The sequence below is a fragment of the Gossypium raimondii genome, chromosome 1 (assembly GCF_025698545.1).
Source record: "Gossypium raimondii isolate GPD5lz chromosome 1, ASM2569854v1, whole genome shotgun sequence".
Lineage (NCBI taxonomy): Eukaryota > Viridiplantae > Streptophyta > Magnoliopsida > Malvales > Malvaceae > Gossypium > Gossypium raimondii.
The window spans coordinates 1,218,221-1,504,851 of NC_068565.1; the positions used below are offsets into that span (position 1 = coordinate 1,218,221).

Genomic DNA, 286,631 nt, shown 5'->3' on the forward strand with positions numbered 1-286,631 from the left:
ACCTCTCCAAACAGAAATAGTGATACTGGCTAATAAAAAAGTCGTTCAAATAGATAAAAATAGATGTATCTTTCAATTCCATATCTTTTTATATGATTACGTTGTTTTACAATATAATTTTCTGGGAAAATATTTGGTACACTGCTTGAATTAATGAAATGTGTATATATAGGGTATAGTAAAAAAATTTTAAAAATAAATATATAAAAAATGGGGCACATGACAAATATACCAAATATTCACTCTAACTTTATATAAAAATCATATCTTTATAAACTAACTTTACATGCAAAAATTAACTCAATTAATTACAAATAATTATAATTTTCATCTATAAAATCTTGACTTTTTTAAATTATATAATATTAACACATACCAATGTTAACACAGTGGCGAAGCTAGGGAGTTGGCAGGGGTCCCGACTCCTCTAAAGTGAAAAAATTTTCATTTAGATTCCTTTATAATTTATAAAATTTTAAATTAATTACGGCAAAATTGTACTTTGGCCCTCCCAAAAATGATAAAAATTTGATTCAATCCTTTAAAAATTATAAAAGTATAGGTTATTAAAATGGTGAAATTACATTTTTACCATCGTAAAAATATACAATCTAATTTTGACCCATCCAACAAAAAGAATTCTAACATCTCTCCTGCATTAACATATAGTTTATACATAAGCAGGTCCCAACTAGCATATCAACTCCTCTAATTTTAAGTTAACATAGGTGTTTAGATATAATTAGACTGCTTTCAAAGTCAATGGTGGGACATCCATGTCAAAATCCAACCAAGATATTTAAATTTAGGTGTGATGGAGAACTCAATCATGTTGATTAGGAGATAAGGTTTTTAGAACAAATCCAAAGTATGTGAAAAGGATAGAATATGATGGGGTGGCTGCATCCACCAAATGCATCACCAAAATGGGTGTTTCCATAATTGATCACTTGCTCAAAGTAAGCTTCAAGCTCAATTGAGAGAGAGCTCTCTTTAATATACACCAACTTTATGTGCAAGAAAATTAACCCAAGATGTCTTCTTCTAATGGTCCCAAGTTCCTATATTTGATTTCATCTAGGGTTACCCTAAAATAGAAAAGATTTCAACTAAAATTTGATTGGGTAAGTTATTATTTTAGTATTTTAATATTAAATTTTGTTTTATCTTGTTAATTATCAACATTTAAAATTTAGTCAAATTATTTTTTTATTGAAAAATTGAGTGAATTTTGCACTAGTGTTGCAATCCACGTCTACTTCATTATTAATGTGGATAATTTTTTTGAATTTCTGATAACTTTGATATATATGTATATATATTAATTTGGTTGAAGTACATATGAACTGTCACATGGAATATAATGTATAATGTCATTACCATTAAAGTTTTGACAGTCTAATCAGCATTTCCGTCCAAAAAAAGCCGATTTAACTAGATTTTAAAGGCCAAGAGATCTCAGAGAAATAGAAGTAGGGTCAAATTTTGTTATTATACTTCCAAAACCCTTTTAAGTTTTTAGACCAACTTTTGAAATTAGACAAAAATCTCTACCCTTGAGCAAACCTAAATTGAAGTCAACAATAATGGTAACACAAAGTTAGAATTGATATTTTGTTACTATTTATATTCATCATAATTGATTGCCATAAAATCCATTCCAGAAAGTAATACCTTTCTATATCTGATGTGATATAATATACTATGTTTTAATATTCTTATTTATTTTATGATTTCTGATATTTTCTACATAAAAGGGTGACCTTTCTCCTTGTAAGCTTCTTTAATATTGACCCCTTCACAGTATTGAAAATGCAACCTTCAGCAGCCACTACCTAATCCCATCACCATTTTCCACCAACTCTCCTAATTTGATAGTTTAATGGTATACTTTTTTTGGCTTCACCTTCGCTCGAATATATACTGGACTTAATTTTTTACGAAATACTTGAACTCGATACTGTGTATAACATATAGATAGATATAGAGATGCCAGTTAATTCTGCATGTATCTGACACTCATACCTAAAGTTGAGTAACATAGGTAATGATTGTAGTTAAAATTGAAAGCAAATACGGTTGGTTAGATTGGCGCATCAAAACTAGGTCATTGATTAACTATTCTATGGGTAAGTTCAAGTTATGAATCGAGTTAAATGTTGTATACATAAATATTTTTATGCTGTCAGTGAATTATGACTATTATTTAAATCTTGGAGGAAAACTCATATCATATCGATCAAAACTTGTAATTTCATATATAATATCATATCGTAGCATAGGAGATGCAACATCTCCTAAGCTAATTAGTACATCTGACGGAATTTGTATATATACATAACGGTCGGTTAACCGAATAGATCAAAATAAAAGAAGGCATATGATTAAGCAACAGAAGAGGAAAAAGCTTATTCTGTTTAGTGCCTTATCCGCTTGCTTTAGGTGCCTTCTGATCCTAGGGGTGCTCCCCGTAAGATTGTATGAATTCGGATACGCATATAAGTTCGTAATTGACTCCCCAAATACCCTTGCGTATACCATTTCACCGAATATTCGGGTCACTGGATCCGGCACGTTCATCGTTGTGCCGCCGGGACTAAGCATCGGCGAAGACGGATAATCGGACACTTGTGGTTGATATGAATAGCCATGGTGATGGTGATGTATTTGATGTGTAAATTGTGGACTAGTGGCACTATTAGGTGATCTTGGTGTGCCAAAATCAGGACCAACAGGTCTCTTTGGAATGACTATGCCAAGTTGGGGAGCCTTGCCTCTTGATGCCATACTCATCTGGCCCCGACCATAAAGTGGTACGATTGTCGAAGCCGAAACTTCGGCCTTACATACGGGGCATTGCGGCTGTTTTTGGTCATGGCTTTCGGTGGAGATGGATTGACAGTGAAGCCATTTGTAAATACAAGGCCAACAATATAGGTGACCGCATAGCGTCACCACCGGATCTTGCACAGTATCGAGGCAAATGTTGCAGTCAAAACCGGCTGAGGGATTATCGTCCGAACCCGTGACTGTTTCCGGCGAATTCACCCACTTCTCCATGGAATTTTTGCTTTCTAATAAACAGCTTCGAACTTCGGCCTCTTCGATGTAGCGCTCATTGGCCATGATCTGCAATTAACATCATAAACATCTTCAATATTACAACTTAAAAGTACTAAATGTGGAAATATTTCAGTTAACTTGAATCCCTATTTATATCGGAAATTTGCAAAAAGACCCCCACTATTCAGTGGTTGAAGCTTCAAAGTTCAACAATTCCCAAATTAGTGAATTACCATTAAAGAATAACAAACATAAATATAATAATAATTAAAAGAAGGCCAAATAAGACCAGCAACTGATATTGACTTCATGTAGGTTTAAGAAATTGTATCTAAAAACAAAAAAACATTTATTTCATTAAAAGCATCACAGCAACCAACCAAATCCAAATGAAATACAATCAAGAGGTATATATATATATATATATATATATATATATATCTCAATGCAAAAACATGGTTACATATAGACCTGTATGGGTTTAAAAATCTCTCTCTAACCCTTAATTCAAAGGATATTAGATGTTTAAGTAAGTTAGAGTAGTTCTAATTTCTAAATTAGCACTAACAATAATATCAACGAGCTAATACTCAATTAACAAACTCAGTATTTCGCTTTTATATAAGCTAAATTTATACATAAAGGAGCCTAAAAATGTTTATGTAATTCATTTTATTATTAAAAATAAATATTTTAAAAATATTTTCATGTTAATATTTATTCCATATATTTAAATTATTTAATTTTAAATCAAACCAAAATTTACTCGAATTTCAAAATCCAAAGCCAGACTACGCACAGATCTAACAGCTTTCTAGTTTCTATGATCTGCACTCAGCATGAAATTTTATATATATATTGAGTGAATAAAATTTTAAAATATTAAATTAAATATTCTTAACATTATCAATTATTTTGAACCTTCGTTATCATCTCTAATTTTCATCTTACCTATTTTTGCTCCTTTCAGAGAACAAAATTCAAAAACGACTCAGTTCAGCCATGAAAACAAACAAACAAAAGAATAAATCTCATTCGGTTTTGGAGATCAAAAAAGGACTTGAAAATTACAACAGAACAAACAAAAATCGAAAATTAGTAGAGAAGAGAGAACAACTTCGAACGCTGGGAACCACTTCAAAGTTATCGAAATTCGATCAAACGAACTTCATAATTCGGCTATAAAACAACCATCCATCACCCAAAAACAAAATAAAAATTCAAAAGCAAAGGTTAGCAGAGAAGAGAGAACAATTTCGACGCTCGTAATCACTCCAAAGCTATCGAAATTCGATCAAACGAACTTTCATAATTCGACTATAAAACAACGATCCATCACAAAAAAAAAAAAAGAAATTCAAAAGCAAAGATTAGCAGAGCAGAGAGAACAATTTCGACGCTCGTAATCACTACAAATCTATCTAAATTTGATCAAACGAACTTGCATAACCAGACTATTAAACAACGATCTATCACCAAAAAAATTCAAACAACGATCGACTATAAACTTACCAGCTGGTTCTCAAGTCTTTTTTACGTGACCTTGATTAACAAGAGAGCTGTTTTTTCTTTTTTGCTTTTTTTTTTTTTTAAATCTGAGAGGAAAATGTGGTGAACTGTAATTAAGCTGTGAGGGAACGAGGGCGGTAACCGGCTCTGCTTTATATAGAGACAAGCAAGAAAATACTTCCAAAATAAAATAAAGTACAGCAAAATAATAATTTATGCTGCATTAAATTTCTAAACAAGTTGATGTATATTATTATAAAATAAATTAAAGTCTTAAAGTCAAATAATAAATTAAAAATTTGTTTTTATTTTTATTTTATGGTTAAAATGAGCTTCAAGACCCTCTATTTTTATATATTTAGAATTTAGTCTATTTATTTTTCAGATTTTACAATTTAAATCCAAATGTTCACGGCATAAAGATTCTTTTATTAAATTCGTTGATATAACATTTTGAAAATTTTAAAATATATTTACTTGGTATAAAGGCGTTAACAATTAAACTGCATTTTAAATTTAAAAAGTAGAGTGACTAAAATTCTTGAATAAAGTAGGTGTTTAAATTCTAAATATACGAATGGTACAAGGATTTTTTATCATATTATAACCTTGTTATATACTTATAAAAAAAACAACCCGACCTGGGGTCTGACTAGACCTGTCCATGGGCCGAGTGGCCCTGCCCGACGGCCCGCCCGAAATATGGGAGGGTTCGGGTAAAAATATAAGCCCGAAATATAGGCTTGGGCAAAAAACGAGGCCCGTTTAAAAAATGGGCCGGGCTCGGGCTCAACTTTTTTGGCCCAGGCCCGTCCCAGCCTGGCCCGAATATAATAAATATATATATTTTTTAATTTTAAAATACTTTAAAAATATTTTTATTTTTAAAATATTTTTTTGTGTTTATTAAAAATCGGACCAGGCCGGGCTCGGGCTTATTATATTTTTCCTAGGCCGAGCATGGGCAAAATTTCAGGCCCATATTTCGGGACGGGTCGGGCCCGGGCCTAAGAGTCAGGCCGAATTTTTTTCGGGCCCGGCCCGAACCCGACCCGACCCGGCCCATGGACAGGTCTAGGTCTGACCCTATATAATAAAAGGTGACAGACATCCCAAAGGAAGGACCTTCTTCTCTGCTTCTGGACCAGAATTATCTCCCCTTCTCATCTACTTCCGTTGATCCAACGTATCAACAAACATTATCTAATTATTAACTTTTAAGTATCCTTTCTAATTTTTTGGATCAAATTATGTTGTTACTCTCTATACTATGTATAAGTTGTGAATTTAGTCCTTATGGTCTAATTTGGTCAATGATAATTTGTTAAGTTAAATGCTGCTATTTTCAAATCTTACGACATGCATAGTATTATATTTGTAATGTTATGCAAGCTTATTGTTTTCAGATAAAAACATTAAAAAGTCAAACTATTTCAGTCAATGAATTTAATAGTTACTCGATTAAAATTTCAAAATTTGAAAACCATAGAGACTAAAAATGATGAAATTGAAAACAATAATTAATTCTACAACTTATGTATAGTACGGAACTGATTGTAGAATTTAACATAACAAATTTAACTCTTGTTGTTTAAAATTAAAATTAAAATTCAGAATTCAAAAATACGAGAAGTAGATTTGATAAATCATATACATATATTATATTACAAGATTTTTTTAAAAATCTTACGTGGCATGTTTAAAATAATGACAAGTGGATATAACACGTCAACATTTTATATAATGTAAACATCATAATTTAAAATATGTTCTAATATTATTATAAAATTATTTTTAAAAAATCTGATTTTTAACTAAAATTTACACTCGTAAAGTTAAATAATAATTTAATACATTAAAAGATTATATACTTCCTCTGTTCCAATAAAATGTGACCATTGAAATTTTGAATTTAATTTTTTAAATTTTAATCTCAATTAATTTAAATATTTAATTAATTGATACTTAAATTGTAATATATATATATATATATATATATATCTGAATTTTAATTTTAATTTTAATAATAACAAATTTTTATCACTAAACTTTGACTAGATTTGAGAAACCCAAATAAGATTCCACGGCAAAGAGCAAGAGACGTGTACTATTTTAATATATAAGTATTTTTTAATTTCATAAATGAAATTTTTAAATATATTTATTTGTTTATTTTATTTAAATATAATTTAAGAATATGTGATAATTTTTATGTTGTAATAATTTTATTTATTTTCATCGATTTGTAAATATTAGCTTTGACACATATTTGATAATTTGGTGTCAGAGTCCACAAGTTCTAGAATTCCTCATGAATTGGATAACAATTCAATTTTACCAACTTTTTACTTAAATTCCACTTGGATCAACCTATTTTATTATATTAATATTTTTTATATTTTTTGCTAAATTTTATTCTAATTTAAGTTTTACGTTCCCATCATCTATAGCCGTTCTCTAGATTTATCATGCATGGTCAGATTTAGATATTGTTTTGATTCTCAACCTAATCGTGCTACGTAATGGTTAATTCTAAAGTTTTTAGAATTGGATTGGTAGTTGACAGTCCAACCAATTTTTTACGGTTCGATTAAATAGATCATTAAAAAATTCTTAAAAATAAAAATTGGTACCTTAACAGATTCTTGATTTGACAAGTCAATCCGGTTCAAACAACCATGGTTAATTCTGATTATAGATGTTCTTATGTGTTTTATAGTAGTTGCAATTGTAATTATGCTTGTAACTTTAAAAAAAGAAAAGAAACAGTTGATATGAGCCAAACTAGGGTGTAAGTGAAACATCGGTGTTTATACGTTTTCGAAGTTAAATTTAGAAAAAAAACTCAAATTTGAATCAACAATTATTTAGTTGAGATCAAATTAGATTCGAGTACCAGCTTTTCATTTTAATAAACTCGAATTTAAGTAACTTAATAATGTCTTGAATTTCCATCAGTCGAGTTCAACTCAACTTAATTAAACCCTTAAATCAAATTATCTTATAAATAATCCCACAGCAAATCCGACCCTACCTAAGGTCATGATCTGTAGTAGATCGTAAAAAAACAAACTTTTAATCATATAATAATTTATTTATAGAAAATCTACAAATGAATTACCCCACATTGTCGATGGCTGATTACGATTCCCCTCCCCATTGGTTTGAAAAGGATGATATAATTACTTTTCAACGTCGTCGTTTCCCTTTCTTTACGTTTCGAGAGTTACAACTTTTAGTAAAAAACCAAAAAATCAGTCAAAATTGGACTAACAAATGTTCATGATTATGGCATTTCAGAATGAGTGCATGTCAGAATACACCAACAATGTTTGATTTCTTCAATCACGTTTGGAATTCAACTATATTACGTGTTATATCTATATATATTACGCGTGTCACTTTGTAATTGAACAATGGGTGGAACCCAATCTTTTGGCTTAATTGTATTGACTCATCAAAGTTTATGTAATTGCAATTTTGAGGGTATAAATATAATTTATGGACATGGCCTACATGTGTAAGGGTGAATCTGCCCTTCAACACGTGGTAGGATTTAAACCAAATTAAACCTGGATATAATTTACATGTGATATAATTTACGTAGGGTGGGACTTGAACATGAATATTTAATATTTAAAAATAATATCACATTATTAACGATTCAGTTATCATGAATCATAAGGCTTGTATCGATATCTTAATCTAAAAATGCATCATTTTTAGAAGTCGGGATTTGTTGTACATATTAAGTCTAAAATTATAATAGATTATTATCATTTGCAACCACGCATTTAGTCGTAGCTCAAAACTTGAGGTGCATAATCACACTCAATAATTGCAGTAGAAATTAATTAGCCGCAACTTTGAATTGTATAAATATTCCATAAAATATTATCTTGAATTTTTTTAGAAAATATTTATTTATGATTGATGATTATAAAATATTATATAGCATGTGATTTATTAGATATAAAATAAAAAATAATTTTTGATAGAATCAAGTTTTAAGCAAATAATGTCGATTGAATCTTAGTTTGATTGGTATGGTTATTATCCTCCTATTTATGGATTGGGAAGGGGCTATGAGTAGCTCTAAGTATTGTGTCAAAAAGAGCAAATATGATCAGAACCTATAAAGAGCAAATATGAGTTGGGTAGCCCATGCAATAAGGACCATGTGGCTATAATGGCTCATAAATGTGAATATAACCAAAAAAAAAAAGAAAAGAAATAAATATTAAAATTATTCATGAATTTTGATTTAATATATAATGTTATGTATGAACTTTGGTTTCGTATGGTTTTATATAATAATTTTTTATTTGATTCAATTATCACAAATCACTAATAAACTTATCAAATTAGCACTATTTTACATCGATATGTTACATATACAAACAATTATCCAAAATGAAAATAAATATTTGTATTCTTCTTATCAAAGTAGAATTTGAAGTCTTCAAAGCACTTTCATGTGTGGCTTTAACAACTTCCACACTATCTAATTGAATAACCATCTTATCATGGCCTCTTCGTTGGGTGAGTTTTAGACCATCTAAAATGCCCAAAAGTTCTGCATCGAAAACCGAGCATGTCCCTAGAAATCAGTTATAACCAGAGATCCAATCACCATTCTCATCTCGCATAACTCCCCCAGTGAATGCACATCCTGATTCCAATTGAATGGCACCATCAGTATTGAGAAAAATTCAGCCCCTGTTAGTAATACAAAAGTATATATATGTATGTTAATACTTTTTTTAGAGAATTTATTCTTATCAAATTTCTAAATATCAGTTGTATTTGAATTTGGCCACCACCTTTTTTTTTTAATTAACATCCTATTAATGATACTTTTTAAGATTATACATTTACAAAGTCTACTTAATTAATTCTTAGTATTGCATCATATGCAAAATAGTAAAGATATTGGCATTATAGTAAGTAATCAACACTTGTTTATAGATATGAGAGTGTTCTTTGGTCAATTTAAGAACAAAATTAAATTTTAATAAAAATAGTGAAGAAATTAAAACTTATTTATAGGATAAGTGTGAGTATGGGCGTTCTTTAGCCAATGTAGGATTAAATTTAACTTTTAAGGGATTAAAATTAATTTCTAATGAAAATAATGAAAATTAATTTAAAATTAATTTCTAGTCGGTGTGGGATTAAAATTAACTTTTTAAGAAAGAAGTGGGCTATGAAAGTATTATATAGTCGGTTTGGGATTAAAATGAACTTTTTAATGAAAATAGTGAAGAAATTGTCACTTATATAATATAAGTGTGAAATGTGGCAGTGCTCTCTTGTCAATGTGGGATTAAGATTAACTTTTAAGGATAAAAACAAAATTAGGCCTTCACATCAGCATTAGGTCTTAGACCTTGTAATATATATATATATATAATATAGCTCAATTTTTCTATTAGTCTATGTGCTATGCATAAGTTGTGGATTTAATCCTTATAATTCTAATTTGGTCTTTTTTAATTTTGTAATTTTGAATTTTGAAAGTTCTTACCAAACTATAGCGGTAAAATTCATTAAGTTAAATTATGATGTTTTCCAAAATCTTATGTGGTAAACATATTATCACAATATCAGCATGATATTTTCATATAATATTTGTAGGAACATTTTAGTTAATGTATTTAACGGCTATAATTTGAATTAAGATTGAATTTCAATATTAGAAAAGTGCAAAACTAAAATTGATCAACTTGGAGAATAAAACTAAATTCACAACTTACATAAAGTATGGAACTAATAATAGAATTTGACATAATGGATCTAATTGCTATTGTTTTAGGTCATGATTGAAAATTCAAAATCCAAAAAGTACACAGACTAAAATCGACCAAATTATAGTATAGGGACTAAATTTGTAACTTATGCATAGTACAAGGATTAATAAAGGATTTGACCTTTCATATGTATACCCACATTGCCACCTTTTATCTTTTAAGTTATTAAAGTAATGCAATAATATGGCTAAGAACTTGGAGACTTTTCCCAAATCCCATGATTTCATGGAACATGTCATAGACAAGTGGCATACATGATTCACTTTTTTTTTGGATAATTTCCATTATTTCAATAGCAAGTGGCCTATTGTGAGGAATCATGTCAATTTCTCAATTTTGTTTATAAAATTAAAATATATGTTATTATTATATAAAACCCAAACTTGTAAGATAATATATACACATATATTGTATATCTAATGTTTGAGAGTGTACCAAAATGACAATTAAAACAAACATATGTTGCCACTATGTACCAAATTACATTGTCAAGTGTATAGTTTTTGGTCCACTCTTACAATATTGCTTTGATAATCATGTGAAGTCACTCATTTGATATTTGGCACATCATATCATATCTATACTATTTTTTCTTAAGTAGCCATTTGCTAGTTATGTCCAAGTGGGGATGAGTCAAATTCAATAATCCATATCTTAATAAACAATCACAACTTGGTTAATTAAATTTAATAAAATTTTAGGAATAACTATTAAATGTTGAATTTGTATTAAAAAATTGTTTATATTACTAAAAAGATAAGTCTAATATGTTCAGACGTATATTTCTTTACTCTTGTTAAAAGATACTATCGATAAATTTTGTCATGGGTTATCTCATTAGGAAAGTTACATCACCGGAACCAAGACTACCTCGCCAGTGACATCACTTTGCTTGGACTCAAGGACACGTCACTCAATCACTGACGCAAGATGGATGCCACTTGTCATCTACATTTTCTGCAACCTAATCACGTCAAGTCATATAATTGATCTAACAACGGAACCACTAAATGACAAGTCTACCAATAGTAGAGGACACGTGGCTCGTGTTATTTAACCTTATATACCTCTCTAAACTTTATAGTGGGGGAGGATCTACACACGCTCTAGGCTCTCCCTCATGGCAACGAGCATGCTATATTTGAATTGTAATGAGCTTATAAGATAAAAGAACATAGTAAAATAATCAAGAAGTTTAATATGAAATGACACGAAAAATAATGTATATGAACAATTTTTTTAAAATTTACGTAAAAATTGTTATTATGTCAACATTTTTATTAAATATAATTATATTGAATATGACTATAATTATTGACAAAAAAATTAACATGAATATTTCAATATTAAAACTATTTCAATATAATAAAATCTAAAATAATTTTTAATTTTTAATTTTAATTTTTCAAAAAATATTAAAATAGTTTTAATATGATACATTTAGGGTTTAGGGTTTAGGGTTTAGGATGATACATTTAGTTATAAATTTCATATTGAATCTCATCCATAGATTTATGGTAAAATAAAAGGTAAATTTTTTTTCATATATGATTATCTAAGTAAACAAATAATTTACATATAATTTTGTCAATTTCAATTTCATGTCATAAAAAATGACATCTAACTATAAAGATTCTTTCTAGGAACTATAAGGACTTATATAAATAAATTATTATAGTTTATTGACCTTTTAATAAATAAACCACTCAATAATATATTTTCTCTTTATCCATTAGCTTTTCTTACTTAAATAATAACTTTTTTTAAATAATCTCAATATAGGTTCTGATCATATCTGTTTTTTTTTATACAATGCCTAGAACTATGCATAACTTTTCATCAACCCATAAATAGGAGGATAATGCGCTTCAACGCATTCAAACCTACATCATCATGCATTGACAAAAATGCCCATGCCAATCGAACTTAATTACTCTCATCACACCAACAATTTCTATGACTTAATTGTCATAAATTACGGTTTCTGAATGAATGAATTAACTTTAATAATATCGTATGATTTCCACTGATTTAAGTGTTTGATTTGGATAGAGCGATGGTTAAATTTTTTATCATATATCTATTTGGTATGAGCTCAAACTGTGTTACCCAATCTTTTATTGCTAATGTGTAGAAAAACCTTACAAGATGATGCTTGTTTATAATATTTCTCATATTCAAAAGTGTGACAAAATGACAATTAAAACAAAACAAACATGATGCAATCAATTTAGAATTTTTGGTTAGATTAAGTGGATGTTGCCATCATATCTAAACATATGGTGCTACAATGTATCAAATTATATTATTAAATGTATAATTTTCGGTCCAATCTTACAATAATGTTTTAAAAAATATTTTTCTTTAACTAACCATATTGTAATTATACCCAACGTGTGAATGAGTCAAATTTAATATACTATATATACATAGTATCTCAATTAGATTAATTGATTTTAATAGATGAATGTTAAACTTATTAATAATTAAATTTTATTAAAATTGATTATACTACTTAAAATGTAAGTCCAATATGTTCATACATAAATTACAATTTACCAGAGCTCCTCCAATTTATCAATAGGTCAAAGTACAAGGTGCTCGAAAGCTCTTCAAGATAAGAATCCCATAAGAAAAAATTAAAGTTGGACTAGTAGTATTTTAATGGTTTAATTTGATATTTTTATCATATTGTTTAAAATATTATTTATATTAATATGTATTTAATGTAGTTTCAATTTATTAAGAAATGTTTATTTTAGTATTTTTACTGTAATATTATATATTTTAAAAGAATTATATAAAATATTTAATAAAGGCAGTCGGATCAGACTCAAATTTAATATTTTTAATCTGGGGTTTATTTTTTTAACTAAACCCAAACTTATAAAACAAACATAAAATTTGATATATATCTGACCCAAATTTGACCCGACTCAATTCATGATCAGGTCTAACACTCACTAAGTTGACTTCAAGTATAGCGGAAATGTATAGTGTTAGGACACAACAATAAAGTAAGTATTGAATCTTTTAAGGTTTTTTTGGATGAACGTTTATTTTATAATGTGGCGTATTTAGCTTTCTTTTTATTTCACGTTATAATATTTAATCTCACCATAATAACTACGTATAAGTGTACCGTGATCCAAATGGTCGGACGTGGCCACAGCTTTTAGAAAGAGCAGAAATAGGCAGTCCCTTTCGATCACTCAGTGGGCAAATAATAATTTACTGTTTTTCTAGAAACAAAGAAGCAAACTTAAAATTCTACTAATGGTTTTGTTTCTAGAAGACATTTCCGCGTTTGGGTACGAACTTCTAGAGCGTTTAAAAAGACAAGTATGCCCTCCAAAGTGTTTGACAGCCCAACGCATCAATTGAGTCGCCACATGGTGTTCAACCCAATATTGCTTCTAGAACTTTCTTGAACAAATTGGATTACTCAACCTTCGCGTTGCGTTTGAATAGTTTTGTTGGATAGTGACAATTATTTTCCTATTTTCTGAATTTGCAATCTGTTTCAACTCGATTGGATCGGTCCATCAGATTGATTAAATTACGAATTAATCGAAACTTTAATTTCGAAAAAATTATTAGATTGAATCATACAATTAATCGAATAAATTTTTATTTTGTATTATTTAATTGAACCAGTTGGGTCAATTCATCAATCTAATTTAGAAAACTTTGCTCAATTGATATCGCTATTATCGTTTTCCTTTTTAGGTTGCGAAGTCAAATAACATAATATTTCTTTAAATTAGGACCAGTTTACTATTGAAGTTAAAAATTATTATGAAAATTTTAATAATATTTACCAGTGTTGTCAAAAGATATTTTTAAAAGATAAAGTGTTTACTTTAAACATGATGTTTTAAAATAAAAATAAATAAATGAAAGATAAAAATGTAATTTCATTAAAATACTTTTACAAAAGTTAAAAATTTTGGCTTAAAATCTAAATTTAAATTAAATATGCTTGCCTATCATTCTATTTTGCTTAAAATTATGGTTTAAGTTGAAAAGTATCTTAAAATCGAAAAATAAAACCTTAGGGTTTTAATGGTTTAGAGTGTCTAAATTATTTAGCCTTTAAAACCCTCGAGTTTGGTTCAACCATTATCAAAGTTATTGAGCTAATTGAATTTGAGTATAATGCTTGACTCGAGTAACTTGTAAATTTATTTATGATTTTTTTATTTTTAATCAATACTAATTTTTTTAAGGTAAACTACATTCAATGTCACTAAATTATTGGTTAGCTCACGTTTTGGTTATTCAACTTTAAAAAGATACAAAATGATTACTGAACTATTCAAAAGTTTTCATTTAAGTCATTGAACTATTCGATCAATGCCCATTTTGTAACTTTTTGAAGTTGAGTGAGCAAAACATAAACTTATAAATAGTTTAATGACCTTTAGGTGTAGTTTACCCATTTTTATTATAATTAGAATAAAAATAAATGAATCTAGATGTCATGTGCTCAGAACTTACACAACCTTAAACTAAAACAATGAACGATGATTGATGACAAACTGTGTCACTGAACTCATTCTGAGTGAGTAAAAACTTAATCGAGTGAATTCAGGTAACTTTTTTTTTAAAATTTTTTTTATCAAACCTAAATATATAAGTCAAAATTTGGTAGCCTAATACTTGAATAAATCTTTAAATAACATATTTTCTTCCTTTTTTACACAATAACATTGATAAATTATATGACTAAGAGAATTTATTAAAACAATAAATGATTAACATATCAAAATTTATAACTTTAATTGTATAAAAAATTTAATAACTTCAAATTACTTATTCAACCCTGTATAATATAAACAACACTATAAATCATTATCAAGTCTAACAAAAAAATTAAAATCTTAATTAAATTTGAAGTGATTAATCTACCCTAATTAACCTCTACCCTTTTTCTAATTAATTCACTTGAAAATGATATTATGGATTTAATCCTTTTTTATATATAATTAGAGAAGAAAATGAAGTTGTTTGGGATCGAACTCAGGCTCTAATGCTTATAACATAATGTTCTTACCATTAAGCCAAAAAACTCGAACTCAATTTAGTAATTACCAGCTTAATTCAAGCTTAGTAATACTCGGCTCAAACGACTATCAAGTCGAATTGGACTTTTCATTTTTAATATATATTAAATATTTTTATATCATTGAATTATATTATTGCCCTTAATATATTATTGATCTTAAGCTTAATTATCAAGTTGAGATCAAGCTCGAGCTTGAATACGAATATTGATAAACAAGTTTAGTGTACCTCTGGATGGGTGGTGGTTGTGGTGCGGTGAAGTATTTTATCTCACAGGTACAATAATTAATCTCGCCACTACTGTTGTTTTTAATTTTACCAGAGGTAAATGCACCGCCCATCCAAACACACACTTAATCAAGCTCAAGTAACTCGATTATATCTCAAGCCAAGTTCGATCAAGCTCAAATCAAGTATCAAGTTTCGAATTTCAAGTCGAAATTAAACTCAAACTTCTCAACATTCGAGCTTGGCTCAACTCAATTATACCCTTAATTTCTACTGCAGTAGTTAGTCCACTATAAATATGATATTTTAATCTAAATTATCTTTTTTATATTAGTCCACAAGCAGGTCCTGTCCATGTTTAATGCAATAAAGTTGAACCGTAACTTAAGGTAACGTTAACCATATCATATATTATCCCATTTATTTAATTTAATCAATAAGTCGGTCCATTTCCTACACAAAATAACAGTAAACCTTAGCCTATCGGATTTAATTTGTTGTAGATAAGATTTGATACGGCTAATCATTTTTAATTAACTTCAAAGCTAATAAACCAATTTTCTACCGTATTTAATACAACAATAATGTGTTTTAATTTGAGTTAATTGCGCTAATCTATGACTTTCATTATAAATTGATCTCTAAATTTTAAAATGTTTTAATTATATCTCTAAATAGTTTGCGTTATATCAATTAGGTGGTCCTTTTATTTTTAAGCCGTTAATTTGACCATTAAATGACATGTAAAATCTTATGTGATATAATTTAAAATAAAAATTTAAAGAAAAGTAAAATATTATCACGTAACTTTTAAAATTAAAAACAAAATAAAGCAAAATATTACCATGTAAAATCGACGTCTCATTTAAAATGATATTATTGATATAAAATCGATAGTTTGAGGATATAATTAGAATTTTATAAAATTTAAGGACTAATTTAAAATGAGGATGTTTATAGTGGAATTAACCCTTTAAATTTTATAATCGCAGTTAATTGAAATTTGATTAATTAAATATTAACTGTTAATTTCAATCATTTATGGATTTTTGTTCTTTGAAACGATGGAAGGGTGAATCCATTTTCTTTAACAATTTCCATCACTTTTTCTTTTCACCATTAAAATTTAGTATAAATTTAACCACATCAAATGACATATAGTCAGTTGAAAGTCATTCACCGTTACCATAAGTAAGCCCTTAGCATTATTTTTTAAGTAATCTTAATTAATTAAATAATGTTGGTCTTTTATAAGTAGATAATATAAAAGATAGTGGTGAAAGCAATTCTGTTGATTCCAAAATTAAATAGCAATTTTCTTCACTTGACTTGGGTCGCAACTTGCAAGTACATTAGAGGATTTAAATAAATAATTAAAATTTTATTTTGATTATACTGTATAATTTTCAATTAAAATATTATTTATGAAAAAATTGAAATTAAAATAAAGTAAGTTAGCAAATTATGAGATAACTTGAGATTAAAAATATGATGTGATATAATTTTAATGCGTATCAATTCTTTCAAAATATAATTTTAAAATAAAATAATAAATTAGGAAATAAAATAAATTTATATGCATATTATTACTATGATAAAATATATAAATAAAATCAAATTACTATGGATCATAAACATGAAAACAGAATTTTCTCTAAATTGAATTATGGTAACAAGTTATGCATAACATTAAATAAATTAATACAAGACATAAATACATAGACAAATAATTAAAAAGTAACATGAAATGAAATGAACATATTATAAATAAATGGGTATGATAAATAAAGTCCCAACTTATGCAATATATATATATAAAGATTAAATTTTAAATTTAAACGTAGTATAGAGACCGAAACAAAAATTTAATTATATTTATATAATTTAAAAATAAAGTGATGAAAATATAAATTAAACCATTTTATTAATAATATAAGAAAAGTAAACTTACCCATTAAAAATAGGGAAAAGCCATGCCCTAAAAGGAAAACCAATGAGAGCTAACAACACGTGTCAAAAGGAGAAGCATGTTTTACATTACTTTTATATATTATCAATTGATATATATTGATATTGATGGAATTTAATGTATCATTTTAACTTTATTGATATTTTAAAATAGGTTTAAATATGACTAAATTCCCAAAATTTCAGTCCTTCAACTTTTATTTCCTAAATTTGATCCCAAATCTAATCCCTCAATTTATCTGATTTTGAAAATCAAAATTCATTTAATAACACCGTTGATGAAATTTTACAAATATACTCAAATTTAGTAAAAATTTTGATAACACATATTTAAATTTAATAAAAGTTAATTAATAATTTTATGAATTGAATTTTAATTTTAAATATAAAAGATTAAATTTTAAAATTAAAATTAAAGAGACTAATCTTTAAATTTTCAAAGAATCGAGAGCATAATTAAATCTTTTTAAATAATTTTCATATAGACATGCAATAACTTATTAATTAATATAAAATTTAAAATTATTAATTAATCCAATAACTTAATGTAAAAATTATATTATATTTTTAAAATGTAATTATAAAAGTATAAAACATTTTAAAAACTGAATTAAAATATCAAAATCAAGTAGTGGTTGGTCGGTGCGTACCTATATAGGATGGTATTAAAGGAAACAAACCAAAGCACGTCGAAACACAACAAATTTTTTACAAAAACAAAAAACTTAACCTACTTGATTCAAATTTAAACTTGACACCATACATATAGACATGCACAGCCAATAGGATACAATACCGACACATAAAACCAATACTGATACGATACCGACACCAATGATGATATCATCTCTCAATTAGAGACTCTATTATTAGCAAATATTACAAATAAAAGCAAGAATTCCAAAATGAAAGATACATTTTTGACTAATTAACTTCTAAAGGGTGTAATTGAAGTATCGGTGCTTTTGATCCGAAAAATTTGAACTCAATTTAATAATTATCGAGTTAAACTTATGTAACTCGAGCTATTAATCAAATCGAATTCAAGCATCGCAACACTCAATTCGAACAACTCACGAGCTTAATTGAACTTTTCATTTTAATATTTGTATATTAATAAATTACATTTTTACCCTTATTATATAGAAAAAACTAAAGTACGAAGGAGCTTGAGCTTGAAAAAAAAGGAGTTTAATCGAACTCGAGTAGCTCGATTAAGTCTCAAGTCAAACTCGAGCTTAAAAATTGATGTTCGATTGAGCTCTTTCAAATCAAACTCGACCTAACCACTATTTAGATTCAACTCAGATTACACCCATATTCTCAAATCCGTGACCTCCATGAACTTGTCGAAAGTATGCATGTCATTTCAACTTAATACTACATTATTAATGAAATTCTATTTACCAAAAACAAGAACCTTTTCATAATTCAACTGAGTTATAAACCTACAGGAATCACAAAGGATTCATTATTACTGCACGAACTAGCAAAAAAAAGCACCAAAGGTTCATTAAAAAAAATGTAATCATCAAAGCAGTTGGAAGAAAAGCTATTCTGTTCTAACACTAACCTTTCACGATGACTTTAACCATCTCCAAATGATATCAGGTACTTGAATTCAGAAACTGCTCGTAGGTTGACCCGTTTTCCACAAACACCTTCACCATTGCATCGATCATCTTCGTCATTGTTCTTTTAAATCTCTCGGAGCTACTGTTTTCGGTTTTAATAGGGTCTGGTACGCAATCTTTAACCAGAACGGAGCCGATAGCAGCACCCTCTTTATATGCTTCACAAGCCATGATAATGTCACGTGCACGGGTGCGAAAATGACCGGCGACAAAGTCCTCGAAATGCTGTTTCGGGAAACATGGCTCTAATTAGATCAGAATGTATGTAAAATTTACATAACACCGTGCATACAAAGAAGACCTGATTTTGTGTCACTTCTGCTAATTGGCAAATGGAAAAACAGAGCAATCCCAGATAAACAAACAGTTAAATGCTTGTTCGAAACAAATAGATCGATAGCCAGCATACGAACTCCGTGAAAGGGATGACAATAGAATCCCAGATAAACAAACTTCATGAAGTGAACTGAACTGAAATGAAATGAAATGATACCTGCGGCGGTCTTCTTAGAGTGTAAATCATTGTCTTCAAGGATAGAGCAAATGCATCCTCATTGTACTTCCTGGACCTCTTTTCACCTTCGGCCCCAACATACGACATCTCGAAACCAGGCTCGTTAAAGAAGGGTTTAGCATTCAGAATCAGGGCTTGTATGGAAACCAAAACTTGTAGCATGGTTGATTGGCCTGGAACCCACATCTCAGTCTCTTCACCATGCCAAGTGCCCAAAAGGCTTAGGCATACTTTACCACAGCTATACAAATTTGGATTTAACCGGAGACCGCCGGAATAGAAATAAACCATCTGATCAGAAATTCCGGATATACATTAGACATGCTAAAATACGCATGTACATTATAATACCCTAATAAGTGCATAGTAGGGAAAAACACAACGTATGCAAAATGAACATACCGGTGGCTCATTAGGATATTTTGGAGGGAAGAAACAATCAAAGAAGAAAAGGCCATCATGGTATGGAGTACCAGAAGGTCCCATAATGACAGCTCTTAAAAGACCCATATTTGCTTCACAAACTCTCGCATATATTGTTTCTGTGGAAGCACGGAGAAAGCGGACGAGTCATTTTAAACAAAATATTACCAGGAGATAGAAGCAAAAAGTAGCAATTTTCTAACTTTTATAATCATGGAATGCATTTTCAAAAGGGAACGGAATAACAAGAAGCCATCCTACAAAGTTTTAGATGCATAACGTTTAAAATGTCATTCAGCTTAGGAACTTGCACAGTTTTGGACTTTTGATAGTTAAGACTTGATTCTATATAGTTAGTATCACAAAGACACCATATATCACAAACACATTCATAAGAACTCACCTGGTAAGCCACTCTCCAGAATTTTCCACTCCTCTTGAATTCGCTTTGCATACTCCTTTGGATACTATTCAATAAGTGCAAAGATCAAATTATATAAGTAGTGACAATTTAGCATGACAGAGAAACAAGATGCAACCTCACCGTCTGTCCCGATGAGGTCAAGTTGCAGTAACGATGGCTTGAGAAAACATCCACAACATCAAAATGTTTGAAACTTCGAAAATTTTGCATTATGTGTTCTTCATTTCCTTTTTTCTGTTCAAACCCTGACTCCCTTGGGACCATTACAGTACTGGTAGAAGCTGACTTCAGTCCATCATTAACATCTAATATTGCTTCATTCTTGATTCCAAGTAGGTTAAAGGAAGCTGCGACAGCCTTGAGTTGTTGTTGCATATCTTCAATTAAAGAAGAGTCTTTCAACAAGTTAAGTGAAGCCTCCACCCCCGGAGAAAGATCCACATTATCAAAATGGGATTGCATAATCCAGTAATCATCTTCATATAAGAATTCATGATTATCGCAATCATCAGAAACATCATCAGTGTAGTCATCATAATGCCCATCATCATAATTATATGACAAGTCAAACTCATAATTATCTTCGGACCCTGCTAAACTAACAGTATCTCCATGATCACTGCCTGAAGCATCCTGAAAAAAAGGGGAAGTACATTCAATTAAAGGGAACTTGATGATATATAAATAAAAAGCAATGCTAACTGCTAAGGTAGCATGTTGCTTTCAAAAGTTGCAACCAAACACCTCCAATTGGTCTTCCCACTTCTTATCATAGCATATTATATTCTTTCCCTTGCTGTCCATGCTGGTTTTCTCAGAACCAACCGAAACCATCGTCGGATTTTCAATTTCTTTGATATCCATTTCATCACAAAGAAGTACCTAAGAACAAGATCGTTTCCTCAGCAAACAAATCGAACTACAAAAATAACGGTCGCGTCGGGAAACATAACAGCACCATAAGCTTACTCTATTCATGTATACATTTAAGTATGGGAGATGCTCTAATTAATTCCTATATATGTAGCTGTGAAACAAATATTCAACTGCTCTGGAGAACAAAGGTAAAACAGATACTTAAAAACATGAACCACAAACCCTGCTTACGTAATGCTAGACTTAAAGCATAACAAGAAGTTTCTACTTTAGCCTTTTTGGGTACTAAAATGGAGAAAAAAAAACTAAACATTCCAAAAAAAAAAAGGAAACTAAGCTATGATAAGCTAAATCGCTAATGCATAAAATAGAATCACTTAAACCAAAAACAGAAAGAAAACGAAGAAGCTAATTTCTTGTTCTTTAACATCAAATGTTGTAATTCTTTGAACATATTATTATCAGATGCATATACATATATACAAATCTGAGTACGAGTAACATAACATGGATACGATGAAGCATTGCACGAAATAGAACGCGCAAAACAGAATAATAAAACAAAATCGAAGTAGAAATCATTTTCTCAACGGGTGATATGCTTATTTGCATTTCTTTTTTCATATAATTCTAGAATTTTCCTATCAACCAAACAGAGACTTAAAAAGAATCCATTATGATATAATACTCTTTAAGAATTGCATAAGAAGCTAAGTTAGTAAACGAGATAGTGACAAACAAACAGAAAAACACAAAATTCCGATCAAAAACCGAAAATCAAAAGAAAAATAAAAAACAACACATTGATTAAAAACAGCGAAACAAGCTTCGATCTACTAAAAAAATACACTTAAAATCAAACAAAAAAGCACGCAAAGTCCCAAAAAAAAAAATAAAGATTTTGTTTTTTTTTCTTTTTGAAAATGAGGGAAAAGGAATATAACCTGCGCTTGCTTGAGTCGCTTTAGAGAGATATCGTCCCATAAAAAAGAATGAAATAAAATATTTAGAGCGAGAAATCCGTACGTGATTTTATTTCAAGGATTACCAGTATAACAATTTTTTTACAATTATAAGGGTTAATTTTACTGAAAGTCCTTTAGCTAACACTCAGATTCCAAATTGGTCCTTGAATTTCAAGATGTTGTGATCAAGTCCTAAGAGTATCAGTACTGTATTAATCGAGTCTTTTATTAGCATAATCGTTAGCTTAAGTGTTAAATGTAATTTGAATATGACCTAAAACACATTGATCAATTTATAAATTTATTGTATGAATAGTATGGAGGAATTTTGCCAACCCCAACCCAACCTTGACTCTTAAAAACAATTCATTCTGAAATTAAACCTGAAATTTAATAGGAGATTCGACTCTGACCTGAATTTAATTTAATTATTCCATTTATTAATTTTGAAGTAAATAAGATTTCCCTTTGTTTTATGTTTTGGACTTAAAAACTTTATATATATATATATATATATATATATATATAAACAAATATATATTGGAACAGGGGTATTTTTGTAAATATATTGAATTAGGTGAGATGGATTTACCGCAAACTCGACCCGACTCAACCCGACCCTAACTTAACTATTTTGTTATTTTCACTTGACTCGACTCAACCCACATTAAACTCGATTTTTAGAAAAAAAATCAACCCCAACAGATTGGGTTGGGTTGGTACCCGTTTGATTCTGGGTTTTTTATCATCCCTAATGAATAGCTTAAATGTCATTTGTTTAAAAAGTAAACAATGTTAAATTCAAGTGCTTACAATTTGACTTTCATATTTAATACGAATTTTTCTAATTTCAAGTCTTAATACTTGTGATTCCTATTTAAATTTATTCTAAAATAATTTCAAATATATCTTAATTATCAATTTGTTTATTTGTGCATTACAATAATTTAACTTTGATAGTAGAAATATGAATGAATTATAATTTTATAATTAAAATCAATTTAAAATTAAAATGGGTATGATTTAATTAACCAAATAATAAGAGTGTATTTGGAAGTTTACTTTAACGAAGGGAAGCAGGAGGCAAAGCTACTATGCGGCCGTTACCATCCTAATTGGGTTCGTTGTATCTATTGCGAGAAAGTAAAATGGTGAAAATCGATTAGATCAACTCAATCAATTTAGTGAATTTCATTTTTTGCCCTTTTCTGTTATGGGTTGGGCCTAGAGGGTTATTTTAGTTGATTATGGATTTTAAAATTTTCAAATTCACTTGACAATAAAAAATAATTTATTTTATTTATTTTTAATTATTTATAATTTATAAAATAAATATATATTATTTAAGCCTAATAATTAAAGTTCGTTAACTGATCAATTTAAGTTGATTAAGTCTTAACTCAATTGGCATGAGTATTATTATCAATGCAAAAAGATGTAGGTTCAGTTAGCAAAATATATTTATTTTTTAAATATACTAAGTATTAGATCTAATCCGACACTTAATGCCTAAGTTGGTGGTTAGGCTAGCAAAATAATCTAATCAATACGATATTGTTTTTGATATTTTATAATTGACCCAAATACCTTTAGTAGCAACAAATCACTACTAACTCCCATACCACAAACAAGGTTACTCTTGTAATTTGAACCCACGATGTGAGTTATTAGAGTGAACACCCAATGTTGCTGAGCCAAGAGATGGAGTTCTTAATTAATACAATATTAATACGAGTAAATTATATCATTAGTCATTAAACTATGGGTAAATTTTCATTTTAGTCGCTTAACTAAAAAAAGTTACAATTTAGTCATTAAACTATTCAAAAATTTTTATTTAAGTCATTGGACTTTTAAAATCAATGCTATATGATTTTCTCTGTTCTCACTGCCTACAACAATTGAAAGCTCTCTTTCATCTTCTTTTTCGTAGTTAATTTTTTTCATGAAACAATTTTAAATATCACGAATATACTGAACCAAAATAATAAAATATAATTATATTAAATTAGAATATATATAAATTAAATATCAAATTTAAACCTAATAGATAAACCGAAATATTCATACACTAAAGAATGTAAATGACATTTCAATTCAATAACCAATGAAGTGAGAAACTAAGATAAGATTTTACAAATGGAGAAAACCAAACAATTATCTTAGTAAGGACCAAAGTGGATAACTTTCCCAAAATAAGGTTTTCAATTCCTTTAAACAATTAACAATTTAATCATTTAGCTCCATTTAGCCACACTTGATGTGACAAATAACTTAATTTCTGATTTCATTTAAATTCCTACTTTACACAAATTTCATGTTCCATAAATGGATCTATCCTACTTTTCTTTATATAAAAATGGTTAATATATCATTTGGTACTTGAGTTTAGCTTCAATGTTCAGTTAGGTACGTAAACATTTTTGTCCCAATTTAGCAAATGAGTTAGGCTTCAATTTTCAAATGCCAAATGAATGTTTGACACATGTACTATAATAAAAGAATGTAGTAAAAATATCATGGCGACCCTTGTACTAAGAGTTGTATTGTATTTTGCCCTCTCCACTTAAAAAATGGACAAATTTAGTCCCCCGAACTATAGATCAAAGAGCAAATTGGCCATTCTATTAAAAATTTCATCCATTTTTACTGTTAAAAATTGATGTCTATACAACAACATGAGGTACAAATGTCATGCCACATTAACTGTATGGTTATTTCGCCAACTACGTTAATTTTTAATAGTAGGAATGGATTAAATTTTAAACAAAAATTATCATTTAACTCTTTGGTCTGACATATAATGACTACTTTGTCCATTTTTTGAGTAAAGAAGATAAAATGCAAATTGACTCCTAGTACAAGGGCCTCCATGGCACTTTTACCTAAAAAACATAAGTACTTAATTGGAATAAAAAGAAAACTCAAGTACCAAAGTGAAACATTGAAGTTAAATTTAGGTACTTAAGTGGGACAAATAACTTATGTACTAAAGTGAATATTGAAGTCAAAATCAGGTAATAAATTGGGATAGAAAGAGCTCAGGTACTAAATTGAATACTAAACCAAACTTAGATAACAAACAATATATTAAACCAAAAAGAATTAAATCATTCACCATTGTTGTTACTCACAAGTACATAGTAACCCAAAACGGCACAAACAAGAGCCACGACGTTCCCTTCCGTCAACAAAGTCTTCAAAACGGAGCCGGCGATCTCTCTAGTAATCTTCTTCCCTTCAGCCACCAACGTCCGTTTTGGTTTCCCAAAGAAAGCAAGCAAAACAACCACCGTTATCCACGTCACCATAGTAGCCGGCACCGCCACAGCCACCGCCGCAGCCATAGAAATCAACCCAAAAACCCCACCGAGAAGGACGGAAGCGTACAGGGCAGGCCAACCGGGTGATTGATACCGGGCTTGGTTTTGGTGGTACCAAGAAAGTATGGATTTGAGGAAATTCCATGAAGAATCTAAAAGGATAGCGTAAACTAATACGAAGAGGAATACCCATGTTTTTCTTTTGCTCATGATTTTTAAGAACAAGGTGTACGATGATGATGATGATGTCGGAGATGTTGGTGGTTGTTCTTCGTGCTCTTGTTGATCCATGTTTGGATTTTTTTTTTGGTGTTTTACGGTGGCTTGAGCTTTGATTTTGAGGTTGTTTTGGATCGGTTTTTGTTCCTTGTTAGAGATGGAAAAAAGAAGCAGAGATTTTGTTAATAAAAGTATCCGTCACCTTTTAATAAAATTTTCATTATTTTTATTATTAAAATGAATTTTATTACATATAATTATTTAATTATTTCGTTAATTACCTCATTTTTAATGAGATACATACAATAATTTATTCATTTCTAAAGAAATGTGCGAAAGACAATTTTACTCCAAATACGGGATTTCATAGCAGTTTTACCATATTAGATGGTCAAATTTTGGTTTTAGTCCTTTAGTATGTTTGAACTTAAGATTTAGTCTCTATCCTTTTTCTTTGATTGGAGTAGGGATAAGAGTTGTATGAGGATTTGATCCCTGGATTTGGTGTCAACCAAGATTAAAGTCGATGCAAATTCTTTTCACTATTATAATAATGGCTTAGTGGATTAGTTTCTGTATTTTAAATTGACAAATTTTGATCAATTTATTTTTATAACGCTATTAATTAATCTAAATAATTAATATATTTAATTATTTCAATTAACGATCTTTTCTTTTATCGAGATAAGTTTAGGGTTGTTAGAAAATATGATCCTTGAATTTGGTGTCAATCAAAACTTGAAATCAATGCAAGTTCTTTTTACTATTAACTAGTATTTATATTTTAATTTGACACAATTTGGTCATTAATTTTATGAATATTTTAGTTAATCCAAATAGTTAATACTTTTAACTATTTTGATTCAAACGCTCAAACCTTAAACGTAGAGGCTAAAATGCTAAAGCTCTTAACCTTCAACCACTAGAAACAGGGTTTTAATTAAAATGATGACAAGAAATCGGTGTTTTAAAAAAATCTATATAAATATTTTAATATAGATAGTTAATGGTATTACTTATTTGGACTAATTTATGACATTATTAAAGTAAATTGATTAAATTATAATAAATTTAAACATAAAGATTAAATATCATATTTGAGTATAATGGAGGGACCAAAACTAGAATTTGACCTTAATAAGATTGAGTAAACGAGTTAACGGGGAATACCAAGCGCTATCGGTGCAAATATAGGGCAACTTAAGGTACTTGGCAGCATATTATTGGGCCGTTTAATGCACGCACTTGGAAAGCGGTCCAATCATATGGTATGCTTTGAGTAAACGTATGTCTTGGACGAGAATGACAGTTGTGTTCTTTTTCAAAGGTTATTATTCTAAAGAGACGCACTTTTGGAACATAACGAAATATTTTATTACCATATTTTGATTGGGTTAATAGTACTTTTAACCCCTAAATTTGATAATTACATTCATTTTGGTATCTAAATTTAGTAATTAGATTCAATTTGGTCATTGATTTCAATCCATCAAGATTTGACGACATAGCACTTTGATATCATGCTACACCATCAAATTTTTATATTTGTCAAGTTTAAGAGCCGAAACAGACCTAATTGTTAAATTTAGATACCAAAGTGAACAAAATATTAAGTACTAAAATGAATCTAATTAACAAATTCAGAGAGTAAAAATTATATTAACTCCTTTTTGTAGCTTTAATTTCTAACAACTTTAAAAGCTTGTAATAACTGGTTTCTTTGTCGGAAAATTTAAACCCTTTACAACTTGTAGAATCTTCTTAGCTTCCTAGAAGCTTAGCAGTCTAAACAACTTTTCCACTTGTTGAAATATTCTTCATGACCAAGTTTAAAAATTATTTTTTAAATAAAATCGATTAAGTTGAGATAATTAGATAGGCAATTCGATATCATAATTGGATTTAAGTAAATAATATATATACCTCGGCATAAATTTACTTAAATTTGAAAATTATATCACGTAAGAAGATAATCTGGTCCTTACCTCTTTGCCTCTCTTTCACCACCCTTAGTTGTTGCTATCATGCTCTATTTTTTGACACAATACTTAGAACTATTCATAATTTATCTCTAACTCATAAATAGGAAAATAATGCACTTCAGTGCACTCGAAGTCATGTCCTCCTATATTGACCAAATCTAAACCCATTGTTTTGGACCGTCGAATCGAGCTCCGAAGCTAGGTTTGACCAAATCTGGTAAGTTTTTTTATTTTTGTTCTTATTGTTTTGGGGTCAAATGGGCCTGCTAATTTGCATTCCCAAAGCAAACATGGGTGTAATTTCTCATATTAGGCGTAAGCCTGATTCAGCTTAAAGTGAAAGAAAGATAAAAAAATGAACAAATAAATAAAATGGAACGGCATTAAAATTAAAATTAAAATGAATAAAATAAAGGCATAATATCAAATTCAGTCCTTAAGATTTATATGTTTTGTCGTTTTAACTCTTATTCTTTTTTTTCCTTCTAAATTTAACTCTCAACATTTTAAAAGAGTTAAAATTAACCATTAGTATTTTGAAAAGAGTCGAATTGATTTTTATTAATAAAATAGAATAAAATTTAAAAATTTTAAATATGATGACCCACATAACAATCTACATATACTTTATCTTTGTTTTTAAAAAAATTTATGAACCTTTTATTTGTGTGAATTTATTTGTTAACATAGCATATAAGACAAATAGTATAATATTAGCAAGAAAAGTACTGCCACAAAGGTTGTCTCTCTAACATCTTTAAAAAATAATATCTTAGTCATCATCTATATTAAAAAAAGCAATTTGATTTTTTTTGAAAAATTAGTAGTCGAATTTAGCTTAAAAAAGAGTAAGGATCAAATTGACAAAAGATATAAACATTGAGATGTAAATTTATTATTATGCCTAAAATAAATGAAATGATATTTTTAAAAGTTTCTATAGTACATTCACAAGCACAATATAAGTATAAATATGTGCCCGTTCAATCAAAATTAAGAATCAAATCAATACAAAAATACAACAAACAAAGAACCAATAAAACCCACACACTACATACACATATGATGGAACTGAACACGCAACATCATAATTGCATACGGTAAAACTCAATTTTAAGTCCCGTCAAATTCAAACACATTCAATACTTGAACAAAATTACAATGTAATTCATTTTTATTTCTTCGAAAACAATTTACTCTCAAGTTTTGTAATTATTCGATATACAAGTTAACTTCATAAACGAGATTGAGATTTTGTCTATAATTCTTAACTCGTATTTTAATTTATAATTATTAAATTACACTTTTAGAAAACATCCCAACCGTCCATCAATAAATCACATTTTAAAAAATTTCAGGTATTAATTACCTCCAAAAACTCAAAATTAAATCACTTTTATTCATTTTAAAAATTCAGGTATTAATTACCTGCCAAAAAAACTCTGATAAAAAGTAATCAACTCAAAATACGGCTCTTGGTATTTCAAATCTCTAAAACTTCTCACGCACGCAATCTCTCACCTATCTCGTAATCATTCTAATCTAGGGTTCTTTCTTTACAATCTAAACTGTTCTTTCTTTTTCTTTTGATTGCCACTCGTTGTTATTGTTATTAATCTCCACAATGACAGAAAGTGAAAAAACTACGCTTCTCGCCGTAAAACATGAAATAGAAAGTGATTCTGAAGCTAATGATCCCAACTATCAGCATGTCACTGATCGTAGAACTCTTCGTACTCGTTATCTCGCCGTTAAGAATCTTATTTTCGGTAATATTCATTTACTGTTTGTATTTGTTTCGGAGTTTTATTGTTTCTGTCTGGATCGCAAGAAAATGAGCGAGAAATAAATGGAGTTCTTGTTCTTTTTTTTACTTTTTTTAAGCATATTCTTTTTTGAATGTAGCCTTTTTTTTCTTGAAATAGAAAAAGCGCGGTTAAATTTTTTTTGAATATATTTTAAATTTGTATATATATATATATATAGGAAACGGTTAAGCGTTTAGTTCAAATGAAAGAAAAGGAAAAAAAGTAATTTGATTCTGATCTTTAGTTTCTTTATTTGCTGAATATTTATTTCCAATGTTTTGTAATTTTGTTCGCAGATGAAAGAGATGATCTTTCTAGTATCGATTCTGCTAAATTCAAGTCGATTGTTAATGACTTAGAGAGCTTACATCAATTCGGTACTGTCCTCTGCATTTTCTATTATCTTTACGATATCTAGTTCGCCGAATTTTAGTTTTTAGTTTTCCTCTGTTTTTTCATTGATTTGTAAAATTTCCAGTTCTTAAACCTAGAGAACAAATTGCTGATGCTGAGGCCCTTTTGGACATCACAAACACATTGCTTACCTCTGTCAAAGCAACAAACGGCGATGGGATTACGATATCGGATTTTGTCGACTCTCTTGTTAGAGACTTTGCGAAACAAAGCAGTAGACCGGACGGCAGAACCTTGATAGATTGGAAGAAGATTGGGATCGAATTTTCAGATGCTTCGAGGAGCAGTCGTGGATGTCGTACCATGTATAGCAAATGTGATATTATGATTTTGCACTTTATAGTGTTGTATGTATTTATTGTTTTCATTATTTCAGGATTGGGCCTATGGATACACAAATGAAGCAAAGGAAAGCCAGACGAAAACGCGCCAGACTGGCAGAAAACGAGCAGCCTGCAGAGGTATGAATTGTTGTTTGAGGTGTATAATCTTTGTTCATTCCAATAATCGCTAAAGAAGCTTGCATTATTTGAAGAAAGATGGTTCATGTAGTTTTTCATTCCTTCTTGGCATTCCATGTAAAATATTGGTGGAGTTTGGTCTTTAATGCTAATCACTTTAGCGCTGACATTCTTGTGTAACTATGTTAAGAAGAATTTGGATGTGAGTGTCGTGCTTGGTTGTGAATGTTACGAATATCGTCTAACACGGGCATCTTCATGTTTCTTTAAGCTTTTCCATTTACTTGGAAGAGTCTTTGAGAGTCATACATAAGTGTCATACATAGATGCTTTAGAAATAAACAAGAGCTGAAAAAACATGGGTTTAATGGTTGACGATGCTTCACCCGGAGACCAAGAACCTTGTAGATGAATGGGGGTTGGAGGTGTTCCTGACTATGGGAGCTCTTGATGGATTCGAAGAGGAAGAGGAGAGAACTCCCCCTTTCTCTTGGGTTTTCCTTGCCTTTTACTAGGTCATAGGGAAAGTTTATATGTAACCATTAAGTCTTTTGGGACAAGCGAGTACATAAGGGTCACGTGTATATCATGTTAAGTACATGTGTCCATAATCTTGTACATTTGGTTAACATGTGTCCATACTCTTGTATCATTTGGTAAGGTGAGATCTCCGTGCATGGTGATTAACCTAGTTAGGGATTCCAAGCATAATGGAGACATACGACAAAGTGTAACACATAAAAACACAACCTTTTTAGTTTTTACATTCATCTCATATAGTTCATTTCTTTTGGTCAAAATTATTGTAGGTTGATGATACGGATATAAAGAAGAAGACAAATACAGATATCAATATGGCAACCATGTTTGACATTCTAAGGAAACACAGAATCGTGAGGCTCGAACAGTTGGTACTAAACAGGAACTCTTTTGCACAAACAGTGGAAAACATATTTGCATTATCATTTCTAGTCAAAGATGGTCGTGCTGATATTAAACTGGATGAAAAAGGCATTCATTTAGTCTGTAAGATACTTCTAAAATTTCAACTTATAGTCCCATTTCCAAAGCTTTTTGTTTATTATTGAATTTTAAGAATCTAACTATTTCTATTCTATTAGCACCAAAGAATGCTCCTACTGCTACAGCAATAGCATCAAAAGAAGTTGTTTACAATCACTTTGTTTTCAGATTTGACTTTAAGGATTGGAAGGTACTCTCGGGAGTAAAATTACTATGGATGCGTATACTAGGAGTCGAATTGTATTTTGCTTATTTTACTTGGAAAATGACAAATTAGCTCCTCTACTTTAGAAAAAAAATTAAATTGGTCTTTTTGTTAAAAAATTTATCTATTTCTATCGTTAAAAACTAGTCCATGTACATTTGTAGCCTTGCCAGAAAGAACTGATTTGCTCTTTGATTTAATGTATAGGAATTGATTTGTTTTTTTTTTTAGTAAAGAGGTAAAATGCAATTTGACTCCTAGTATATGAGCCTCGATTACTTTTACCTACTTTTGGATTTATATTTTTTAGCTTTAGCTTATTCATTTTTGTTTGGTTGTGTTTCTTTTGTGCATTTCCACAGCTGATGAAAGATTATATTGAGGTTGGCCATGAACTGATGCCCCATAGGGATTAAAGTTGAAAGCAGTACAGCAATTTTAACTTGCATATATGTAACTCTTCTTCTACAAATCTTGAAGCAAAAGGTATTTAGAAACGCCAATCTGAAAGCTAACTAGGATTCATGATATTAATGGCATAGGTTGTTGGTGTTGTTTTTGTTTAATTGTATGGCTTACAATTGGGGCGTAATTGGTTTAGTTCATAGGATAATCGTTGTCGATGCGAAGGCTTCTATAATATTCCCTGGGTTTTTTTGTTTGTTCTTTTGCAGCTTTCTTTTAAGAAAGTTTAGTAATCTCCGGTATACTTTTGATGAAAAAAAGTATGTAAAAGTTATATTTATAAAAAAAATTTTATGGTAAAGAAATCGAGTTTTGATTAAAACTATATTGTTTAAATTGAAACTGATTGTTTGGATTAAGAATCAGTCGTGATATTAGTATGGAGAAAAGGACTAGGTTGCTTGATTTATGAACTGTTTAAAAACGATTAAATTAGACTACAAAACTGATTAAAGCAATTAAAATGGTAATTTAAGCAATATATATAAATATATTAATAAATGGATTAAATTTTCAAATTTAATAAAATATAACAACTAAATTCTATAAAATTATAGAGATTAAAAAGGGCTAAAATTCGGTCAGACGTTATTTTGTTAGCAACAGTGTTTATCTTTGTACATAGCTAAAAGTATTTTAACCGTCGATTAGACAATAAGCACCAGTGGTGTGGTGCTTGGATACAGACTCGCTGGGTTCGATTCCTAGCTGGTGCAATTTCCTTCTAATATTTTCAAAGATTAAAAATGGTTAAAATTTGCTATTAGTCTTGTGCTTTTGCAAGTATCCTATACTTGATCATTTTTAGTTTCTTAACTTTTTGAATTGATCAATTTCAGTATCTAAACTGTAGAAGTTCAATCCATTTGGTTAAATTTAATTGTTAGTCTTGTACTATACTTACAATTGTAGAATTGATAAATATTCTCTAATTGGATCATTCTAAATCTTATATATTTTTGAAATTCTAGTGTTGATTTAAATAATAATAATTAATTCATTAATTATATTTTTAGTGAGTAATATTTGTGGATAACAAATTGATATGACATTATATATAAGATAATATGTTCGGTGCATCATATTTTGGAGCAGTGGAATTTAATAGCTGTCGTTTGGTAAGGATTGAAATTTTTAAAATTTGAAAAGTACTAAAATTAACGATGACCAAATTAATATATAGGAATTAAATTTATAACTTTCACAAGTTATAGGGATTAATAGCAAAATTTAACGAAAAAAAAATTTCACAGTATATTGCCATGCCCTGCCTTTCCTACAGCTGAAGGAAGTACGCATTATAGATGGATGAGTTTCACTGTAAAAGGACTTTAATGATCATAAATGATCTAATATTTTTTTTTTTTGTTTTCAGGTATGAAAATCAGATATAAACTTCCCAAGAGTTTGTCTCTGTTTACCTGCAAATTCTTCTGTCTCCCTGTTATTTTTTCCCCTTATATCATCCATTGTTTTCTATTTGCTGAAGAGCCTGTTTTCGCTTTTTCTTTTGTGTGCGTGCGTGTGTATTTTTTTTTTTTTTTGCTTTTGGTGTGCTGAGAGTTTGGGATTTCTGTCAAATCAACATCACTTACATTTAACCTATCAACCTGACAGATTAAAGGTGAATAAAATAATCTAAAAGCTTTATCAAATAAGTTGACAGCTTCGGAGTTGTTGGAGGTTAGATTGTACGCCACATTGTTTGTCCGCCACTCTTGGACTATTTGCCACATTTGGATTGTCCACCATATTTGGACTCTCCAACACATTTGGACTGTGTGCCGCCAAAGTCTATCTGCTTGATAGTCAGCCAACTGACAGTTCGTCATACTCCTGACGTTTAGCTTGTTCGCCAATTGAGCGAGCTGTTGCATGAATGGTCATCTTGCAACAAAAAATTTGGTGAAGTCACTGAGCTAAAGGGGAATTCAAACTTATTTTCTAAGCTCAAGTTTATGCATCTACATTATTTGCTTGAAATGAAGACAATATATAGTCATGCTCTGCCTTCCCCACAACTGAAGGAAATATCAATTGTAGAATGCCCGATGCCGAAGAAGCTCCTACTAAACTCCAATAGTTCAAAAGGATAAAGGCTCGTCATTAAAGGGCAGAAGAAGTGGTGGAAAGATGTAGATTGGGAGGATGAATCCACTCCAATTGCTTTTCATTCCTCTTTCATTGCTCTTGTTGTATCATAGCATTCTTCATTGTCAGTTTTGTTTTGCTTGCCCCTAAATTACATGCAGAATTATGTATATTTAAAGATGAGATAAGTTATTTTATTATAAGAGAGAATATATATGTGTTAAAGTATAATTTTGGAATTTGAAAATTTTTATATTGAATTTTAAGTTTTAATAAATTAATAAAATATAATTATATTTTCATTAAAAGTAAAAATAATATTAATAAAAATTTAAATCTTATGATGCATGATCGGATACTAAATATTGATAATTACATAAATAAAAGAATATCTCAATATTTATATAGAATTTATTAACATTTTTAATGTTTTTATGATTATAGAATATTTATATTATGCATAGTTAGTTTATTTTTAGAGCACTTATCTGCGTGAGAAGGCAGTAAAGCAGAATAAAAGAAAAAGAAAAAGAAAAAGAAAAAGAAAAAGAAAAAGAAAAAGAAAAAGAAGAAGAAAAAGAAAAAAGGACTCCACTACCGAAATATGCCTGATTTTGCACACTTTACTATAAGTATCATCATTTTCACTATCAAAACACATGTGAACTTCCAACAGTTTACCCCTGTTTCCCTGCGAATTTTCTTTTTCTTTGTTTCTTTCCCCCTTATGTTCTCAATCTTTCACATAACGCCATAAGCATCTTTGATTTATTCCTTGCTTCTATTTCCTGTAATTGTTCAACTCACTCTTCCACAATCAAAACCAGGTATGGGTAATATCTTCTCAATCTCACTTTCCCTCGATCCCATCATGACCCGTTGCTGGGATTGTGCTACTGGACAAGCAAGTTATCTATGCCACCTCGAAGAGCTTTAAAAAATGAAGTGGAAGAATTGAAGGCTATCAGGAGGGATCTGATGAGCAGGGTCAGGGTCGCTGAGGATGAGCAGCAGCTTAAGCGCCTAAACCAAGTTGAGGGTTGGCTTTCGAGGGCTGAAACTCTGATAAACGATGCTGATCAACTGATTGTCCAAAGTCCTCAGCATGTTGAAAATCTATGTATGGGAGGTTGTTGCTCCACTCATCCTAGGTCCAGCATCAAGTTCGGGAAGAAAATTGCCAAAAAACTCCTAGAGGTTAAAAACCAGAAGGAGAATGGAGATTTCAGTGATGTGGCCAGCAAGCCACCACTTCCTTCAGCAACTGAAAGACCTAGTGAGCCAACTGTGGGTTTAGAGTCCAATTTCAACAAGGTCTGGAGCTGTCTTCAAAAGGAACAAGTGGGAATTATTGGCATTTATGGCTTAGGAGGGGTTGGCAAGACAAGCCTCCTAAACCAAATCAATAACAAATTCCATGATACTACCCATGATTACCATGTCATTTGGGCAGTTGCATCACAAGATCGGCCAATTGAGAGAGTCCAGGATCAAATTGCCGAAAGAATAGGCCTTTCTAATGAAGGCTGAAAATCTAAGAGCCTTGATGAGAAAGCTGAAGGCATCTTCCAGGTATTATGTAAAAAGAAGTTTGCATTGTTGTTGGATGATATATGGGAATGGTTTGATCTCACAAGAGCTGGGGTACCTCTTCCACCAAAAGAAAATGGCTCTAAAGTCATTTTCACAACTCGTCGTCGTGATGTGTGCTGTCAAATGCAACCGAACATGGATAATAATATCAGAGTGGAATGTCTACCACCAGGAGAAGCTTTCAAACTGTTCGAGGAGAAGGTTGGATCAGAAACCCTTCGAATGCATCCAAAAATTTGCAAGTTAGCTGAAGCGGTGGTTGAAGAGTGTGCAGGGCTACCTCTTGCTCTCATTACAATTGGGCGAGCCATGGCATCCAAGAAGACCCCTCGAGAATGGGAATATGCTATTGAAGTTTTAAGGCAATCAGCAGCTTCTGTATTGCCAGGGGTAGGGAAAGAGATGTATCCCAAGTTAAGATTCAGTTATGACTGTTTACCTGATGAAAGGTTCAGATCTTGTTTCTTGTATTGCTCTTTATATCCAGAAGATTTTCTCATCAATGAAGACGAACTAATAGATTGTTGGATCGGGGAAAGACTTTTGGACGAGCATGCCAATTTGAGCAATTCCAGAAACCAGGGACATTTCATTATAGGTTCTCTTATTGATGCATGCTTATTGGAGAAAGGACAATATAATGATAGGGTAAAGATGCACGATGTGATTCGCGACATGGCTTTGTGGATTGCTGGTGAATCTGAGAACGAGAGGTTTTTTGTAAAATCAGGTGTTCAGTTAAAGGAACAACCGAAAGCTAAAAAGTGGGAAGAGGTAACAAGAATGTCGCTGAGGAAGAATCAAATTGAAAATCTAACTGAGATATTGGAATGTCCCAATCTCCAAACTTTGTTTCTTGGCAGGAATGATTTTAAGGTAATCATGGATGATTTCTTAAATTTCATGCCGATGCTAAGGGTTCTGGACTTGTCTGAAAATATGAATTTGGAAGAATTGCAAAGTTGGTTTCACTAGAACATCTCAATTTGTCACGGAGAGGAATAAAAAAGTTGCCAGTCGAAATGAAGGCCCTAGCAAAGCTGAAATATTTGAATCTGGAGGGGACAGGGGATCTAAAAATGATCCCACAACAATTGATATCCAGTTTCTCCAAGTTGCAAGTACTGAAAATGGAGGGATGTGGCTATGGATGTTTATTGGTTTTGGAGGAAATGGAGCATTTAAAATATTTGAATGTGTTGACTCTTACTTTTAGAAGCGCTTCGGAGTTGGAAAAAGCTTCGAGGTTCAACAAGTTCTTTAGCTGTGCCATTGAATGTGTAGGACTTCTAGATTTCAGAGATTCAAGATCATTGAACGGATACTCTCCTATAAGAAAATTTATCTAATTTTTAAATAAACAGAATAGGAAAATTTTTAATTTTACTATAATTATCAAAATTTTTAGTTATAGAATTAAAAGAAAATGATGTGATTTGTTGAGAGTTATACTTCAAATTATCATTCATTAACATCACATATTCTCAAATTCAACCATTTTATTTTATATACAGGAAAACCTCATAGTGTAAATCAAAATATCATACTACATGTAATTCAGGGATAAGCAAAATAGAACTTGCAATGACACATGATACAATAATGGTTTTAACCCTTAATTGGTATCCAACATTTCTTACGATATAAGAGGTTTGAAAGAGGGGAGAAAAGCAGTTTGAGTGGATTCATCCTCCCATTCTACATCTTTCCACCATCCCTCCTCTCCTTCAATGATGAGCCTCTGTCCTTTTGCACTATTGGAGTTTAGTGGCAGCTTCTTTAACATTGGGCATCCTCTAATGTATACTTGCTTCAGCTGTGGGAAAGGCAGAGCATGGCAATATATTGTGCTTAATTTGTGCACACGATGTAGCATCAAACGCTCAAGCTTAGAAAATAAGTTAGAATTTCCTTTTAGCTCAGCGACTTCACCAAGTTTTTCTTCACTGATGATTTCTTCTAAACTACTGCATCCAAGTATCCATAGATCTTCCAAATGTGGAGCAAAAGTTGCCCAACTCACATCCCTCAAATGATTGCATCCGCCTACGGTTACATATCGAAGGCTATGGAAGCATCCTGCACCTTCAATTATGTTACGTTCGATCTTCACTTCCTCTAGATCCATACAATACCAGAGGCTGAAAGTACATAGATGCTGCAGTTTTGCTAAAGCCATAAGATTCAATGATCTTGAAACTCCGAAAGTAAGAGTCAACACATTCAAATATTTTAAATGCTCCATTTCCTCTAAAACCAATGAACATCCATAGCCACATCCCTCCATTTTCAGTACTTGCAACTTGGAGAAACTGGATATCAATTGTTGTGGGATCATTTTTAGATCCCCTGTCCCCTCCAGATTCAAATATTTCAGCTTTGCTAGGGCCTTCATTTCGACTGGCAACTTTTTTATTCCTCTCCCTGACAAATTGAGATGTTCTAGTGAAACCAACTTTGCAATTCCTACTGGCAATTCTTCCAAATTCATATTTTCAGACAAGTCCAGAACCCTTAGCATCGGCATGAAATTAAAGAAATCATCCATGATTACCTTAAAATCATTCCTGCCAAGAAACAAAGTTTGGAGATTGGGACATTCCAATATCTCAGTTAGATTTTCAATTTGATTCTCCATCAGCGACATTCTTGTTACCTCTTCCCACTTTTTAGCTTTCGGTTGTTCCTTTAACTGAACACCTGATTTTACAAAAAACCTCTCGTTCTCAGATTCACCAGCAATCCACAAAGCCATGTCGCGAATCACATCGTGCATCTTTACCCTATCATTATATTGTCCTTTCTCCAATAAGCATGCATCAATAAGAGAACCTATAATGAAATGTCCCTGGTTTCTGGAATTGCTCAAATTGGCATGCTCGTCCAAAAGTCTTTCCCCGATCCAACAATCTATTAGTTCGTCTTCATTGATGAGAAAATCTTCTGGATATAAAGAGCAATACAAGAAACAAGATCTGAACCTTTCATCAGGTAAACAGTCATAACTGAATCTTAACTTGGGATACATCTCTTTCCCTACCCCTGGCAACACGGAGGCTGCTGATTGCCTTAAAACTTCTGTAGCATATTCCCATTCTCGAGGGGTCTTCTTGGATGCCATGGCTCGCCCAATTGTAATGAGAGCAAGAGGTAGCCCTGCACACTCTTCAACCGCCGCTTCAGCTAACTTGCAAATTTTTGGATGCATTCGAAGGGTTTCTGATCCAACCTTCTCCTCGAACAGTTTGAAAGCTTCTCCTGGTGGTAAACATTCCACTCTGATATTATTATCCATGTTCGGTTGCATTTGACAGCACACATCACGACGACGAGTTGTGAAAATGACTTTAGAGCCATTTTCTTTTGGTGGAAGAGGTACCCCAGCTCTTGTGAGATCAAACCATTCCCATATATCATCCAACAACAATGCAAACTTCTTTTTACATAATACCTGGAAGATGCCTTCAGCTTTCTCATCAAGGCTCTTAGATTTCCAGCCTTCATTAGAAAGGCCTATTCTTTCGGCAATTTGATCCTGGACTCTCTCAATTGGCCGATTTTGTGATGCAACTGCCCAAATGACATGGTAATCATGGGTAGTATCATGGAATTTGTTATTGATTTGGTTTAGGAGGCTTGTCTTGCCAACCCCTCCTAAGTCATAAATGCCAATAATTCCCACTTGTTCCTTTTGAAGACAGCTCCAGACCTTGTTGAAATTGGACTCTAAACCCACAGTTGGCTCACTAGGTCTTTCAGTTGCTGAAGGAAGTGGTGGCTTGCTGGCCACATCACTGAAATCTCCATTCTCCTTCTGGTTTTTAACCTCTAGGAGTTTTTTGGCAATTTTCTTCCCGAACTTGATGCTGGACCTAGGATGAGTGGAGCAACAACCTCCCATACATAGATTTTCAACATGCTGAGGACTTTGGACAATCAGTTGATCAGCATCGTTTATCAGAGTTTCAGCCCTCGAAAGCTAACCCTCAACTTGGTTTAGGCGCTTAAGCTGCTGCTCATCCTCAGCGACCCTGACCCTGCTCATCAGATCCCTCCTGATAGCCTTCAATTCTTCCACTTCATTTTTTAAAGCCTGGAGGTTATCTTCGAGGTGGCATATATAACTTGCTTGTCCAGTAGCACAATCCCAGCAACGGGTAATGATGGGATCGAGGGAAAGTGAGATTGAGAAGATATTACCCATACCTGGTTTTGATTGTAGAAGAGTGAGTTCAACAATTTCTGGAAATAGAAGCAAGGATTAAATCAAAGATGCTTATGGAGTTCTATGAAAGTTTGAGACTACAAGGGGGAGGAAAACAAGGACAAACTGTTGGAAGTTCACACGCATTTTGATACCAAAAAAAAGGAAAAAAGATAGTGAATATGATGATAATTACAGTGAAGTGTGTAAAATCATTGACTTGGTGGGAAAACTTGCATTGCACGCAGCTCTCTTTTATCCCACTTTATTTGGTTTTGACACAATGGGTCCATTGTAAGGCATCTTTTGTGTGCAGTGGATACCATGTGTAATTTCTTATTCTATTTTACAACTTGAGCAACATTAATACAACATATTTTAATTAATCATAGCAGGTGTAAAGTTTGTTTAATATAAAAAGCAGGCATGTTAGGAGCTACCTCTTTCTGTAAAGGCTTCCACTTCAGCAAAGATAAAGGAACCTCAATTATTAAGATCCCATCAGAAAAGAAAGAGCAAGATGAGCATGTTGGGTAGAAACATGTGCAATTATTTAATATACTCTTAAGTGTCTACATAAGTAATTTCTATATTTGCAAATTACTCACAGGTTGGAATACATGTTTAATTTCATTTAAATATTGAATTGGATTCAATAATTATAACCCTTAAACTATGGAGAATCCTTCGAGATTGCATGATGGATTTTTTTGAAGACTGAATCTCCATCATATCTTATCTTATTGGACTTTATTAGTGTATTATTTTTGCTATTTTGTAGCTGCTGATTTTAAGGGATTGCATTGTATTCAATCAATAGTATGTTAGTAAGCCTAAACAGTTATATGTATTATAAGGCTTGTATAGAATTTGGACCAAAGCATATTGAGAGTACTTTATTTGTTCATTTTATACTTGAAAAGTAATTCAAACAGAATAGATTCAACTACTATCCAGATCATACCTCCAACCGTTCTGGCAAAAAGAACAAGACAAGTCCCACCAGCCATATATATGTTTGTGATTGTATCATCCTGGTCTTGATCCTCTTTCTGCTTCAGCAAAGTTTCCAACAATAGAGGAATAGCAGACAATAAATCCTTCTTAGGAATACCAGAATGGGAAGGTCCAGAGTCACCACTTTCAGGACTCTCAAGCTCCTGAAGTTCAATCTCTTCACCACAGACACAGCTCCAGAACTGAATTGATTGGAGAGCTAAAGTCTCTTCATCGCCCTTTACAGCATTTGATGTAAGCTGAAATAGGGTTTGCATTTAAGGCTCATCTCATTCTCAAAGCTGATCTCTTCAAAAGCTCCAAGGCATTATACAGAGCCTTGGTTGCTGCAACCTGAACTTGAGGACCATGTTCTGCTAGCTATATCCCTTGAAAAGCTGCACTGAGAACAGCATTAACTACATCTTGAACAAGGTTGTAATGAGATATCTCTTCACAAGCCAAAACCCCAATGAGAGAAATAAACAAACAAATAAAGTAGGGGTGTACCTTATAAAAACCCAATATTATTGCTTTGAATGTGATGTAGCTCCTCAATGCCCCTTGCTTTGCTTAATAACATTTGCAGCAATCCACAATAGGACTCAAAATTAAGGCCCAATGGTGCCCCTTATACAAAGAACTGAAAATGAAACAGATAATCCATCGAATACATGGGAATCATTAAAGGTGCAACATATAAGAAAATCTAAGCAAGACATGGAATATCAAGTCTCGACGCTCATACAGATGCTGGTGGCATAATCTTACTCTTTCAAGCCGCCAACCAAGGCGAGCATGGATTGTTGTTACCCCATTGCGTCATTCAATTGTAATTAACCTCGGGGATCAGCTAGAGACCCGCAACTCAATTTTCAACATGATTTAAGTAGATGGGGTTGGAGGGGAAAAAAACTAAATTACGAGTTGGACCGGTCGAATTCGTCTCTATCACTAGAAAAATTGGTAAGGTAACATTTAGTCCCTAATTAAATTTGATTTTTTTTTAAATTTAGTTCCTAATTTTTTTTGGTAGCATTAGTCATTGACAAATTTACCCAATTTTGATCATGTAATGACTTGATAATTTGAGATTGTGTTATATCATCACCTAAAAATTATAATTTTCAAAAAAAATTAGGTGATAATGTGACATAATCTCAAAATGCTAAGTCATCACATGGACCAAAATACATTGTTAAGTTCAAGTACTAACGTGAACAAAAAAATTTAGAAACTAAATTGAGAAAAGTTATCAAGTTCAAGAAATAACTATTGATTAATATAAATAAAAGGGTTCAACTAACCCGATTGGGTTTGGTTGAGTCCATTTTGATTTTAAACTTTTGAATAATTTTGGATTCAAAAGATTTTAAATTTAAATTGTTGTTCGCGTCATTTTACAGTCGTCCTTAAATTTAGAATTCTCAACACCATTAAAATTCTTAATTAAATTTACCAAGCGAGGATTTAAAAAATTAGAATGTCAAGTCAATAAATTTAACATGAAATTTTTAACAATGTTAATAGCTGCACTTAAATCTTTAAATTGAAAAATAAAAAGACTGAATTTTTAAAACTAAAAATATAAAGAAATATTTCCAAATTTACTTAAATGTAACCCATAAATTTTAATTCTATAACTCCGCCAAAAAAATAATTTACACTCGTTTTAGGTTGGATCGAGAACCATACTTATTTTTATCCATGCAATAAATTTTTATTCGTTAAATTTTGCTATTAATCCCTAGAAAAAAACTTCTTAGATTCACCAACAATCCACAAAGCCATGTCACGAATCACACCGTGCATCTTTACACCATTATTATTAGGTCCTTTCTCCAATAAGCATGCCTCAAGAAGAGAACCTACAATGAAATGTCCCTGGTTTCTCAAATTGGTATGTTCGTCCAAAATTCCATCCCCGATCCAACAATGTATTAGTTCATCTTTTTGGATGAGTTCATCTTCTGGATATAAAGAACAATACAAGAAACAAGATTTCACTTTTTCATCAGCTAAACAGTCATAACTGAATTTTAACTTGTCTTTCCCTACCCTTGGGAAAGCAAAAGCTGCTGATTGCCTTAAAGCTTCAATAGCATATTCCCATTCTCGAGGGGTCTTCTTGGATGCCATGGCTCGCCCAATTGTAATGAGAACGAGAGGTAGTTCTGTATTTGAAGGGTTTCTGATCCAACCTTCTCCTCGAACAGTTTGAAAGCTTCTCCTGGTGGTAAACATTCCACTCTGATATTATTATCCATGTTCGGTTGCATTTGACAGCACACGTCAAGACGACGAGTTGTGAAAATTGACTTTAGAGCCATTTTGTTGTGTTGGAAGAGGTACCCCAGCTCTTTTGAGATCAAACCATTCCCATATATCATCCAACAATAATGCAAACTTCTTTTTACATAATACCTTGAAGATGTCTTCAGCTTTCTCTTCAATAGATTTCAGACCCTCGGCCAGCAAGCCTATTCTTTTGGCAATCTGGTCCTGAACTTTCTCAATTGGCCGATCTTGAGATGCAACTGCCCAAATGACATGGTAATCATGGGACATATCATGGAATTTGCTATTGATTTGGTTAAGGAAGGTTGTCTTGCCAACTCCTCCTAAACCATATATGCCAATAATTCCCACTTGTTCCTTTTGAAGACAGTTCCAAACCTGATTGAAATTGGCCTCTAAACCCACAGTTGGCTCAGAAGGTCGTTTAGTTGTGGAAAGAATTGGTGGCTTGCTGGCCACATCACTGAAATCTCCATTCTCCTTCAGGTGTTTCACCTCTTGGAGTATTCTGGCGATTTGCTTCCAGAACTTGTGGGTAGACCTAGGATGCCTGGAGCAACAACCTCCCATGCATAACTTTTCAACATGCTGAGGACTTTGGCTGATCTTGTGATGTAACTGCCCAAATAACGTGGTAATCATGGGTAGTATCATGGGTTAGGAGGCTTGTCTTGCCAACCCCTCCTAAGCCATATATGCCAATAATTCCCATTTGTTCCTTTTGAAGACAGCTCCAAGCCTTGTTGAAATTGGACTCTAAACCCATAGTTGGCTCACTAGGTCTTTCAGTTGCTGAAGGAAGTGGTGGCTTGCGGGCCACATCACTGAAATCCCCATTCTCCTTCTAGTCTTTCACCTCTTGGAGTTTTTTGGCAATTTGCTTCTCGAACTTGATGCTGGACCTAGGATGAGTGGAGCAACAACCTCCCATACATAGATTTTCAACATGCTGAGGACTTTGGACAATCAGTTGATCAGCATCATTTATCAGAGTTTCAGCCCTCGAAAGCCAACCCTCAACTTGGTTTAGGCGCTTAAGCTGTTGCTCATCTTCAGCAATTCTGACCCTGCTCATCAGATCAGTCCTGAGCTCCTTCAGTCCTGCTACTTCAGCTTGTAAAGCATGGAGGTTAGCTTCGAGGTTGTAAATGTAACTTGCCTGTCCAGTAGCACAATCCCAGCAACGGGTAATGATGGGATCGAGTGAGATTGAGAAGATATTACCCATACTTGGTTTTGATTGTAAAAGAGTGAGGTGAACAATTTCAGGAAATAGAATCAAGTGTTGGAACAATGGCAGCAGTAAACAAACAAATGAAACACAAAGAGCATAAGCTCTCGATCAGCAAGCAGAAAAGAAAGAAAAACAAAACAGAAACCTCAAGAGCAAAACATGTAACTGAATGGAATACAATTACTTTTTCATTTCATTTGAAAATATATGAGTTACAAAATTGGAATGTCAGTCACCTAAACTTGAAACTGCTCCCACCTATTTTGGCAAGTTGCCACTAAAGTAATACAAAAGAAAGCTGAATATTTTTCAGCCATTACATCCATCAATTCAAATCCTACTAACTATGAAATCAAGTTATATATATCAACTTGTTTCATTTACAAAAGATTACAAATAAACAAAACAAAAGGGCTGCTCCTGGTCCTGCTCGAATGCTGGTCTGCTGCAGTTGCTGGTCTTCTGTTGCATTGCAGTCCATGCTCAACACTCCTCCTTGGACTGTAGGCAACAAACACCAATTGAATCCCTCAAGAATTCATACCTCATGATACCAATTGGCTTAGTCAAAATATCAGCCAATTGGTCTTGTGAGCTACAATATGCAAGACTTACATCTTTTGATTGTACTGCCTCTCGAACAAAGTAAAATTTAAGCTTGAAATGTTTTGTTTTACCATGGAAAACAGGGTTTTTTGAGATAGCTATAGCTGACTAATTATCAACCATAATTAGTTTGTGGTAGGCACAGGGAGGATTAAATTCAGACTTTAGAATGAAATTCAGGTTCTAAAATAGAATAAGTAATTGCAGGTTGTATTCACTGAAGCTTGGTGGAGATAGAAAATGCTTTGCAGTGGACCCATTGTGTCAATAATTACTACTTTAGCTCCACCTGTGTGAGCTTCCTGGATCAGAGGAGGAAATTAGATGGATGAGTTTCACTGTAAAAGGACTTTTGTGTAATAATAATGATCATAAATGATCTAATATTTTATTTTGTTTTCAGGTATGAAAATCAGATATAAACTTCCCAAGAGTTTGTCTCTGTTTACCTGCAAATTCTTCTGTCTCTGTTATTTTTTCCCCTTATATCATCCATTGTTTTCGATTTGCTGAAGAGCCTGTTTTTGCTTTTTCTTTTGTGTGCGTGTGTGTGTGTGTGTGTGTGTGTTTTTTTCTTTTTTTGGCTTTTGGTGTGCTGAGAGTTTGGGATTTCTGTCAAATCAACACCACTTACATTAACCTATCAACCTAACAGATTAAAGGTAAATAAAATAATCTAACATCTTTATCAAACAAGTTGACAGCTTCGGAGTTGTTGGAGGTTAGATTGAGCGCCACATTGTTTGTCCGCCACTCTTGGACTATTTGCCACATTTGGATTGTCCACCATATTTGGACTCTCCGACACATTTGGACTGTGTGCCGCCGAAGTCTATCTGCTTGATAGTCTGCCAACTGACAGTTCGTCATACTCCTGGCGTTTAGCTTGTTCGCCAATTGAGCGAGCTGTTGCATGAATGGTCATCTTGCAACAAAAAATTTGGTGAAGTCACTGAGCTAAAGGGAAATTCAAACTTATTTTCTAAGCCCAAGTCTATGCATCTACATTATTTGCTTGAAATGAAGACAATATATAGTCATGCTCTGCCTTTCCCACAACTGAAGGAAATATCAATTGTAGAATGCCCGATGCCGAAGAAGCTCCCACTAAACTCCAATAGTTCAAAAGGACAGAGGCTTGTCATTAAAGGGCAGAAGTGGTGGTGGAAAGATGTAGATTGGGAGGATGAATCCACTCCAATTGCTTTTCATTCCTCTTTCATTGCTCTTGTTGTATCATAGCTTTCCTTATTGTCAGTTCTGTTTAACTTGTCCCTAAATTACATGCAGAATTATGTTTATTTAAAGATGAGATAAGTTATTTTATTATAAGAGAGAATATATCTGTGTTAAGCATAATTTTGGAATTTGAAAATTTTTATATTGAATTTTAAGTTTTAATAAATTAGTAAAATATAATTTTATTTTCATTAAAAGTAAACATAATATTAATAAAAAATTTACTAATTTTATTTTCATTAAAAGTAAACATAATATTAATAAAAATTTAAATCTTATGATGCATGATCGGATACTAAATATAGATAATTATATAAATAAAAGAATATATCAATATTTATATAGAATTTATTAACATTTTTTAATGTTTTTATGACTATAGAATATTTATATTATGCATAGTTAGTCTATTCTTAGAGCACTTATCTGCGTGAGAACTGAGAAGGCAGCAAAGCAGAATAAAAGAAAAAGAAAAAAGTCTCCACTACCGAAATATGCCTGATTTTACACTCTTTACTATAAGTATCATCATTTTCACTATCAAAATACATGTGAACTTCCAAGTTCCAACAGTTTATCTCTGTTTCCCTGCGAATTTTCTTTCTCTTTGTTTCTTTCCCCCTTATTTTCTCAATCTTTCACATAACTCCATAAGCATCTTTGATTTATTCCTTGCTTCTATTTCCTGAAATTGTTCAACTCACTCTTCTACAATCAAAACCAGGTATGGGTAATATCTTCTCAATCTCACTCGATCCCATCATTACCCGTTGCTGGGATTGTGCTACTGGACAGGCAAGTTACATATGCAACCTCGAAGATAACCTCCATGCTTTACAAGCTGAAGTGGCAGGACTGAAGGGGCTCAGGAGTGATCTGATGAGCAGGGTCAGAATTGCTGAAGATGAGCAGCAGCTTAAGCGCCTAAACCAAGTTGAGGGTTGGCTTTCGAGGGCAGAAACTCTGATAAACGATGCTGATCAACTGATTGTCCAAAGTCCTCAGCATGTTGAAAATCTATGTATGGGAGGTTGTTGCTCCACTCATCCTAGGTCCAGCATCAAGTTCGGGAAGCAAATTGCCAAAAAACTCCAAGAGGTGAAAGACCAGAAGGAGAATGGAGATTTCAGTGGTGTGGCCAGCAAGCCGCCACTTCCTTCAGCAACTGAAAGACCTAGTGAGCCAACTGTGGGTTTAGAGTCCAATTTCAACAAGGTCTGGAGCTGTCTTCAAAAGGAACAAGTGGCATTATTGGCATATATGGCTTAGGAGGGGTTGGCAAGACAAGCCTCCTAAACCAAATCAATAACAAATTCCATGATACTACCCATGATTACCATGTCATTTGGGCAGTTGCATCACAAGATCGGCCAATTGAGAGAGTCCAGGATCAAATTGCCGAAAGAATAGGCCTTTCTAATGAAGGTTGGAAATCTAAGAGCCTTGATTAGGAAGCTGAAGGCATCTTCCAGGTATTATGTAAAAAGAAGTTTGCATTGTTGTTGGATGATATATGGGAATGGTTTGATCTCACAAGAGCTGGGGTACCTCTTCCACCAAAAGAAAATGGCTCTAAAGTCATTTTCACAACTCGTCGTTTTGACGTGTGCTGTCAAATGCAACCGAACATGGATAATAATATCAGAGTGGAATGTTTACCACCAGGAGAAGCTTTCAATTTGTTCGAGGAGAAGGTTGGATCAGAAACCTTTCGAATGCATCCAGATATTTGCAAGTTAGCTGAAGCGGTGGTTGAAGAGTGTGCAGGGCTACCTCTCGCTCTCATTACAATTGGGCGAGCCCATGGCATCCAAGAAGACCCCTCTAGAATGGGAATATGCTACAGAAGTTTTAAGGCAATCAGCAGCTTCTGTGTTGCCAGGGGTAGGGAAAGAGATGTATCCCAAGTTAAAATTCAGTTATGATTGTTTAGCCGATGAAAAACTGAAATTTTGTTTCCTGTATTGTTCTTTATATCCAGAAGATTATTCCATCGTGAAAGATGAACTAGTAGATTGTTGGATCGGGGGAGGACTTTTGGACGAGCATACCAATTTGAACAATGCCAGAAACCAGGGACATTTTATTATAGGTTCTCTTATTGACGCATGCTTATTGGGGAAAGGACCAATTAATGTTGATGTAAAGATGCACGATCTGATTCGTGACATGGCTTTGTGGATTGCTGGTGAATCTGAGAATGAGAAGTTTTTTGCAAAATCAGGTGTTCAGTTAAAGGAACAACCAAAAGCTAAAAAGTGGGAAGAGGTAACAAGAATGTCGCTGATGGAGAATCAAATTGAAAATCTAACTGAGATATTGGAATGTCCCAATCTCCAAACTTTGTTTCTTGGCAGGAATGATTTGAAGGTAATCATGGGTGATTTCTTTAATTTCATGCCGATGCTAAGGGTTCTGGATTTGTCCCTTAATAAGAAGTTGGAAGAATTGCCAGTAGGAATTGCAAAGTTGGTTTCACTAGAACATCTCAATTTGTCATGGACAGGAATAAAAAAGTTGCCAGTCGAATTGAAGACCCTAGCAAAGCTGAAGTATTTGAATCTGGAGTGGACAGCGGATCTAAAAATGATCCCACAACAATTGATATCCAGTTTCTCCAAGTTGCAAGTACTGAAAATGGAGGGATGTGGCTATGGATGTTTATTGGTTTTAGAGGAAATAGAGCATTTAAAATATTTGAATGTGTTGACTCTTACTTTTAGATGCGTTTCGGAGTTGGAAAAAGCTTCGAGGTTCAACAAGTTCTTTAGCTGTGCCATTGAAGCTGTAAACCTTGAAGATTTCAGAGATTCAAGATCATTGAATATTATGGCTTTAGCAAAACTGCAGCATCTATGTGTTTTAAGCCTCTCGAGTTGTATGGACCTAGAGGAAGTGAAGATCGAACGTAACATAATTGAAGGTGCAGGATGCTTCCATAGTCTTCGATCTGTAACCCTATCTGGATGCAATCATTTGAGGGCTGTGAGTTAGAAGAAATCATCAGTGAAGAAAAACTTGGTGAAGGCGCTGAGCTAAAAGGAAATTTAAACTTATTTTCAGCTCAAGGCTTTGTTTCTACGAAATCTGCCCAAACTAAAGACTATATATTGCCATGCTCTGCCTTTCCCACAGCTGAAGGAAGTATACATTATAGGATGCCCAATGTTAAAGAAGCTCCCACTAAACTCCAATAATGCAAAAGGACAGAGGCTCATCATTGAAGGAGAGGAGGGATGGTGGAAAGATGTAGAATGGGAGGATGAATCCACTAAAATTGCTTTTCTCCCTTTCTTCAAACCTCGATAATCTACGAAATGCTAGATATTAATTAAAGCTTAAAGCCCCTGTTGTATCATAGCATATCTCACTGTAAGTTCTATTTTGCTTATCCCTGAATTACAAGTAGTTTGATTTTTTGTTTTACACTATGACGTTTTCCTTTATATAAAATGAAATATTTGAATTTGAGAATGTATTACGAAGTATAACTCTCAACACATCACATCATTTTCTTTTAATTCTATAATTAAAAATTTTGATAATTATAGTAAAATTAAAATTTTCCTATTCTATATATTTAAAATGAGATAATTTTTCTTATAGGAGAGTATACTGTAAATATGTTAATTATAAATTTGTAATTTTAAAAGAGAAAAATTAAGTTTAAATATAATTGAGTTTCATTCAAAATAGATGTAATCATAAGAAGAAGTGTTTCATAAGCATAATATCAATAAATAAAAACTTATCATGTAAGATTAGATACTAAATATTGATAATTATATTGAGTGACAAAATATAAATGCTACAATATTTCAATATTTGTATATTAAAATTCATTAATAAAATTACTAACATTTTAAAATTTTTATGATTATAGAATGCTACCACAAAATTTTAACATATAATTTTTCTTTATGATGTTTCTGTAAAGATAATTGGTTATATGATTAAATTAGGTATTACAAATTTAAAAATATTAAAAAAAAGAATTGGGGAATCGTGTATGTAAACCCCACTCTTAATTTCATCCCATTAAAAAGTTTTTATTATAATTAATTAAGTTTTAATTCAATTAACACCTGACTTAAACATGTATTAACCTTAGATTCACAGATTATTTTTAAAAAATTATTATTCATATCTAATATTTGAATGTAGCCTTTTTTTTCTTGAAATATAAAAAGCGCGGTTAAAATTTTTGAATATATTTTAAATATATATAGTAAACGGTTAAGCGTTTAGTTCAAAAGAAAAAAAAGTAAAAAAAAGGAATTTGATTCTGATCTTTAGTTTCTTTATTTGCTGAATATATAGTTCTAATGTGTTGTAATTTTGTTCGCAGATGAAAGAGATGATCTTTCTAGTATCGATTCTGCTAAATGCAAGTCGATTGTTAATGACTTAGAGAGCTGACATCAATTCGGTACTGTCCTCTGCATTTTCTAGTATCTTTACGATATCTAGTTCGCCGAATCTTGGTTTTTAGTTTTCCTCTGTTTTTTCATTGATTTGTAAAATTTCCAGTTCTTAAACCTAGAGAACAAATTGCTGATGCTGAGGCCCTTTTGGACATCACAAACACATTGCTTACCTCTGTCAAAGCAACAAACGGCGATAGGATTACGATATCGGATTTTGTCGACTCTCTTGTTAGAGACTTTGCGAAACAAAGCAGTAGACCGGACGGCAGAACCTTGATAGATTGGAAGAAGATTGGGATCGATGCTTGTAATTCAGGGATACATAAGTGTCATACATAGATGCTTTAGAAATAAACAGGAGCTGAAAAAACATGGGTTTTCCTTGTCTTTTACTAGGTCATAGGGAAAGTTTATATGTAACCATTCAGTCTTTTGGGACAAACGTGTACATAAGGGTCACGTGTATATCATGTTAAGCACACGTGTCCATAATCTTGTACATTTGGTTAACATGTGTCCATACTCTTGTATCATTTGGTAAGGTGAGATCTTCGTGCATGGTGATTGACCTAGTTAGAGCTTCCAAGCATAATGGCGACGACAACAAAGTGTAATACATAAAAACACAACCTTTTTAGTTTTTACATTCATCTCATATAGTTCATTTCTTTTGGTCAAAATTATTGTAGGTTGATGATACGGATATAAAGAAGAAGACAAATGCAGATATCAATATGGCAACCATGTTTGACATTCTAAGGAAACACAGAATCGTGAGGCTCGAACAGTTGGTACTAAACAGGAACTCTTTTGCACAAACAGTGGAAATCATATTTGCATTATCATTTCTAGTCAAAGATGGTCGTGCTGATATTAAACTGGATGAAAAAGGCATTCATTTAGTCTTTAAGATACTTCTAAAATTTCAACTTATAGTCCCATTCCAAAGCTTTTTGTTTATTATTCAATTTTAAGAATCTAACTATTTCTATTCTATTAGCACCAAAGAATGCTCAATAGCATCAAAAGAAGTTGTTTACAATCACTTTGTTTTCAGATTTGACTTTAAGGATTGGAAGGTACTTTTGGGAGTAAAATTATTATGGATGGTCGTACTAGGAGTCGAATTGTATTTTGCTTTTTTTACTTGGAAAATGACAAATTAGCTCCTTTACTTCAGATAAAAAAGTAAACTAGTCTTTCTGTTAAAAATTTTATCTATTTCTATGTTAAAAACTAGTCTATGTACATTCGTAGCATTGCCAGAAAGAACTTATTTGCTCTTTGATTCAACATATAGGAATTGATTTGTTCTTTTTTTTTTCAGTAAAGAGGTAAAATGCAATCTGACTCCTAGTATATGAGCCTCGATTACTTTTACCTACTTTTGGATTTATATATTTTAGCTTTAACTTATTCATTTTTGTTTGGTTGTGTTTCTTTTGTGCATTTCCACAGCTGATGAAAGACTATATTGAGGTTGGCCATGAACTGATGCCCCATAGGGATTAAAGTTGAAAGCATTACAGCAATTTTGACTTGCATATATGTAACTCTTCTTCTACAAATCTTGAAGCAAAAGGTATTTAGAAACACAAATCTGAAAGCTAACTAGGATTCATGATTTTAATGGCATAGGTTGTTGGTGTTGTTTTTGTTTAATTGTATGGCTTACAATTGGGGCGTAATTGGTTTAGTTCATAGGATAATCGTTGTCGATGCCAAGGCTTCTATAATATTCCCTGGCTTTTGTTGTTTGCTCTTTTGCAGCTTTCTTTTAAGAAAGTTTAGTAATCTCTGGTATACTTTTGATGAAAAAAAGTATGTAAAAGTTATGTTTATAAAAAAAAAAATTTATGTTAAAGAAATCGAGTTTTGATTAAAATTATATTGTTTAAATTGAAACTGATTGTTTGGACTAAGAATCAGTCGTGATATTAGTATGGAGAAAAGGACTAGATTACTTGATTTACGGACTGTTTAAAACTGATTAAATTAGACTACAAAACTAATTGAAGCAATTAAAATGGTAATTTAAACAATATATATATATATATTAATAAACGGATTAAAATTTCAAATTAAATAAAATACAATAACTAAATTCTATAAATTTATAGAGATTAGAAAGGGCTAAAATTCGGTCATACCTTATTTTGTTAGCAACAGTGTTTATCTTTGTACATAGCTAAAAGTATTTTAACAGCCGATTAGATAATAAGCACCGGTGGTGTAGTGATAGAATACAGACTTGCTGGGTTCGATTCCTAGCTGGTGCAATTTCCTTCTAATATTTTTAGTTTCTCTATTTTTTGAATTGATCAATTTTAGCATCTAAACTGTAGTAGTTAAATCTATTTGGATAAATTTAATTGTTAGTCTTGTGCTGTACTTACAATTCTAGAATTGATAAGTATTCTCTAATTGGATTATTCTAAATCCTATATATTTTTGAAATTCTAGTGTTGACGCAAATAATAATAATTAATCCATTAACTATATTTTTAGTGAGTAATATTTGTGGATAACAAGTTGACATGACATTATACATAGGATAATATATTCGTGCATCATATTTTTGGAAGCAATAGAATTTAATAATTGTCGTTTGGTAAAGATTGAAATTTTAAAATTTAAAAGTACTAGAATTAAAGATGACCAAATTAATATATAGGGATTAAATTCATAACTTTCACAAATTATAGGGATTAATAGCAAAATTTAACGAATAAAAATTTTCACATCTTTAAATTCAATAGATTGCATGAATAAAAATAAGTATGGTTCTTGATCCAACCCAAAACGAGTGTCAATTATTTTTTTTGGAGGAGTTATAGAATTCAAATTTAAGGGCTACATTTAAGTATATTTGGAAATAGTTTTATTTTTGAATTTAAAATTTGGGTGCAGCTATTAATATTGTTAAAATTTTCATGTTAAATTTATTGACTTTACATTCTAATTTAATTCAAAAGACGAAAGAAGAAGAAGCAATGTAATAAACCTAAATTTAATTAAGAATTTTAATGGTGTTGAGAATTTTAAATTTGGGGACGATTGTAAAATCACGCCAACAACGATTCAAATTTAAAATCTTTTGAATCCAAAATGATTCAAAAAGTTTAAAATCAAAATGAACTCAACCAAAACCAATCAGGTTAGTTGAACCCTTTTATTTAAGTTAATCAATGGTTAATTCTTGAACTTGATAACTTTTCTCAATTTAGTCTCTGAATTTTTTTTGGTCCACATTAGTACTTGAACTTAGCAATGTGCTTTGGTCTGTGTGATGACTTAGCATTTTGAGATTATATCACATTATCACTTAAAATTTTTTAAAAATTATAATTTTTAGGTGATGATATAACACAATATCAAATTATCAAGTCATCACATGATCAAAATTGGGTAAATTTGTCAATGACTAATGCTGCAAAAAAAATTAAAACTAAATTAAAAAAAATCAAATTTAGGGACTAAGTGTTACCTTACTAATTTTCTAGTGATAGAGACGAATTGGACCGGTCCAACTCGTAATTTAGTTTTTTTTCCCCTCCAACCCCCTCTACTTAATTCAAGTTGAAAATTGAGTTGCGTGTCTCTAGCTGATCCCCGAGGTTAATTACAATTGAATGACGCAATGGGGTAACAACAATCCATGCTCACCTTGGTTGGCGGCTTGAAAGAGTAAGATTATGCCACCAGTATCTGTATAAGCGTCGAGACTTGATATTCCATGTCTTGCTTAGATTTTCTTATATGCTGCACCTTTAATGATTCCCATGTATTCGATGGATTATCTGTTTCATTTTCAGTTCTTTGTATAAGGGGCACCATTGGGCCTTTGTGGATTGCTGCAAATGTTATTAAGCAAAGCAAGGGGCATTGAGGAGCTACATCACATTCAAAGCAATAATATTGGGTTTTTATGAGGTACACCCCTACTTTATTTGTTTGCTTATTTCTCTCATTGGGGTTTTGGCTTGTGAAGAGATATCTCAATACAACCTTGTTCAAGATGTAGTTAATGCTGTTCTCAGTGCAGCTTTTCAAGGGATATAGCTAGCTGAACATGGTCCTCAAGTTCAGGTTGCACCAACCAAGGCTCTGTATAATGCCTTGGAGCTTTTGAAGAGATCAACTTTGAGAATGAGATGAGCCTTAAATGCAAACCCTATTTCAGCTTACATCAAATGCTGTAAAGGGCGATGAAGAGACTTTAGCTCTCCAAGCAATTGAGTTCTGGAGCTGCGTCTGTGGTGAAGAGATTGAACTTCAGGAGCTTGAGAGTCCTGAAAGTGGTGACTCTGGACCTTCCCATTCTGGTATTCCTAAGAAGGCTTTATTGTCTGCTATTCCTTTATTGTTGGAAACTTTGCTGAAGCAGAAAGAGGATCAAGACGAGGATGATACAATCACAAACATTTATTTATATGGCTGGTGGGACTTGTCTTGTTCTTTTTGCCAGAACGGTTGGAGGTATGATCTGGATAGTAGTTGAATCTATTCTGTTTGAATTATTTTTCAAGTATAAAATTCTTATATATGTACTTAAAGCATAGACCAGTCGCCCCTAAATCCTCCTATAAAAATTTAAAATGAACAAATAAAGTACTCTCAATCTGCTCTCGTACAAATCCTATACAAACCTTCTTATACATATAACTGTTTAGGCTTACTAACATACTATTGATTGAATACAATACAATCCCTTAAAATCAGCAGCTACAAAATAGCAAAGGTAATACACAAATAAAGTCCAATAAGATGAGATATTATAGAAATTCAGTCTTCAAAAAAATCCATCATGCAATCTCGAAGGATTCTCCATAGTTTAAGGGTTATAATTATTGAATCCAATTCAATATTTAAATGAAATTAAACATGTCTTCCAACCTGTGAGTAATTTGTAAATATGGAAATTACATATATCATATAATTGCACATGTTTCTACCCAACATGCTCATCTTACTCTTTCTTTTTTGATGGGATCTTAATAATTGAGGTTCCCTTATCTTAGGAAGTTGACCCAACATGCTGATTTTTATAATATACCAACTTTACACCAACTATAACTAAATTAAAATGTATTGTATTGATGTTCTGAATTGAAGTAAGAAATTGCCTGTCTTCCCACCAGAAACCAACTCAATCATTTTCACATCTACACACGTTTTCATCATATTCACTATCATCTTTTTATTATTTTATATTTTTATTTTTCTGGCATCATGTGAACTTCCAACAGCTTCTCTCTGTTCCCCCCCCCCCCTCTTATATTCTCAATCTTTCATATAACTCCATAAGCTTCTTCCATTTATTCCTTGCTTCTATTTCCTGAAATTGTTCTACTCACTCATCTAAAATCAACACCAGGTATGGGTAATATCTTCTCAATCTCACTTTCACTCGATACAATCATTACCCGTTGCTGGGATTGTGCTGCTAGACAGGCAAGTTATATATGCAACCTCGAAGATAACCTCCACGCTTTAAAAAATGAAGTGGAAGAATTGAAGGCGACCATGAGGGATCTGACAAGCAGGGTCAGGGCAGCGGAACATGAGCAGCAACTTAAGCGGCTACCCCAAGTTGATTTTTGGCTTCAGAGGGCTGATTGTGTGGTACCCGATGCTGATCAACTGATTGTCCAAGGTCCTCAGCATGTTGAAAAGTTATGTATGGGAGGTTGTTGTTCCAGGCATCCCAGGTCCACCCACAAGTTCGGGACGCAAATCGCCAGAATACTCCAAGAGGTGAAACACCTGAAGGAGAATGGAGATTTCAGTGATGTGGCCTGCAAGCCACCAATTCCTTCCGCAACTAAACGACCTTCTGAGCCAACTGTGGGTTTAGAGGCCAATTTCAATGAGGTTTGGAACTGTCTTCAAAAGGAACATGTGGGAATTATTGGCATATATGGTTTAGGAGGAGTTGGCAAGACAGCCCTCCTAAACCAAATCAATAACAAATTCCATGATATGTGCCATGATTACCATGTCATTTGGGCAGTTGCATCGCAAGATCGGCCAATTGAGAAAGTTCAGGACCAGGTTGCCAAAAGAATAGGCTGTTAAGCATTGGCCTGCAATGCAACAAACTTCCAGCAGCAGCATGACTGTTTGAAGATTGAACCAGAAGCTACTTTCTTTTGTTTAAATTTTGTATTTTTTGTGATGTTAACAAGTTGGCAAGTTGCTTGATATTTAATGATAGTACTTTTAGATTTGAAAATGATGGATGTAATAGCTGATTTATTTTCAGCTTTTGACTTGTATTATTTTAGTTGGCAACTTGCCAAATTTGGTGGGAGTAGTTACGTTTAGGTAACTACTTGCTTTTGTAACTCTTATATATTTTGTAATGGAAATGAAAGCAATGGACTTTCTTATTCGGTCATTTTTTTTCTTTTAGCTTGTCAAATTGTTTTGCTTGCTGTTTTTCATGAGCTTATGCTCTTTGTTGTTCATTGTTGCTGCTGTCTTTTTCTAACAAATGGTAATCAGAGCCTCTTGTCTTTGAGGACCTCTGTTGTTTAAGTTTTTTTTTGTTTCAAAATAAACTCAAAAATCGTGTTTGTCAAACTAGTTTCAGCAACATGAGCTTTGCACCTCCTCCACCACCAGTTTTTGCTGGAGAAAACTACCACATTTGGGTAGTTAAAATGAAAACTTACCTCCAAGCACTTGATCTGTGGAGTGCAGTTGAAAATGACGTCGAACCACCACCATTGAGAGCAAATCCAACCATTGCTCAGATCAGGCAACATGGTGAGGAGCGAGCCAAGAAGCATAAAGCCATGGCCTGCCTACAGAATGGAGTGTCTGATGTGATTTTTACTCGCATCATGGCTTGTGACTCACCCAAACAAGCATGGGATAGGCTGAAAGAGGAATTTATGGGATCAGACAAGACCAGACAGCAACAAGTCATCAACCTGAGAAGGGAATTTGAAAATTTGAAGATGAAGGAGTCAGAAACTATCAAGCAATATTCTGATAGGATTATGGCTACTGTCAATAATATTAGACTCCTTGGAGAAGATTTCAGTGACAGTAGGGTTGTTGAGAAGGTTATTACCACCTTACCTGAAAGGTTTGAGTCAAAAATCTCCTCATTGGAGGACTCGAGAGATCTCACAACCATTTCTTTGTCTGAGTTGGTTAACTAACTCTATGCACTTGAGCAGAGAAGAGCAAGTAGGCAGGAGGAGAGTCCTGAAGGTGCCTTTCAAGCAAAGGTCAGAGAAGGCTCCAGCTCAAGTCAGAAAGCTAAGAAGCCTTGGTTTGAAAAGAGGGAAAGATCAAAGAAAGATACCGGTAGAAGGAGGTTTCCACCATGCGTTCACTGCAAGAAGACTAATCATTTGGAGAAGTATTGCTGGACCAGACCAGACATACAGTGCAAAAGCTGTAAGAAGTATGGCCATCATGAGAAAATCTGTAGAAGTCATGAGAAGGCACAAGCACAACCAGTACAAGCCAAGTCTGCCGAGGATGTCCAAGCTCAGGAGGAGCATGTATTTACAGCTTCATGTTTTGCAGCTAACAGCAAGAGCAGTTGGCTTGTGGATAGTGGCTGCTCACATCACATGGCATCAGATGAGAGCCTTTTCAAGAACCTTGACAGGAGCTATGTCTCGAAGGTCAGGATAGGCAATGGCAACTTGATTGAAGCAAAAGGCAGAGGTGATGTGGTGATTCACACTGGTTCAGGTAACAAAATCATTTCTGATGTGCTCTATGTGCCAGAAATAGACCAAAATTTACTCAGTGTAGGCCAGCTAGTCAAGAAAGGCTTTTCACTAGTTTTCAAGAATGATTCTTGTGTTATAAGTGATGCTCATGGTAGGGAGATTGTCTCAGCACCTATGGGAGACAAATGTTTTATGCTGGATGTGAGTCAGCTTGAGAAAAGTGCCTATACAAGCTCAGTTGACAATACTGATCTTTGGCACAAGAGGTTTGGCCATGTTAACCTCAAATCACTTGATTTGCTGCACAAAATGAACATGACAGAGGACATGGTGAAGGTTAGTGCAAGTGAAGGTGTTTGTGAGGTGTGTCAGCTTGGCAAACAAGCCAGGTTGCCCTTTTCAGCTAACCAAGCATGGAGGGCTCGAGAAAGACTTGAGTTGGTGCACTCAGATGTCTGTGGACCAATGAAGACCCCTTCACTAAATGGCAGTAAGTATTTTATACTGTTTATTGATGATCTGACCAGATTTTGCTGGGTTTATTTCATGAAACAGAAGTCAGAAGTGTTTGAAGTTTTTGGAAAGTTCAAGGCATTGGCAGAAAATCAAACAGGCTGCAGGATTAAGACTTTGAGGACAGACAATGGTTCTGAATACTTGTCTGAAAGATTTCAGAAGCTATGTGAGCAGGCTGGGATTCATCATCAGTTAACCACAGTGTACACTCCTCAGCAAAATAGAGTGTGTGAGAGGAAGAACAGAACAGTGATGAACATGACCAGGTGTTTGTTGTTTCAAAGCAAGCTTCCAAGCATTTTTTGGGCTGAAGGTGTCAACACCTCAGTGTACCTGCTCAATAGGCTGCCAACACATGCTGTGAATGATAAAACTCCTTTTGAAGCACGGTATGATCTTAAACCAACATTTTCCCATTTAAAAGTATTTGGTTGCATGTGTTTTGTACTTGTCCCTGCAGAAAGAAGAACCAAGCTCGAGAAGAGGTCAGTTCCTGGTATATTTGTTGGCTATGAGTCGCAAGAAGGGCTACAGAGTATTTGATCCCTCAACCAAGAAGATTTTGGTAAGCAGGGATGTCAAATTTGATGAAGGAAGGTTTTGGAGTCTAGATGGCTCTAACACAAGTCAGTTTGAAGAAGAGCAGATTGACAGCAATCTGGAATTGGCAGAAAATGAAGTCAGTAATGCCAATGTAGATGATGCTCCTGTGAGAGGGACCAGGTCTATTGCTGATATCTACCAAAGATGCAATGTGGCCATTGTTGAGCCTTCAAGCTATGAAGAAGCTGCACGAAGCAAGAGCTGGAAGAAGGCTATGGAGGCTGAAATCGACATGATCCATAAGAATGACACTTGGGATCTGGTAGACAGACCTGATCAGAAGAAGGTCATAGGTGTCAAGTGGGTTTTCAGGACCAAATTCAATGCTGATGGCTCTTTGAACAAACACAAGGCAAGGCTTGTGGTGAAAGGGTACAATCAACAGTTTGGCATTGATTTTGAGGAGACATTTGCTCTAGTAGAAAGACTGGACACCATAAAGCTCCTGTTTGCTTTGGCTGCACAAAAACAGTGGAAGGTCCATCAGCTTGATGTCAAGTCAGCTTTCCTGAATGGCTTCCTTAAAGAGGAAATTTATGTTGAACAGCCTGATGGATTTAAAGTCCAAGGAAAGGAGGACAAGGTTTACAAGCTGAAGAAGGCACTCTATGGACTAAAACAGGCTCCTCGAGCCTGGTATGACAGGATAGATGCTTACCTGTCTAGGCTCAATTTCGAGAAAAGTTTGAGTGAGCCAACTTTGTTTATAAAGAAGTCCAAAGATGAGACTTTGCTGATTGTCTCAATATATGTGGATGATCTATTAGTGACTGGAAGCAGGGTCGATTTGATTCAGGAGTTCAAGAAGAATATGCAAGACATGTTTGACATGATGACTTGGGAATCATGACTTACTTCCTTGGTATGGAAGTAGACCATCGATCAAGGCATTTTATCACAAACATGTATTTGCCTTGAAAATTCTCACTAAGTTTCATATGGAAAACTGCAAACCAGTGAGCACACCATTAGCTGTGGGAGAGAAACTAAGCAGCTTTGGAAATGAAGAAAAGGTAGATGAAAAGGAGTATAGAAGCTTGATTGGTTGTTTACTTTACTTGACAGCAACCAGACCTGATCTTATGCATTCAGTAAGTCTATTGTCTAGATTCATGCACAGCTGCAATACAACTCATTTGAAAGCAGCAAAGAGAATACTCAGGTATGTCAAAGGTACTTTGAAGTTTGGTGTAATGTTCAAGAAAGGAAGTGAGCTGAAATTAACTGGCTACTCAGATAGTGACTGGGGTGGATCAGTTGATGATATGAGAAGTACTTCAGGCTACTTCTTTACACTTGGTTCGGGAGTTTTCAGTTGGAGTTCAAAGAAGCAACAAACTGTTGCTCGATCTCATCTTTGAAGCCGAATACATAGCAAAGAATTGCGAAGATGAATCAAGCCATTTGGCTTAGGAAGTTGCTATGTGATTTGAATGAAGAACGACTTGAGCCAACTGAAATTATGGTGGATAACCGGTCGCGATTGCCATCTCCAAAATCCTGCTTTTCATGGCAAAACCAAACATTTTAAGCTCAAGTTTTACTTTGTTCGAGAAGTTGTTCAATCCAAAGAAGTGTGTCTAACACATTGCACTCACAAGATCAATTGGCGACATTTTGACAAAGCCTCTCGGCACAATCAAGTTTGAATTTCTAAGGGATTCAATCGGTGTTTGTTGCCTACTGATCCAAGGAGGAGTGTTAAGCATTGGCACGCAATGCAACAAACTTCCAGCAGATGACATGACTGTTTGAAGATTGAACCGAAGCTACTTTCTTTTGTTTAAATTTTGTATTTTTGTGATGTTAACAAGTTGGTAAGTTGCTTGATATTTAATGATAGTACTTTTAGATTTGAAAATGATGGATGTAATAGTGATTTATTTTCACTTTTGACTTGTATTATTTTAGTTGGCAACTTGCCAAATTTGGTGGGAGTAGTTACGTTTAGGTAACTACTTGCTTTTGTAACTCTTATATATTTTGTAATGGAAATGAAAGCAATGGACTTTCTTATTCGGTCATTTTTTTCTTTTAGCTTGTCAAATTGTTTTGCTTCTTTGTTTTTCATGAGCTTATGCTCTTTGTTGTTCATTATTCTTCTTTGTCTTTTTCTAACATAGGCTTCTTGGCCGAGGGTCGAAATCTATTGAAGAGAAAGTCAAGACATCTTCAAGGTATTATATAAAAGAAGTTTGCATTGTTGTTGGATGATATATGGAATGGTTTGATCTCACAAGAGTGGGTACCTCTTCCAACACAAGAAAATGGCTCTAAAGTCATTTTCACAACTCGTCAAATCTTGACGTGTCTTGTCAAATGCAACCGAACATGGATAATAATATCGAGTGGAATGTTTACCACCGGAGAAGCTTTCAAACTGTTCAAGGAGAAGGTTGGATCGAAACCCTTCAAATGCATCCAGATATTTGCAAGTTAATCAAGCGGTGGTTGAAGAGTGTGCAAGACTACCTCTCGCTCTCATTACAATTGGGCGAGCGATGGCATCCAAGAAGACCCTCGAGAATGGGAATATGCTATTGAAGCTTTAAGGCAATCGTGACTACGCTTTCCCAAGGGTAGGGAAAGAGATGTATCCCAAGTTAAAATTCGATTATATTTGTTTAGGCGATGAAAAAGTGAAATCTTGTTTCTTGTATTGTTCTTTATATCCAGAAGATGAACTCATCCAAAAAGATGAACTAATACATTGTTGGATCGGGGATGGAATTTTGGACAAACATACCAATTTGAGCAATGCCAGAAACCAGGGACATTTCATTGTAGGTTCGCTTCTTGAGGCATGCTTATTGGAGAAAGGGCCTAATAATAATGGTGTAAAGATGCACGATGTGATTCGTGACATGGCTTTGTGGATTGGTGGTGAATCTAAGAAATTTTTTGTAAAATCAGGTGTTCAGTTAAAGGAACTACCGGAAGCTGATAAGTGGGAAGAGGTTATAAGAATGTCGTTGATGGATAATCAAATTGAAAATCTGACTGAGATATTAGGATGCCCCAATCTCCAAACTTTATTTCTTGGGAGGAATCGTTTGAGGGTGATCATCAATGATTTCTTTAATTTCATGCCGATGCTAAGGGTTCTAGACCTGTCCTACAATAGCATTTGGAAGAATTGTCAGTTGGAGTTGCAAAGTTGGTTTCACTAGAACATCTCAATCTGTCATTTTCAGGAATAAGAAAGCTGCCAGCCGAATTGAAGGCCCTAAAAAAGCTGAAATATTTGAATCTGGAGGTGACAGTCCATCTAGAAATGATCCCACAACAACTTATATCTAGTTTCTCTAAGCTGCAAGTACTGAAAATGGAGGGATGTGGCTATGGATGTTCATTGGTTTTGGAGGAAATGGAGCATTTAAAATATTTGAATGTGTTGACTCTTACTTTTAGAAGCGCTTCAGAGTTGGAAAAAACTTTGGGGTTCAACAAGTTCTTTAGCCGTGCCATTGAACGTGCAACCCTTAAACATTTCAGAGATTCAAGATCATTGAATATTTTGGATTTAACAAATGTGCAGCATCTGCAGAGTTTATCACTTGAGGATCTACAAGAAGTGAAGATCGAATGTAACATAATTGAAGGTGCAGGATGCTTCCAGAGCCTTGGGTTTGTATTTCTGTTCGACTGCAATCAATTGAGGGATGCAAGTTGGCTAGTTTTTGCTCCACAATTGGAAGTATTAATGATAATTAATTGCAAAAGTTTAGAAGAAATTATTAGTGAAGAAAAACTTGGTGAAGTCACTAAGTCCAAGGCAAATACAAACTTATTTTCTAAGCTTGAGGCTTTTTATCTATATTATTTGCCAAAAATGAAGACAATATACCGCCATGCTCTGCCTTTCCCGCAACTGGAGGAAATCAGAATTCGAGAATGCCAAATATTGAAGAAGCTCCCTTTGAACTTCAATAGTGCAAAAGGACAAAGGCTCGTCATTGAAGGAAAGGAGGGATGGTGGAAAGATGTAGAATGGGAGGATGAATCCACTCGAATTACTTTTCTACCCTCTTTTAAACCTCGGTAATCTACGAAATGCTGGATATTAATTAAGGTTGAAAGCCCTGATTGTATTATAACATACCTCATTGTAAGTTTTATTTTTCCTGTCCCTAAATTACGTGCAGCTTGGTTCTTTGTTTTACTCAATTACCTTTTCATTTACATTCAACTGTATTATGAACTATTGGGTGTAAGTCTCCTCGAGGGAGTTATGGATGGGTAACGGTACAGTTGACCAATAGAGCATTCCTTGATCCAAGTTGTCGAAAGTCCTCGACAATTGTCCAATAAATATCTCGATTTCATGTTCTTTTGTCAAGTGATGTGTAACATCTCAATCTCAGCCTGGATGTTTAAGCTAAACTTGGACGAGTTACATCAATGCACAAGTTCCAGTTGTAAAGAGGAGCAAGCTGGATAAAAGGGCTCAAGCAGGAATTGTAATTGGCTATAGCACAGTTAAAAAGGGCTATAGAATCCTTGATCCATCCACAAAAGAGATACTTGTAAGCAGAGATGTCATGTTCAATGAAAAAGGATGCTGGAACTGGGAGAAAGATGAACCAGAGGCAGCAACTGAAGATCTTGCATTGGATCAAGCTGAGAATGATCAAAACACATCTGAAATGGATGTAGATGATGAACCAGTCAGAGGGACTCGATCAATGGCTGATGTTTATGAAATGACACAAGTGGCCATTGCTGAACCAAGTTGTTTTGAAGAAGCTGAAGGTCATCGAGGCTGGAAGCAAGCTATGACTGATGAAATCAGAATGATTGAGAAGAATGAAACTTGGAGTCTAGTTGAAAGACCAGCAAACAGGAAGATTATTGGTGTCAAATAGGTCTATCGAGTTAAAAACAATGCTGATGGAAGCTTGAATAAGTTAAAGGCTAGATTGGTTGTCAAAGGCTTCAGTCAAAGATATGGATCAGATTACCAGGAGACTTTTGCACCTGTGGCTAGGCTCGATACCATAAGACTGCTAGTTGCCTTAGCAGCACAATTTATGTGGAGCAACCTCAAGGTTTCAAGGTGTCTGGCAAGGAAGAGATGGTGAACAAGCTCAACAAAGCCTTGTATGGCTTGAAACAGGCACCAAGGGCCTGATATAGCAGAATAGATGGTTATTTGATTAGTATGGGATTCGAAAGGAGTCTCAGTGAGCCAACTCTCTATGTTAAATCGACCAGTGTTGAAATTCAGCTCATTGTGTCAATATATGTCGATGACTTATTGGTGACAGGAGGAGATCGAGAGATGATAATCAGCTTTAAAGCCAAAATGCAACAGCACTTTGAGATGTCTGACTTGAGAATGATGTCTTATTTCTTAGGCTTGGAAGTAACTCAAGCTGAAACTGGAATTTGGCTAAGTCAAAAGACATTTGCTATGAAGGTTCTCAACAAATTCTCAATGGAGAAATGCAAAGCAACCAGCACACTACTTGCTGTTGGAGAAAAGCTCTCGAGCCAAGATAAGTATGAAAAGGTTTGTGAAACAACCTATCGAAGTCTAGTTGGATGTTTGCTATATTTGACTGCTACTAGACCTGACATAATGTATGCTGTGAGTTTACTCTCGAGGTTCATGCATTGTTCAAATGAGAGTCACTTTAGAGCTGCAAAAAGAGTCCTAAGATACATCAAAGGAACCTTGTCCTATGGAATGTTGTACACCAAGGCAGCGAATTTGAAGCTGGTTGGTTATTGTGACAGTGATTAGGCTGGTTCATTAAATGACATGAAAAGCACTTCAGGTTATGCATTCAACCTAGGCTCTGCTATGATCTGCTGGAGCTCAAAGAAGCAAGAAGTTGTGGCTCAGTCGACTGCAGAGGCAGAATATGTGGCTGCTGCTGCAGCAGTCAATCAACCCATATGGCTTAGAAAAATTTTAGCAGACATCAACCATGAGCAAAATGAAGCAACAGAGATAATGTGTGATAACCAATCTGCTGTTGCAATTGCAAAGAATCCTGTTTTTCATGGGAGGACCAAGCATTTCAATATTAAGCTCCATGCTGTTCGAGAAATGGAGCAAGCTCATGTTATTAAATTGGTTCATTGCAGTTCTGAAGAGCAAACAACTGATATTTTGACAAAGGCACTCAGTGTTTCAAAGTTTCAACATTTGAGAGCTAAGATGAGAGTTTGCAACATGCTAACCAAGGAGGAGTGTTGAAGCATGGTCAACATGCAGCAACCAAAACAGTCGAGGCCATCACATGCAGAAGCTGCTAGTTCATCAAGCTAGCAAGCATGTTTTTGTTTTTCTTTTGTATTTTAAGTTGATGTAATGTAACTTAGTTGTATTTCAACTATGTTAGGTTTATGTTTGATGTAAAATTGATGGTGATTGAGCTGATAAATCAGCTTTGTTAATTTGTACAAGTTAATTAGTGGTAGTAGGTATGTTACTTAGTGGTAGTAGGTTGTGATTAGGTTAACCTACTGTTTTGTCAAGTTGTAAGCTTGTTTTATGTATTGGCTTCATGCCATTTTCAGTTTTTTTGAATGAATTCAATCCAAGTTTTCATCCATATGCTCTCTTTTTAGCTTTGCTTTAAATTTCTGTTTTGTTTCTCCTGCAAGTCATGATTCTTGCTGAGCAAGTTTCATTGCTGAACCTTGCTGCTTGTTGCACTAAATCCAACAGCATTGTTGTTGGATGATTTATGGGAACGATTTGATCTCACAGGAGCTGGGGTACCTCTTCCAACACAACAAAATGGCTCTAAAGTCATTTTCACAACTCGTAGTCGTGACGTGTGCTGTCAAATGCATCCGAACATGGCTAATAATATCAAAGTGGAATGTTTACCACCAGGAAAAGCTTTGAAGCTGTTCGAGGAGAAGTTTGGGTCAGAAACCCTTCAAATGCATCCAGATATTCGCAAGTTAGCTAAAGCGGTGGTTGAAGAGTGTGCAGGACTACCTCTCGCTCTCATTACAATTGGGCGAGCCATGGCATCCAAGAAGACCCCTCCAGGATGGGAATATGCTATTGAAGTTTTAAGGCAATCAGCTGCTTCTGTGTTCCCAGGGGTAGGGAAAGAGATGTATCCCAAGTTAAAATTCAGTTATGACAGTTTAACGAGTGAAAGAGTCAAATCTTGTTTCTTGTGTTGTTCTTTATATCCAGAAGATCATCCAATCCAAATAGATGAACTAATACATTGTTGGATCAGGGAAGGATTTATGGACGAGCATACTGATTTAAGCACTGCAAGAAACCAGGGACGTTTCATTATAGGTTCTCTTATTGAGGCATGCTTATTGGAGAAAGCACGTTTTAGTGATCGTGTAAGGATGCACGATATGGTTCGCGACATGGCTTTGTGGATTGTTGGTGAATTTGAGAAGGAGAAATTTTTGGTAAAATCAGGTGTTCAGTTAAAGGAACTACCGGAAGCTGAAAAATGGGAAGAGATAACAAGAATGTCGCAGATGGATAATCAAATTGAAAATCTAACTGAGATATTGGAATGTCCCAATCTCCAAACTTTTTTTCTTAGCAGCAATGATTTGAAGGTAATCATGGATGATTTATTTAATTCTATGCCGATGCTAAGGGTTCTAGACTTGTCCGACAATACAAATTTGGAAGAATTGCCGGTAGGAATTGCAAAGTTGGTTTCACTAGAACATCTCAACCTGTCATTCACAAAAATAAGAAAGTTGTCGGTGGAATTGAAGGCCCTGGAAAAGCTGAAATATTTGAATCTAGAGTGGACACGCGATCTAGAAATGATCCCACAACAACTTATATCCAGTTTCTCTAAGTTGCAAGTACTGAAAATGATGAGATGTGGCTATGGATGTTCATTGCTTTTGGAGGAACTGGAGCATTTAAAATATTTGAATGTGTTGACTTACTTTTACAAGCGCTTCGGAGTTGGAAAAAGCTTCGAGGTTCAACAAGTTCTGTAGCTGTGCCATTGAACATGTAAGCCTTCTAGATTTCAGAGATTCAAGGTCACTGAATATTTTGGCTTTAGGAAATCTGCAGAACCTATATTTTATAAAATGTACGAATTGTATGGACCTGAAAGAAGTGAAGATGGAAAGCAACATAGTTGAAGGTGCAAGATACTTCCATAGCCTTCGGTATGTAGGCCTAACCTATTGCAAACAAATGAGGGATGTGAGTTGGGTAATTTTTGCTCCACATTTGGAAAAACTACTTATACGTGGTTGTAACAGTTTAGAAGAAATTATTAGTGAGGAAAAACTTGATGAAGTCACTGAGTCGAAGGCAAATACAAACTTATTTTCTAGGCTCGAGGAGTTGGATCTATGTGTCTGCCTAAAATGAAGACAATATACTACCATGCTCTGCCTTTCCCACAACTGAAGAAAATATCAATTGTAAAATGCCCAATGCTGAAGAAGCTCCCACTAAACTCCAATAGTGCAAAAGGACAGAGGCTCATCATTAAAGGAGAGAAGGGGTGGTGGAAAGATGTAGAATGGGAGGATGAATCCACTCGAACTGCTTTTCTCCCCTCTTTCAAACCTCAATAATCTATGAAATGTTGGATATTAATTAAGGCTTAAAGCCATTATTGTATCATTGCATACCTCTCTGTAAGTTCTATTTTGCATATCTTTAAATTACATGCAATTTATAATAAAATGTTTGAATTTGAGAGTATATCATGTTGGTTTTCTCTATTTTAGCTTCTCCCAAAGATTACCTTTTGGAAAGGAGCAGATGCATTTATGGAAGGACTTGAAGTCTTTGTGTCTTGTTGTATAATTCGACCATGTGAAATTTCACCTGGTAAGATAAAACAAAGGAATTGTCTCATCTATAAATCAAACACGAAATGATATTCACATCTATCAGTAGATAACAGAATTTCTTTCCCCTTCTTCGGACCACATGCCATAAGTCAGAAACATAACCATCGTAGTTACCTTTGGTAACAGGTTCCTCTGTCAATCCAGTAGACTGCATTTCTAATATACAGACTTCAGGCTTCATTTATCAATAAGTTAGAAGGATTATCAAAGAAAGGCCACAAGACAAAGAAGGCATGCAAAGATTTAATCACTTACAGCAAACTGATTAGTTAAATCCTGATGCTTATATTTATTGGACATCTCTTCAATTGGTTCTTTGCCTTCGGACTGCTGTTGTTGTTTCCTTCACTCAGACTCATACACCTATTTCATAAGTGACACATTCAACATACATTTGTATTAACAAGTAAAAAGCACCAAGTCCCAACATTACCTCTCAATATCTTTGACCATGATCAAGATAACTGTAACCTTCATCTTTTTTTTTCTATGAAAACCAGCTTTAGTCAGCTCATCTTCATCACCATCACTTTCAGCAGCTTTACTCAACTCATCTTTAGCTGAACTTCTTCTTTCTCAAATTCTTCCAACCTTGACATTATACTGCCATGCTCTGCCTTTCGCACAGCTGAAGGAAATATCAATTGTAGAATGCCCAATGCTGAAGAAGCTCCCACTAAACTCCGATACTGCAAAAGGGCAAACGCTCATCATTTTAGAAGATGAGTAGTGGTGGAAAAATGTAGAATGAGAAAATGAATCCACTCAAATTGCTTTTCTCCTTTTCTTCATACCTCGGTAAACTACAAATGCTGTCTATTTTGTTGTCAAATAACGATAGTTATTCAAATAACAAGTAGGATTTTATTGTCATATATGTATCATTAAACATATGGTCTTGGATTTAGTTGTCTTCATCTTCCAATGCTGTCTCTTGTGTTTCCTTTTCTGATCATTGTTTAAGTGGCAATAATGGTGCTAGTATGAATGCTACTGATTCAGTCCTATCAGTAAATGAGCAAAGCTTTTTTTGGAACTCTAGCTTCCATTTGGATAAGAAAAAAGTCAAAGGCTATAGGTGCTTTAGTTCTTTACTTCTCTTTACATTCCTAGAACAGGGATTTCATTTGCTGATGAATTGCTAGGAAGGTGGCAGAGTAATGTTAAATGTTACTACCTAACATCTTACACATGCTGCTATTAGTATTCCTTTTTCTTTTTTTGATGGGATTTTAGTTCTCCTCAATAATGCAAGTTGCCAATGAGGGGAGTGGTTTCCACACAAAAGACAAGAATTTCCTTTCATCTGTCATACTCTCAGCATGCCAAACTGGAATTCAGACTTTAGAATAAAATTCAGGTTTTAAAATTGCAGATTCACTGGTTGATTGCAAGTTGCCAATGAGGGGAATGGTTTCCACACAAAAGACAAGAATTTCCTTTCATCTGTCATAAATAAATATCAGCATGCCAAATTGGACATACTGTCCACCCATAATGCCCTGCCCAAAGCTACCAAAGAAAGTGGAACCCTAGAAAGAGAAAGAGAGATGTTGGTTCAACCTGTGAATTCCTTTATTGGATCATACCACTAAAATATTCATTCTATTAACAAAATCATAAAAAACTTCAAACTTTATAATATTATAATCTTTAGGTATCAAAATTTATACCTTTTCTAAAATACAAGTACCACATTAAAAAAATTATTAAACTTTAAGTATCAAATGATATATTAAGCATTTCAATAAATATTAACTTTAAAATTTTAGAAGCAAAATTTTAATTAAATAAAATATAAAACCACTTAAATTTAATACAATATATAATTATTTTAGTATTTTAAATACTTGTATATATAGTTTTTTAATTTAAAACAGTTATGGAAAAATATTTATAAATGTAATTTAATTTAATTTTTAAAAACATAGTAACTTAATTTTAATTTTGTATAGTTTTAAATTTATATACATTTTAATTAACAAATTGTAATATATTTTTAGCATAATTTAAACACTTTGTAAATATTTATGTAAAATTTTAAACATCTTTGATTATTTTATATTTTAATTATTTTTGGTACCAAAATACATGTGAACTTCCAACGGTTTGTCTTTCTTTACCTGCGAATTTTCTCTCTTTGTTTTTGTTTACCAAAATATTCTCAATCTTTCATATAGCTCTATAAGCATCTTTGATTTATTCCTTGCTTCTATTTCCAGAAATTGTTCAGCTCACTCTTCTAAAATCAAAAACAGGTATGGGTAATATCTTCTCAATCTCACTTTCACTCGATACCATCATTACCCGTTGCTGGGATTCTGCTTTTCTATGCAAACTTGAAGAAAACCTCCCTGCTTTAAAAACTGAAGTGGAAGATTTGAAGGCGACCAGGAGGGATCTGATGAGCAGGGTCAGGGTCGCTGAAGATGAGAAGCAACTTAAGAGGCTACCCCAAGTTGATCTTTGGCTTCAGAGGGCTGATCGTGTGATAACCGATGCTGATAAACTGACTGTCCAAAGTCCTCAGTATGTTGAAAAGTTATGTATGGGAGGTTGTTGTTCCAGGCATCCCAGGTCCACCCACAAGTTCGGGAAGCAAATCGCCACAATACTCCAAGAGGTGAAAGGCCTGAAGGAGAATGGAGATTTCAGTGATGTGGCCTGCAAGCCACCAATTCCTTCCGCAAATAAACGACCTTCTGATCCAACTGTGTGTTTAGAGTCCTATGTAAATCAGGTTTGGAGCTGTCTTCAAAAGGAACAAGTGGGAATTATTGGCATATATGGCTTAGGAGGGGTTGGCAAGACAACCCTTCTAAACCAAATCAATAACAAGTTCCATGATACTACCCATGATTACCATGTCATTTGGGCAGTTGCATCTCAAGATCGGCCAATTGAAAAAGTCCAGAATCAGATTGCCAAAAGAATAGGCCTTCCCAATGAAGGTTGGGAATCTAAGAGCCGTGATGAGAAAGCTGAAGATATCTTCAACGTATTATGTAGAAAGAAGTTTGCATTGTTGTTGGATGATATATGGGAATGGTTTGATCTCACAAGAGCTGGGGTGCCTCTTCCAACACAAGGAAATGGCTCTAGAGTCATTTTCACAACTCGTCGTCTTGACGTGTGCTGTCAAATGCAACCGAACATGGATAATAATATCAGAGTGGAATGTTTACCACCAGGAGAAGCTTTCAAACTGTTCGAGGAGAAGGTTGGATCAGAAACCCTTCGAATGCATCCAGATATTTGCAAGTTAGCTGAAGCGGTGGTTGAAGAGTGTGCAGGGCTACCTCTCGCTCTCATTACAATTGGACGAGCCATGGCATCCAAGAAGACCCCTCGAGAATGGGAATATGCTACAGAAGTTTTAAGGCAATCAGCAGCCTCTGTGTTGCCAGGGGTAGGGAAAGAGATGTATCCCAAGTTAAAATTCAGTTATGACTGTTTACCTGATGAAAGGTTCAGATCTTGTTTCTTGTATTGTTCTTTATATCCAGAAGATGATCTCATCCAAAAAGACGAACTAGTAGATTGTTGGATCGGGGAAGGACTTTTGGACGAGCATACCAATTTGAGCAATGCCAGAAACCAGGGACATTTCATTATAGGTTCTCTTATTGACGCATGCTTATTGGAGAAAGGACAATATAATGATAGGGTAAAGATGCACGATGTGATTCGCGACATGGCTTTGTGGATTGCTGGTGAATCTGAGAACGAGAGGTTTTTTGTAAAATCAGGTGTTCAGTTAAAGGAACAACCGAAAGCTAAAAAGTGGGAAGAGGTAACAAGAATGTCGCTGATGGAGAATCAAATTGAAAATCTAACTGAGATATTGGAATGTCCCAATCTCCAAACTTTGTTTCTTGGCAGGAATGATTTGAAGGTAATCATGGATGATTTCTTTAATTTCATGCCGATGCTAAGGGTTCTGGACTTGTCTAGTAATAGGAATTTGGAAGAATTGCCAGTAGGAATTGCAAAGTTGGTTTCACTAGAACATCTCAATTTGTCAGGGACAGGAATTAAAAAGTTGCCAGTCGAATTGAAGGCCCTAGCAAAGCTGAAATATTTGAATCTGAACTGGACAGAGGATCTAAAAATGATCCCACAACAATTGATATCCAGTTTCTCCAAGTTGCAAGTACTGAAAATGGAGGGATGTGGCTATGGATGTATATTGGTTTTAGAGGAAATGGAGCATTTAAAATATTTGAATGTGTTGACTCTTACTTTTAAAAGCGCTTCGGAGTTGGAAAAAGCTTCGAGGTTCAACAAGTTCTTTAGCTGTGCCATTGAATGTGTAGAACTTCTAGATTTCAGAGATTCAAGATCATTGAATATTATGGCTTTAGCAAAACTGCAGCATCTATGTACTTTAATTCTCTGGAATTGTATGGATCTAGAGGAAGTGAAGATCGAACGTAACATAATTGAAGGTGCAGGATGCTTCCATAGCCTTCGATCTGTAAGCGTAGTCGAATGCATTCATTTGAGGGATGTGAGTTGGGTAACTTTTGCTCCACATTTGGAAGTACTATGGATATATGAATGCAATGGTTTATGTTAGAAAAAACAGCAGCAACTAAGCAAAATTTAAACAGCCAAGACTAAAGCTCATTAGCAGCAAAACAAAACAAAAAGAACAAACTGAAAATCCAAAGAGAAGCAGCAAGTAACTGAATGAGAAAAGTCCCATATATTGCTTTCATTTCCATTTCAAAATATATATGAGTTACAAAAGCAAGTCAGTTACCTAAACGTAACTACTCCCACCAAATTTGGCAAGTTGCCAACTAAAATAATACAAGTCAAAAGCTGAAAATAAATCAGCTATTACATCCATCATTTTCATATCTTACTAACTCTAGAAATCAAGTTACATGTCAACTTGATTGCTTTAAAAAATCAAAATAAACAAAATGAAACAAGCAGCTCCTATTCGATTCTAAAGCTGGTCTGCTGCTGCTGGAAGTTTGTTGCATTGCAGGCCAATGCTCAACACTCCTCCTTGGACTGTAGGCAACAAACACCGATTGAATCCCTTAGAAATTCAAACCTGATTGTGCCAAGAGGCTTTGTCAAAATGTCAGCCAATTGATCTTGTGAGCTGCAATGTGTTAGACACACTTCTTTGGATTGAACAACTTCTCGAACAAAGTAAAACTTGAGCTTAAAATGTTTGGTTTTGCCATGAAAAACAGGATTTTTGGAGATGGCAACTGCTGACTGGTTATCCACCATAATTTCAGTTGGCTCAAGCTGTTCTTCATTCAAATCACATAGCAACTTCCTAAGCCAAATGGCTTGATTCACTGCTGCAGCTGCTGCTATGTATTCGGCTTCAGCAGTAGACTGAGCAACAGTTTGTTGCTTCTTTGAACTCCAACTGAAAACTCCCGAACCAAGTGTAAAGAAGTAGCCTGAAGTACTTCTCATATCATCAACTGATCCACCCCAGTCACTATCTGAGTAGCCAGTTAATTTCAGCTCACTTCCTTTCTTGAACATTACACCAAACTTTAAAGTACCTTTGACATACCTGAGTATTCTCTTTGCTGCTTTCAAATGAGTTGTATTGCAGCTGTGCATGAATCTAGACAATAGACTTACTGAATGCATAAGATCAGGTCTGGTTGCTGTCAAGTAAAGAAAACAACCAATCAAGCTTCTATACTCCTTTTCATCTACCTTTTCTTCATTTCCAAAGCTGCTTAGTTTCTCTCCCACAGCTAATGGTGTGCTCACTGGTTTACAGTTTTCCATATGAAACCTAGTGAGAATTTTCAAGGCAAATGCATGCTGGCTGATAAAAATGCCTTGATCAGACTGGTCTACTTCCATACCAAGGAAGTAAGTCATGATTCCCAAGTCTGTCATGTCAAACATGTCTTGCATATTCTTCTTGAACTCCTGAATCAAATCGACCCTACATCCAGTCACTAATAGATCATCCACATATATTGAGACAATCAGCAAAGTCTCATCTTTGGACTTCTTTATAAACAAAGTTGGCTCACTCAAACTTTTCTCGAAATTGAGCCTAGACAGGTAAGCATCTATCCTGTCATACCAGGCTCGAGGAGCCTGTTTTAGTCCATAGAGTGCCTTCTTCAGCTTGTAAACCTTGTCTTCCTTTCCTTGGACTTTAAATCCATCAGGCTGTTCAACATAAATTTCCTCTTTAAGGAAGCCATTCAGGAAAGCTGACTTGACATCAAGTTGATGGACCTTCCACTGTTTTTGTGCAGCCAAAGCAAACAGGAGCTTTATGGTTTTTGTGCAGCCAAAGCAAACAGGAGCTTTATGGTGTCCAGCCTTGCTACTGGAGTAAATGTCTCCTCAAAATCAATGCCAAACTGTTGATTGTACCCTTTCACCACAAGTCTTGCCTTGTGTTTGTTCAAAGAGCCATCAGCATTGAATTTGGTCCTGAAAACCCACTTGACACCTATGACCTTCTTCTGATCAGGTCTGTCTACCAGATCCTAAGTGTCATTCTTATGGATCATGTCGATTTCAGCCTCCATAGCCTTCTTCCAACTCTTGCTTCGTGTAGCTTCTTCATAGCTTGAAGGCTCAACAATGGCCACATTGCATCTTTGGTAGATATCAGCAATAGACCTGGTCCCTCTCACAGGAGCATCATCTACATTGGCATTACTGACTTCATTTTCTGCCAATTCCAGATTGCTGTCAATATGCTCTTCTTCAAACTGACTTGTGTTAGAGCCATCTAGACTCCAAAACCTTCCTTCATCGAATTTGACATCCCTGCTTACCAAAATCTTCTTGGTTGAGGGATCAAATACTCTGTAGCCCTTCTTGCAGCTACTGTAGCCAACAAATATACCAGGAACTGACCTCTTCTCGAGCTTGGTTCTTCTTTCTGCAGGGACAAGTACAAAACACATGCAACCAAATACTATTAAATGGGAAACAGTTGGTTTAAGATCATACCATGCTTCAAAAGGAGTTTTATCATTCACAGCATGTGTTGGCAGCCTATTGAGCAGGTACACTGAGGTGTTGACACCTTCAGCCCAAAAAATGCTTAGAAGCTTGCTTTGAAACAACAAACACCTGGTCATGTTCATCACTGTTCTGTTCTTCCTCTCACACACTCCATTTTGCTGAGGAGTGTACACTGTGGTTAACTGATGATGAATCCCAGCCTGCTCACATAGCTTCTGAAATCTTTCAGACAAGTATTCAGAACCATTGTCTATCCTCAAAGCCTTAATCCTGCAGCCTGTTTGATTTTCTGCCAATGCCTTGAACTTTCCAAAAACTTCAAACACTTCTGACTTCTGTTTCATGAAATAAACCCAGCAAAATCTGGTCAGATCATCAATAAACAGTAAAAATACTTACTGCCATTCAGTGAAGGGGTCTTCATTGGTCCACAGACATCTGAGTGCACCAACTCAAGTCTTTCTCGAGCCCTCCATGCTTGGTTAGCTGAAAAGGGCAACCTGGCTTGTTTGCCAAGCTGACACACCTCACAAACACCTTCACTTGCACTAACCTTCACCATGTCCTCTTTCATGTTCATTTTGTGCAGCAAATCAAGTGATTTGAGGTTAACATGGCCAAACCTCTTGTGCCAAAGATCAATATTGTCAACTGAGCTTGTATAGGCACTTTTCTCAAGCTGACTCACATCCAGCATAAAACATTTGTCTCCCATAGGTGCTGAGACAATCTCCCTACCATGAGCATCACTTATAACACAAGAATCATTCTTGAAAACTAGTGAAAAGCCTTTCTTGACTAGCTGGCCTACACTGAGTAAATTTTGGTCTATTTCTGGCACATAGAGCACATCAGAAATGATTTTGTTACCTGAACCAGTGTGAATCACCACATCACCTCTGCCTTTTGCTTCAATCAAGTTGCCATTGCCTATCCTGACCTTCGAGACATAGCTCCTGTCAAGGTTCTTGAAAAGGCTCTCATCTGATGCCATGTGATGTGAGCAGCCACTATCCACAAGCCAACTGCTCTTGCTGTTAGCTGCAAAACATGAAGCTGTAAATACATGCTCCTCCTGAGCTTGGACATCCTCGGCAGACTTGGCTTGTACTGGCTGTGCTTGTGCCTTCTCATGACTTCTACAGATTTTCTCATGATGGCCATACTTCTTACAGCTTTTGCACTGTATGTCTGGTCTGGTCCAGCAATACTTCTCCAAATGATTAGTCTTCTTGCAGTGAACGCATGGTGGAAACCTCCTTCTACCGGTATCTTTCTTTGATCTTTCCCTCTTTTCAAACCAAGGCTTCTTAGCTTTCTGACTTGAGCTGGAGCCTTCTCTGACCTTTGCTTGAAAGGCACCTTCAGGACTCTCCTCCTGCCTACTTGCTCTTCTCTGCTCAAGTGCATAGAGTGAGTTAACCAACTCAGACAAAGAAATGGTTGTGAGATCTCTCGAGTCCTCCAATGAGGAGATTTTTGACTCAAACCTTTCAGGTAAGGTGGTAATAACCTTCTCAACAACCCTACTGTCACTGAAATCTTCTCCAAAGAGTCTAATATTATTGACAGTAGCCATAATCCTATCAGAATATTGCTTGATAGTTTCTGACTCCTTCATCTTCAAATTTTCAAACTCCCTTCTAAGATTAATTACTTGTTGCTGCCTTGTCTTGTCCGATCCCATGAACTCCTCTTTCAGCCTATCCCATGCTTGTTTGGGTGAGTCACAAGCCATGATGCGAGTAAAAATCACATCAGACACTCCATTCTGCAGGCAGGCCATGGCTTTATGCTTCTTGGCTCGCTCCTCACCATGTTGCCTGATCTGAGCAATGGTTGGATTTGCTCTCAATGGTGGTGGTTCGATGTCATTTTCAACTCGCACTCCATGATCAAGTGCTTGGAGGTAAGTTTTCATTTTAACTACCCAAATGTGGTAGTTTTCTCCAAAGAAAAGCGGTGGTGGAGGAGGTGCAAAGCTCATGTTCTTGAAACTAGTTTGACAAACACGATTTTTGAGTTTATTTTGAAACAAAAAACTTAAACAATAGAGGTCCTCAAAGACAAGAGGCTCGATTACCATTTGTTAGAAAAAACAAGAAGAACTAAGCAAAATTTAAACACCAAGACTAAAGCTCATTAGCGACAAAACAAAACAAAAGAACAAACTGAAAATCCAAAGAGAAGCGACAAGTAACCGAATGAGAAAAGTCCCATATATTGCTTTCATTTCCATTTCAAAATATATATGAGTTACAAAAGCAAGTCAGTTACCTAAACGTAACTACTCCCACCAAATTTGGCAAGTTGCCAACTAAAATAATACAAGTCAAAAGCTGAAAATAAATCAGCTATTACATCCATCATTTTCATATCTTACTAACTCTAGAAATCAAGTTACATGTCAACTTGATTGCTTTAAAAAAAAATCAAAATAAACAAAATGAAACAAGTAGCTACTATTCGATTCTAAAGCTGGTCTACTGCTGCTGGAAGTTTGTTGCATTGCAGGCCAATGCTCAACAGTTTAGAAGAAATCATCAGTGAAGAAAAACTTGGTGAAGTCACTGAGCTAAAAGGAAATTTAAACTTATTTTCTAAGCTCGAGCGTTTGCTTCTAGAAGATCTGCCCAAACTAAAGACTATATACCACCATGCTCTGCCTTTCCCACAGCTGAAGGAAGTATCCATTAGAGGATGCCCAATGTTAAAGAAGCTCCCACTAAACTCCAATAGTGCAAAAGGACAGAGGCTCATCATTGAAGGAGAGGAGGGATGGTGGAAAGATGTAGAATGGGAGGATGAATCCACTCAAATTGCTTTTCTCTCTACTTTCAAACCTCGATAATCTACGAAATGCTAGGTATTAATTAAAGCTTAAAGCCATTGTTGTATCATAGCATATCTCACTGTAACTTCTATTTTGCTTATCCCTGAATTACATGTAGTTTGATATTTTGATTTACACTATGAGGTTTTCCTGTATATAAAATAAAATAGTTGAATTTGAGAATATATGATGTTAATGAATGATAATTTGAAGTATAACTCTCAACACATCACATCATTTTCTTTTAATTCTATAACTAAAATTTTGGTAATTATAGTAAAATTAAAATTTTTCCTATTCTATATATTTAAAATAAGATAATTTTTCTTATAGGAAAGTATACTATAAATGTGTTAATTATAAATTTGTAATTTTAAAAGGGAAAAATAAGTTTAAATAGAATTGACTTTCATTCAAAATACATGTTATCATAAGCATAATATCATGTAAGATTAGATACTAAATATTGATAAATGCTACAATATTTCAATATTTATACATTAAAATTCATTAATACAAATTACTAACATTTTAAAACTTTTATGATTATAGAATGCTACTACAAAAATTTAACATATAAATTTTTTTATGATGTTTCTGCAAAGATAATTGGTTATATGATTAAATTAGGATATTAAAAATTTAAACATATTTTAAAAAAAAAAGAATTGGGGAAACTTAAATGTATACTGTCGAAACCATTTTTTTTAAAGGGTAGACTTTTATTTTGAAAATGAAAACGAAAAAACGGGAGTCGCCACCAATCCTTTGCTTTTTATGAGCTGTGATCGGATCACCTCATAATTTGATCATTTTAATAAGAGATTTGATTTTTTAAAACGATGTTGTTAGTCTACGAAAATCCAAAAAATAGGTTTGAGAGTTGGTCACATACGAGGAAGGATTAGCACCCTCGTAATGCCCAAAATTGGTACCTAGTTGATTCATTAATGTCTTAGCATCGAAAGTCGAAAATTCAAAAAGAAATTTAAAATACGATCCTTTTTTGTATTATGCATTTTTCATAAAATCTCTTGAAATAATGAAAACATGTAAAAGGACCTCTTTTCTCGAAGTAATTAATAGGTCGTACCCCGTGAGTTAGGATACGACACATTAAATTCCCGAAAATAAGTTTTCCTTTTACTTTATTATTTGATCGAATCTCATGTATTTGAAAATTTAAAGGATGTTCGATTATTTAGGACCAACGAGAAAATCGAAATCCCGTAAATTAGGGTACAACTTCTCGAATCTCCAAATACGGAGCATTGCCTATTTTGAAAACCTGTTTTAAATAGTATCAAATGTAATATTTAAAACAATGTATTTTTCTTATTCGGGATATAACATAAAACGACTTATTATTGAAAAATACATTTAAACGCGAATTTTTGACGTGATTTTAACGAAATGAGATAAAAAGATGATGTAGAAAACAGAACGATAATGTAGATGAAATGTCATGTAAATGACATATACTAATAAAAACAATTTCTGAGCATCACATAATATACACTATTTTAACAATAATATGAACAATCAAAGATAAATGAAATAAATAATAACAATGGTAATAATAACAAAGTATGCACATAAAAGGACAATACTAACTTAAAAACAAAGAAATAAATAAAATAAATACATAAATAATGTAAGAGAAAATAGTTTATAGAAGTATTGAAAATAAAGAACCAAATTAAAATATAAATGAAATTTAAAGGTACAATTTGGAATAAAATATATAAATAAATGAAATAAAAAATATATATGTACAAGTAAAAATAATAATCTAATTTCAAAGGTATGAAAAAAGGGTGATAAATAATAATGAAATAATAATAGATAACAAAATATCAATAATAATGGCATAAATAAAATGAATAACTAATGAAAGAAAATAAAAATGGAAGAATAATAAGTGAATACAAGGATAAAAATAAATAAATGAATGAATGAATGTAAAAATAAATATATAAAATAAAGCAAGAACAATGTGCATATAAAAGAATAAAAGTTTGAAATTAAGCAAACAAAGGATTAAATTGGAATTAAAATGAAATTTAGAGCCTAAATTATAATAAAATAAATGAATAAACACAAAAGCCTAAATAAATGAATAAATACATATATATTTGATCATAAATTAAAATGAAATTATGATCAAATATATATGTATTAATTATTTACAAATACCAATAAATTTAAACAAAAATTAACTATTAAAATATATAAAGATATAGACTATTAAAATTGTGAAATTGCACTCCTACTATCGTAAAAAATTATAATTTAATTTTGACCCCTGGTATTCAAACAGTACTAATGACAACTCTCCCTGAAATCCATTTGAACAAAACTTTAACTCCACAATTAGGATCAGCAATTACTTATGATTTGATCATATTATACCATACTGAAATGTCTCATTTTTTACATCTATTTTTGTCATACAATGCTCAACCTACTTCCTTTGCATTTTGAATCTACACACCGGCTTCCAAGGTTGCCAACCAGATGACTGCAAAGGACATAAATATTGTAATAAGTTTGCTGACATTTTAACTAAGCCCTTTGGGACTACTTGGTTCGAGAGCTTGAGGAGCAATAACGGTGTCTACTGCATTGAAGCCAAGGAAGAGTGTTGAATATTATGGACCAGCCATGCAGCAGCAAGAACTCTTGATGCACAACCATGCAGCTGAAGCATTGTTACATGCAAGTATTCCAGAATTGCATGGTAAACTAGTGTAGCTCAGTTGTAATGATGTATAAAGGCTAGTTAGCTGATATGTTTTATGCTTAGGTACTGATTTGGCTGATAAGTCAGCGTGTTTAAGTGTACAAGTAATGTTTTGTAAGTTTCAATGTTGTTAGTGGGAGTCGTTATGTATTCGGTAATGCTTGTAACTTAAAGGCAACAGTTCCTTCAGAAATTGATGATGAAAAATGTTTTCAGCTTCTTGTTTTTAGCTTCTCATTTTTCTTCTCTGTTCTCAGTCTTTTATTGTTGATAAACTCCAACAATTTCATAGGCTTAAGGTCGTTGAATATTTTGACTTTAGTAAATATGCTTATATCTATATACTTCACGACTTTCGAGTTGTATGGATCTAGAAGAGGTGAAGATCGATACTACATGGATTGCAAGTGCAGGATGCTTCCATAGCCTTGGATTTCTATCCTTTTTTAGCAGCCATGTTGGTGCAACAACAGAACCAAGCAGACTCAGCAAGTATCTTGTCGAGCAAGCCTCGAGACTTGCTGAGCAAACAAACAATTTCAAGCTAAAGAAAGAAGAAAAATAAGCTAAGGAAATTGGAGAGTATATTGATGAACAAACTGATTTCATTCATATTCAAAACAATGGCATAATGCCAGTACATAAATCAAGCACAAAGCTTGTTAAAATCAGCAAGTAATTACCTAAACATTACCTACCTCCACTAATTACATGGAAACTTGAAATTTAAACTTGTAAGCTTGAACAAAGATGTGTTTACACTCACACTCTAGCTAATTACATCAATCATAGGACTAACTTAGTTAGAAATGAACTAACATACATTTCATTAACTAAAATTACAAAATGAGTAAAAACGACTTGTTGTTGCGGTTCTCGCATGACTTGGTCTTCATGGCTGCATGTTGTCGAGTGTTTCTTTGCATCTTGAACCAACTTCATCACTCCTCCTTGGTTTGCATGGTGCAAACACCTAGCTTCCTTCTTAGACATTCGAACCTTGTGACATTGAGAGCTTTAGTCAAAATGTCTGCAAGTTGATCCTCTGAATTACAGTGGATCAGGTTCACTTCCTGAGCTTGCTCCATTTCTCGAACAACATGCAACTTTATGCTGAAATGCTTTGTTCTTCCATGGAACACTGGATTTTTAGCAATTGTAACAGCAGATTGGTTATCACAGAAGATCTCTATTGCTTCCATTTGATGCACATTCAAATCAGCCAAAATTTTCCTTAGCCAAATGGCTTGGTTGACAGCACTTACTGCTGCTACATACTCTGCTTCAGCAGTAGATTGAGCCACCAGGCTTTGCTTCTTCGAGCTCCAACAGAACATGGCTGAACCAAGGTTGAAAGCATACCCTGAGGTGCTTTTCATGTCATCTATCGAGCCAGCCCAGTCACTATCAGTATAGCCAACCAGCTTCAGATTTCCTTCCTTGTTGTACCTTAGACCACAGTCCAAAGTCTCTTTGACATATCTGAGCACTCTCTTAGCAGCTTGTATATGCTTCTCATTGCAACAATGCAAGAACCTTGATAGCAATCCTACAGCATACATTATGTCTGGTCTAGTGGCAGTCAAGTATAGCAAACAACCAACTAGACTCCTGTAGGTAGTTTCACATACCTTCTCAAAATCACCTTGGCTCGATAGTTTTTCTCCAACAACAATAGGTGTTTTAGTTGCCTTGCTGTTTTGCATGGAGAACTTGGTCAGAATCTTTGTGGCAAAGCTCCTCTGACTTAGAAATATCTCATTCTGTGCTTGAGTCACCTCCATTCCAAGAAAATAGGACATCTCCCCAAGATCAGACATTTCAAACACTTCCTGCATCTTGGTCTTGAAATCAACCAGCACTGTTCGATCTCCTCCTGTCACCAGCAGGTCATCAACATATAGGGATACAATGAGTTGTGTTTGTGTCCCTTGCTTCTTGACATACAGTGTTGGCTCACTCTTGCTTCGATCGAATCCCAGATCAGTCAAGTAGCCATCAATTCTGCTGTACCAGGCCCTTGGAGCATGTTTTAAGCCATATAAGGCCTTCTTCAATTTGTAGACCATATGCTCTCTGCCAGCTATTTCAAACCCTTGTGGTTGTTCAACATAGATGTCTTCATCTAAGAAACCATTCAGAAAGGCTAATTTCACATCGAGTTGATGGATTTTCCATTCGATTTGATCTTCTAAGGCAATCAAGATCGATGGTGTCGAGCTCGCCTTGGTGCAAAGGTCTCCGTGTAGTCCAGCCATACCTCTGGTGAACCCTTGACAACCAACCTTGCTTTCAGTTTGTTCAAGGTTCCATCAGCATTCTGCTTGGCTTTGTACACCCATTTCACCCCAATCACCTTCCTTTTGACTGGCCTTTCAACCAATTCCCAGGTCTGGTTCTTCTCAATCATGCTGATCTCCTCAGCCATTTCCTGCTTCCACCCTTGCTGAGCTTCAGCCTCTTCAAAGTTGCTTGGTTCAGCTATGGCTACATGAGCCCTTTCATAAATCTCAGTCAATGATCTTGTTCCTCTGACTAGTTCATCATCAATGTCTATTTCAGGAACATTTTGTTCTGGCTCAGCTTGGTCTGCTGCAAGTTCTTCAGAAACTTCTTCAGGTTCATGCCTTTCCTAGTTCCAACATGACCTTTCATTGAATACCACATCCCTGCTTACTGACACTTTGTTTGTTGAAGGATCCAAAATCCTATAGCCCTTCTTAACAGTGCTGTAGCCCACCAGAACACCAGGTCGAGCCCTTTCAGACAATTTGTCCCTTTTAACAGCAGGTACATGTGCATAACAGATGCATCCAAAGACTTTCAGATGAGCCAGTGATGGCTTGAAGCCAAACCAGGCCTCGAATGGAGTCTTCTGATCCAAAGCCTTGGTTGGAAGTCTATTTTGAATGTATGTTGCAGTGTTAACTACTTCTGCCCATAGTGCTTTAGGCATATTCTTCTGAATCATCAAACACCTGGCAATATCCACCAAGCTCCTATTCTTCCTTTCACTTACACCATTCTGTTGAGGTGTATAAGTGTTGGTAAGCTGATGTTTGATGCCTACCTTATCACAGAAGGCTTGGAACTGAGCTGAAGTGTACTCAGTCCCATTATCAGACCTTATGGTCTTCAGCTTGCAGCCTGTTTCAGTCTCAGAAGCAGTCTTGAACTTCCAAAACACTAAGGCCACCTCTGATTTCTGTTTTAAGAAGTAAATCCAGCAATATCTCGATAAATCATCAATGAACAGTATGAAATACCTGTTTCCACTTAATGACTCAGTCTTCATAGGGCCACACACATCAGTGTACACCAGTTGGAGTTTTTCAGAAGCTCTCCAGGCTTGATTCGAGGGAAATGGCAGTCTGGCCTGCTTTCCTAGCTGACACACCTCACACACATCATCATGGTCCACTGAGTTGATGAAGTTTTCAGCCAGGTCATCGCTGACCATTCGGGCCATCGATCTGAAGTTGGCATTTCCCAGCCTTTGATGCCACAACTTGGATTCATCTGATGTGGCTGTGTAGGCAATGTCTGACTTCTTTGTCCAGTCAACCACAAAGCTCTTATCAGCCATAGGGACTGCCATCAGTTTGGATCCACTTGGATCACTAATTTGGCACTGGTGGTCTTTGAACACAACAGAATAACCTTTCTCCAGCAGCTGATCTATGCTGAGCAGGTTTCTGTCAATTTCAGGCACCAAGAGCACATTTGAGATTACTTTGGCACCTGAGGGAGTGCATATCAGCACATCACCCTTGCCTTCAGCTTGGATAAGATGACCATTACCTATCTTGACTTTGGTTCTACAGCTTCTGTCTAAGGACTTGAAGATAGCAGCATCAGGTGTCATGTGGTTGGTACATCCACTATCTAGAAGCCAACCAGATGAGAGCTTTTCTTGAGTAGCTGAGCATGACACAGCAAAGACTTGCTCCTCTTGGTCACAGTCTTCCTTAGCTACTCGAGCCTCAGCTTTCAATTGTTGAAACTGATTCTGCCTTGATTTGGTCTTGCTCTTGCAGACTCTCTCAACACGACCTTTCTTCTTACAATGCTGACATACAGCATCTGGATTGAACCAGCATTTTTCTTCTGGATGACCAGCCCTTCTGCAGTGCTTGTAAGTCTGACCTTCTCTCCTTGCAGCATCATTCTTTGGCTTGTCTCTCTAGGCTTTCTTGCCTTTGTAGACAGTATTTGTCATTGCTTAAAAGGCACATTCTTGATGCTCTTCCAGTCTGCTTGCTCTCCTCTGCTCTTGAGCATATAGAGCATTGATCAACTCAGTCAGGGAAATGGTGGACAGATCCCTTGAGTCCTCGAGAGATGAGATTTTTTCCTCATACCTCTCAGGCAGAGTTGCTATAACCTTCTCCACTATCCTAGCTTCATTAAACTGCTCTCCAAGAAGCCTGATGCTGTTAACCACAGCCATAATCCTGTCAGAATATTGCTTGACAGTTTCTTCTTCCTTCATCTTTAAATTCTTGAAATCTCTTCTCAAGTTCAGCAACTGTTGCTTCCTTGTCCTCTCTGTCCCTTGAAACTCTTCTTGCAACTTGTCCCAGGCCTGTTTTGGTGATTCACAGGCCATAATCCTTGTGAAAATCACATCTAACACTGAGTTCTGGATGCAAGACATGGCTTTGTGCCTCTTGGTCCTCTCATCAGCATGCTGCCCGATCTGAGCCACTGTTGGATTACCTCTAAGTGGCTCTGGTTCAACATCTGAGTTGACCACCTCCCACAGATCGTAAGCCTGCAGGTAGGTCTTCATTTTGACCACCCATATGTGATAGCCTTCACCATTGAAGACTTGAGGTGCAGCTGGTGAAAAGCTTGATGAAGCCATGGATTTGTATAACAGATCCCTTAAGAAATAGGCTCTAGATACCAATTGTTGGTGCAACAACAGAACCAACCAGACTCAGCAAGTATCTTGTTAAGCAAGCCTCGAGACTTGCTGAGCAAACAAACAATTTCGAGCTAAAGAAAGAATAAAAATAAGCTAAGGAAATTGGAGAGTATATTGATGAACAAACTGATTTCATTCATATTCAAAACAATGGCATAATGCCAGTACATAAATCAAGCACAAAGCTTGTTAAAATCAGCAAGTAATTACCTAAACATTACCTACCTCCACTAATTACATGGAAACTTGAAATTTAAACTTGTAAGCTTGAACAAAGATGTGTTTACAGCTCACACTCTAGCTAATTACATCAATCATAGGACTAACTTAGTTAGAAATGAACTAACATACATTTCATTAACTAAAAATTACAAAATGAGTAAAAACAGCTTGTTGCAGCAGCTCCTGCACAGCTTGGTCTTCATGGCTTGCATGTTGTCGAGTGTTTGCTGCATGCTGAACCAACTTCATCAAGCCATAATCTGAGGGATATGAGTTGGGTAACTTTTGCTCAACATTTGGAAGAACTATCTATATGGCAATGCCTAGGTTTAGAAGAAATTATCAGTTGGGAAAAACATAATGAAGTTGCAGAATTGAAGGAGAATTCAAACTTCTTTTCTAAGCTCAAAATTTTGGATCAACATTATCTGCCCAAAATGAAGACAATATATCGGGATGCTCTGCTGCCCTTTCAACAACGAAAGGAAATTATAAATGAAAAATGGCCAATGTTGAAGAAGCTCCCACTAAAGTTCAATAGTGCCAAGGGACGGAAGATTGTCATTAAAGGAGAGAAGAAGTGGTGGAAAGATGTAGAATGGAAGATGAATCCAGTCCAATTGCTTTTCTTACCTCTTTCAAACCTCTGTTTTCACAAAATGCTAGAAATTAAGGCTGGAAAGGGTTAAAGCGCTTGTTGTATCATAGTATCATAACATAGTTCATAGTAAGTTTTATCTTGCGTGTCCCTAGATTACATGTGATTTTGTTGTCGTATCCAATGTCTTGTTCCTCTATGTAATATAAACTAGATATTTTGGGTTGGGATGATAAAATTGAGAGAGTAGAGTTTATGATATTTGAGGTTTGAATCCTACTCTGTGCATTTACTTTCTAGACTTTATATAAAAACGAAAGGGTAAATTATGGAAATGGTCCTTTTGTCTTATTTTGTTCACCTCTGAAACAAAATTTTATTTCTTCCATTGGCATTTGGCTGCAATGCTTGAAATCATTGATGCAAGGTAAGTGAATGTTTTTGGTTGCTTTATATGTTTGTTAATTCACATTTGGCAACTAAATGTTTTGATATATTGAACTTCGATAGTGAATTGCTGATTAGGGAGGTAGTTTTTGGAAAGACCCTAAATTGGCCTTAGTTTTCAATCTCCTTCTCAGTTCTATCTCATATATGTTTTAAGCAATATGAGTCACCATCTTTATGCAGATAATTGCCAATGGTGAAGCACTATTTTCCAGACAGTTTCAAATAGTCAAGGAAGAGTAATTGCCTATGATAAGCAATATTATCCTGTGGCATGGTTCACCCATTTTTCTTTCCATAAGGTTTTGGAAAAGATGGAGAAGAACGCACCATTATTACCAGTAAAATACACGTATGGTTTTGTTACTAAAATTTAATCTATTAACAAAATCATAAAAATTTAAATTTTATAATATTAGTATTTAATTTTCATTAAATCAACTATAAAACTTGAATTAAATATTAAAAATTAACACTATAATTTTTGGGTACCAAAATATATAACTTTTCTAAAATACAAGTACCACATTAGAAAAAATTGTCAAATTTGAGTACCGAATAATATATTAAGCCTTCCAATAAATATTAACTTTAAAATTTAGAAACAAATCTTTTTAATTAAATAAAAGATAAAACTACTTAAATTTAATACAATATATAATTATTTTTTATTATTTTAAATACTTGTTTGTATAGTTTTTTTAATTTAAAACAGTTTTGGAAAAATATTTTATTGCAAACATATTTATAAATATAAATAATTTTAATTATTATTATTGTTAATATTTTTAAATTTTATACATTTTAATTAACAAGTTGTAATATATTTTAAACCCTTAGTAAACATTTCTGTAAAATTTTAGACAATTTCAAAAAGAATAATTGAAATTAATTTTTAATTTTGCAAGATTTAGTAAGGAACTAAAATTTAAATTAATTAAAATAAAATATATGAAAGAAATTTAAAATTAATTAAAATATCAAAATAAAGAATAATTCTTTATATAAGGATTTTGAAAGAGCCATCAATTTGACTTTCAAATATGAGAATTATATATAATTCTTTAGTTAAAACATTAAACTAATTTAATTAATTATATTTACATAATAAATTAAATTATTTTCACTGCACACCGAAAATGCCTTACAATGGACCCATTGTGTCAATAATTATGGTTTTACACACTTTACTCTGAAATTATCATCATTTTCACTATTAAAATACATGCCAACTTCCAACACTTTGTCTCTGTTTACCTGCCAATTTTCTTTCTCTGTTCTTGTTTACCAAAATATTCTTACTCTCTCGTATAACTCCATAAGCATCTTTGATCTATTCCTTGCTTCTATTTCCTGAAATTGTTGAACTCACTCTTCTAAAATCAAAACCAGGTATGGGTAATATCTTCTCAATCTCACTTTCACTCGACACCATCATTACCCGTTGCTGGGATTGTGCTGCTGGACAGGCAAGTTATACATGCAACCTCGAAGATAACCTCCATGCTTTACAAGCTGAAGTAGCAAAACTGAAGGAGCTCTGGGGTGATCTGATGAGCAGGGTCAGAATTGCTGAAGATGAGCAGCAGCATAAGCGGCTAAACCAAGTTGAAGGTTGGCTTCAGAGGGCTGATCATGTGATAGCCAATGCTGATCAACTGAGTCGGGAAAGTCCTCAGCAAGTTGAAAAGTTATGTACGGGAGGTTGTTGTTCCAGGCATCCTAGGTCCACCCACACGTTCGGGAAGCAAATCGCCACAATACTGCAAGAGGTGAAACACCTGAAGGAGAATGGAGATTTCAGTGATGTGGCCTGCAAGCCACCACTTCCTTCCGCAACTAAACGACCTTCTGAGCCAACTGTGGGTTTAGAGTCCTATGTCAATCAGGTTTGGAGCAGTCTTCAAAAGGAACAAGTGGGAGTTATTGGCATATATGGCTTAGGAGGGGTTGGCAAGACAACCCTCCTAAACCAAATCAATAACAAATTCCATGATACTACCCATGATTACCGTGTAATTTGGGCAGTTGCTTCTCAAGATCGGCCAATTGAAAAAGTCCAGGATCAGATTGCCAAAAGAATAGGCTTTTCAATGAAGGTTGGGAATCTAAGAGCCGTGATGAGAAAGCTGGAGATATCTTCAACGTATTATGTAGAAAAAAAGTTTGCATTGTTGTTGGATGATATATGGGAACGGTTTGACCTCACAGGAGCCGAGGTACCTCTTCCAACACAACAAAATGGCTCTAAAGTCATTTTCACATCTCGTAGTCATGACGTGTGCTGTCAAATGCAACCGAACATGGCTAATAATATCAAAGTGGAATGTTTACCACCAGGAAAAGCTTTGAAGCTGTTCGAGGAGAAGGTTGGGTCAGAAACCCCTCAAATGCTTCCAGATATTCGCAAGTTAGCTAAAGCGGTGGTTGAAGAGTGTGCAGGACTACCTCTCGCTCTCATTACAATTGGGCGAGCCATGGCATCCAAGAAGACCCCTCCAGAATGGGAATATCCTATTGAAGTTTTAAGGCATTCAGCGGCTTCTGTGTTCCGAGGGGTAGGGAAAGAGATGTATCCCAAGTTAAAATTCAGTTATGACAGTTTAACGAGTGAAAGAGTCAAATCTTGTTTCTTGTATTGTTCTTTATATCCAGAAGATTATCCCATCCAAATGGATGAACTAATACATTGTTGGATCAGGGAAGGATTTATGGACGAGCATACCGATTTAAGCACTGCCAGAAACCAGGGACGTTTCGTTATAGGTGATCGTGTAAGGATGCACGATGTGGTTCGCGACATGGCTTTGTGGATTGTTGGTGCATTTGAGAAGGAGAAATTTTTGGTAAAATCAGGTGTTCAGTTAAAGGAACTACCGGAAGCTGAAAAGTGGGAAAAGATAACAAGAATGTCACTGATGGATAATCAAATTGAAAATCTAACTGAGATATTGGAATGTCCCAATCTCCAAACTTTGTTTCTTAGGAGCAATGATTTGAAGGTAATCATGGATGATTTCTTTAATTCTATGCCGATGCTAAGGGTTCTAGACTTGTCCGACAATACGAATTTGGAAGAATTGCCGATAGGAATTGCAAAGTCGGTTTCACTAGAACATCTCAACCTGTCATTCACAAAAATAAGAAAGTTGCCGGTGGAATTGAAGGCCCTGGAAAAGCTGAAATATTTGAATCTAGAGTGGACACGCGATCTAGAAATGATCCCACAACAACTTATATCCGGTTTCTCTAAGTTGCAAGTACTGAAAATGATGAGATGTGGCTATGGATGGTCATTGCTTTTGGAGGAAATAGAGCATTTAAAATATTTGAATGTGTTGACTCTTACTTTTAGAAGCGCTTCGGAGTTGGAAAAAGCTTCGAGGTTCAACAAGTTCTTTAGCTGTGCCATTGAACATGTAAGCCTTCTAGATTTCAGAGATTCAAGGTCACTGAATATTTTGGCTTTAGCAAATCTGCCGAACCTATATTCTATAAAATGTACGAATTGTATGGATCTGAAAGAAGTGAAGATCGAAAGCAACATAGTTGAAGGTGCAAGATACTTCCATAGCCTTCGATATGTAGGCCTAACCTATTGCAAACAAATGAGGGATGTGAGTTGGGTAATTTTTGCTCCACGTTTGGAAAAACTACTTATACGTGGTTGTAACAGTTTAGAAGAAATTATTAGTGAGGAAAAACTTGATGAAGTCACTGAGTCGAAGGCAAATACAAAATTATTTTCTAGGCTCTAGGAGTTGGATCTATGTCGTCTGCCTAAAATGAAGACAATATACTACCATGCTCTGCCTTTCCCACAGCTGAAGAAAATATCAATTGTAAAATGCCCAATGCTGAAGAAGCTCCCACTAAACTCCAATAGTGCAAAAGGACAGAGACTCATCATTAAAGGAGAGAAGGGGTGGTGGAAAGATGTAGAATGGGAGGATGAATCCACTCGAACTGCTTTTCTCCCCTCTTTCAGACTTCAGTAATCTATGAAATGTTGGATATTAATTAAGGCTTAAAGCCATTATTGTATCATTGCATACCTCACTGTAAGTTCTATTTTGCATATCTGTAAATTACATGTAATTTATAATAAAATGTTTGAATTTGAGAGTATATCATGTTGGTTTTCTCTATTTTAGCCTCTCCCAAAGAGCAGAGCTCAAATATTGCCTTATTTCATTATGATGGTTCTGCTTCAAACTTACCTTTTCGAAAGGAGCTGATGCATTTATGGAAGGACTTGAAGTCATTGTGTCTTGCTGTACAATTCGACCATGTGAAATTTCACCTGAGTAAGATAAAACAAAGGAATTGTCTCATCTATAAATCAAACTTGAAATGATATTCACATCTGTCAGTAGATAACATAATTTCTTTCCCCTTCTTCAGACCACATGCCATAAGTCAGAAACATAACCATCGTAGTTACCTTTGGTAACAGGTTCCTCTGTCAATCCAGTAGACTGCATTTCTAATATACAGGCTTCAGGCTTCATTTATCAAGAAGTTAGAAGGATTATCAAAGAAAGGCTATAAGCCAAAGAAGGCATGCAAAGATTTGATCACTTACAGCAAACTGATTAGTTAAATCCTGATGCTTATATTTATTGGACATCTCTTCAATTGGTTCTTTGCCTTTGGACTGCTGTTGTTGTTTCCTTCACTCAGACTCATATACCTATTTCATAAGTGACACATTCAACATACATTTGTATTAACAGGTAAAAAGCACCAAGTCCCAACATTACCTCTCAATATCTTTGACCATGATCAAGATAACTGTAACCTTCATCTCTTTTTTCTATGAAAACCAGCTTTAGTCAGCTCATCTTCATCACCATCACTTTCAGCAGCTTTACTCAACTCATCTTTAGCTGAAGTTCTTCTTTCTCAAATTCTTCCAACCTTGACATTATACTGCCATGCTCTGCCTTTCCCACAGCTGAAGGAAATATCAATTGTAGAATGCCCAATGCTGAAGAAGCTCCCACTAAACTCCGATACTGCAAAAGGACAAACGCCCATCATTTTAGAAGATGAGTAGTGGTGGAAAAATGTAGAATGAGAAGATGAATCCACTCAAATTGCTTTTCTCCTTTTCTTCATACCTCTGTAAACTACAAATGCTGTCTATTTTGTTGTCAAATAACGATAGTTATTCAAATAACAAGTAGGATTTTATTGTCATATATGTATCATTAAACATATGGTCTTGGATTTAGTTGTCTTCATCTTCCAATGCTGTCTCTTGTGTTTCCTTTTCTGATCATTGTTTAAGTGGCAATAATGGTGCTAGTATGAATGCTACTGATTCAGTCCTATCAGTAAATGAGCAAAGCTTTTTTTGGAACTCTAGCTTCCATTTGGATAACAAAAAAGTCAAAGGCTATAGGTGCTTCAGTTCTTTACTTCTCTTTACTTTCCTAGAACAGGGATTTCATTTGCTGATGAATTGCTAGGAAGGTGGCAGAGTAATGTTCAATGTTACTACCAAACATCTTACACATGCTGCTATTAGTATTCCTTTTTCTTTTTTTTATGGGATTTTAGTTCTCCTCAATAATGCAAGTTGCCAATGAGGGAGTGGTTTCCACACAAAAGACAAGAATTTCCTTTCATCTGTCATACTCTCAGCATGCCAAACTGGAATTCAGACTTTAGACTAAAATTCAGGTTTTAAAATTGCAGATTCACTGGTTGATTGCAAGTTGCCAATGAGGGGAATGGTTTCCACACAAAAGACAAGAATTTCCTTTCATCTGTCATAAATAAATATCAGCATGCCAAATTGGACATACTGTCCAACCATAATACCCTGCCCAAAGCTACCAAAGAAAGTGGAACCCTAGAAAGAGAAAGAGAGATGTTGGTTCAACCTGTGAATTCCTTTATTGGATCATACCACTAAAATATTCATTCTATTAACAAAATCATATCATTAAAATATTCATTCTATTAACAAAATCATAAAAAACTTCAAACTTTATAATATTATAATCTTTAGGTATCAAAACTTATACCTTTTCTAAAATACAAGTACCACATTAAAAAAATCATCAAACTTTAAGTATCAAATGATATATTAAGCATTTCAATAAATATTAACTTTAAAATTTTAGAAGCAAAATTTTTAATTAAAAAATATAAAATCACTTAAATTTAATACAATATATAATTACTTTTTAGTATTTTAACTACTTGTATATATAGTTTTTTAATTTAAAACAGTTATGGAAAAATATTTTATTGAAAACATATAAATTTAATTTAATTTAATTTTTAAAACATAGTAACTTAATTTTAATTTTGAATAGTTTTAAATTTATTTACAGTTTTTAATTAACAAATTGTAACATATTTTTTTGAATAGTTTGTCTTTGTTTACCTGCGAATTTTCTCTCTGTTTTTGTTTACCAAAATATTCTCAATCTTTCATATAGCTCTATAAGCATCTTTGATTTATTCCTTGCTTCTATTTCCAGAAATTGTTCAGCTCACTCTTCTAAAATCAAAAACAGGTATGGGTAATATCTTCTCATTCTCACTTTCACTCGATACCATCATTACCCGTTGTTGGGATTCTGCTTTTCTATGCAAACTTGAAGAAAACCTCCCTGCTTTAAAAACTGAAGTAGAAGATTTGAAGGCGACCAGGAGGGATCTGATGAGCAGGGTCAGGGTCGCTGAAGATGAGAAGCAACTTAAGCGGCTACCCCAAGTTGATCTTTGGCTTCAGAGGGCCGATCGTGTGATAACCGATGCTGATAAACTGATTGTCCAAAGTCCTCTGCATGTTGAAAAGTTATGTATGGGAGGTTGTTGTTCCAGGCATCCCAGGTCCACCCACAAGTTCGGGAAGCAAATCGCCACAATACTCCAAGAGGTGAAAGGCCTGAAGGAGAATGGAGATTTCAGTGATGTAGCCTGCAAGCCACCAATTCCTTCCGCAAATAAACGACCTTCTGATCCAACTGTGGGTTTAGAGTCCTATGTCAATCAGGTTTGGAGGTGTCTTCAAAAGGATCAAGTGGGAATTATTGGCATATATGGCTTAGGAGGGGTTGGCAAGACAACCCTCCTAAACCAAATCAATAACAAATTCCATGATACTACCCATGATTACCATGTAATTTGGGCAGTTGCATCGCAAGATCGGCCAATTGAGAGAGTCCAGGATGAGATTGCCAAAAGAATAGGCCTCTCTAATGAAGGTTGGAAATCTATTGAAGAGAAAGCCGCAGACATCTTCAACGTCTTACGTAAAAAGAAGTTTGCATTGTTGTTGGATGATATATGGGAATGGTTTGATCTCACAAGAGCTGGGGTGCCTCTTCCAACACAACAAAATGGCTCTAAAGTCATTTTCACAACTCGTCGTCGTGATGTGTGCTGTCAAATGCAACCGAACATGGATAATAATATCAGAGTGGAATGTTTACCACCAGGAGAAGCTTTCAAACTGTTCGAGGAGAAGGTTGGATCAGAGACCCTTCAAATGCATCCAGATATTTGCAAGTTAGCTGAAGCGGTGGTGGAAGAGTGTGCAGGACTACCTCTCGCTCTCATTACAATTGGGCGGGCCATGGCATCCAAGAGGACCCCTCACGAATGGAAATATGCTATTGAAGTTTTAAGGCAATCAACAGCTTCTGTGTTCCCAGGGGTAGGGAAAGAGATGTTTCCCAAGTTAAAATTCAGTTATGACAGTTTAGCTGATGAAAAAGTGAAATCTTGTTTCCTGTATTGTTCTTTATATCCAGAGGATAAATCCATCGAAAAAGATGAACTAATCCATTGTTGGATCGGGGAAGGACTTTTGGACGAGCATACCAATTTGAGCAATGCCAGAAACCGGGGACATTTCATTATAGGTTCTCTTATTGACGCATGCTTATTGGAGAAACAAGGTAATCATCGTATAAAGATGCACGATGTGATTCGCGACATGGCTTTGTGGATTGCTGGTGAATCTGAGGTGAAGTTTTTTGTCAAATCAGGTGTTCAGTTAAAGGAACAACCAAAAGATAAAAAGTGGGAAGAGGTAATAAGAATGTCGGTGATGGATAATCTAATTGAAAATCTAACTGACATATTGGCATGCCCCAATCTCCAAACTTTATTTCTTGGGAGGAATCGTTTGAAGGTGATCATCAATGATTTCTTTAATTTCATGCCGATGCTTAGGGTTCTAGACTTGTCCCACAACATGAATTTGAAAGAATTGCCAGTTGGAATCGGAAAGTTGGTTTCACTAGAACATCTCAATCTGTCATTTACACACATAAGAAAGCTGCCAATCGAATTGAAGGCCCTTAAAAACCTGAAATATTTGAATTTGGAGCGGACAAGGAGGCTGAGAATAATCCCACAATTGATATCCAGTTTCTCTAAGTTGCAAGTACTGAAAATGGAGGGGTGTTGCTATCAATGTTCACTGGTTTTGGAGGAAATGGAGCATTTAAACTATTTGAATGTGTTGACCATTACTTTTACAAGCACTTCGGAGTTAGAAAAAGCTTTGGGGTTCAACAAGTTCATTAGCTGTGCCATTGAACATGTAAGCCTTCAAGGTTTTAGAGATTCAAGGTCATTGAATATTTTGGCTTTAGCAAATTTGCAGCCTTTATATAGCTTAGAACTTTCGGGTTATATGGTTATTGAAGATGTGAAGATCGAAAGTAACATAATTGAAGGTGTAGGATGCTTCCATAGCCTTCGATCTATATACCTATTCGACTGCAATCAATTGAGGGATGCGAGTTGGATAATTTTTGCTCCACATTTGGAACGACTATTTATACGTGATTGCCAAGGTTTAGAAGAAATAATCAGTGAGGAAAAACTTAGTGAAGTCGCTGAGCTAAAGCAAAATTCAAACTTGTTTTCTAACCTAGAGTTTTTGCATCTAAATAATCTGCCCAAAATGAAGACAATATACGGACATGCTCTACTTTTTCCGCAGCTGAAGAGAATCACAATTTTAAATTGCCCAATGCTGAAGAAGTTCCCACTAAACTCCAATAGTGCAAAAGGACGAAGGCTCGTCATTGAAGGAGATGAGGGATGGTGGAAAGATGTAGAATGGCAGGATGAATCTACCCAAATTGCTTTTTTCCCCTCTTTCAAACATCGGTAATTTACTAAATGTTGGTTATTAATTAAGGCTTAAAGCCATTATTGTATCATAGCATACCTCACTCTAAGTTCTATTTTGTCTATCCTTAAATTACATGTACACGACTTTCTTCTTTAAATGTATTAACTCATTTTTATAATTTATTTATTTTGTTGTCGATTAAGTCTTGATTCAATTAATATTGTTATTATGGCAACAATAAGAGAATGTGAGTTTGAGCATAAATAAATACAAATTATTTTTTATTCATGCATTTAAGAGACTATAAGTAGTAATAGAAAATGTATAAAATTTTTATTATTTATATTGGTTTTTTTAATAATTTTCTTTAAAAGAAACCAACTTAAGCATTGTTTCTTATCATATATAAGCTCAGCTTAATCTGTGAACATCTTTACTCAAACCCAATTACTAAAAGTGAGATTATGTATATGAATTCTCTAAAATTACAGACTCATAAACAAGTTATTGCAATTAATACTCAAATGGCAGTCTCTGAATTTAATAAGTTACAGCAAACTGATTAGTTAAATGTTTGATGAGTATAGTTATTAGACATCTCCTCCTTCTCCTACCTCCTTTGCATTTTGAATTTAGCCTATCTTGTAACACTAAAATAACATTAACAGGTAAAGACTGTGTACAGAGGTAAGCATACTATGCCTAATTTCAACTTGATTTTGTAATATTTCCATCAAATAATTTTTGCATCTTTATCATAGTGTCATAATTAATAGTGTGTGCCCACTTCTGCGGATTCTCATATGGTGTGCTAATAATTCTGGAAAATACTCGGTACTAAGTGGGTATAAGCTATTGAAAAAGTGAAATCTTGTTTTGTGTATTGTTGAAAAAGATGCACTAATACATTATAGGTAATCAATATCAGAAATGTTATCATTGTAATTTTTGGGTACTAAAATCATGAGAAAAAAATCCAATATTAAATGATATATTAGCTTTAAAATTTTAGAAACAAAATTTTTAATTAAATAAAATGTAAAACCAGTTAAATGAAGACAATATACTACCATCCTCTCTGTTTTTGTTTACCAAAATATTCTCAATGTTTCATATAACTCCATAAGCATCTTTGATTTATTCCTTGCTTCTATTTCCAGAAATTGTTCAGCTCACTCTTCTAAAATCAAAACCTGGTATGGGTAATGTCTTCTCAATCTCATTTTCACTCGATACCATCATTACCCGTTGTTGGGATTCTGCTGTTGGAAAGGCTTCTTTTCCATGCAAACTTGAAGAAAACCTCCACGCTTTAAAAAATGAAGTGGAAGAATTGGAGGCGATAAGGACGTATCTTATGAGCAGGGTCAGGGTCGCTGAAGATGAGCAGCAACTTAGGCGGCTACCCCAAGTTGATCTTTGGCTTCAGAGGGCTAATCGTGTGATAACCGATGCCGATCAACTGGTTGTCAAAAGTCCTCAGCATGTTGAAAAGCTATGTATGGGAGGTTGTTGTTCCAGGCATCCCAGGTCTACCCACAAGTTCGGGAAGCAAATCGCCAGAATACTCCAAGAGGTGAAAGACATGAAGGAGAAAGGAGATTTCAGTGATGTGGCCTGCAAGCCACCAATTCCTTCCGCAAACAAACGACCTTCTGAGCCAACTGTGGGTTTAGAGTCCTATGTCAATCAGGTTTGGAGCTATATTCAAAACAAACTAGTGGGAATTAATGGCATATATGGCTTAGGAGGGGTTGGCAAGACAACCCTCCTAAACCAAATCAATAACAGATTCCATGATACTTGCGGTGGTTACGTTGTCATTTGGGCAGTTGCATCGCAAGATCGGCCAATTGAGAAAGTCCAGGATGAGATTGCCAAAAGAATAGGCCTTTCCGATGAACATTGGAAATCTAAGAGCCTTGATGAGAAAGCTGGAGACATACGCAGCATATTATATGGTAGGAGGTTTGCATTGTTGTTGGATGATATATGGGAATGGTTTGATCTCACAAGAGCTGGGATACCTATTCCAACAGTGGACAATGACTCTAAAGTCATTTTCACAACTCGTCGTCTTGACGTGTGCTGTCAAATGCAACCGAACATGGATAATAATATCAGAGTGGCATGTTTACCATCAGGAGAAGCTTTCAAACTGTTCGAGGAAAAGGTTGGGTCAGAAACCCTTCAAATGCATCCAGATATTCACAAGTTAGCTGAAGCGGTGGTTGAAGAGTGTGCAGGACTACCTCTCGCTCTCATTACAATTGGGCGAGCCATGGCATCCAAGAAGACCCCTCGAGAATGGGAATATGCTGTTGAAGTTTTAAGGCAATCAGCAGCCTCTGTGTTCCCAGGGGTAGGGAAAGAGATGTATCCCAAGTTAAAATTCAGTTATGACTGTTTACCTGATGAAAGGTTCAGATCTTGTTTCTTGTATTGTTCTTTATATCCAGAAGATCATCTCATTGAAAAAGACGAACTAGTAGATTGTTGGATCGGTGAAGCACTTTTGGACGAGCATACCAATTTGAGCAGTGCCAGAAACCAGGGACATTTCATTATAGGTTCTCTTATTGACGCATGCTTATTGGAGAAAGAAGATAATCACCGTGTAAAGATGCACGATGTGATTCGCGACATGGCTTTGTGGATTGCTGGTGAATCTGAGAAGGAGAAGTTTTTTGTAAAATCAGGTTTTCAGTTAAAGGAACAACCGAAAGCTAAAAAGTGGGAAGAGGTAACAAGAATGTCGCTGATGGACAATCAAATTGAAAATCTAACTGAGATATTGGAATGTCCCAATCTCCAAACTTTGTTTCTTGGCAGGAATGATTTGAAGGTAATCATGGATGATTTCTTTAATTTCGTGCCGATGCTAAGGGTTCTGGATTTGTCCCATAATATGAAGTTGGAAGAATTGCCAGTAGGAATTGCAAAGTTGGTTTCACTAGAACATCTCAATCTGTCATTTACAGGAATAAGAAAGTTGCCACTCGAATTGAAGACCCTAGCAAAGCTGAAATATTTGAATCTGGAGTGGACAACGGATCTAGAAATGATCCCACAACAATTGATATCCAGTTTCTCCAAGTTGCAAGTACTGAAAATGGAGAGATGTGGATATGGATGTTTATTGGTTTTGGAGGAAATGGAGCATTTAAAATATTTGAATGTGTTGACCATTAGTTTTAGAAACGCTTCGGAGTTGGAAAAAGCTTCGAGGTTCAACAAGTCCTTTAGCTGTGCCATTGAAGCTGTAAGTCTTGTAGATTTCAGAGATTCAAGATCATTGACTATTATGGCTTTAGCAAATCTACAGCATCTATGTACTTTAACACTCTCGAGGTGTATGGATCTAGAGAAAGTGAAGATCGAACGTAACATAATTAAAGGTGCAGGATGCTTCCATAGCCTTCGATCTGTAATCCTAGACGAATGCAATCATTTGAGGGATGTGAGTTGGGTATTTGGAAGTACTAAGGATAGCTGAATGCAATGGTTTAGAAGAAATCATCAGTGAAGAAAAACTTGGTGAAGTCGCTGAGCTAAAAGGAAATTCAAACTTGTTTTCTAAGCTCGAGAATTTGTGTCTACATAATCTGGCCAAACTAAAGACTATATACCATCATGCTCTGCCTTTCCCACTGCTGAAGAAAATCAGAATTGTAAAATGCGGAATGTTGAAGAAGCTCCCACTAAACTCCAATAGTACAAAAGGACAGAGGCTGGTCATTGAAGGAGAGGAGGGATGGTGGGAAAATGTAGAATGGAAGGATGAATCCACTCGAATTGCTTTTCTCCCTTCTTTCAAACCTTATGTAATCTAAGAAATGTTGGATATTAATTAAGGCTTAAAGCCTTGATTGTATCATAACATACCTCATTGTAAGTTCTATTTTGGCCATCCTTGGATTACCTGTAGTTTGGTTCTGTGTTTTACACACAGAATTTTTTTGTTTAGTGTGAATTTGAAAATATATAATGTTAATGAATTAAAATTTGAAGTATAACTTTCAACATATCATATCATTTTTTTTAATTTTATAACTAAAATTTCCATAATTATAGTAAAATTAAAAATTTTCTTATAAATGTTGTTTTAGGTTGTATTTCTGTATATTTAAATATGAGATAATTTTTATAGGAGAGAAAATGTGTTAAATATAAATTTGGAATTTTAAAAATTAAAATTTAAGTTTTAATAAGTTAATAAAATATAATTTCTTTTTATTTATTATACATGTTATCAATAAAAAAACTGATCATGTAAGATTAGATACTAAATATTGAGAATTATATTATAATAAAATAACGGTGACGTAATATAAATTTCAATATTTTTATATTAAAACTCATTAATACAAATTATTAACATTTTAAAATTGTTTATGATTATAGAATCTGGTATCATGCAAGTACAAAATTAACATATTCTTTAATGATGTTTCAATGTTGAAATATGGTTAAATGATTAGAACGTGAGTTTGAGCACAAATAAATACAAATTATTTTTGATTCACACGTTTAAGAGACTATAATTAAGCAGTAATTGGAAATGTATAAAAAATTATTATTTATATTGGTTTTGTTTAATAATTTTCTTTAAAAGAAACCAATTTAAGCCTTGTTTCGATATCATATATGAGCCCGGTTTAATCTGTGAATATCTTTACTCAAACTCGATTACTTAAAGTGAGCTTATGTATATGAATTCTCTAAAATTATAGACTCATAAACAAGTTATTGCAATTAATACTCAAATGGCAGTCTCTGAATTTAATAAGTTACAGCAAACTGATTAGTTAAATGTTTGATGAGTACAGTTATTAGGCATCTTCTACTTCCTTTGCATTTTGAATTTAGCCCCTCTTGTAACACTAAAATAACATTAACAGGTAAAGACTGTGTACAGAGGTAAGCATACTATGCCCAATTTCAACTTGATTTTGTAATATTTCCATCAAATAATTTATGCGTCTTTATCATAGTGTCATAATTAAGAGTATGTGTCCACTTCTGCTGATTCTCTTGTGTGGTGTGCTGATAATTCTGGGAAATACTCAGTACTAAATGGGTATAAGCTGATGAAAAAGTGAAATCTTGTTTCGTGTATTGTTCTTTATATCCAGAAGATGATCTCATTGAAAAAGATGTACTAATACATTGTTGGATCGAGGATGGAATTTTGGACAAACATACCAATTTGAGCAGTGCCAAAAACCAGGGACATTTCATTATAGGTTCTCTTATTGAGGCATGCTTATTGGAGAATTTGGTAAATTTGAGATGTGTAAGCACAATACCTGTGATGAAGTTGTATTTGGTAAATTTTTCTCCAACTTTTGAACCCGTGAAAGCCAGCATAGGTAATCAATAAATCATGACAAAAATTAACACTGTAATTTTTGGTACTAAAATCATGAGAAAAAATATAATACTAAATGATATATTAAGTCTTTAAATAAATATTAGCTTTAAAGTTTTAGAAACAATTTTTTTAATTAAATAAAATATAAAACCACTTAAATTTAATTCAATATATAATCATTTTATTGTTTTAAATACTTGTTTATATAGGTTTTTTAATTTAAAACAGTTTTGGAAAAAAAAACTATTTTTTTGAAAACATATTTATAAATATAAATCATTTTAAAAGATTTAAAAATATAGTATTTTAATTATAATTGTTAATAATTTTAAATCTTCGTATATTTTTTAATCAACAAATTATGCCCATTTATCTTAAATTTTAAAGTAGTAATTTAACTATGTTCCAAATAGATAACTCTGCATTTTGAATCTAGAAACCTGCTTTGAAGTTTGGGAACCAGATGACTGCAGAGGGCATAAATTTTGCAATAAGTTGGTGGCTATACTACTTAATAACTACATACTCACAAAGATGTGTAAGCAAAATTTTTTATATGGGTTCCATGTCTTTAATTGGATTATGATAACCCCTGAAACAATTTCTGAATTCTTCCATTGGCATATATGGTCATGAATTCAGTTACCTTGATCTTCCACTGTTATCTGTTTTTTGCTGATGTTTGTTTAAGTGGCAATGATAGTGCTTGTGAATATCTCATACATGAATGCTGTGGGAAGCTAATGCAGGGCAAAGCAAGTTGTGAGTTTCTACCCAACATGCTCATCTTAGTCTTTCTTTTCTGATGGGATCTTAATAATTGAAGAAGTGGAAGCCTTTAAAGAAAGAGGTAGCTCCTAACATGCCTGCTTTTTATATTAAACAAACTTTACACCTACTATGATTAATTAAAATATGTTGTATTAATGTTGCTCAAGTTGTAAAATAGAATAAGAAATTGCATTTGGTATCCACGGCACACAAAAGATGCCTTACAATGGACCCATTGTGTCAAAACCAAATAAAGTGGGATAAAAGAGAGCTGTGTGCAATGCAAGTCTTCCCAACAAGTCAATGATTTATTCACTATCTTTTTTCCTTTTTTTTGGTATCAAAATGCATGTTAACATCCAACAGTTTGTCTTTGTTTTTCTCAATCTCACTTTCCCTCGATCCCATCATTACCCGTTGCTCGGATTGTGCTACTGGACAAGCAAGTTATATATGCAACCTTGAAGATAACCTCCATGCTTTCCAAGCTGAAGTAGCAGGACTGAAGGAGCTCAGGAGTGATCTGATGAGCAGGGTCAGAATTGCTGAAGATGAGCAGCAGCTTAAGCCCCTAAACCAAGTTGAGGGTTGGCTTTCGAGGGCTGAAACTCTGATAAACGATGCTGATCAACTGATTGTCCAAAGTCCTCAGCATGTTGAAAATCTATGTATGGGAGATTGTTGGTCCACTCATCCTAGGTCCAGCATCAAGTTCGGGAAGAAAATTGCCAAAAAACTCCAAGAGGTGAAAGACCAGAAGGAGAATGGAGATTTCAGTGATGTGGCCAGCAAGCCACCACTTCCTTCAGCAACTGAAAGACCTAGTGAGCCAACTGTGGGTTTAGAGTCCAATTTCAACAAGGTCTGGAGCTGTCTTCAAAAGGAACAAGTGGGAATTATTGGCATATATGGCTTAGGAGGGGTTGGCAAGACAACCCTCCTAAACCAAATCAATAACAAATTCCATGATACTACCCATGATTACCATGTCATTTGGGCAGTTGCATCACAAGATCGGCCAATTGAGAGAGTCCAGGATCAAATTGCCGAAAGAATAGGCCTTTCTAATGAAGGTTGGAAATCTAAGAGCCTTGATGAGAAAGCTGAAGGCATCTTCCAGGTATTATGTAAAAAGAAGTTTGCATTGTTGTTGGATGATATATGGGAATGGTTTGATCTCACAAGAGCTGGGGTACCTCTTCCAACACAACAAAATGGCTCTAAAGTCATTTTCACAACTCGTCGTCTTGACGTGTGCTGTCAAATGCAACCGAACATGGATAATAATATTAGAGTGGAATGTTTACCACCAGGAAAAGCTTTCAAACTGTTCGAGGAGAAGGTTGGATCAGAAACCCTTCGAATGCATCCAGATATTTCCAAGTTAGCTGAAGCGGTGGTTGAAGAGTGTGCAGGGCTACCTCTAGCTCTCATTACAATTGGGCGAGCCATGGCATCCAAGAAGACCCCTCGAGAATGGGAATACGCTATTGAAGTTTTAAGGCAATCAGCAGCTTCTGTGTTGCCAGGGGTCGGGAAAGAGATGTATCCCAAGTTAAAATTCAGTTATGACTGTTTACCTGATGAAAGGTTCAGATCTTGTTTCTTGTATTGTTCTTTATATCCAGAAGATTATCTCATCGACGATGACGAACTAGTAGATTGTTGGATCGGGGAAGGACTTTTGGACGAGCATACCTATTTGAGAAATGCCAGAAACCAGGGGCATTTCATTATAGGTTCTCTTATTGACGCATGCTTATTGGAGAAAGGACCATATGGTCGTGTAAAGATGCACGATGTGATTCGCGACATGGCTTTGTGGATTGCTGGTGAATCTGAGAACGAGAGGTTTTTTGTAAAATCAGGTGTTCAGTTAAAGGAACAACCGAAAGCTAAAAAGTGGGAAGAGGTAACAAGAATGTCGCTGAGGAAGAATCAAATTGAAAATCTAACTGAGATATTGGAATGTCCCAATCTCCGAACTTTGTTTCTTAGCAGCAATGATTTGAAGGTAATCATGGATGATTTCTTTAATTCTATGCCGATGCTAAGGGTTCTAGACTTGTTCAACAATATGAATTTGGAAGAATTGCCGGTAGGAATTGCAAAGTTGGTTTCACTAGAACATCTCAATTTGTCACAGACAGGAATAAAAAAGTTGCCAGTCGAATTGAAGGCCCTAGCAAAGCTGAAATATTTGAATCTGGAGCGGACATGCGATCTAAAAATGATCCCACAACAATTGATATCCAGTTTCTCCAAGTTGCAAGTACTGAAAATGGAGGAATGTGGCTATGGATGTTTATTGGTTTTGGAGGAAATGGAGCATTTAAAATATTTGAATGTGTTGACTCTTACTTTTAGAAGCGCTTCGGAGTTGGAAAAAGCTTCGAGGTTCAACAAGTTCTTTAGCTGTGCTATTGAACATGTAAGCCTTCAACATTTCAGAGATTCAAGATCATTGAATATTATGGCTTTAGCAAAACTGCAGCATCTATGTGTTTTAAGCCTCTCGAGTTGTATGGATCTAGAGGAAGTGAAGATCGAACGTAACATAACTGAAGGTGCAGGATGCTTCCATAGCCTTCGATCTGTAACCCTATCTGATTGCAATCATTTGAGGGATGTGAGTTGGGTAATTTTTGCTCCACATTTGGAACATCTATGGATATATGGATGCATTGGTTTAGAAGAAATCATCAGTGAAGAAAAACTTGGTGAAGTCGCTGAGCTAAAAGGAAATTTAAACTTATTTTCTAAGCTCAAGCGTTTGCTTCTACACCGTCTGCCCAAACTAAAGACTATGTACCACCATGCTCTGCCTTTCCCCCAGCTGAAGCAGGTATGCATTATGGAATGCCCAATGTTAAAGAAACTCCCACTAAACTCCAACAGTGCAAAAGGACAGAGGCTCATCATTGAAGGAAAGGAGGGATGGTGGAAAGATGTAGAATGGGAGGATGAATCCACTAAAATTGCTTTTCTCCCCACTTTTATACCTCGTATAATTAAGGGTTAAAACCATTATTGTATCATAACATGTGTCATTGCAAGTTCTATTTTGTTCATCCCTGAATTACATGTAGTTTAATTTTTTGTTTTCCTTTATATAAAATAAAATGTTTGAATTTGAGAATACATTATGTTAATGAATGATAATTTGAAGTATAACTCTCAACACATCACATCATTTTCTTTTCATTCTATAACTAAAATTTTGATAATTATAGTAAAATTAAAATTTTTCCTATTTTGTATATTTAAAATGAGATAATTTTTCTTATAGGAGATACTATAAATGTATTAATTTGTAATTTGTAATTTTAAAAAGAAAAATTAAGTTTAAATATAATTGATTTTCATTCAAAATACACATAAGCATAATATCAATAAATAAAAACTTATCAGAAGCATAATACTAAATGCTACAATATTTCAATATTTGTATATTAAAATTCATTAATACAAATTACTAACGTTTTAAAACTTTTATAATTATAGAATGCTACTACAAAATTTAACATATAATTTTTTAAAAAATTATTATTCATATCTAATATTTAAATGAATTGGTGACATTATTAGTTTTAAATAATTTTCTTTAAAAGAAACCAATTTAATAGTTTCAGCAACCAAATTATTAAACAGAAAATTAAAGATAAACAGGGTTATAGCAACTTAATTTTTGGAAAAAGGGTGAGAAAATGAACTCTTTTCATTAGAAAAATCAATAGCTATTTAATTGCTTATTTATATTTATATTTATCTTTTATCTTTTATTATTAATTTTAAAATAAATAAAACTAGACTTCTGACTTATATCTATTAAAAATTCAAATGTTTTAGTTACAATGATAAATTTAATTTTTATCATACATAATGTTCCATGTTAATATCTCATTATAAACAAAACCAAAATTAAACATTTACAAATAACGACAAGCAAAAACTTGCAAGACTTGAGCACTGAATTAATCTATGACTACTTATACTCAAAGTGAGATTACGTGTATGAATTCTGTAGAATCACAGTCTCATAAACAAGTTATAGCAAAGTTATTAATAAGTGATGAGTGGAGAATATGATATGCCAAATTGTAACAAACACTACTACATCTGCTTACCACAGCCTTAGCTATAATTGCACAAACCATGACAAGGAGTTGGAAAAAAAGAAAGGCTTTGCATTACCTGCTACTAATGACAACTCTCCCTAAAATCCATTCGAACAAAACTTCAACCCCACAATTAGGATCAGCAATTACTTATGGTTTGATCAGATTATACCATACTGAAATGTCTCATTTTTTACATCTATTTTTGTCATACAATGCTCAACCTACTTCCTTTGCATTTTGAATCTAGACACCGGCTTTGAAGGTTGCGAACCAGATGACTGCAAAGGACATAAATATTGTAGTAAGTATTCAAGGCAGTAAATATGCAACTTATTTGCTATATACTCACAAAGATGCGTAAGCACAATACCTGTAATGAAGTCGTATTTGTTCCCACTGAACTTTTATCCAAATTCTGAGTATGCTCAACTATAGAACCTGTAAAAGCCTGCACATATAGCCAATAAATCATGACGGATAAAGGCACATAAACAACATGCCCTAATAATTAGTCAAAGTAACCAGCATGGTAGAGGTAGCATACCTTGGAACTATCAAATTCTGTTTTTGAGGTCTGGACAGATTTCTGTAACACAAAATTGGAGTTAAAAAAGATGGCTAGCAGCCCTCTCGTCGGTGATCTTGCATTTATTAATACAATATAGAGAGGACAAGGCTTGATACAAGGTCATTGATGTTATCCAAAGATCTATTCTGAAATAACATGAATGATATCATGTTGGTTTTCTTTATTTTTCTTTCTCCCAAAGAGCAGAGCTCAAATATAAGCTACAGCTACCTTATTTCATTATGATGGTTCTGCTTCAAACTTACCTTCTCGAAGGGAGCAGAGGCATTTATGGAAGGACTTAAAGTCTTTGTGTCTTGTTGTATGATTCGACCATGTGAAATTTCACCTGAATAAGATAAAATAAAGGAATTGCCTCATCTATAAATCAAACTCGAAATGATATTCACATCTATCAGTAGATAACATAATATCTTTACCCTCCTTGAGTTTACATGATTGACCACATGCATAAGTCAGAAACATAACAATCATAGTTACCTTTGGTAACAGGTTCCTCTGTCAATCCAGTAGACTGCATTTCAGATATACAGAAATCACACTTCAGGATTCATTTATCAATAAGTTAGAAGGATTATCAAAGAAAGGCTAAAAGACAAAGAAGGCATACAAAGATTTAATCACTTACAGCGAACTGATTAGTTAAATCTTGATGTTTATATTTATCGGACATCTCTTCAATTGGTTCTTTGCCGTTGAACTGCTGTAGTTGTTTCCTTGACTGAGACTGATACAGCTATTTCATGAGTGACACATTCAACATACAATTGTATTAACAGGTAAAAAGCACCAAGTCCCAACATTACCTCTGAATATCTTTGACCATGATCAAGATAACTGTAACATTCATCCTTTTTTCTATGAAAAGCAGCTTTAGTCAACTCATCTTCATTGCTGTCACTTTCAACTGCATTAGCATCTTCATCTTCATCTTCAAGATTCTCCTCATTATCTTCAGCTGCAAGTTCTTCTTTCTCAAGCTCTTCCAACCTTGACATTATACGTTCATATTCATCATCCTCAGATGCACCCATTTTATTGTCTGCTTCAGCCACACTAGGAGTTTCAAGTTCCAGTGAACCTGAAAAGAAAACATTTTGTCTAACTTAAATTCCTCAACTTCATTAAATAACCAATAACCATTTCATCACAATCAGTTAAGATAATTAGGCTGCATAATAACAAGTACCTCGACAAAAGAAGTTCTAACAAAAGAAGAACGAACAAGATATTATGCAACATGTTAAAAGAGATATTGCAAGCAACCAGCATACGAAGTTCACATAAAACATAATCCAGAATCTGTTTGCTAGAGTATCATCCTTACTAAAACCAGTAGACTACAAAGTTCCAATACCCAACAGTGAACAAAAACGAAAGAAAAAGACAGGTTAACCTGCCTGATTGAGATGCCCGTTCGGTAGAATTATCCTCCTCATACTCTCTAATCTCCACAAGACCCTCCTGTAACAATAAAATCATAGTAACAGGTAAAGACTAGGCACACACAAGAAAAAGTGAGCATACTTACGCCCAATTTAACTAATGTTTTATGAACACTAATGTTTAATGAATAAACAACACAAAGCAGAAAATTGGGGGAAGCTTACAGCAGCTTCAGAAGCAGTGGAATCAAAAAAAGAAGCCTCAGCTTTAAGATCCTGCATTACGGCCTTCAATGCGTCCACTTTAGACTCCAATGATTTCCCTCTCCTCTTTAGGATTTCAACAGTTTGTTTAGCTGTTCTTTCAGTATAATAACTTTCTCCCAGTAAAACCTACAACAATGATTTCATATTCCTAATTAAAACCCTAAACCCTAAACTTGCCAAATATTAAAATAAACTCCTAATTTAGCGCGTAACGCAAAAGCTATACCAGAAACTCATTCGTATGAATCAAACGACCAGGAAAAAACGCCGCTTTCCCAAACGGAACCTGAACAAAAAAAAAGCCTAAGCAACCTTTTTTATTTTTTGCTTTTTTACTAATATGTATAAATAGAGTGAAACTGATTGATCGTAAATTTGAAATTCTTGCCATGATATCGTGGTGGAGTTCGTCGGGGAGCTTTTGAACGAGGTTGATGAGGGAAGTGTTATCGGCGATGAATTCTTTTAACTGATTCATTTCGTTCTGCTTCTCCGATAACTTCTCCTCCACCATCTTCGCCGCCTTCTGAACCTCCTCCGCCGGGAACATTGAAGACAGCGACGTCACCATACCTTTCACTTCCGATTTCCCCATTTTAATTTTTAATTTTTGAATAGTGAGAGCTGAAGAGAATGAGCTTACGACGAACTGGCTGCGACTCGAATTGTTTGATTCTTTGGAGCGGCTCAGGACTCTTCTAGAAGGTTAGATGACTGTGAAAATTTAGGGTTTATAGCATTAGACGTCCAGAAATTATAGCCAATATTCTAAATTAGTCCCAAAAGTTCAAATTGTTATAATTGAGTCCTTAATGTATCAATGGTAAGCTTGGGATCTAACTTGGACATATTTAAAACATATGAATCAAATTTTAAAGCAATAATAATAAATTTAGCCTTTAATATTTACGTCTTTTATCAATTTGGTCATTTTTAGCTATATTTAACCCTCAATATTTGAAAAAAGTCAAATTATTTTTTAAACAATATTGGCATGACAATCTGCATGGTAGTCCACATTTCCTTCATTTTAACATGACATTATTTGTCTTATATATCATCACGTCAACAGAAAATTTTAAAATTATAAAATATTCAACAAATCAAAATAATTTTAAAATTTTAAAATTCTAAAAGTTCATAATTCAAAAAAATAGCATGAAGTATACATGTAGTGTCATACGGGCTTTCATGTTTAAAATTTTAATGTTATAGTCATTATTTATGTTAAAAAATAGTAATTCGATTCTTTTTAAAAGGTCAATGGTCAAATTTGACTCTTTTAAAAGGTTCAGATTAAACTTAGTTAAAAAGGAATATGACTAAATTGACAAAAAATGTAAATATTAAAGACTAAATTTATCATTATATCAATTGATGGTGATTGATGATGGATGAAAATATAGAGCAATGATATAGGTTATTGTTGAGAGGCATTTGGAAGGGGCGGAAGTGAATTTCTTCTCCAAATATTTACATTGAGTTTGAATTTTGAAATCATCATCGTTGAGAGAATTTTACATGAATATACTACCGACTTAAACACGATTAGTCTTAAATCGTAAAACAAATGAAAACATTTATAATTATATGGAAAAAAAACATACGGCTACAAAATCAAGTAGTGAAGAAACTTGGTAGCAACAATAGATCACACTTAATTAGTGATTATTAATTCAAATTTTTTCACTCGATTCAATCAAACGCTCACACCTAATTAGTGATTAACCATAAATTTTACTTTGAAATGATCTATGATAATTGAGGTTATTTTGATAATTATTTGATTAAATTAATATATTATTATTTCGTATTTATTTTTAAAATAACAATTTAATAATACACAAAGAAAATATAAACTAATATAATAATATAATATTAATAATTAAAATTTTCAACGTAACTGGTGGTAATTAAAACCAAATAGATAGGGTTTTTAAGTTTTAAAAATCATGTTTGATAAAAATAAAATATTATTTACTATAAATATTTAAATTAATTTTAGTTTTAAAATATATTTTAACTTAGTGTATTAATATATTAAAATAAATAAAAGCATGCAAGGGTTTGGCGTCGCGATCCTCCCGCTAGTTTCTTCCTAAATATACAAATCAATACCAAATGTTAGTTTTGAGAATCAAATATATACGTATAAACTAGATGTGTATATATATTTATTAGCATGCATGAACAAGCTTATGAATATATAAGCTAAATCATAGACATGTAAAAAGAGCAAGGGAAGCTAAATCATAGACATGTAAAAATAGTGCAAGGGTTAGGCAGGTAGCAGATGGTGAGAATTATAATCAGGCACTCCAAGATTGCCTTCAACACCTGCCAAGTCCAAGGGTTTGGTTGCTGGTTTAAACATGCAGAGAAGGGAGGTGACGGTGAGAAGCCTCCTACTTCTGCAGCCATATAATCAAATGTCTGATTCTCCTCGGGCACGATAGCAACATCATTTGTTGAATCCGATGGCACCTCCATCAACTTACGTTTCTTGTTCTTCTTGATTTCTCCTTCACTTTCTTCGTAATCCGAGCTCACAACAGCAGCATCCTTATTCTTAATCTCACAGATAACGGAATCACTCAAACCAGCGCTAGCAGCTTCTTGGTCTTTCAGAGAGTACTCGTCGTGCATAACCCATTGACCATTTGATTTCTTGCTTTTCTTGCTGGTGATCAATGTGAAGTATTTATCAAACCCTATGACTTCGCCGCCATCCTTGTGCTTCACTTCTTTGACATATTGTTGGAGCCAACATCCATCTCCCGCGGTTCTTTCGATTCTTGATTTGCTCCTTTTCTTCAACTTCGTGATAACCCAGAAAGACTCTGCCGAATCTTGGTCGAAAATATTCCAAGGCTCGCGATTTGCACCATAAAACATCATCACACCAGAAGGTATGGGATCGGCCTTGATGATTGGTTTAAGGTAATCACAAAGGATTTCTTCTTTGGTGGGAAGAAATCGAAACCCTATAGGAATTTGAAGCTGCGATCTAACAGTTGACATGATCGGGGGTTCGTTAAAGACGAAGAGAAAGATGAGACTAATTTGGAGGCTTTCAAACCAATTTCTAGAAGTGTTCCAGAAGATGTCCGGTTATAACCTCACATATATATATATTTCTTTTGTATCAAATAAAAAATAATTCGAGAGCGTAAATGTTAACCTCATAAGTCATTTTTCTTATGTTCATCATCATCATGCAGTATGAATGTAGCTTAATATTCAAAAACAAATGAATTAATAAATATGAATCTTTAATGAACTCTCTAAACAATCATGCTCTGGTATAATCATTAGAAATACTGAAGGTCTGGTCCTAGCTTCTACTGATAGGTACATACCCAACGCGTTTGTGGCGGAGGCTATGGCAGCGATCCAGGCGATGACATTTGCAGCAGATCCGGGGTTTATGCATGTTGTTTTTGAAGGCGACTCATTGACGATTATAAAGAAACTCACATCACCCAATGAAGACAGATCGAAAATTAGTGGTCTTTTTTTCTGGTGGAAAGGATTCATTAAAGAAAAACTTTTGTTGAGCAATGTAATTACTTACATCCATCCAAGTGCCAACATTGTGGCTCATGATCTCATCTGCTTGCAGGAAGTGGTTTGGGGTGAGATGGAAGAGGTCCCGGTCCTCCCGGATGTGGCCGTTGACGGATATCGGCGAGGGTGGTTCGGTCGACGTAACTTCTGAGACCTGGCTCTATCTTGATGAGGAAATGGAGCTTGATTCCCTTCGCATTGTCAGTTTTGGCTTCTTGTTTGGGTCGAGAGCTCAACTATGGCTTCTACTTGCTTTTGTTTGCTTCGGGAGAGGAAAGGTTTTGGTGTATTTTGGTTCTTTTGATTGATCTTGACCAGGCCTTTTCTTCTCTCTTGTTAATGGCACTCACTTTTCTACATATACCCACTTATAAAATACAAAAATTATAATTGAAATGAGGGTAAATTACACCACCAGTCACTTAACTTCGTGATATTTGACAAAACAGTCACTTAGGTTTCAATTCAGTCACTCAATTTTTAAAAAATAACAAAACAATCACTAACGTTATCAAAAAGTGACAAATCAATCACTTATTAACATTTTACGTTACTATCTTAACGGGACCGCTGATGTGGTAATTAGCTGATGTAGCCAATTAACTTGCGACGTTGACATGGCAATGCAATTAAAATTGGTCTTATTCAGAATTAGATCATTGTACATTATGAAAACTTAAAAAGTAGTTCAATTAAGTATCAATGTTAAATCTTGAAAATTAGTTCAAGCATCAGTGTTAAATCTTGTCTGTTGACTCAAAAATCAGCATTATGCAAGAAATTAGTAAAAATCAACAATTCAATCAATAATTTATATCAAAATTGAGGACTATCTTTTTTCATAAATTACAAGGAAGACATTTACAACTAGACCTAAACAGTGACAAATTACAAATTTAAATCCTAAATACCTTTGTTCAGAGGATTCTTAGCCAGCGTAATCAGTGAAATCGACGGAGATGGAACTCATGCATTTGGTGTCAAGATAGAACTCGATGGAGCAAAACTCACAACTATCCGTTGAGGACGGAAGAGTTAACTTTAATTTCGACAAGGTCGATGCCTATGGTGGGAACCTCAGCGATCATGATGCTACGGAGGGCGTTGGCCATGGAGGCGTCAATGTCGTGGAAGCATAGTCATCTTTGAGTACCCAAATTTTGACCATTGGGAATCACTGGTACCAAGCTCCTTCCATTTTCTTTTCTTCTTTTCTTCTTCTTCTTCTCCATTTCTTCTCCATTTCTTCTACTGCCCAGGGCTCTTAAATGGGGCTGTTTAAATGACAACCAGCCCACCGTTAAATGCCATGTCACTTTTCCATTACATCTGTAACAGAAAATAGTTAAAATGATTGATTTGTTATTTTTTAAAAGTTGAGTGACTGAATTGAAACCTAAGTAACTGTTTTGTCAGCTATACCAAAGTTGAATAACTGCTGGTGCAATTTACCCTTAAAATTTACACTTTTACTCATTTTCTCATAAAATAAAGAATTTACAATTTAACTCTTATCTTTCTAAATATTTTTTTTTGATAAAATATATATACAAAATAATGTTAACATTAAATAAATATAATTATATTAATATTAAATAAAAAAATTAATCTCCTCTCCTCCTTCCCCACTAAATACTTACTTATAATTTAATAACTAATAGTGTAATTCATCAAAAGGAAAAGTATAATACACATAAACTCTTTATCCACCTCCTACAATATATATATATATATATATATATATATATTTGTTTGTTATAATCAAAACTTACATTGCAATCAACCCCAAAAATATTAATACCAGACTCAAACCTAAACTTTGAGAAAAATATACAAAATTTTAATAACTTAATATATTATTAAAAGTAAAAAAAACAAATTAAAATTACTTATTTCTAGTAAAATAACATCATTTGATTTATTAACAAAGGTATAAATCATCAAATATAAATCCTATACATATATTGTAACTTATTCTTCATATTTGATATATATATATATATATACACATTTCAATCAACTAGTTAATGCCACCTTTCTCAAATCTAAATATAATATCGTGCATTAAATATAAATCCTTTTATGCATGTCCCGGAGCCATAAAAGGTGATAACATCGGTGTAGCCACCGGTACCATAACCGGAGGAATCGCAATCGAACCACCGCCGCCGCCGCCATAATGGTAATCAAAACATTCCACCGGATGTTCAAGCGCTGCTTCACACTCTTTCTCACTTCTTTGCCTCGGCTTTTCCGGCAAACAATTCCGGCGATCATCAAAAGCCACACCATTCGAACTCAAATTCCCACAAATCCCTTCTTCTTCACAAAAATAGTTGTAAGAAAACGTGAAATTCTTCAAATTAGGCAAAACACAAACACCCGAAGGTACAATCCCACTCATCATGTTATGAGCTAAGTTTAATATCTCCAAATGAGCTAACCCGGCAATACTATAAGGTATTGGACCGACCAAATTATTATTACTAACATCCAATACTTTGAGTTTATAAAGGTAACCCACTTCCGGCGGTAAGCAACCCGACAAGCTGGTGTTGATCAATAAAAGCTCTTCTAACGTGTTGGCGAAGTTTGCAATGCTCGGCGGCAAACAGCCGCCCAGTTTGTTATTGGCGAAGACGACAACGGAAGCCGAACTAGCGACGAAATTGTTCGGTATCACGTTAGAGAACCGGTTGTTGTTTACGAAGATGGCGTCGAGGTTTTTAGCGAATAGTTGAGCCGGTAATGACCCTTCGAACTCGTTGTAACGGATATCGAGATACTTAAGTGACGGTAAAGAAAGGACGACGGTTGGAAAAGGGCCGACGAATCTGTTGTTACTTAAATCGAGTTCGAATAAGTGAGAGAGATTGGATAACGTTTGTGGGACGATGCCACAGAAGCGGTTGCTGTTGAGATGGATAAGAGCGAGGTCGGTGAGAAGACCGAGTTCATCGGGGAGGTAACCGGCGATGTCGTAGCCGTTTAGGTCAATACCGGCGACGACTTTGATGGTTTTGTCGTGAGGGTGTGGTGCACAGTACAGGCCTGTGTATTTGCATACGTCGGGGCCAACCCAGTTTGTGGTGATGTTGTTGGGGTCGGAGTAGATGACCTTTTTGAAAGCTTGGAGGGCTGTGTAAGCTTGTTGGAGCTTTGGGTTTGGAGGCAGTGAACGGTGGTGGTGATGGTGGTGGTGAGTAGCGGCGGAGGAGGAAGAGAGGTGGAGTAGAAAGAGGAGCAAGGTATGGGAAATGATGAATGAACAATACCAAGTTGAAGCCATTGTTATTTTTGGTGGATGCTTTGTTGATCGAACTTGGTTTTTATGTAGGAAAAAAATGCCTTTCATTTTCATGAGAAAAGGCTTTATTCCCCTATTTAATCATGTTGTTCATATATATGATTTCGGGTTAGATAATTCGAGTTACGTATTTAGGGTTATTAACTTTTAATTATCAATCTAAATTGAATCAGATCAAATTACAAATAATACATATACATTAAAATTTGAAATATATTCGGACAAAGCCTATACCATTAATATTTTAATTATACTTGTCATATAATTTTTTAATTAATTTGATATTTTATTATATCTATAACTACTTTTATTTTACACAGAGTATTTCTTATTTGCAATATATACATAATCAAATCGACATTGATTTGTTTTTAGTAGACGAGGACATCCCAACCCATTTTTATAGTGACAGTTAACCATTACAAAATGGTACGATTTTGCATCACATAACATTGAATTTTCATTGGGTCGTAAGTTCAAGGAATGTTGGTCATTGTTGGCCACTAACTCTTTGACCAAAACATTAATAAATTCTAATAAAATTATTCACTAAATATTTGTAAAAATTGAGTCTAAATAATAGAATTATCTACAAAAGTAAAATAGATTCAGTTAATGAATGTTTATAAACAGAAGCGGAAGGTAAACAATGATCTTAACCTTATATTGTCGTAAATATTGTCAATGGAACCACGGAAGTACCACATAACCAATTACGAAATCGTAAAATGATAGCCGTAAAGTCATAATTATTGGGGAAATGGAAGAGGAGGCGCACGCTAATAAGGACTTATCTCCTTCCATGGGGAGAAATTGCAGTTGTTAGAAGTGGAGGAGGAGAAAGACAGGTTTAGACCACCTGAAGAAAAATGAAAGGGAAAACATTGCTTGGAACTCAAGGGATAATAGAAACAAAGATACATGCTTTCAGTCAATGCTCTATCATGTTTTAATCAGACAATTGCAACAAAACATGCCTCTCAACAGTTATTTTATCTTTCATCCGTTTGTAATGTTCGAGTTTCTGATATTTTAGTTTTTTTTTATGTTTTTGTTGTTCATGAATTTTCGTTAAATTTTAAAATGTGATATTTAAATATTTAAATTTTTATTTGAAAATTAAGATACAATTTGATAAGACAACAATGTGTTATTAATTACATTTTGATTTTCAAATTAATGGAATAAATGAGATGGGAGATAATTATATCATGTATGTTCGGTTTGTTCGACGGATAGAAAAACTTTCCAATGGGTCAAGTCCTTTGTATCTAAAACCATATACAATAACAAATATATATATATATATATATATATAAATTCCAATCGAAATTATTCAAATTTTAAAATTCTAAAATTTAAATTGATTTGATTCATATAGACTTAACTCAAACTCATTCAACTCAATAGATTATAAGTCTAATATTATCTCAAATTTTCAATTTGGATCCTCAACATTCTTTAATAAAATGTCATTTATTGTTTTTATAATTCAAGTCAAGTCCATCGATGATCAACCTAAATTAGTATTTAATTATAAAATATATTACTTGACTGGTATAAGCATTGTTGTTAATACAAGAGGATATGGGTTCAATTGCACTGAAGTTCATTATCCTCCTATATATTTATGGGTTAGAGAGGGGATATTGGTAGTTCTAAATATTGTGCCAAAAAAACAGATATGATCAGAACTTATAATGAGATTGTTCAAAAATATATATTAATATTTTGTTATATTATTTTAGAATAATAATAACATATTTTTGGCAAAAGGTAGAATTTTGAAAACTCCTAGTGACAAATTTATTCGGTTTATGAACATGTCGATCAATATTTTTATATATGATGTGCATTGAAAATAGAACAAACACAAATGATTTTTTTTTCTATTTGTCAACCATTAATATTCATATTAACTAATATGTTGTGCATTTAGTTGATCCTGTTAAAATTATTAATTTAATTTGTTGAAATTTATTATATTTCTTTTAACAGTTAGTGGAATTCAATTATAGATATAATTTTGAAGCAATCATACTTATTTTGATTAATTTAACTACAATTTAATTAAAAATGATGACAAAATTCCATCATGCTACAATCATATCTTCTTTTTAATTAACTTTTTTTCTTTTATTTCATTATTTCAATTTCCAGAGCATAATTATTTTTCATTTTGTTTAGTCATCATGATTCTTTGTATTATCAAATTTTACCATGAAAAAAGATAATAAAAAATATTTAATATTTTAACTTTTTAAGGACTTTTTAAAATTTAAAAAAAACTAGCTGTTTTAGGTTAGTATGACTAATTTGAATTAATTAAATTGATTTATTCCAAAGCCGAATAGTCTTAGATTTATTCATAGATCACCTAACAGACATACGTATAACATTCCATGTCTATTAAAACGTGTCATGTTTGCATGACTTAAAATGGTAACAAAAGAATGTTTTGGAGTCTTTCATTGTTCTTCACTACTGAAATTTCAAGTACATATGAGTTCAAAAAGTGTACATAGTTACACAAATGAATCTGCAAACTGCAAACTGTCATAGTTAATGGATCATGAGTTGATTTCACAAGGGGTTCAAAGTTCTTGAATTGATTTCACAAGGGGTTCAAAAGTTCTTGAACAATCCCCTCCACCGTGACGCCGCCTGCCAGATGACTTGGTTTCCCTAAACCAAAATCACCTCATAAGAGTGGCAGGACTCGAAGTTGGTGTGGCAAATGAACTGATCCTTTTCTTCCTTTCTATTCTTTGGAGAACTCGTAGATGTGGCGGTTTCGGTTTTGTTGTTTCCTTGGAAGACCTGACAAAATCATACACCATCAAAACACGAACATGGCACTAATATACGAATGTCTCGAAGCAAATTATCAACATAAACACAATATACACCAATTGCCATGTGTTTTTGTCTTACTTTTGTGGGCAGAAAGGATGATCAAACTTGGGAAGAGGCCTAGCATGGGGAACCATTGTCCTTCTTAGTTGCTTCAATGCTTTCTCTTCCTCAATCTGGTAATGGTTTTATGACATTTTTTTGTTTTAATTCACGCCAAGAACTATAATTGATAACACAAAGTTTAGGGGATATATGCATACCATTCTAGCAGCCTCACTTTCCTCTCTGAATCTCTTGTAAACCATTTCTTTCTCTTTAATCTGTTAAAAAAAAAAAGATTCATTATAAGAATGTTTATTGAATGGAAATATTTATTGAATGGAAATATATATAAACTTTACAAGGGATAAAGAAACTAGAATTTACTTTTTGATCGAATTCCGCTCTATCCACTGCTCGATGATTGACATGGAGGTCGAATGCTTGCACTTGTGTTAGAGGCCTGCGAACCTTTTCAGGAACAGGAATTGGATCCCTGCATAACATTGCATGAAAAGAAGAGGATTTAATATATGTATATGTATATGTACATGTATATGTATATGTATATGTACATGTATATGTATATGTATATGAATCTTACTCTTTTAGAACCGGCTGAGCCTTAAAGATCCTCATCTGAGCTTCTTCTTTCTCCTTTCTCTGCCTTTCTTCCATCTCTCTTTTCATCTCCTCCTCGTGCCTAACCAGACTCTCCAACTGGAACGGTTCTGGTTTTGTACATTGTTTTGGTTCGGGTTTTGAAGGTATCTGAATAAGATGACACCCATTTAACTAACATTAACTATAAATTCATGATTGACTTAAAACATTAAATGAAAGCACACAAAAATTAACATACCACAGGGTAGTCAGTGGTGTATGGATATGGATTAGCCTTGGGAACCCTGGCTCTTTCTTCTTCAAACTGCTTCTCTATAATTTCCATCACGAACTTCTTTTCTTTTTCAGCACCTCTTTCCTGAAAGACATTTGGGGGACTTAATAAAATACTGAACTCTATGTATCTTTTTTGGTCTTATATACCATTCATGAACAAATAAATAAATCAAATATATACCTCTGTTTGGAGATGGAATGGATTGGGAATGGTGTTTCTTGGAATTGGATCATGGCTAGATTCTGATTTCAGAGACAGCTGAAAGGAACAAACATGTAACTTAGTGTTTCCTCAGATCAGTAGCATAATAACTATTTGGTGGATTTGTATAATTACCTTATCAAATAAATCAAAAACTGCTGGTGGTGGTGGAATTCTCTCATGTGTTGCAAAATGGAATTCTTGAGGTATAGTCACCTGTTTTTTTGTGTTACAGAAGATTCCCAATTCTCCTTTGCTCTCAAATATCTACACAATGCAAAAACAACTAGGGTTACTTTCGCAAGTAACAAAGTTACTATCTCATACAATGCAGAATTGATATGAAGGAGAAAGTTACCTTTTTATTCAATGGCCTTGCCTTAAATTTAGGAGCTTTTTCAAGTTCCTCCTGCTCAAGTTCAATAGAACTTTTGACCGTTATAGGTCTTGCCCTTAGAGATGTTTGAAGCACCGGGGTTTTAGGTTCTGTGAGATGAGGTTTCCATTGAGTATTCTGTAGGCAGGGAAAAAGAGAGAAGGTAAGCAAACTATTTAAGGTTCCAAATGAAAATGAATCACATACATGCAAGATAGTTCTCCGAACCTGGCGAGACACTTCTGTTGAAGCTACTGAAGATGTCTCTGCATTCTTACTTGCTCTAGCCATTGTCTCAAAGTGAAATTCCTGAAACTCTGGTGTCTTCGGAGTACTTCTTGGTAATGAAGGTAGTGTTGAAGCTTCAAAAATCTGCACCGGAGAAGGAAATGGGAAACAAATTAAATAGAAGCCTTATAGGTAAAATAAAATCTTAAACAGTAAAGAACAAAGAAAGATCAGTTTACACATAAACCAGATGGTACAAGCATTACACCTTTTTGTTCAATGGTCTTGCTTTGAACTTCGGAATTTTAGCCATCATTTCTTCCTCAAGCTCTGCGGTGCTCTTCACCGCAACCGGACGCATTCTCTGTGCTGTTTCGAATTCGGGTTCTTTAGGCCTTGTCAATCTGAGCAATGGCATCTGAACAGTAGCAGCATTATCCTGATTAGGTAGAGAAGGAATTTAATGAAAGAATAAAGGAAACAAGGATGTGTTAGGAGCCAAAATGATGTGATTCTGTTTATTTACATTTGATGAACTGTGAGGACGTGACAAATCTCTGGTACATGATTGGAACTTTTTCATCATTTCTGCCATTGAAACAAATGGTGCTGCTTGTTCTCGAACATAAACCTTTCTGTCCAATTTGTTGGAAGGTTGGGCAGTAGAAGAGCACAAGTTGGAACTACCACTGGTAAGGCCAAGCTTTGACTTGTGGGGCAAGTTGTGGGGCTTTACATTTAGGATCTGAGGCACATAGGGTAGCAACAAAAAGGCAAAACTTTAGATTGAAGTTACAAAATAACAGTAGTTAAAACATGGATAAAGGAAGAGGCGAGGAGCATATAAAGCACCTGTCTAGATCTTCCTCCATCTAGTTTCTGACGTTTAACGGCTTGGTTTTCTTGAGCCAAATTAGGTGTTCCAGCATTGCCATTTTTCGGCTTCAACATTGACGAATTCCGTATTGTACTAGCTATCTTTTTAGCTGTCTGATGCTTCTTGTCGCTCACCAGTTTTTTCTGAGAATTCATCAATGGTTTAGGAGTGCAAGCTTCAGTATCTACTTGCACAGTGGATTTGCTTTTCTCTTCACCACCAAGACCATTTAAATGTGATTTATTGGCTAGGGCACTAAAAGTTCAACAAAAGGGAACCAAAGACGGGATAATGAGAACCAAATTATTCATACAGAACTCAGTTAGCATTGAAAAAATTTTCAAAACCCCAAGGACAAACCTTTCATTTTCTTGAGCACCTACGATCCCTATGTTTTCCTTCTCTTTATTATCATTAGCAATCTGCAAAGCATTTAAATCATGAGAATATATAAAAACTAAACAAAAAATAATAATGGATGATGAAAAAAAATGAAATCCACTAATTACCTTGGTGACAATTTGTTTGATTTCAACCTTGGCCTCAGGGGGTTTAGCTTCTTCCTTTACTTTATCAGGCACCTGCTCCGCTTGAGGCTTATCTTCTAAGTTACTGTTAGGAGCTGTTGCATCCGATGATCCCGATGCCTGCAGCAATAATATATATATCATCATGATTGAAAGGAGAGAAGTTGCTCTACAAGATATTGAAATTTAATAAAGGGTATATATAAAGTAATTCAAACCTTCTGCATTTGATCTTCTTCACTGAAATTGCAGAGACTCTCGATTCGAAAGGTTCTATTACCAGCCTTGATTCTAATCATAAAAGCTGCATTATGAAAAAAATGCAACAGTTTTACTTGGTAGCAGATAATATATGGGAATATAGTATTAAAAGTCTAAAACTATAAATTGATGATTAAATTCACACTTCATATCCCTGAGAACCAACCTGATTAAATTATGCTTAATTCATTTATAATTCTCTTGAGAAAAACAAAAATAATTAAGTTAAGCTTAATTAAATCACGTTTCGTTTCTTTCCCTATCAGATCTAAGCAACCAAACACAACATTCCTGGATCAAACCCTAGATCAATTGCACCTATGCATAGAGAAAATGGGAGACCTCGAACCCTAGAATTTCGAAATAAAAATTCAGTAATAAGCAATTAAAACCAATCAATTTACAACCAGAAGTCACTAATTACTAATAAAAAAACTAATCAGTAAAATTAAAACCCTAAAATTCCAAGAAAAATCAAGAATCACCTCCGGAAAACGTTTTGAGTGACAGAGAATAAGAATGATCCAAAAGAACACACAATCTTTCAAAGAGTAAGAATCACTTAAATTCTGTTACTTTTTAACGGTTAACGGTTAAACACAAAGAAAGAAAACAGTATATAGAAAGAAGAAGAAGAAAATAGAGACAGAGAGAAAAGAACATACGAGAAGGTGCATAGGTTAAGGCGGTTTCGAACCAAAGCTCGGCATCACGTATTTCTTCTTCCGATTCCCCTTTCGTGAAATCGAAGAAACACGGCGCCGAGAACTCATATAACTCGTCAATCACCGTTGCCGTTGCCGTTGCCGTTTCCGTTGATACCTCCATCGGATTCCAAAACGGAGAGATTCTCACTCTTGGGGGAAGGGGAGGTGGGGTTGAATCGGTGAAGGGATTATCGGTAGGGGATTTTTTCTGAAAATCTGTTGTTTTTTTGGTAGTAAATTAAAAGGAAATGGAAGGAAGTTCACTTAAACGTTGGGAGGAGAGGGGGATAATGCAACGGTCGATTTCTTTTCTTTTTCTTTTTTGAATTTTGGGAAGGTAGTCTAACGGTCGGGTTTTATGACAATTGTTATGGTCTAATTCTAATATTAGTCCCTTTACTATGTTAAAATTTTAGAATATATGTTTTTACTTTCATTTGACATATAATTTGGTGTTTCACTTAAAAAGGGTGTAATTTTCTTTTTTTTTTTGGAGCTTACGAGTATAAATATAATACAACTATAAGTATATGTTTGAACAACTAGAAAGTATAATCAAACTAATACAAAGCACAAATAGGGAATATGATTGAATCAAAGCCCACACATGATAACTACATATGGTGGGATTGGAGATTTACATATCAATTGTGTATGATGTGATTCAAACCTGGATGTTCAAGGACCTAAGGTCACAACTTTTGCTAACAATACCATTGTTTCTTTAGTCGGGTGTAACCCTTCAAACCTTGTTTGTTTCTAAAGTTTTTATTCGTAGTGTAATAAATAATTTTTCAATTATTAATATTTTTTATAGCCAATTAGTAATATTGTTAGTTAATGTTGTTAAAGTGATTTGTGGAATTTTTTTGTTTTAAAAAACGATTTTAAGCAATTGATTGACATGTAAATTTATTATTGGTTGAACGTAATCGACTATACAATCAAATAATAATAATAAAATTCTTGTCATTGCTTTAAAGAAAGTAGCTAATGATATGTCAAATTGAAATTACTAATAACGTTTATAAAAGTAGAATACTAAAATATGTCAAATTGAAATAAAATGATTAAATTATGAATTTTAGAATAGTAGAGGGACTTAAATCAGAATTAAACCATTAGTTTCTGATATGATGTGTCGTTCTAACGGCTACTTCCGCACGCTCTTTAGGCCTCCAAGGCTTGCCGTTCCATTTTATTTTCTTTTTAATTATTTTATTTGCATAAAAGACACTGTAGGAATGAAACAGCACATGTCTTGGTTAAGGCTTAGTTTGGATGGGCGTTGTGTTTAGCTCCGGTGAGGTTAAAAACAGCGGTGGCGGTGAGATTAGTTACTGTAGCGGTGAGATTGGGTATTGTAGCAGTGAGATTAGAAACAGCGGTGGAGTATGTGTTTGGATTCAAACGCAGCTGTAGCGGTGAGGTGAAAATAGAAAATGACTTTTAAGGACATTAGATTACAATGTATTTATAATAAAATAAATAATTAAATTTAAATTAATATTAAATAATATAACATAAAATTTTATTTTATTGTCTATAAAATGATAATTAAAATATTAAAATCATGTACAATAAAATTTAAATATTTTTAACTTATATTAATAATAAATAATAAAATATATTTAAATTATTTTATATTAAATAATAATTAAACTTATATATTTATGACAATAAATTTATACATTTATTAAATTGTTATATAAAAATTATATAATAATATCTAATAATATTTTACTTTCTATAAAACTAAAAAAAAAAAAAAAGAACAAGGGTAATAAAGAAACTGATCTCAAATTTTTCTCCACTGGCACCTTTGGCTCCAGTGAAAATTAAGAGCATCAGTGTGGTGAGAATGCTCAATTGCATTGCACCTCAATTCTTCCAAACAAGAAACCAGTGCAGTGAAAAGGAATATTCACCCAATATTCCATCTCACCATGGGTACAATCTAATCCAAAGGAAGCCTAAGTTTGGGTTCACTGCTAGAATTGGAGGTGTTGATGGTGGGGCGAGTCTAGGCTCGATTTTAAACAATGTTTTAAATTTAGGTTTGAGTACTTATTAATAAATATTATTATTTAAAATAATAAAAATATTTAAAATTTATTTAATTTAAATTTGAGTCGGGTTGGATTAGCTCAAAGATAAGAAAATTTTGTCTAAGCTTAATCAAGCCAAGTCAACTAAGCATATTGGACCGAGTAAGGTATGCACTAATCCATGGATGAGTTTAGGCATGGTAAAAGTATTATAGAGATCCATATATTAAAAATTAGATTACGTTGTTCTTTTACTCAAAAAATGAATAAATTGGTCATTGTACGTTAGATCAAAGTGTCAATTGGTACTTCTGTTAACAATATGTTTCTACCGTTAAAAATTAGTATGGTTGACAAAATAATTAGACCACGTATACTTTATACTAACATATAAAGACCAGTGTTACACTTATAATCTCGATTTTAGAGTTCTTTTAAATTCTATTGTTAATATAATATTATTTGTTTTTGTTATTTTATTTTATTTGATTTGATTTGATTTAAAATTATTTAATTTATTTTTATTTCTTAAATTAAAAATTCACAATTATAATTTAATAGAAAAGTCACAATTAAATAATTGTATATTAATTTTAAGTTAGTTTTAATTGGTTGATAATAAAAGAATGAATAATATATATAAATTAGTGGTGTTTATTTAAGTATGCATTAAATGAACAATATAATAAATATGACACGAAATTTCATGACATTTTATGATAACTCTAAATTAAGTTAAATTTATTTTCTAATATTAAATGAACAATAAAATTTTCATCCACCTAAAGAGAATAAATAAATAATTTACTATAGTTCAATCATATTAGTGAATAGGTCTATTTTATTAGTTTGATAGTTGTGCTATATACCCGTAAATTACGATGCGACTGAAAAAATTATATAATAAATTTTCGAAATTCTCTAATAAAACGATATAATTTTTTTACCCACATCATGTACGTGTTATGGTCTAGTATTTTTTTTTTAAAAAATTATTGCTTAATTAACATTAAATAAAATACCAAGAACTATGAGTAATCCATGGAGCATGAGCTTTACCTGTTACAAAATTTTAGGCCAATCCTACTTTTATAATCCCATCTCTTCAACCCACCACCACCTGATTTCCATCATTTTAAACCACACCAATGTCTCTTCTTTTTGCTTGCATCACCGTGCTTTTCTTGATTATCGGATCAGCCGTCGGACAATCAAGCTATGATTGCTCAGAAGTGGCGGATAACTTCATCCCATGTGTAACGTACCTGGTTGAACTCGAATCGAGACCGGCGGATCGGTGTTGCAGTGGCCTTCAAGTGCTGAACCAAATGGCGAAAATCAATGACAAGGGCCCGAGAAACATATGCCAATGCATTGAAGATTTGGCCTACACAATGAATGCTCCGTATGTTGCTTCTCGGATCCAGTCTTTGTCTCGAGAATGTCATATTCACTTCAGTTTTCCGATTTCGATTGCCATGGATTGTTACAGGTAACATGCCTCACTTGTGCACAAATTCAAATTGAGTAAACTTTTTAATCCCAAACTCAGCAATTAGGCGAGGCGGACTTCCCGATCAATGAACAACTCTAAGAAAAATTAAACTTAGAAACATTTATGACAACGGCGGTTTAATCCAATTCAAAATATAAGCCTTAAATATTTTCTAATCCACCCATATTAATAAATGGTCAATTCAAGTTTGTCTAATCTCACCATCACCGCTATTTTTACACTAATTGCAAGTAAACATACCGTCCATCCAAACCCACCTTAAATAACTCAAGTTTTGTATAGTTTTAGTTGTACATATTTATCTTTCAGTATCTGAAAATGCTAATGTTGTGTCATTTGCAGGATTTAAATATGCCAAGAAGATTTATATGAAGACTACTACCCTTTATATACATACATTATGTATTTATATATTAAAGTAAATTAAATTAACTAATTAATTATCTCAAATAAATTTTATATTTAATTTAATTTTGTGCATTACAAATTAAAATAGTTGAAACTAGATTTTTGTTTGTCTTTTCATTTTATTTACAAACTATTATTCATGGACATTAAATGATTTGATTTCTAATATAACTATTTTTTTTAAAATTTACCATCTTATAAATATGAATTTTAAATCCAATATAAATACTATATATATTAAATTACAACATAATTAAAATATTTTTAAAAATATAAATCTTAAAAAGGAGAGATGCATGCATGGTCCAAAATTCACAAGTATATAGACAAAATAATCATTTTAAAAACAAATACAGCAAAAGGTAATTTTGTTTATACCTTAAAAGTACATTAAAGCAAAATGTGTTACATAATTGATTAAAGTTGGAAATTTTACATTTTATACAACCAAAATAAAACTATATTTTTGTTACACATTGTATGTCAATTCTACTTATAAAAAATTTAAAATGTTCATCTCAAAAAAATTTATTTTATAAAAGAAAATTTTCAACTGGGTTAGTATTCACTAACTCGTAATACCGATTTAATTAGACATGTCATATATTATAGATTATTTTTAAGTAAAATTCAATTACAAAATAATATTTATTAAAATCTAAAATTTAAACATTATTACAAGTATAAATAGTGGACTAATTTCGAGGAAAAATAAATGCATAAATATAAATACCGTACAATATAATTACAAATATTATAATTTAATATCAAATTAATTTTAACAAAAAATGAATAATCATAATATAGCCGAACATAAATTACCTTTGACAACGGCACATGGTATAATTCAAATCCAAGTATTTAAGTACTCAAGACTATGAGAGCATAATTTTTCCACATGTTTTAGTTAAGAGTTCGCAACAAACTAATTGCAATCAGTAATTCTTACTCACTCGTATTAGTTATTTGGGTGTAATAATAAGACACGTTACACTTTCAAAGGGAGAACATAGGTTCGAACTTTGGAGATAATCTTGTTAGAGAAAACAATCACGAACCCCAAACATGAACTGTGAAAAAAAATTTAAATTTTAGCATGAAAATAATTGTCAAATTTAATACTTATCTTAAAAAAATTTCAAAACCCAATATAAAACAATGTAAAATTCAAACTCTAAATAATAATTTAACCCTCGATGTTAATACTAAAAACTTATCTAAACCAACACTAAAATACCATAACCCATTATCTAAACCAACCATACCAAAAACTCAATGAGATTTAGAGATAGATTTTTGTATTTACTTTTTGTAAATTTAAAACTTTGATTATATTAAAAAATATTATTAATTTATTAATATAAAAGAATAGATGCAATTGACATTTGACAAAGTATAAAGAAGCCACATGGAGGGAGACTTGGATCCCAAAATTCCAAAGGGCATGACAAAGTCAGGCCTCATACCCCCTAAAAAGGGCAAAAATCCAAAGCTATTCTACTACACAGGGTTTTCAGTAACCAGCCAACACATAGCATCTCTTTGCTTTGCTGTGCTTTCTGATGCTGCCACGATTCCCTTTTTGCATGCTTATCCCTAATTATACTTTGCCACGCCTCCCTCTACCCCCATACCCTTTCTTCTCTTCTAGATTCTTCTCATTATTTTAATCACATTCAATCCCCATTATTTTATAATTAAAAAACTCTTAATTGAGTCTCTATTATTTTATAATTAAAAATTCTTAATTGAGTTTTCAACGTTATTTTAAGTGTAAGAGATCGTAAATTGAGTATATTTAAATGTATTATCCTCTTATTTAAAAATTAAAAAATTATAAATAATTTTAAGTATTATATTAAAAAGAACAGATATAATAAAAATCTAAATTTACATAAAATTTGACATAATATTAACGAAATGCAAAATATGATGGTCTAATTGTTATTACAAAAGTAAAGAGAGCATAATGTTGCAAACACACCCTATAATATAGAACTAACATTTGTCGGGTCGAAAGATAAGCAGTTTAATATCTTTTAAGTAAGATCTCGGATTTAAATTTAGTGAATGAAAAATTAGTGATAATAGAGCTTTATTCCTTTTATTAGAGTTTGGCCTTTTTTACTTCAAATATAGTTGAAACCTAATACGATTATTAGATATCATAAAATTTCAAACCGATATATAATTCGATGTTAAATTTAGTCGAATCACTAATATAATTACCAAATATAAAAAATTAAAATAATATTGAAAAGTTTCACATTAATAAATAATTTACATTTAAATTTAATGAAACCTAATAAAATTATCTAAAAAATTCATAATAATATATTAGTATTCCACACTCCATTGCCTCCTATATATATCCAACTCCCCATCCCAATCTATTTGTCCCCTTATCACTCAGCACTTTATTCTTCTCTCTCCATTAATCTTCCTTGAAAGAAAATCATCTTTGCTTTCACCCATGACCACTGTTTATGACCCTTCACACCATCTCACCTCCAAAAAATTGTGTTTCAAGGACCTTGAAATCCCTCCAAGGAAAAAGCAACTCCATTGTTGCCACAACGCCGCCGCCATGGAACTTCCCCACCACGAAGCTAGGCTCCACAAATACCTTCCTTCCAATGAAGACGATGACGGCACCGATGATCCATACGGCACCGACCATTTCCGCATGTACGAGTTCAAGGTAAGAAGGTGTACAAGGAGCCGTAGCCACGACTGGACTGACTGTCCTTTTGCTCATCCAGGTGAAAAAGCCCGACGTCGTGACCCTACTCGGTACCAATACTCCTCCACCATCTGTTCTGACTTCCGCCGTGGCGGTGGTTGCCCTCGCGGCGATGACTGTGAGTTCGCTCATGGAGTGTTTGAGTGTTGGCTACACCCTACACGTTACAGAACCGAAGCTTGTAAAGATGGTAAGAATTGCAAGCGTAAGGTTTGCTTCTTTGCTCATTCGTCACGTGAGCTTCGTCTCTTGCCGGAATCACAACCTCCATACAAAAACTCTGAAAAGAACTATAACCATTGCTGCTTGTTTTGCCGGTCCGTTACATCGTCGTCGTCGTTGTCCCCAACAAGCACTCTCTTGGGTTTATCTCATTTCTCGAGATCCCCATCCCTGTCACCGCCTCTATCTCCCTTAAAACACCAGCAAAGAACACCAAGGTACGGCGGTGATCGTATTAGTAAATTTGGAACCGAAATGACAAGCAGTTACGATGATGTTTTTTTGAAGGAAGTCATGAGTTATTTAGGAACCATGAATTTGTCCGAAGTATCTTCACCAATGGCTACTACTGCAAATACAAACATTCCATGCTTCGATGTTTCATTCAAAGGAGCTCCTTCAATGGTAAGTCCTTCTGGTTCTGGTGAATATTTCAATGGTGGTGGTGATGATGAGAAAAACAATGGAAACGGTGTCGTTTTGGATCATGATCTCGACCTCGGGTGGGTTAATGAGCTCTTGATGTAGAGGAAGAAGATATATATATATATATGATCTGCAAAGTGTATATATTTTATGTGTGATTGGGTTTAAAAAGATTGCTGATCTGATGATTGTTTTTAAATATTTCATATTGCAAACCAAGTTAATTTCAATTTGTAAGGCTTTTTTTTCTTGAAGAGATCTAATATGATCTTCTTTTTATTTATGTACTTTCTTAACTTATGAAATATTGATGAAGTCAAAACTTTTGTTCTCTTCTCCTTATGCATGCATGTATGTATGTTGTTTGTATTGCATGTGATGTATGTGATTGACCTAATAAAAATTAAAATATGGGGTGATCACACATTAATTACGTGGCAAACATGCAAGCATCGTGTCCGATAATACGTGTACAAATACTACGTGTCCATATTAGGAGGATATTTGTCAATAAAAATTCACATATTTCATCTATTATTTATCTTTCATATTTTATCGAAAATGATTTTTGCAAAATGTGATCTTTATTATAATATTAACGACAACATTTTAGAGAGAGCAAAATTTAATTATTAATTAATTAAAACAATGAAATTTATTGATTTTAAATGATTTTTATAATAATATGGAAGTATAAAATTTAAACGTAATCAAATGCATAAATTGAGCAAACGTATCATAATTATATGTTTCCTACAATAATGTCCAAATGTATAACTGGAACTACACGAAAATTGTCCATAAACTTGAAACACCAATGTCCAAGTGCATAATGTTCTTTAGGTAAGACTTTGAAGTCCAATTTTCCTATACTTCTTATTTTCAGTCAAGAAAGTTTGGGTGTTGGTCTCAAGCTAGATAATCAAAGACCTTACACATAAAGACTTCATCAAATCCCTCCCATTCCATTGATATTACTTCTTTAATAAATGCATGATCCAAAATTCACAAGTACATAGACAAAATAATCATTTTAAAAAGGTTAAATTTTGCTATTGGATCCTGTATTTTGTGTATTTTGTGTCAATTATGAATTTAGTACGTGTAATTTAATTTGATCAAATTTAGCTCTTATACTTTTGAATTTTAAAATTTTAATCCTAACTCAATAGTAATAGTTAAATTTGTTTGGTTAAATTATGACATTAGTCCTCTATTATGCGTGACACTATAGATTTAGTTCACATTTACCAATTGGATCATTCTTGGTGACTATATTCTTTGAATTTCAAAACTTAAGTCTTAATGCAAATGACAATCGTTAAAATCTATAAACTGACTTTTGTGAGCAATATGTGAAAATAACAAATAGACATAGCATTACACATGTGGTAATATGTTTGACACATCAAATTTTAAAAATAACATAACTTAACTTAATGAATTTAATAGTTATCATTTGGTTAGGACTAAAGTTTTGAATTTTAGTATAGGGACTGAAAATAACGAAATTAACATACAAGTACTAAATCCACAATTTACGTAAAGTACAAATTCAAAAGGTAATTTTGTTTATACCTTAAAGTACATTAAAGAACATTTGCTTTTTTATTATCTTTAATTTTTATATTTAAATGGATTTTTATAAATTTTATATAAAATATAAAAACAAAAAATTATTATTTAGCGAAAGGAAGAAAGTTTTTAGTCATTTCTTAATTAAATTGATAGGTAATTGACTCTCACACCATGATAACTGCGATGATAATAATCAAATCTAAGTATTCCAACTCAACACTTGGTAATAATTATGCTACGTTTGGTGGAGTATATATTTTACTTTTCCACTTGTTGTAGTTATGAATTAGCAATAAATTGATTACGATTGGTAATTTTTAGCTACTCACTTTCCTTGTTTAATTTTCGGTCCAATTAGGCACTTATATCTGACAAAAGTTGCTTAATTTGATACTAAAAATAACAGTGTTAACTTTTCAGTGTTTAAACTGAATTTTAGAGTTGATTTAATGAAAGTTAATTGCTAATATTATTATGTTTGAAACTTTTTCTATGATTTTGTTAAAGAATAATTTTAATGTCAATTGCGAATATGTTTAAGTTTGCATTTAATTTGTCAAAGACATTCCAAGAATTGTGATTTAATTCGGGTTTCGAATAGATTAGCTAAGACTATTACATTCAAGTAGTATAAAAATGTATAACTTTTGTCAAATGCATATACCACACTAGACTAAAAAAATAACATAAACATCACATTAAGTATTTATATATTAATCTCATTATAGGTTCTTATCATCTTTGTTCATTTTGATATAATGCCTGAAATTATTTATAGCCACTCCCCAACCTTTAAATAGGAGTAAAATACATTTCAGCACACTTGAACTTACATCCTCCTACACTGATAACAATACCGATTGAGCTAAGACTCAATCGATTTTAAATGTAAACTTCGATTATATTAAAAAAATATTATTAATTTATTAATATAAAAGAATAGATGCAATTGACATTTGACAAAGTATAAAGAAGCCACATGGAGGAAGACTTGGATCCCAAAACTCCAAAGGGCATGACAATGTCAGGCCTCATACCCCCTAAAAAGGGCAAAAATCCAAAGCTGTTCTACTACACAGGGTTTTCAGTAACCAGCCAACACATAGCATCTCTTTGCTTTGCTGTGCTTTCTGATGCTGCCACGATACCCTTTTTACTTGCTTATCCCTAATTATGTTTTGCCACGCCTCCCCTCACCCCCATACCCTTAATTTCTTCTCTTCTACATCCTCATTCTTATTATAATCACATTCAATTCCAATTATTTATTATTTGAAAAACATTAAACTTATTACCAAATTGATTATTAATATTTTAATAATTTATTTATCAAATTTATTAATATAATTATACTTATTATACATCTAAAATTTTAAATCTTGTTCGATATTTCTATCATTTTGAGGTATAACATTATCTTAATTAATATATATTCAACATGGTAATTTTTTTTTACTTAAAATAATTAGTTAGTCAAAACCCTAATATAATTACTAGATATACTGAAATTTTTCATATTAATTTAATGGAAGCCGAATATAATTATCGAAAACCTAATATAATTACAGGATATTAGTATTCCACACCCCCATGGCCCCTATATATACCCAAGTCCCCCATCCCAATCTATTTGTCCCCTTATCACTCGACACTTTATTCTTCTCTCTCCATTAATCTTCGTTGAAAGAAAATCATCTTTGCTTTCACCCATGACCACTGTTTATGACCCTTTACACCATCTCACCTCCAAAAAATTGTGTTTCAAGGACCTTGAAATCCCTCCAAGGAAAAAGCAACTCCATTGTTGCCACAACGCCGCCTCCATGGAACTTCCCCACCACGAAGCTAGGCTCCACAAATACCTCCCTTCCAATGAAGACGATGACGGCACCGATGATCCATACGGCACCGACCACTTCCGTATGTACGAGTTCAAAGTAAGAAGATGTACAAGGAGCCGTAGCCATGACTGGACTGACTGTCCCTTCGCTCATCCAGGTGAAAAAGCCCGCCGTCGTGACCCTATTCGGTACCAATACTCCTCCACCATCTGTTCTGACTACCGCCGTGGCGGTGGTTGCCCTCGCGGCGATGACTGTGAGTTCGCTCATGGAGTGTTTGAGTGCTGGCTACACCCTACACGTTACAGAACCGAAGCTTGTAAAGATGGTAAGAATTGCAAGCGTAAGGTTTGTTTCTTTGCTCATTCGTCACGTGAGCTTCGTCTCTTGCCGGAATCACCACCGCCATTGAAGTATAAAAACCTTGACAACAACTATAACCATTGCTGCTTGTTTTGTCGGTCGGTTACATCGTCGTCATCGTTGTCCCCAACAAGCACTCTCTTGGGTTTATCTCATTTCTCGAGATCCCCATCCCTGTCACCGCCTCTATCTCCCTTAGGACACCAGCAAAGAACACCAAGGTACGGCGGTGATCGTATTAGTAAATTTGGAACCGGAATGACAACCAGTTACGATGATGTTTTGTTGAAGGAAGTCATGATGAGTTGTTTAGGAACCATGAATTTGTCCGAAGTATCTTCACCAATGGCTACTACTGCAAATACGAACATTCCATGGCTTGATGTTTCATTCAAAGGAGCTCCTTCAATGGAAAGTCCTTCTGGTTCTGGTGAATATTTCAATGGCGGTGGTGATGATGAGAAAAACAATGGAAACGGTGTCGTTTTGGATCATGATCTTGACCTCGGGTGGGTAAATGAGCTCTTGATGTAGAGGAAGAAGATCATATGATCTTCAAAGTGTATATATTTTATGTGTGATTGGGTTTAAAAAAGATTGCTGATCTGATTATTGTTATTAAATATTTTATTATTGCAAACCAAGTTGATTTCAGTTTGTAAGTTCATTGAAGGGATCTAATATGATCCTTTTATTTGTGTACTCTTTTAACTTCTGAATATTGATAAAGTCAACCTTTTTATTCCTATGTATGCATGTATGCATGTGATGGTATTTATGTATGTTTGAAATGCATGTGATGTACGTGATTAACCTAATAGTAAGAACCAGATTTTGGGTCCAAAATTCATGCCTAGAAGTTAAGGAAGGAATATATATAAGGGATGATCACAGCTTAATTACGTGGCAAACATGCAAGCATCCTCAAATATGAGGGAGTTACCTGATAATACGTGTCCGGTGATATGACGTGTGAATATTACGAGTATATTTGTTTACGAATTTAATCTTAAAACTTATAACGTGGATTGTCGACTTCAACCAAAATTAAGTAACTTCATTTAGATTTTAATTGACCTAAATAATATAATTTTTACTTGGTGCACCATAATTTTAAAAACAATATATATTTAAATTTAGGTCAAAATAAGTTTAAAATCTAATATATTTTATATATTTGAATAATTATAATTTGAAATTAAATTAATAAAAAATTAAATAAAATTTTGAGAGAGAATCTATAGATGATATTTACTCGTAAAATTTAAACTTTACGTTAAGATCTCATATAGCGGAGATCTTTAAACATCGATAATTTAAAGATATATTTATTTATGTGTATGAGAGAAAGAAAAAAGCAAAAATATTACTCCATTACCATAGGTAGTAGTGGGGTTATTAAAAACTTGAGGTTAAATTGATTATGTATGAGCATGAAAGAAGAAAATCATTGACACTCACATCATAATATTAATTTGTTTCCTAGGAGGGTACACTTGTATTTGAAACATTTAGCTGTGGTGGTGGGGAAATCACCCACATGCTTCTGCTTCCTATGATTCAATTCATTGGCTGTCTACAGCAATGAATTAATCGGGATGACAATAGAACGAGACGAGATTATATACATAAATATCGTTCAACGATGTTTCATATAACTCCACCATATTTAGGGTTTCTTTTGTTTAATATTATCGAATTATATATATTTATATATTAATGTATATATTCAACATATATACTAAAAGATATATAGTATATTATAAAATAAATAAAATAGTAAATTTAAATGTAAAGATCGATTGAATTTTAATTCGATTGGCATCGGCATTATTGCTAGTGTAGGAGGATGAGGGTTCGAGTGCACTAAAGCGTATTATCCTCCTATTTAAGGGTTGGGAAGAGGTTATGGGTAGTTCTAAGCATTATATCAAAAAGAACAAATATGATAATAATAACCTATAATGAGATTAATGTTACACTTTACTTCTTGATTGAAACCGATTTAGAAGCAATTCAGATTTTATCATCTTACATAAGCTAAGACTATTTGTGTATTTTCTCGTGAGATATTTTATATTCATTAAACTTTTAAGGGTTCATAAAGTTTTGTGCTACTTGTCAATTAAGTCCACTTTGGTATCAATACTTTTTGTCTATCCATTTTGATACTTAAACTATGATAATCAAGTTCATTTTGATCTCGAACTTAAACTCCATTTTATTTTTAATTTCCGAGTGATAACATAATACAATTTTAAAGTGTCACATCATCACAATTTTACATTTTTAATTTCAAGGATCCAAATGGACAGGAAAATATAGGTACAAAGACCTCTCCAATCTTTCTAAATTTGAAATAGAGCAAATTAGTCCCTTTCATAAAAATCAAATCAATTTAATCCTTGTTACTATACATAATTTTGATTGGTACGATAACAAATTTAGCTCTTGGTGTTTACATATTTTGTCAATTTGGTATTGATTTTAAAATATTCAACAAATTTAACCCCAACATTTACATATTTACACAAAATATTGCCGCTAAATTTATTAAACTGAAACCAAATTAATTGAATGCATACACTTTGAAGGTTAAATTTACTATTATAACAATCAAATTATATACAATTGATGAAAACATTAACATTATAATTAGTTAATTTCAGTTATTTGCATTCAAAAATGTCAAGAATTAAATTAATCCGGTCAAAAAGATACAAATACCAAAATAGATCTAATTATGAAGTTTTACATTAACCCTAAACTCTTTACTGTCTAAATAACTAGCGTATCCCACATTTTTATATATCCATCTACCGAGTGGTTGGTCTCAGCTCACAAGAATGGTGTGGTGTGGGGGGTGGGTGGGTGGGTAAGGGAACAGCCTAATCGCCCATGCTAAAATGACCCTTAGCTGTGGGCAAGGACTCTGCCTTGGGTCCCCCACCTACCCTCACCTTTTTTGTTTTGTTGGCTCACAATTTTGCATTGTTTTCATTCAATATTTGTGACATTCGAATGTGGTTCATGGGACCCAAACACCCATACTGACACTTTTTTCGCTCACCCAGGTTACTATTTCATATAAGCTTAGCTAGCTAGCTAGCTAGGTATGGTCTCCCCCAACTAGAGGTGCTCATGGGCCGGGCGGCCCGGCCTGGCCTGACAGCCCGCCTGAAATATGGGAGGGCTTGAGTAAAAATATAGGCCCGAAATATGGGCTTGGACAAAAAATAAGGCCCGATTTAAAAACGGGCTGGGCCTCGGGCAACTTTTTTGGCCCCGGGCTCGGCCCGGCCCGGCCCGAATATAATAAATATATTTGTTTTTTTAATTTTAAAATACTTTTTAATTTTTATTTAATTTTAAAATTTTTTTAAAATACTTTTTAAAATTTTTTAAATTTTAAAATATTTTTAAAATACTTTTTTTAAATTTTTTAAAATTTTTAAAATAATTTTTTTGTATTTATTTAAAAAACGGGCCGGGCCGGGCCGGGCCAGGCTTATGAATTTTTTCCGGGCCGGGCTTGGGCAAAATTTTAGGCCCATATTTCGGGCCGGGCTGGGCCCGGGCCAAAATTTTTTATGGGCCCGGCCCATGAGCACCTCTACCCCCAACACCATCAAATGTATTGGTGCTATTCAATGCAATGAATGGTATAGTTCTATTTATAGATCTGCATGGCACCACATCACATACTAATTATTTATTCACTAAGTAAAAATTTATTTATTTTTATTTATTTCATTTCATGTGAGTGTAGCATCACGATTCTTAATCTTTATTTTTTTGATACAATACCTAGAACTACCCATAACCCCTCCCCAACCTTTCAATAAGAGGATAATGCACTTCAATGCACTCGAATCTACGTCATCTTGCACTGACAACAATGCCAATACCAACTGAGAATAGATGTATATACCAAGTCTAATTGCCTTAAAATTTATTCTATTTGTTTTGAATAAATCTATCCATGAGTTGTGTGGACTGTTCAGACCGGGCTAGACAAAACTTGAACAAAGAATATTACACCTTGAACCAACATAATCCAAGGTAAATTCTAACTTCATAATTAAAATTTTATTTAAGATAAATTGTCTCGTTAGTTACTTTAAATATGAGTCGTTCTTATTTCAGTCACCTAAATTTTTTTTTGTTGATTTAATCACCCAAAATAAAAATTGATCAAATTGATTACTCCACTATTAAATGATAATGGAAAATTAATTGTGCATTTCCACATTAGCCACTCTTAGACCTATTTATGAATCGGGCTACCCGCCAAGGCCCGCTCAAAGTTCGGTAGGGTTTGGGCCAAAATATTAAACCTAAAATATGGGCATAGACAAAAAATTTAGACCCATTTCAAATATGAGTTAGGCTCGGCCTGGTCATTTTTAAATTTGTAATATTTTATGCTATGTTATTTTTATGTGTTATGTAATTTATAACACATAAAATAAATCTATACTAAATATATAATACTACTCTAATGTAAACATTAGAAAAATGTTAAGATGACTATATAAAAAATTTTAATAAATAAAAAATATATTAAATTAAAATAATATAAATATTTTTTTAAAATTAAAAAATAATATGATCATATCTGAAACGAGCTTGGGTTAGCCTTTTACAAATATGGACAAATTCAGGTAAAAATTTAAGCCCGTATTTCCGGCCGAGTCGAGCTTTAACAAACATAAAGTTTGTTAATATCATATTTAGACCGACCCGACTCAATTCATGAACAAGTCTAGTCACTCTAAAACTAGGGTAAACTATTGTCAATCACTCTAAATAAGAGTCATTTCCATTTTGGTCACCATAATTTTTTTTCATATAAATGCACTATTAGTCTTTCGTTACTATTTAACATTGGAGTGATCAATGCATCATTAGTCCTCCGTTACTATTTAACAGTGGAGTGATCAATTTGTTCAATTTCTTTTTTGGATGACAAGATTAACAAAAAATAAATTTTAAGTGGCGAAAATAACAACAAACCTGATTAGTTTACCCTTTTAATTTGAAACAAAAAGAACTTTTAAGCAGGCTTCTGGCAGCATCATTTTACATGCAATCGACCATTTTCATATTTATTCAGCAATCAGCAATGCATTTTTGCAGCATTTAAGCATAAGGATAAATTTGGTAATAGATTTTTCACCCATTGTTGTTTATGAACTACAAAGGCAATCAGAAAGAATTGACTTACACTTTTAGTACTTTCAAGGATCTCTCTGTCTTGGAAGCTAAGGAAATTCAACTTGGTTCTTCAACAGTTCACTGATTTTTTCCTGTTATCTGCATACACTCTTATAATGGTGAATTGTGTGCAGTAAACTTGCCCCGTTCCCTCTCAACATTAGTCACACATCATCATTGCATCGATTCAACACAGAAGCTAGATTCAACTGGACACCTTCAACACCAAAAAAGAAAAGGTTTCTATAAATTAAAAAAGAAATTTGAATTTATTGTCACAATTTAAATTGAAGGAATGGTGTTTTTCCTTTAGAGCAGACGAACGAGCGACCTGAAAATGCGAATTTGAGAGACGAATCCTGGAAGAGAGACCAAGCGGGGAAGAAGCGGCTTTGGCTTTAGCTCGAGGGCGAGCCAAGCTGCAGCTTTCCGAACAGAGTTTGATCGGAAAACTGATCTTGCGATGGCGGTGACGCCAAAAGACGCCAAAATTCACAAAAATTCTCAGGGTTTTGGACCTTTAATTTTGGATTCATAAAGTTCTAAAACCCTGTTTCGGAGCTTGAGAAGTTGAGAAACGGATCGGGTGGCGTTGAATCCAATGAGCATGAATGAGTAAATGGGCCACAGGCCCAAAAATCAACTCCAATAATGTGTTAAATTCTTTGGACATCCTCGATTAATAACTCATATTCAAAATTGATTCTTAAAGTTTAAAATGTTCTAATTGAATCAACAAAATTTCAATATCATATCAATTAAGTCCTATTAAACGCATTAATTAATATATAAACGAGTATATACTTCTATACGAACAGCTCAGATCTCATATATGTAAATAATAATTCCCTAAATTTTACCGTCTACTATTTTCTTAAATGTCAAATCCAAGTTACAATAAAAACAAATATATTTATTTATTTATTTTGAATATAACAAATTCAAAGTGTTTACATCAAACTACTTGAAATAAATAAAAAAAATCATTTACTTTATCTGAACATAAGTCTTGTAAAATCTCCCTAGGAACCTCCTAATAAATAGAACACCTTCGTTACTATCAAAAGTCAACTTTGGCAATCCCATTAGCAGCTTGATTATCCTTGGTGAGAACATACCTAAAAAATCATAATTTTCTATATTTTAATATTTGTTTGATTCTTCATTCTTCAATGGGTTTAACCACCTCCATGTTATCCACATGAATCAACACTATCTAAAGTCTTCATTCCTCCATGTTATCCATATGAATAAACACTATCTAACATCTTCATTCGTTTAAAATAATCATCCCATACAGAATGCCCCAAAACTCAACTTCAAAAACTAACACTCCATTGCGTAATGATTTTATCCCATTCATCAATGTATACATTTAATGCCAAAAGTATTAATTAGAGTGACAACATTTAATGGCAAAATCAATAAACAGAAGTGTAAATTTTTATTCAGTTTCCAGTTTATTTCAAAAGCAAATGAATGAGCATCTTGTATGAAATTTTGGTGTGATTAAAGTTGGTTAATTTTTAATACATTTAGAATTTGATTACCTCTCTACTAAATTCTTTGATTACTTTCAAACTCATTAGATCCTCATTGTCAAACCAACAATTTTAATAAAATTTTAACAAGAATTGAATTTTAAAATTTTAAAACAAATATACAAAAAAATTCAAAACTTATAATAACCAAATTTTTAACCCCATATTTGAATACTAAACTAATGGAGTCGGTCAAAACATCAAAATGCGCAGCAAAAGAAATGTAAAAGGGAATATTGCCGTAAAGAAAGCTTGCCTGGTTTAACTAACATTTTCATATCTAGTCGTTCTGACTTAAAAAACTTTATCATGAAAAAAATAATAATAAAGTTCGAAAATTTGTTTAAAAACGGTGTCACATTACAGTCACCAACCATGGAAGTAGCGGCCGAGTTCTTGCTTTTTAACTTAACTATCCTCTCTGTAGTCTGGGTTTTCTTTCAAAATAACATGCCCCTCCAGGATGGGTGAAAGGGGAATATACCTGTAAAAACGAGATATTTGTTAGCGAAAATCAGGGTTAAATCAGACAATTCACTCGGGAGAGGTTTTAACTTACTTTTCGGTAGCCAGTTCTGCTCTATCACCGGCAGCAAGAAGAACCGGAGTGGAATGAGTTTGGAAGCCAGTGATAGTCTTGGGTCGACCAGCCTGCCCAACAACATCAACAGCTTGACCTACACGGACTGGGACCGATAGAGGTTTGAGGTTTTCGTCGACGGTCATCAACATCCTTGGCTGTAGACAATAGAAAACAATATTATACGAGAACAACAGCATTGAAAAACACATGCACTGGGAGAATAACTAGTACGACTGTAACTGATTACTGACCTGCATTGCCAGAACAATGAAGTAGAGGACATAATGGTATTTTCCCAGTACCATAGCTTTCATATCGAGGCATGCGTGCAACATTGTAACCAAACCAGCAAGTGCAGTCCTGGAGTCAACAAAAGAAGGAAAATTTCATCCAGTTTAACCAAGATAAAGCAGAGTATACGATTATGTGTTTTTGGAAGAGCCACTTACGGTGATAGCAAAAAGCGGTCAGAATGATATGGATTAAGAGTCAATAGACCCTTCCCCAAATGAACTAAACCTTGAGCAATTCGCACCTGGACAAGCAACCGAGCCTTAGTTTGTCTCAAAAAGCACACAGTATCATGGATCGAATTATAAAGAGTACAGAAAACATACACAAAAGAGAAGGCTAGCATCCTTGTAGTAATAACTTGAAAGATTGCGAAGCATGCCAGCAATGCGAGCATTATTGGTTCCAGCACCTATTAAACCCAAGGAGATAACTGCAGCCTGCAGCATCCATACAAACACTTTGAGTGCAAGCTGATGGGAGAGACGGAGCGGAAAAAAAACACTAATTCTAATCATCTTACCATTGCAACTTCTGAATCCGAATCATGACTAAGCCTGCTTAATGTGTCCATAACATTAACCTGCATAATATCACATCGATCAAGCTCGTTTGCTGTGATGAAAAAGTGGTGACTCGAAAAAGGACAAACTAGGCTTTTCAGCAACATTTAATGAGATTAGTTTACCTTTGGGTTTGATATACAAAGAAGACCAAGAGCCAAAGGAACTGCACGACGGATATTCTGCTCACCATACTGCAAAAGATGCTCTAGTGAACGAATTGACATATCAAGACCCAATTCTTCAGCCATTGCTACCATGGCGATACCAAGCACAGCTGGACCTTGGTGGGTTTCGCCCTTCTCAAGATGCTGAGCACAATGACCAAGAAGGTTTTGGACCTGTATATAAAAAGGGTTTAGCTAATATTCATGCCAAATCAAATTTGCACAGCATATTGATGACTCACGAGATTACCTTCAGAACATTCCCAGTTCCAGCATAAGCACAAGAAAGTAGTGTCATATCACAATATTTTCTTATTTTTTCATTGAACGTCTTTGAGACCTCCGCAGTCGCCTCCACTCTTTCCTGTAGTTTGCAGCACAAGTTGGGATGAAATGTTGCAAAATTGTAATGAGCAGACTAATTTTCTCAAGCTGAAAATTAAAACCTATGCAACCTAGGACTAAAGCATACGTAATTCATACACTTATATATTAAGACGCGTAGCACACAAACACCAGCTCCTTTTCTTTTCTTTTTCTTTTTTTTCATTTTTTGAGAAATGGTTAATTTCCAACTTTGGTCCTAATACATTAAATTTTGAGTTTTAATCCTTATACTTTAATTTCTAACATAATTTGATCTCTATATTTTTATAATTTTATGAATTAGCTCAAATGGTTAATATCGTTAGCTCTTCAATTAAAATGTTATGTGGTTATATATAATTCGAAAGCAGATTTTTAAATCCATAAAATCGAGAGATAAATTCTTAAAAATAGAAGTAAGAGGATTAAATTCCAAAGTGTAGAGACTTAAAGTCATGGTTGTTTGAACCAATCAAACAGCTGGTGTACCAGTCCCGAGAGGGGCATCAAACCAGTTGACCCGCGAACCAATACGGGTCAGTAGAATTAGGCTAAAAAGCCAATTGAGCCGGTCTTTTATTTTTTAGAATATTTTTATTTTTATGTTTTTTAATGATTTATTTAATCGAACCATATGAACCATTGGTCTGACTAGTTCAACCACCATTTTGGTTCTAAAATCTTTGCTTAGAGTATTTATTCTTCAAATTTTTACTCTATAATTTGATACAAACAAATAATCAACCAAACGTGGAGCATGGGTGGACCATACTAGTTCACTAGATATACCCGAAAAAGTCATTTACCTGCTTCCCAAGGTATAAAAGACCAAGAGCAAGTGGCAGAAGACGAGTGAGGGGCTCCCCCAACTCTGACTCACTTCGGTCCATTAAAGCAAATATAATAGCCTGTGCAACCTCCTCATTGCAGGAACCCACGTATATCAAACCCAATGAAATTGCAGTAAATGCTATCACATCAAGGGGAGCCTTTGCATCATTAAGTATCAGAGTCAAGCTGCTACGGATCTGTAAATTAAATTGGTAAACATTCATTATAGCTGCCAATGCCATGCACTAGGAGGTTCATTAACAGGAGATAAAGCGCAAGATTTATACCTGCTCATTCTGGGCACCAGCATATGCAATTCCCAAACCCATAATTGCACCAATACGGACTGAAGAATCCTCTTTACCAATATAATCACTCAATAGAGCCAGTGCCTTATAAAAGGAAATAAGACAGTAATATAGTGAGCATTATACTCTGAATGAACCAAACGATGATGAGGAGAAAGGGAACTCACAGGGTCACAATCATTCTTAACACCGCAATTGACAATCCCAACTCCTAATAATGCTCCAGCAATCACATGGTTATCATTGCTATGGAAATACTTGTCAATCTGAGCAAGCCCAGAGTCGACATCCCACAATAGAATCATACCCTGTTATGGGGAAGCCAAATCATATACTTAAGCTAGATTCCAAATATGAACTTGATTACCAACCTATGCATACACATATTGGGGCAAAAAATAGTAGGGTACGCGTACCAGACTTGCTGCGGCACTGGTCTTCCCGTGTTCTTTGTTTTTGAAAAGCCAATTTCCAGATGAACCACCAATTGAAGAGTCTGCTGGTGCTGTCATTAACTTATCCTGCAAGGCACACATCAATTGATATTAAATCTTAAGCTACCATGATCTCATTATTTTTAAGCTTGTAAACTATACCTGGCCAAAACCAGCATTAACAAATGCATTGACGAACGTAGCAGCCAAATTCTGTCTAGCTGAATCAACACTTGCACCAGCACTAGCACGGCCATCAAGCAAGTGAGCCTAACAAATCCAAGCATGTAAGTTGTCAATCCATTAAGCAAATTATCCAACATGGTCAATGCAGTAAGATGCACACTTTAATAACTGAGATAATTTAAGCACTTCACACCCTATCAAAACCGGCAAAAGAAAAATAATCTTTTAAGAGGAGGGGGGCAGCCAACCACTAAAGGTACAGCACCAGGTCTTATATACTACCTTAAAATGTTTAGCAAGTTTTGAAGTCCAAACCTTATAGATATCTTCTGGAGATTTAGGCTCCATAACCTCGATATCACGAGCAAGGGTGAGATAACTTTCACTTAATTTAGTATTGTTGATGATATCCTGTAATGTCTCTCTTTCATCATCATCTGCAACCATCTCATCATCAAGCTCAAAGGTGATCCCCTGCAAATAGTCACACGTCCATAATCAGAAGAAAATATAAACTAATGACATACTTAGCAACAAACAGTTACAGATGCTTTCAGCACAACGAAGCAAAATAAAGCAAGCTGCGTACTTACATGTCGAGCAAGAATGTAGCAAAATTGCATCTTCTTTAGCTGATTATCACAAGTTGTAAACACCTGTCTCACATGCTGAAAGAGCACATACTAAATTGTTAATACAAAAATCAATTTAAAACTGAAATCCTGAAAAAGATTTGCAAAACAATGCTGCGTGGCAAGAAAGGAGAAAAACATAATAGGAAACAAACCTGCATGTTGTCAAGGGAAAGTGCAATTTGAAGTGCACTCGCGAATTCCTCAAACTTAAGATATATTGAGTATGCAATATCCAAAACTAACATGTCATCTGGTCCAGGAAGGTATCTGAAAAAATATTGCAGCATGAAATGTCATCACAGGAAGAGCAAGCTCGACGTTATTTGTCATGGGAACGAACGTTAAAAGATAAAATTGTATATTTTTTTTTAGACTTAACAAGTTCAACAAGTGATTGATTGAGAATACTATCAGAAGAACAATAAAAACACTGTATGTATATTGGAAAGTAGTCCAAAGCTTTTAAACTCCATACCTAGCAGCGCTGGTGAGGTATAGACAAGTTCTCTTGAAATTTGTCTTATCAACATGCTCAATTAAAAGGTCAAGATCCTCAACCTGCAGTTAGGTGTTTTGAGCTCAGTAACAAGAGAAGGGAACACAGATAAGAAACCTGAAAAGATTAAAAAAATGTTGTCTGGTACCTCCATCAAGAGATCAACAGCTTCAGGTTCAGCATTGTGCTGTGTCAAAAAGTACAGAGATGTTAGAAACATGAAGCCAAAGAAATTTCCGAAAAAAATTTGTTCTGAAAAAAAAAATCAATTGCCTGTTACATATGACAAGGAGAAAGCTATACCTTCATGTGAAATGAAACAATCTGTTGCACAAGCTCCATTAGATCTTCAATTGCAGCCTCTTCACTCTGCATTAGCAACAAAGTAAATAACATTATCATCCAGATTAATGTCTCACCATTAAAGATAACCCTACATTACATAACTCATAGAAACTACAAAATGTCTAAAGATTCCTTAGACTTCTAACCTGTCGCTTCCCATACTCTTGTGCAATTTCTCCAGCCAAGTTCCTGAGCACAAATAATGAAGTGAGAACAAAATTATTCCAGTTATATGTCATCACGAACATGAAAAGATGATGCATAAAATGAAAGATTTCACATAGGTGATCTTCTGGTTACAAATCCTAAGTCGGAGCACCAACACAAAGTGGAACTTGAAACCAATATACCAACAAATAAACACAAAAACATTATCATAATCTAAAACTACTCACAAGTTTGACCAGATATAGCTGATGAAGAACCCCTAATACAAGATTTTCACAAAAAGTAGAGTAATTTAGCATGTTATCAAGTCGGACAATGCTCACCTCACATACTCATGACCCCACGAACCAATATCACCTTCTGAACCCAACAATCTGTACTTCAAACTCTCCTGTAGGATTGTCAAACGAAAAAATGATAAACAAAGATAGAACTCAAAACAAGTGGGGAAAGAAAAATCGATACAAAAATGTGTAATTCCACAATTATAGTGTTTCCAAAAATAAAAAAACTTGAAAGCTACCCGCTCTCCCTCTGCAGACATGGTCAGTGCCAACACAGACAGGATATCGGCCAAGTATTTCTGCAAACAAGTGAAGGTAAATTGGTGATGCAGAGTATATGGGAAAAAAAGGAAATATCTAGGAAAGCAAACACTTTAAGAAAATTGAAATTCTAGATTTTCAAAAGTGTGGTTAATTGAGATATTTATATAAGGAACAATTCGCAGCACCCCTGAAATAAAAATTATAAACAAAGTCCCTATATAAAATATTAATGCCTTCATCTAAATCATCCTTCAGTGAATTGCTTAGCCCAATAAACATTACCCTAATAAAAGATGTAATGGAAGATAATCAAAGCAAAATTCCTAATACCTTTAAATCAGATTCTGGCATTGTCTCGTAAAAAGCTTTTAGGGTTCCATAATGAGGACGGAGAAACTTCAATGGCTTCGGAACAGAAGTCATAGAGCTTGTTGAAGTCCGGATTTCATGCCTACATAGCATATCAAATCAAATCATAATTTTTTTTTAAATAACCTTTAACTAACAGTGACAAAAAACCCCTAATTTGATTCAATCACCTCATGCTCTCAAGAGCTACTTTCTGTAACCCAGGATCGGAATCCTGAACTCTCTCTACATATAACTCCAACTGTTGTTTCAAAGCCAAATCCTCCTCAGACTGCATAAAAAAAAAAGCCAAGTGTTAAAAAATTCGTTACAGTTAACCGAAAAAGCTAAATCCCGAACAGCCACTCACCAGATCCTCATCATCTTTCTTCTTTTGGTCCTCTTTCTTCTTTGGATCCTTCGCCGGAGCATTCGCCTGAGAAGTTCCGGCGTCGTTTTTCTGATCCGACATCGTAATTAGGGTTGCTTTTCGAGTTATTGGGTTTTAGGGATTTCCTTTTGGAGGAGAGCAAGAACAAAAGAGAAGTGGAACTCTTTTAAGTACTAATATATTTTACAATGAATTTCTCTCCAAGCAATCAAGGCATCTTTTTTTTTTCTAAACCGGCCCCTTTCCGAAGATGAAAGAGCGGAATGTACTTGAACCGGGCCGAACCAGATTTAATAGTTTACATGGGTTTTATTATTTTAAAGCCCATTTAAAATATATGATTGAAACAAGCCGGGCTCGATAAATTGGAATTTTTTGAAAAGGTCCAATTATTGTTTTACTAAGGCCCCTTTGGATGGGCGTTTACCTCAATGCAGTGTGTTTAGTTTTTTTGTATCGCGTTACAGTATCATTACAGTATTTAATTTTACCGTCACTGCTATTTTTATACTAACTGCAAGTAAACACACCGTTCATCCAAATGGGCCCTAAGGCCCTAATTTTCTTTTTTGGTAAGTTACACCAGGTCATTAAACTACTATTAGCAAATTTTTATTTAAGTCACTAGGCTGTTAAAATCGTTGTTGTATGGCCTTTTTTTTCGCACTGTCTGCACTAATCGAAAGCTCTCCTTCCTCTTCTCTTCTATATAGTTCAGTTTTTTTTTCATGAAACAACTTTGAATGTCACGAATCTGTAAATCAAAATCTAAACAACTTTCTTTTTCGATCTCTAATACTAACCATCAAATCGGCCTGGATTTAAGGTATGTTCTTTTACCCGTTGATGGGTGCTAATCAACTATGTCGATCGCCAAATCGTTGCTTGGAGCTCATTAGTCGAACTTTAAAAGAGAGAGAGAGAGAGATCAACTGCCCAATGACTTAAATAAAAACTTTTCAATAGTTCAGTGACTTAAATGAAAACTTTCGAATTGCTCAGTGACCATTTTTATAACTTTTCCAAGTTGAGTAACCCAAATATAAACTTACTAATAATTTAGTGACTTTAAATTTAGTTTACCCTTATTTTTAAAATATTTTTCCCACACCTTTTTAAAGATTAACTATAAAACCCATACTTATATAGATTTTCTCACTTATGTACCTAAAGTTTTATTGGTCAAAAGTAATACTTAAACTATCAATTTTTTTTGGTCTTGGGTTTTATCTTCATAAACCACGGCTAACAATTGTACCCATATTACCATTTGCTTATCGGGTCCATTTTATTTCACCCTTAACCCGTTTGTGGAGTCTAAAAAACTCCAACAGCAATGTATCAAATAATTACCCCTATAAAATATATAGATATGCACGAGTTTGAGAAAACTTTTGAATTGACGAGAATGTCGTTTATTTTTCGTCATATTACTCAATTCGCATTTTAAAATAAAAAAGTTGAAGTAAGATAGAGGTTGTGATAGTTATTACATGTTTAAAAATATTATCATTTAATTTATAATTATTAGTTAAAAAATGTTGTGCTAATTTTAAAATATAATTATTAATTGAAAAGAACTCTAAGCACACCTTAATTATTGAAATAAATATAATATTTAAAAATTTGATTAAATGTGAAACCTATGTGACATTAGAAGCCAATACATTTAAATCAATGAGATGCAGTAACATTTAGTTCCTAAACTTAGCAACTTTTCTCAACTTATTCCTCTAACCTTTCAGGGTCTATATTAGCTTAAGAACATCACTTCTTTTTTTTTTCAAATTGGTCACTGAACTCAAATTTCATTAGGTGTGATGACGTAACACTCTCCCGGAGTGCCTTATTATTGTTGAATTTTTTTTAAAAGATTATGTTAAATCTAAAAAAACTCAAAAGACACTTCAAAAAAATTACAATTTTTCAACATAATGATAAATTTAACCCTCGACGTTTAAATTTTTTTGTCAATTTAGCACTTATTCTTTTTTAGTTAAATTTGACAATTAACCTTTAAAAAAGAATCAAATTGCTTTTTATTAGCGGAAATGCCGACTAAAACATTAAATTTTTAACGATATTTGCATGACAACCCGAGTGGCAGTCCACCAGTACTTCATGTTTGCATGACATCATTTGTCTTATATGTCAGTTCAACTAATAATTAAAAAATATATTAAAATTTTCAAAATTTTAGGGAAAAAATACATTCTTAAAAATTCAAAACATAGCATGAAACACCTGTGGATTGCCATGTGAGTTATCATGTTTAAAAATTCAACATTTTAGTCACTATTTTCGTTAAAAAAACAACAACAAATCAACTCTTTTTTTGAAAGATTGATAGTTAAATTCAACCCTTTTTAATACGTTGAGGGTCAAATTTAGCTCAAATAAAGAATAAGAGTCAATTTGATAAAATACGTAAATGTTCAAGACTAAACTTATCATCATATCTATTTTTTCTAAAATCAAGTGATAATGTGGTATAAACTCATATGACAACATCATCACACTTTAATAGAATCCAAATTTACAGACTAAATTAAAAAAAATTTGTAAAATTCCAAAATTAACGTGAAAGATGATCCCTTAAATTAAAATTAAAAATTAATATAAGATATTAAAAATCAAAATAAAAATCATTTCTATCCAAAACTTGCAACTTGAATGAAAAGAGTGAAAGTTCCATTCAAAAGGATCAAGGTCTGCATTGTCAACTTTGATGAAACCTCAAATGTTTGGAATTTAGGTAACTTCCATGTATCAATTGGCTCCCTTGCTCCTTCTGTGGTTATCTCATTGTCTCCCTTCATTTTCATATTTCAGTTTCAGGCTTTTAGCTTCCTTTCATGCCCCACTCTCCACATGTGTATGCTAGACCCAATTCTCTGACTATAATTTTATTTTTTTTTCGGTATAATTATAGATGTTTTTTATTCGTTTCACGTTTGGACAATAATGATCATATTCGGGTTAGAAGTAATATTTATGTAAACCTTTCCCATTAGGGGTAAATATTTGGTTGAATCGAGTGAAATAAGAGGAAAAAAAAATCACGATAATTAGTATGATAAACTTAATTTGATAATTTATCTGTTTAAGGCATTAAATATTTCATTTTAGATTCTTTTTTAATATATATTGCCATATTTACATTTTTTTTAATTTATACATATTTTAAAAAAATTGGAAGAAAAATTATAAATATTTTGATTTTTTTTGTAATTTTTTAGAGGGACCAGGTTGTATATTTTTGAAACTGTCAGGGACCTAATGAGTATTTACACCAATCTATTATTCGAGCTGTAAAATTCAACTTGAATGGAACTCGAAAAATCGAATTACTTAATTGAGTTTATTAAAAAGCCTCGAATAACACAATTTGATTAACTTGCAATTCAAAATTTTTTTTTTAAATCAAATCGAATTTTGCTCATCTCTAATGATAGTTTTAAGGTTCATACATTGTTCAAATACCTGGACAAGAAGTTGACCACCACTTTATCCAATCATCCATTGGTAATTTAATTTTATTTTACCCTATGTTTGGATTTCATTAAAATTAAACAAATGAATGAAAAGCTATATTTCTTCTTGCTTAAATAATTTTTTTATTCAAGTAATGGAAAGTAAAGAGAGTCGATTATCTCTTGTAGATTTGTTCAATGATAAGATAATCAGTTTAAGTTCAGTGGATAGCTTGAAATTTAAGAGAGATTGGACACAAATATTAGACCTAAAAAATGTTATTAGACAAAAGAAAATTATATGTGTGTCGTTGAACACTCAAGTCTCCAATGTTTATATGTGTGTTTGCCATAAATAGATTTGTTTGGTTCTCTTCGATTCTCCGTCCACTCTCAAAGGCAACGCTAAAGGGGCTAGCAAGAGCCTCAGCCCTTAAAATGAAAATTTTAATTTTGGCCCTTTACAAGTTACAAAATTTTAAATTAATATATGAAAAAACTATATTTTGACCCTCTAAATGATAAAATTGTACTTTTACTCATAAAATCATATAACTTGATTCCGAGTTCCGACCTAGAGAAAAATTTTATAACTTCACCCTTACTCACTCTATTTTAGACCTGTCCATGGGCCGGGCCGAGCCCAGAAAAAATTTTCGGCCCGCCTCCTAGGCCTGGGCCCGACCCAAAATATGGGCCTAAAATTTTGCCCAGGTCCGGCCCGAGAAAAATATCATAAGCCCGAACCCGACCCAGCCCGGCGTATTTTTTAATAAACATTAAAAAATTATTTTAAAAATAAAAAAATAAAAAAATTATTTTAAAAGTATTTTAAAATTAAAAAATAAAAATAATATATATATTTATTATATTCGGGCCGGGCTGGGCTGAGCCCGGGTCAAAAAAGTGGTGCCTGAGGCCCGGCCCGTTTTTTAAACGGGCTCATTTTTTTGCCCAAGCCCATATTTCGAGTCTATATTTTTACCCGAACCCTCCCATATTTTGGGCCGGGCCGAGCCTGGCCGTCGGGCCCATGGACAGGTCTACTCTATTTTGTATGGATTAAATTCCATTATATAATTACTCATGATTGTAATTGTAATTTAGAGAATTTGCAAATGTAAAAAACTTTAAAAAATTTATAGATATGGTTGACAAAAACGACAGTAGTACCATGCGTAGTCAGTCCACCCTATTTCATCAGAGGGACACGTGTCATTTAGTGTGGTCCTTGGTCCCACTAAATATATACCACAGATTACTCGGTCACTAACTTTTGTCTTTTTTTTTTCAAAAAAAAAACTTTTGTCTCTATTTATTTCAGAATCTCGTGCATCCGATAATATATACAAATAAAAAATATATTAAATTTCAATATAAACATTTTACACTATTTAATTTTAATATATATGTTATATTTAAAAACATTACAAACACAATATTTATCCAAATTATAAATAAAAAATTTCATGTTTGATAATTAATATATAATCTTTTTACTATGAAGATTAAAATTCACGTTATTTTTTAAATCTCGTTTTGATCGTATCTATTTTTTTAACACAATACCTAAAATTATCTATAATTCCTCCCCGACCCGTAAATAGGAGGATAGTGCACTTTAACGCACTAGAACCCACGTCCTCCTGTATTAACAATAATACCTATACTAATCGAACTAATACTTAACTGGCAATTCAAATTATTCCTAAAATATGTAAACCTTCTAGATAATGGACTAGTACTATATCATTCAATTTTTGGTCAAACAATCTAACTAGGTGATCTAGATCGATTCCAACAACACTAAGGTAGAATTTAGTGCTTTCTCATGTTATGATTCCAATGAAATGTGATTGTCGAGAATGCTACTTTACAACATTTAGTATACATTGGAAGGTATTGATTAAAATCCTAAGAAAGTTACATTATGACGTTTGTTTCACTAAGTATTTTCTGCGAATGTAATAATAATTTATAAATTTAACCTTGTTAAATAAAATATAATATTCATTTATTTAATTTGTATATATAAACTTTATTCTTAACAAATATTTGAATTAAATATTTAATTAACAATATTTAATTTATAATTTAAAATGAAAGTAAGATTGTTTCAATTTGTTTTGCATATATTTTCAAAATATAACTATGCATATATAAAATTAAGTATATATAAAACTTGTTTTGGAATAAATTTAAAAGAATTATTGAAATCAGTATTTGTTTTAGCTAAAACTAACTCATAAGAATGTTAAAAAAAGGGTTGATTTTAGGTATTGCTTTGAGCAAAACTACAAATAATTAAATCATAGGAATGTAAAACCAAATGCGGTCTAACTCACAATTCCTACACAACTTAAATGAAACAATTCTACCCATATTCTCTGAAAAATAATAAGTATTTCATATAACAGAGAAAATCATACAGGAGGATGGAGGCAATACCTTTCTTTTTACATTTATTAATAGACTAATACCTTAAACCAATATAAAATAGAGTTAATTTGTGTTAATATAATTTTTTACCTTTTCAATTTACATGGGAAAACTACTTTATCGTGTTTTATCATGGGAATTACATTACCGTATTCATGAGAATGTAAATAAAGCGATCACTTTCCATCATACACTAAGTGTTACTTAATTGCAACGTATTTTACCATTCATTTTATTTAAATTAATCAAAACTTAATAATCAAGGTAGGATGGTATTGACTCCTAAAATTTTGAAAATTTTCACTATTCTTTTGATTTATTTGAAAATTTTAATTAAGCCCTCTAATTTAAAAATTATCATTATACATTTTATTTTTATTTCAAAGTTTTAATTAAGTTATTCTAAATTTGTTTAAAATTCTCATTAATCTCACCATTTTTTAATATTTTAACTACACCCTTCGAATTATTTTAAAAAATCATTTAACTCCTAAATTTAAAAAAATCAATTAAATACCTACATCAATTTAATTTAGTATGGGAATTTTTTTTTCTTTGAGAAGAGTAATGGGAAATGTTAAGTCACTATTTTATTGACAATGACCCAACAATTTCATTATCAAAACATAAATCCAAATAAATTATCTCAATTCATTAAAACCATTACCAAAAAAACTGGTTTTTCATTACAAGACATTGGATCGATTAGGCAACCTTAATTAATAAACCTGTCCTCGCACGGGAACAAAAACAACAACCAAGTTGCTCTGCAACTCTAGCCGGAAAAAAAAAAAAAAACCCTTTTGAAGGATTAGATTTCTACATGAATTTAACGTCGAGATATGTCGTCGGATTTAACAGTTTTCGCCGCTGTGGGCCGGAAGCGGTTCAAGCACAAGAAGGTGGTATCTTTGGGACTCCTTGACGTTGTAGCTCCACCAAAACGCCATCCGTTGATGGCGGTTTCAGCCCGATAGGAAGCGGCAGCCACGGTTTCGATAAAACGTCTCCGATAGCGGCATCGATGCTCTCTTTCGACTGTGTTACATAGTTTGTAGATATCAATATTAAAGATTATAAATATTATGGATGAAATCATAGATTTAACGTCAATAATAATTATTGAGGGTTATTTTGTTAAAAATGCTTAAAAATTTTATCTTATATCATAAGTATGAAGGTTTATCCAAGAAAAAGAAAAAAAAATTTTTAAAAATGCTTTGCTTTTATTTGTTTATTGAACTAATATAACTAAAATAATTGGTTTAGTTTAAGATTAGAATTTAAGTTTTTTTTCATCGTAATTGTTATTTTAATAATATTCAAATTTAAGTTTTTGTCGGTGTTTTATCACTAATTCATTGATAACAAAGTATAAGCTACTAACCGGATGTAAGTCGACTAGAGGGTGGCGACGTAATTGGCTGGCCGGGACACCGATGCCGGTGTCAGCTTTGTACATTGCATGGTGGGGAGGAATGCCCGGCACCGGTACTGCACCAAATCTCTGCATGTAAATTAGCACCAAATCCCACTAAATTAATAACCTAATCATTTTAATTAGATTATATAAATACATACATGTATACAAAACAAGAAGCATCCAAAACAGTAATGAGTGAACGGTTTACCGTTGGTGCCGCCGTCAATGGGGGTGGAAAGCACGGTGTTCCCGGGGTTTGTCCATTTGGTACCTATTAAACCAAAAAAAAAAAAAAAACACTTTTAGCAGCTAATTTACTTTTAGATTTCTAGTAAAGAAAAGGGTGACAGGAGCATACACGGTGGTGCTGATGGTGCCAAAAGCTAGGGTCTGCCGGTGGTGGAGGTCCCCAAGCTGGCCGTGGTGGTGGCGGAGGGGGTGCTAAGTGTTTTGGCCATAAGTGCATTAAAGACTGATCCATAGTGGGATGACCCCATACATGCAATGGCCTAAAAAGGTGGTTCTGGTGGTGCATGGGTGAAGCTGATGGCGGGAAACCCATTGTGGGTGGAAGCCAATGGTTCACATCTCGCTTCCCTCCTCCACCAACCGGCGTAGCGCCGCCGTATATTTGCCGTCTGTGTATCCAACTTGCCGCCTCCGCTTCACGAGCTAGTAAATGCTTCCTATGAGATCTATATTTCTGCACCACAAAACATAATTATAACAAAATATATATATTTATCAACAAATTTAATGAAATTCTTAAAATTTTAATCGATGAACAGCCAAAAAAATATTTTTTTTGAAGAATTAATGGTTATAATTATATTTACTTGAAGATGGCTGGCGATGTTATGGCGAGTGAGACAATCAATTCCCATAAGCTCTAAAATTCTCGACGGCACCGCCTTGTCAACCCCTAGCTGCTCCACCGCTTGTACAAATCTCCGGTGAAGCTCCGGCGTCCAATCCACCTTCAAACAATTCAAAATAAGAGAAAATTAGCAACAAAGAAGACTAATTCTTTTTAGTGACGGATTTTGAATGCGTAGCAAAAAGTATCAATACTCAAACCCATAGAATTCTGGACAAACTAAATGAAACCCTAAAATCCGAGTATCAGTTACCTTCAATTTTCGAGTGCCTTGATTGTTGTTGTTACTCTTTCCTTTTATTGACGATTTTCTTCCCTTATCACCATCTTTAGAGCCTGTTTTAACTGCTTTAGGCTCCTCTCTTTTACTGACGCTTTCCTCGTCGCCTTTACTCGTCGAAACCTTATTTTCTTCTTCATCTTTCCTCTGATTATCACTTTCCTCCGTTTTTTCTCCCGACGCATTCATCTCCGATTCCTCGCCGGCGGGGGGCAATTCAGCCAAAATTTCGGGGTCCATCTCCAAATCAGGTAACACGTCGCCATCAACATCGATGCTGAGAAAAAGATCGTCGAAATCGATACTTTCAAGTAAGTTCCCGTCAGCGAAATCCGGGAACTCGTCGGAGCTGATTGTGAAAGTACTCTCCATCTCTCCTTCGTCATCATCTTTGCTTGTGTTGTTCCTCAAAGGTGACACAGCTAGCATTAATGCAAACTTTTTTTTTCCCTTCTTTTTTGCTTCCTTCAAAGATTAAAACCAAAACTACAAACAACAAGAAACGATTGAACCCAGAAATTATATATATAACGAGTTGTTGAGAATTATGGCTGTTTGTGTACCGTGAAAATCTGGGGAAATGGAGTGTGGAAAATGGGATATGCACCACAACTTGGGTTGAGAGTTGAGACCTCTTGCAATTTGTTTGTTTTTGTATATGTTTTTGTTCTTATTTGGAGCTTTGGCTTGAAAGCTTCCAATTTTTTTTTAAAGACTAATTTATGTTATAAATAATAATTAAAAATTACTATATCTATATTGCTATTAAAATTCCATTATTAAAAATAATAATAATGAAGGGGTAGAAGTGGATTACTCTTCAAATGGGGTTTGCTGGGTCATCATACCCTACTATAGGAGTGTGCCAAGCACACATTAAATTTAAGAACCAAAATTTTAAATTAAGATTCAGATTCGAACTTTGGAGACGACAGTACTTGAAGAGGCAGTTCCGAACCCCGAACATGGATCGTAAAACGAATATGAAGTAATCATTCAAGCAGTGTATATATACTAGAAACTCTATCACACGCGTATAGTATGAAAATCATATGTTTAAAATATAAATTTGTATTTAAAAATAGTATACAATAAACAATGGAAAATATTATTTGGAACTGATTAATAATAACAGATGAAAATATTTTATTAATAGTATAGATACACAAATATGGTGATAGGAAACATTTTATGTTAAAAGTTAAAAATTTTAAGTTGACTCGAGAATTATTATCGGTGTAATCGTAAAGAATTTATTTATAAATTCATTAAAGCTAATTCAATCCCTAGATATGTTAATTTGAGTTCTTTGATTTAAAAACTATATAAAATAATGAAAGACAAAATGCCATCAAAATAACAATAGTAGTCATTTAATAAAATGGCATATTAATAATTTTCTAACTGAGTTAGTACACCATTAGCTTGTGACACCAAATCAATTAGGGGGTTTTATTAATGGTATGAAAAACGGAACAGAAATTAAATATTTAATTAGATGTTTCGTAAACAATCCAAACACCCCCTTCTAATCGATTTTTAATTTCTAGATTTTGAATTGCTTAACCCTAATCTCAATCCACGTAAGATGTTTAACATCGATTCACTCATATCATTGTAATTCCATAATCAAAATTCAACATTTTAGGTATCCTTTTGAAAATATATGAATGAGGATCCTTAATCAATTTATGTCCGTCAATTTCTCAATTTGGTGAAAGCATATGTACGAGGATTCACATAATTATTGCATAAAAAAGAAAAAAGTTGGATGATTATGTAATTATCTTCAAACATTTTAATTCATTCAATATTCGCAAAACTTGTCTCGATCAATGTTTTATTATTTTAATGCTAAAATTTAATTTCGAATGAAAATAAGTTTAAATATTCTATAAATTCCTATGCTCTTTTGTAAATTTAGAAATTAGTCCTTATACTTTTAATTTCAAGGGTTTATAGTTTATCTATTTTTGATTTCAAATTTTGGATCGATTGTTAAAATTGTTATTTTTTTAGTTAAATTTATTGGTGTGACATTTTGAAATAAAAACAAGTTACTCGTTCAATATCAATGTAACTAAAAAATGACGTTGTAAAGAACCAGAATTTAACAAAATTGTTAAAACCACATCATCTATGGCCTTTTTCTAATTATTTAATGGTATTTCAGTAATTTTTTTCATGTCATTAACGCATAATTTTTGTCTTTTACCCCGAAGCCTAAACCTTAAACCTCGAATCTCAAACATCAAACCTAAACCCTAATATGTGTCAAAAATTTACTAAAATTATGGTCAATGACATAGAAAAAGTTATTAAAACGTCATTAAATTATTAAAAAGGGATTATAAATAATGTGGAGGAAAAAGTTCATAAAATAATTTGTGTTACTGATTTACGAGAAAAAAATAAATTAATGCCACTTTTAATTTCTTGTAAAAAATATCAGGAGCTGGTTGGTCACTTTTCACTTTTTGTCTCATTGAGAGTAAACAACAAAGAAAGTACACTTGTAGATCCCTACCTTCACTTATAGATCCCTAGCATCATAAATATCAAAGAAAAAAGTGATAATAACTACTTCTACATTTAATTTCAGCCACTAGATGTGTATATAAATAATGTGAAATGAAATATTAATTTTTATATTTTTTTAAAATATATTGCGAATCAAAATGATGAGAGCAACAATGTTTGTACATCAATGAACTTAACATTAACTTTCGTGTAAATTACAATAAACTTTTATTATTAACAAATTAGATTGCTTAGACTGGTTTTGTTAAATAATTTCAACATGAATGGGTCCTATTAAAGACATTTAGACTTAATCATGGGTCAAGCAGAGTAAGATTAGGACTAGGTTGATGCAAAATTTTAAATTTGGTATGGCCCGAAAATGGCCTAAAATTCTACCCAATCCTGACCCAATTTAAAAAAAAAGAAGAAGCTAAACTCAAGCCCAGCCTAGCCTACTCGTATTGATTTTTTGAGATTATGTTTATATAAAAATAAATTTAAAAAATATAATACATCAAATACATTAAAAACATTAAAATAAATGTTTACCAACAAATAGAAAATACATTAAAATATATATTGTACTTAAATAACACTAAGATAATTGCAACTTAGTAAGTAGATGCCTCTAAAATAGCAGCAATATAATAGCAAAATAGCACCATAACAACAGCAAAAAAAAGTTTAGGCTAATTCGAGTCGGGCCGGGTCCGTGTAAGAAAATCCTACCCAAGGTCCGCCTTTGTTTTAAGTCAATTTTTTAGGTTTATATTTTTGTCCAAACTCTCCAACTTTTCGGACGAACCTTCAAATCTAAATCACAAATGATTCAACCCATGATAATGTCTAGAGACAGATGACATATTGATTTTGAGTCAATTCTATTCATGGGAATTTAGAATTACTTAACGGAACTAGCATAAGTAACATTATTAATAATAGAAGTTGAGTGATATAATTTGATAAAATTAAAAGTTTTGTTACCCATATGAAAATTTGTGCTAAATTAAGTGGCCTCAAATGTAAATTACCATTTTATTTTTGGATAAATTGTACATTATCCATCTATCTACATCTAATGCTTATATTTAAACACTTTACTAAGTTAATGTCACCCTTGACCTAGTTATCAACTTAGTTATTTATAAAAATACCCTTCTTTTAAATTATAATTAATATTATTATGGTGGTACTTTTGTCTTTTCATACTTTAATATCATCTTTAAACAAAACATATTCAATAGTGTTACAATATCGGTTCATTATCACTTTTTGGTATTCATTATTGAATAAAATTTTATAAAATATTTTATTTAACCCATATCATTGGTGCGACAAAATTTAGTTATATTTAAGCTTTTAACTGAGTTAATGTCACGAGTCAACCAGACAATTGGTCACCAACTCAATTGGAAAATGGTTAAAGTGTATGTTCTTTTTACAAAATAATAAATATAATTATGAGTGTATTTTATATTTTTACATTAAATAAATTTAAAAAATAAGGAAACACGATGAAATTTGAACTTAAAAATCATGAATTCAACCAATTCGTAATTATTTTTAAAATTTTTATAAATATATGTTATATTTTTCACCACACCTAATATTAATTTCCATATCTTTAAAATTATTTTTTATTTTTATTATAATTCACTTCATCCAAACAAAGTTATTTATCATTTTATAACTGATAATTTTAATGAGAATGACATAATTTAAAACAAGAAAAATGTATCAAATTTAATAATTTATATAAAAAATCTAATTTATAAATATGATCAGACACTCGAATTATTGAGATTTGACGTTAGCAAAGATGTGATCCTGGTTTTTCTTAATTTGGATAAACCTTTGATCTATCCTTTTTTCTTGTTTTAAAATTATAATTAATAATTATATTTGTTATAATAAACCATAGATAATGACGGTAGAATAATCGTAAAGCAATAAAAAAATAAAAACACAAAGATTTTACGTGGAAAACGAGCAAATAAGAAGAAATTCACTAATGTTAAAAAAATAATTATATAAGATGAGTTTCAACTACATCTATTTAATGGTTGAAAAACCTTTGGCCCCTTATTTTGCCATTGTATTTGTTTTATAACAAGTGACGGGATTGAGGTCACACAATCTCTAGCAGCATTTATATAATATTATTAAATAATAATTTTAATAATAATAATAATAATATTATTATTATTAAAAAAAACCCTCCAATTATGAATTGCTGTGAAAATCAATGACCACAATTTAAAAGATATTCTGCAAATCGGTTGAAACGTGTACTTTCCTTTTCTAGCATTTTTGTCGCTGTCGTTTTGTAGTGTTGCGAATTGTCGTTTCGGCTTGCAGTCGTTGTGCTTTCGTTATCTTTAAATGGTAGCCACAAGAAATTAAAATAATTTTATTTTTCGATCAAAAAATATTTTCTGAATTTAAAATAAATATATTTTCATAACCCAATATTTATAAATTACACATTATGATGTCATTATCGCATGAGCCAAATCTACATCGAGTTAAAAGATATTTTAAATTATTATATAATAATTATGCCAATTTTATAAAATATATTCTTAAATAAATTTTTATTGACTATTAAATTAATATTTTACAAAAAATATTTTCATTAAATCATATTCTAAAATAGAGGTTTATTTTTAGAATTTATTTCTAAGTTTGAGATGGAATTACAATTATATGATTCGCAATGATAAAGATATTAAATCCAGATCATTATAAATATAATTAAACAATACAAAGTAAAAATTGAACATAACTAACCTCGACTATAATAACTCTACACGAGAGCCAGACATGATGGGATTTTAAGTCAAAAAAAATTGGATAGTGTCCACACATTATTTACATAATGTACCTTTAAAGTCCAAGGTCTCAGTCTTTGCCAACTTCGTTAAGGCCCGACTTGCATTCCTAACACAAAGTTTTAACCTTTTGCTTATTTGATTTGTTGTCTACTATTGAGGGGATGTTGATTTCATTAGACATTTTGTCCCGTCATTGTAGCACTTGTGTCGCTTAGGGCATAAGGGGCATGATGAATTAACATCATCCTTACCTTCCTCTGGCTTCTCATTGCCAGGAAACTAATAGGAGAAGTTTGAGAAGTATCGTTGTAACACCCCTAACTCATATCTATTGCTGGAACAATGTTACAGAGCATTACCAGAATTTACAGATCAAATACAAACATTTCATACCATTTCTAATTCATATCATAAACTAATCATAATCAATTATAATTTCCCTTATAAGAGCCCTTGAGGCCCAAAATATGCATTAGAAATAAGTTGGGACTAAACTGGGTACTTAGAGAATTTTTCGCAAAATCTCAAAATTTTTCCTAAATGCAGGGGACACACGCCCGTGTGGTCAGGCCGTGTGATTCACACACGCTCGTATCTCTACCAGTGTGGACGAAAATAGGTCATTTCCCAAGCCACTTTTCTCACCTAATTTTTGGCATAAACCTAATACAATAAATTTCACATTTACAAACCATATCAAAGCACTCAAAACATACCAAAATCATGTCTTAAACATGACATATTACCACATTCAACCAATGTGCCTTTAGGCACCTCAAGTGACAATTTATTTTCATGTCTACCTAATACTCATATGCATATTCAATCTCCATTTCACTTTCATTCATTCATGCACACACACATACACCCAATTTGTGATACCACATACATATATATATATCAAAATGTACCAAACACTAGCCATTCAAATGGCTAATCTCAACAAAACATTTACTTGCCAACATTGGCCATTTAACCTATACATGCCATTATAACCAAAATTAGTTTTATATTTGTGCCAAAATGGGCCAATGGATAGTGTGATGTGTCTCCGACCAGCTTCAAACCTTAACGAGCTTCCGAGTACTATAAAACATGAGAAAATAAACAGAGTAAGCTTTAGAGCTTAGTAAGTTCGTATAACGGAAAATTAACTTACCATTTATTTACATATAAGGTAAGTACACAAAATACACCCAAAGCAATATAGCCAATATCCTAAACACATATCCTCATCAAACAACTTAGTTATGTATTTCGTATGAATTTCAAGAAACATGAATGAGCTCATCAAATATCAAACTCCCATGTTCATAAATTTCCCACATCTTGTATTCACATATATCAATTCCATGTATTTCAAGGTTATACGAGAAATGATTCATTTAGTACTCGTATTTTTCTCATGCCAGGATTTTATCCGTTGAATCATTGAAAATACCGATGGATACATAGGAAGTACACGCAAGGTGTACCAAACTATAATCCGTCAAATCATATACATGAATGTTCATGCAAACATGTAAACGGGAAGCTCTTTCGAGCCATAAAAAGGGAAGCTCAAATGAGCCATGTAACGGGAAGTTCCAGAGAGCCATTAACGAGAAGCCAGGAAGGTTCAAGTGAGCCAATATCGGGAAGCTTCGGAGAGCTAAATAATCGGAAAGCTCATGAAAGAGCCTTTAATCGGGAAGCTCTGAAGAGCCATATATCGAGTCGCTCATAAGAGCTATGGTGTGCCCACAACACATACAAGATCACAACCAAATGGCATGCTTCAAAGAGCTATTAACGGGAAGCTCGCAAAAACCATATAACGGAAAGCTCATGAGAGCTAATAACAAGACGCTCTTTTGAGCTGTGGTGTGTCTGTAACACATGCAGGATCACAACCAATTTGGGAACCTTGTATCCATCGAATTTTATTTATTCAAACGGGACTTAATACTTGTCAGTCATCGTCGGATATGTGATTAATTTAATATACATGGAAAAAAATATAATCATATACACAACATTCAATTCAAACATATAAATATACAATTTAGTTACACAAACTTACCTTAACAATATTTGTGCACACAAAATTTAACTCTATATTTGATCTATCCATATCTATACGAATGAATTTAACATCAATTTAATACAATTTACATTCAATTCAACCCAATTCACATAGTAGGTAAAATTACCATTTTGCCCTATACTTTTAATTAATTCTAACTTCATCCCTAGGCTCGGAAAATGAAATTCATGCAATTTAATCCTTATTACAAGCCTAATAAATTTTTACATATAACATTAGTAGCCCATGTATTTCACAAAATTCAAATTTTTCCATAAATTTTTTATCTTTACAATTTACTCCCTAAATCACAATTTCATCAAAGTTCACTTTACAAAAGTTGTTTATCTAACAACAATCTTTCATTTTCTACCATAAAAATTCATAATTCATGCATACTCATCTATGGAAAAACTTTAATACCTTAATAACTTTGCAAATAAATCCCCGAGATAGCTAGATTAAGTTATTACGATCTCAGAAATATAAAAATTACTAAAAACGAGACAAAGAAACATACCTAATTAAGCAAAATAAGTTGGTTTGAGCTTAGGTTTTCGTGGCTAGAGTTTCCATGTTTTAATTTTGGGAAATATGAAAATATGATATTTTCATTATTTTATCATTTATCATTTTTTATTATTTTTACTTTCCAATTTCATCCTTTTCTTTATTTAATTTTCCAAGGATGAATCATCATACTTATCTGCTAACTCCTCTTAATGGTTTATTTGCCATATAAGGACCTCCAATTTTGAATTTCATATCTATTTGATACCTATAGCTACTAGAACTCTACTTTTGCATTTTATGCAATTTGGTCATTTTTATCTAATTAAACATGTAATCGGTAAAAATTTCCTTATGAAATTTTCATACGACATTTCTATCATTATGCAGACCATGCAATAATATTAAAATAATTTGTTCTTATGGCAGACTCAGATTTGTGGTCCCAAAACCACTGTTCCGATTTCACTAAAAACGAGCTGTTACAATCGTCCATTGAGAGTTGAAGATAACTCATTGGGTCCATATTGTCCATGTTAGAAGTTGTCTTTCAACTCTACCAAAGACCAACTACCTAAAGAGATGACAAGTTCATAGAGTGAGAATGCTACTACCCGAGTTAACTATATTTTATAGGGTAGGGATTCAATTCCAACCATGTACAACGCTTATGGTTTGCTTGTTCAGGCACCCAATTAGGTGCTTTCAATCTATGAATCCATTGCCTCTTTAGGGACTCAAGCCTTCAATAAAGTTAAAAGATAAAACCCTTATCGAGGATAACACTAACCCATCGAGAAGCTAGTCGACTTTCGACGAACAACACTTTGCAAACCATTTCCAATGAAATCCTCTAGTCAACAACTACAAATTTCATATTTGTCATTAAAGAACTTAAAAGTTTTCTTAAAGAGAAATAAAAAGGTTAAAATATGACATAAGTTCCTATACTCTTCAAAAATTAGAAAATTAATCCTTGTACATTTACTTTCAAGAATTTAGTCATCCTATTTTTTCAAATCTCAAATTTTAGGTCCAATTGTTAACAATGTCTTTTTCTTGTTAAATTTATTGGTTTGACATTTTGAAATAAAAAATACTCACTTGGTAGCAATGCAACAAAAACGATATTGTAATGAACTTAAATTTAAGAAAATAATTTTAACATATTAATAGTTGGACCTAAATTTTAAAATCTAGAAAGTAGAGGACTAAATTCCTAAAAATAAAAATATATAAACTAAATTTTAAATTTATAAAGAATACATAAACTTAAAACATATTTTAACCAAAAAAATTCATATAAATTTACATCAACTAACTGTTTCTGTCAATATAAATATAGAAAGAATTTTATTGACATTGACATGTTGATAGCCAAAACTTTTCTTCAATTGAATAACCAAAACTATTTCAAACTTCAAGGGCAAGGTGAGGACCATTTATTAAGGCTGATTTTTCAATATATGTATATATATATATATATATATATATATATATATATATATATATAAGATAAGGGCTTATATATGTTACTATAAATTTACTCATTTTATAATTATTTTATATAATTAATATTTTAACAATTCAACTCTCATATTTTATCTTTCATACACCTACATCCTACATATAAAAATTTAAATAAATTAAAATATTTAATAATTTTTAATATATAAAACTTTTAAAAAATATTGATAACTATTACATGCATGATAAATGCAATTAATTAATAAAGAATGACTTACGAAAATATTAATCATACAAAAAAATTTTAAAGTGTATAAAATTACTTTAATTGTAGGGAGCGTTTGGTTTGTCGAATTTTAAATTACATTCCGTAATTGGATTATGAGAATGTAAGATTACAGGTGAAATGCGAGTGTACCTCTTGCTTGGTTGATTTAGTTGGGCTGTAAGATTAAGGTGTTTGGTCGACGGAATATAAGATTGCCTAAAAGTGCATTTTACTCAATTGCCCTTGTTATTGAATTTGTTTTTTAAACGAGTTTAGTTTCTTTAATATTTTTTAGTCTCAATTCTTACTTTTTATTACAATTTATATAATAGTAAGTAGATATATTGTGTTGAAATAAATTTATAAACCATAATTATAATAATTCATGAGAAGTAATTGCAACACTAACCATAATTATAGTTCTATCAATAATTAATATATTAATAAATTATTAAATAAAATATTATAATGATTATAATTGTAATATATGACATCTACTAGTTCACTGTTAAAAAAATATTTTGTTTTTAATTAGTCTTAAGCATTATTTAATAAAAAACCTAATTTGATTAGAATAATAAAAATAAAGGAAAAATGGTCCAAAATTTAATATTATTCCTGTAATCTAAGATTACCTAATGAATGGGCCATAATGAGATTATACCTTATATTATGAAATGGCCGTAATGTGAGATTACAGAATGGTTGGAATGTTGAAATTCAAACATTGTAATTTCATTCTAGAATGTAACATTATGGCCCGTAATGTTACATTCGACGAACCAAACACCCCTCTCAGGGTTAATATAAATTTTAGTCCCCGAACTTAGTAATCAGGTCCACGTTGGCACGAATACTTTTTTATACTCTTTGGTAACCGAACATGGCAACTAAGTCAATTTTAGTCGCTGAACTTATCAAATGTAAAAGTTTGAAAATGTAATACTTTAATATTGTGTCACATCATCAAATTTTCATGGAATTTGAGTTCTTAGATCAAAATGTACTTAATTGTCAAATTTATGGACTAAAAGTTATATTAAACCTTAATATTATATAGTATCACGAGTCAATCGAATATCATTAGATTACAAAGTAAATTATATTAGTTTGAATGTGTTTCTGTCTTTTATATCTTTTATATACAAAATAGAAAATTATACGACCCATAAGAGATTTGTATATAAAACACTACATAATTTTTAATATATTTACTGTACCATTTTAATTAAAGTATTTTTATTTTTTAATTAAATTTTTATAAATATATTTATTACGTAATTTTATTTCGTAACAAAATCAACGCATTAAGAGAGAGGAAGTGGATGAAGTGGAACCACCATTGACACATTAAGGGAGAGGAAGTGGACGAAGGGAACCGCCGTTTTGACACATTAACTAGTACCATGAAAAAGGACACAGGTGTCTTAATACTAGCGTGTCATGGTGTGGACATGGACATGTTCGTCAATGGGTCCTCAATGTAACAATAATTGTTCTTGTTGGTGATTTTATTGTGAAATACACTACTCTCACTTTCTCTTTCAATGTGTCTTTTTCTTCCCTTAAGAGGTCCCCTTTTCCACCCTCAACACACTTAGTAGGGGAAAGGTTAATTGAATAGGATAGGTTAGATTGAAAATCGATTAGTATATTAGTTTAGATAAATAAGAGTAAGCGTCCGATTGAATCGAGTGAAAAAATTTCGAATTAATTGAGTTGACGAGATCCTAACTCGATTTGAATTTTTTTTAAATCGAGTCGAGTCAAATGAAATTCAAGTTAAATTGTTTGAGTTAAATTAAAAAATTGAACATGTCAAATTAAAATCTTGTTACAATATGACTAGTTCTACGTTAGAGCACATAAATTTGAAAACTTTTTCAAAGCAAAAAAAAAAAGACACTTTAGTATGATAAACTTGAATAATTAATTAACTTATTTAGGTCCCAAAATTATTATTTTAGAAAAATTTTAAAATTTTAATTTTCTTTATATATATATTTTTGATTTTTAAAAAATTATTCATAAGCTTTTAAAAATATAAATTTTGGAATTTTATAAATATTTTGAATTTTAAAAATATTTTAAATTTTTGAATAATATTTTGATTTTTTTTGTAATTTTGTTGGGAAAGAGACAAATTTACTCATTTCAAAATTATTTGGGTTTAAAAGGGTATTTACATCAATCTATTATTGAATTATTCGAGTTATTGAATTGTCAAATTCAACTAAACTTGAACTCGAAACTCAATTATTTTTTTAAATACCTAACACGCTAATATATATATATATATATATATATATATATATTGGCATGATAAGTCGAAATAAGTATTTTAAAGAAAACATTTCATTTCGACATTTTAATTAAAATAGTGAAAAGTCTCAACTATTTAGACAAACAAATAATATTATAAAAATAAAAAACCGGAATATATCAAATTAAAGTATGAGTACTAAATCTTAAATTTAAAAGTAATAAAATCATAAAAACCATAATTTAACCTAAAATAATCTATACCAAACACACTAATCTTTGTTTTCATTATTATAAGCAATGCCCTAAGGGTCCTTTATATGACACATGTATGTTCCTCTCTTTCTTTATTTTTAGTCATAATGGTTAAATTCTAGTTTTGATCTCTTAACTAAACTTACGTTTGAGATTTAATCTTTATATTTTAATTTGACATGATTTATTCATACTTTTATGGTGATATTAATTAGTCCAAATAGTTAATGTACTTAACTATACTAGTAAAAATGTCGACATATTTTTTGTTAAAAGCATGTTTCAAACATTTAAAAAAAACTATTTCGAGAAGATAAGTTGGGATAAGTTTTTTAAGAAAAAATTCACCTCATCATTTTAACTATAACAACGAAGGGTGTCAACTAATTTGGATTAACTAATAATATTATAAAAATTAGAGAATTAAATTATGTTAAGTGTAAATACAAAATTTAAATTTAAACATAGTAAAGGGACTATAACCATAATTTGAAGTAAAATAATCTATATTTAGTACGATTATTTTTATTTAATTTTGAAAAAATTAATAAATTTAAATATTTTCAAGAATCAAATTAATAATTATTTTATTTTAATTATAATTATAAAAATAAAATAAGATTAAATAAAAAACATATTCTATGTTTCAAATAGTTTTATTTAAAATAAAAGTCATTTATTTCATTTTTCCCACAAGTTTTTACTAATTAAAAAAAGAGGTCGTGATAATTAAATTTAATTTTGGTTGAATTTGTAAAATTGAGATAATGAAATTACGATGTTTTGGATTTGAATCATATAATCCTCATGTTATTTAAGTAATTTTATAGATTTATTAAAATATTATAAATACTATCAAAATTAGGATTCGGTTGATGAGTGACACCAATTCAGTTTGATGAGGCATAATTAGAGGTGCTCATGGGTCGGGCTAATTCCAACAAAAAAAATTAGGTCCGTTTGCTAAGGCGGAAAAATGTTACAACCCACAATATTTATGCAATATTTTTGTTTATATGTAAATGTTGAGGTTAAATTTGTTACTATATCAATAACAATTATGCACAATTGATGAAAGACATTATTAACATCATGATAAATTGTCCTTAATTGCTCCAATTTTTTTGAGAGAGACTAATTTACTAAATTTCGAAATTGGGAGGGACTGGAGAGGTATTTTTACCTTTTATTTTCATGTTAGTGGGGCTTAGAACATTGTCCGTTTAATTTGGGCTTTAAATAAAGTTCTATAAGAATTTTAACAAATTGGGCCTAAAACATTGTGAGTTAAATCTGGGCTTTTAATCGATCAGGTTTTACACAAAAAAAAAAAAGGCAAAAACGCTAGAAGGAGGGCTTGAACCTCCGACCTTGTGGTTAACAGCCACACGCTCTAACCAACTGAGCTATTCCAGCCTTGCTTAACGTATTTCCCATTACATTATTTATTTAATCAAATTTGTTACCATTCATGTTCCAGATTCATAATCACCTCTCTTAATAATACTGCCTCCAATATTCGAATTTGTGTCTCTATTAAAAGCGTTATATGCTTCATCACTACATCAAACGCTTGTTAATTTAATAAGCTTCTGTATAATTATTGTATATTCATGTCAGATTTGTAATAGTTTTTTTTTTCTTACATCATATTTATATCCCTTAATACTATTATGTATTTGTATTTGAAAGCCAATATATCTAACCACCGCAACCTTCAATGTAGTCATTTCATTGAATTAGGTCTCCAATCCATTCGCGATTAAATTCATAATCTTGTACCAAAAGATCAAATTCTCTTAACAAATTTGTCGATTAAAATATTTTTTCCTTAATATGTAAGTAAATAGTAAATTTATTCATGGATCGAATCAAGTTATGATCCGATTTAAACAAAACTTTCATTTTTAATCTCAAATTTGACAAATTTAACACGACAACAGAATAAAAAAATCAATATTTAATTTTATAATTAAATTTAATTATTAGTTTTCATTATTTTATCTAAATCCAAACTTCACCAATCAGATAAAAAAGTTTTTTTTTTTTTTTAAACTCGACCTATCAACGGTGTCTATGCAAAAGCAATATTTGGGGCCAAAAGGGAAAGCTCTAGGCAGGTCGCCTATTAATTATGTTCGATTTTCCCAAAAATAGGGATGAAAACATCAAAGCCTCAAAGGTCGCCAAAATGGACAATTTCATTTAATTCCACAACTGTACCAATGTGAAAAAAAATAAAAAAAAACCAAGTTGAAGCTCCACACGTCTAGTTAATGGTCCTTGACATTTGAATTTATTGTATATTTATGAAAAGGTTAAAATATGGTTTAGGTCCTTATATTATTTATAAATTTTAAATGTAGTCCCTATACTTTTATTTTCAGGAATTTACTCTATTTACTTTTCAAATTTTGGGTCCAATTATTAACATTCTTTTTTGTTAAATTTGTTGATGTGACATTTTAAAAAAATCCACACTTGGTTGTCACGTAACTTAAAAATAACATTGTAATGAACTTTAATTTTACAAAATAATTTTACCGGTGTCAACAGTTTGACTTAAATTTTAAAATCTGAAAAATAAAAGAATAAATTCCTAAAACAAAAGTATAGAAACTAAATTCTAAATTTCTGAATAATACAGAGACTTATCACATGTATTAACCTTTATGAAACTATGAGATTTTAGGGCAAACAATTTAAAATGAGTTACTTGTACCTAGTTCATAAGTTTTATTTCACCTAATTGGTACGTAGATTTGAAAACTTTTAATCAATTTGGTCCTTTTATTGATACATGGTTTATCCCGTTAGATAAATTAATCTCCATTAATCTTGGGTTTAATTGTTAGACATATTATTTGAATTAAGGTATCTTCCATAACCATTTTACGGTCCACAAAAATTAATGTTTTTGAGGCTAATGACTACCTTTCCCAACAACGGCATCTTCAATGTTCAAACTTGAATCATTCATCTGGGAGTGCAACGTGTCTTACCATTGCACCCACCACTTATTGGTTAAAAAAATTTATCAACCCATTAATTTAAATAAAAACTTTCAAATAGTTTAGTTTCCATTTGTAACTTTTTAAAGATAATTGACCCGAATTTAAATTTACTAATAATTTAGGGGCGTCAAATATAATTTCCAAGAACCCATGAAATCTCAAAAATATTTTCAATAAACACCTACCAAATCCTTTGACATTTTAGGTCAATATAATCCCAACACAAGGAAAGGTTCCAAAACAGCTAATAGCGCCCATTAATTATTCTCATTCCCATAGACAATTTGACATGGGCAAATAAAAAGGGTTAATATCAGCAAACATCCCTAATTTATTTTCTAGATTTTAAATTAGTCCCTAAACTTTAAAATATTTTAATTGAATTTTCAAAATATCAATATTATATCAATTAGATTCTTTCACTAGCTTGCCTGTCAATTTGGATGTTAATTGTCATTTCAAATTAGATACATTAGCATGTTTAAAATAAATAAAAAAAGATTTAAACACATACATAGTACCTATCACAATTAAGTGATAGTTTGCATTTGGCATGTTAAAAGAGATAGTGTCGATAAAATTTATGAGGGTTTTCATTTTTCTTGGGGTAAACTACATCTAATGTTATTAAACTATTATTAAAGTTACGTTATGTTCACCCAACTTTAAAAAGTTACGAAAATGGTATTTGAACTGTTCGAAAGTTTTTCATTTAGGTCATTGGGCTACTAAAATCGATGTTGTATAACAGTATCCATTCACACCACCTACACCAATCGAAAGCTCTCCTTTCCTTTCTCACCTACAATTAAGTTATTTTTCATGAAACAAGTTTGATCGTCACAAATTTGCGAACTAAAATCAAACAATTTTCTTCTTGAATATTCAACACCGATTGTTGGATCGACTTGGATCAAATTTATGTTCTTCTACTCATCGCTACTAATCTACCATACTGATTATCGAATCTTCACTTCGGGCTCACTAGCAAGAATTAAAAAAAGAAACTTAAAAGCCGGTGACTTAATTAAAAACTTTTGAATAATTCAATGACTTAAATTAAAACTTTCGGATAATTTAGTGACCTTTTGGTAACTTTTCAAAGTTGAGTGCTCAAAACGGAAACCTACTAATAGATTAGTAACCTTGGTATATTTTACCCTTTTTCTTACTAACACATTGAATTTCAAGTTACGTATGCAGTAAAACACGTGTTTATAATTTCATCCACACGATTCAAATATGCTCTACATTAGATTTAAATAGACATTTAACATTCAAGGTAACAACTACGTTAATTGATACAACATTGATACTCTAAGAACTTATAATATTTCGAAAGTTTGACACAAATTTAAAATCTAAGTAATAATTCGAGGACGTCCTGTGAATTTAACCCAATAAAAATAACAATCCACGATACGAAACAACAAGGAAATTTCATATTTCATTAGGGGTAAATCCGTCATTTGGCCGGCAGTTTCTTTCCGCGTCCGCCATTGCCATTTATATTATAAAAATTGACTAAAATCGTCTTCAACTTCAAATTTTAAACACAGAACAAGAAAAAAAAAAAAAACAAACAAACAAAAGAGCTTCGAATTTTTTGTTTACAAACAAAAATGGGGGATTGCAGGCCATTGGGGTTCTTATTAGGACTCCCGTTCGCTCTCATCGCACTGGTTTTATCCGTCGTCGGCGCCGTCATTTGGGTTCTCGGGTAAGTCTTCTTTCATATCTCTTCTTTTTCTTCGTAAACGAAATCATATAGATCAAAGAGTTAAATTCCAGTAAAAAAAGGGTTTTGTTTTGTTTTTTATTGAAATTGTGGGATTCGATTATTTCAATGTTGTTTTAAATTTTTTTTTGCAGGACTATATTGAGTTGTCTTTGCCCATGCTGTATTTGTTGTGCTGGACTTGCCAATTTCGCAGTGAGTCTCATCAAGCTTCCTATTAAAGTTCTTAGATGGTTCACTAATCAAATCCCATGTTGATTTTAGTCCAAAGATCATGTTCTTCGATTTTTTTTTCTTTGATCTTGGAGAAAGTTGTGCTGATTTTAATTTGATTTTTTAGTTTATTATTTTGATTGTTTAGATGATTGATTTATGAATATGGCATTGATGTTGGATGGTTTACAGAGTTTAAGCATTTGATTCTTGATTTTGGGTGCTTTCTCTTTTGTACATTCTAAGATGCTTTTGAACTTCTTTTTTATGGATAATTTATTATTATTATTGTTCTTTTATGCTAAAAGAGGTTTAAATTATCTTTTATTGATTTAATTAAGTTTAGGTTGCGGATATTCACAAATATTGAATTTATTTATTTTAATAATATAATATATAAAATTTGGAGTGGATGTGGATATATATACTGAATATCCCTTATTTAAGGTAAAGGTTTTTAACCGGTCAACCTGTCAGTTCGATTAAAAGATATTAAAAATTAGGTTCAACTATTCAAATTAATCAATTTTTTGTTCAGTTCAATAGGTTAATATTGTTCTCTGATCAACTCGTTCAATGCATTTTATTAAATTGGTATACCAATCGATTCTCAGATGAAACCTCATTGCTTACTAGGATAACGGATGTACATTCGAATTTGAATATTTGAATCCTATTAGTTACAAAATACTTATTTTCATTATTAAAATATATATAAAAAAGAAATTTGTTGGATTTAGGGTCCGTTTGTTTGCCAGTAAAATATTTTCCGTAAAATGATTTTTGGAAAATGTTTAACTTTTCTATAAAATGATTTACTGGAAAATATTTTCTGGTCTTTGAATGAATCTGTGTAAAATATTTTCTGCTGTTTGACAGATTTTCTGAAAATATTTTCCGAAAAAGTTGTTTTTACATATATTAATATATATTAATAAATTTTTATATTTTAAATTATTTTTAGATATATTGCAATTTGATTTAATAAATTTTTTTCTTGAGTATTACTCTAGAAATTCTTATAATAATTAATATTTTTTTAGAATTAAAAATTACAATTGGTTATAGTAAGTAATTACAAGTGTACAAACATACTCTAATATCAACCGGATATCTGGAGGTTATAGTAAATAATTACAAGAATGCTTGAGAGCTTTAGAAAAATGTCTTACGGAAATTGAAATGGTAAGACAATTTCCCAAAAATTGTAAGGCATTTTCCATTGTTTTGGAGTTGATTTTCCAAATGGAAAATGTTTTCCGCCAAACAAACACTGAAAAAGTTGGAAAATAATTTCCAGAAAATCAAATCCCACAATCAAACGGACCCTTAGATTTAGAATTTTTTGATTTTAAATATCGCGAAAACGATCAATAAAATAGAAATCGATTTTATTATGGATTCGAATATTCGATCCATAATAATATTTAATTTGGATTTAGATTTGGAAAATAATACTCAGATAAAAATTTGGCTACTTTTAAAAACACACGTCATTACTTTAATTATAAATAGTTTGTTAGTAATATTACATCACTAAAATAAATGATTAAATTATATCAAATTAAATGTAAAAGGATTTAAATGATAATTAAACCCTTAAAAAGATCATTGAAACAGAATGATGAGGATGGAGGAATAAGAAATTTAATCATGATTTTTGAAAAACAAAGGGAAGTTAGTGCGCCATTAATATAGAAACAGATAAAGCTAGGGCACATGCTTTGATTTCATAAATTTTTGAATTTCAAAAAATCTCCGTATTTATGGATCGGGTTAAGGTTAGGTTCAGGCAGGTTAAAACATAATATTAATTAAAAAAATTAAAGTTAAATTACTAGTTTATTCAGGTTTGATATTAGATTGCTTTCATTCGGTCACCTAAATATATATACATTTTAAATATTTATCGAGTAAAAGACATTAAGGGATTAAAGTGAAAGCGATAGAAACTAAAACAATGCTTTAAAATTGTTAAATTGTATTTGTTTATCCACTTGTCTAAAGTTATAATTTTTAAATATTGAAAATTTAAATTACAAAACATCAAAATTAATTAAATAAATTATTGAAAAATTTTGCCACTCGATAGTGTCGATCGATTTGTTATTATAATATTGAAATTTTAAATTTCAAATTAAAATCAACTCAAATAAATAATATTTAATAATTGTACATGAAACTCAAATTTCTTTTGATTATATAATCTCGTGTCTCTCATATTAAGTGAAAGCAAAGAAAATACATACAATTAATTAAATTAATTAATTTTATCTTTCATGCCAAACAAAAGCCATAATCTCAAACGAAGAACAAGCAAATAAGTTAATCAATTGTAATGATTTTTTCTTTGCTTTTAGCTTTGTATTAAGTTCGAGATTATATAATTAAAAGAAATTTAAGTTTCACAAGCAATTATTAAATATGAGTTATCGAGTTAATTTCATTACGAATAATATAGAAACATAAAATAAAAATTGAAATTTAGGAGATTAATTTAATTAATTTTAATATTATAGCAACAAGTCGATTAACATTATCAAGGGATAAAAATTTTCAACAAGTTATTTAATTGTTTTGAAATTTAAAATTTTAATATTGAAAAAAAAATTCAACAATGTGATAAAAAAGTACAATTTGACAATTTTTTTACCTCAAACAATACTTTAAAAAATGAAAAAAAAATTCTGACTAAAATGAAAGTGACCTAGAAGTTCGGTGACCAAAATGAAAGTGTGTACGTGATGTGGCATGTACAGTTAACTGTTGTTAAAGATTTAACGATTGGGTGACTAAAGTGAAAATATCCTATAAATTAAATGACGAAATTGTAAAAATTTCATTTAAACATTTTTTATTAAAAACTACTCTCTTTTTTTTCGCATTAAACTACCTTTTACAAAATTTTTTAATAAAAAAACTTTAATTTGTCAACTTTTTCAACCTAAGTATTTGCTTTGTCAACGAGTGCATTGACCTTCAGGCTGGTTGCTCGTCACAGTTCCTTCAACATTTTTTTGTAGTTTTATTTTATTTTTAATTTTAATTTACATTATTAAGATTTTGTCCACGTATTTTTTGTGGTTTTTATTTTATTTACTCTATTTTCTTAGAAATATATGTGATTTTAGCTTTTTTTTTTAGAAATAACCCCACAAAATTAATTATTTATAAAAGTGACTCATTTTAAACAGTGAACCTTAGTGCTATCATTGTCATTGGCGGTACTATCCTTTATAATAGGTCAATCATTGGCTAGTTTAAAAAAAAAATAGTGCCGCCAATGAAAAGTGGTTATATAAAACGTTGAGGGACCTAATGAAGTAATTACCTTTTTTAGATTGTATGGAAAAAAGGGTGGCTGTATTACTACCGGCCCGGTGGCACCCAATTAAATACTAACATTTTGGTCTCTTTTCATGTTAGGCCTGTCTCCTTTTAAAATTAAAATTAAATAGCCCTTGAAAAATATAAGAATAAGAAAAAAAAATTTTCATTTTTTTAATTTTTAAAAAACAATAAACTTTAAAATATATATAATTCTTATTTAATTACCCAAATATCTCCCTCAAAAAAAATTCTCAAAATATATTTGAGTAATTTAAATAAGAATTTTATATAGTTTTTTAAGTTTATTGTTTTTAAAAAATATAAAAAATTAAAATGGTTTATTTTTGTTATTCTTATATTTTTAAGGGCTATTTAAATTTAATTTCAAAAGGGGATAGTGGAAATAAACCAAAAGTTTAAAAGAATTTATTTGGATCCTGAGTCATGGCGCCACCTTTTTTTCACCAAATCTAAAAAGGGTAATTGCTTCATCAGGTTCCTAATCGTTTTATATAATCTGGCAACCATGGCGCCGAGGTTCACTATTCAAAACAGGATATTTTTGTACATAATTTTGCAAGTGGGTCTTTTTCATAAATAATTAATTTATCTGGTTTATTTATGAAAAAATCCGTAGTTTTATTTTTACTTTTAATTTTTAGCTATATTCCAATGTGTATGTAAGATTTACTAATATAAGGGTATCACCAAACCTATTAGGAACTATTTTATAACAACGGCAGTATAGTTATTGAAGCTTTGACATGTATTGACGAATAAACTTAACGTCATGTATGTTTAATCTACATGCATAACTTTCTTTGAAAGTTTCAATAGTACACAGAGATCATAATTATAAGTACAAAATAAATAAAATTATGATTCGATAGATGAATAATCAAATAAAATCCACACAAGATAGATGCACATAATGAGAAAAATTCACATATCACAATTATAAGCTTTGCCAATAATAATGAGAAAATTCAAATATCCCAAACCTTCAAAGTTTAAATCCTTAACCTTTGCCAATAATGTTGAAGCTTCAATGGCTATATTTTCATTTTAATTATCAAAATTAATTAGTGATTGCTTATTAATACAATCAATGAATACTTATATATTAAGAAAAGAAGATGGTATGGTGCTAAAAATTGGGCCATATTTAACCATGATGATTGTGTTTTTTTGGTTTACACCCAAGTTTTTTCAAGTTATATTAAATTTGAGATTATTTTTTGTTGGATTGGGAGCAAATAATTTTAAAATTGAATTTTGAAACATTCAAATCATTATTTGAATAAATCCGGTGTTTACTTTAAATAAATAAGGAAAATAATGATTTGAATATTTCAAAATTCAATTTTAAACCGAAAAAATTAAAATTTAGGGGCAAAAAATGATCTTTTTCGACTAAAACTGCAGCAAACCGCCTTCGGCCATTTTTCAGCGCGTAGATCTCGAAAAATTATTCGAAATAAAAAAAAATCGTCTCAATCGGACAACCGAGCGAAAAGTTATGGCCTTTCAAAGTTTTCCAAGCTAAAAAACATAAACTGTTCATCCACGTCAGCAAATCGCGTCCTCGTAGGCGCGATTTGTGTCCACGTAAGCAAAGCGCGCTGACGTGGACACGATTTCCTGACGCGTACCCTGACATCGCGCTGACGTGGACGCGATTTTGCAGAAAATGGACCATTCTGGTAAATAATTAATTATATGGCCCATTTCGGTAATTTTTTACAAAAATTGACTTTTTTTTGGTAAATTGTCTGTTTTTTTCAAGTTATATTAAATTTGAGATTATTTTTTGTTGGATTGGGAGCAAATTATTAGGGTGAAGTCAAAAATTCGTTTTAAGGAGCTGAAACGAAATTTTAATTTTTTATATTTTTATAATTTTTAAAGATTAAATTAAATTTTTATAATTTTAGGGGGCCAAAGTACAATTTTATCTTTACTGATTTAAAGTTTTAAAATTTTCTAAAAGGCCAAAACAATAATTTTCTATTTCAAGGGAGGCCGGACTCTACCAGACTCCTGGATTCGCCTTTGCAAATTATGTTAAAATCTTTTTAATAAGTAGGTTTTTTATATTTTAATTTGTATGATCACTTTTACAACCAATAACTTATTAATAACCATGATATAATGTCATTTCCTTTGAATATTGAATCCTTGTAGTATGAGGGATGAATCAACTTTGAGTTAGATATTAAGGTAATGGTAAAACTGTAAAAAGTAGTTTTTTTTTTTAAAGAAAATGTTATTAGTAATCTGAATCATGAACAATAAAAATATAAAGACATGATATATAATACAAACGATAAATAAATCACTATAAACTAATGCACAAATGTAATACTTGCAAAATAATCTTAAAAAAAGAGAAGGGCAAACTATCAGTAACGACAACACTAGAATAATTCTTAAATAAATTAGAGATGCGTTAACTTGATCAAATTGTTGAAATTTGTATCCTATCGTTGCCATCATCAAATCAACTTGACGATGAACATCAATCAACCGAGAAAAACTGTCAAAAGCCCCCAGAGACTTATCACATCATGGATGTCCAAAAGGCCAAGTCTAAGATGACCTATCATTCTCATCATCATTTCGGATCTATTACCGTCATTATGACTTATCATGACCAAAGTTTATTATTATTATTAAAAGTGGCACTTAAATTATCGATTTCGTTTCATTTTGTTTTTAAAATACAATATCATCCAATAAGAATGCAATACATGCAGGGACAAAGTCAAAAAATCATTTTAGGGAGGCAATTATATAAATTTGAGAGGGCACAAAGTGTAATTTTACCATTGTATCAACTTATAATTTTTTTTTAATTTTTAAAAAGACTTCAAAGAAATTTTATCATTTTTAGAAGAGTCACACTTCGCGACGTGACTCATTCTTACCGGATGTTATATATTTTGGAATAAAATAAGATGAAATTAATAGTTTAGATATCGCTTTTGATAAAAACTTTAAACACTTAAAATTAAAAATATATAATTTAGGTGCAAATTTTGTAATTAATCCTAAATTATTTTGGTCAATGAGTTTTTTTTCCTGAATTTTGGTCTATGAATTAAGATAATACATTATTTAATCCTTAGACAACACATATAAAAATTTAAATATTAAGAATAATTTTAAATAATGTAATGAATTATTGGATAAATATTAGGCTTATATTTAATTATTTTCCAATATAATATGGCAGAATTAAATATTGCCATCCATCTTAAATTGTTTTACATGCAGTGTTATATGATTTTTTGAATTCAATTAATATATTCATATTTTATTTTATTTTATTTTTATTTTTATAATTTAATTTTAAAATTTTCCTTTAATGGACAACAAGGAACAACTTTATTATTAGAAAAATAAATTACATTTTGGTTACTTTATATGATAGGAAAAAATATATTTTATAAAATTATAACTTTTAGTATAAATAAATAAAAAACATTTTACATTTAAACAAAATTTATATGGTGGGGTAAAAATCATGTTTCCTTCAACATGCCGCAATAATAAAATACAAGTATAAATTATATTTAAGGTCACTAAATTATTAATAAATTTATATTTTGGTCATTTAATTTTAAAAAGTTAAAAAATAGTCTCTAAACTATTCGAAAGTTTTTACTTAAGTTACTGGGCTGTTAAAATTACGGTTGTATGACTTTATCTGTTTACACCAGTCGAAAGCTCTTCTTCTCCTTCTCTTTTATGGTTCAATATTTTTTATTAAACAGTTTTGAACGTTATAAATTTATGAACCAAAATCCAAACAAATTTTTTCTTCGATCTTCGACACTAATCGTCAAATTGACTTGGATCTAAGGTGTGCTCTTTTATTCGTCAATGGGTACTGATCCACCACACTGATCATCGAATCGTCGCTTAAAACTCGCTAGTCAAACTTACAAAAAACTTTATAGCCAAGTGACTTAAATAAAAACTTTCAAATAGTTTAGTGGCTTAAATAAAAACTTTTGAATAATGCAATGACCATTTTGTAACCTTTTGAAGTTGAGTGACCAAAACTTAAAATCATTAATAATTTAGTGACATTAAGTGTAATTTACCCTTAATATATATTGGTGTTTGGTTTAATAAAATTAATTAGTTGTTATTTATAGAAAATTTCAAGGATTAATTGCACTAACCTTCTTTGAATTATGGACCAAAATTTTCAAAATATTTTAATTAAATCTTCAAATTAAACGATTATTTCAATCAAGTTAATAGAGCTTAATCAAGCTTTAAGTAGTCCAAGTATGTCTTAGGCCTAACCAGAGCTTAGAAATTAAGTTTAATTTAGCTCGAGCCAAATATTAAGCCTAAAATTTTGAGTCGAGCTCGAGCTTACCACTATTTGAGTTCAGTTTGACTTGATTACACTTAGACCTGACCACTAGATTGACAGTAAACCTAATTGTAGCGATATTTCTAATTTGAGGATTAAGTTAGAATATTTTGAAGTTCAGGACCAATTTAGACTGAAACCCACATCTTGGGGACTTCCACTGTAAATATTCCAATCAGGTAGTACTTTGAACTTAGAACTGGGAAGGTGATGATATATATTCCAGGAACCTTCACCGATACGCAGTCCCCGCCACCAATCTCAAAACATCATACTCTTGATTGAATTGCGTTTAAAATATATTATTACTTTACAAATTTGAATTTCTAGTACAAATATTTTTTAAGAATTTAAGCTTTCGATTGAAACCAAAAAGGATCAAAAGAGTTGGAAAATAGAAAAAGATTGAAAATGGGTTTGGATTATTACAAGATACTGAAAGTAAGTAGCAATGTAAACGATGAAGATTTGAAAAAAGCATATAAAAGATTGGCTATGAAATGGCATCCTGATAAGAACCCATTAAATAATGAAGATGCTGAAGCTAAATTCAAGCAAATCGTTGAAGCCTATGAGGTATTGGATTAATCATCTTTGGTACTAAATTCAAGCATATGTTCAGTTTTGTTAGCTTTGATTCATTTTATAATATGGGGTACCTAGTTTTTGCTTTGTTAGATCTTGGTATTGGATTAATCATCTTTGGTACTAATTTTATGATCTGGGTGTTTGTTATTTTTTGTTAATTTTGTGTTTGTGTTTTTGTTTGTTTGAAGGTTCTAAGTGATCCTCAGAAAAGAGCAGTGTATGATCGGTATGGTGAAGAGGGTTTAAAAGGTGTGGCGCCACCGCCGGAATCAGGCGGAGCTTCCCTTTTTTCCACCGGATATGGAATCCCGACTACGTTCCAGTTCAATCAACAGAATGTTGCTGATGAAATATTTAGTGAGTTATTTGGTGCTTTTGGTGGTGGTCTGAGAGGTAGGAGATTCTCTAGTTCACTTTTCGGCGATGACATATTTGGCGGCGGCGGTGGTGGCAGGGGAGGCGTACGGTTCTCTGGTTCAGTTTTTGGTGATGATATTTTTGGATCAACGAACCAAGGTGCACTAAGAAAAGCTGCTCCAATGGAGAATTGGTTGCATTGTAGTCTTGAAGAGCTATATAAAGGGACTACTAAGAAGATGAAGATCTCTAGAGAGATTGTTCATATCAGTGGGTAAATAAAAATCTTTTTGTTTTCTCAATTTGATCCCTGATTTTTGTTTATGTTCCAATTAAGGGATTCCCGACTTTTTCGGGAGAAGTTGATGAAATGTCATAGATCCCTCAACAAAGTCCTCTATTGTTTATTAGTCCATTCTTCATTGTTAGATTAGGTCATATGTTCTCCGGTAAAATTACCATGAAAGTCCTTGTATTAGGTGTTAGATTACATTTTGCACAAACTGATCCTTTTTATTAAAATTTTATCTATTTCTACTTGACAGAATAATTAAGCATTTTGCTCTTTGATCCAATGAACTAGACTAATTTGTCCAGTTTTTGAGTAAGGGCAAAATGCAATTCGACTACTAATACAAAGGCCTTATGGTACTTTTACTTATATTCTCCTTAGTTTATCGGTCTGTCCTTCCTCGACATCGAGTTTGCGGAGAACATTGTGTAGGTTACATAGATAAGTCGGAATGTAGGATGACGGTTGTGCACATCGGTTCTTATTGAGGTTCCTTTGATAGTGAGTTAACCGGTTGATGTCTGCAGAGAACATGTAAGTTAGGGAGATCGTTTGTTTGTGCAGCCAAGTCTCTTCGAGGGATTCGGACTATCAATTCCGTAGTCCGTAGGTACTGGAATTAGTTTCAGTGACCCGAATTTGTTTCCGTGTGAATGCATGATTTGTTACCGTATTCAATAGTAAACTTGTTATTTTATCTATGATTGCAGCAATATCATGCAGGTGGAAGAGATTTTAACCATCAATGTGAGGCCTGGATGGAAGAAAGGCACGAAAATCACATTCGCGGAGAAAGGGAACGAACGACCAAATGTTATACCCGCTGATCTCATCTTTATCATCGAAGAAAAACCACACAATGTGTTTACTCGGGAAGGCAACGACTTGATCGTCGCACAAAACGCATTGTACGGTTGTACAGTTCATCTTACTACCCTGGACGGCAGGAATTTAACCATTCCGATACACAACGTAATACATCCATGCTATGAAGAAGTGGTTCCGAGGGAAGGCATGCCAATCCAAAAAGACCCTTCAAAGAGAGGAAACTTGAGAATAAAATTCGACGTCAAGTTCCCGACACAGTTGACCCCAGAACAGAAATCTGGAATCAAAAAACTCTTGGGACCTTGAGACTGATATTGGCTAATGTTGTTTTCGTTCTTTTGATTCACTGCTTGAAAAAATTACTGGTTTTTTATGCAGAAAGCTCCCCACATGTATGCTTGATAGTAAGAAAATATGAAATTTCTTTGTTAATCCATACAAAGAGAAATAAAATTATAATAATGGCCAAAAAATTATAAAACTAAATAACAATTAAATACGAAAACAAACATCGAATTCAAATATCCGAATCCATTTATCCGCAAAAAAGAAGAAGGTATATTTGAATTATTGACAGTGTACCACAAAAACTAAAGAACCAGATGATGGTACATTATTTAAAGTCATCCTCCGATTCACGGAATTATACATCATCGTTAATGCTTCAAATATAAACAGTAACTCAAATTGATTGTATAAGATCCATACCAGTGCTTAAACCGAAGACCAAGCGTTTGCTTCAATCCAATTAAAAGCTATGGGGCCGAGAAAGGCATCGGGGATGCCGAAGGAACTGACTAAAGCAAGTGCATGAGGTCGAAGTTCAGTGCAGAGTTTTGTTATTTCTCTCCTCACATTGGCACCATTGTCCACTGAAAGGTACCCATATTGCAGAAACGAAACATCTTCGATACATATCAAGGCATATAATGATCTCAATGTACCCAAGACATCCTGCATAAGAAGAAAATGAAAAGACTCTTAACATAAATTCTAAAACCAGAACCAGAAGTATGCTTTTAAGGTTTCAATTGAGGGACATATAAAGTTTCCTGGATTTAAATCAACTCCATCTGCAAAAATCCTATATATTAGCAATTTTTTGATCATATTCATCCTACCATATGTCCTGAAACTATACAGTTAGGGACAGCTTTAGAAAACCGTACATGTTAGGTTTGAGTTGTTCCGGGTTTAGGCTTAAATGACAATGAGCCGCTGGTTTGATGGCAAAATGACTTCTGAAGGGTTTAAGTTCAAGATAGGCAGTTAGAGGCTTCCTTAGAGAGCTTTATAGAGTCAAGTTTGAGTTGTTTCGAGTTTAGGGTTAAACAACAACGAGCTATTGGTCTAATGGAAAAAATGACTTCCAAAGGGTTCAAATATGGCATTGAAGTCCCGCAAGAAGGTCTTGCATCAATTAACTTTTCAAGTCAATTCAAGTCGGAATCGGAAGATAAGAGTTTTTCATTCAAATTAGGTCCAACAACCTTTTCAATAATAAAGATAACAATCAGGTCTATGTTACTGTCAGATGCTTGTATGAGCAACACCATAAAATAGCACTCACCTTCAATGAACCAGCAGGTAGAGTTGTTTCTGCATCGACAAACGTTTGAAATATTGCTCGATCTGAGAAAGCCTTTCCTAAATCCTGTGCCAGCTCATAACACTGGAGTGCAAAGCGACGTGACAATTAGATTAAAAGGTTGAGAAAATGATAACAATTTAAATAAAAACAAGTGCTTCCTCACCATCATGAAGGCCTGCTCGTTACTTTCTCCCTTGGCTTTACATTTTGAGACATCCGCAACAAAACGATTCAAAAGATCCCTTTCCCTTAAGCACAAGGCATCCATCTAACATAGCACAATGGTCCAAGTCACCGAGGAATTTTAATACGGTATATTAAGAATCGAAGAACCAATGATACTCTTATATTACCTGGAATTGACTGCACCGGAGGGTAGTGCTAGTAAGCTGTAATGGAATAACAGGGCAAGGTTTATTCATGTGTTCTAAGCCCAGACCCTTGAAAACCTTGTTTCTTTTCTGAGCTGCCATGTATTCAGCAAAAAGAGCCTTGCTGACCTGTTTTAAGCATAGTTGCAATAAATATAGTGTGTATTACTATTCTTGTACTTCTATATATACCACCAAAGTACGTAATAAATCAGTAGACTTGGTCCTAGTGGAAAGATGATGAAATTAGAGTCAACTGTTCCTTGAGATGTTAAACACAAAATCGAGGGAGATGGTTAAGATTGATCTACATAACTTCTAGGTGGCATCTATTTAAAGATCCCATTATAGTGAGATCCCGTGGGATCTTTTTAAATCAATGATTGAAATAAAAAAAGAGAAAAAGAAACACTGATCTACCATTGATCAAGCCACGTCGGATTTGTATCCAAAAAAAGTGAGTTTACCTTTTAACCAATACAACAAGTTTTAACACTAAAGGAGAAAAACTGATTTCTAGAGAAAAGCAACATATTCTGTAACTGATTTAACAGGTTCCAAGTCACGAGCACAATTTCCTAGTTTCTGGCATAGCTTGATCAAATGGCTACCGTCTCCACGTTTCTGTCTTTTAACCAATGCTGTTGATTTTGAAAAGGATCCCACCATAATAAGATCTCACCTTAGACATTACCTAACTTCTAGGGCAATCATCTAGATTTTTGTTTACCTGCTGCATCAGAATAAGATTGTCACCCTCAAAAGTGGATTGCACATCATATTCACCTTTCAGCTGACCAACACGATTCTCGGTCTTTAATCCTTGTCCTCCGCAAGCTTCACGACATTCCTGAGCCATGCAACAATTGAATCTCAGTAATGACATGTACAGTTAAAATATTCAACTTAATTAAGGATTGTTTGTTGGTCACCTGAAGTATTTGCATGTTATTCCAAGTAAAAGTAGCTTTGAATGAACTTGAAACTATATGTATGGTTTTGTTTGACTGAGGTGTCCTCTTCACATACAGCATTTTCAAGTAGTTTGCTGCGAAACTCATAGCATAGCTGCAGCATATAAAATTAAAAGCAAATGAATAAATGAGCATTTATCAAAATCAGTTGCTCTAACAAAATTATTACTCGTTCTAGTGTAATACAAGCAATTCCAATACATGTCTTGACCAACTTTATAGCCACGTGAACATGTCACTAGCTACAACTTAGAATAAATTAGCAACTAAATAAATGCTAACATCTTATAATTGAGTTAGTTGACATTCCAAATACAAGGATTTTCAATCCAAGAATGCCAAAAAGAAGTTATTCAAACACAAACAAAGTCAGCACCTATAGCACCATAAGATATACTTACGTCTTTGCAACAAGAGGGAAGAGTCGGCGTTGATGACTTGGGTAATCTAGCAATAAGACCTCAGGTTCGTTTTGTTTGAGAGAAAATGCCCGCCTTGTTAGTGCATACCTAATGGAAGTTGCTAAAGCAACCTAAAAGGGAGAGCAATGACATGATATCAATGAAGTTTCCATTTGGTATTAGTGGCATGCCACCCCACATTCCAAAAATACAAAAATATGCAATGCTGGTTTGCATACCTTTGATTGATAAACCGAAGAAATAGCAATATTAACACGACCTACAGTCAAAGGGGCCATGAATGCAGCAAATCTCTGAATTAAAGCAACAGATGATAAGAGCCATCAAAATATTATTACCAACAAAACGAGAACCCTATTGTTGTACAGCACACAACTTTAGAAACATATACCAATCATCTCAAATAGGAATACCTGATCCGGGTTTTCTATTGAACTTAGATATTTCCCATCAGGTGAAACATCAGCAACCGAATTCAACAGGTTCTCTCTGGGAACTCGAACATTGTCAAACCTGAAATCACGAACGTAAACCTTTTGGACTAGAACTTAAAATCTTGAAGCCATGGTGAAAAAGTCTAGGTTTCGAGTTACCAGATTCGACCATTATCAACACCATTTAAACCAATTTTGTGACCACAATCAACAATACGAATGTTTGGACATATGTTACCATCAGCATCCCTGATTTGGACTATAAACGCATGAACCCCTTGATTTGTTCCATTGATATGTAGCTGTGAAAACACAACCGTATGCGTCGCATGCTAAAAAGGGCAAAGCAACAACAAAGAAGCAGAAGTATAGCATTTCAGCATATAGGCAAAACCGGTTCATAAAAAAACAGTTGAACGGATCGAAAAAGACAATCAAGGGAGAAACGGTATTGATTGGACTAGCATACATTGGCTGCCCCACCAATCCAATACTTCTGAGCCGATTCGCAAGGCGTATTAATGACAAACTCCCCTGTATTCGAATCATAAGTCGTTACTGTTTCAAGACCACGAACCTAAAAACAGGAATGCCGGAAAAAATCAGGAGGAGAATGTATACAACTGCATAGAAAATCACAGAAAAAGAATTGATTCCCGTTAGCAAAGCACATACATTACTTCCATGCCCCAACTCTGTCATTGCAAAGCAACCCTTGATCGAGTAATTCTCGGTGTCCCTCAGCCACTTGTCATGATGATGTTTTGTACCAAAAAATTGGATGGCACCTCCCCTGCATATATATATATGGCAATCAAACGAAGCCATTAACTCTACATAATTTTGTTTGCATGTAGGATAAAAACGGATTAGATATCTGTAAATTCTAATATCCGAATCGAAATACACATATACTACTTTAAAATCCGAATCTATTTATTATACACGTAAACTACATTGAGAAAACAAACGCACCACAAGAAGAAGTGAACCCCGAGCTTAGTGAAGAGGGAATGATCATAGATACTGCAAACCTCAAAGCCAGCAAATTTCCTCATCTCAATATCTTCCCCCTTCTCCGTTAACCATCCTTTAAACGCCCCCTTTTCAAGCAAATACTCAATTCGTTTCAACGTCATCTCCCGTTGCTGCTCCATCGACTGGTTATAGTCCGGCGAAACGAACACCTTCCCTCCCCTAACCTTCGGGTTGAACAACTTGCTTTGTTTCATCAACCCGAACAACCAATCCCGTTCCTCCAGGTTGTGCCGGTCAATCAACTTCCTCATATCCTTAATGTCAAACGCATAGTTCTCGGAAAGTTCAGGCGGTGAGTAGCTTAAACAAGCGTTTGAAGAAAGGGTTTGGGATGATGGGGCGGATTGGAGCAGATGATTGGTGAGAATTTGGGTTCTTTTGAAAGCTTGTTCCATTTTGGAATTTGGGTTTTGATTTTTACTAGATTCTGTTGAAGTATTTGCAGAGAAAATTGAAGAAGGTGACATGAATTTGATTTGAATATGATACAAATCCTTGTACCTTTTCTACCTTTAGAATTTAGTTTATTTATTTATTTATTATAATTTACTCCATCTACTTTTTTTAATTTAAAATAAAAGAAAACAATTATTTGGTACGGTGGATTTTAAATAAAAATCTTAACGAGTGTTAATTGAGGTTAGGAGTATTTAGACGGTTAATTGAATCGAATTAGTGTTAATTAAATTAATTAAAATTTTTAAATCGAATTAAATTAGTATTAATCGAATTAATTAAAATTTTAATTCTTTAACCATTAATTGAATTAAAATTTTTCAAAAAAAAACCAAACCGAAATATTTCAGTTAATTCGGCCGGTTAATTGAATTAATCGAAATTTATATATTTTTATTTGACCTAATTAAAAATACATATAATTTGTATTATTAATTATTAAATTTGATTAATTCGATTAATTATCTAATAATTGAACTTCCAAAAAATTATTAACCGACCTCCGACCAAATTAGATTGGTTAACCGATAGATTAATCGAATTAGATCGATTCGGTCAGTTAATTCGATTTTAACCGAAATTTCAACACTCCTAACTGAAGTCGCATTTAATGTAGCATTCACGTATATGTCTACGCAATTTTTCATTCATTTTAGAGTAATTTAATAAAAAAGTCCAAAAACAAAATCAAATAAAAGACTAAAATTATTATTTTTTGTAAAGTTTGAGGACTAAATAAGATATTAATCATTATCATTCCATCGGCTACGTAAATTTCGTTGTGGGGGTACATGAAAGGGACTATAGTTTTAATTGTACTCGTCGGCCCAAATAGGAAAACGGCATCTCTTTGACCGTTTCAATATCATGCCTTTTAAAACACGACACGTAAAAATAAATACAACTGTGATATGGATACAGAATTCTTAAAAGTCTAATTAAAGTATAAGATTAATTCAATGAAGTTGGGGATCACCTTGGAAATGTATTGATTTGGTATAGAATTTTTCATTGGTGGAGTTGCTTTAAAGGTTTGCCCGAAATATGAAAAATTTTAGGTAAAAATATTAGTCATGGAAAATAGATTTGGACAAAAAAATTTAAATTCGTTTGAAATATGATTAAACTCAAACTTAAACATTCAACAACCGAGGCTCGTTTAGCTTGTTTTTAAAAAGTTCTAAAAAAATAATGTGGGTGGGCTTAAAATGAGATTTGGTTAGTCTTTTGCAAATATGAGTGGATTAAAAAATAATAATTTTGGGAACTTAAATAAATTAATTGATGATTTAAGTTTATCATACTAATATATTTTTTATTATTTTGCTTCGAAAAAGTTTTTAAATATATATGGTTTCAAATTTATGTACTCTACCATAGAATTAGTTATACTGTAACAATTTCACTCGATTCGACTGGACTCAAAATTCATTTCACTTAACTCGATTCGAAAAAAATTCAAATCAAGATAGGATGATAAAATAGGACTTATCAACTCGACTAACTCAAAAAATTTTCACTCGATTCAATCAAACTCTCACCACTACATTAACCCTTCTAATTTTATTCTTTATATGTATACGTATACATGTAATAAGATAAAGCTGAAAGGTACTTTAATTTTGCTTTGCCCGTACGTACCCATAAAGAAGTTTTTTTGGATAAGATAAGGACATTTAATTAATGAATTAAATTAATTTCAATAATGGCATTTAAATGTTATATTCAATTCCAACATGTTGAATTTTATTATTTTTAATTACAAAAAAGATGGTGTTTTATAGTCAACGAGTAAAGTAGTTCGACGCATGAACACCGTTAATTTACTTTTGTTAAATTTAAGTTTATTACTGTCTTAAATTTTTGTTATAATAATTTATTTAACTTTATAAAATTACAAAAAAATTATTTTAGCTCTTTATTTAATTTTTCACCTTTCAATTTTTGAACTTACATTTTTTGTCAAACATGTAGATGACATGTCAGTGTTCAATTGAATTTTAAAATTTAAAAAATAAAAAGTATTTTTATAATTTTATAATAATTTTAATGATTTTAAATTTCTTAAAAATTAATTAATTGTTAACCTATCATCCACATGCAATTCATATGTATGCAAGCAAAAGTTAAAAAGAAAGTAATTTTTTCATCTATTTTGAGATAATTTGACAAAAATTTAAATTTAAAGGTTAAAAAGACGAAAATTAAATGAAGTGCTAAAATGACTTTTATTTATAAAATTAAAGGGCCAAATAAGTCATTATAAATTTTTGTTTCAAAATGTTAAACTAGTAAATTTAACCCAAAAAATTAAAAGATATTCAAAATTCAATATTGAAATAAAATTTATTGCAACATCAAATTAGTAATATAATAATAACAAAGATTATTTTGTTAATTTAAAAGTTTTTCAAACTTGTGACTAGATAATAATTTAAATAAATAATATATATACATATCATATAATCATAAATTTACATTCAAATAAATAAAAAATATTATATACAAAATTTTAATTCGAAAAAATACATTTAAGCCCGCTCAACTTGAACTCATTCAAATCCAAGAAAAATTAAATTCAATAGAATTTAAATTTAAAAAATTCAAACCTAAAAATGTCCGAACCTGAAAAAGGTCAAGATAAAATATGCTTGAGCCTAAGTTGATCCGAACATGCTCGAACCCGTCTGTTTGCCACCTCTACTTGAATCAAGCCTCCTTGCCACTAGAATGAGAGTAATAAGACAACGCGGCAAGATCAGACATCCCTTTCAGCTGTCATGGACTCTTAGCCATCAAGATATTCCCTTGAAGCAGTGAATCTCTATGCAGATCATTACCGCTATGACAATGTACACATCTTTGACCTGAATCAATAAGTGCAATGGACACCAACCAAAACCGAGCTCCTAAGAAACAAACTCACAAATGAGTTGAGAACCCGAGTCGCCAAGACTCGAAAGAGCCACACGTGACAACCACGTGATGCCAAATCACAACAAAACCCATAGACAAATTATTATTCCAATGGATCTTATCACAAGCATGAAAAATGATGGATGGTCCCAAAAAATACTCCCAAAACTCAACCAAATGTTATCAATAAATAATTCTAAATATAAAGAATGCATTATATAAATATATATATATATATATATATATATAAATTATTGAAGGTTACATTACAGGCAGTTGATGAAGGCTCTCTTTATTAAAAATGGCCTTATGGTAAACTAAAATTGGTCACAATTCTGCATTAAAGAGACCAAAATATCACATAGAACCCCATTATCTTAAGGGAACCTTACAAAAGGAATTGCAGGTAAAAATGCTTACATTTATCAGTGCTTAAACCAAAGACCACGAGTTCGTATCGATCCAGTTAAAAGCTATGGGGCTGAGAAAAGCATCGGGGATGCCGAAGGAACTGATTAAAGCAAGTGCATGAGGTCGAAGTTCATTGCACAGTTTTGTTATTTCTCTCCTTACATTGGCCCCATTGTCCACTGATAGGTACCCGTATCGTAGAAACGAAACATCTTCGATACAAATCGAGGCATATAATGATCTCAATGTACCTAGGACATCCTGCATTAAGAAAAAAATGAAAACTAGAAGCATGTTTTTAAGGTTTCAATTGATGAACATGTAAAGTTTACTGGATTTAAGTCAACTTTTCCGTTTATCTTGTTTTTCGGGCCATGTTCATCCTACTATATCCTGAAACTATACAGTTAGGGACAGCTTTAGAGAACTATACATGTTAGGTTTGAATTGTTTCGGATTTAAGGTTAAACGACACTGAGCTACTGGTTTAGTGGCAAAATGACTTTAGAAGGGTTTAAATCCAATGTAGATGGCCCAAACATACACCTAGATAAAATAAGAAAATATAATATAATACAATACCATACAAGTAAGCACTTAAAAAACCAGACTTTTGCTATAAAAGCACCATGGAGGCTCCTATATTAAGAGTGGGATTGTATTTTACCCTCTACTAAAAAAATGTGCAAATTAATACCTGTATATTAGATCAAAGAGCAAGTAGGTCATTTTGTTAAAATTTTCATCTAGTTCTATTGTTAAAAACCGATCCTTGTACATTAACACAAGGTACACATGGCACGCCACGTGTCACTTTCCGGTTATTCTGTCGACCATACCATTTTTTAACAATACAAATGGATGAAACTTTAAACAAAAAGAACCAATTTGCTTTTTGATTTAACGTACAGGGACTAATTTGCTCATATTTTTAATAGAGGGGACAAAATACAATCTGACTTCTAATATAAGTGCCTCCATGATACTTTTACTAAACTTTGGCTGCATTATTAACCCATGATACACCAAAATATTTCGACGAGAAGAAACTCCAAAGCATACACCAAGATTGCTGCATTAGAACTCGTTTTTAAGCACCAAAAACAAATGCAGAGGAACTTGTAAATAGCTCCCGTCTGGTACACAGGTGACACGGGTTAAAACCCTGTGAAAAGGAACTTCTAAATAGCTTTAAAAACTTCAAAGCAACCCATATATGATCTATCTTAAACCAATCCATAAAGTGAGCTAGAAAAGCATTAAAAGAAACCTTGAAAGATATCCAAACCTCCAAAACCACTAGGCTTTACTAAAACAAATCACTATAATGTTGCAAAAATCAAAGCTTCCTCAACAATTAGACATTCACTACATGATTTAAAAACCAAACCAAGTTCAGACACCAATGTCACCGTATTCTCTTTGGAACCATGCTACACAGCTTTGTGAAGATAAAAGTTAACATATGTATTAAGAGTCAGATTGTATTTTGCCCTCTCTACTAAAAAATAAGTAAATTAATCCTTGTACATTAGATCAAATTTCAAATCAGTCTATTAAAATTTTCATCCATTTGTACCCTTAAAAATTGGCGCAAGTGATGGAATAACCAGAAAATAGCACATGGAGTGCCACATATATCTCATACTAACGTATAGAAGCCAATTTTTAACAGTAAGAATGGATGGAATTTTTAATAAAAGGACCAGTTTGCTCTTTGATCTAATATACAGAAACTAATTTGCTCATTTTTTGAGTAAAGGGGGCAAAATGCAATTTGACTCCTAGTACAAGGGCCTCCATGGTACTTTTACCGCTTTGTGAACTGGGATTCTTGCAAATAATTTAAACAGATCATGATGGCAAGTCACCATGCCATTAAGGTACCGAACTAAAAGACCTGTTGCCATATTCCAACACAAATCACCAAAAGTGTTGAGGAATTCTTGATACCTTGGCAACTCCAATCTAAAAAAAACTGAATCATGCACCCTAGAACACCAAAAGAAATCCTGAACATAAAACAATCCAGACTCACAAGCATAGTCCGCAAAATCAGCAGCTCACTACATCATCATAAAAACTAAGAGAAGGCAGCAATATAAAATCCATAACCACTCACAATTAAACCCTGTTGCAATCATACCCATAAAAGTAAACCACTAGAACAAGCGCATAAAACATACAAAAACTCTGACCAAGCCTTATGGAAGCACCAGAACCAAAAGCAAAATTTAAGATAACAAACACCAACATTAAAGGCTTCAAAGATTCCCAATTCAAGATAAAAAAAAAAATCATAAGCAACAGAAGAACCAAATCAAGATAAAAAAACCTCAACCCACCAAATTCCTTCCAGATCACCTTTGAAATTAGAAACCGAAGATGAAACTAAAAAACATCATTATGAAAAAGGAACCCCTGATATCCAATTAAAGTCACCAAAATTCAATTTCGTAACAAGCTCTTCACCATAAAACAGAAGAACAAGGGACAAAACAGAAAAGCAATAGAGATTAAACCGTCAAACCTGCAAATTGAATCCTACAAAGCTTGATAAATATGTTGCCTCTACACTCAAGCCACACCTCTTTTAACATCAGTTCACCAAATAACTATAAATTTATATTCAACCTCTCTGCTTCGGTTTGTGCCAAGGTAGGCAGTTAGGGGCAGCTTTAGAGAACTTTATAGAGTCAGGTTTGAGTTGTTTCGTGTTTGAGTTAAACGACAAGAAGCTATTGGTCTAAAGGAAAACTTACGTCCGAAGGGTTCAAGTCCAAGGTTGGCATTGAAGTCCAAAAAGAGGGATTAAACCAGGTCTTGCATCAATTAACTTTTCAAGTCAATTCAGGCTGGGGAGTCAAGTTGTTCATTCAGATCAGGTCCAACAACCTTTTCAATACTAAAGATAACAATCAGGTTCTAGCATGCTTGAGTTTAGTCGTTTCAAGCTCAAGCTATTGGCTTTTCAATTTTGTAAGGTCAGGTTCGGCTTTGAAATGGCTGGCCAAGTCATTCAGATTATAAATTATGCTGAATACCAAGTCTACGTTACTGTCATATGCTTGTATGAGAAACATTTAATAACATTCACCTTCAATGAACCAGCAGGTAGAGTTGATTCTGCTTCAACAAACGTTTGAAATATTGCTCGTTCCGAGAAAGCCCTGCCCAAATCTTTTGCTAGCTCATAACACTAGTGTACAAAAGTGATGTGACAATTAGATTAAAAGGTCAAGAAAATGATAGCAATTTAGATAAAAGAAGTGCTTCCTCACCGAATTAAAGGCCTGCTCTGTATTTTCTCCCTTGGCTTTACATTTCAAGACATTCGCAACAAAACGATTCAAAAGATCTCTCTCCCTTAAGCACAAGGCATCCATCTGACATAGCAGTGTTTAGAGGCATTGAGGATTTTAATATGGTACATTAAGAAACAGAACAACTGATGATACTCTTATATTACCTGGAATTGACTGCATCGGACGGTAGTGCTAGTAAGCTGTGATGGAATGACAGGGCAGGGTTTATTCATGTGTTCTAAGCCCAGCCCTTTGAAAACCTTGTTTCTTTTCTGAGCTGCCATGTATTCAGCAAAAAGAGCCTTGCTGACCTGTTTTAAACATAGTTGTAATAAATAGAGTGTATTACTGTTCTAATACTTCTAGATATACCACCAAAGTAAGCAATAAACCAGTAAGCTTGATCCTAGTGGATAGTTGTAATAAATATAGTGAATTGTTGTGGAAGATGATTAAGATTGACCTACATAAATTATAGGTCAACCATCTTGATTTTTGTTTAACTAAATTCAATGAAAACCTGAAAACACACACACATGACTCATTTCTCAGTTTTGCATCTGGATGCTTTGCTTTCAATTTTGAGGACATGTTCTAGGGCAATTAATTTTAATTGTAAGCTGTAACTAGTCGACCGTGTCAAAAAGAAAAGTCAGGAAACAGTAAATAAATTTACCAGCTGCATCAGAAGAAAATTATCACCCTCAAAAGTGGATTGCACATCATATTCACCTTTCAGATGACCAACACGATTCTCGGTCCTTAACCCTTGTCCGCCGCAAGCTTCGCGACATTCCTGAACCGTTCAACGATTGAATCTCTGTAATGACACTTACAGTTAAAATATTCAACTTAATTCAGGATTCTTTGTTGCTCACCTGAAGTATTTGCATGTTATTCCAAGTAAAAGTAGCTTTGAATGAACTTGAAACTATATGAATGGCCTTGTTTGACTGAGGTGTCCTCTTTGCATACAGCACTTTCAAGTAGTTTGCTGCAAAACTCATAGCATAACTGCAGCATAAAAAAGCAAATAAATGAAGGAGCAATGATCAGAACTAGCTGCCCCAACTAAATTATTACTCGTTCCAATACATGAGTTTATCAACTTTATAGCCACATAAACATGTCACTAGCCACAATTTTGAAAAAATTAGCAACTAAGTAAAGGCTAAGATCTTATAATTGAGTTAGTTGACATTCCAAACACAAGGATTTTCAATCCAAGATATATTCTTGTGATGTTTATTTGTTTAATATGCCAAAAAGAAGTTATTCAAGCACAAACAAAGTCAGCACCTATAGCATCATAAGATAACCACATAGATATACTTACGTCTTTGCAACAAGAGGGAAGAGTCGGCGTTGATGACTTGGGTAATCGAGCAATAAGACCTCAGGCTCGTTTGGTTTGAGAGAAAAAGCCCGCCTTGTTAGTGCATACCTAATGGTAATTGCTAAAGCAACCTAAAAGGGAGAGCAATGACATGATATCAATGAACTTCCCGCTTGGTATTAGTGGCATGCCACCCCACATCCCAACATACAAAAATATGCAATGCTCGTTTGCCAATAAAAAGTAATAAGAAGCTTAAAACTGATAAAAAATACTGAAGATACCTTTGATTGGTAAACCGCACCAATAGCAATATTAACACGACCTACTGTCATAGGGGCCATGAATGCAGCAAATCTCTGAATTAAAGCAACAGACAGTAACAGCCACCAAAATATTATTACCAGCAAAACAAGCACCCTGTTGTTGTACAGCACACAACTTTAGAAGCAGATATCAATCATCTCAAATAGGAATATACCTGATCTGGGTTTTTTATCGAACTTAGATATTTTCCATCAGGGGAAACATCAGCAACCGAATTTAACAAGTTCTCTCTGGGCACTCGAACATTGTCAAACCTGAAATCATGAATGTAAACCTTTTGGACTAAAACTAAAAATATTGAAGTCGGGGTGAAAAGTACATTTTGAATTACCAGATTCGACCATTATCAACACCATTTAAACCAACTTTGTGACCACAGTCAGCAATACGAATGTTTGGACATATGTTACCATCAACATCCCTGATTTGGACTATAAATGCATGAACCCCTTGATTGATTCCATTAATATGTAGCTGTGAAAACACAACTGTATGCGTCGCATGCTAAAAGAGGCAAAGCAACAGCAAAGAAGCAGAAGTATAGCATTTCAGCATATATGCAAAACTGGTTCATAAAAATACAAAACAATCCAGGGAAAAATGGCCCTGATCCTAAGACAAGCGTACCTTGGCTGCCCCACCAATCCAAAACTTCTGAGCTGATTCACAAGGCGTATTAATGACAAACTCCCCTGTATTCGAATCATATGTTGTTACTGTTTCAAGACTGCGAATCTGAAAACAGTAATGCCAGAATAAATCAGGAAAAAGAAAGTAGATGACTAAATAGAAAATCATAGAAAAAGACTCTGATCCAGTTAGCAAAGCACATACATTACTTCCATGCCCCAACTCTGTCATTGCAAAGCAACCCTTGATCGAATAATTCTCGGTGTCCCTCAGCCACTTGTCATGATGGTGTTTTGTACCGCAAAATTGGATGGCACCTCCCCTGCATATTTATAAGGCAATCAAATGAAGCCATTAACTCTACTTAATTACATTTGTTTACATGTAGTTCTTAGGATGATAACAGACTGGATATGTCGAAATACACATAAACTACTTTAAAACCCGAATTTAAATCTAAATTAAATGACATTACTTGTAATAGTGAAGCAATTTTGAATAATAGATTCTAATATTCGAATCCCCTTATCTAAAATGAATCCAAACATTGAATATACAAGAGTTAATATATATACTTCCCCTCGGAATATGCTGCGAAAAATAATTAAAATATCCGAATTAGCATCCGCCCTATCATCACTATGCCTACCTCAATTTCCATCGAAACCCATACAAGAATCATCAAAATATATTAGATTCTACAGTTTGAAGAAAGTAAATCGAACAATAACATAAAATTGAGGTACTTTTAAATTAATTTTTTTAAAAACGCACCACATGGGGAAGTGAACTCCAAGCTTAGTGAAGAGGGAATGATCATAAATACTGAAAACCTCAAAACCAGCGAATTTCCTCATCTCAATCTCTTCCCCTTTCTCCGTTAACCATCCTTTAAAAACTCCTCTCTCTTGCAAATACTTGATTCGTTTCAACGTCATCTCCCGCTGTTGCTCCATCGACTGGTTATAGTCCGGCGAAACGAACACCTTCCCTCCCCTTACCTTCGGGTTGAACAGCTCACTTTGCTTCATCAACCCGAACAACCAATCCCGTTCCTCCAAGTTGTGGCCATCTATCAGCTTCCTCATTTCTTTAACGTCGAACGCACAGTTCTCGGAAAGTTCAGGCGGTGAGTAGCTTAAACAAGCATTCGAAGAAAGGGTTTGGGACGGCAATGGTGAGGAGGATTGGAGGAGATGATTGGTAAGAACTTGGGTTCGTTGGAAAGCTCGTTCCATTGTGGAATCTGGGTTTTGTTTTTCTCTTTTCTATTGGAATTTGCAGAGAAAATTGAAGAAGAAGAAAATTTGATTTGATTTGTACGATGTTTTCAAATTACGCGCCATATATACATATTTATAGAAATTTTTGTTTGGGTAATTTTCAGAAATAGTCACTTATGTATGGTTTAAATTACGCTTTGGTCATCAATTTTTAATTTGTTACAAAATGGTCATTAACATTATCGCTTTGTAACATTTTAGTCAGTGAACCGTTAACCGTCCTTAATGATATAGCAACAAGATGATGTGGCACGTTACATCTTTATTTCATACAAAAATTTTAGGTCAAATTATAAAAAATATTCATAAATAAATGAAAACTCTTTTTTTAACATAAAAATTATTTAATAAAATAATAATCTTATAAATATAACAATTTAAGGGGAAAAACCTTGAAGAAGATTTAAGCATATTCAGCTTTTCTTTCTTTTTTTTCAACATTAACGATCAACGTGTTCAAGTTGGGTCAATACTATAACCTAAGGGCGGGCACAATTGGAGATATACAAGTGATGATGAAGTCTTGAAGACCCGGTAGGTGGAAGGTCATTCTTAGTTGAATGGCACGACGACGGAGGATGTGGAAATTGAAGGATTCGGAGTAAGGATTATTGATGCCAGTGGTTATAGTCAAAGGTGGTGGCCAACACTCATAAATTCGAGGAGGACTAATGAACAAGGCCAAACATATAATAAATAAATTCTTGTTTATAAAACAAAACTTGGTTTACCTTTTGTTTTTGAGGTTTAAAAAAAATATTTTTTATTTATAAAATAATATTTAAAAAATAAATGTAATGTTAGAAAAAAAGAAAAATAGTATTTGTTTATAATTTATTTTATACTTTTGTATGTTTTTTTTTGTAAAAAATCTTTTATTTATTTTTAAAAGAATTAAGATTAAAATGATATAATTTATAAAATCGATGATTAATTTATTGATTTTTTTTTAAATTAGAACTAAATTAATAGAATTTATAAATATATTATTGATGGGAGGACAATTAAGGTACAAGGACTTTGGGACAACAAATATGGTAATTGGATTCTTTGGAAAGCTCGATCGACTGAAATTTAGGTTTTGTTTTTTTCTCTTTGTTTCTTTTATTGGAATTTGCAGAGATAATAAATAGAAGAAGAAGAAGAAGAAGAAGATTTCGATTTGATTTCAACAAAAGAAATTTGGGTAAATTTCAGAAATAGTCATTGGTTTAAATTATGTTTTGATTATCAAATTTTAATTTGTTATAAAATAATAATTAACATTATCGATTTATAATATTTTAATTATTAAGTCATTAATTGTGAGTGATGACAAGGTGAGATAACACGTCAAATCATCATTCTTAAATAAAAATTTTAGGTCAAATTGCACATCTTGTCCATGTACTTTGTTTTTTGAGCAATTTAATTTTCTTCTTCTTCTTCTTTTCTTTAGTTTCCTCTTTATTTTCTTTATATTTGAGAAGTAAAAGAGATAAACTTAGTTTATTGATTAATAATCTTGTATTTTAAGCCATACATAAATTACAGGAAATTGAAAGTAAAAAGAATTAAATATATAAAAACAATACAGGGACTTGGAACAGATTTAAACCTTTTTTTTAATGCCCATAGGCCATAACGAACGTTCTTTTCCATCGGTTTATAATAATCTTTATACAAACGTTGTCGCTTATGATAAGAGTTGACTTTTGCAATTTTTATAAGAGTTGACTTTAAATGACATTTACAAAAGGTTAAATTTTACTATAAGTTCTTGTTCTCTTCATAAATTTATATTTTAGTCCCTATAGTTTTATTTATAGAAAATCAATATCTCTATTTTCATATTTCAAAATTCATATCCAATTGTTAACACAGTTAAATTTTTTTGTTAAATTTGTTAATTTGACATTTTGTTATAAAAACTACTCACTCGGTATCTATGTAACTTAAAAACGACCTTGTAATGAATCAATTTAACAAAATAATTATAATAACATTAACAATTGTACTTGGATCTGAATTTTGAAAATTGAAAAATAAAATAACTAAATTTCAAATTTGTGAAAACTGCATGTACTTATCACATATTTTAACATTTACAAAATTACAATTAATATGATATAATTGGTGGCGACAACAATTAAGATACGAGGACTTTTTGGTTAAAAAAAATATAGCAGCTTTTGGGTTTTGTATGAATCTCCATTATTCAACTTAAAATAATTAATTTCGAAGCTTGGATCTATAATTTTCCCAACAACATGGTTTCTCACCTTCTAAAGATTAAGTATGATCATCGCCCTCTCTTTTTGGTTAAGAACTCGAGTATTTCTCTTCCCCGAGGGAGACCATTTAGATTTTTGGCTGGTTGGGTTGAACATCCGGATTTTGATGGTTTTTTTGAATAATAATTGGGATTTCTCTAGTAATATGTCTGATTCTCTTGGTAAGCTCACTCATAGACTTAACGAGTGGAATAAACATGTTTATGGTAATATTAGCACTTGTAAGAGAGAACTTATCAAATGAATTGCCAACATCCAGAGGAAAATGGATTACTTTGGCTCATACAGGTTAAATCAGATAGATTTGTCGCTTCGCCAAGAACTTGAGAGTGTGCTTCATCACGAAGAACTTCTTTGGAAGCAAAAAGTGAAGTGTGACTGGTTGAAGTTGGGTGACCGAAACACCAAGTTTTTCCATACCCGTACTTTGCAAATGAGGAAAAGTAATCATATTATTGCCATTCGTAATTTTGATGGTAATTGGATCTACGACCCTGAGGCCATTGAAGGTGAGGCGAACGCATTATTCTAAAGATTGTATAGAGAGATTCTTCAGCCCCTGGGTATTTTACCTCCTAGTGATTTTTCTCAACTCGATTCGGTTGATATTAGTTTTTTGGGGAAATCGGTGTCGAATGTGGAGATTAATGAGGCTCTTTTTGATATGACACATTTTAAAGCTCTGGGTAGTGATGGTTTTCATGCCCTCTTCTTCCAAAAGTAGTGGGACACTATTGGGGAAGCTGTTTGTGATTGGGTCAGGAAGGTTTTCAGTGGTAATTCTATTGAACCTGACCTGAATAACACCTTGATCGTTCTTATTCCTTAGGTTCAGAATCTTGAAGTTTTTGGTCAATTCCGTCCAATAAGCCTTTGCTCCGTCCTCTACAAGTTGATGATGAAGGTAATTGCTAACCGTTTTAAGCCTATCTTCCCTAAAATTATTGTATAGGAACAGGCTAGCTTTATTGCAGGAAGGAATATCAACAAGAACATTATCTTAGCACAAGAGGTAATTCATACCATGAGAAGCTAGAAAAAAATAAAAACGGATGGCGATTAAAATTAACTTAAAGAAAGCCTATGATAAAGTTAGATGGGACTTCATTGATGCTTCTCTTCGAGTTGCAGGTATCCTTGATTATCTCAGAAATGTTATAATGTCCTCTATCTCTAATTCTACTATGCAGGTTATGTAGAATGGAGTTTTGTTATCTAAATTCAGACCTATAAGAGGTATCCGTTAAGGCTGTCCTCTTTCTCCCTACCTTTTTGTGTTGTGTATGGAGTGGCTTGGTCATTCGATTCAGTCTGCTATTTCAGAAAGAAAGTGAAGTCCTATTCGTCATTCTAGACATGGGCCAGCTATCTCGTATTTGTTTTTTGCTGATGATTTGGTTATCTTTAGTAAAGTAGATTCGAAGCATGGTAGAGTTTTAAAAAATATTCTGGATAGATTTTGTGAGTTATCTGGACATAGAATTAATGCTAGGACGACCAATATTTTCTTTTCTAAAGGCGTGGATGAATTTATAGTAGATACGATCAGCACTATGTTTGGTTTTCAACGAGTTTATAATCTTGGTCACTATCTTGGAATTCCTCTTTTTCACCAGAGGGTCACGAGAAGCACTCTTCAGTTCGTGGTGGAAAAAGTGCGTGGAAAGTTGCAAAGCTGGGAAGCCAAAAATCTCTCTATCACTGGTTGTATCAATTTAGCCCAGTTAGTCCTTTTATCTATTCCTAGTTACTTCATGCAGTCTATGATGATTCCTAGAAAAATTAGAGATGAGATTGAAAGTTTGGTCAAACAGTTTATTTAGGGGTCTTTCGAGAGGAAAAAGAATATGTCTCTGGTGGATTAGGAATCCATTTATCAACCAAAAGTGTGTATCAGACTTGGACTGAGGAAACTTCAGGATCAGAATATATGATTTTTACTAAAGTTGGGGTTTAATATGGTGTCTGATAAGAAAGCCTTTTAGGTTCGTGTGCTTAGATCGAAGTACCGAATAAAGGATGAGTTACCGATTTGCATTGCTAGGGATAGGAGCTCATTTATCTGGAAATCTCTCTCCAAAATTTGGGAGTTACTTCGTGAAAATTTACTTTGGTCTGTAAGAGATGGTCATAAAATTTGGTGCTGGAAGGACAATTGGATTCCCACTATTGGGCCTCTGGTTAGACACATTCCTTCTAATGTTAATATTGACTCTAACTGCTTTCTGCATGAAATGACTAACTACTTTCTGCATGAAATGACTATTGAGGAAGGACTGTGAAACTTTGATCATTTCCGGGTTTGGTTATCGGAAGATGTGATCCAAGCTATTAAGGGTATCCCTCCTCCCCACCCTTCTGAAAGTCCCGATAGACTATCTTGGAGTCGCACTTCGTCTGGTGCTTTTTTCTGTTAAAACTGCTTATAAGGCTCTTAAGGAAGGAGATTGGAATCCGAAAGATAAGAAATAGAAAAATGTTTGAAAGTTTCCTGGCCCTCAATAGGTTCGTGTCTTTATTTGGACTCCTTTACAGGGGAAAACTCTTAATAATGTGGAAAGAGTTAGGATGGGTCTTTCGGATGATTTCTTTTGTCCCATTTGTGGGTTTCACTCAAAAGATATCTTACATATTCTACGAGATTGTCCTATTGCTAAGAATGTTTGGGCTCAGGTTAACCCATGTAAATACCTTTCAAATTTTCTCTCTATTAATTCTCAAGATTGGTTTCTTCTTAATATGCAGGATAATAGGTTGATTCACGATGGGGGAGCTAGTTGGGCCTTTTTTTTTTTGGACTGCTTATTTGGGGCGTATGGAAAAATCAAAATTTCTACATTTTTCACGAAAAACCTTGGAGCTCAAAAGAGATAGTTAAAGGATCCTATAGTTGGGCGATCTATTTTTCTCTTCACCTCGAGAAGTTCTTACCGAATGCCTTGAACATTCTGTCGAAGCACATACCACTGAGGAACGAGTCTATCTTAATACAGATCGGGCAGTACAATTAGATTCTGGATTTGCTGCAGCCGGGGGCATTGTTCGCAATAATGAGGGAAATTGGATTGTTGGATATCATCGATTCCTTGGTAAATGTTCGGTCTTTGATGTGGAACTCTGGGGCATTTTTGACGGTCTCAAACTTGTTCAATGAAGTGGCTATGATCAAGTTATCACTCATTCTGATAGCTTGGAAGTTGTTAAAACCATACTTGGAAACTCTTCCACTGCTTCAAATTACGCTTTGATTAGGCGAATTCATAATATTTTATTTCAGGAAAATCAGTGGTTTCTGCGGTATATCCCGAGAGAACAAAATCAAGTTGCGGATTGCTTAGCTAAGCAAACCTTGATCGAGAAAGACAATTTGCAAATTCTTAACATCCCTCCCATGATAGCTCGCACATTTATTGATATGGACAAGTCTACGGGTGATTCTTTTGCTCAAATGTCATTTTGTAATTAATTTAGTGTTATCTTTTCCTCACCGAAAAAAAATAATAATTAATTTCAATGTCGATGTATTCAATTCTAGGGGCAATTCAAAAATTTTGATTTTTTTTTGAATTAATCGAATTAAGCTATTTAATTCTTTCAAATTAACTTGAATAAGTAGTTTAATTTTTCAAATTCGAGTTGAGTCGAATTTTATAACTCAAATAATAAATTCATGTAAATATCCCTTGAATCCCTAACAATTTTGAAAATGTACAAATTAGCCCTCTAAAAATTACAAAAAATCAAAATATTTTTCTCAAAATTTTATAAATTTATCTCAATTCCAAAATTAAATTTTATTTAAAATTATTTAAATATATGTTAAAAATTTAAATTAAGTTAAAATAATAGCTTAACTAAATCGAAAAAATTTTCATTGGATTGATCGACTTTCATCTAGAGGTGCTAATGGGCCGGGCCGGGCCCATAAAAAAATTTCGACCCGGCCCAAAATATGGGCCTAGAATTTTACCCAGGCCCGGCCCGGCCCTGCCCGCCCGTTTTTTAAATAAATACCAAAAATTTATTTTAAAAATTAAAACAAAAATTAAAAAAAGTATTTTAAAATATTTTAAAATTAAAAAAATTAAAAAGTATTTTAAAAATTTTAAATTTTAAAACTTTTAAAAAGTATTTTAAAAGTATTTTAAAATTAAAAAATTAAAAATAATAAAAATATTTATTATATTCGGGCCAAAAAAGTTGTGCCCGAGGCCCGGCCCGTTTTTTAATCGGGCCTCGTTTTTTTGCCCAAGCCCATATTTCGGGCCTATATTTTTAGCCAAACCCTCCCATATTTCGTCCGGCCCGACGGCCCATGAGCACCTCTACTTTCATCCAAAAAATCAAAGGAGAAAAAACAACAACCAAGCCAACCGTCCTGAATCCAAAGTCAACCATTGACGGTATCAATGTATTTTATTTTAATATATGTTATAATAAATCATTATAATGTAGCAATTTTTTAAATTTTATTTTATAATTTTTTTTAAGGTAATGATAATATATCATATAGAAAGGGGGATATACATTGGGGTGCCGGCTTGAGCTATGGGCTCATAAAATTTATCAATCTTTTTGTTTTTTAATTATTTGTGTTTCCATTTTAATCAAATTTTTGTTTTTGTTTTTTTAATTATTTGTGTTTCCATTTGAACCAACCTTTTGTTTTTATGCTTTTTTAAGATTTATTTGTGTTTCCATTTTTAAAACAATGTATATTTAATTATTTATGTTCTAACTAGAATTTTAAAATATTTTAAATTGCCTATAAGGTATCATTTATGTTTATCTAACGATAATTTTGAGGTTTATGATTACTTCTATCATGGGCTGGATTTGAGCTGAGTCCAATCAAAATTTTAATCCAACCTCAGTCCGAAAAATAGGCTTAAAATTTTGTCTAAGCCCGGCTCAGGTAAAAATGCTAAAACATGGGCTTAGTCTGGCCATATTAAAATTTTTATGTTATTTATATATTTTTTAAAAAATATAATACATCGAACATACTAAAAGCATCAAAATGAATGCTTCCTAACAAATTGAAAATAAATTTTTAAAAATCTTTATACTTAAATAACACTAAGATAGGTGCAATTTAACAAGTAAATGTCTCTAAAGTAGAAAAAAATTAACAATAAAACAAGAGTTATATAATATCTAAACAATAACAACATAATAGTAAAATGGTAGCAAAATAGAAAGAAAACAACAACAAAACAGTAAAAAAAACAGTTAACAAATTATTTTTTGTGTAAATTTGGATCGAGCAGGGCTCGGGCCAAAAAAGTCTTACCCAAGGCTCGACCTATTTTCTAAACAGTCTTATTTTTTGCCCAAACCTATTTTTCGGGCCTATATTTTTACCCAAACACTTTCACTTTTCGGGCGAGCCTTAAGGCCAGGTGGCCCGACCCATGGACAAATCTAATTTCCTATCTTAATAATTATCTCAAAAGAACATAATATGTTTTATCATTACACTCGATACCTGTTGATTGTAAAATATCTAATGGTCATTTTCTATTCTTAATAGTCATTTTCTATTCTCACATTATCACTATCACAGCATTTGAAAACACACACCCCCACCATTGTTTTTAATCTCACTGCTACAATATTAAATCTGATTGTTATAGTAACTAATCTAATTTCACTGCCACTATTATTTTCAACCTCGTTGGAGGCAAACACACCATCCATCCAAATGAAGCCTTAGACCAAATGGAATCATGTGACCTAGTGAATATCTGGCATGTATATTCTAGTAAAAAAATACACAAGTACTTAATCGGGACAAGAAAAAAAGAGCTCAGGTACCAAATTGAATATTAAATCCAAACTTAAGTACTTAATTGAGACAAAAAAAACTCAAGTATCAATTAGAAAAAAAGTACTAATTTGAACATTAATTTTGTTTCAATAAAATCAGGCCTATGTAAAGCCCTTTTTGTTTTGCAACCCAATCCCTATGGCCTTCTCAGCTTGCAGGCCCAGTAGTTTAACCACTTCCCTTCTCTTAGAACCTTTTAAGTTGCTAAAAACTTGCCGTCGCCATTACAGTTTTATCAACAACCGTAATACTAAGCCAGAGCTCTCTTCACCATTCTTGAACAATTTTCTCTAAAGAAACACAATACTGAAACAGCTTGGGTTTCGTAAGAACAGCATGGGTGTTTTTCACTTGCACCAGCATTTTTCTGAAAACGATCATGGCTAATTAAGTATTTGATGCATTAATGAACTTCTGTAACCTCAAATGTTGCTTTCCCCTTGAATTAGTTTGTTTTTCCCACATCGATTGGATTTTGTTTTGTTGTTTATAGCAGTTTGAGCATTCGATGCTTAAAATGAATTGTATTTTGTGTAAAACTTAAACTGTAGTTTCCATTGAATTGTTTCATGGAATTGGAATGTGATTCGAAACTGTTGATACAAGGAGCAATTAGGGTCGAGATTAAGTTATATATTTTTATGAGACTGAAAATACAACTTCACATCTTAAATCAGAATTTTAACATTTTAGAGGTCAAACTATAATTTTAACATATATTAACTTAAGATTTTGTAAGTTCTGGGGACTAAAGCTGGAATTTTCCATTTTGGGGTCAGGACTCCTGCCTGCCCCCTCCCTTCGCCCCTGGGAGGAAATTATGGTGGTTCGTGATGGTTCATTAGGAGGGTGGAGAACCGTAGAGAGATTAGGGTGATCGGAATATGGGCATCCAAAGAGGATTGGAGAATAAAGGGGGTTCGAGGGAGTTGGGGGCTGAGAGTTGAGTCTTCGAGGAGAGAGTGTCTTGGCCTTTTATCTTGATGCCCGTGAGCTTTTAAGGGGTTGTCCCTGATCATTTCAAAGGTTCCATGTGTTGGCACGTATTGGTTTCGGATACCTACTGATGCATTTTTGTTGTAGGAATGAACTGTCATGAGAACGGATACGTGTGACGTGTGAATGGCAGTTACCCTCCTGTTGGTACAGGGCTGCGAAATCTTGGGTCTGCAAGACCATGGGCTCGCACTTCAGCTCGCGGGGTAATGGTCACAAGGACCCAAGGTGGATTGCAAGGTAAGGGTATAACACAAGCCTATGCAACTTGCTGAATACTTAACAACGTCACTTTTGCTAATAATATACACACACACAAACATGCACAACAATGTCATTCATGCTTTCTATATAATTCAGTGACTCTTCAAATGATATACATTATCTAGCTGAAAAATGAATATGCTTTAGTTTCAAGTTGTATTCAGGTAAGAATCAAGTGCGACCCTGTACAAGTTCCGGATAAACAGGCTACATTCAAAATCATGTTGTTTATCATGCTCTGTTTATTTACACTAAACAAAATGATTCAGAAATACGAGGATTGTTCAGGGAGAACTTTCATTTGCTTAAGCACTAGAGCTACTTTCTTCCGAATTGCATCCTCGTGAAGCAGTTGGATGAGGATTCCCTCGGACCTTTGGAATGACGGTCCGCTAATTCGTGAGTGGTTTACGATCTTGTGGAATAAGTCCAATGCTATTGTTTTGGCAGATAAGGTTCCCTTCTCTAAGACCTGCAGAATTGCCTCGACACCTTGACTCTCCACGATGGCAGCAGTCGCATGTGACAAGGTACTGTGATCTTCTAGCAATGTTTCGAGTGCCTTTAAGGAAGCCTCCGCGACACCCGAGTTTGTGTCGCTTAACGTTTGCAGTAGGGGCTTTACGGCATCGGCCTTGACAAGGCAGAATGTATGTCTCTGCGAACACGCAATGCCATGGACGGGGCATGAAATTTTGTTTTCTGCTGAAGCCGAGCAGCACCAAGACATATTAGGGAAGAGATTTATTGTGTTAAACAGTGACCTCGAGTCCTCATGTCTTACTCTGATGTTTGCTTCGGAGACCAACGAGCTGGTGGACCGGGATAGGTGTTCGAGAGCAGTGGCTGTTCGCTGCTTGGCCAATGAGTTGCCTGTAGAAAGTACTCGAACTAAAGCTGGATATAATTCAAGCTTTCCCACTTGATTCTGAAGTTCAGGCTTTGAGGATCCCGTGAAGCGTAATAGTGCTGCTAGAGCATTTTCAAGTAGAGACTTGTCCTGATTATTATGTGCTCCGATCCCACCGAATTCTTCATCCGAACTGCAAATCACTTCATGAATGGCTTTCAATGTTTCTGTCTTACAGAGTATTTCATCAACATCTATATCATCTTTCGGAAGTTGGCTAATAATCCCTGCAGCAATGGACCTCTCTTCGAAATCTGGTGAGCAAATGAGGATCGATGCTAAGTTGTTGATGGCAGTTTCTTTTCCCGGAGATGGTGGGAGTGGAACCCCGTCACCTTCTGACACACAATATATTAGCTTCATCGTCCATCTTCGAACTAAAGGTTGGTTGCTATCGAGGCAAGAGAAAAGGTGAGTGACAGCATCCACATTATCTCGAATAAGATTTTGAGCCGTCTTTGACTTATTGCTAAGCTCAATCAGCAGGTGTAAGAACTGAATCTTGAATTCACGCTCAGATTTTTCTACGAGCTGCAAAAAGAGACTGACGCTATGCTCGGATTGCAGCTCCTGCAGCCCCTGATATATCTGAAATTGCGGTTGCTTACAAGCTTGTACCAGCAGAGCTAGAATCTCGGCAGCTTCTTGTTTAAGGATAGGATCCGACCTGAACGAGATGACATTAAGCACGAGCGGTATAGTTGCTGGGTCCGATAGGAACCGCTTTACCATCTTTGGATATTGTATCAGCTTCTTGACACATTTGATGCAAGCAGATTTACATGCCGGGGCGTTAGCGGCTAGCATGTGAACTAGATTGTGAACAAATTGTTTGTCTTTCAAGTCATTTATGCTGTTTTCTTTGAGTTGCATCTCTATCAATGCCGACGCCATCAATGCTCGAGTCTCTTGGTGTCCGACCGCTGCAAGAATATGGCTTTCAAATGAATAAGTTTGTTTGATAAATATACCATACTATAACTTTTGTCAGTGGAAGTACCATGAAGGCCTTTGTATTATTAGGAGTTAAACTGCATTTTGCCAAATCTACCCAAAAAATGATCAAATTAGTCATTATAATTAGATCAAAGGGCAAATTGGTCCCTGTACATGGCATGTCACATGTACCTTATGCTAACGTACAGGAATCAATTTTTAACCGTGCAAATAAATGAAAATTTTAACAGAAAAGACTAATTTGCTCATTCATCTAACGTAAAGGGACTACTTTGCCATTTTTTTTGAGTAGCGAAGGCAAATACAATCTAACTCCTACTATTAGGGTTTCCATGGTAATATTCCCAACTTTTGTCTACGTTAGATTCATTGTTTTCACCTTGGTTGAACCGAGCGACAAATGACTGAAAGAACCCGGATTCGGCCATCTTCACAACAAAGTGTGTGTTGGATGAAAGATTCCGCAATACGTCTTGAGCTTTCAGGGCGATTTCTGGGTTGGAGTTACCGACCAAATAAACCAGGAGGGGAATACAATCTTTGGTATTCCCTATTTTCTCTACGAAAGCTTCGGTTTTAGACAGTTCCAACAAGATGGCAATCGTGTTCGGTTCCGTTTCACCGTTATAGATCCGCTTCACAATTCGGCGAACAGCTCCCGCTTCAATGATTTCTCGCTGCAATTCCGAAAAAGGAACTCTTCAGACATTTCACGGATAACACAACATGTCGAAGTAAAAACATAATCATTCCCTACCTTACGGTCATCACAATATGTAGCTAAGCAATAAAGGCATTTCACTGCTGCCATGGTGTTGAGTGTGGTGTCTTTTAATGACTCGACGAACTTCGGGATAAGCCCCTCCTCTGCAGCTCTCACTGCATATTGAGAGATTTCCACCAGAACCTGCATATCGTCCAAGGCTTGGTTTTTCCTAATATGGTCATCGGAATTGATTCCGGAAACTGCTGCTTGGAATCTCCAGTCCATATCATTTTTCTTCCACTCTTCGATCGAGCTCCGGAGGTTAACATTTGGAGTTAACTCCAAACTTCGAAGCTCTTCTTTGCAAGTCGGGCAATTTTTGTTTCCACTCTCGAAGTATTCCTGTATCGCGTTCCTTTCGAAGCTATGGCCACAAAAAACTGCAACTGGGTCAACCATAATCTCCTTGCACAAGGGGCATATGAAGGAACCAATAGGGTATTGCTTATGATATGTTGAGGCCTCCTCATTTCGTGGACTCGGAACAATTTCGGTGCTATGCAACAACTGCATCAACTGCGACAGCTGAAGTGCCTCGGCTTGTTTCTTTTGAACTTCCATCTCTTCTTTTTCCTGTTTCAAAAATGCCAATTCTGTTTGTACCAACGACGCATTCGCATCGGCACCAACAGCTTCCGCGATCTTCTCCAGAAGCTTTACAGCATTCTCTCGGTTTCCACTACTTTGGGACACTGAATTCTCTATCTCCAAAGCAATCTTTTCGGTCGCTGCCGCCACACTAAACTCCATTGAGTTCAGTTTCTCGATAACCTCATCGTTCATACTCTTCAAGTTCAGTGCCATATCGAGATTACTCAACTGAAATGACGAAATAGTAGTAGCAATATCTTTGGCCAAACCCGACATCTCCGTGAGCACCGAATGTGAGTGAAGCAAGAACCGAAGACGACTTCCGGCCTTATAATTCTTAATGATCTTACGAGCTCTCTGTAGTTTATCATTCAACTTCTCCAACGCCACTTTCGTAGACTCCGTACCCATCGCAGCCTCAATTGTTCGAACATTCAACGCCTTCAAAAGCACATCCAGCTCCGTTATACTCCTCGAAAACTCTCGAAAACTATCCTTCTCGATCACGACATCTCTTGTTTCTTTAGCCAGCTCTACCGCTTGAAGTGTTACCCTGTTCCAAAGCTCTTGTAATATCGCGACTCCAACATCTTCAATCCCGATATTGAAGTCCATGGTAGACATTCAAAACAAGCTTGTAAGAAATCAAATTCTTGTCTCTAAGCTTGGCATATGTAGCAGACCCCGTAAATTTCGAACCCAAAAAATAGAAAAAAGGGTCTTTTTACTTCATTTGTGACACTGAATCTAACTAAATAAGAAAAAGAAAAGAAAAGGTGCTAATCAGAGCTTGTCGTCAATACCTCTTGAAGCTGTTTGGTTGCCGAGAAAGTTTGAAAAGTAAAAAAGAGAGTGGAATTTAAGACCATTGACAATTTCAACTAACATTAATAGAAGATGGTGATTGGAGCTTTATATATACAAATGTGGAAATGGAAGATACTAGGAAATTGTCAGAGAGAGCAAAAGTCGTCAAAGTCCTTTTTTTTACTGTGTTTTAGCGTGTACATTGGGGCCGTGGGTTCAACGTTGAAAACTTTCCTTGCAGTCGTGGAGCATGAGCAGGGACAGCCGGCCAGCATGCGGTTGACGACGGATATTTTATATTCGAGTTTAATTTTCTTTAAAATTCGATTTGATTATTGTTGAGTTAGAGGTGCTCATGGGCCCGGCCGGGTTCGGACCGGGCCCAGAAAAAAAATTTCGGCCCAGGTCCTAGGCCCGGGCCCGGCCCTGCCCGAAATATGGGCCTAGAATTTTGCCCAGGCCTGGCCCGGGAAAAAAATTATAAGTCCGGGCCCGGCCCGGCCCATTTTTAAATAAATACCAAAATTTATTTTAAAATTAAAATAAAATTAAAAAAGTATTTTAAAAATATTTTAAAATTTAAAAATTAAAAAGTATTTTAAAAAATTTAAAATTTAAAAATTTAATAAAAGTATTTTAAAATTAAAAATAAAAATAATAAAATATTTATTATATTCGGGCCGGGCCGGGCCGAGCCCGGGCTAAAAAAGTTGTGTCTGAGGCCCGGCCCGTTTTTTAATCGGGCCTCGTTTTTTTTCCCAAGCCCATATTTCGGGCTTATATTTTTACCCAAACCCTCCCATATTTCGGGCGGGACGTTGGGCCGGGCCGGGCCGGACCGCCCGGCCCATGAGCACCTCTATTGTTGAGTAGTTCCGTTATGAAATAGACTTTTTTTCTTCCTTTCTTGAAAGTTATTGAGATCGAATAACCCGAGTTGTTTGGAAAAGCTTAATTAGAGTATGTTAATATCCACTTTTCAATAAAATCATTGCTATTTGAACCAGATTGAACCAGTCGGTATATTGATTTGAATAGGTATGTAAGCAAATTACTCGGAACAGATAAAAAACAAAAATAGAACCAAAAAAAAAAAAACTTGCAGTTGAATCTCTTTTATAAATTTTTAATTATTTATTTACTATTAGATCGGAGGTCAAGCTGGTTGAATCAAGAATACGTAGTTTGATTGGTTTAGCCACTAACCCAATTATATTAAAACATTCAAAAAAATTTTAATTTCAATTAAAAATTTTAAAAAATCGACTTAATCTACCAACGTCATATTTTAATAAATTAATTGGCCAAACCGAATTAACTTACATTGGTTGTATTAAGTCGGATAAATTTAATTGAGTAGAGTTTAGGTTTTAAATATTGGTCACTGCTAAAAAAGGTCAAATAAGGATTTTTACGCATTTTATTTCGATTTTAAAACAAAATTAGATCAATATTGACACATTTAAAATAAAGAATTATATATAATAAAATTGATTAAATCGATTATAAAAATTATAATCGATAAATAATTTACGTATAATCAACTTAGCCGAACTGATTTAACAATTATAATTTATATTTCCTTAATTCTAGTATTTATAATCAACTTCAAATCTTAAAAATAAAATATGATCCGCTCAAATAAAATTTTGAATTATTTTTTTAATTCAATTAAATTCGAATTAAATATTAAATTTACAATTTCAATTAAGCTCGAACACAAATCTCATTTGATTATATAATTGCACCTTTTTTATAATATATATAGCTATTTTAACCTTCCTAATATTTAAAAGAATATACAATATTTTTAGAACCGAATCAGTGGTCGAATCAGTCATAACACTGATTCGTTGATCTGACCAATTCAATCAAAAAACATTAAAATTTTATAAAAAAAATTAAAAATTAAAAAGAAATATGATTCATTCAGTTCAACTAGTTTTTCAGTAGGTTCAATTGGTTCGTATTGATTTACAGTTCAACCAGTCTGATATCATTCTTGGGATCGGTAACCCAATCCCAATCCAGTCTAGTTCAAGCATCACTGGGCAAAGGATCTAAAATTACGTGTATATAAATATTATATATAATTGAATGATAATACCTAATAGATCCTTCTATTACAATGATTAAATCAAATTAATCCTTCTATTATTAAATGATTTGATTTGGTCCTTGTATAATTAAAAAGAATTAACAATGCTAAAGTTTAACATATTTAACATTTATTGTTTAAAAATATTATATGAAAAATATTATTTTTCATTTACAGTTTAACTCAAACAAAAAATTCATTTGTAAAATCATAAAAAACGTCAAAAATATTAATTTTATTAAACAGTAAATGTTAACTCTATCAAAATTTGGTATTATTTAATTATTTTAATAATATAAAAATAATATTAAAGGGCTAATTTAATAATATTCATATAATAGAAATACCTCAGCTTTGGCTTTAGTGCAAATTTAGAGTGTTGAAATTTCATATCAGGACCGGTTCAACTTTCCTTCATTTTTTTTTGGTTACAACGAGTTTTCAATTAATTAATTATTACTATATTAAATAATAAAAAGTTAAAAAACCACTCGTTGACTTTAGACTTGTCCATGGTTCGGTAATTTGTTTGACTCGGTTTAGATAAGAATTTTTATGTTTCGAATTAGTTCATTTTATTCCAATTCAGTTTAAGTAATAAAAAATATCGTAGGTTTAAATATAAAAATATTTTATTAAATTTTAAATTGTGAAACGAGCCAGTTCAAAAATATGCATAAACTTGTAAATTTTTTTAAAATCTAACCATAATCCAACTCAATTTTATACATAGATCGCTTTACCAAGCTTAAGTTATTTAACAAGATTTTTAAAACCGGACTGATGGTCGAACTGATCAAACCACTAGTTCGACATTTTGACCAGTTTAATGGGTTTATTATGTTAGATCAAACAAATAATTAAAATTTCATAAATATATATGTTGAAAATCCAATTCAACCGGTCCATTTTAATATTCAAATCAATAAATTTAATATTTTTCTCCAAATCAACATCTCAATCAAATTTCGATCTAATTCGATCTAATTCAAACAACCTAGTTAAGTCGCAATCACTACATCAGACAAAGAAAAACGCGTATGTACGGGATATGCTCCACCTTACAAACAAAAGCGATTTCCTTCCACGAGTAAAATAAGTTTCTTTGGGTAAATTTAATTAGAGGTCTTATAATTATTAACTATTTTTCATTTTGATCATTTAACTATTAAAAATTATAAATTAGTCACCAATATTATCAAAATTTATTTTTTTCACTCGTAGTCCATTTTTGGTCACTAAACGATTGGATGACAAAAACGAATTCGTTAATAATTGAGTGATCTTTAATTAGACATTCTATTCAAGTGCTAGGCTATTTACTCAAACCCAAAGACTTATCTAAATTTTGGAAGGATTTGAACAAAACTATTAAATCCGTTTAAAATATGGGTAAAGCTTGAACTTAAACATTTAAGGTTCTAACTTTACTAGGCCCGGTCCATTTTTTGAATCTGTAATATATTATAAATAAATGATAATACCCACATTTCAAAATAAACTTTTTAATTCTTATAAATAAAAGAAAGAAAAGAGAATAATAAATATAAATAAAATTTACTTGAATAAAATAAAATTTAATAAAATAAATATTTTGGTCAGTGTCAAGATATTAAAATTTTAAAGACTAAAAATTAAAAATTGTAAAATTATTATTGTTGAGGAAAAATTTTGGGTTTGACCAATGGTTGAATCGATTATATTATTAGTTTGTCGGTTTGATTGGTCCGTTTAATTAATGCATATATATATATATAGATAGAAACAGAATAAAAAAGAGAGATAATAAATATAAATAAAATTGGCTAATTGTAGGTTTCTAATTGTTATAAATAAAACATAATACTGAACATTAGACTTATTCATAGGTTCATTCATTTGCTTAGCTTAGTTCGAGTTTGGGCAAAAAATTGTCTTTAGATCAACTCAATTTGACTCGATTTTAAATTAAATAATAGTAAAAATATTTTATTTAAATTTACAATAAAACGAAATATGTAGAAATTGGATTTGGTTGAGCTCGGGCATTGATATATATATATTTTAAAATCAAACTACAGCCTGATCCAATCCAACTTTTCTTCATTCAGCTACCTATCCAAACTTGGGCCTAGACATACATATATATTTTAAAATCAAGCTACAACCTAAACTTGTTCATGGATTCAGCTACCTATCCAAACTCGAATATTTGCTCGAAATTTAAGAAGATTTGGGCAAAAGTATTAGGCATGAAAAATGAACTCGGGTAAAAATACTGGGCCCATTTAAAATATGGGTTGGGCTTGGGCTCGAGCATTCCTTATCTGGTCCATTTTTAAGTTTCCAATATATTATGTAATTTATAACACATACAAAAATTAAATCTGTAGTAATATATAACAGTGTAATGTAAATATTATAAAAATTAAAATAAAAAACTATATAAATATATATTTTTAAATATGAAAAAAATATGGACGGGCTTGATATAAAATAGGGTTAGACATTTACAAATATGAACGATCTTTTCAAAAAAACAAAAGCTCGTATTTCAAATCGGGTCGAACTTGAACAATCATAAAATATATTAATATCGTGCTAAACCAGACTCAAACCTAACCCAATCTATAAACACCTCTAATTGAACCCACCCCATAAACACCTCCCTCCACACTTCCATGACAATAATTTCAACCAAACTTTTCTCTTCTTTTTTTTTCTAAACTGTTAGAAAATGAAAAAAGCACGTTGTATAAAAGTTATTTCTTATTTTATAATTTGTATGGTTCAATGTCAAAAAAGTTATAATTTTAAAAATTAATATACTAAAGTGGTTTCCAATATTCTCTTTGTCAATCTTGAAAGTTTTAGTAATGGCATAGTCAAAGGGGTTGGCAGGGGTCTTGGCCCTTGAACCCCCAAAAAAGTCAATACCTAAAATAACTTGACCCAAACTCACCCGACTGCCACCTCCACCTAAGGGCAATATCGAGGAGGTTGGCAGAGGCCCTGATCCCCTTAAAATAAAAATTTTCCTTTTAAACTCTTTTATAAAGTTATAAGTTAATATATTGTGAAATTGTACTTTCCTCCAAGAATGATAAAATTGTAATTTAATCCTTATAAAAACAGTGATAAAATTGCTTTTTAGCTCCGATAACTTAATTTTGTCCCTTAGAAAAAAGTTTTTAGTTTTGCCCATATGTGTACCTATTGTATGAACAACATGGATCTACGAGTTAAAAAAATAATCCTCCTAAATTTTATTGACATTGTTTTTTAGCACATTAGATCCAAGTTATCCACGAGGCAAGTACATACACATTTACAAATCAATCCACGTACTTTAAATACACTCCACATCATATCCAAGTCAACATTTAACACTAATCAAGATTGAGCTGACATAATGACCTAATTGATATAATACTGATACTTTAAAGGCTAAATTAGAACACTTCGAAGTTTACGGACCAACCTAAACTCTTAGTACTAGTTTGGGGGATGTTTGGTGGATTAACCCCTTTTGTTTTATTATAATTATATTTTTTTTTCATAATTAAAAATTATAAAATCAACTTTAATGATAAGATTTTGTACAGATTCCATAGGACAGAAATTTCAACATTTTTTGACCTTTTTTCTTTTTTGTTTGTATTATGTTTCATTATTCTTACATTGACTTCTATATTACTGTACAGTAAAAGCAGTTTGCTAATAATAGCAAAACCGTGTACAGCTGTTTTTATATTTTACCTTTAGAGTGTTTCAAACTATTTTTTTCTTTTCTTCGAAGCTATTCAAATTTCATTGGTTTAATTTTACTATTAGTCCCTTAATCTATGGATTTAGTTATTATACTTTAATTTGGTCAATTTTAGTTCATTTAATCTTCGATTTGGTCAATTTTAGTCTATGTAATTTTGTATTTTAAACTTTTCAGTCCTGACTTAAATTATAACTGTTAAATATATTTGGCTAAATTTTGTTATTAGTCTTGTACTATGTGTCAAGTTGTAGATTTAGTTCGTGTTCTCCAATTTAATCATTCTTAGTCTCTTTATTTTTTTTTAAATTTTAAATTTTCGATTTTAACACAAATGATAATCGTTAAATCTATTGAGAAACTAAATCTACAACTTACGCATTGTACAGAAACTAACGACAAAGTTTAACCAATATTTTTTTAATATAATTCTTAAACTGCTCATAACCCCTCAAATCGACATTCTGAATGTGGTTTCAATTTGAAGATTTAATAGCATGACCCAAATTCTCATATGCTTTAGATTTCTATTTTTTTATGGTTAAAATACGACATAAGTCTTTCTACTCTTCCCAAATTTGGAATTTAGTCATTATGCTTTTATTTTTAAGAATTTAACTCCTCTACTTTTTAGATTTCCAAATTCATGTCCAATTATTAACACGGATAGAATTATTTTATTAAATTCAGGTTCATTACAATGTTATTTAAAAAAAAGTAACACACTAACAATTGGATCTGAAATTTGAAATCGAAAAGTAGATAGACTAAATTAATAAAAATAAAAGTACATAGACTAAATTCTAAATATGAGAAGAGTATTGGGACTTATGGAAAATTTCAAGTTTTTTATTCATATTTGGCTTTTTAACGTTGTGGTTGATGCTTAATAGTTGTAATATTGCCGGAAAATAGTCACAGGTGATTTGGATTTTGAGAAAAGGTTAAATTTTTCCTATAATCACTGTACTTATCTAAAATTAGAAATTTAATCATTATTCTTTCAAAATGGTATGTAATTGATAGTTTTGTGCCCTCCTTTATTATCCAGTAAAAATTAATTATTAGTAATTTAGAAATGCTAAATTAGTTAAGTTTTGAATCTCGTGTGTTGACATGATGGTCAATGTGTGGTTGGAATTCGAGTCCCGTTAATCGTGTTGCTATTAAAATTTTATCCTCATCTTGTAATTCATTAAAAAATAATTAGAAAGAAAAATTATTTAACTCAACAGGAGTTCCCCATTGCCATAAGTGTTTACCTGTAGAGGAGGAATAATACGTGGTGGAGGAGATGACAATAGTAACAAACCAACATCCTGATCCCAAGCAAGATTAGTGAGATAACCCACACACTTATTATCTTATATGAAAATATGTTTAACGTCAACAACCTAACCTTCACCAATCATAACGTTGGCTTGTTGTAATCCCGCACCAAGATACTAGATGAATGAGACTCATCAAATAGATCATTGAGAAACTTAATTACATTAGTGAATTCAGTTCAACAATCAGTTGTAAATGCTAAGACTGAAATTGAAATAGAAATTAACAATTTATTTATTCATAACATTGATCGAAGAAACCAAAAAAAAAAAAAAACTCTGTAATAAGTTCGAGTCTCGAGATAAGAAAAAAAATTACGAATTTGAGATTTAAATTTTATAAATAAGGGGTACATGTCATTTTATTAAATTTCAACGTTACGCACCAATTTTAATTTTATGTGGCTTTATACATAATATTTTGATTTGATTTAATTTTCATAAATAATTGATATCGTTATCCATCAAACACTATTTTATTTTTATATATTATATACACAAATACTTGTACTTATCCAAAATAAAAACAGTGCGGAGCCAAGAGGTTGGTAGGGGTCCTGCCTCGCCTCCCCTAAATTGGGAAATTTCCTATCTGCCCTTTTATATTTTATTAAATTTTAAATTAGTAATAATAAGATTGTACTTTGGCCCCATAAAAATGATAAAAGTTTGATTTAATTCTTTAAAAATTATAAAGATATATGCTATTAAAATAGTAAAATTGTATTTTTACTATTTTAAAAATATAATACTTCCAACAAAATTTGCTGATTTTGCCCTTGTATAAAAATACGATTTATACATTTAAACTAAAACCAAAGTTTAATGCGTATAGCTGCACAAAATCAATGATCATACTTTTGTCCGAGCCCTCGCAAAAACGTGAACAATAAACAAACATGGAAAATACCAATATATATATATATATATAATCCAATACCCAATGTAAGCATGCAAAGAAATGGAAGAGAGGATCAGAAAGGAATGTTTATTACCAGTAATCCTTGCAAGAACAAGATCCCTTGCTAAAATGATGGAATCGGTTCCGGTCTCGGACAACAATTTCCCGGTCGAACTTATTGGAAACATGTTTCATGAAACAATGGCAATCATAACAAATCCGAAGATTCTTTATAACCCTAATGGTCCTCCTATCCTTGAACCTAAGAAGAGCGAAAGCAACAGCCAGTTTTTCGCTGTGAAAACTAAGGCTTTGCTCTTTCTCCTCGTCTTCAACATCGTGTAATGCATTGCAAGTAAAGAAAGTGTAGCCATCGAGTCTAAGGTCATCGATTATCGAAACCAAGAATCGTTTGATTTCATTGGATTTAGGATGGAAATCGTCTCCAGAAACAAACTCATGAAGCATATCCCCTTCGTTAAGGAAACTATACCCGGGTTTCTTCCCGACTTTCTTTTCCCTCATCGAGTTTCTCACGTTTGCTTTCTCGTCCCATTTACCAACTTGACCGTACACGTTCGACAAAAGCACATAATCACCGTCGTGATTAGGGTCGAGCTCATGAATCTTCACCTTTGCTTTCTCGGACAACTTGAGGTCATTGTGTTTCACACAAGCTCCAAGCAAAGTCCTCCATATGACTGCATTTGGCTTAATAGGCATTGTATCAACAAACTCAAAAGCTTTATTAAGCAACCCTGCACGGCCAAGTAAATCAACAATACAACCATAATGTTCCACCGTAGGTTCCATCCCGTAATCTGATTTTATACTCTCAAAAACTCTCCACCCATCGTCGACGAGTCCACCGTGACTACAAGCCACTAAAACACCGTTAAAGGTAATATGATCGGGCTTCAAACCAGCGTTTTTCATCTCATGGAACACTTTCAAGGCTTCTTCACTACGGCCATGAACAGCCAGTCCATTGATTAGTACCGTCCAAGTCAATACATTTTTCACCGGTATGGCATTGAAAATTTTTATGGAATCGTCGACAGAGCCGCATCGAGAATACATATCAATCAACGCAGTCCCTAATGACACAGTGCGCTTCAACCCAGTTCTTGAAATGTAAGCATCAACCCATTTACCTAATTCTAAAGCCCCTAAGCTTGAAACTGCAGATATTACACTAAGCATGGTAACTTCATCCGGCTTAAGATTTCCCACCAATTGCATATATTGAAACAAACCCAAAGCTTCGTATCCAAAATTATTATTTGCAAAACAAGATATCATACTGGACCAAGAAACCAAGTCTCTTTCCGGCATTTCATCGAACACGTCGAATGCACCAGCCACTGACCCAAGCGAACCGTATAAACTAATCAACCCATTTTGTACATAAATATCTGAACCCAAACCCAGTTTGATTATAAGCGCGTGAGCATCGTGACCTATGTGGAGACGGGCGCACGCTTTGAGTACGAAAGGGAAAGTGAAGTTGTCCGGAGATACGCCATCACGGCGCATGGCGGAGAAGAGCGAAACGGAGTGAGAAGGAGAGGAGTGAGCATGGGCTCTGATGAGGGTGTTATAAGCGAAGGTATCAGGGAAAGGAACGCGAGCGAAAACAGAGTGGGCATGAGGTAAGGATGCGGGGGCGGCGGCGGCGAAAGATAGTAGGAGGCGACGAAGGGAAACGGGGTCGTTTTGGAGGCCAGTTTTGATGAGGCGAACGTGGAGCTTGTATACATTATTCATAGATGGATTGATGTATAAGCATCATTGGGTCTCTGTTTTTAGTTCCATTTTCCCCATTTTTGGCTAGTTCGTCTTCATTGTTGAAGGGTTGAAGGTTATGCCTGCTGCGTAAGATGGTAAACTTTTTTCCCGGTAATTTTAAGGGTAAACTACATTGAAGATCACTAAACTATTAGTAAGTTCACATTTTGGTCACTTAACTTCAAAAAGTTACAAAATGGTCATTTGAACTATTCGAAAGTTTTCATTTAAGTCACTAAACTATTCAAAAGTTTTTATTTACGTCACTAGGCTATTAAGGTTTTTTTTTTAAAAAAAGGTCGGTTAACGAGCTCCAAGTGACAATTCGATGATTAGTACAGTAGATCAATACACATTGATGACTAGAAGAACATACATTAGATCAAAGTTGATCTGGAAATCAGTCTTAGAGATCAAAGAAAAAAGCTATTTGGATTTTGGTTCGCAGATCTGTGACCTTCAAAGTTGTTTCATGAAAAAAAAAACTAAACCGTAAAAGAAAAGGGGAGTAAGAGCTTTTGATTAGTGCAGGCGATGCGAATATTGAATACCATGCAACAACAATTTTAACTGCCCAGTGACTTAAGTGAAAACTTTCAAATAATTTAGTGACCATTTTATAACATTTTGAAGTTGAGTGGCTAAAACGTAAACCTACTTATAGTTTAGTGACCTTGGGTTAGTCTACCCCTTTTTTTATTGTTAGTTCTATTTTTTGAATTGGGTTAATGCTAAGTTTGAATTTTGTAATTATTCTCACATTAGGGTTTGATTTTTTTTTGCCAAGTTAGTCACTAAATTTTGAATTTTTTCTCATATTGGGACTTGAATTAGGCAATTGTTTTCACAATAGGGTTTGATTTTTTTGTCAAAATTGGTCCCTAAATTTAACAATTGTCCCTAAATTTAAAAATCAATGACTAACTTAGACCATAAAAAGTTGAGGGCTCAATATGAGAACAACTGTCAAGTTTGGGGATTAAAACCTAGATGTGAAAATAATTATCAAATTTAAGGACTAATTTGTACCAAAATAAAGTTCAAGCCCCGATATAAAAAAAATAGTCAAGTTTAAGCTCTATATAGTACATTGACCCTTATGAATTTAAAACTACATATTCAAATGCTAACATCAATAAAATTTGTATGTTAAATTCACTCACATGAAATATTTTGAATTAAAATTTACTCTTAATAATGAACTTAAATTTAAGAAATAGAAAATTATATTATATTTTAAATCTAAAAAATAGAAATATTTAAATTCAAGAGTATTACAAGTTTTTGAAATGTCTTTTTTTTTTAGAATTGAGCCTTGTAATTTGTAAAATAGGCAAATGGACCAAAAGCCCAAGAGATACTAAAGTCGGTCCACGCCTCGGATTGGATACATCGGTTCTATAAAAAATAATAAAATAAATTTAATATAACATTACCATTATTAGGTTAAGTGATAAAAAAATTGATGCTTTTCAATCTAGGTTTTAAGTTCAAGTATTGTGGATGAAAAAGAATCATCAAAAGAGCTTTGCCTTCACTTCAAAGATCCGAGCAAACTCAACTCTAAATTTGGCATTGTTTTTTTAAAAGAATGATCTAACATATAAAAGCCAATTTCTCATGACTTAGATATTGGTTAAAGTACATGAGAGGTCCTTGTATCACAATGATTGGATCAAATTAGTCTATCTATTTTAAAATAGATCAATTTAGTCTTTAAACTATTAACAATAATCAAATAAGTTTAAATTGTAATATAGTTAACATTTATTGTAAAAATATATATTGGGAATTGTTTTTTCATTTGCATTTCAATTTCAAACCAAATTTTTATTTACGAACCATAAAAACTTAGAAAATACCCATTGTTAACCAATAAATGTTAAATCTGTTCCTGATTGACATTGTTTAATTATTTTCAACAGTATAGGGATTAAATTACTTCATTTAATAGTATAAGGATGAATTTGATCAGGTTCTTATAATACAGGGACCTCTAAGATACATTCACGCTTGGATATTAGTGTATCAACAATATTTAAGTTGGGCTCTGCTTACAAATCCAATGGGCATTCAAATGTTTTACTACTCGGCTTGGCATGAGCCCACGGATTAGTTAACATTACGCGTGTTGTTGCGGTAAAAGTATTATAGAAGTCTCCATACTAATAGCCAGATTATATTTACCCATTTACTTAAAAATGTGTTAATTAATCTCTATAGGTTAGAAAAAAGTAAATCCGTAATTTTTGTTAGAAATTTCATTAATTTCTACTGTAAAAAAATTAGTGTAGTTATCGAACTAATTAGATAGTTACGCGTGAAGTGTTACATGCACTTCATGTTGATGTACATAGATGAATTTTTAACAGTAAAAATAGATTGTACTTTTAATAGAATGACTAGTTTACTATTTGATCTAACATATAGTGACCGATTTGCACATTTTGAAATAAAGAAAACAAAATGCAATCTAACTCTTAATACAATAGTCTCCATTATACTTTTACCATGTTCTTGCCTTAAAAGAGATTCATATCTTAATAAAACTTTTTAGTTATATAAATACTAACAAAAATTAATTTACATCAATCAAATTCAATTCATCTCAAATAAGTATTTATTACAAAATAATATTTTTATTTAATTTTATTACATATGATTTTTAAATATTTTATTTTTTAAAATGATAAAATTAGATATTCAACCATAAAAAATCCAATGCAAATGAAGGGTGAGTTTGGATGGGCGATTGGGTGCGGTGCTGTGCGTTTAGCTTACTTTTTGTCTCACGCTACAGTATCTAATCTCACCGCCACCGTTGTTTTTACACTAACCGCAGGTAAACGCACCGCCCATCCAAACTCACCAGAACTCTCTAAAAGAGTATATATTATTTTAGCTCATTTATTTTAGTTTTTCATAAATTGGTTTCACATTTTACAAAAATTGTGAAGTTATTCCAATTTAATCATACTATTAAACATTATGGTTAAATCATCAACATAAAAATTAACGATTGGGTCATCTATATGCAAATAATAGCTAAAGAAAAACTTATTGATAATATTTTTAAAGAATTATTAATAATTTATATGCAATAAATTAATAAAAAAAACAATATTTCAATTTCATATGTTTACTAATAATTAGAGTCATAAAATTTGATAATCAAATTCTAACCAATTAATATAAAGAGAATAATTACTCAAACTTTGTAAAATAAAATGAAGTAGTTTTTTTAGTAAATTGGTCCCTATCGAGGATCGACTCGTATAAATAACGAAATAGAAAAGATAGAGAAGATCGAACACAAATTTTATGTGGAAAACTCCTCCGAATAAGATAAAAACTATAAGCAAATGAGGCTTTGACTTTTTACTAAATGAGTAAACAAACGAAAATGCAATATGAAGAAAATAAAACTAAATGTACTGAACGTACATTACCCAAAACCCCAAATATAAAACCCTAAATCTCATGGAGCAAACCCAAAAACAAAACCCTAACTCTCATAGAGTTCTCTCAAAAAGAGTACAAAATTCTCTCCATTGTTACCACGAAAACTTTCACTGAAACTCATTTGTGACTACATTTTGTCTCCCTCAAAAGAAAAGTCATGTAGTACTATAGCTTTAATTGCCTTTTATTTGGCCTATCAAAACAATGATACAAGACACCTTTAAATAGACTAAGATTAGAGGTCTAATCATACTAAAATATCCCTAGAGTAATCAGAGTTTAACTAGGAGAAGAAACCCGATTTATGTGGGGAACACGTCACACATCGAAATGTCCCCATTCGCACCGTCACAGCATCATCTGTCGTCACAACGTTAAGAAGCTTCTCGTCATGACGTCGCCATCTATTCGACCGAAAATACGAGACACACTCCACAATCCCTCAATTATACTCCGATTCTTGGTTTTGCCATTGAAGTGGTCCTTAAACTATCAATTTTGTCTCAGTTATAAAAAGACAATATTAACCAATAAGAATATGACACATGATGGATTCTTATTTATGTCATACACTTTTAGGTTAACATACTATTTGGTACCTAAATTTGGTTCAAAGGTTCAAATTGTATTCAAACCAAACAATATCGTGTGGCTTAATGAATATTTAATAAATGTACTCTAGTAAAAAAACACAAGTACTTAATTGAGACAAAAAAAAACTCAAGTATCAAATTGAATATTGAAGCCAAACTTAGGTACCAATTGGGAAAAAAAAACTTCAAGTATCAAATTGAAAAAAAATCAGGTATCAAAGTGATTATTGAAAGCCAAACTTAAGTATTAAATAATATATTAAGCCTACACTTTTTGGTAAAATGTGAGAAAAATGATAGTTTAAGGACCATGCTTGAAAAAGAAAAGCTTTTAAAGATCGATATTGTTTAGGGATCAATCTACTAATAAACCCCCAAAAAATCCAAATAGATTCGAATCCGATCTGATCTAGGATTTAGAGTAAATAAATTCGAAATCTTTCTACCCGACCCGACTTGACTATCTTCGTTCCTTCCCTTCCCTTTTCTTCTTCCCCTTATTTCTTACAGTCCGCCCTTAACCCACTCTTTAATACAAGTCCCTACTCAGATTTATCCCCCTTTCTTCCCCTACGAATTTCCGGCGAAAATGATGCCGCAGGAGCTTCAACCCCGCTCCTTCCGCCCTTACATCTCATCGTCGATTAGCGCCCCTTCTTTCACTTCCTTCACCAACGCTTCTTCCGTTCATTCCTCCGACGATCCTGACCCTAACCCTACAAACTCCAAATTCAAATCCAGTTTCCCTTCCCTTTCCTCTTCTTCTTCTTCTTCTTCCCGATCCCTCAAGAACTCTCGATTTTCCCCTTCTTCATTCGCTCATAACGCTCGTTTAGCGATCGCTCTCGTCCCATGTGCCGCTTTCCTTCTCGACCTCGGTGGAACCCCTGTCGTTGCCACCTTAACGTTAGGTCTTATGATCGCTTACATCGTCGATTCGCTTAATTTCAAATCCGGAGCTTTCTTTGGTGTTTGGTTCTCTTTAATCGCTGCCCAGATCGCTTTCTTCTTTAGCGCTTCGCTTTACTACTCGTTGAGTTCGATTCCTCTTTCGATCCTCGCGGCTTTTCTTTGTGCGGAAACGAATTTCCTTATTGGCGCCTGGGCTTCGCTTCAGTTTAAGTGGATTCAGATTGAAAACCCCACTATTGTTTTGGCTTTGGAACGGCTTCTCTTTGCTTGTGTACCTTTCGCTGCTTCTTCGATCTTTACTTGGGCGACTGTTTCTGCTGTTGGTATGAATAATGCTTCTTACTATCTAATGGCTTTCAATTGTGTTTTCTATTGGGTTTTCGCGATTCCTAGAGTTTCTTCTTTTAAAACCAAGCAAGAAGTGAAGTACCATGGTGGGGAAGTTCCTGATGATAATTTGATTCTTGGTCCACTTGAGAGTTGTCTCCATACTTTGAATTTATTGTTTTTTCCTCTGGTTTTCCATATCGCTTCACATTACTCGGTGATGTTTTCGTCTGCTGCTTCCATCAGTGATTTGCTGCTTCTTTTCTTTATTCCTTTCTTATTCCAATTGTATGCTTCAACAAGAGGAGCATTGTGGTGGGTCACGAAAAATCCCCTTCAGTTGCGTAGCATACAGTTGGTCAATGGTGCAATTGCATTGATTGTTGTTGTGATTTGCCTTGAGATTAGAGTTGTGTTTCGTTCGTTTGGGAGGTACATTCAGGTGCCGCCACCACTAAATTATCTTCTTGTTACCACTACCATGCTTGGAGGGGCTGCTGGAGCTGGTTTTTATGCGCTGGGAATGGTATCTGATGCGTTTAGCTCTTTGGCCTTCACTTCTTTGGCTGTTGTTGTCAGTGCTGCTGGAGCAATTGTGGTTGGATTTCCAATACTGGTATGTCTATTTCTTTGTCACCTTAAATGAGTTAATTTGATGACTGTTCTATGCACAATCATGATATTTTGAGTATTCATTATTGACTTGTTTTGCCCGCTGGTCATGTTTAACTTTTTATGTTATCTCCTAAATTGTACTTAGACTAGCATGGCAAGCTGAGAAATAACATTATGAAATTAATGTGGTATGCTGTGTGTGTGCACTTGCATGTGGAAAGTAGAATTTCGAAACTCTATTGTAGAACTTTATCTTGCATGAGAAGATAATGTAGTTCAAAGTTAGTGAGTACTCATTCTAGTGGGTTCCAAGGCTTGAGTGAATCGCACTGAATTTTGGTAGCTTGGATTTGGCTCTAAAGTAGTTTACTCCTTGGATCTTGGTTATTGTTTCATTAATTTTGAGGAAAAATAGCTGATATTGAAGATCAAGTTGGCTGCTTTTTTGGGTATAGTTGCCAAGAGCATGTGCATATGTTAACGAGTTGTATATGATTTAAGGATGCTTGACAAATGCCTAGGATGAGCTATCTTGTCACCTGATTGTTTTATCCTCATTAGTCAAATTAGTCATTTGAAAGGTGTGGGATGCCAGAATTGGCTATGCTTTGGGATCTTTTTTTTGAGTTCGTTTTTGAATTTCATGTATTAATAGAACTATTTTGCTTTTCAAAATATATTCTGCCATATAGTGTTGCATGCTGTATTTATTACAAACATTCAGATCTCTTGCTAGTGATACCAGAATTGGCTATGCTTTGGGATCTTTTTTTTGAGTTCGTTTTTGAATTTCATGTATTAATAGAACTATTTTGCTTTTCAAAATATAATCTGCCATATAGTGTTGCATGCTGTATTTATTACAAACATTCAGATCTCTTGCTAGTGATTGCTCTTCTTAGCTTGTATTGTTATATAATGAATTTTATCAAGAGATAGAACGGAAAAAGAAAGGAACTCTTATTTTTTAGTGTTCAGAAATTTTAGTGGTTTCTACTTTATTTTGCAGTTTATTCCATTGCCTTCAGTTGCTGGCTTTTACTTGGCTCGTTTCTTTACAAAGAAGAGCCTTACATCGTATTTTGCCTTCGTTGTGCTTGGGAGCTTGATGGTTATGTGGTTTGTGATGCATAATTTCTGGGATTTAAACGTATGGTTGGCAGGCATGTCCCTGAAATCCTTTTGTAAACTTATTGTTGCGGATGTTGTTCTAGCCATTGCTATTCCTGGTTTAGCACTTCTTCCGTCAAAACTTCATTTTTTGACTGAAGTTGGTTTGATCTGCCATGCATTGCTACTATGCCACATTGAGAATCGGTTCTTCAGTTACTCAAGCATATACTATTACGGATTGGATGATGATGTGATGTATCCAAGCTACATGGTCATCCTGACGACAATAATTGGCTTTGCACTTGTGCGGCGACTATCTGTGGATCATCGAATTGGACCCAAGGCAGTTTGGATTTTGACTTGTCTTTATTCCTCAAAGCTCTCTATGTTGTTTCTTACATCAAAATCTGTTGTGTGGGTGTCAGCTATCCTTTTATTGGCTATTTCACCACCATTGCTTCTTTACAGGTAGGCTCCTGATATATTTCTCTCATTCTCTCTTTAATTCTTAATTCAGATGAAAGCAATGATTTATTTTCCCCCTATCTTTGTGAACTTTGAAGGGATAAGTCGAGAACAGCATCAAAGATGAAAGCCTGGCAAGGATATGCACATGCTACTGTGGTTGCATTATCAGTCTGGTTTTGCCGTGAAACAATTTTTGAAGCATTACAATGGTGGAACGGTAGACCACCATCTGATGGTTTACTTCTAGGATTTTGTATCCTTTTGACTGGATTGGCTTGTGTACCCATTGTTGCTCTGCATTTCTCTCATGTCATGGTATGGACACATTTTGTTGCTTTTCCACATTTTTAAAAGTTATTTGCCATTAAATTTCCTTATATATTTTCCATCAAAAAAACATTTCTTGTTTTCTTTTGATTAGGAAAGGAGTTTATTTGACGTTCAAACATGCTACAAATACCTTCTCTCCTCTTGCTCTGAAAGAACGAGCTTCTAATTAAGAATTGAGCTAGAAAAGAAATTAAATTGTCTGATATATATGCCTTCATCTTGTTGAGTTGAATATCATAGTTGATTTAAGGCTTGATGATTCTTGAACATGAATAAGAATTCATGGTTGTTTTTAAATAATGTGTGACAGCATTTTGTTTCTTCGCGTAAAATATTAGTACATTGATTATATTCCATTCTTGTTTATGCAGTCTGCAAAGAGATGCATTGTGTTGGTGGTGGCAACAGGTCTCCTGTTTATCCTAATGCAACCACCAATTCCATTATCATGGACCTACCGATCCGAGATAATCAGAGCTGCACGCCAATCTGCTGATGATATTTCCATATATGGCTTTATGGCATCGAAACCAACTTGGCCCTCTTGGTTACTTATATTGGCAATTCTTCTCACTTTAGCTGCTGCAACATCTGTCATACCCATTAAGTACATTGTAGAGTTGAGAGCTTTCTATGCCATTGCCATGGGTATTGCTCTCGGTGTTTACATATCTGCTGAGTTTTTCCTGCAGGCTGCTGTCCTTCATGCCCTCATTGTAGTAACCATGGTTTGTGCATCTTTTTTTGTGGTCTTCACCCATTTTCCATCGGCATCCAGTACAAAGCTCCTACCATGGGTGTTTGCTCTCCTTGTGGCTCTATTTCCCGTGACTTACCTATTAGAAGGTCAAGTGAGAATTAAAAGCTTCCTTGCGGAAAACGAATTTGGTGACACCGGAGAGGAAGACAGGAAGCTTACAACTCTACTGGCTGTTGAGGGGGCCAGGACATCTCTTCTCGGTCTGTATGCAGCAATCTTTATGCTTATAGCTTTGGAAATAAAATATGAACTTGCCTCACTTATACGGGAAAAGTCTTTCGACAAGGGTGCAATTAGACACAATCAATCTGGTCAAAGTAATTCTGTTGGTTTCCCTCCCCGAATGAGGTTCATGCAACAACGCCGCGCCTCTTCCGTCTCATCCTTCACAATTAAACGTATGGCTGCTGAAGGGGCATGGATGCCCGCGGTCGGTAATGTCGCTACCGTAATGTGCTTTGCTATATGCCTGATTCTAAATGTTAATCTCACCGGCGGCTCAAATCAGGCAATATTCTTCTTAGCTCCTATATTACTACTTCTCAACCAGGACTCAGATTTCGTCGCTGGATTTGGGGACAAACAGAGGTATTTCCCCGTTGCAGTCACCATATCAATCTATTTAGTCTTGACCTCAGTATACAGCATATGGGAAGACGTCTGGCACGGAAATGCCGGGTGGGGCATCGACATTGGGGGTCCTGGTTGGTTTTTTGCAGTAAAAAACCTAGCCCTCCTCATCCTAACATTCCCAAGCCACATCTTATTCAACCGATTCGTATGGACTTACTCAAAGACGACAGATTCAACACCACTCCTAACACTACCACTCAACCTGCCGCCGATCGTAATATCGGATTTGGTTAAGATTAGGGTGTTGGGATTGTTAGGAATAATTTATTCGGTGGCGCAGTACATAATATCTAGACAGCAATACATCTCAGGAATGAAATATATTTAGACAAAAATAGATGTCTCTGTTTTTCTTTGTTTTGTTTGTACAATATGTTTTTTGGCAATTTTCAGGTGAGAGGTGTCTTAGAAATTTGAGGGTGTGTTTGTAAGTTCAAATTCACTCTCTTTGGGATTTTTATTCTATGCTCTTGAAATGCCAGAATCCTTTTGACATTTTCAATGTTTTACGGCTAATAATTTATATGGAGAGAATCATTAACTCGTTAGTTCAGAGTATCCGGTGTCGTGTCGGTGGGTGTATCGTTTTTCTGTTTGTTTATGTGTTGATTTTTTGATAATTTATGTCTTTTGGGTATGAGATTTTATGATGTTCGGTAATTATATTGAATAATTTGTGATTAAATTTGGATTCGAATTGAATTAGATAATTAAATAGGGGTATGTTTTTTCAGACTCAAATTTGGGAGTTTGTTTAAGTGGATTGGTAATGGTGTGTAACTTTTTAATAATATTATGCATAAATATGTTTCTGTTACATGTGTGTAACTCTTTTATATATGAATATAAATTTTAATATTATTAATTATTTTTAATAGTTGTATTTCATTTTTACATATAATTATTAAGATATATATGTAAAAGCATCATGGAGGTCCTTAATTAAGAGTGAAATTTTATTTTGCTTCTTTTATTTGAAAAATGGTTAAATTAGTCTTTGTATATTAAATCAAAGAGTAAACTAATCATTTCCATTGAAAATTTTATTTATTTTTACGGTTAAAAATTAGTATTGCTGATAGAATAATCAAACAGTTACATGTAGCGTGCCACATGTGCCTCATTCTGACATATAAGGATAAAATTTTAACGCGAGAGTCAATTTGTTTTTTAATCTAAATTATAAAGATTAATTTACTTATTTTTTAAATAAAGCGAATATAGTGTACTTTTACGGATATGGAAAACAAAAAAGTTGTTGGAATTATGTTGAAAAGAAGTGGTTAAATCACACCCGTTTCGTGTCTCAATGGATTTTATTAGGTTTAACGTCATCAAGGTTAAGATGAGAGTTGAAGTAGGTTCAAATTAAATAAAATTGATATTATTGAGTTATTATTATGTTTTTAATAATATTTTGGTATAATAATTTTTTATCCTCTAATTAAAAAAAAGTATATCTTAGTCATCAATTTAAATTACCACTTCTTTTAGTCTTTAAATTTATATTTATATTATTTACTAAATCAAGATAAAAAAAACAGAAGTCTAGTACATGCCATTCTCATAATATGAAAATAAAATTATATAAAAAGCAATTATAAAATAAAAAATATTATGGATATAAAATTATATTAAAATATTTTATTTATACAACTACAACGAATAGGCAATCGAATGTCAAGTAGACCTATTTATTGGTTGGGTCTAGGCTCGAAGTCCCTTCTAATAAATGGGAAGGTGGGAATAAAATACGAGGCTTCAAAAATATATTTTTAAATAAAAACTAATCTAAAAAAAATAAATATGAATGAGTCAGATTAAGCCTGAATTTACTTTTTTTTAATTGAGTCAAATTTAGACAGAAAAACAAATTTATTTTAAAGTCGAACCTAAATTTAAAAAATTAATCTAAATACCTTTTACCTAAACGGTTGAATTTTTTTTTTAAAGCTCACACTTAACCCATTAACATCAATTTTTTAAAAAATAAAATAAAATCTGGAATGGCATTATCCTTAATCCAATTTCGACCGTCAGATGACAAACAGAAATTCTGAACCGTCAGATTTTTAAGGGCTATAAAATTCATCATTTTCTTTACTCTCTTTCCTCCTAAAACTCCCTCCCTTCCCTCCTTGTAAACCCTAAACCCTAACCCGCCACTCCCTTCCCTTTCAATTGCTTCGATATTTCCGTATAATTGTTATTATTATTGAAATAAAACAATAAATATTTTTGTTTGAATTTAAAGTGTTGATTTGAACTCAAAATATGGATTCTGAACAAAACATCTACAGGCCTCCACCTGAATTCGAAGAAAATTCATCACAACAACTCGTCGATTTCACAGTATCAGGTTCCACGGAGCTTTTCCTTATTCAATGGCCTATTCATCAAGTAAATCATTCAATTTTTTTTTAAATTCCTTTACGCTTTGTTTATGCTCTCTTTTTTATTAACTTGAACTTAAGTTTGTGTTTTTTTTATTTTTATTTTTTTATGTTTGTTTGCAGCATCCTGAAATTAATGACCAAGTAGTTACGCTTCAGCTCGGTCCTGATGGAAAATTGGGCAGTTTTACGGATTCTACTGGTAGATTATCTGTTTGAATATTAGTGTATTTTTTTTTTGTTAAGGCTGGATCTGAGCTGTAATTTTACATTGATGTTTTTTATATGAAAGCTAGTTTTGATTTGTTTACAAATTGGTTAAATATTGCAGGAAAAACTTATGATTTTGTTAGCCCTGCTTCTCAAGGGCCAGATGCTACAGTTATCTTATCTTCCGAATCGGAGTCTAAAATCGGTATTAAGTTTTGCTTTTTTTGTTTTAGTGCCTGCTATCGCTTTCATTAGTTACACGGATATATATTGCCGGTGAATCAAATTCCTTTTAGAATTGAAGAACGAACTGTTGCATGGAGCTCCAAATGCAATGATTTTTGTTCATATTTCTAGTTCGTAATTTGGTTATTTGTTCTTTTATGTTTCTGTATCGTCTAGACACTTTATTTGTTTGTCTTTTGAATTGGATACTCGGATTTGATTTCTAGACTCTGATGAAACCACTCTGGTATTCATATACGTCTGTTAGTGCCCGCATTGGTTACTTTCTATTTCTTTTTTGAAGTTCGAAATCATTAGTTACATGGATATATACTGTCGGTGAAACAAATTCAAAAGTTGAAGAATGAAAGTTTGCGTGGTCCTTAAAAAGCAATGATGTTTGCTTATATTTATCTGTTGTAATTTGGTTTTTTGTTTTTTTATGTTTCTGTATCATCTAGACACTTAACTGGATTTGTGTGTCCTTTGAATAGGATTCTATGTTTTGATTTCGAGGCTCTGGTATTCATGTTAGGATCGACGAACTTTTCGCACTATTATTAGCTATCAAACTGGTTTCTTAATGTATCAAGACCTTGTTAGACATCTAGGTGATTGATTTTGATCTTTTTTCCGATGCTGTTAATATTTTGGAATGTTTCTTTATGTAACTTGAGGCCTTGGGTTTGTTAATGGTTGGCATTACAGATTTCATGCATTGATCTTGTACATGTTCATATTTCATTTTTCTTTGCTATTTGTCACCTGTCCTTTGCTCGGTTTCACAAATAAACCCTTTACCACATAGGTCTGTTTATCTTCATTGGTACTTTTGAAATTTGAGGAATTTGGTTGGGTGCGATTTAATATTCATCACTAGTGTTGTTAATTTTGGTTGTAGTGTGGTTCTGTGGTTGTGATTAACTCGTTCAAATTTATTTCTATATTTGTGAACATATTCACTTATTTCCTTGATACCTATTTCTTTCTTGATAGTTGGGAAGATTTCACGACGAGTTTCCCTTGTACATTATATGAGTCCCGACGAATACGAAAAGCTCAGTTCCGACAAGAAGCTGTTGCATCAGAGATCCTCCGGAACTTTAATGACTGATTCTTCCAATCCTTTTTCAAGTCCAACGCAAAGTAAAGGGCGGAAAGGTTCACATTCTATGGGGCGCACTGTCAGCACACATGGTAGTCAACATAAAAGTACTGTCTCTGGAATCAATGAACAATCTAAGCCTTCAAAAAGAAAGCATGATCATGAATCTACGGGATCCATGAACCAGCCCACACACAGTCATGAGACAAATCCAATTTCAGGGTCCTCAGAGCATTCTCACAAAAGTAAATCGAAGAAGAAAGTAAAAAACGATGAGTAAGGTATTCAACATTCTCCCTCATTGTCTTGTCTTTTTGCCTATTTTCATTCTCTTCTTTTCGCCTTTAGATATGCCAATATCTCGACATTAAGTTCATCACAGTTGCTTTATTGCACTTATCTGCTTTCGATTGAAAATATCATTTGCCGATTTACTCATGGTATCGATGTCGTGATGTTACAGTTATTATTCTATTGTTTCGATCTTTTCGTTGTCGATTTTCAGTGCAATAGCATCCATTATAAATTATTTTTGAAGTTATTTTCTGTCTATGGTGTCACATGATCTTTGGGCATCATTTTGAAGTAAACAATGAAACTTTGCTTACAATTTGGTTTTCTCTTAGTCATTAGGAGGGATTTATTTGTGACACTTAATGTTGGTTTTCTAAGCAAGGTTATATTGCAAGGAAAGTACAAAAAAAAGCATCTTGACATACTTCTTTTTTATGTTTTATTTTTGGGTAAACTACACTAGTAGTCACCCAACTATGACTAAAATAATTTTTAGTCACCTGACTACAAAAACTTACAAGATGGTCATCCAACTATTAATAAATTACTTTTTTGATCGCTCAACTATAAAAGTTACAAAATGCTCACTTAATTATTCAATTATGCTAAATTATTGATTGTTTTTTTCTAGTTTATCCTAAAAATAAAGTATCTAATGGGAATCCGACTCGTGATAGATTGTTGTAGCTGTTATACATTTTCTTGGTTTAAGGACTAATTTGAACGTTGGGATATAGTTGGATTAATTTACAATTAGAACCTTTTACTTTTCTTGTCACGTCCCTTTAATTTGAAGGAATATCCTTGAAGATGCCTCAAGGTCAAGGTCATCTAAGTAAGCATCAATGACAGCCCCATTTATTTTTGGGGGGTAAATAGCAAATCAACAGATAAGTAAAATGTATATAAAATATTTAGGGCCACTTAAAAGAAATATTGCATTTTATCGCACAAAAATGTCTATTTTTTATATCGTATTTTAGTGCCTAGTCGATATCATTGTCTCTCGGACGATGTAATCTACGACGAAGTTAATATTTAGCAAGTCAAAATATGTGCCGTACATGGAAAAAACTCTGCAAGATGTGGTTCTATTACATAAAGATAATGTCCACATCTTTGATCTCTTAATTTTGGAATTCTACAATTTCTTCAATTTGGATTTTGTTTATGTATGATGATGTGTAGTGGCAGTGTGGCTCTTACCTGAATTTTTAAAATTTTTAAATGTTTATATGTGTATTTTAAGATTTTCAAGTGACGATGCGATACAATCTTAAAATATTATGTCATCATATTTTAAAGAAATCGAACTTTTAAGACCAAATTAAAAAGAAACATTAAATTTAAAGACTAAATATTGGTTTTTTCCTCTTTCTAAAACATTGATAATGGCCCATACAGTCAAGGTGCCAGAAATTTCACTTACTTAGGAAAAGCACTATTGATTGAATGGAGATCTGGATCTGGTTGGTTGGGCGGCGGTCTTTTTTTTAATGCTATGGGACTTCAAAATTTATGTTTCCAGACACATTCCGTTACTTAAATTAATTTACAATTTATAGAAAAGAAAATTAAGAATAAAGACACATCTCGATACTTAAGTTAATTAAAAATCTATAATTATTTTTAAAAAAATATTAAACTAAATTAATTTATTTCAATCAAATATTAATAAAATTAAATTTAACTTCAAACCCGAATCTTATATTTTGTGTCGAGTTATTTTATTTAAAATTTTAGGCTCTATTTATATTTTATTTCATACTTATTTGCTTTATTTATAGATTTCGAAATTGGATCGAGTAAAATTTTTTTGAACAATGTTATTATAGGTACGGATCATATTTATTCTTTTTGATACAATGCCTAGAATTATATATAGCCCTTCTAAACCCATAAATATAAGGGTAATGCGCTTTAATATACTTGAATTCACGTGCTCTTATATTGAGAATAATATTCATGCCAGTCGAATTATGATTCATTCGGTAGTAGTCAAAGTCAATTAAGGTAACCTAATAAATCGAATAACAAGCAATAAAAAATCACACATTTAACATTTGAATTAGGTGAGAGAGCAGCAAAGCTAGCCTCTTTGCCACCATTTAATAACGCCTTTAGTTTTTTCAACTACTTTCCTCTTTGTCTCCTTCTCTCTGTGTGCTTTTCTTCACTGTTTGTTTCCCATCAAAATATTGTGTCACACAGGAAGAAAATCCCAGTTTCCACGAGAAATTTTAAACAAAAAAAAGAAACCCAAAAATGGACAAAGAAAAGAAATTAAAACAAACCCAAGAAGAAGAAGAGGAAATGGAATTCAAAGACTGTGAAAACCATAGCCAACAAGCTCAACAACAAGAAGAAGAAAAAGAAAAAATCGAGATAGGCGATGAAATAATCCGAAGCAAAATTGGTATCATGAGAGCACTTGCAGAGAGAGATGACCCATCAGTTAAGGTACTCATTTGGTTCATTTTTCAGCTTTTCTTGACTTTGGGTTTTCATTTTTACTTGAATTTCTTTTTCATTTTTTTTAAGGAAGTGGATGATTTTATGATACGGAGATTCCTTAGAGCTCGTGATTTGGATATAGAGAAAGCAAACACCATGTTATTGAAGTATTTGAGTTGGAGAAGAACGTTCTTGCCTAAAGGATTCGTATCTGAATCGGAGATTTCAAATCAATTGGCTGATAATAAGCTTTGTATGCAAGGAGTTGATAAACAAGGTCGACCTATTGTCGTTGCTTTTGGTGGTAGACATAAGCCTACTAAAGGGAACCTTGAAGAGGTTAAACGTATGTTTATGCTTCTTTTTCTTCTTCTTTTTTTCAATACATTTTTTGTAATTTTTGTGTGTTTTATTTTTGGTTTTAGTAGTAAATATGTTGATACAAGGTTGAGATTATGGTGGTCGGTTCATCTATAGGTGGAGTGTAGTAGGATGTAGTTAGACAGTGTGGGATCTGGGGGGTAAGTGTTGGGGGCCTAACTAAACTTTTTTTTCTTTTAATTTTAGGAGCATAATGAGAATTTTTAAAAAACTTGGAAGAGTTTAGTTAAAAATTTTAAAAAAAATTTAAAATGTAGAATGAAAATTTTCAAAAATTTAGGGTTTTGCCCCTGTAGTTAGTGTAGAAGAAGGAAAAGATAGTTGAGTTGAGAATATTGAGTGTTGAGGGCAAGAGAAGCAGAGGAAGTCTTGGAAGAGAGAGCTTGGTTGATCTATACATCATTTTAAGTATAGATTGTCATGTTAACACAATGGATAAATATGGTGTACGGATAACCCTATTCCTGTTAAGGGTGTAGTCCCCGTAATATGTACTCAACATTGCTACGGGTCAGCGGGATCTTGTTCTAGTGGTTGACTGTAACTTGCGGGGCATCTCGCAAGATTGGCAGCTCGTTAGATGAACCAACGAGTTGTATGTCTAACAAAATTGACCCTTAAACTATTTCCAATTCTCGTTTTGTCTCCTTTTGTGCTTAAATGGTCAATTTTGTCTCGTTTTATTAGAAAAAGGAATTGGACATTGTATGGCATCCGTGATTCTTATGATTGTTAGTGGAACAAAATTGATAGTTTAGATATCTCTTTCGATAAATTTCTTTGTAAGGATTAATCCTGAAATTGGAGAATAGTTTAGGGGTCAATTTATGATGAAAGCATTTATTTAACTTGAATCGGAGAATTGAGCCAAAGAAAGAATTTGGGTCACTGGGTTTTGCATTTGTCTTCTCCTAAATGTTAAGCTAATGGCTTATTTTTATTTTCTTTTGCAGGCTTTGTTGTCTATGGTTTAGAGAAAATTTGTGCCAGGTAACTAGCTTGACCTACTTTTGTGAGTTTTCGATATGAATATGTTCAATTTTTTCAAAAAAAACTTTTTCCATGTACGTGGGACCATATATTGGTATCCATGTTCAAATGCACCATACATGAATGTCGAGCACGAATACTTTAAGAATGAGGAAGAGTTTTGAGTAACATAGGGAGCTTAATTGCCCACCAAGAAACTATGTATTAGAATTTGGGGTTTCAAAAATGATTGTTTAGAGTATCATGTATTGCTTTGAATCAAGATATTTGGTTTTGTTATATGCCACCATGGCGAATATGCGCCTAGACATAATGGATGAATCTTGTATTTGTTCGTATTTGTTTGATTCTACTTCTTATGGTGTTTTAGAATGCCAAGAGGACAAGAAAAGTTCGTGGCGATCGGAGATCTCGAAGGATGGGGATATTCGAACAGCGATATTCGTGCATACATCGCATCTCTATCGATTCTCCAGGTTTGATCTTAAACATTATGCACTTCTTAAATGCATTTGGGATGGTCTTTAGTCGGATGAGTTGTATCGATACTCGTTGTTTCGGTCTATATTGCTTTGACGCTTCATTTTTTCTTTAAGACCCGTGTTTGATACATAGATACGGGGGTATGATCATCCGTGTTGGAAACGTACTTGTATCTGACACACTTGAGTTCCGATAATATAGGCAAGGGGCGAAGGGAGGAGGGCAGGCAAGGGGCCTTGACCCCCTTAAAATGGAAAATTGTTGTTTTAGTCCTCTCAAAATTTATAAAATCTTAGGTTAATATATATAATAAGATTATAATTTAACTCTCAATGCTAGAATTTTGATTTAGTCCTTTTAAAAACCATAAAGATAGAAACTAATGCAAGGGTAAAATTACATTTTAGTTCTCATAATAATATATAACCCCTAAAACAATTTTCTGGTTTCGCCCCTAATGCTCCGATGTCCGAGAAAACTTATAGCAGTGGTTCAATTGTTTTCTATTACAGGATTGTTACCCTGAGAGGCTTGCCAAATTGTTTATTGTTCATGTGCCTTACATATTCATGACTGCCTGGAAAGTTGTTTACCCATTCATTGACAGCAGAACCAAGAAGAAGGTAAAAATATAAGGTTAAACATGTTATAGGTCCTTAATACTTTTTATAAAATTGAAATTTAGTCCTTATACTTTTATTTTCAGGAATTTAGTCCTTTTACTTTTCAATTTTTAAAATTCAAGTCCAATTATAAACACATTAAATTGGTCGGTGTAACAGTGTCAACAGTCGAACTCAAATTTTGAAATCTGAAAAGTAAAGAGACTAAATTCTTAGAAATAAAAATATGGGGATTAAACTCCAAATCTATGAAGAGTACAGAAACTCACACGGTTTCGATTCGTGTTCTGATGAGGGAGTCAATAGTTCTTAGCTTCATTTCTTCTTTTCTACATATCTAGCAAGAAATGATTTTTACTTGGAGAATTATCGTAACTCCACACTTAAAATTTTGTGTGTCTGATTCTCGGATTTCCGAATCTCTTATAATTTTGCAGATAATATTTGTTGAGAATAAAAAGCTGAAATCCACATTGCTTAATGACATTGATGAAAGCCAGCTTCCAGATATATATGGTGGCAAATTGCCATTAGTTCCTATTGAGAACTGCTAACTTTGACCCATGGGATTTCTTTTTGGTGCACAACAATAAGGAGATTTTTAAATCCATATAAACCTTAATTATATTTCATCACCCCCCATTCTTACATCACCCATCATTATTATAGATATAATATGTATACTCTTTGAATACTTATGCAGTTCAATATAAATTTCTTTCCTATTTATATCCGTATATGCTCGGATGTATAATCAGTACCGTAGGATGGGCATCGACTAGTATGTATGTATGGTACTGATGTAAAGATAAATCTCAAAATTATACATGAACTATGGTATAATGTGCAATTTTATATATGAAATTTTGATTTTGATCTAATTTTTATAAACTATTAATATAATTATTTAATATAATATTATTTTATGTTTATATATTGCATACGTAAATAATTATATTTATTCAATATAAAAATAAATTTATATATTTATTTATTTAAATATGTATAATTAAAATAAAATAAAATTTTAAATATATATTTAAACCACGACTTGAGCTTTACATATATGATTATACCAAATTAAAGTTCATGTATAATTTTGAGATTTACCAATTTAATTTTATTATGATACAAAAATAAATACTTTATGTTTACAAGTGAAATTAACTATAAAATGCTACATAACAAAATTATTTCCACAAATATTATATAAGAATTGTCTGCTGTTCTTTTATTTACTTGAAAAATTAAAATTTAAAAATATTTATGACTTTTTTGAAGCTTTACAAAATATTGTTCAAAAGTCAAAAACATAAATTCAAAATTAGTATTAAAAAAGGAAAGGAAAGAAAACAATAAAATCATTGTCCTAAATATATACTATTACAAATTAGGTACAAACATATTTTACAAATATATATATATATACGAACTCAAAATTGTATATAAAAAAATAAAAAATTTAAAGCAAACCCGAAATGATATATCAATATATATAGGTACTACAAGCATTAAATAAAAATATGTGGAGCTGGTGGTTATAAAAGTTGCTGGTGTTGGGTCCTCCATTTCATGTCATTGGGTGCAACAATGGCTACATTCTTAAATGAAGAAATTTCATCAATTTTCCAGCTGGTAACCCACCTACTCATATGTTCCGTTTTATCACCACAATTTCACATGTTCTAGGAACATTTCTACTAGTTTTGAGCGGTTTGCTCAAAGTCCGATTTAACCCCTATGTCCGAACTGATATACTGGCCAGTTACAGGTCCAACTAGTCCGGTCCGATTCAAATAAGGCTGAATTAAATTATATACCATAAATGACAATTACATTATATCAATGATCCATAAGCATTAGAAATGTGTACTAGGAAAACTAAATGCTTAGGCACCATTAAAACTGAAAAGTGTATTTGCATATACCAGTGGAAAGTATAACACAGGCTTAAATTTATATACCACACATGATAGTTACAGTATTTGCTCAAAGGCCGGTTCAACCCTTATGTCCGAACCAGTATACTGGCTGGTTGTAGGTCCAACTGGTCTAGTCCAGTTCAAATAACACCGACTTAAATTTATATACCATACATGATAATTGAAGTATATCAATGATCCATAAGCACCATTAAAACTGAGCATGCTCAACAAATCTTGTTTTCATTATTCAGAACCTTGGGGCAATACCTTAAAACAGGCAGCAAATACAAAAATCCGGAGTAAACTGAATATAAATTGAATGCAGCCCTCTTGTGCAGAGAAAATTCTATTATGACAATTTGCAGCAAGACTAACGCAACACCAAAAAAAAAAAAAAAAAGATAATAATAATTTCCGCATAAATTCTCACCCGATTAGCAGCTTGTTCTCGTCCATGAAGCTGTATGTGGGTACCTCTAGATTGTACGGTGCTGGTCCCTTGCGGATCCTACCAGACACGTCATAATGTGAGCCATGGCATGGACAGAACCAGCCACCATAGTCACCGGCATTTGGCAGGGGGATGCAACCCAAATGGGTGCAAACACCGACAACAATGAGCCATTCTGGATTCTTAACCCTGACTGCATCTTCCTGGGGGTCACGAAGTGATGCAAGGTCAACGCTGTTAGCCGTCTTGATGTCCTCTTCGGTTCTACGTCTGATAAAAACAGGCTTCCCTCTCCACTTGACGGTAACAGTGCTCCCTGGCTCTATGCTAGAAAGGTCAACCTCAAGGGAAGCGAGTGCAAGAACGTCTTTGCTGGCAGACATGCTTAGAACAAACTTGAGGATCAGAAGGCGGATTAAAGAGGCATAAACAAACCTGCCACCAGACAAGACGAAATAAGCAAAAGCACGCTTGCTGGGATCACCAGGTGGAAACCGCTCGTGATTATACTCGTCGTAGACAATTTTCGAAGTAGGGTTCTTCACAGCTGCCACAGTAGCAGGGACATCTGAGATCATTCCCATATCGTGTCCTTGGCTGAGGGCATCTGAAGAAAAACCTGGAAAAAGGTAAAACAACTGTCATATGCTATTACAAAAATACATGTACCGCTCACAATAAAGCAGCCAGGAAACGTGAACTATAAATGTCAACACTCAAAGTAAACTAGCAGAGGCTAGTGTATCACATAATCTATAAAAGAAGGGGGGGGGGGGGTAGTCCAACAATACAAGCACAAGTTTTCAGGCCTTCACTCACATATCTATAGATTGCACCATGATAACATAACAACATTATTGCACGACAGCATAGGTTTTTCTCTGAAGAACTTTCTTCCTAAATGGCATGTGAGCTAATTCAACTAGTTGTTTTAAGAATACATTAACATGAAGTAAAGCAGTGGCTTCAAATGTGAAAATTCACCATCCACGAGCATATATGTATAGGCGGGTGCTTCAATGCTTCTCACTTGCATAAACCAAAGGATCACAAAGTTCTTTACCTCCTTTTTAAAATTTTCTTGTATTTCCATTATCATGAATAAACACAATGTGGCTTTTTAATTCAATAAAAGCATAAATGAATGGTTATCTTCACACAAGAACAACTGATTCAAAATAAACATCTAATTTCTTCAACATCAGAAGCTACCAGATGCAAGTTTCCAGATATAATTAGGAAAATTATCTAGAAATCATTTTCCTACAAATCCAGTTCAAATCATTTTCCAAATACAATTAAGAAAATTATCTAGAAATCAGTTTCCAGATATAAAAGGAATTTAATAATAAATAAACAAATACTGACAATAAAAAACCAGATTATTATTTCAGTACCTTACAACTTCGCAGCAGTTAGTAAAATAACAAAATCTAGCATATCATAAGCTAACATCTCATTATATCAGGAAACTGAATTCAATAATAAACAAACAAATCCTGAAAATCCAAAAATCAGGTTATTGATTCTATATCCTGTATCTCCGCAGAACTTATTAAAAATAACAAAATCTATCATATCATAAGCTACTATGTCGTTCTATCAGGAAATCAACTTCCAGATTTAGTGAGGAATTTAATAATAATAAAATACTGTAAATAAATCCAAAAACCAGGTTATTGATTCTATATCCTGCAACTCTGCAGCAATTAGAAAAAAAATGAAAAAAAAACTAGCATATCATAAATGATACTATTTTGTCGATACGAAGAGAGAAATCATAAAAAAGAAGAAATCAAACAGTAAACTAAAGATTACAGAAGGTTAAAAAAATTAAAACGGAGAAAAATTTACCTCTGATTAAATTTGGAAGCTGAGAATTGAAAGAGAAGGGAGAAAGAGAAGGAACGGATCTGGAAACGGAAGGCCGTTCAGAAGCGGCGGAGGCGGTAGTGGCAGCCGCATGGTTTTGAGAGAGAGCGGCGGATGATCGCCACGAGATAGATGAGAATCTCTTCCCTGCAACTCTTAGCATCTTTCGATCTTATTTGATTGCTTAGGGTTTCCGATAGGGGAATATTTCTTTGCTATGAATTCTTTTTAACAGTTCTCCACAAGAGAGAGGAGAAGGAAACGACATGTCGTTTTTTATGCTTCGAATGTTAAAACCTACGGTGCCGTTTTGAAGCTGAATGATGAGAACACTAGACCCGGTTTAGAGGTGGCCGGGCTACTGGGCCGACCTTGGGTAAAGAATTACCAATTTATTTTTTATTCAATTAAGTACCTATATTGACCTCCATTATACAAGTTAGGGATGATAATTTAGATTGTGATTGGATGATAATCCGGATTGTGAATTTGGATATCTATAAAAACCCGATCTATTTAGATGCAGATTTGCATAGTAATAGTCGAATAATTTGTTAATAATAAATACATTTAAATTTTTAGATAAATTTACGAATTTAAACTCAGATAATTCAAAAATATAAATATTCGACCTATTGTCATTACTTGTTAGTACCGATAAAAATGTTAAAATATACCATAAACCCCAATAATCTTTACAAATTTCAAATTTAATCTTTCTATTTTTATATTTTAAAATTCAAGTCTAATTGTTAATATTGTTAATTTTTTGTTAAATTTGTTAGTGTAACATTTTAAAATAAAAAATAACTCACTTGATAGCCATATAACTTAAAATTGATGTTGTAATGAACCTGAATTTTACAAAATAATTTTAATAGTATTAACATTTAAACTTGAATTTTGAAATCTAAAAATAGAAAACTAAATTCTAAGAAATAAAAGTACAAAGACTAGAACTCCAAATATATGAAAAGTACAAAGATTTTTATGGCATATTTTAACCTAAAAAATGACTAAAGCATAAATTTTAATAGTAGAGGGATCAAAATAACAAATAACCCAAAAATTGGGTGATTTTTCTAGTATTATATACACCAAAGTTTTCATGCTATACACTGTTATATATAGCCCCCAAAAGAACAGGCACCAATTGGTAGTACACTAACAAAAAACTACCTCAAAATTGGCTATCTGATTGTAATTTTTGCTTCTCAAGTTTCTCAATCAAGGCTTCCTTTTTGTCCTCGGGTAGAGAATTGAACACGAACACGGATTTGTCACCGATGTCATCCTTAACCGGCTGAGTAAACTTCCTTCCGGCAAATATAACAAAGAGAGCCATCCATGAACCGAGTAAAGTAAGTTTCATTCCATCGTCCATCAAACCGGTCTGCAATTCGAGTCAACAGTTAGAACTAATTGGAATACACAATGCTTGAAGAAGTTCAACAGTTCGATGGTCGTTATGGAAAACCCGAGACCCGAAAAAAGAAGCAAAAGTAATAGAGGTATAATGAATGTAAGAATACCAGGTGTCCAAGAAGAAGTGTAGGTATAATGAATGTAAGAATAGCAGCTTCCAATTTCCCATAGCAAAGGCCTGTTTGCAGATGAAAGGTAATAATTATTAAGAGAATAAATGGATAGAATGTTATCAAATCCGAAACAATATCGCATCAAGGGCAAAGCTAGAAAAATTTTAGGGGCCGAAATTAAATTCTATATTTTTATGAGCTAAAATGCAAATTTATCATTTTAATAGCTTTTTTTTATTTTTTTAAAAGATTAAATCAAAATTTTATCATTTTGGGAGCGAAAATGTAATTTTACCATATATTAATTTAAACTTTATAAAATTTTAAAAGGCCAAAAATGAGATCTCCCATTTTAAGGGGGCCTGGGGACCCTAGGGTGCATTTGAAGCTAAAACTAGGGATGGTAATGGACCAGGGCAGGACGGAGATTGTCTCATCGACCTGCCCCGGGTTTGCATCAGCTTCATGTATGTTAGTTATACGGATAAAGTAAAATTTAGTCCCTGAATTTGACAACTTTTCTCATCTTGATCCCTTTTTTAAATCCACATTAGACTCAGAACTTAACAATTTTTTCCCAATTTGGTTCTTAAACTTAGATTCCATTGAGGTATAACGACGTTACACTTGGAGATTATGCCATGTCATCACCTGAAAAGTTGCTAAGTTTCAAGACTAATGCATACCGAAAAAAATGTTTAGGGACCAAAACAAGAAAAGTTGTCAAATTCAAGGACTCAATGTTGCTTTAATCCTCACCATTCAAAGCAAATTGATGCAAAAATCCATAGAATGTCTTGGGTTTTGCCTTTGCTAGTTAAAACATACATGTCCTAATCCTATACTAAAGATTGAAGACTCAAAAGTTACTCGAATGGGGCCGAATTACAATGATATTACCTTCTTTGAAAACGAGTCCAGTCAATGCGGCAAACAGAGGGCCAACAAACCAGACTGCCATGGGGTTCTCGATAACATACTGAACCAAGTTCTCTCCGGCTGGTTGAGCAAGGGCTAAGTAGGTTGCCAATGATCCAACAACACCGAGTGCCCAAAAAGCTTGAAGGGTGCGTTTAAGCTCGGTTATATAGATGTGGATCAAGTACAAGGATAGCCCTAGTCCACCAGCACCGATCAGGTAGATCAAATTAAGGTTGTTTTCAATAATTTCTTTCAATGTAAAGTTATCAGGCAAAAATGCAGCTGATGAAGCAATTACAAAGGATGAAGCAGCAGTTACTAATCCTGATCTGTATAAAAGAACCTGCCAATAAATATATATATATATATATTTCAGTTCAAAGGGTTCATCAAAATTGTGTTTTTCCCAAGGATTTCAGAACCTGATGGCTGGTTGAATCAGTCATGCCACCAGTTCACTAGTCCCTAGTCCGACTGTTCTTTCTAGTTTGATTAAATAAATTATTAAAAAATTCAAAAAAAATTCAGGTTCAACCGGTGAGTACAGATTCCCGAGTGAACCGGTCTAATGGCTTTTTTCGGACCGATACCCTGTCCGGTTTAAACATCATTGGTTTTTCCTCTTGAAAATTCTCAGAAAATTTTCACAGATTCACTCAAAGGAAATATAGAAAGAGCAAAAGGGTATCAGAATTGGTTTCCCTTCATGCAAATTCCAAGAAAATTTTCACAAATTACTCAAGGAAATACAGCAAGAACAAAAAGGGCACAAACTAGTTTTCCCTCAAGCGATTTCCCAGAAAATTTTCACAAATTACACAAGCAAATACAGCAAGAGCAAAAGGGAATCAAAAATTGTTTTCCCTCATGCAAATTCCCAGAAAAAATTCACAGAGAACTAAGGAAATACAGCAAAAGCAAAAGGATATCAAATTTGGTCCCCTCTTGCAAATTCCCAGAAAATTTTCACAAATTACTAAAGGAAATACAGCAAAAGCAAAAGGGTATCGAATTGATTTCTCCCATTCAAATTCCCAGAAAAAATTTCACAAATTACTCAAGCAAATACAACAAGAGCAAAAGGATACCTAACCAGTGTTCCCTCACTCAAATTCCCAGAAAAAATTTCAGAAATTACTCAAGAAAAACTTATCAAGAGCAAAAAGGGTATTGAAAATCAAAACTCATTACCTCTCGTACATCTTCAGGATCAATAGTCCATGGACCAAAAGCGCCTTGATAAACCGTCCTATCAATAGAACCCTGAGAGCTTTCACTCACAGCATTGCACTTTATCTTCCTATTTCTAAAACCCAACGAGGACGATGATGATGAGAAAAGAAATGGCTTTGCTTTGTTCGTGGAAGGCTTAATTTTGGGTTTGTTAAATGTAGTGGAAGAACAAAGGGGAGTTACTGAAGTGGTCGATAATACTCGAGACGCCATAACTAAGAGGATTTTGCTCGATTCTTTTTTGAGTTTTCAGTGGCTTATAACGTGGATTAATCTAGACAATCTTTGATACTTTGTCATTTTATTTGGATCAGATAATTTTGATTCTATCAGATATTTTCCTATTGATAAACGTGTTGAGTTGAGATGGCCGACTAAAAGTTCCTGGTCCGAAAAAGAAACACTTTTTAGCCTTGTCTTCCTTTTTTTGTTTTAACATATGATGAAATCAATGTTTGTTGGAAGCCCATTGAGCCTCAATTCGGTGACTCGATCTCACCGAGTTTGGACTAGATTTATTTAAGAATTGGGTTATTTGTTTGGTCTGAAAATTTCAATATGATCTGGATTGGTTTCAATGGCTCGAATCAAAGGTGTTCATGGTATAGTCAGTCAGCTCTGTTTTGGGTCGAGTTTTAGTTTAATTATATGTGTTTGAAAATCAAATTTATAAATTTGGAGGGTTAGATTCATTAAATTATTTAAAATTAAGATAAAATTAATAGAATATTTGTTATTATACTAATTAGAGAAAAGCCACGTTAACCATTTAACAAAAAATAGCCAAAACAGAACCAATCTAAAATGTTAATGACGAAATTGAAAATTTTTATAGTTTGGTGACCAAAATAGAAGTATAGTAATAGTTGGGTGGCTGATTGTATAGTTTACCCTAAAAAAGTTAAAATATGCTATAAGCCACTGTACTCTTCAGAAATTTAAAATTTAATCTTTGAATTCCAAAAATTAGTCATATTTTTCAAATTTTAAAATTCAGGTTTAACCATTAATATTTTGTTAAATTTAAATTCACTTTTAATTATATGGATACAAATTGAATATTTTTTTAATTTCAAAATCACACCAACAAATTCAATAAAAAATTAATAGTGTTAAGTGTTAACAATTGGACCTGATTTTGAAATCTAAAATATAAAGATACTAGTTCTTAAAAATAAAAGTACAAGGACTAAACTCCAAATTTATGAAAAGTATAGAGAGCTATGGCATATTTTAACCTTGAAAAAAATGCTCATCAGCAATAAATAATAATGATAAATTTTCATTGATCAAACAGAAAGGTACACAAATGGAAACTCAAAAGAATTTGGATTCACAATACACACTCTTTAGTAAAATTTAAACAACTTTTCAAGTCCTTGACTTCCCCAGCAATTTGCAGATTGGGATCTAAAAAAGCTTTAAAAAAATGTTAATAAGAAAGAGCAACAAAAGTTTTTTCTTTTTTTCAATGCCATGAATGATAGGATATACATTCTATTTGTTTTTTATAATTTACTCTTTTTGTGTCAACCAAAATTTAGGTTCACTTTAAGTTTCACCTGATCTTGGATGGATGCGGTTTTACGAAAAAGGTTAGTGCCAATCGAAAGGAAAATCGGTTTTGTTAGCCTGACTCACTTTGAAAGTTTCTCAGTTAGATGAATTCGCTTCGTTTTCCGAATTTGAAGGGCTTTCTTGATTATTCTCCTCATTGTTAGAGGAACGAGCTGCTTTTCCAGATCTAGTTCGAACATTAACCCTTACCGGAAACGGCACCTGCAATGAAAAAGGAGGGAAACAGACTAGTGTGAGAGCTTTTCCGAGCTTAAGGATACCTTGTTATGCAAGAAATCAAAGCAACATACCTGATCACCGGCATTAGGGCCGTCGGTGTTAAAGAGTATAGGTCGGCATCTCTTGTCTTCGTTCATCAAGCTCGAGTTCTGAAAATGTGCAATAAGGGCTGCTTTCCCTTGTATACGAGCATACGCAAGCGAAGCCACCTTCTCGCTGTTGAATTTCTCCCATTTTTTCCCATTGAATGCCTACCAGAATTCGACTCTTTTAGCTTTTTAACGTAATGGGTTCTCTTTTTTTTCTCCGAATATACCCCAATGACTCGAAAATTTCGGAAAACAAACCTGATAAAACGTAATGACTTGGCTCGGTTCGATCATGTTTATAAATGCATATCCCACATTGCATTTATTCTGCAACAGTACAGACGGTCAAATAAATATATGCTTTGGATAAAAGAATAACAATTTAATAGACGTATCATGGAAGCCCCTGTGCTAAGAGTCAGATTGCATTTTGCCTCATTTACTCAAAAGTTAGGCAAATTCGTCCTAATATACAATGACTAATTTGCCCGGTATTTGAGTAAAAACGGCAAAACGCAATCCAACTCCAAATTCAAATAACCTCCATGATACTTTTACCTATAATATTCCAGACAATGAGAAACTTGCCTTGAAATCGATCGGCAAATAAACAAAATCATATGTTCCTCCACTGCGTTCATCAATTGCAGCCAAAAGCATCTTCGAGGTGTACCTGCAGTTATAATTGACAGTCAAAATTAGTATCGATCAGTGAAACCATATAGTATCTAAGAGAACCGAAGTCTGGAGTCACGCACTTGTTAGGAATGTTCTTCAACATGAGTGTTGTCCGCTTGTCTTCCCCTCGTATTATACGTTCGATATCAAGCTCGTACTGCTTCTTGTCAGCCCCATTAATACTGCCCTCATTCCTCCGGCTTCTAGCATGTTCATGGGGAGAACCAGCTGATTTCGTAATCGGAAAGATGTTCCCTCTTCCGTTATATAATGGGGACCTGGAGTGAAGCAATTGCAGTCCTACATTTTTTTTCGAGACAATGTTAGTTTGATACAATTTTCACCAACATAAGGAAAGATATTACATGATTTGAACTCCTTAGAATGTGGAAAGTTGCTAGAACCTCTCATACTACCAAGAGAACCCAGATGAAAACTAGAAGCCTTGGGAGATTCGCCTCCATAAGCATGTCGTCGGTCCCAAAGAGATGGATTAACAGTTGGTGCCGATCCAACATGGTAGTTAATTACGGGTACACCAGTGTTCAGCGTGTGAGCCGTAGGAAGTCCATGAAGCTGTGCCGAGGGACGAGCAGCATAAATTCCATTAACCATGGAAGGTGAGTTAGGCCACATCATGCTTGGAGGCTCAGGGTGATAAGAGTTACTCCACGAACAATGACGTCCAGGAAGGTGGCTCCCATTTCCGGCAGATGGAAAACCTAGAAACTCAACAAAAACCAATATTTTGAATTTCGTAAGTATCAGTGAACAAGATCTTGCTAAAGACAGTTCAGAAAACTCAGATTAACTATTGCCTATAAGCAAGAAGTAAAAAAATCGACCATCCTTACCTGCATTACGGTATTCAAATGAGTGCCCCGTTGAGCTAACTAAGGAAAACGACTTATTATCGATTATTTCCAGTGGTTTCGAACTTGAATGAATAGCTCTACTTAAACCATTTTGATACTCCGGTAGCGAATAAGGATAAAAAGCTGGAGCACCTTGGATGTCAAATTTCATTTGCAAGTGATCCGACTCAGCAATGACAGATTGATTGCCAATTGATCCCGCTCTAACCATGGAGGTTAAACTGTTAGAAACACCAGAAGAGATACCATGATGAACCGTTGGTTCCAAAAATGGGGCTTTTATAGCAGAGTTCAACCCGGAACTAGTTCCAATATCCATGTTGTTTGACGAGTTTGCCCCAACTGCAGTCACTAGAATACCTTCGATGAGAACATAGATACAAAGTTTAATTGTTAGGAAATCTAGGAGGAAACAACCATACCGGAAAATGCCAAATTTGCATCATTAGAGGGACTATATGCATGCTCGTAAGGGTAGCATTCATCCTTTCCTGCTGAAGGAACCTGTTGCACTGAACTGCAAGCAAAAAAACGAGAGGGAGCATTGAAATACATAAACAAGTAACCATTTATCTACCACCAAAATCGATAACAAAAAAGCATTCTCGGGTTTCCAAACAATCTAATAGATAGCCATGACTCGAGAAAGTGACAGAATATGCAAAATGAAAAAGACGAGTCAAGGAGCTTAGGCAATACCATCTTCTCAAACTCTCAGGATGGCTAAGCTGAATCTCAACGAGATTCCCAGCAATTTCAGTCTTGTTCAATGCATGAAGAGCAGCCTCGGAAGCTCTGACATCATAAAACTCAATGAATTTGTGTTGACTTTTTTTCGGTGTTTCATAGATCTGCAGTACAAAGAACAAGAATAAATCAGTGGCCTATCAACCTTTTAACTAAGAAGAAAGGAAAAAAAATTAACCCCTAATTCACCTCTTTGATTTCTCCGTAAGCACCAAATATGCAACGAATTTCATCGTTTGAAACAGTTGAATTAAGGTTAAACACAACTAGAGTGCCTTGATTTTCTTCGTTCTCCAAAGGATTGTCCTAATATACATAGCCAGCAACAAAAAGAATCAAACTACAGCATTTAAACTTCAATAGTACAGCAACACGAGGCTATCGGAAATTTTGGGTAAAAGTACCATGAAGGCCCTTGTACTAAGGGTCAAATTACATTTTGCCCCCTCTACTCAAAAAATTGGCAAATTAGTCCCTAACGTTAGATCAAAAAGCAAACTAGTCATTTCTGTTAAAAATTCCATCCATTTGTACTGTTAAAAAACAGGCACGACTAACAAAAAATCAGACAGTGACAGGTGACATGCCACGTATACCTCATGTTGATATACAAAGACCAGTTTTTAACAGCAAAACTGGATGACATTTTTAACACTAGATGAAATTTTTAACAGAAGGACCAGTTTGCTCTTTTATCTAATAGACAAGGACTAATTTGCACATTTTTTGAGTAGAGGAAAAAAATGCAATCCAACTCCTAGTAAAGGGGCTTTCATGGTACCCTGACCAAAATCTTGGTAATATATACACAAATACAATATGAACCATAACATGATAACAATATTTTGATTCCAACTGCAAAGCAACAAACAATCGGGAATTCGGAAATATTGCAATCGGTAAGCTAACCTTTGGAATCGAGTAATGAATGTCGAGTTTCCTGGACCTCAATGGTCTATCTTGGAGTGCTTCAATTGCCTTTTGTGCTGCTCTAATATCAAAATACGAGATCATAACAAAACCACGATGCTTGCAAGCCGAGTCAAGAGCGCGAATTTCACCATATAGCTGCACATTCAACATATGGAAGTTGCAACAAAGTTAAGTGTTCGAGTAAGACGAACTCACACCCAAAAAGAAAAACCCGAAAAGAAAATAACCATCATTATCTAACAAATGCTAACCTCGAAAACAGCCTTTAATTCAGAATCTTCAACATTACTGTTTATGTTTCTCACAAACAGTGTTCTAGAAGGATGTTCTCCTGCTACTGAACCATTCAATAACCCCGGGCGACTTTTCTCAGGGAACTCGTAATTTTTTCGAACACCGGGACCATCATCTCCTAAATCCATCCCTCCAATACTGCTAAAAACATCTGACTCTTCTGCATCCTCTGTACCATTTGGTTGGACAATAGAATCAAGTCCTTCAGTCACTCCCGAAAACAAGTCATCGTCATCAGGTAGAAGGTTTCCAATGGTTTGAGCCTCAAGTTCTTCAAGTGACTCCAATGGTTCCTCTTCCTCATAGTCTGAGGCAACAGTATCAATCGAATTTCCATACAGAGCATTGTTTGAAGATAATCTCACTGCAAAAACAATGAACATAAGAAGCTAGTTATCTAAAAAAACGTATCACTAATCAATGAGAGGGCAAAAGACTTACATTTCCGAGTGAAGAACTCCGAAAATGAGCTCGAGAATAGACTGTTCTCAGACAGGGAAGTCACAGTATTAACTTTGTTTCCTTCATCGGAATGAAATCCATTCTCTCCACCAAAACTCAATGTTGTTCCTAGACCTTGGCTAACAGGTTTCAACAACTTTAGTGATTGATTCGATACTCTTTCTGCTCCCACCGTACGGCTATCTACGCTTAGATTTGCTTCCCGATTTTGCTTGGTGAAAGACTCGGTATGCTCTAGATATCGTGTAACCTGACTTTCCACAGGCATGATTTTCTCCATGGTTGAAGTGATCGGTTTCTTGCATGCTGCTAGTGGAAAAGAAAAGAAGGTAAGCTTTCAGTTCTTGATAAAGACTCAAAAAATATACTATAGCAACGAAAATTTCTGAAATATAAGGGATGAACATAAGATCAAATGTTTTTCCTGGAATATAAGGATCCTAAAACATAAGATCAAATGAAAATTTATGAAAAATATAGTAGTTTAGGATGAACAAAAGGATCATAAAACATGTTTACTTAGAAAAATAAGCCAATTTCCCATTAAAAAGAAAAGATCAAAACATAGTTCAACTCCCAATTAAAACTATCTTCCTATATATATGGAAGGCCGACTCTTTCTGGAGAAATCTTTGAAGGGCCATCCATCCAAAGCCGACAAACCCCTCAACAAGTCAGCATTGTCCTTGGGTTAGAGCCGGGGTGCCTGAAAAGACCACCTAGGACGTGAGTTCACAGAGCAAGACATTAGACTGTGTGTGTACACGGCCACCTACCGCCGCCTACATCTCCCATTGGTAGGTGGCCATGTGCCACACATGTCCTGATCCAACAAGACGCTCCCGTTCTGTGAACCCTGTCTCCGACACTCAAGCTCTCGTTAGAGTCAACAAACAAAACCTCAGATTAACCCAAGGACAATACCAACCCATTGAGGGATCCGTCAACTCCGAACAGAAGACAATTCAAAAACTTCTCTGCAGTCGGCCTCACTTCAACTATATATACAATACCAAACAATTGTTTTTGATACTAACCTCGCTGCTCAAGCATGGGGTCAGACTTCCAAAACCCAACCTGCCGCTGCCACAATACAGCAACTTTCAGAATTAGAACACAAATATATAAATACATATACATACTAGATCAAAATTGCTTGCAGAATTTAGGAAAAAAAAAATTTAAAAAGGAGTGATTGAATGCCGGGAAAATTTGTACCCCAGTGGGAAAAAGTATATCATCAGAGAAAGTCTGAAAGTCCATTGTTTCAGACGGCATGATGATGAAAAGAAAAAACCAAGAAAATATTCTTCAAAATAAACCCAAAATATTTCACAAAATCATTCCCCTCACGCGAAAGAATTTTCCCTCCAAAAGAAGAATAAAAACCTGCACGGCAAAAAAAAAAAAAAAACCTTATTTCAACAAGGCAAACGATTTTTAAAAAGTAAATATAAAAGGCGAAAAAAAGCAGAGAGATATAATGTGATAAAAGATAAAAAGATAAAAAGGCATGGCTCTGCAATTATTATTGAAATATGGCATTTAATGTTAAAAGATTACAACGGAAGAAGAAACATATTTCATTCACCTACCAAAATAATTCAAAACCCAGAATTATGTTAAATTCTTTTGTTTTTATATGTTATAGTGTTAAAATTATAGAAACCATTAGGTTAATAGCTTAGATTATGTGAAATTGAACAACGTAAAACTAAGAATTTTCCAGCAAAGTAGAGCTAGAAAGTTTAAAAACAAGGTAATTAGAGTAAAGGGTATTAAAATAAAAATAAAAGATTATAAATCCAATGGAAAATCAATAATTTTCAGCAAAATCTGGCTAGAAAGGTCAAGAACGAGATAATTGGAGAAAAGGGTATTGAATTAAAAAAAAAAAAACACCCAGAGCTAAGAAGATTACTAAAGATTCAATGCTCAAGCTAATAATGAAAAAACAAAGGTTTTGAGTGAATTTGAGATAGGAAGTAACAAAAAACAAGGCAATTAGAGTGAAGGGTATCGAAATAAAATTGAAAAAAAAAAAAACACAAAAACCCAGAGTCAAGAACACCATGAAAGATCAAGTGCTCTAGCGAATAACCAATAAAACAGAGATTTTCAGCAAAATTAGAGATATGAAGTTAAAAAACAAGGCAATTAGAGTAAAGGGTATTGAAATAAATTTGAAAAGAAAAAAAACCTAACTCAGAGCCAAGAACACCATGAAAGATAAATTGCTCAAACGAACAACCAATATATATATAACAATGATTTTCAGCAAAATCGAGCAAGGAAGTTTAAAAAAAAAAAAACCAAGGCAATTAGACTAAAGAGTATTGAGATAAATTTGAAAAGAAAAAAAAAACCTAACCCAGTGCCAAAAACACCATGAAAGATCAAATGCTCAAGCGAATAACCAATAAAAAAATTATTTTCAGCGAAATCGAACTAAGAAGTAAAAAAAAAAAAAAAGGGCAATTAGAGTAAAGGGTATTGGAATAAATTTGAAAAAAAAAAAACCCAGAGCCAAGAATCTCACCCAAGCTCGAATGCTCAAACGAACAACCAATAAATCAATGATTTTCAGCAAATTCGAGCTAAGAAGTTAAAAAAAAAACAAGGCAATTATACTAAAGGGAATTGAAATAAAATCGAAAAAACACACTAACCCAAAGCCAAGAATCTCACCAAAGCTCAAATGCTCTAACGAACAACCAAAAACAACAATGATTTTCAGCAAATTCTAGCTGGGAATTGAAACAAAAGGAGACGATTAGAGGAACGTAAGTAAGAGAGGGAAAACAAAGAAGGGGAGGAATTTAAAAGCCAAGACGAGGGAAGAAGCAAAAAAAGAGACTTTGAAGAGGAGAGAAAACAACGAATAAATTATGGCATAAGGCAAGGGAGAGGAGAAATTGAATGAAAGAAAAAGGGATCATATTGGCATCTGTGCCTTGCAAGCACTGCTTTCGTTAACTTCCTTAAACTTTTTTCCCTTCATTGCACGTTAACCACCATCACTACCTCCCCCCTCATCTCCTCCCTCTTTTCTTCCCTTTTTTTTATTTGTTTATTTATTTATATTATTTTTCTCCATTGATTTGATCTTTTTGTTTGTTCTCCAAATCGCTCTTAAGTCAAGACTGTTTCAAAAACCTTTGCCGCTGCGTTTCTCTCATCAATCTTTTGTGACTTTAAATTTTTTTTGGGTTAATATAATTTTTAATCTCTAAACTTGACAATTAAGTTCACTTTGGTACATAAACTTGACAATTAGGTCCATTTTGAAAAAAAAATCTATAATAAGGTCAATTTTGGTATTTAAATTTGAAAATTGTAAAAAAAGGAATGATGTGGCACTTTGACATTATGCCACATCATCACCTGAAAATTAAAAATATATTTTTAAGGAGAGGGATCCACTTACACTGGTATTCATAACTTTTTATACAATTAATATTTTAACAAACCAACCATTGGATTTATCGATATAATTTTTCTTGTCGCACATGTAAGTTTTTTAATCAATTCGATATAATTGTAGACCAGTGTAAGTGGATCACTCCCCATTTTTTAAAAGGGATAAATATCAAATCTATGTATGAAATTTGGTCCTATATGCAATTTGATACGTTGAACTTTGATTTGGTGTAATTATACACATGATATTTTAATTTTGGTTCAAATGTATACATGAAACTTTGATTTTGATTCAATTGTACATATTTAAAAAAGAAATGCATCGATTTATTTTAATATTGAATAAGTATTATTATTTTATACATACAATATGTATACATAAAATAGCGTTATATCGACATCGGTGCTAGTGGTTTGTGAGAATCGAATTAAACCAACATTTCATGTATAAAATTATTCAAAATCAAAGTTAATGTATAACCTTGAATATTGGATCAAAGTTCATATGCAGTTTTGAATTTTATCCTTTTTTTAAAATTTCCAACTGACTATATGGCATAATTTTATAGTGCCACATCATCAAATATTGATAGAATCAAAGTTCAAAGACCAAAATGGATCTAGTTTTCATATTAAAGTATCAAAATGGACAAATATATATATGTACCACAATGGACCTAATTGCTAAATAGAGGGACTGAAAGCTCAATAACCCTTTTATTTTATTGTATATGAAATGATGGGAACACCTTTTGGGAAAAGTATATGAGATAAAACGGTTTAGTTAGGTAAGTTAGGTAAATAATACTAGAAAGATTGGGGGATGTTTCAGCATACTACTAAAAACTCCGTTCTAATTGAATGATCAAAGTATTAATATTATATTAAATAGACATTTTCATTAGTTTAGACGTTAAATATGGGCTCATAAATTACATTGAGAATATTTAAAATATGTTGATTAGACTTTAATAATATTTAAGTTTATCGCACCAATAAATTGGATCTAAAATGTTAAAAAATAATTCTCGTGACTTTTTAAGAATATTGTTTATTTGTTTAACACGTTAAATTCAAGTGTTTACATGATAGATACACATGCATTTAAATTTTCGTATGTGTTTTTAAATATGTTCCTTATGAAACCTGAGTTGGCATTGAGTGTGAAAGCTAACAAATTGGCTAATGTAATGAACTATTGGTATGAAATTAATACTTTAATAATTTGATTAAAATAATTTAAAATACGAGGCCAATTTAAAATCTTGATTGTAATTTGAGGACGTTTAGTGCAATTCACCCTTTATTTTATTTTGGTGGCTTTAAAGTTTATTTATTTTATATAAAAATAAAATATTAATAATACAATATGGTTGATTGAAACTTGTATTGTAGAAGTTAATAACATTAAATCATTCAAATGTCTTAAGACCAACAATGGTACATTCAAACAATAGTACAATTCTTGATTTAACGGCTTGATGAATTAGGTCGTGGAACTAACAATAATTAATTAATTAAAAATATAAAAAAAAAATTTGGTTCAACTTGTTCAACTGTCGATTTTTGTCCTGAGTTTTATTTTTTTATTAATTTCAAGTAGTTTCCGAGTCAATCAATTCAAATCTTTTATTCAGTCCGTTATATTGATTAGTTCTTGGTCCATCCGATACAGTCATGTTCTAATAACACTAATCACATCATTAAATATTGACATAATCGAAGTTTAGGAACCAAAATGAATCTAGTTGCCAAAATTAATAATCAAAGTGAACCTAGTTGCCAAGTTCAGGGGCAAAATATTATATTACCCATATAAAGAACAAACGGACGAAGAACTTGAGTGTAATCAAATAAAATTCACACATGGCAATTGTGTATGGTGAGACTGGAGACCCACACATGACAATTACATTTGGTAGGACTTGAACATGTATATTCAAGTGTCACAAGCCACAAATCAAAACACGTGACGAATGCATACAAAGCGTCCCAAGGAGATCAATTGATTAAATAGAGTTCATTTGGCTTACTTGAACTGACCCAATTCGTGGAACATGCAAATAAACTCATATAATTAAAGCCTTACTGGCCTAGTAATATGTAAAGCAATCTTAGAAGATTTTATAACCTTAGAAGATCTCAATTTGTAGATTGATTTTGATCTCGATAGTCAATATAATTTAAATTGTATCGTTAGATCTGGGGAACTCAACTATAAATAGAGACATCTCTTCTCATTTGTAATCATCTCATTGATAATTATTGAATATGTTTGAGAGCATTTACTCAAACACCTTGCGTGCATTGCTTTTGTGGCTTTTCTATTCGAATCGAACTCCTTTATCTTTTGTGTGTTGCTTATGCTTTTCATTAACAGTTACTGAATATATTTGAGAGTATTTATACAAACACCTTGCATGCATTTCTCTTTTTTTTTTTCTATGATTTTTTTCTACTCGATTCAAGTTCTTTTGTTTTTTGTATTTGCTTCCGCCTTACTTCAATGCCTTAGAGAAATCCTCGTGAGACTTTTTACTTTCGTGAATTAAATTAACTTATATGAATTTGAAGCAAAAAAATTGTTTAAAGTCACGTAATTTGCCAAACTAAAATACTATTTATGACGCAATATATATAAAAATAGGTAGTAGAAAAGGTCTCTTTAATAAAATATGGATATTTTACGGGTAAAATGCTATAAAATAGGAGGGTAACGTGCTTTAGCACATTCAAACCCGTATCCTCTCGTATTGGCAATAATGTTCATGCCAGTTAAGCTAAGATTCAATCACTATTTATATGTAATTTTAGTACTTACAAAATTGTGTACCGAGCAAATTTATTCTAATTTTTAGTTGTTCTGCCTAAATATGTTTCAATTAGTGGATATTTGAACGTATTAAAAATAATTATAATTAAATTTTTAACTGTAAAAAATGCTAAAAATTTAGTATTTATTTTTTTCAACTTACTAGACAACACCTTAATAGAAATCGAACTCATGTTCTCTAAATTATTGTAATGGTAATAATCAGGGGCATAGTAAATGGGCACGTAGGACCCGAGCCCGTGATTGAATGATGTAATTATCTTTTTAAGCCCTCTTGCTTTAATATTTTATTTTAATCATAAAAAAATTTTATATTTTTGGCTCCTCCAAAAATTCAACAATATTAACACAAATTTATCTCGCTATCCAGAACAAAACTTCTACCTTCACCCCGGCCAACAATGCTAAAAACCCACCCAAGAAATCCATCCCATAGTTTGATCTCCTCTCCCACAAATAACCTAGGCATCAAGGAACTTCCATTGGTGACCCAATAGGTTGGATTTTGTAAAGCAAACATGAAACATCATACTCTTTTAGGGTTCCTCATGTTCAATTATTCAGCCCACATGATGATTTGATCATCCACCACTCTTTTACGCAATCATCTAAAATTATTAGACCTTTAGGGATCAGATTCTATTTATGCTCCACATTTCTTACTTGTTTTTATCATTATTTAATCACTTTTTTTAATTAATTAGCTCACATTAGATCTTTAAAAATTCCATGCTTACCTCTAATTTAAATCCAATTTTACCTGATTTACTATTTTAAAAATAATTTTATAATAAAAATAATTATAAAATGAGAAAATAGGTGGCTGTTAGACGTGGGGCAAGGATATTTTTTAGAAAAAGTTGGTGTACCATTGATTATTTTTCGTATTATATAAAAGCAACACGTGGATTTGCAACTAACATCTTATTAATTGCTAATATTATATTTTTAGAGAAATTATTTTATGGTATCACATTTTAATAATTTTTTTCATGTCATTGTTCAATTTTTGACTTAAATTCCGAACTCAAACCCTAACCTCGAACAGCGAACACTGTTCAAAGTAAAAAAAAAAATATCAATATTATGTATCAATGATATGAAAAAATTTGTTGAAATGTCTTTAAATAATTGAAAAGAAACCATAGATGATGTGATGAGAAAGGTCTATAAAATAATTTCTTAAATATGATAAATTATTTTATGGACCTGAACCCTAAACTTGAATCCTTAAAAATTTACTAAAATATTATTAAATAATTAAAAAGAACTATGAATAATGTGATAAGAAAAGTTCATAAAATAATTCCACAAAATTAAAATTCGCTGAATCAAGAAGAATCTTGGCTTCAATTAAAATTTTAATCAAATATTTAAATTTCAGATTTTGTAAAATTATTCTTTATTATTCACAAAAGTATAGATGGTTTGAATCATTCTTATTACATGTCACATTTATTGTGTTTTATAATTCTTATTATATAATATATTAGGATTTACGTGTAAAATTAAGATTTATATTGACCGAGTTAGACTTGGTTCGAGTCGATTTAAGTATGATATTAATGTATTTTATATTTGTCTAAGCTCAACTCGAAATATAAATTTAAAATTTTGTCAAAGCTCACCCATATTTGTAAATGTCTAACACAAGTTCATTTTATGCCCGCTCATATTATTTTTTATAAATATATTATAATATTTTTAATTTAAACTTTAATAAAAAAATTTCATGTATTACAATTTTATATACAAATAACTTAACATTCTTTAATGTTTACATTATAGTAATATATAATCATGGGTTTTTTTTGTATTATAAATTATATAATATATAAAAATAACATAATATAATATATTACAAAATTAGAAAATGAGCTAGACCGAGGTCGGGCCTTGAAGGTTTAAGCTTGAGTTCAACCCATATTTCAAATGGGCTTAATCTTTTTTGCCCAAGTCTATTTTTCAAACCTAATGTTTTTGCCTAAACCTTCCAAATTTTAGACGAGTTGCCCGACCCTTTAACAAGTCTAAACTTTCATTGTAACAAGTATAATTGGAGCACTCTGATTATTTGCTACAATATTAGGAGTAGGATTGAGATTTGAGAGAATTAGGTAGTAGTTTTGATGAAATTTTCTGGCTTTTTTACAGTAAAATATGACATGGAAAATAAATAATGTTATTGCACTTTTACTAACCAAAATGTAATTAAACTTCACCCATCAAGGTTGTGGCATCCTCCAACCGTTGTTGTTTGATTGAAGACTTCCTTTCAAGGGCAAAGGTAAGGGGACACGTAGGGGTTTTGGCCTCTTAAAATGAAAATTTCCAGTGTTATCATCCTTAAAATCTATAAAATTTTAAGTTAATACATAATAAAATTATAATTTGGTCTCAAAAAGGATAAAATTTTGATTTAGTCATCTTAGAAACTACAAATATATACGCCAAAACAATTCCGAAATTACATTTTAAATATCATAAAAATATATTACTTAATCTTGCTCTCCAAAAATATATTACTTCCGTATTTCACAGTTAAAGCATATCCCTCGCCTAACAATGACAATGGGTTTAAACCAGAACCCCTTTGAGCTCTTCTAAAAGTAGAGAGACAAAATCAGGTTAAAACTGAGCATAGATACCCTAAGAACAATACCTCCATAGATAGTGACCTCCCTTTCAGCTCTCTCTTGAGAAAAATCTTTGAAGTGTCCTAAGATCTCAACCATTACCAACATTCGAGTAAATATATCTATGCGCTTATATTGTTAGATCTCATAAATCCACATCATCGTTTTAGATAAATTTTCATTAACAATATTGTCAATATTACTTTTGCACTTATATAATGACACGTGCTATCAACCAACATTTAATAAAAAGTTAATAGAACAATCAACGGAAATATCTTATTGAAATGATACTAATAAATTGAGGACTCAATTTAAAATCCAATCTATAATTTTAAAATATCAAACTACAATAAAGAATAAAAGGTAAACTATATTAGTAGTTATTCAACTATTCAATTGTCTTTTTGGTCACCCAACTATCTTTGATTTCTAGGTGTTTCCTTTTAAATTAGCCAAATGGTGACTAAAAAAGACAAAATTGAATAGTTAGGTGACCAAAAAATAAATGTACTAATAGTTGAGTGACCATTTTGTAACTTTTCATAGTTGGGTGATCAAAGAAGAAATTTACTAATAGTTGAGTGACTATTTTGTAACTTTTCATAGTTGGATGAAAAAAGGAAAAAAGAAAACATAGTTGGGTGACCTCTACCATAGTTTACCCAAAAAATAAATTGTGTACTTAGCTATAATATACTAATTTTGCCCAAGCTGGGTTGTTTTTAGGCAGATCTAATTTGGGCTTAGGCCCATAAATCGCAGATCCAACGTGTAAAACTTATGGCGGTCGATGAAGAGTTATTTGAAAACCCAAATTTGAATTTGGGCCTCGGCCTTATCCAAATTCAAATTTTTATTCTTTCATTTAAATTATAATAAAATATATTAACATAAATATTAAAATTATTTTTGTTATTTTCTTGTTATAAAATGAATTTTAAATTTCTTTAAATCACTTTAAAATTTTTTTTAAAAAAAGTCTTGTAATGATATATAAAGATTCATTTGTAACGGCGTAAAAGACATGGTTTATACATTTTCGTAACATTTTGTACAACGGAAAAATATTTAGTACACGACCATTGAGACAGGTTAAGAGAATGACAAGGGTCGTATAAAAGTATAATAAAATATTTAAAAATATATATTTAAAAAAAAAGACACATGTCAATTTTTAAGATTATTTGTGGAATAAAAACTGGACACTACTAGTATACCAAATACTCACCCTTGTATGATAAATATTTTAACAATTAAGTCCTGTTTGTGTATTTTATTCTATCTATCGGCATGTAACAAACAATAATCCATACATATAAAGCGGGATTAATATTCTATCTACGACTAGTGAAATTTAAAAACTCCATGTCGGGGCTTGACACTCATTAGTTTGGTAAAATTAAACTTTTGATCCTCAAAATTGTAAAATTACAAGTTAATAAAATTATTAAAAAAAGAATAGCAATTTGCTCCTCAAAACTTCATAGTTTAATATCATCTCTAGTAAATTTATAGTTCAAGATGATATCATGCTATCATATGTCCTTAAATCTACGGTAAATTTCCCTTCTAACTCCTTAAATTTTTTTGAAATTACGAATTAATATAATAATACATTTTAGTCTTCAAAAATATATGATTCTTTGACTCCTCTTAAAACAATTTTCTCAGCATACTCAATAGTGGAGCTCATGAGCTGGGCTGAGCCAAAGCATGATAGTAACATACTTTATGTTTACTTAAGCTCGGTCTGACTCGAAATATGAGCTTAAAATGTTGTCCAAATCTATCTATATTTGCAAAAGACTAACCAAAATCCATTTTAGGCTTGCCCATATTATTTTTTGAACATTTAAAAGTATCTATATTATATTATTTTAATATTTACATTAAAATAGTATAATATATTTAACATATGTTTATTTTTAATGTGTACTAAATTACATAATATAAAGTATTATAAGCTTAAAAACAAGTCGGATCGAGTAAAGCTTGGGTCTTGAATGTTCAAGCCCGAGCCGATCCATAGTTTAAACTGGCCTAAATTTTTTACCCAAACTCATTTTTTAGACATGAAGTTTTTATCCAAACCCTTTCAAATCTTGAACAAACCTTCGAGCCCAGACAAGAAACTCAACCCATAAACAAGTCTAATACACAGTGAAATTTTTTATTTATTCACGGTGAACAAAATAATTACTTTAAAAAAATAAGGAAAAACATTTTAAATATTATATTTTTCCTTTTTCGGCTGTGTGATAAATCACTTTGTCTGCCACTAATGAGTAGACTAAAACTCACTTTGGTTTCACAAAAGAACAATAATAAACCTTAAAACAGGATTAATGCGTAAGACATAAGAAATTAAGATTAATATATTATTTTTACAATTTTTATTAAATTTAAATTCGAATGATTTATTCTATTAAAGTAAAAAAATGAATTTAATACTTTTATTTAATTTTAATTTAAGAAACTCTTAGTCGTTTAGAATTTATAAAATTAGAATATTGAAATGATAAAAATTGATTTAGTCCTTTAAAAATTATAAAGATATAAGCTATTGAAATTGTAAAATTACATTTTAACTCTCGTAAAAATATACTAAAATTTTAACTGCTATCCCCAAACAAATCTCGACTCAAACTAATAACGGATTAATTTAATTGTTTTTTTATAAATTCATATTTAGCAATTTGAAACTTAAATTCCAATATTTATTGTTATTTTATTTTTAAATTAAGGTTTTATTAGTAAAAATAAAATAAAAGAAAAGAGAGGATAATCACAACATTTGAGTGTTGAAAAAGGTGGTCATTTGGACACAATGGTTGTTCCATCAAAATGAAGGGTATCTTTTAAAGCTCTATAAAATGCTCTCTTTTTTATTTTTATTTTATTTTTTGTGGTAAATGATTAATTATTTAAGCTGTTCAAACATCAATCATTTTGGTAGAATTATATAAAATAAATAAATATTACTAATATTAGATTAAAGTCCAATCTAAAAAATAAAATCAAAGGTTAAATCGATTGAGTTTTAATTCAACTGGTGTAGGTATTGTTGTCTAACGCAGGAGGACATGAGTTCGAGTACATTAAAGCGCATTATCCTAAAAAAAATAGATATATTCGAAATTTAAAATAATATTACTAAAAATATGAAAATTTAAAATTAATGTTTTAAATTAAAAAAAAATTTATTCCTCCTAAAAGAACAAAAAGTGATGGCTTTTGGCTGATGGACAAACTTTTCTTAGTCTTTTATATGGTTATTAATTAATTAAAATAAAATACAATTATTTGCATTACCTAATCAAATATTATAGGTTATGATTACTTCACATGGACATCATTCAAACAATTAAAATATTTTGCTTATATATATATATATAGCTTGAGTTTGACTCGAAAATTGAGTTCGATATTTAATTAAACTTTAATTAAACATTAATTTTAAGTTTGATTTTGGCTCGATTAAGTTCATTCTTATTCAAGTTCGAGTTTCTTTGTACTTACGTTCTTTATATATAATAAAAGCAAAATGCAACCTAATATAAACATATATATTAAATGAATATATTGTGTCACGACTTTAAGTGTGTTGGAAGTTTCTTTGACTTGATATTTTCAAGTAAAGCTTGATGTTTAGAAATTTTACCATTTTGGGAAAATTTTAAAATATTAAATTTGTTGAATTTTTTAACGTTACAATCACAATTAATATAAATTGAGTAATTATAATTATAATTATAATTAATTTATTACTATGAACTAGAGCTGCTTATGGGCCGGGCCCAGAAAAAATTTCAGCCCGGCCCGAAATATGGGCCTAGAATTTTGCCCAAGCCCGGCCTGGGAAAAAATTCATAAGTCCGGGCCCGACCCGACCCATTTTTTAAATAAATACCAAAAATTTATTTTAAAAATATTTTAAAATTAAAAAAGTATTTTAAAAATATTTTAAAATTAAAAAAAATTTTAAAAAAGTATCTTAAAAGTATTTTAAAATTAAAAAAATAAAAATATTTATTATATTCGGGCCGGGCCTGGGCCAAAAAAGTGGTGCTCGAGGCCCGACCCGTTTTTTAATCGGGCCTCATTTTTTTGCCCAAGCCCATATTTCGAGCCTATATTTTTACCCAAACCCTCTCATACCGCCTGGCCCATGAGCACCTCTACTATGAACCATCTAAAATTAAAAAATAACATACACGTGATGAGATTTAAACTAAATATATCGATTTTGTTAACCGTTAATAGGACCTGACCTAACTTGTGAATTTCAAAACTTTGTTTTTTTTTAATGCATAATAAAAAAATTTAGTCCCAACATTTATCTATTTTGTTACTATGGTCCTGATTCTTTTTCTGAGATAATTTCGATCATCAACTTTCAAACTTTAGTCAAAATATTTCTTTCTTCTTCTTCTTCTTCTTTTTTTTTATAGAAAAGCCGTCTAAAGCTTAAATTGTTAAAATTTTAATAGCACTAAAGTGACAACCCGTGTGACAGTTTACGTTAACTTAATTGTTCGCATGGATAAAATTTTAAAATTTGTAATGAACTGTTTTTTTAGTTTGTTAAATTTTTAATAAAATTTATGAAGTACATTAAGGCCGCCACATGAGTTGCTTATCAGTTCCATTAAAATTTTAATAGTCCAATAAGTTTTTTCTTCTAAAAGAAGTATTTGACTAATTTTGAAGGTTAAATATCAAAGTGATTTAAATGAAATAATTAGGGCTAAAATGATAAAATGAAAAATATTAGAGGCTAAAATTATAATTAAGCATGTCTTAAAAGCTCTCCTTCCAACCGTATATATCAACGTGATAAGTTGGAAGGGTTCACTTCAATATTTTAATTGAAATAATTAACAATATTAATTATTTGGGTTAATTAATGATATTATAAAAATAAATTGATTGAATTATGATAAATTAAAATATAAAATTCAAACCCTAAATTTAAGCATAGTAAAAAGACTAAAATTATAATTTCACTATCATATGAAAACAAATTTAAACATTTTATCATTTTTGGAATCGTAAAATAGATATCCGAGTCGATATGAATAAATTTTTTGTTAACACATGCTAATTTGGGATGAAATTTAATCTAAGGACCATGGAACATATAGATACTTGCAAATTTGAGCAAATGATATGAGAAATGGTCAAAACCTAACCTTCTTGAATCAAAGATTATATTTACAAATAAATTTTCCACCACGTTTCATTAAACTTTTATAATAAATAATTGGGGAAAGAGAATATCAAACATCAAATTATTAATTAATTCAATTATCGTAATTAGGGTAATCTTTTTTTCTAAAATTAATCGTAATTAAATAAATAGTACCGAAGCTATCGAAGTGATCCAAACAAACGCAGACGAATAGATTTTTTCAGCTGTGGGGCGTGCCATCAAAGACCTTCTCAAATGTTCCTAGATGATTAAGGTTACGGATGGATTGGCAAAAATGATGTTCTTAAGACCATTAGGGAGACATATCCATTAATTATTGCACGATAATTAAGTTTGAGGGTATCTTTGACTTATTACTTCTTTTGTACAATGAAAAAAATTGGTTTTTGTATCTTATAGGTTTTACTAATCTTTGTTTTCAATATACACATTTGAAGTTAGAAACTTCTTCCCTTTTTTTAATTATAAAGTTGTTTCTAAAACAAATCCATTCACTTTTCTCATTATATTTTGGGTTAATTTCACCAAATATTTCCAAACTATTACCCAAATTCCAAGTTGGTCATAAACTTCAAAACGTTATACTTAAGTATTTAAGGTATCGGTATCGTATCAAGTAGGTTATTCTATCAGTCTAGCTGTCAGTTTGAGCATTAAATAAGTAAAAGTACCAAAAGGCTTACGTATTAGGAGTTAGATTGAATTTTGTCCCGTTTACTCAAAAAATAGGGAAATTAGTCATTGTACTTTAGATCAAATAACAAACGAGTCATTCTTGTTAAAAATTCCATCAAATTCTACCATTAAAAATTGGCATGGCTGATGAAATAACTAGATGCCACGTGTAACTCATGCTAATGTACATTGTATAGGGACTAGTTTTTAATAGTAGAAAATGATAGAATTTTTAACAGAATGACTGATTTGCTTTTTGATCTAGCATACAGGGACTAATTTGCCCATTTTTTGAGTAGAGGGAGCAAAATGCAATCAAACTCCTAGTACAAGGGCCTCCCTGTTGCTTTTAGTACACTAAGACTAGATTGTATTTGATGTGGAGCATATGTAAAATTCGTTGATCAATTTGTAAACACACGTGTTCTTATCATATGGGCAATTTGGAACAAATGTGTTAAAAAAAAGTTGTGTCAATGAAATTTGGGAGAGCTGTTTCTTTATTTACTTAATATGATAAATTCAGACTGTCTATATATATCATGTACACACGCGATACAATTTGATTAATGTGGTTTAAATATGTTAGATTTAATGCCCAGATTAAGGACCAGCTTGATAGAATGATCAATTAATATTATATTAATACTTTGACGACTCAATTAAGATATAAACCATAATTAAAGAATATTCGATACAATTAACCCTTATATTTTTGTACATCTTCCATCCAATTTTAAGGTCATTTTATGACATAAACTTTTAACCCGTTTTGACCCATAATTTTTTATTAATTATATGATGACATAATGGTTTACTTTCCTTTTCTTTTAACGAGGTCCCTATATTATAAGGATTGGATTAAATTAGTCTCTATTATTAAATAGATCAATTTAATCCCTATACTATTAAAACAATCAAATAAATCCAAATTGTAATAGAGCAAACATTTACTGCATAACAAAGGTCTTGAAAATTATTTTTTAAATTGTAGTTCAATTCTAAGTAAAAGATTTCATCTACAAAACCATGAAAACTTTAAAAATATTAACTGTGTAACTTCACCTCCAATGTGTAACTTTGAGTTTTATCATTTTAGTTGTTGTTTTTCGGATGAAAAATTAATCAGATCATTAAAATTTTAATAGCCGCGATGTGACAGCCCACACAACACTCTATATGTATTTTGTAATATAAAAATATTAAAAAATTATCGATATCATCAATAAAATACACGTAAAACTATCAGCCTGTCATGTTGATCGTCATACCAACGCTATTAAAATTCTTACAATCCAGTAATCTTTTTCCGTCTACGAAACAATAATTTAACTAAAATTTGAATGTTAAAACTAAGATGTTCCAATTAAAAAAAAAGAGAGAATATGATCAAATTAATAAAAAGTAAAATTAAACACAAATTTATCCTTATGTTAATTACACAATTTTAATTAATTTCCAAAAGTAAAATGATTTTTTTTTTTTTAAAATCTGGAATTTTATTTTATATTCCAACCCACGAATTTATTTGATTTTGTTTTAAAGACAATTAAATTATAGCAAATCAATTCTCAAAAAAAAAATTGTAGCAAATCAAATCAACTTCGAAGTCTCCATATGACCGGTTAGTATCAATCGGTCCAATCCTAAGCAATGATTTTTTTTTTTTGTGTTAAAAGATTTATTATGATCATGATTGGATTTATATATAGGTAGAGGTATTGTCAAGCTTTTGTATAAGATTCGGGTTATATTTTGTTTTCTTTATACAAAAAATGAGTAATTTGATCTTTATACGTTAGATTAAAAAGTAAATCGGTCCTTCTAGTCTCTGTACGTTAACATAATGTATATGTGGTATATTAAGTGTAACTTTTTGGTTATTCTGTCAACCATATCGGTTTTTAATAGTATAAATGAATGAATTTTTAACAGAAATGATCAATTTGCTCTTTAATCTGATAGACATTGACTAAATTGCCCAGCTTTTGAGTAAATAAAAATGCAATCTGACTCCTAATGAGAAGACCTTCATGGTACATATATATGAGAAATTATTTTATTGATCATTCCCACCATATCATTCATGATATCTTTCCAATTAGTAAATGACATTTCAGTATTTTTTTTAATTTCCATGTTGTTAACACATAATTTTGGTAACTTTTTTTACCCTGAATCTCGAACTCTAAACTCTGAATCTAAATCTCAAACTTAAATCTAAATTCTGATTCGAATTCAGGGTTAGTGTTCAGAGTTTCAGGTTCAAGGCAAAAAAATTACTAAAATTATATGTAAACAATAAAAAAAAAACACTGAAATATAAGGGGAAGGGTGGATAAAACATGAACATAATTAATGGAAAGCATGAATGACCCATTAATTGCTTTTAGTATTAGAAACCATAATTAGAAGAAAATTCTAGTGTTTTAAGGTAGAGATTTTCATGCTAATTGCTGTCCCACAAAACAATGAAAAAACATAGAACACACTTGCCAATTGTCAAGTTTAAGGAGACCCGACAGTCAAAATCAAAGCATAATGCATGATTAACCTGCTGAAAATTACCTTGACCCCCCAATATTTATATTTTATAATTAAATTCAAGTAAAAATATTTTTTTCCCTGAATTATTGCTTCATTTTAAATTTAAGCCGAAGGTTAAAAATTTATTCAAATCGAGTTGAATCAATTGAGTTGGATAAATCATTTGATTCATGATTAAGTCTAGTTGAAATGAAAATGGTAATAATAAAATTAGATTAACGTATTAAATAAGCTCTATGAAAAAGCTTTTTTTGTTATATTCAAATAAATCTTTAAATTTTAATCGATACCCAAATAAGTCCTTAAAAGAGCATATTTTATTTCAAATGAAATGTTGGTTTATATTAAGAATTTTATGGCTTAAATGCAAAATTGCCCCCCAAATTATATCCTTTTTCTCATTTAGGCACCTCAATTTTTGAGGGGTAAAAGCGGTACATAAACTATTAATTTCATCTCATTTTACCCCAAAACATGATACCAACCAATAAGAACACAACACATGGCATGCTCGTGTCGGATGTCGTACATTTTTAGATAAAAATGAGATGAAATTGATAATTTAAGTACCACTTTTGATAAATAAATAAATAACCCTTTAGGTGCCTAAGTCAAAAAAAAAAAAAACAACAACATAATTTAGGACCCAATTTTATAGTCAAACCCTAAAATTAAAGGTTGAGACCTTATTTGTATACAAGTTGAAGATTAAAGGCTTATTTAGGTGCCAATTACCAATTAAAGGGCTTATTTCAATATACTAAAATATATTTTTAAAATATTATCTAAAGAAAATGATAAAATTTAAGGGCTTGATTAATATATTAACCAAATTTTTATATAAAGGAAAGAGTACTCAAATCCAAAATCTTGAATTTGATTATAATGGCTTATTATAGCTACAAAATCTCACCAACCCTTCTTGCTATTTTGAACATAATTCACTAACCTTTTTTTTTTAAATATTATTTATTTATTTCTTTTCATATGAAGCATTATATATATATATATATATATATATATATATATATATATATAATGTCTAGAAGTACCCATAGCTCATATCCTTAAATAATAAGATAATGTGTTTCAACACACTCGAACCCACATTTTCCTGCACTAGCAACAATGTCGATACGAACCGAACTAAGACTCAACCGACTAAAAAAAATTAATTTAATAGCCTTTAATTACATGTTAAAAATAGGTAGATGTTAACCTATTTTTTCACAGGTTAGAAATTTAATGACCCAAATTTGCCAGTGTTTGAATTTCTCACGTTTTATTCACTTCCTAAATTTATTAATAGCTTACAATATGAACAACCCAATTTTCTTTTTCTTTTTTTTGTAACTTTCCAAAAAATTGGAAGTTCTTTTTTTTAGATGATAATATTATTTTATAGGATGAATTTTAATTTTTTATTATAATTGAAATAAATGTGGAGAAGAGTGTAAGGACTTAATAAGAAATCTCAAAGTTTTTAGGACTTAAACTGGAAGAATTTTTAAATTCATTATTAGAATTTAATTAAACCCCCATTAAGCCATATATTAAATAATAATTTCCTTTAATTGTAAAAGAAGAAGAAGATAAATCTCAAAATTATATATGAACTCGATTCAATGCGTAATTTGATACACTAATTTTAATTTGAGGCAATTATACTTATGAAACTTTGATTGTAATCCAAATGTATACACAAAACTTTAATTTTGGTTCAATCATACACATTTGAAGAAATAAATACATTGACTTATTCTTATCTTGAATAAATATAATTATCTGTATGCGATTATAAACATAAAATGATGTTATGTCAATAATTGTGTTAATAATTTATGAGCATTGGATAAAATCAAAATTTAACGTATAAAATTGCATTTAAATCAAAATTCATATATAATTTTAAAACATTTCATACTATACATATATATTGACTATCAAAGAAAAGAATGGAATATTTGAAGAGGGAGGCCATACAAAAAGGTTGTTGCTTTATTAAAAATGTCCTATAATTCATATTTATACATATTTTATTTCGCATTTTTTAAGTTAATTATGTAAATTAGAATATGGCACACTCGCTATACAAGTAAATAAATATATAAAAGTTGGTAGAAATAATCAATTTGAAATTTTATTTTAGATTTTCAAGGTATCTACTGGAGCGACTCCAGTAATTAATTTTCCGTATTTGGTAAGCTCATTAAAGAGATAGATGCTGACCACGAGTTTTAAAGCTGATCCATAGCCAGGACAAGAATGAACCCTCGTATTAATACCTATTTCTTATATTTAAATATAAAATTATCATAAAATAACCCCTCCTTATCTTGTAAGATCACTCAAATTGGTCCCCACCCCCATTGTATGTCATTCACATGTAGAATGTGACATGGTACTAACCCCTCTAATCTAATCTAATCTCAAGTCACCCTTCATTATGGTCATGGTCATGACCTTCCAAAATCCTTCTTTGTTTTTAGTTTTTAAATTTTTTAATAAGATGTCATTTAGATTTATATGTTGATCATGTATTAAATGTGGATCATATAATAAAATATTTAATTTTTAAGGGTGATGAGATGAGGGGTTTTTTTTTATATGTACCCTTTGATTATTATTTAAAAAAAAAACATAATAGGGAAAAATTAAAAGAAAAAAGTGGCTTTAGTGGAGGGGCCATCAATTAAGATTAGCCATTAAGTGAGGAAGATTAGGGGCTTAATTATTCAAGGGTGGACAAAAAGGAAAAAGGAGAGTCCATAGCAATTCTTCTTTGGTGGTAGGACAGGAATAGAGTGCCCTTATCATTATAAAATAAATATAATTCATGCAAAAAATTTAAAATATACATTATTCATAAAAAAAATGTTAAAATGAAATTTGTTGATTGAGTCTTAGTTCGATTGGTATAAGCATTGTTGTCAATACAAAAGGATGTGGGTTCGAGTGCGCTAAAGTGCATTATCCTCTTATTTATGAGTTGAGAGGCGATTTTAGTTACTGATTAAATGTTAATTTTTGTTATTAGTTTTTATACTATGCGTAAGTTGTGGATTTAACTCTTTTACTTTAATTTAGTCACTTTTAGTCGATATATTTTTTGGATCTTGAAATTCCAACCCTAGTTAAAATATAGTTATTAAATTCATTAAGTTAAATTATACCATTTTCAAAATCTTATGTGATTATTCTCAGAAAAAGTAAAACCTTTTGCGGCTAAAATATTATCACATGTGTACAGAGGCAAATTCAAGGGGCTAACAGGACCCGACCTCCCTTAAATATTATAAAAAAAATATAGGCCTTCGAAGTTTTGAATTTTTTTTATTTTAATATTATAATTATTATTTTAAAAAGGAATATTTGTGTTCCCCAAAATTTTTCAAAATTTTTTTAATTTATTCTTTTATAGGATTTTTAATTTTTAATAATAAAATTAGTAACATTTTTAGTTTAATATGGTAAATTAAGACAAAAATAGTATCTAAATATTAATTAGGTAAAAATAAACTTAGATAACTATAATATCTAATACATTTTGATCATTTAAGTTTTTCCTAAATTTTAGTGATCTAGATATCCCATATTTAAAAATATCTTATTGAATCGGTCCGGCCTACTTGGAACATGTATATTTTATATAATATTCCGACCCCCTTATCAAATATTCCAGCTTCGCCCCTGCATGTATAATGTCATTTTGGCTTGCTATTTCCATATAATACTCACAGAAAAGTCAGTTAATGAATTTAACAAGTGTCATTTTGTATCAAGACTAAAATTTCAAAATTCAAGAAGTATGGATATTAAGAATAATTGAACTGGAGAATATAGACTAAATCTACAACTTTACGCATAGTACAAGACTAATACAAGAATTTAACAAAACGAATTTAACTAGTATTTTAGTCAAAAATTACATGGATTAAAATTAACTAAATTAAAGTACAAAGTCTAAATCCAGGATCTACGCATAACATATGAACTAATAACAAAAATTGAGTATGATTAAATTGGTTTAATTGATCGATTCAGTTCTTTTCTAAAACTACTCATAACTCTAGTGGCGGAGTCACAATTTTTTTATGGGGCTATATGTTATATATTTTTACGGGAGCTAAAATATAATTTCATTATTATATTGACTTATATTTTTACCATTTTTAGGATTAAATCAAAATTTTATTTTTTGGGGGGCCAAATATATTATTTTACCATGTATTAACTTATAAATTTATAAAATTTAAATCTAAAACAAAAAATTTCAATTTTAGGGACCAAAGCCTTTACTTACCCCCTCCCTTTGCCACTGCATAACCCTTAATCCCCAAGTGGAGGACATTTCGTGCTTAAACGCATTTGAATCCATAATTTCTAAGTTGTTGCAAACAGCAACGATACCGATCGAATTAATACTTGGTCGGCATCTGATTCGATTTATTTTCGTCCACGATAGGAGCACGGAATTTTTGAAGGGGGTAAAAAGAATATTTGACCAAAAGAGTAGGAGGGGAGGGGGGGGGGCAAAAATACATGAATAAATAACGTGACACGAAAAAGATATGAGAAGGTAGGGGAATAAGGTTAAGGGTTAAGGTGGCCCAAAAAACGCGTTTAATGCCATATTTTACGCTTAAGAAAATGACCTTATATTAGAGGTGAGGTCTTCATTTTTTTTCTTATCAAGATATTGAGACTACCCCTTCAAGATTTTGTTGTCCATGGATAACCATGTATTTAGCCTTTATTTATTCCACCTATATAATAGAATTGGTCAAATTTCACGGAAAGTCCCTCTATTATTTTTTTTTCACAAATTTAGCCTCTCTACTATAATTTAGTCAATTTTTGGGTGATTGGAGAGTACCGAGTTAATTTAAAGTTCAAGAGAGTGGGATTCTATCAACAAAGTTTGAATAATGGTCATTGAAAGTGCCTTTTCAAGATTTTGTTGTCCAAGTATAACCATGAATTTAGCCATTATTTATCCCCGTATATAATAAAATTGGTCAAATTTCATAGAAACTCCCTCTATTATTTATTTTTTTCCCACAAATTTAATCTCTCTACTATAATTTGATCATTTCTTGGGTGAGTAGAGAGTACCGAGTGAAGTTACAATACAGGAGAGTGGGATTATATCAACAAAGTTTGAATAATGATCATTGAGAGTGTCCTTTTCAAGATTTTCTTGTCCAAATATAACCATGAATTTAGCCTTTATTTGTTCCCTCTAAAATTGATCAAATTTCATAGAAAGTCTCTTTATTATTATTTTTTACGGATTTAATCTCTTTACTGTAATTTCTTCTGAGAGCATCGAGTCAAGTTATAAATTAGAAAATTCGGGTTTGAACTTTTTGTCATTGAGGTGCCAATGGAAGACGTTAATCATTGTTGTTGGACTTGATCATTTCTATTATCTTTTAACCATAAATTTAGCCTTTATTTATTCCCCTATATAATAAAATCGATCAAATTTCATAGAAACTCCCTCTACTATTATTATTTACAAATTTGGTTTCTCTACTATATTTCGATCTATTTTTTCAGGGACATTAAGTCAAGTTTATTTAACGAAAATATCGAAAAAAGAAGTTGACCTTAAATGTGAAAATACACATTCCAAGACTGAAATCGTAAAAAAGCATTTAGTATAGGGTCCTTCTCTACAATTTGACCAATAAAATTTTATTTTAGTAATTAAGGACAATTACACCTATCACCTCTAATTAATTATTTCTAAATAAAGCTGGAGTAAGGGTAAATGGTCAATATCACACAAAAAATAAAAATATTAAAAAAGCCATGTCACATTTTTAAAGTTGAAAATACATACTTGAAAGAGTGCAGAAAATAAATGGCTTAATATATTATTTAATACGTGAGTTTAACATTTTTTAATGTAGTACTTATGTTATTTGTTGGTCTAATTTGTTATTTGTATTTGACAAAAGTTATATATTTTGGTACCCTAAAGTAACAGTGTTAACTTTTTAACATTTAATTTAAGTTTTAAGGTTGATTTGATGAAAATACATATTTTGGTACCCATTTCAATCGGGTTAATCCCTTTGTTACCAATCGATTCTCAGTCCCATCGATCTGACCGACCAATCCAATTATATTTCAAGAACACTGGTCATATTGTCAAATCTTGATGAAATCCAGGTTCAAGGACCAAAGTGAAAAAAAATTCAAATACTAAAGTGGACCTAATTATCAAGTTGAAAGCAAAAAAATTAAACTATTCCATAAATTTATAAAGAAGATAAGAGTAGAAGGTCATTCTTTAAAATTTGACCAATAAAATTCTTATTTTAATAATTAAGTACAATTACACCTATTACCCCTAATTAATTATTTCTAAATAAGCCTTGATTAGGGTTAAATGGTCAATATCACCAATTTTTATTTTTATTTTAAAATAAAATAATTAAAACATCTCTCAAAAAACTCCCCCCTCATTTTCTTTCCTTTTCTTTCTCTCTTTTCTCTCTCTGTCTCTGTCTCTCTCTCTCTCTCCGTTCTCTGATTCTTTTCTTTAAACGGCGTAACGGACTTTTCATCTAAAAAAAACTCCGTTACTCGTTATCTTTCACTGTCACGTGCGTTTTCGAATTTTTTTTTTTTAAAAAAAAGAAAGAAAATTTTTTATCGATTATTTCTCTTCGATTTTTATGGCCTCGGAGCAGTTAAGCATGGCTGCGACTCCTGACCCAATTGACGGCCGGAAAGACGCCGTCAACGCCGCCATTAACGGCGTTGAATCCCGTCCGCTTTCCGTCGATTGCGGGGATGACGTCAGCAAAGCTCCGAGGCTTCCTCGTTGGACGAGGCAGGAGATACTTGTGCTCATACAGGGGAAGAGAGTGGCGGAGAATCGGGTCAGGCGAGGACGGGCTGCCGGATTAGCCTTCGGGTCGGGTCAAGTGGAACCGAAGTGGGCTTCGGTTTCGTCGTACTGTAAGCGGCATGGAGTGAACCGGGGACCGGTTCAGTGCCGGAAACGGTGGAGCAATTTGGCGGGGGATTTTAAGAAGATCAAGGAATGGGAGAATAACACTAGGGAAGAGAGTGAATCATTTTGGGTGATGAGGAATGATTTAAGGAGGGAAAGGAAGTTGCCTGGGTTCTTCGATAAGGAAGTTTACGACATCCTCGACGGCGCCGCCGCCGTTTCTTCCGCCGTGGAAATCCCTGATTCGGTCGTGGCTCCAGCTTTGGCTTTGGCTTTAACCCCAACTCCAGCAGTTCAGGACACGGCGGAGGATAACGAAGCTGTTTTCGATAGTGGACGGAGCGCGGCAGCGGAAGACGGCCTGTTTTCGGACTTCGAACAAGACGACGGTGCTGGGAGCCCAGAAAAAGTGGAGCTACCGGTTTCCGCCGACGCCGGAAAGTCGGTTCCCGCTCCAATCCCTATTTCAGGTAATCTTAAACTGATATTGATCACTAGAAATGAATTAGTAATCAACATTTGAATGACTCATGCGCACAAGTTAGGTATAGTATTCTGTCTCCGTTTCATGTCCTGACTCTATTGAAAGCAGAGCTCCGAGTGCCTGAACACACAAATCCGTGCTAAACTCAAGGGTTTGCGCATGATTGGCGTCGGTTGAGTTAAAATATCATAGCTACCCCTGTAGGGAGATTGATTTTGCCCCATTTAAGAATAGTCAAATTAGTCCATGCATTTTACATCAAAAAATAAATTAATTATTTCTATTAAAAACTGATAAGATTGATAATTTCAAGTGGCGTGTATTCTAGCATATAGAGACCAGTTTTTAAAAATAGAAATAGATTTTAACAAAAACATCAGTTTACTTTTTGATTTAATATATAATAATTAATTTGTCTATTTTTTGAGTAAAGAGAGACAAAATGTAATCTGACTCGTAATTTATGTGATGTACAATTTCCTTTTGTTCTTATATTATGATACTGGAATTCTATATCCTAATGGGTTTTCTTTAAGCGAAAAAGGGTTTGCTTTAATGGAGGTGTTTGACCTTTTTTCTTTCTATATATTTTCTTTATTGCAGGAACCTTTGACCTTTTATAATAAGGTCCAAATCCAAAGCCCTATTTGTTACTTATTATTATCTAAAATAATTTTCAAGTCCCCATAGATACAATAGTAAGAGGTTTGGTGTTTCTTAAATAAGGTTTTAGTTTCAAATATGTGGGTTTCTACTTGTTTAGGATTTAGGGTTTGATTTGATTTGGTTACAAAATCAAGGTTGAATGTGATTATCGAATTTTGAGGTCTTTGGGTTAAAAAGAATAATTGGGGATAAAAGTATTATGGAGGTCTCCATACTACAAATCAGATTGCATTTTGTCCCCTCTATTTAAAAAATGGATAAATAATCGAAGAATAACACGTGACATGCCACGTGTACACCATGTTGATATATGTGTTTTTACTGGCATTTTCCTTTTGTTTTGTATCTTTACAGAAAAGGGTTATCATTGATCCATTAAATGCTTATATGTGTTTGTTTGCTCACCTTTTATGCTCACAGAGCAGCAGCACCAGCAACAGCCAGCTATCCCAGGGAGCAAGAGTCAAGGTAATATCGATTTTACCGATCTCGGTTTATGTTTATTACTCGAATTTGAGCGTGAATGTTGGATATAAATGTGTCTTAAAATGAGTTTGATTGGATTTTTGTAAATGTCAAACACAAATGTTCTAAAGAAAATAAAAAAAAAGGTCAGGGTAACATAGCTCTGTTGTTTTCATTTTTGTAAATGATTGAATCCTTACTATACTGGAATTTATCTTGTTATTAGTCCAATTGCTTACTCGATGATTGCCATGTTTGAGACTCGACTGTGTCTCGAACATGCCTTAGCTTGTTTCTTGGAACGACCAATTAGGGTTATGGAAAACAACCGTACAGGACGGAACTATGCTTGATGACTCGATTCAATCGGTTCATTGTACTGGGAAATGGCTAAAAATAGAATTACCTTATTGCTGGATGGCAATGCATTATGCAGGTGCAACAAAGGAGAAACATCCAACCTCGAACCCCGAGGTCGGTTCTGCTTCTCAAGAAGCAAGGAAGAGGAAACGGACGGAAACCAATGGAGACGAAGAACCGGACAACAGTCCACAATACCACTTGATCGACGTCTTGGAAAAGAACGGTAAAATGCTAGTCGCTCAACTCGAAGCTCAAAACACCAACTTCCAACAGGAAAGGCAGCAACGTAAAGACCACGCCGATAGCTTAGTCGCCGTCCTCAACAAGCTCGCCGATGCTCTAGGGAGGATCGCCGACAAGTTATAACCAGGAAGAAGGCGAATCGTAATGCGTTTTTTTGTACATAAAAACCGAGTACTACGATGCAGGTTCGAAGCAATAGATGGTAGCTGAAAAAGTTGGAAATTTATGGATCAAACCTTGATTCATTTTATTTGTCTACATAATTCATATTTTAGTTTCTGCCCTGTAGTGCCCATATACACGACTAAATAAGGTTTTCTTTTTAGAATTTTGAAGATCCATATACAAAATCTCTATTTTTCTTTTCTCTGTAATACATATGAGATTATATGATTCTAATATATATATTTTTTGCATTTTGAATTGTATGGCTTATAATATTGTATAGAGGAACATAAATTAGTCATTAATTTCTCGTTTTGGCTTTTAAGTTATTCGGATGGTTGTCGGAATTGAATCGAATTGATCGGATTAATTGGAAATTGATAGTTGAATTGATATCATAAATCGGGAGAACTAAACTGGTTAGAATTGATTAAATTGGCGAAAATTGGTCGAACTGCGAAAATAATAATTATTTGAATTGGATTTAAGCAAATTTAAATATTTAATTGTTTATAAAACAAATGTTTATTTTTTATATTTTACTTTTTTTATTAATTTTTCTTCATTCTTTTTTTTCGAATTTCTTTATTTTTATGAATTTGCTAGTTTTTTTTTTTGTAATGGTTGAAATAATTATGGTTATTACAACATTAGTAATTCATAATTTTAATAGAGTTTTTAATAATATATAATTAATATTGAAAATTAATTTAAATTCGGGTATAAATAATCAATTTTAAATTGAAATATAAAAATAAAACTTATTTATTTTTAGATAAACAAAATTCGTTAATTAAACTCAAAGTAATTTGATTTTCGTTTCGAATCCAACTTATTCGAGTTGAGCTCCGTAGCCCTTGAACCCGGTTCAATTACTTGTTTGGGCTCAAGCTTGTGGGAATTGCCAAATTCAAATTTAAAGGTTAAGTTGTTTTCATATGGACTAAACCGTACCAACCCAATAATGAGAAATAAAAGTTATAACGGTTTGGTTCCGATCAATTTTGAAAATTTACTATTAATATGTAATGTTTCGATTTTTATAAGAATTAAATCGAAACTAATGTATGCTCTGGGGGTGTAAATGAGACATTAGTACACGTAAGTTACTAGAGTTTGACTTGAAAAAAACTCAAACTCGATCCAGTAATTATCGGGACAAGCTCAAGCTATCGATCGAGCTGAATTTGAGCTTAATAATACTCAACTCGAATGGCTTGCGAGCCTTGTCAAGTTTTTTTATATTCTTATATTATTAGATTATGTTATGGTCCTCAAAATATATTATCAACCCTAAGCTTAATTATCGAGTTGAGTTCAAGTACAAAAGTTAATAAGCGAGCTTAACTGAGTTCAAGCCCGAGCTTAATGATGTTCGATCAAGCTCAAGCCGAGTATCGAGCTCCGAATTTCGAATCAAACTTGACGCGACTCGATTATATCCTAATATGTCCCCATCTATTACAGACTAAACTGGTAAATGCGTTCGGTCTAATCTTTCAAAACTTTTATTCTAAAACTCTAGTTGAATCCAATCCAAACAAATTTTTTTGTCCCTGTAACTACTGCATGAGTTTGATTTTCAATCCCATAATATTTTATTCGAAATTTAATTTATTAAATTTTAGAAAATATTTTTATCTGAATATTAATAAAATTACTCTAATTTAAGTTCAATTATATACCGATTTTATTTAGATTTATTTTTGTTTAAATACCACTAATCCTGTTGACATTTTTTCATTAAAAACCTATTAATTAAAAACATAATTTAGATTGCATTTTGTCTCGATAAATTAATCATTATATATGATCAAAAAGTTCTTCGATTGTGATGTTTTGTAGCCGAGTCTGAGTTCAAACATTAAAAAGCTTGCGTTCAATACGAAGTTAACTGCTCAAAATTCGATTCTACCTCTACTAAATATTATTATTTAAGCTCAAATTCGACTCAAAATAAAATCAAATTATTTGAACTTATTTTAACTTAGCTCATGTAAACATTTTATATACTCGATTTAAAGTTCAAGCTTATTTTGAATGCAATTTTTGGATAAATTTATAATTTAACATCAAAAGATCAATAATATATTCACACAAAAAATTAGGCCCTTGCCTACCGCTGGCTAAGTCCCGGCCAAATGGTAAAATTTTTATTTAATCCCTCAAATAAATTAAAACATTTATTTTAAGCTTTTCTAACATTGGGTTAAATGGAAGAAAATTGTATTTTTAGTCTCTTTAAAAAAAATCAATAATTTAATTTAAACCCTTTACACATGATTTTTTTATCTTTGCCTTCTCTGAAATTTTGAAATTTTATCTCGATTTCTGAATAAAATTATTAACTTAACTCTTACTTGTAAATTATTCAAACTCAATTTACTCGATATTTTAAATTACTATAATTAAAATTTTAACTCGAAAATAATCGAATTGAATTTTAATTTTTTTAAATCAAACTTAAATAATTTACGAGTTTATAAATTTTGGATATTAGATTAATTTAAAGCCTAAGGTGTTGAAAAAGTAAGACATTGTCTTTGCTTTGCTTATTGCAGATAAGGTTGTCCCTGTCTCTTTGTCGGACCTTTTTCCATTCCTCTTTTTTTTTTTTTGGTTCCTAATATCTTTTGACAATGAACAGCTCATTTTAAATAAAGGTTTAAATGTACTCCAAGTCTATATATTTTTTTACATATTTAAAATTTAGTCCTTTTACTTTAATGGTGTAAATGAAACACTTATGCTCACAAGCTATTCAAGTTCAACTCGGAAAAAAATCGAATTCAACTCGGTAATTATCTAGCCGAGATCAAGCAATTGGTTGAGCCACAAATTTGAGCTTAGTAACAACGGCTCGCGAGCCTTATCGAGCTTTTCATATTTTTGTATTATTAAATTACATATTACTCTTAATATATATTATTAACCCTAAGCTTAATTATCGAGTTGAGTTCGAGTTTGAGTACAAAATTGATAAATGAGCTTAATCGAGCTCGAGCTCCAGTAGCTCAGAATATGTTTGATCGAGCTCGAGCTCGCGCTCCAGCTTGACAATATTCGGGCTCGCCCCGGTCTCGATTATACCCCTACTCTACTTTTTGGATTTAAAAGTCCAATAAATAAATGTTAAAATTCTTTTATTAAATTCAAGACCATTACAACATAATTTCTTTTGGTATATGGATACTAAATGAGTATTTTATTATTTAAAGATGTCACACCGATGAATTTAACAAAATAATTTGAATGATTTTATAAATTGGAGTTGGAATTTTAGATCTGAAAAATAGGACTAAATTCTGAAAATAAAAGTAAAGGGACTAAATTCTAAATATATAAAGAATACATGGACTTTGAGCACATTTTGTCTTAAATAAAATATCGTCTCTAGTCCTTTTGGAGATTAGGAGGTTTGGTTCACTTGATGTAAGATTATATCTCGTAATCTTATATTTTGCACTAAAATTACCTTAATTGGATTCAAAACATTTTTATTACCCGTAATCTCACATTCCTTAAATAATATCGAGATGTTATAATATTGGATGTAATCCCAATATCACTCATTCCTTAGATTATCTCGAATTATAAGTTGAATCTGAAATTTTAAATAAATTTACTGTTTATTTTTATTTTAATTAAATTGTCCTTTTTTTACCAAGACAAAATTTAAGTCTAATTTATATATATATATATATTTATTTATTTATTTATATTTAAATAGTGGATTAAAGATTTACTTATTAGTATATTAATTATATTTACATTGCCAATAATTTCTAGGTTTAGTGACAAAAGTATTATGTTGTAGCTGTGAGAGTTTAGAATTAATCCAAAGCAATCCCATTCCCACCCCAATTATAAAAAAAATTATAATTATATTAATTATAAATTATGGTTGGTGATGCAAACACTTTTTATGAATTACTATAATTATGATTTATAAATTTAGTTAAACATAATATATCTACTTATTAATATATAAATTGTAATAAAAACAATAATTATCATAATTTACGTATTTGAGACTACAAAATATTTTTTTAATGATAACTAATTGGCATTTATTAAATGTGGAATAGTTCAGCATACCATAGTCTCCCCCCAACCCTCATTGAATAAGAGGATAATGCGCTTCAGCGCACTCAAACCCGTATCCTGTTGCACTGGTAACAATGTCGATGTCAATCGAGCTAAGATTCACTTAACAAAACTTCTTTGTTAAATGAACTAAGCTAGTTAAAAAACTAAATTCTACAAAGGTAATTTAGTAAAATGTGTTTTTAGGTAATCTTACATTCCGCCAACCAAATATAAAAAATTTTCATTCAAATCAAATGAACTAAACACGGAAATGTAGCATACCTAACACTCCACTTCGTAATCTTACATTTTTCTAATCTTATTACGTAAAGTAATCTCACATTTTTTTAACCAAACACCCAGAATGTGAGATTACAGGGTGTAATATTATATTTAGCAATGGTGCATTTGGTTTAAGGAATGCAATATTCTTAGGGGTAATGTGAGATTCCAATGCGGAATTTTCATGTTTGAGTTTCAAATATTATATTGAACCAGTAATCTTACATTCCCAATAGAGTCAAGATTTTGAAATATAAAGGGTAATTTCGGTACCAATTATTTATTATGTAATTTTATATTCCTTAATAATACAACTTTTTTTTTACAATTTGCCCTGTTTTTAATGACTTTATTTCATTTTATTAGACCAAAAATCATTTTGAATTAAGAATATACACTTATCATTTTTTTAATTTCACAAGTACAAATAATTATTTTGGAAAAAATAAATATATATTTTAGAGACATATGCTATTTTGCTAAATTTATTGTAAATTTTAAAATTCATCATTGGTAAAAGAAAAATTTGCATACTAAAACGTCTAAAATTGTTTCAACTTATTTACTTATATATGTTAGAAAAGAAAATCTATAATATGACAATTTAGTAAAATGCGTTTTATTGTAATATTATATTCGATCAACCAAATAACAAAACCTTACATTTCATCCAAATGAATAAAAACGGTAACATAACATACCCAGTAATGTGTAATTTTGCATTTCGATAATCTTATATTCCGTGAACCAATGTTCGTAATTCTTTTTTATTAAGGGAGCTAGAGATAAAAATGTAAACAAATAAGAGACCAAAACCAAAAATTTTATATTAAAATGCTTAAATTGAATTACTAATTCACTAGAGGGATTAAAAGTGTAATTGTATCATTTCATCTAATGGGACCAAATACCATTCATGCCCCCTTTGGATCAGCGCCTAAAGTTCGCGTTAGTGTTTTTGTGCCATTCTTGGGTTGATAATGTATATTTTGTATTAAAAAAATGTTATATATTTAGGTGTTGGATTAATATAATTTTTAGTTCCCGAATTTGGTAATTAAGTTCATTTTAGTACCAATATTTTTTGGGTCCATTTTGGCTCATGAAGTTGGCAGCTGGGTTTACTTTAACATCTAAACTTAGATTTCGTAAAAGTACAATGGCATGACACTTTTAATATTTGTACCACATTAGTACCTCGAAAATAAATATATATAATCTAAAAAATTTAAAAATAATAATTTTTTAAGTATTAGGTGATAATGTAACATAATATCGGCACGCTTTTACATGATACAATTTCAGGGACCAATGGCGGATTTAATTACCAAGTTCATATACCAAAATGGGCAAAAAAAATACATGTACCAAAATGAATCTAATTGTGAAATTTATGAGCCAAATTTTACATTAACCCTTAAGTATTTGTGTCAAATTATCCTTAAAATTGTATTTTGTCCAACTCTAATACATGTTTAGTTATTTATTAGTGGTTTTAGGGTTAAATGTTTGGGGTTTAAATCAAAATGAACACATGTGATGTCTATTTAAAGATTTCATTACAATCGGATATTTTGGAGTTTTTTTAAATCAACGATTGAAATAAAAAGGGACAGCAAGAAACACCAATTCACCGTCGATCATGTCACGTAAGTTTTTTCATTGAGAAACGTGAGTAATGGGTTTACCTTTAAATCAATTCAACTGATTACAAC

At 32.7% G+C, this 286,631-nt stretch overlaps 32 protein-coding genes, 2 long non-coding RNA genes, 1 other non-coding gene and 1 pseudogene across 46 annotated transcripts; 15 read left to right on the forward strand and 21 right to left on the reverse strand.

Moving 5' to 3' along the window:
• Positions 1-2,235: 2,235 nt before the first annotated feature.
• On the reverse strand, positions 2,236-4,727 carry LOC105774059 (E3 ubiquitin-protein ligase RMA1H1). The gene is made up of 2 exons (XM_012596385.2): positions 4,576-4,727; positions 2,236-3,129 (listed from the first exon to the last, which is right to left on the reverse strand). The coding sequence occupies exon 2, from the start codon at positions 3,124-3,126 to the stop codon at positions 2,362-2,364; it is 765 nt and encodes a 254-aa protein (XP_012451839.1). The 5' UTR covers positions 3,127-3,129; positions 4,576-4,727; the 3' UTR covers positions 2,236-2,361.
• A 14,264-nt stretch (positions 4,728-18,991) lies between these two features.
• LOC105774065 (putative ubiquitin-conjugating enzyme E2 38) lies at positions 18,992-22,534 on the reverse strand. The gene is made up of 7 exons (XM_012596396.2): positions 22,461-22,534; positions 21,385-21,522; positions 20,761-21,273; positions 20,620-20,683; positions 20,196-20,335; positions 19,773-20,084; positions 18,992-19,504 (listed from the first exon to the last, which is right to left on the reverse strand). Exons 2-7 carry the CDS (start codon positions 21,502-21,504, stop codon positions 19,253-19,255), a joined length of 1,401 nt encoding a protein of 466 aa, XP_012451850.1. The 5' UTR covers positions 21,505-21,522; positions 22,461-22,534; the 3' UTR covers positions 18,992-19,252.
• A 2,993-nt stretch (positions 22,535-25,527) lies between these two features.
• Positions 25,528-26,213, reverse strand: LOC105774142 (uncharacterized). Its single transcript, XM_012596519.2, has one exon. It carries the CDS (start codon positions 26,093-26,095, stop codon positions 25,592-25,594), a length of 504 nt encoding a protein of 167 aa, XP_012451973.1. The 5' UTR covers positions 26,096-26,213; the 3' UTR covers positions 25,528-25,591.
• Positions 26,214-29,515: 3,302 nt separating this feature from the next.
• Positions 29,516-32,615, forward strand: LOC105774122 (non-structural maintenance of chromosomes element 4 homolog A). Its single transcript, XM_012596480.2, has 7 exons — positions 29,516-29,774; positions 30,110-30,190; positions 30,292-30,532; positions 30,604-30,688; positions 31,498-31,714; positions 31,810-31,901; positions 32,279-32,615. The coding sequence occupies exons 1-7, from the start codon at positions 29,630-29,632 to the stop codon at positions 32,330-32,332; spliced, it is 915 nt and encodes a 304-aa protein (XP_012451934.1). The 5' UTR covers positions 29,516-29,629; the 3' UTR covers positions 32,333-32,615.
• A 2,505-nt stretch (positions 32,616-35,120) lies between these two features.
• On the forward strand, positions 35,121-49,487 carry LOC128040412 (probable disease resistance protein At1g15890; annotated as a pseudogene).
• Positions 37,545-40,468, reverse strand: LOC105774071 (disease resistance protein SUMM2). The gene has a single exon (XM_052629153.1). It carries the CDS (start codon positions 39,964-39,966, stop codon positions 37,702-37,704), a length of 2,265 nt encoding a protein of 754 aa, XP_052485113.1. The 5' UTR covers positions 39,967-40,468; the 3' UTR covers positions 37,545-37,701.
• LOC128039824 (probable disease resistance protein At1g61310) lies at positions 43,106-44,217 on the reverse strand. Its single transcript, XM_052628443.1, has one exon. The coding sequence runs from the start codon at positions 44,215-44,217 to the stop codon at positions 43,558-43,560; it is 660 nt and encodes a 219-aa protein (XP_052484403.1). The 3' UTR covers positions 43,106-43,557.
• On the forward strand, positions 47,129-105,867 carry LOC105786627 (disease resistance protein SUMM2). Of its 4 annotated transcripts, none has more exons than XM_052629148.1 (3): positions 70,803-71,934; positions 98,757-99,265; positions 104,580-105,867. In XM_052629148.1, exons 1-3 carry the CDS (start codon positions 70,975-70,977, stop codon positions 105,748-105,750), a joined length of 2,640 nt encoding a protein of 879 aa, XP_052485108.1. In that variant the 5' UTR covers positions 70,803-70,974; the 3' UTR covers positions 105,751-105,867. The 4 variants fall into 4 exon arrangements, with proteins under 4 accessions (XP_052485106.1, XP_052485104.1, XP_052485108.1 ...); XM_052629142.1 differs by lacking the exon at positions 70,803-71,934 and adding an exon at positions 88,737-89,840; XM_052629146.1 differs by lacking the exons at positions 70,803-71,934; positions 98,757-99,265 and adding an exon at positions 47,129-47,740 and having other exon boundaries at positions 103,474-105,867.
• LOC128040416 (probable disease resistance protein At1g15890) lies at positions 47,737-49,889 on the forward strand. 2 transcript variants are annotated; one of them, XM_052629163.1, is made up of 2 exons: positions 47,737-48,526; positions 48,624-49,889. In XM_052629163.1, exons 1-2 carry the CDS (start codon positions 48,259-48,261, stop codon positions 49,634-49,636), a joined length of 1,281 nt encoding a protein of 426 aa, XP_052485123.1. In that variant the 5' UTR covers positions 47,737-48,258; the 3' UTR covers positions 49,637-49,889. The 2 variants fall into 2 exon arrangements, with proteins under 2 accessions (XP_052485123.1, XP_052485127.1); XM_052629167.1 differs by having other exon boundaries at positions 48,627-49,889.
• Positions 56,220-57,469, forward strand: LOC105774127 (probable disease resistance protein At1g61310). Its single transcript, XM_012596501.2, has one exon. The coding sequence runs from the start codon at positions 56,449-56,451 to the stop codon at positions 57,145-57,147; it is 699 nt and encodes a 232-aa protein (XP_012451955.1). The 5' UTR covers positions 56,220-56,448; the 3' UTR covers positions 57,148-57,469.
• LOC105774112 (uncharacterized) lies at positions 67,432-109,772 on the reverse strand. 4 transcript variants are annotated; one of them, XM_012596469.2, is made up of 11 exons: positions 109,479-109,771; positions 109,317-109,376; positions 109,049-109,216; positions 108,839-108,902; positions 108,245-108,519; positions 108,067-108,165; positions 107,919-107,952; positions 107,684-107,766; positions 107,394-107,435; positions 107,220-107,297; positions 106,742-107,127 (listed from the first exon to the last, which is right to left on the reverse strand). In XM_012596469.2, exons 1-11 carry the CDS (start codon positions 109,683-109,685, stop codon positions 107,071-107,073), a joined length of 1,167 nt encoding a protein of 388 aa, XP_012451923.1. In that variant the 5' UTR covers positions 109,686-109,771; the 3' UTR covers positions 106,742-107,070. The 4 variants fall into 4 exon arrangements, with proteins under 4 accessions (XP_052485129.1, XP_052485135.1, XP_052485132.1 ...); XM_052629169.1 differs by lacking the exons at positions 106,742-107,127; positions 107,220-107,297; positions 107,394-107,435; positions 107,684-107,766; positions 107,919-107,952 and adding exons at positions 67,432-68,030; positions 68,606-68,688; positions 91,916-91,949 and having other exon boundaries at positions 109,479-109,772; XM_052629175.1 differs by lacking the exons at positions 106,742-107,127; positions 107,220-107,297; positions 107,394-107,435; positions 107,684-107,766; positions 107,919-107,952 and adding exons at positions 91,188-91,470; positions 91,692-91,774; positions 91,916-91,949 and having other exon boundaries at positions 109,479-109,772.
• On the reverse strand, positions 68,695-69,868 carry LOC105774151 (uncharacterized). Its single transcript, XR_008195040.1, has 3 exons — positions 69,509-69,868; positions 69,148-69,403; positions 68,695-69,077 (listed from the first exon to the last, which is right to left on the reverse strand). It is a non-coding gene; the product is annotated as an uncharacterized LOC105774151 (long non-coding RNA).
• Positions 70,809-91,047, reverse strand: LOC128040433 (uncharacterized). Its single transcript, XR_008195041.1, has 2 exons — positions 89,920-91,047; positions 70,809-72,013 (listed from the first exon to the last, which is right to left on the reverse strand). It is a non-coding gene; the product is annotated as an uncharacterized LOC128040433 (long non-coding RNA).
• Positions 93,851-96,769, forward strand: LOC105774078 (disease resistance protein SUMM2-like). Its single transcript, XM_012596421.2, has one exon. It carries the CDS (start codon positions 94,007-94,009, stop codon positions 96,620-96,622), a length of 2,616 nt encoding a protein of 871 aa, XP_012451875.1. The 5' UTR covers positions 93,851-94,006; the 3' UTR covers positions 96,623-96,769.
• Positions 109,773-111,340: 1,568 nt separating the features above from the next.
• Positions 111,341-112,111, reverse strand: LOC105786628 (NAC domain-containing protein 83). Its single transcript, XM_012613146.1, has one exon. It carries the CDS (start codon positions 112,109-112,111, stop codon positions 111,341-111,343), a length of 771 nt encoding a protein of 256 aa, XP_012468600.1.
• Positions 112,112-114,527: 2,416 nt separating this feature from the next.
• On the reverse strand, positions 114,528-115,953 carry LOC105774159 (leucine-rich repeat extensin-like protein 4). Its single transcript, XM_012596541.2, has one exon. The coding sequence runs from the start codon at positions 115,944-115,946 to the stop codon at positions 114,738-114,740; it is 1,209 nt and encodes a 402-aa protein (XP_012451995.1). The 5' UTR covers positions 115,947-115,953; the 3' UTR covers positions 114,528-114,737.
• Positions 115,954-118,351: 2,398 nt separating this feature from the next.
• Positions 118,352-123,211, reverse strand: LOC105774188 (protein TPX2). Of its 2 annotated transcripts, none has more exons than XM_012596585.2 (17): positions 122,896-123,211; positions 122,188-122,273; positions 121,952-122,089; positions 121,803-121,864; positions 121,418-121,697; positions 121,092-121,310; positions 120,834-121,004; positions 120,566-120,709; positions 120,320-120,475; positions 120,097-120,228; positions 119,941-120,018; positions 119,722-119,841; positions 119,464-119,630; positions 119,247-119,355; positions 119,081-119,140; positions 118,899-118,993; positions 118,352-118,784 (listed from the first exon to the last, which is right to left on the reverse strand). In XM_012596585.2, exons 1-17 carry the CDS (start codon positions 123,056-123,058, stop codon positions 118,661-118,663), a joined length of 2,304 nt encoding a protein of 767 aa, XP_012452039.1. In that variant the 5' UTR covers positions 123,059-123,211; the 3' UTR covers positions 118,352-118,660. The 2 variants fall into 2 exon arrangements, with proteins under 2 accessions (XP_012452039.1, XP_012452050.1); XM_012596596.2 differs by having other exon boundaries at positions 120,834-120,983; positions 122,896-123,210.
• Positions 123,212-126,133: 2,922 nt separating this feature from the next.
• LOC105774213 (protein ARABIDOPSIS THALIANA ANTHER 7) lies at positions 126,134-126,951 on the forward strand. Its single transcript, XM_012596617.2, has 2 exons — positions 126,134-126,477; positions 126,844-126,951. The coding sequence occupies exons 1-2, from the start codon at positions 126,134-126,136 to the stop codon at positions 126,848-126,850; spliced, it is 351 nt and encodes a 116-aa protein (XP_012452071.1). The 3' UTR covers positions 126,851-126,951.
• A 2,340-nt stretch (positions 126,952-129,291) lies between these two features.
• Positions 129,292-130,637, forward strand: LOC128040438 (zinc finger CCCH domain-containing protein 2). The gene has a single exon (XM_052629188.1). The coding sequence runs from the start codon at positions 129,383-129,385 to the stop codon at positions 130,400-130,402; it is 1,020 nt and encodes a 339-aa protein (XP_052485148.1). The 5' UTR covers positions 129,292-129,382; the 3' UTR covers positions 130,403-130,637.
• Positions 130,638-133,503: 2,866 nt separating this feature from the next.
• LOC105774205 (zinc finger CCCH domain-containing protein 2) lies at positions 133,504-134,832 on the forward strand. Its single transcript, XM_012596609.2, has one exon. The coding sequence runs from the start codon at positions 133,588-133,590 to the stop codon at positions 134,614-134,616; it is 1,029 nt and encodes a 342-aa protein (XP_012452063.2). The 5' UTR covers positions 133,504-133,587; the 3' UTR covers positions 134,617-134,832.
• Positions 134,833-141,082: 6,250 nt separating this feature from the next.
• On the reverse strand, positions 141,083-147,659 carry LOC105774169 (26S proteasome non-ATPase regulatory subunit 2 homolog A). The gene is made up of 25 exons (XM_012596549.2): positions 147,480-147,659; positions 147,301-147,401; positions 147,092-147,212; positions 146,737-146,796; positions 146,537-146,604; positions 146,192-146,234; positions 146,004-146,069; positions 145,849-145,887; positions 145,680-145,762; positions 145,357-145,471; positions 145,163-145,237; positions 144,885-145,043; positions 144,546-144,653; positions 144,366-144,470; positions 144,117-144,257; positions 143,929-144,033; positions 143,617-143,838; positions 142,695-142,808; positions 142,403-142,618; positions 142,238-142,297; positions 142,041-142,154; positions 141,873-141,958; positions 141,675-141,783; positions 141,400-141,578; positions 141,083-141,324 (listed from the first exon to the last, which is right to left on the reverse strand). Exons 1-25 carry the CDS (start codon positions 147,579-147,581, stop codon positions 141,249-141,251), a joined length of 2,667 nt encoding a protein of 888 aa, XP_012452003.1. The 5' UTR covers positions 147,582-147,659; the 3' UTR covers positions 141,083-141,248.
• A 6,380-nt stretch (positions 147,660-154,039) lies between these two features.
• On the reverse strand, positions 154,040-156,697 carry LOC105774229 (transcription activator GLK1). 2 transcript variants are annotated; one of them, XM_012596642.2, is made up of 7 exons: positions 156,556-156,697; positions 155,966-156,478; positions 155,672-155,812; positions 155,194-155,538; positions 155,044-155,106; positions 154,800-154,919; positions 154,040-154,450 (listed from the first exon to the last, which is right to left on the reverse strand). In XM_012596642.2, the coding sequence occupies exons 2-7, from the start codon at positions 156,419-156,421 to the stop codon at positions 154,301-154,303; spliced, it is 1,275 nt and encodes a 424-aa protein (XP_012452096.1). In that variant the 5' UTR covers positions 156,422-156,478; positions 156,556-156,697; the 3' UTR covers positions 154,040-154,300. The 2 variants fall into 2 exon arrangements, with proteins under 2 accessions (XP_012452096.1, XP_012452087.1); XM_012596633.2 differs by having other exon boundaries at positions 155,966-156,637.
• Positions 156,698-169,518: 12,821 nt separating this feature from the next.
• On the reverse strand, positions 169,519-169,592 carry TRNAN-GUU (transfer RNA asparagine (anticodon GUU)). Its single transcript has one exon. It is a non-coding gene; the product is annotated as a tRNA-Asn (tRNA).
• Positions 169,593-172,729: 3,137 nt separating this feature from the next.
• Positions 172,730-173,340, forward strand: LOC105774264 (signaling peptide TAXIMIN 2). Its single transcript, XM_012596700.2, has 2 exons — positions 172,730-172,910; positions 173,063-173,340. Exons 1-2 carry the CDS (start codon positions 172,813-172,815, stop codon positions 173,184-173,186), a joined length of 222 nt encoding a protein of 73 aa, XP_012452154.1. The 5' UTR covers positions 172,730-172,812; the 3' UTR covers positions 173,187-173,340.
• A 7,774-nt stretch (positions 173,341-181,114) lies between these two features.
• Positions 181,115-183,299, forward strand: LOC105774259 (uncharacterized). Of its 2 annotated transcripts, XR_008195042.1 has the most exons (4): positions 181,115-181,437; positions 181,638-182,080; positions 182,626-182,708; positions 182,809-182,951. XR_008195042.1 is itself a non-coding variant. In XM_012596685.2 (3 exons), exons 1-3 carry the CDS (start codon positions 181,273-181,275, stop codon positions 183,230-183,232), a joined length of 1,032 nt encoding a protein of 343 aa, XP_012452139.1. In that variant the 5' UTR covers positions 181,115-181,272; the 3' UTR covers positions 183,233-183,299. The 2 variants fall into 2 exon arrangements, 1 of the variants encoding a protein (XP_012452139.1); XM_012596685.2 differs by lacking the exon at positions 182,626-182,708 and having other exon boundaries at positions 182,809-183,299.
• Positions 183,300-183,460: 161 nt separating this feature from the next.
• LOC105774243 (acyl-coenzyme A oxidase 3, peroxisomal) lies at positions 183,461-188,252 on the reverse strand. The gene is made up of 13 exons (XM_012596664.2): positions 187,694-188,252; positions 187,394-187,511; positions 187,188-187,295; positions 186,878-187,050; positions 186,698-186,797; positions 186,503-186,577; positions 186,264-186,394; positions 185,821-185,956; positions 185,619-185,738; positions 184,871-185,017; positions 184,681-184,785; positions 184,497-184,598; positions 183,461-183,880 (listed from the first exon to the last, which is right to left on the reverse strand). The coding sequence occupies exons 1-13, from the start codon at positions 188,221-188,223 to the stop codon at positions 183,641-183,643; spliced, it is 2,085 nt and encodes a 694-aa protein (XP_012452118.1). The 5' UTR covers positions 188,224-188,252; the 3' UTR covers positions 183,461-183,640.
• A 3,151-nt stretch (positions 188,253-191,403) lies between these two features.
• Positions 191,404-198,433, reverse strand: LOC105774252 (acyl-coenzyme A oxidase 3, peroxisomal). Its single transcript, XM_012596675.2, has 13 exons — positions 197,912-198,433; positions 197,342-197,459; positions 197,135-197,242; positions 196,839-197,011; positions 196,662-196,761; positions 196,465-196,539; positions 196,181-196,311; positions 195,723-195,858; positions 195,521-195,640; positions 195,009-195,155; positions 194,821-194,925; positions 194,637-194,738; positions 191,404-191,800 (listed from the first exon to the last, which is right to left on the reverse strand). The coding sequence occupies exons 1-13, from the start codon at positions 198,373-198,375 to the stop codon at positions 191,561-191,563; spliced, it is 2,019 nt and encodes a 672-aa protein (XP_012452129.1). The 5' UTR covers positions 198,376-198,433; the 3' UTR covers positions 191,404-191,560.
• A 9,476-nt stretch (positions 198,434-207,909) lies between these two features.
• LOC105774270 (U-box domain-containing protein 44) lies at positions 207,910-211,878 on the reverse strand. Its single transcript, XM_012596712.2, has 3 exons — positions 210,408-211,878; positions 210,030-210,327; positions 207,910-209,616 (listed from the first exon to the last, which is right to left on the reverse strand). The coding sequence occupies exons 1-3, from the start codon at positions 211,629-211,631 to the stop codon at positions 208,049-208,051; spliced, it is 3,090 nt and encodes a 1,029-aa protein (XP_012452166.1). The 5' UTR covers positions 211,632-211,878; the 3' UTR covers positions 207,910-208,048.
• An 8,084-nt stretch (positions 211,879-219,962) lies between these two features.
• Positions 219,963-221,748, reverse strand: LOC105774278 (pentatricopeptide repeat-containing protein At4g21065). The gene has a single exon (XM_012596723.2). It carries the CDS (start codon positions 221,654-221,656, stop codon positions 219,980-219,982), a length of 1,677 nt encoding a protein of 558 aa, XP_012452177.1. The 5' UTR covers positions 221,657-221,748; the 3' UTR covers positions 219,963-219,979.
• Positions 221,749-226,216: 4,468 nt separating this feature from the next.
• Positions 226,217-231,385, forward strand: LOC105774286 (uncharacterized). The gene is made up of 4 exons (XM_012596736.2): positions 226,217-227,587; positions 228,596-229,167; positions 229,263-229,482; positions 229,869-231,385. Exons 1-4 carry the CDS (start codon positions 226,322-226,324, stop codon positions 231,216-231,218), a joined length of 3,408 nt encoding a protein of 1,135 aa, XP_012452190.1. The 5' UTR covers positions 226,217-226,321; the 3' UTR covers positions 231,219-231,385.
• A 1,609-nt stretch (positions 231,386-232,994) lies between these two features.
• Positions 232,995-235,327, forward strand: LOC105774298 (mediator-associated protein 2). Its single transcript, XM_012596746.2, has 4 exons — positions 232,995-233,290; positions 233,407-233,485; positions 233,615-233,698; positions 234,715-235,327. Exons 1-4 carry the CDS (start codon positions 233,165-233,167, stop codon positions 235,101-235,103), a joined length of 678 nt encoding a protein of 225 aa, XP_012452200.1. The 5' UTR covers positions 232,995-233,164; the 3' UTR covers positions 235,104-235,327.
• A 1,856-nt stretch (positions 235,328-237,183) lies between these two features.
• LOC105774314 (uncharacterized) lies at positions 237,184-240,777 on the forward strand. Its single transcript, XM_012596767.2, has 6 exons — positions 237,184-237,577; positions 237,659-237,917; positions 238,906-238,942; positions 239,313-239,418; positions 239,938-240,048; positions 240,486-240,777. Exons 1-6 carry the CDS (start codon positions 237,383-237,385, stop codon positions 240,600-240,602), a joined length of 825 nt encoding a protein of 274 aa, XP_012452221.1. The 5' UTR covers positions 237,184-237,382; the 3' UTR covers positions 240,603-240,777.
• A 1,417-nt stretch (positions 240,778-242,194) lies between these two features.
• On the reverse strand, positions 242,195-244,549 carry LOC105774322 (cytochrome b-c1 complex subunit Rieske-4, mitochondrial). Its single transcript, XM_012596775.2, has 2 exons — positions 244,279-244,549; positions 242,195-243,043 (listed from the first exon to the last, which is right to left on the reverse strand). The coding sequence occupies exons 1-2, from the start codon at positions 244,457-244,459 to the stop codon at positions 242,400-242,402; spliced, it is 825 nt and encodes a 274-aa protein (XP_012452229.1). The 5' UTR covers positions 244,460-244,549; the 3' UTR covers positions 242,195-242,399.
• A 798-nt stretch (positions 244,550-245,347) lies between these two features.
• Positions 245,348-248,307, reverse strand: LOC105774304 (uncharacterized). The gene is made up of 4 exons (XM_012596757.2): positions 247,947-248,307; positions 246,735-247,098; positions 245,829-245,899; positions 245,348-245,689 (listed from the first exon to the last, which is right to left on the reverse strand). The coding sequence occupies exons 1-4, from the start codon at positions 248,199-248,201 to the stop codon at positions 245,477-245,479; spliced, it is 903 nt and encodes a 300-aa protein (XP_012452211.1). The 5' UTR covers positions 248,202-248,307; the 3' UTR covers positions 245,348-245,476.
• Positions 248,308-249,250: 943 nt separating this feature from the next.
• Positions 249,251-256,955, reverse strand: LOC105774333 (protein MEI2-like 4). Of its 2 annotated transcripts, none has more exons than XM_052629229.1 (16): positions 256,552-256,955; positions 255,082-255,252; positions 254,901-254,946; positions 253,843-254,172; positions 253,359-253,765; positions 253,084-253,242; positions 252,364-252,480; positions 252,127-252,278; positions 251,850-251,944; positions 251,407-251,778; positions 250,969-251,274; positions 250,633-250,852; positions 250,463-250,547; positions 250,133-250,201; positions 249,857-250,036; positions 249,251-249,767 (listed from the first exon to the last, which is right to left on the reverse strand). In XM_052629229.1, exons 2-16 carry the CDS (start codon positions 255,139-255,141, stop codon positions 249,642-249,644), a joined length of 2,724 nt encoding a protein of 907 aa, XP_052485189.1. In that variant the 5' UTR covers positions 255,142-255,252; positions 256,552-256,955; the 3' UTR covers positions 249,251-249,641. The 2 variants fall into 2 exon arrangements, with proteins under 2 accessions (XP_052485189.1, XP_052485188.1); XM_052629228.1 differs by having other exon boundaries at positions 250,957-251,274; positions 256,552-256,952.
• A 20,739-nt stretch (positions 256,956-277,694) lies between these two features.
• On the forward strand, positions 277,695-280,803 carry LOC105774348 (hypothetical protein). The gene is made up of 3 exons (XM_012596821.2): positions 277,695-278,629; positions 279,730-279,777; positions 280,211-280,803. The coding sequence occupies exons 1-3, from the start codon at positions 277,879-277,881 to the stop codon at positions 280,501-280,503; spliced, it is 1,092 nt and encodes a 363-aa protein (XP_012452275.1). The 5' UTR covers positions 277,695-277,878; the 3' UTR covers positions 280,504-280,803.
• The last annotated feature ends 5,828 nt before the right edge of the window (positions 280,804-286,631 follow it).

Bases quoted from the DNA above. Each gene is read 5' to 3' on its own strand.
- LOC105774169 (XM_012596549.2), bottom strand. From the start codon at position 147,581: ATGTCGGATCAGAAAAACGACGCCGGAACTTCTCAGGCGAATGCTCCG. The intron at 147,213-147,300 runs GTGATTGAATCA...TATGCTATGTAG, and splicing joins GTAGCTCTTGAGAGCATGAG to GCATGAAATCCGGACTTCAA. The intron at 145,888-146,003 runs GTATAGCTTTCT...TTTTTGACACAG, and splicing joins TTGTTTCATTTCACATGAAG to CACAATGCTGAACCTGAAGC.
- LOC105774122 (XM_012596480.2), top strand. From the start codon at position 29,630: ATGACAGAAAGTGAAAAAACTACGCTTCTCGCCGTAAAACATGAAATA. The intron at 30,533-30,603 runs GTATAGCAAATG...TCATTATTTCAG, and splicing joins AGTCGTGGATGTCGTACCAT to GATTGGGCCTATGGATACAC. The intron at 30,689-31,497 runs GTATGAATTGTT...AAATTATTGTAG, and splicing joins AAAACGAGCAGCCTGCAGAG to GTTGATGATACGGATATAAA.
- LOC105774278 (XM_012596723.2), bottom strand. From the start codon at position 221,656: ATGAATAATGTATACAAGCTCCACGTTCGCCTCATCAAAACTGGCCTC.
- LOC105774314 (XM_012596767.2), top strand. From the start codon at position 237,383: ATGGACAAAGAAAAGAAATTAAAACAAACCCAAGAAGAAGAAGAGGAA. The intron at 237,578-237,658 runs GTACTCATTTGG...ATTTTTTTTAAG, and splicing joins GAGATGACCCATCAGTTAAG to GAAGTGGATGATTTTATGAT. The intron at 239,419-239,937 runs GTTTGATCTTAA...TTTCTATTACAG, and splicing joins CATCTCTATCGATTCTCCAG to GATTGTTACCCTGAGAGGCT.
- LOC105774188 (XM_012596585.2), bottom strand. From the start codon at position 123,058: ATGGAGGTATCAACGGAAACGGCAACGGCAACGGCAACGGTGATTGAC. The intron at 120,710-120,833 runs GTGTAATGCTTG...TCTCCGGTGCAG, and splicing joins CAAGACCATTGAACAAAAAG to ATTTTTGAAGCTTCAACACT. The intron at 118,785-118,898 runs GTAAGACAAAAA...TGATTTTGTCAG, and splicing joins CATCCTTTCTGCCCACAAAA to GTCTTCCAAGGAAACAACAA.
- LOC105774270 (XM_012596712.2), bottom strand. From the start codon at position 211,631: ATGTCTACCATGGACTTCAATATCGGGATTGAAGATGTTGGAGTCGCG. The intron at 210,328-210,407 runs GTAGGGAATGAT...TCGGAATTGCAG, and splicing joins CATATTGTGATGACCGTAAG to CGAGAAATCATTGAAGCGGG. The intron at 209,617-210,029 runs GTGAAAACAATG...ATATTCTTGCAG, and splicing joins TGTCGCTCGGTTCAACCAAG to CGGTCGGACACCAAGAGACT.
- LOC105774065 (XM_012596396.2), bottom strand. From the start codon at position 21,504: ATGGATATCAAAGAAATTGAAAATCCGACGATGGTTTCGGTTGGTTCT. The intron at 20,684-20,760 runs GTGAGGTTGCAT...CTTATTGAATAG, and splicing joins TGACCTCATCGGGACAGACG to TATCCAAAGGAGTATGCAAA. The intron at 20,085-20,195 runs GTATGTTCATTT...ATTTCTGATCAG, and splicing joins AATATCCTAATGAGCCACCG to ATGGTTTATTTCTATTCCGG.
- LOC105774127 (XM_012596501.2), top strand. From the start codon at position 56,449: ATGGGTAATATCTTCTCAATCTCACTTTCACTCGATACAATCATTACC.
- LOC105786628 (XM_012613146.1), bottom strand. From the start codon at position 112,111: ATGTCAACTGTTAGATCGCAGCTTCAAATTCCTATAGGGTTTCGATTT.
- LOC105774286 (XM_012596736.2), top strand. From the start codon at position 226,322: ATGATGCCGCAGGAGCTTCAACCCCGCTCCTTCCGCCCTTACATCTCA. The intron at 229,168-229,262 runs GTAGGCTCCTGA...TGAACTTTGAAG, and splicing joins CCACCATTGCTTCTTTACAG to GGATAAGTCGAGAACAGCAT. The intron at 229,483-229,868 runs GTATGGACACAT...TTGTTTATGCAG, and splicing joins TGCATTTCTCTCATGTCATG to TCTGCAAAGAGATGCATTGT.
- LOC105774229 (XM_012596642.2), bottom strand. From the start codon at position 156,421: ATGCTAGCTGTGTCACCTTTGAGGAACAACACAAGCAAAGATGATGAC. The intron at 155,107-155,193 runs GTATGCTCCTGT...TTGGTTTAATAG, and splicing joins GGCACCATCAGCACCACCGT to GTACCAAATGGACAAACCCC. The intron at 154,451-154,799 runs GTTAGTAGCTTA...TATGTAACACAG, and splicing joins CTCTAGTCGACTTACATCCG to TCGAAAGAGAGCATCGATGC.
- LOC105774252 (XM_012596675.2), bottom strand. From the start codon at position 198,375: ATGGAACGAGCTTTCCAACGAACCCAAGTTCTTACCAATCATCTCCTC. The intron at 196,540-196,661 runs GTATATTCCTAT...GCTTTAATTCAG, and splicing joins CGATAAAAAACCCAGATCAG to AGATTTGCTGCATTCATGGC. The intron at 191,801-194,636 runs GTGAATGTTATT...TTCTTAATGCAG, and splicing joins TACCTGCTGGTTCATTGAAG to GATGTCCTAGGTACATTGAG.
- LOC128040438 (XM_052629188.1), top strand. From the start codon at position 129,383: ATGACCACTGTTTATGACCCTTCACACCATCTCACCTCCAAAAAATTG.
- LOC105774322 (XM_012596775.2), bottom strand. From the start codon at position 244,459: ATGCTAAGAGTTGCAGGGAAGAGATTCTCATCTATCTCGTGGCGATCA. The intron at 243,044-244,278 runs GTAAATTTTTCT...ACCTTTTTCCAG, and splicing joins GCTTCCAAATTTAATCAGAG to GTTTTTCTTCAGATGCCCTC.
- LOC128039824 (XM_052628443.1), bottom strand. From the start codon at position 44,217: ATGATACTACCCATGATTACCACGTTATTTGGGCAGTTACATCACAAG.
- LOC105774142 (XM_012596519.2), bottom strand. From the start codon at position 26,095: ATGGATCAACAAGAGCACGAAGAACAACCACCAACATCTCCGACATCA.
- LOC105774243 (XM_012596664.2), bottom strand. From the start codon at position 188,223: ATGTCACCTTCTTCAATTTTCTCTGCAAATACTTCAACAGAATCTAGT. The intron at 185,739-185,820 runs GTGACCAACAAA...TGCATGGCTCAG, and splicing joins ATAACATGCAAATACTTCAG to GAATGTCGTGAAGCTTGCGG. The intron at 184,599-184,680 runs GTGAGGAAGCAC...TTTGCACTCCAG, and splicing joins ACGAGCAGGCCTTCATGATG to TGTTATGAGCTGGCACAGGA.
- LOC105774205 (XM_012596609.2), top strand. From the start codon at position 133,588: ATGACCACTGTTTATGACCCTTTACACCATCTCACCTCCAAAAAATTG.
- LOC105774264 (XM_012596700.2), top strand. From the start codon at position 172,813: ATGGGGGATTGCAGGCCATTGGGGTTCTTATTAGGACTCCCGTTCGCT. The intron at 172,911-173,062 runs GTAAGTCTTCTT...TTTTTTTTGCAG, and splicing joins GCCGTCATTTGGGTTCTCGG to GACTATATTGAGTTGTCTTT.
- LOC128040416 (XM_052629163.1), top strand. From the start codon at position 48,259: ATGCAACCGAACATGGATAATAATATCAGAGTGGAATGTTTACCACCA. The intron at 48,527-48,623 runs GTAGGGAAAGAG...CTTTATATCCAG, and splicing joins CAGCTTCTGTGTTGCCAGGG to AAGATTATTCCATCGTGAAA.
- LOC105774298 (XM_012596746.2), top strand. From the start codon at position 233,165: ATGGATTCTGAACAAAACATCTACAGGCCTCCACCTGAATTCGAAGAA. The intron at 233,291-233,406 runs GTAAATCATTCA...GTTTGTTTGCAG, and splicing joins TTCAATGGCCTATTCATCAA to CATCCTGAAATTAATGACCA. The intron at 233,486-233,614 runs GTAGATTATCTG...TAAATATTGCAG, and splicing joins CAGTTTTACGGATTCTACTG to GAAAAACTTATGATTTTGTT.
- LOC105774078 (XM_012596421.2), top strand. From the start codon at position 94,007: ATGGGTAATATCTTCTCATTCTCACTTTCACTCGATACCATCATTACC.
- LOC105774159 (XM_012596541.2), bottom strand. From the start codon at position 115,946: ATGGCTTCAACTTGGTATTGTTCATTCATCATTTCCCATACCTTGCTC.
- LOC105774333 (XM_052629228.1), bottom strand. From the start codon at position 255,141: ATGCCGTCTGAAACAATGGACTTTCAGACTTTCTCTGATGATATACTT. The intron at 250,202-250,462 runs GCAAGTTTCTCA...GTACTGTTGCAG, and splicing joins ATTTGCCGATCGATTTCAAG to AATAAATGCAATGTGGGATA. The intron at 249,768-249,856 runs GTATGTTGCTTT...TTTTCATTGCAG, and splicing joins GCCCTAATGCCGGTGATCAG to GTGCCGTTTCCGGTAAGGGT.
- LOC105774071 (XM_052629153.1), bottom strand. From the start codon at position 39,966: ATGGGAGGTTGTTGCTCCACTCATCCTAGGTCCAGCATCAAGTTCGGG.
- LOC105786627 (XM_052629142.1), top strand. From the start codon at position 88,866: ATGGGTAATATCTTCTCAATCTCACTTTCACTCGACACCATCATTACC. The intron at 89,841-98,756 runs GTTGGGTCAGAA...TTCGAGGAAAAG, and splicing joins TGAAGCTGTTCGAGGAGAAG to GTTGGGTCAGAAACCCTTCA. The intron at 99,266-104,579 runs GTTTTTTGTAAA...TGAGAACGAGAG, and splicing joins GGTGAATCTGAGAAGGAGAA to GTTTTTTGTAAAATCAGGTG.
- LOC105774259 (XM_012596685.2), top strand. From the start codon at position 181,273: ATGGGTTTGGATTATTACAAGATACTGAAAGTAAGTAGCAATGTAAAC. The intron at 181,438-181,637 runs GTATTGGATTAA...GTTTGTTTGAAG, and splicing joins AAATCGTTGAAGCCTATGAG to GTTCTAAGTGATCCTCAGAA. The intron at 182,081-182,808 runs GTAAATAAAAAT...CTATGATTGCAG, and splicing joins GAGATTGTTCATATCAGTGG to CAATATCATGCAGGTGGAAG.
- LOC105774304 (XM_012596757.2), bottom strand. From the start codon at position 248,201: ATGGCGTCTCGAGTATTATCGACCACTTCAGTAACTCCCCTTTGTTCT. The intron at 247,099-247,946 runs GTAATGAGTTTT...ATTTATTGGCAG, and splicing joins ATCCTGAAGATGTACGAGAG to GTTCTTTTATACAGATCAGG. The intron at 245,900-246,734 runs GTAATATCATTG...ATCTGCAAACAG, and splicing joins TGGACTCGTTTTCAAAGAAG to GCCTTTGCTATGGGAAATTG.
- LOC105774213 (XM_012596617.2), top strand. From the start codon at position 126,134: ATGTCTCTTCTTTTTGCTTGCATCACCGTGCTTTTCTTGATTATCGGA.
- LOC105774348 (XM_012596821.2), top strand. From the start codon at position 277,879: ATGGCCTCGGAGCAGTTAAGCATGGCTGCGACTCCTGACCCAATTGAC. The intron at 278,630-279,729 runs GTAATCTTAAAC...TTATGCTCACAG, and splicing joins CGCTCCAATCCCTATTTCAG to AGCAGCAGCACCAGCAACAG. The intron at 279,778-280,210 runs GTAATATCGATT...TGCATTATGCAG, and splicing joins CCCAGGGAGCAAGAGTCAAG to GTGCAACAAAGGAGAAACAT.
- LOC105774112 (XM_052629169.1), bottom strand. From the start codon at position 109,685: ATGGGGAAATCGGAAGTGAAAGGTATGGTGACGTCGCTGTCTTCAATG. The intron at 109,217-109,316 runs GTATAGCTTTTG...TCATTGTTGTAG, and splicing joins TTCATACGAATGAGTTTCTG to GTTTTACTGGGAGAAAGTTA. The intron at 108,903-109,048 runs GTAAGCTTCCCC...TTATTGTTACAG, and splicing joins CCACTGCTTCTGAAGCTGCT to GAGGGTCTTGTGGAGATTAG.
- LOC105774059 (XM_012596385.2), bottom strand. From the start codon at position 3,126: ATGGCCAATGAGCGCTACATCGAAGAGGCCGAAGTTCGAAGCTGTTTA.